The sequence below is a fragment of the Rhea pennata genome, chromosome 15 (assembly GCF_028389875.1).
Source record: "Rhea pennata isolate bPtePen1 chromosome 15, bPtePen1.pri, whole genome shotgun sequence".
NCBI lineage: Eukaryota > Metazoa > Chordata > Aves > Rheiformes > Rheidae > Rhea > Rhea pennata.
The window spans coordinates 18,995,119-19,208,443 of record NC_084677.1 but is presented as its reverse complement, the minus strand read 5'-3'; the positions used below and the strand labels follow the sequence as shown (position 1 = coordinate 19,208,443).

The following is a 213,325-nucleotide window of genomic DNA, read 5'->3' as shown; positions in this document are numbered from 1 at the left end:
AATTCTCATCTTCCTGCTCAATCCCCGGGTGAGGGCTTTCTTCCCACAGCCTCCCAGTTCAGCAGCCCACACTCCTGTTCCGGCACCAGCCCCTAAAGCCGGACTGGGTCCTGGCAGCACCGCGGGGCCAGGGAGGAGGCAGAGCCGCATCCATGCCAGGGCCGCAGCGGTTGCTGGAGCTGCATTGGGCCCCTGCACAGACCCTGGAGGAAGGAGGATACATCTGCTCCACCTGCATGTTGTTAAGCTTGGTGACACTCTGCCCTGGTCTATGCTTTGGTGTCAACACCCATATCCTGCCACCTGCGCACAGAGCTGTGCTAATTCCACCACGCCGGAGCCTCCCCGCGCTGCAGCCAGTCATTGGGTTTGCGTGCCTGTCATTAAAGGTTGCTCCCTGTGCCCATCCTTCGCATGGAGGCAAGCCCTCGTCACTGGAATTTCCTGCCTTGCATCCACGAACAAGAGCACTCAGGGTCCAGTTCTGCAACATCTCAGTCAAGCAGCAGGAACGCCAGCTGGGTACAATGGCAGCAGGTCTGAATGCAAGGCAAAGCTGCAGTTTATCGTCCTAAAACTGTAGTTTACCTTCCACCAGGCTCACTTCCCTGCTCCAGTTTGCTGTGCTGCTGCACAGACAAGTGCAGCAGCACAGCTCACGTGGCAAAGGGAGTATGTGTCCGGGGCAGCAGCAAACGGAGCCGGGACCGCCGCGACGCAAGGCTGCCCGCACGCTTGTGTCACGACAGAGGCGTCCGCACAGTCTCAGAGGTAGAATCCCACCCTAATCCAAACCCTCCTCCGGCTTTTCCCTACCACCGGCTATTTTTAGCTGGTTAGAGCACACTATAGCTGTTGAGGAGGAATGTAGCCTACACTGGGCTGGCTGCTTAGGGCTTTTGTGGGACATGTGTGTGGATGTTTGTGTGTGTACACGTGCATGTGTAACAGTCTCTCACTTTCTCTCTATATATAAACTTATTTTATATAGAACAGGTTCTTTAATGTGCAATAAAACATATTTTAACGGGATTATTTAAATAGATGATAAACTGAAAAAATAAAGATATATTTTTGAATAACTGCTTCTTCCTTTTCCTAAATCAGCAGTGCATGGGTTACTTCCACGCAGGCATCCCAAGACATTATGAAACTGGCCTGTGCCCTCCCCAGGGCTGCTGCACTCTCAGCAGTGCTGAGCGGCCAGGCCCAGCGCCCCAGGGCTCCTCTGCAGAAATTGGGCTTTTTCTGCCAAGCCCAGCTAGTCCCAGCTCGGCAGCAGGCCGTGCTGGCTCTCATCTCCAAGCCTCGTAGCAAGAAACAAACCGGTAACGGTGGCCTGAGCACCGACGGGACAGCAAGCGCCGCGGCCACGCGCGGACCGGCTCGAGCAGCCCGTGGCTGTGCCGCGCGGCTGCCGGTGCTGAGCGCCCGCTTCACGAGGAACGAACCCGCGAGGCCAAGGCACGGGGGAGAGCTCAGTTTAAATAATCTTCCAGGCAATGCCCAAACAAGTACTTGGCATAAAGCCATCATGTTTCCCTAAATCAACGTCCTTCCTGCCGGCACAACCCAAGGAACCGGGAGACGCACCGGGCTGATGTTCCTGACTGCGTGAGCTGCGGAGGCGGGTGCCTGCGCTCGCGCTACGGAGAAGAGCTGCGGGTCTGACCTGTGGGGAAATGCCTTGCGCCTGCCTCCTTCCTTCCCACCATCCCCACCGCTGCAAACCTCCGCAGCTCTGCTGTCAGCTTCAGGCGTCCTCGATGAACGCTTAAATCGCTTTCTTTTACATGACCTAGCCTGGGTCGAGGGCTGAGTTAAAATAAGCCATTCCCAAAAGACATTCCACCTCCGTGTGCACGGCAGTCCTCGGACTAGCAGCTGTTGCCATGCCCATTTAGTGCCGGGTCTCCAAGAGCTAACGCCCCGCACGTCGCTGGCCTGCACCGGCTGGCCGGGAGCTGCCGGAGCAAGCAGGCGCCCGGCAGAAAGGCCTTTGGGAAACCGGCAGCAGGCAGCAGGCGCCCCGGCAGCAGCCAGGTAACTGCAAATGCTGCAACCCCACGTGTCCCAGGGCGCCTTGGGAAAGCAGTGGTGGTGGTGGAAATCAGAGCAAGCTTCTGAGCTGGAGCGCATTGCTCCTTTGTGCGGGACCTGGTCTGGCTCCGTAAGACCTAACAAACAAACTTCTTCCAGATGCAGAGAGTTGTTACAGACCTTTTTTTGGCTAACTTTCATGAACTGCAGCCTCTTACAAGCCCTGAAACAAAGAAAGCTGTAAAAAAAGCAAGTACACATATCGCAAAGTGGGACACAGCAGTTCTGTTCCTCATCTCAGCTTCTCTGTGCAACACAGAGTGCAGTTTGCTGAGAAAAATGCAGCTTGCATACTTTGCGGCGGGAAGTACGAAGGAAGAGGTGCAACGTCTAAGCTTACTGCTAAGGCAGCTGAGCGCAGCGTCGTCCACACCACCGATGCTGCTCACCCGCGGACTCGCCTTTTCTCAGGCTGCCCAGGTTCGGCCTCTCTCCAAGGAACCCTGCTGTCACCTGGCACTGAGAGGGGAATTAAATCAACAGATACTAATCGTGCAATCAGTTACCTCAGAAACAAAATCCGGTGCACGCGCCTCGGGCGTCTCTGTGCACGGCAGGGCCCTGCAGGAGCCTGGCTGCGGCCCTCCGAGGGCGGAGGTGCCGCGGGGGCGGCTGGAGACGGAGGCAGCGCGTGCACGAGGCTGCAGCCCGCGGCCGGCACCGCGGCCGGCGCTGCACAGCCCCGCTCGCAGGGACGCGCCGGCACAACCCGCTCCGAAAGGCTTCCCACAGCAGAGCAAAAGCCTTTTTCGCCCAGTTAAGCAACACTGATTCTGCAAGAAACCAGGCTCGCTACCTGGACAGACTTTATCCTCGCTGGCTGCAATTCTAACCAGCAAATGTACGGCATGATTGAGCGCGAGTTCCTGAAACACGGCTTTCCCCTGCCGGTTCCTCCGAAGTCTCTCCCACCGTGACCTGGTTGAGAGCTTTAGTCACGAGCAATCATTCAAAATCGTTTAAAAACCCGCAGGTTTTCTAGCGGCGATTTCCGCCCTCGCGCCTCCGGAGCGGCGAGGCGCAGCGGGCGGCGCGGACGAGGCAGGAAGCGGCGGGGCGGCGGCGGCGGCGGGGCGGCGGCGCAGCCCGGCTCGTCCGCGCCCCGCTGAGCCCCGGGCCGCCCTGCCCGCGGCGCGGGCGCCGGGCACTCGGGGCGCCGGAGGAAGGCGGCCGCGGGCGCGGGGCGGCGCGGGCAGGGCTGCGGCCGCTGCAGCCGCAGCTCCCCCGACCGGGAGGAGGAGGAGGAGGAGGAAGCGCCCGGCCCCGGGGAGGGTCCCCGCGGCGCCAGCGCAGCCCCGCGGTGTCGAAACGGGCAGGGGCGGCGGCGGCGGCGGCGCGCGGGCGGCCCCGGGCGAGCCCGGGCTCCCTCCCGCCGGCCTGCTCGAAATCCCCAAGCCGGGAACAAACCTAACCCCGGGCGGAGACGAGGTCGTTCCTCTGTCCCTTCCTGCTCGTTTATATTTTCCAAATACATTTCTAGAGGTAGAAGAACGTACGCAGTCGCTCGCTGGGAGCCGAGAACAGGCCGCAGCCTCCGCGGAAGCGCGGCTAAATCCGGCCGCTGGTCGGGTCACCGTGAATCACACTGTTTTCATAGCGCTGTATTGCTACAGTATCTTCTCCGCTGTATTTTAAGACCTTCTCACCCAAGTTTACATCATCAGGCCGGGAGGTACAGCGTGTTCCCGAGCTAATCACAAAGCGCAATCATCCCTCGGCCTCGCGCTTCGTGTAAAATTCATCCGTCACTAAACGTTTCACCCCCCGCAGAGCACGGGACGGGACCGGCCGGGCGCCGGCGCGCGGAGCGGGTCCGGGTCCGGGTCCGGGTCCGTCCCGCCGGCCGAGCGGCGCCAGCGGGGCAGCTCTGCGGGCCCTGCTGCCCCGGCCCGCGGCCGCAGCATCGGCGCCGGCGGCATCGGCACCAGGCTGGTGGCATCAGCGGCAGCAACGTCACACGGCTAATTTTTTTTTCTGGTCAATTTTTACAGTGGAAAAAGCAAATCAGTGAAACTAATTCCCGTCACGTTCGTTAGCTGCAGAGCAGGTCTGCGATGCGGCCGGCCGCCGCCAGCGCTGCGGCTAAAGCCGGGCGCATCCGAGCCAGCGTCGCCCCTCGTCTCTCGGCCCGGAAGAACCGCGCGGCTCGTGGGCCGGCAGGAGCCCGGGGCCGGGGGCTTGGCAGCGCCGAGCAAACCCGGCTTCGCCGCGGTGCCCACCGCCGGGGCCGGGGCCGGGCAGGCAGCGAAACGCGGCGCAGCGCGGCAGCCCCGGCCCGCGGGAACCACTTCCTTCGGCTCTTCTGTTGCTCGTAAAACGAAACCAGCGCGCGGTTTATTGCCCGATCTTTGTAACGCAAACACGGGCCAGTTAAAATGGTTTTATACGCCGTGATTACTAGTGTAATTTGGCTGGTGAGGCGATCAGGATCGTTTGACCGTGATTTTACTGCTCGCATCCAAATTGCTGTATATATTATTTTATTTAGCGACAGCGTGTTTCTAAAAGCGCTCCTTATAACACAAGCAATTAAAGCGCTGAACTGGCCTGGTTTCACCCTCCCGAGAAACGGGCGATGCCTGATTTCCCCGGACAGCGCAGCGCCTGAGAAACGCTCCCGCCGCCCCGGCCGCGCTCGCCGGTGAGCAATGGCGACGCAGAACGGCCCATTCCCGCCCTGCTTCTGCTAGCGGGACGGTCCCTGTAACCTCGAGAGTTGTCCAACTGGAAGCCCAGCTGGAGAAGTGACTAACACCGAGCACGTACGTCTCGCGGCTCCTGTTCGGTGGGAACCTGATCCACCGTGACAGCCGGGAAACGAGGCCGAATCCACGGCGGCACCTTCGCCCTTCCCCGTCGGGATCTCCTGCGCCTCTGCAAGCACCCGACCGCTCACCCCACGGGGCCACCGGGGTCTGCAAACAGCCGCCGAAGGCAGTCTGGGGCTCCAGCAGCGAGGGTCGCGGCGGCCGTGGGATCCACACCGGCCGCGGGATCCTTACTGGCACGGGATCCATGCCAGCCGTGGGATCCAGGCCAGTTGTGGGATCCACACCAGCTGTGGGATCCACTCTGGCCACGGGATCCCTGCTGGCATGGAATCCACGCCACCTGTGGGATCCACACCAGCCACAGGATCCACGCCAGCTGTGGGATCCATGCCAGTCACGGGATCCACGCCAGTTACAGGACCCATGCCGGCCATGGGATCCCTGCTGGCATGGGATCCACACCAGCCATGGGATCCACACCAGCTGTGGGATCCACGCCAGCTGTGGGATCCATGCCGCTCACGGGATCCACGCCAGTTACAGGATCCATGCCGGCCACGGGATCCCTGCTGGCATGGGATCCACACCAGCCGTGGGATCCATGCTGGCCGCAGCTGCGCTGCAGCATGATCCTGGCACATCCTGCAATGGGAACCGGCCCATCAGCTATGCAGAAGCCCATGATTTGGCCAAAAGAAATATAGATTTAAATAAACTACCGTCTCATGGTTTTTCTAGTATGTCAGCTCAGTCCCATGAATACTTCCATTTCACCAGAAAAACTTAGGATGGGTTGATATTTTAAATTCACTGCAAATTGAACTGACAATGAAACCATTTTCTGTGTTAATTTGTCTGGCGTATCTGATTTCTCAGCTGTATTTAACTACCGTCAATAGTGCATCATGCTAGCACAACATCCAGAGTCAGGAACACAATGCATTGGGTGTAGAAAAGATTTTCACAGTGTTTTTCAGCTGTATTTTTGACAGGAGGTTTTTGCTTATGAAATAAACTTTCTCATCAAGTGAGAGATACAACACAAAGTCAAATCACATTCAAGGTCATTCAGCTTCATTGGCTTCTCAGCTGATTTTTCAAACTGCTGAACGAAGGTAGCCTGCTCTATTCCGAGTATTAAAGCTGCCAGAGCTGTTAATAGACATTGTTCTCTGGAGAAATAAGTAGCAATAGAAGAGCAATTATTTTGACAGGACAGAAGTCAGAAACTGGCTAAGTCCTAGTATTCACTATAAAACCTGTTCACTCTAGCTTCACTTGAAAATATTGTTTAAACACAATCCTGCGTTCCATTTTTTACATAATGGTAGGAGGTACGCTTGTGCAATTTAAATATAAAAATCCCTTTTGTTCACAAACAGCAAAACACAGGGTCATTTGGGAAAGTCTGAACAAGTCCTGATTGAACAAGGAACCGTGATTACTTTTCATAGCAAGAGGCAATCGTTACATTTTCCAGTACTTAGCTGTTGTGCAGTGAGTTGTATTTCCGGGGTGATTTATACATGTTTACTGTTTTGCTACAGGTTTTACTTCTAAATCATATTTGTACAGGACTCTTAGGCTCAGGGATCGCATTGCACGGCATGGCATGCACTGGCCCAGAGGTAGGCAAACACAGAAAATATGCATAAGCAGTATGTGCCTCTCTCCAGCACCCGCAACGGATTAAAATAGGCGATCAATACAAATCAGCGTGCAATCCATGTAAGAAGACGATTAAGTCATGAAATGCAAAGCTGCAAGCTAAGCACTGTAGAAAGCCCAGACAAGCAGGCATGTGAGATTACGCAGCCGCTCGCATCGCACCTTCAAAGGCAAACATAAGAGCTTCTTATTCATTCACCAATTTTACTTCTGGTTTTCCAAAATATCCTTAAATTTTATCATCATTTTATGGAAGCAGAATTTGTTTATCCTAGCATGAGATCATCACCTTTCGGAATCGAGCTGCCTCTGCCGCCAAGGCACTTCTAAGCCTTCTGTTTAAGCATCAACATTTCCTGCAGTCTGCACTTAAAAGATAGCTGGTATACAAAACACTCGCGAGGAAACCATGCCCAGCAGCAGTCTTGATAGTAAACACAGCTGCTCAAAGAGGCTTTTTCATGTGTTTTCTTTAAAAAAAAATAAAATCTTTTTTTAGGAAAGGATTTTAAATTTTTCAAAATACTAGTGCTGTTTGCCTGCAGTTAGTTAATCTGCATCGAAGACCTATTTTTAATAGTCTCACGAGTGGTGGTTGGCAAAAGCAAATTCAAAGGAAAGTAGGTTAATTAAGGGCCAAAATTGAAGTCCAAACAGTAACAAAGCGATGCCCTGGTGCCTGGGCCGCTGGGAAGCAGAGCGGGAGGCGCAGGGCGCAGGGCTGCAGCGCGGAGGCTCGGGCAGCGCCGCGGGCCCGGCGCGGCCGCAAGCGTCGAGCTCCGCGCCCTGCCGCGGCCGCGCCGCCCGGGAGCCTCCCGCCCCACCGTGCCTCCCCCTCCGGGGAAGGAGGCGAAGGGGAAGCGCCCGGCGCCTCGTGGGCAGCCCGTGCGAGGGCTGCGGAGAGCAGCGAGAGGGGCCGCCGGCCGCGGGGCCGCCGGCGGCAGCAATAAACCGGGGCACATTCGCCTGGGCGGAGGGAGGTTCTGGACGGGCGGCGGTGAGACTCGGAGGGGACCCGGCTGCGGAGGGCGAGGGCGGCCCGGGCCGGGCTGCGCGGGAGAGGGGAGCGGGCCGGCGCGGCAGCACCGCGGCCGGGCCGGGCCGGGCCGGCGGCTCGGCGGCGGCGGCGGGGCGGGCGGCTCGGCGGGGCGGGCCCGGCGGGGCGGGGCGGCGGCACCCGGCCCGGCCCGGCCCGGCCCGGCGCGGCCGCAGCGCGCAGCGCCGCCGGGGGAGCGGCGCGGCCGGCAGGTAGGGACGGGGCGCACGGGGCCGGGGCCGCCTGCCCGTCCCCACGGGGCTCCGCCGGCGCCGGCTCCCCGGGCTGCGAGCCGGCGCCGCCGCCCGACGGGGCCGCGGGAGCAGGGGCCGGGCGGGCGGGCGGGCGAGCGGCGGCGCCGGGGCCGGGCTGCGGCCGTCGGGGCGGCGCCGCCTGGGCGGCCGCCGGCCGCGGAGGGCACGGGCTCCTCTCCGCGCCTTCCCCCCGGGGCGGGACAGGACCGGACTGCCCTCAGGAGCTGAGAACCGAGCGAGTTACCTCCTCCCCGGAGCGGGGGGTCCCTCCGTGTCGCGCCGGCAGGGCCGAAGCCGCAGGCCGCCCCGCACTGCCCGTGGCCCCCGACGGCATCGCTGCCGCACGGGACGTGTCGCCCTGGATCTCTCCTCCCGGGTCTGACAGCCGTCGCGGGTCCGAGCCTGGGAACCACGGTGATGGTCTCTGGTTGAGGTTAGCCTTGCTGTCTTCCTTCGCGTCATGCACCAGTGGAGAAGGCCCAAAGACCTGTCTGGTTGAGAGGCACAGCGTCTGTTCCAGGAATTAGACATGAGTCCCCACAGAAATCTCGTTTTATCGAGGCCAGTAGAGAAATCTGCAACTTAGAAACTTCCAGTAATAAAAAGCCAGGGGAAGAAGAGGAATGCAGAGCTGCAGCACAGTGTAAATGTCATTGCAAAGTAAATCAAGGCCTTGGTCTGCAAATTTGCTCACCTAAGAAATTTACTAAGAAAGTAAATTTTTGCATATGAGCATGTGTGTCGCTAAATTGAGCTTTCAGCATTCCTCACACAATGTTATTTGGGGATGGAAGGAAACAAGTGAGCTAGGCTCAGAGTTATGTGCTTAGAGCAAGACTGTAGGAAGCTCCAGAAATGAGATAAAACGACAGCTTTTAAATGCTACCAAGTGGATTTCTGACCCTCGCAGTAAGGGATGTGGTTTACCATCCTGAAAGTCATGAAATCACTTACAGAAGGAGAAAAATAATTAAGTGTCTTTCTTTGTTGACATTTTTTGTGGAATGGAAATCTCTCATTCAGTCATAGTGTCTTTCTGTAGCTAACTGAGTGGTGCAGACATGAAGTCATCCAACCTTTTCATGCTTTGGCAACAACCGTGTGAGTTTTCATGCCGGTACAGTATTCTGAACGTGCATGCTGAGCAGTCAGGTGCAGTCATTTAACCTCTGTTTACATAGACTTTCATACTTTAATCTCCCTGATAAAAGGTATGGAAACAGACCGTGACTTTCCGAGTATTTCACCGTCCAGTTCCTTTCTTTTGGGAAAGGCGCCGCTCGCCCCAAACTGCTCCCTGCTGGAGCTGCGTGCGAGGATGCTCCCTCTCCGGGACACACAGGCACACTGCAGAGCCGGGCGTCTGAGCAGGGAGGGAGCTGCTGCACGTTTTGCTCCTCCGGGTTCAAAGATTCATTTGGTTCATTGCATGAGAAGCGTTTTTCGCGCTTAGCAGCACCATCTGTGCTGGCGTGCAAGGGATGCAGGTTCTCCATCGTCCCAGGTGACAGGGACATCACGGGAAACGCGGGCTTTGCCAGCCGGAGCAGAACATTAGTCAGACGCTTTCTAAAGTTCCTGACTTCAAATAAAAACGTTCCGGTTTTACATGCATCCCTCGTCCTTATCACAGAGCTGCGCGGAGCAGCGGGGAGGCGGCAGGCGGTGGGACGGGCAGCCAGGCCAGCGGCTGCTGCACAGAACCGGCCAAGCGAAGCCTCTGCTGGGCTCTCGCTCCCCACGGGCTCAGTAAATGTTCCTCACCACTCTGCCACACAACGTGCATTGCTACTTCACTTTTTTAACTGCCAGCTTGTAAACTTGTGATGAAACAGAAAACTTTCCACTAAATTGCAAAAGTGGTAAGATAAATGTCTTCTCTAGGAAAGCAGGGCAGGTAGTTTTGGTGCAGTCTGTTCTTACGGCTCTGGAGATGGCCCGTGGTCAGCGAGGATCGCTGATGTGCAGCTCTGCAAAGGAGATACTGAACACGGCTGTGCTGAGGGCCTAAGCACGACGTGCTGGAATGGTTTTAGTGGCCTGGATACCACCTGGAGGCTCCGGCCACGCTCCTGGCAGGAGCGTGCGGAGTTTTATTTATGTCCTTATTTCCTTTAAGTGAGAACTGCACTAGCAAACCTCCGCAGGACACCAAACCCAGTCAACCCAGTCGTTTTGTAACGTGGGAGTCTGATCTCACCCGCAAGGTGGACGAGTTTCACCCGGGATGATGCTAGGAGTAAGACTGGACTCGCAGCCCGTGGGAGAAGGTGACAGCGCTTCCTCCACGGCGCAAGACCCGCGTCGGACCAGGCGCAGGGTGCCGTCGGACGGCTTCAGCCGCGGGCAGAGCGAGCGGTCTTCGGGCAGCGCTGGCGGCAGCGGAGGCTCGCCGGGGCGGCCGGACGCGGGCCGAGCGCGCCGCGAGCTGCGGGTGCCGCCGCGACCCTGGGGGCTGTCCAGGAGCAGCGGGGAGCTGCCGCCGGCTGCTGAGAAGGGAAAACGCAGTCAGTTCTTGCCAGCGTGTTAGGGACAAGGCCTGTAAATTGAGCAGTGTGACGAGAAAAAACGCGGAAGAGGAGAAGGAACGAGGGAGCCTAACGGGCGCGTGTTCCTCTGCCCTGACTTGGGCCTCGGGAGTGGAAGAACCGAGAAATAAAAGCAGTGAGCAGCAGCTGGGGTACCAAGTTTCCAGGATCTCTGACTTAACGTGCTCCGAATAAATGGTGGATCTGGGGAAGGCAGCGGCAGGTACAAGCCTCCTAACCAGAAGCAGTGCATATTAAATATTAAATACAAATATTAAAATGAGGGAAATGCTGAAAAACTGTCATCCAACCATGGCAAAGTCCAGCTTTTGCTTAATGTTGTTTATCAGACAAACATTCCTTTAAAAGCACTGATTATGCCTAAAGGAGGGGTGAGTGTCAATATTTCACTCTGTTGCAGTGTTAAGAAGTTGTTTGCAAAAACTATCTCTGTTAGCTTGGCTGTATTGCCAGCATACTGTGCTAACTTTTTTTTTTTTTTTTTTTTTAATTTTGTGATCAATGTGTTACCATGCAAGAGCCAGAAATCCTGCATGCATCCTGTGTGACTCAGAATACAACTGATAAGTCAAACCCCAGTCCCAATACCCCCGTTCCTTTTGTAGAGACTCTGCTAGGTCTATGTGATGGAGCAAAGGTTGGGCATGTACAGCTCATGCAAAGAAGGAGTCCAGCACCCCGGACACTGAGGAGAAAAAAACATTTTGAATCAGTTTAAAACATATCTAAATGTAGTTTAATCTTGTTTTCTACAGTGTGGATTAAACATAAGTTAAAAATTACCATTCAGCACATTGTTTTTATGGTCAGTGAGCTGGAAGGCATTCTAAACTTTGCTTAAAACTGATTTGAAGAGGGTCTTCCTTTCCTCTCGTAGTGTTTTCCATTGCTAACACTAGCAAGTATACTGGTGGCTTTGCAAAGCTCATTCTCCAGTTAGGCAGTTAAATGGAAATAAATTCAAGATACAGAATAAGTGTGTGAATGGCTACTGCAAAATTGTGAAAAAAAGATAAAGGAAAACATTATCAGTTGATATTCTTAATTTTACTCAGATATGAGACTAAAGCTTTTATGCTGCATTTATGTTCCCCATACCCTAAGTATTTGCCTCAACATACCCATCAGGAAAAAAAATGTTAAAATTCAGCTGCATGAAACAATACAAAAAGAAATAACTACTACTTCCAGTGTTCTAAGGTGATGAACAGCTGACAAAGATCTGTACAGACAAATCTGGGATCCTTTCTGTAACAGATTTCAGAAACAAAGCCCAAATTCTCGGTGTTTAGCCCGTGCAGAGCCTGTAAGCAATAAAGCAAACACAGCTTGCAGGGCATGCAGCCAGTCAGGTCCAGCAAGGCTGGATTTTGCCCAGTGAAGTGTAGGTGTGTTTTGAATTTTAATCTAATCTAAATCTTTTATTGGATTTCTTAAAAGGGGGAAAATATTTACTAGTTTGCTTTGCAAGTCTCTCTGGATTTAAATGCATTTTGGCTATATTGTTTTATAAAACCAAGACCAATCCTGAGATTTCTGACTTCAGGTTACTAAGCGCTCACAGAGTTAACAGCAGGAGAGCTAGGGTAAAAAGCCCATATATGTTGCAAGTCTTTCCTTGAGCCATGGTTATCTAAATAGAGGGTAATGTAGTTGCTCCTGTTCTCATGATATTCCTGCACAAAAGCCAGTGAGCATCTAATGCAATATACGGCTCCTTTTGTGAATAAACCCTTGTGCAGGCAGCTGCAGGTGTGAACAGCTGTGACACTGCAGCCACTGCAGACAAGGTGACAACGAGGTAACCTGCTGGCGATCTCAGCGGTGCAGGCCCCAGGGAGGTCCCAGGCATTCCCTTGGGAAGTAAAAAAAAATTTTTTTCCTCCGAAGAGAATAAATTCTGCCCTCACATCTTGTAGGAAATCCATGTAATGTGAAGCAGTTGGCGTTCCTGCTTTCTAAATTACTCTCCCAGGTCTTTACTTATGCAGGAAGCAAACAAAACCTCGTGATGTTAAATTGTATCTGATTTTAAGGAGAAAGAGGCAATCCTGTATTGCAGCCACATACATAATAGGAAACGCAATGAGAATCGCCTTCTCTCTTTGTATAAGGGAGTGAGACATCATAAACCAATTAATTTTATATTTTTAGCAAACTCTTTGTATCTACTAGCTGGGAGATCTTGCTCCCAACAAAGTGCTCCCTCTGCACTTCTCCCCCCCCCCCTCAAAAAAAAGAAGATCCTTCAGGTCTTCATTAAGAATTAATTTTTTTCATTTGCTGCATGTGCTGATATAGTCATATTGCAAACTAACTTAAGCAAAAATGAAAAAAGGAAGCACCTAATCGGATCAAACCAAGCAGTATTACCTTTTTTTTTTCTTGAGAAAAGTCAGAAAGACACTGTTGCTACCTCTTCACCTGTGGCCTGTGAACACAGGCCTTTCATGCATTTGATATTTTATCTGCAAGTAACTTTGTGTTAATCTAATTTATGCATTTCTGATTACGGAAATTATCATATTGTTTCAGCAACAATTGTTTCAGCAGTCTTTTTTCCAGGATGCTGCATTATGCATTGCGCTACTCTTTAATACGATTCTCCTACATTTTAAGTTTGAAAAGGTTTCTTAGTAGCCGACTGTTCTGTTTTGAAATCCTGCCTCAGGATAGATTTAGTAACACAAATTCTCACTCTAAGTAGCAGGACAAAATGTTCTATTTACTCTTAATATGAATGTGAAATATGCAGCATCCCTCACATGAGCAGTAGAAGCATACCGATACTATCTTGAAGACAAAGGAATTTGGGGGGGGGGGAAACCCAAACTATTGTTCTTTCTCTGGTGGGCTGTATGCACTCAGCAGTATTCTTAGTCTTGGGAAAGATATTACTGTTTCTGAATCCTCTTTTCCTGCCCCCTTTGGTGTGCTATTACACCGCAGTACTTCTTCCTTTTCCATTTTATGAAAATTTATCTTAAACCCTGTCTTAGCCTACTAGCCTGAATATAAAACGCTATTAGCCTAAATGCTGCATGAAAACAGTTCATGTTTATACTGCTTGATCCAGGTAGTGCTGATAAAGATTTAAGGTGATGTTAATCTACAGTAGCAACAGCATTTAGGATTGTTTTTACAGTGACATGAAACTTATTCAGAGGCAAAATACTGTCCCTTCCCCCAAGGAATCCCATTATAGACTAATTTTAAACAATAAAAGCTTTGTGATTCTCGCCCATTTTTGCATGTAGGTCTATAAGTCTGATCAGCCCTGTCTAATGGGCAAGATTCTCAGTACGGCTGCGGGAGCCCCAGCTCTGGGGAGATGCATGGTAGGTGCTGCCAAAACTCTCACGAAAGAAAAACTGGAAAACTCCTTCCAGACCCTCCGAGGGTGGCGCATCGCGAGCGTCAGATACAGGCCAAGGTGCTGTCCTGTGGACTTTGACAGCTAAAGAGTCGTGCTCGTGGGAGGACGCACAAAAGCCAGTGCAGCAGAGCAGGCTCAGTCTGCTGCAGAACCCGAGGTATTTTCCGCGGGAGCTCGGTGCTTTTGTTTTCTCCATTAGCTGCGCGATGCAACGTACGGCAGCAGGAGCGCGGTCCAGGAGCGGCGCCCCTCGCCCCGCACGGTCTGCCTGGCCTGGCCACCTCTGCCTGAACGCGCCGTGGGCGCAGGAGCACGTGTTTTCACATAACACGTGCGCTTCCTAAAAAGCTTACTGTGTATTGTTATTTATTGTAACATCTAAACGGCCTGGGAGCAAGCACTTTGTAAGTAACTGGTAGGCACATAAATTTCAAACTGGTCTGAATAACGTAACTGTCAGGGGAGCAGAAGGGGCACCAAAAACAAAGTGACAGAAACTGCAAAGCAGACCTATCCAGCCTGCACCTTCTCAAGGACTTAAGGGCTCCGTGTTGGTTCACTAGTACGGCGTAACCCTGAAGAACATCTGCTCTAAATTTCTCCACGCTTATAAATCTACAGTCCTATTATTATATAATTATTCAAATTTTGTTTTGTTGACAATACAAATATATTTGGCATAATACAAACTCCTGCTTCTTAAAATAGCTGCTTTGATACCTTTTTTCTTGTTCACAGGCACCAACATGAACCTGAAGAAGTATTTCATTCGAGCACTGCACCGTCTCCAGAAAGGCCCTGGCTACACCTACAAAGAGCTGCTGGTCTGGTACTGTGATAACACCAACACGCATGGCCCCAAACGCATCATCAGAGAGGGGCCAAAGAAGAAGTTCATCTGGTTTTTCTTAACTTTGCTCTTTGCATCTCTGGTCTTCTGGCAATGGGGTATCCTCATTAACACCTACCTCTCCTATAACGTCACTTCATCGCTCTCAATTGGATTTAAGACTATGAAGTTCCCAGCAGTCACAGTCTGCAATGCCAACCCTTTCAAGTGAGTTTTTCCTTTGCCTAATTTATCCAGTCATGCATTAATGCACTGAATTATGTTGCTAGCATTGTAGATCGGTTCCTGTCTCATATCGTATTAGGAGCATCAATGAAAATTATCATTTGAGGCACCAACTGGCAGTAAAAAACAAATCAGAACAATATAAAAATGAATGGCTCATTTCCAAAGAAAGGCTTTTGTACCTGCAGGCTTGTCTGTTTGTCCTTATTGTATCAGATAATCCAGTAATGGTTATTGCCTTCCTGTAAACTTTGCTTGGCTCAGAGAAAACTTTAAAGTTTCAGCTAACTTGTCACAGCCAAGATCAGTCTCCTGATCTTTCCCCACAATTCCTTTCTTTTCTTCTTCCTCACCATGAACGTATCTCTTATCACTTATACGCCAGTCATTAAGAGCTAGTTAAACACTGGTATCTGCTCCAAGTTACAGTATTAAAACTCCAGAATAACTTCAAAGGAGTAACAGATTTTGTTAGAGTTAGTTCAGATTTATATCAGTGCAGTAGTGTAGTCCAAAATGAGATGCTTACAGTTGATAAACAGGAAAGTTTGTTTTTTCCTCTCTCTCTGCTAGAGATATTTTGTGTAAATTAGTATTGAATTGTTTGAAAAACAGCAATGTCAGTTCTGCGAGGCACAGCAAGTTCATCGGGACAGCACTCGCTGTTTATCTTCCAGCTAATTTTGTGTCTGGTTGCTGCCCCAGTTCTTGCTGCTGGGATACACGTTTTCAAGCGGGCCGTGCTCCGCACGGAGACTCCCTTTGTTCTCCAGAAAACCTTTCCGAAGCAAGCTGGGGTCCAGCCTGATGAACGACACACTGTGTTTCGTGCTGCTACCACCATTGCACGGCCTGGTAACCACTCTGTCCTGCAGATACTCAGAAGTGAAGCATCTCCTGAAAGAATTGGACAAGCTCATTGAGGCAGCTCTGGAAAGGATCCTGCAGCCCGCGCAAGGGGACACCACCCTGCCGCTGCCGCTGAACAGCAGTGAGAACATCTCCGAGACGCTGGACCTGAGGCTGTGGAACCAGATACCTCTAGTCCTCATTGACGAGCATGACAGAGATCACCCTGTCATTGTGGATGTCTTTGAGACCAACCAGACTGGCCCAGGCAACCAAACCGCTACTTTTCCTGTCCCGTCCAACAGAACGTCAGAAGAAAAAAAGTACAAACTGGCAGTGAAACTGGTAAGTGAGGGTCCCGTGGTAACTAGAGCAGCAGAAACGTCTCGCAAAAAGCAGCAAGAGGGAAGGGAGGAAGGACAGGCAGGGCGCGCTGGAGGTCAGGCCTCGAGGTGTCTCTTCGGACCCGGCTGCCTGCTCGGGCATCAGCGCCGCGGCGCTGGCCGAAGGCAAGGCTCTTCACAGCCCTGCAAGAAGAGCCTTACTGTCGCAGGGCAGTTGCCCGAGGAGCACGGTAGCTCCATACGCGCTTCCTGCTCGAGCTGGCACACACAGATAACCCAGCTGAGGGAGTTACTCCTGCTGGTGCCTCTGGGCACCATGTTCCAAGGGACATGCAACTCATGGGCCGTCTGCGAGTTCTGGTGTCTTATTTCAAGGCTCCAGGGCTGGGGGGAGGAGAGGTTGAGCAAGGCAGGACAGGTGTTTTTTTTAAATGGTTTTTAAAATTTCAGCTGGGGGGGAGTGGGGGGGAGGGTCCTGATCCTGCTGTAGGTTGCACACCAAGACATCTGCTAAATGACATACGCTGCTGGGATTCTGCGTGTGGGGCCTGCAGCAGGATCGTGCCCTAACCATAACAGGGAACTTCAGGGATGCTGTCTGATCCGGGCAGATGCAGATGATCCGGGCCAAGACCTTGGGAGCTGAGACACCGGTACAGCCCGGAAGAGTTGACCAAAACAAGACATTTTCCCTCAGCTTGTGGGACTAACCGCTGGGACTGATAGAGAATCTGTCCAGCTGGGGAATCGCACGCTTCCCTGGAGAAGGGACCAGACTGTTGAGCACAGGATTTGACAGTACCTTTCTGGTCTTACATCTTCTCCGTTCCACAAGAGCGAGCAGGCAGGGCTGGCGTCACGTCACACTGAACCCGCGGCAGGAAAGGAAGCGCTCCTTGTTCCTTCCTTTTTGTTTTCCTGTTGTCTTCTCTTGAAGCCAGGTCACCGTCTAAGACCTAACTCTTGTGTTTCTCCAGTGCAGCCATCAGGGCTCCAACGACTGCATCTACAGGAACTTCACCAGCGCGGCGCAGGCGGTGACGGAGTGGTACATTCTGCAGTCCACGAGCATCCTCTCCAAAGTCCCGCTGCAGGAGAGAATTAGGATGGGCTACCAAGCGGAGGACATGATCCTCGCGTGTCTCTACGGGGCCGAACCCTGCAACTACAAGTACGTGTATACTGAACTGCTTGCCTTTTCCTGTTACGTCAGGAATGCTACAGCTAAAGGCATGGCAGCATTTTTTTTCCTTTTTAAGGTGTTTATCAGTGGATAAAAATATTTCTGCTTGTTCTTAAATCTAGCAACATTTTCCAGAGGGTTTCTGGAGGTGGTTCTTGTTGAAATGGTGCATTTTGGCGTAGAGCTGCCTTAAGTTTTAGACTTCTGGTTAATTTTAGATAGAAAAGCTACCTAAGCTCTATCTGGTTTCTGAGTGGACTTGTATAACCTCTGCTTGCCTCCATGTGCTACTACCAGCTAGTTCTGGTTTACTTCTGGAAGCAGATTCAAGTTGCATCTTAACCAGCTTGAGCCTCTTCACTTTTCCCTGCTTAAAATGCTAATGCCCATTGGCTCTTACATGCCAGTAAGAAAACTTTATTGGTGAAATTCTGATGAGAGTCTTACTGTAGATGTCTGTATTTATTAGAAAACAGTTCACAGTCAGCACATAAATTCACAAGTTTTGCCAGACTTACTCTGAATTAGAGAGAGAGTGTCTAGAATGACAAATGAATTTGCTGGCAAAATTTTATTAACTCCTTTCCTTATTAATTGGTAGACATGCTACAGAAGACATGTAAATCTAATATATTAAAGGACTGCAGGGTCAGCAGTTGTTTAGCTAGTACTGACAGCCCTCGAAGTCTGCAGGAATTATGTGTATTTTGTACCTACATGGGTGGCCTCTGATCTTCTTAATTTTATTTTTCCCATTTGCATTAACTAAAAATGTCTCATGTAATGCAGATTTATGCACTGCTGTTGCTGTCAGAAGATGAGTTGTTGGCTTAAAAATAACAGATTTTTTTCCATGGGGCTCTTACCTGAGAACTTGCCCCGATATATATTGTAGTTTTATCTCTGTAGCTTAAACGGAGAATCTGTGCGTTGTTGATGCCTTTGCCTGTGAAGAAAAGCCCTGAAATAGTTGAAGTCGTGCTTATGTTTATTTTGCTTTTCTGACAGCAATGAACAGCCATTAATGAACAAAGTGTCAGGAAACCTGGTGTCCGTGACTGATCTGTGCCTTCCTTCAGTAAGAGTTTGGGGCAAGTTTCTCCTCTCTTTCCAAGGGGAAGCTGTGCCAAACACGCCAGAGACACACTTCTCCACGAGGGCACGTGCTCCTGCCCTTTCGGCGCAGGACGCCCCACCCGGCACGCCGCTGGCTGCCGCGGTCCCTCACCCCCCGGCTGGCCTTTCGCTGCGCTGTGGGGCGGGGATCTGGCGGGGAGAAGGGGAGCTTGGAGCGAGGCAGCAAGCTCTGGCCGCGAGGCCGGCTCTTCGAGAGCTACGGCCGGGTTACTCACACCGTCAGACGAGAACGGCCCTTGCTCTGCACATCGGAGCAAGACCCAGAAATAAGACAACCGATTTTAATTTTGGATGGGCCACTTTGCTTACGACCTATTGAGACTAACACCACCAATGAGACCTTGGCTGAATATTTAGTGATGACCAGCTGCCAGCTCGGGTTTTGAGTCACTGTGTCACTTGCATGGAAGCGCAGCCCTCAGTTACACCATCATGTTTTACACAAGGCTCTGGGAAATGCATGTAATCCATCACTGTTTCTTGTAATGGCAAATTTATATATCCAGTTTTGAGAAACTTGAGTGCAAAACAGCAACCCAGACTGCAGAAAGTTTTGCAAGCAATAGCACTTTTTTAAAGAATGTAACACAATTATTCTCAAAGAACTAGATACAGAACCAACCAACTCTGTTCTGTAGCTCAGATCAAGCAGTTAACCCTTTTTTTTCCACCTGTGTGACAGACTATTCCTTTGCATTGTGGCAAAGCGTTACCCTCTGTGGCTGCGTCTCAGAACATGGCATTCCCCTGTTTCTCTGTTTTTCAACAGAAGATTGGTTGAAATTTTATTAGCTGAAATCTTTAATGTAGGTGTTTAACAAGTTAAGCAATTTAAAGTGAATCCCAGACTAAGCTGCCAAAACCTCATCCCACTAGAGCCATTATTTTATAACCTTGTAGTTTTCCCTAAGAGTCATAGATTTATATGCATGATTCTTTCAGGAATTTCACCCAAATCTATCATCCAGACCATGGGAACTGCTACATCTTTAACTGGGGCATGGATGAGGAGGCTTTGAATTCTTCCAACCCTGGAGCTGAGTTTGGTAAGAAGAAGCTCTGCTAAAGAAGGAATTAAAAGAACAGAAGTGCTGTGAATTATTCTGTCTCTCAACAGCAATTTTTGTTACATGTAACAGATCTATGATTTCTGGTTCTCTAGAGCACTACAGCAGGGAATAGCTGTTTTCCAGAAGGGGATAAACCCCAAAAGGGAAATGCGTTGCACAGAAATAAATAATATGACTACAGTTAGTAGAAATATAATGACGTTTAAAAAACATCCCCAGAGCCAAAACATCTGAGAGAATGTCTGAGCAATCAGATGTTCCCCGTTTGTGCCTTCACCATCATGCACACTTAGGCACGTGTAACATTGACCACAACAGACAGAACCTTCCCCCAAGGAACAGAGATTTCTGTGCACAATGAGAAGAAAATATTCTCATTGTTTTTCCAAAGACTCATGTTTTGGTACAATTCTGCATTTCATGTTCTGAGTATTGTGTTTGGTATCACAGGGCTGAAGTTAATTCTGGACATCAGCCAGCAAGACTATATCCCCTACCTGTCATCAGCTGCTGGGGCTAGGCTAATGCTGCATCAACAGAAGAGTTTCCCATTTCTTAAGGATCAGGGCATCTATGCAATGGCTGGGACGGAAACCTCTATTGGCGTATTAGTGGTATGTGTGGCATTCCTCTAGAGCAAATCGTCTGAGAATAATGTTATCTGATGGGACTGCAACCAGGTTTTTCAGTCTTGGCTGAACTGGCTCAAACCAAAAGAATCAAGGCATATGCTAGCTACGGGCTGGAACAGTTTATGGAGACTTTTATGCAACTGTCCTGGCAAAGTGCTTTAGTAAAGCCAAAATGCTGAGCTCAAGTAATTGTTCCCTCTTCTAGTATGTCAGATGTTCATTGCTGGAACATGCTGTTGACATTTCACACCAGAGCCAAGTTACGGCTGGCACCTCTGGTTGAGGCACCTTTTCTGTACCCCCAGGTTCTCCCAGAGGTACAGTCAATCTGAAAAGACAAATTTTTCTTTAGCTGGGATATTCTACTACAGTTACTGTTGCCACCATTTTCTTCCTGGAACTGGACACATAGTCAGCATGTATCACATTTCTTTTCCAAATTCCGTGAATAAGATGGTGTATATTTTGGTTAGCCATTGATGTTTTCTGCTGTCTGCTCCTCATGCAGGCTTTGCCAGGACAACTGCTCCCCGCAGATGGCCAGTGACACTTGTCAGTGGCCAGAAAGGCACAGGCGCAGGACAGGAGCAGGCTGGAAAGCCCGAGTCCATCACTCATCTCTAAGAGATGCATCACTGGGAGCGGGCAAGCAGAATGAAAAGGCTTTTCTGCTGGATGTAGGAAATGGCTCCCATAGAAAACGTACACGACAGAGCTGCAACTCTGTTTAAATACTGTGTCTTTGAATACAATCATCTATGTTATAGCTTCTTGATCTGGCCTGGTGGAAGAGCTGTATCTTTTCAGGCATTTTTCAGCTCTGCCTTCTATGATTCTTTGATTTTTTTCCCAAAGACAGCAGAGAATAGAGGAGTTACAGAACCTCTGGCCAACTAGCATCAAGGACACAGGGAGGAGATATAACTTAAACATACCTAAGTTTGCTGTTTTGATTTTCTTTCAGGATGAGCTGGAACGAATGGGCTATCCCTACAGTGACTGCACTATGAATGGGTCTGATGTCCCAGTAAAAAACCTGTATAGTGAATATAATACTTCCTACTCCATACAGGTAAAAACATGTTTTCAAATCAAATAACGCTGTTCAGGAAAAACCTTCAAAGCAGCTAAATTTATTATTAGCACACAATATTACTAGAGGATCAACAAACAAAGTAGCGCACACAACGTAAGCCCAGGAACCTTTTTTTTTCTGGCAATGCCTGAACACCTGAGTCTGAACACTCAGTAGCCTCAGATTTGGATGCATTTCCACTGAATCCAGTGGAAATACCTGTACGTTGCAGGATCAAAACCTAATGAAATGAGTAACAAAACTTACATCAAAATGAGGAATATTGCTTTGGCAGACAGCACTGTTCGGTGTAATATTCAGTCTTCATTCTCCCATCGAAACTGCTCGGTATGCAAAGAATGGGTATCAATAGTTATTTTTCCTTTATGCAGGTATGCAATTTTGTTTCATTTGGAAAGGGATGAAGATGGCCTTTTCTGTAGTTTTCTCAAAATCTATAACACAGCAATCTCCCGAATTTCTGTTATTGCGTGGAATCCCAGTACACATGACATACCAGCAAAGTGCTAATTTGCAGACATTTTTACCTTTCCTGTACATATGATCAGTATTTAATGCTGGTCCTTTTCTTGCACACTGTTTCCTCAGAATTTAGCTCCCCAAAGCTGCAGGTTCTCGTTCATCCTGAAAAACAAAGTAAAGCAACAACAGGGTGAACCCAGTCCCCCTGTTTAAAGCATCCATTTCTGTTCCCCCAATGCGTTCTTCAACTTTGCTTGCCCTTCTTCTGGCTTACTGAGCAACCTGATTTATTATCATGCATTGATCAGTTACTGCTTCAGCTAAGAGGCTAAAAACTTAAACATAACTAGTCAGATCTGTTGCACTCATCAAGCCTGGCTCCCCATATCCTCTCTGCGCTGGTTTCCCTAGGAGATATTGTGGACTATTTTAGAGCTAGGATTAGGTGTCCAGAAAGGCAGACCTGAGAGTGTTGGGGACATACTGAAACTTTTACCAGTTTTGGCTGATAGCCGTTTCTTAGTATCTTAGAAGAAGTAGAACGTTGTTTCTTCCAGTGCGTGAGCTTAGCGTGAAGCGCTCCTGGTCTGTACCTGGGATCTGCAAAGCAACTTCAGATGCAGCGGGAAGGATCCGACACACTCCCAAATGGGAGCACGTGTATTTTTAGTTTTACACTTTTCTGCACTCTTGCCCACCTGCACAGCAATAGGCTGCAGATCAGTTTTTGCCCTTTCAGGGTTCCTTTAAAAGAGTAACTGATGATACTATGTCACTACGGCAATGAATTTCTTCTTCAGCTGTGAGAATATGTTTAACTTCTATAATATCAGGGATTGGCTGAAATCTTAATTATAGGTTGATCAGCTGGTAAGAGGTAGACATTTAATCATTACCTGTGTTCATCAGGGGAATTTCTTTAAATTCAAGGGATTATTGAGCAGTCAACATAGCTTCATGTGCTGCTATAATTGTAATAGCAAAGCTATTCAGTGTGGAATAATCTCAGGAGCCTTCCTACAGTGGCAACAGTTACTGCAATTCTAGGAAACTTTTTCTGAGACTTTATGTGGCAGCTTTTCATTAAATGGGATGTTTCCTGCTGCCCTGGATGCTCTGGGAGGATGAAAGCTCTCTGGATAACTCTCATGCTCCTTGTTTTAACCATGGTATTGCTCTAATGTGCAAAGAAGCTTACATTTTGTGTACACAAGCAATATTGCTACTGCTCTGACAGGAGATAAATATAGAGAAGGTATTTCTCACCTGAATACTTCAGTTCTTTTGTAATCCTTTTCTCTTTAAGAGAAATAAGTCTTTTTTCTTTAACACTGAAAATGCATGCTTATTTTGGATATGGGATGAAGACTTACCTTTGTATTTTCTTCCCTTCAAAACTGGGATGAGAAAATTGAGTGTTTGTAAGCCTTGAATCTGTAATAAAAATACAGCGTAGACATTAAGCACTGGTTAATTTGTAACAGAGGCTTTAACATAATGGAGACAAGTTTCTTAAGGGTGAGATCTGGCAATAAAAAAAAAAATCAAAACCTGTTGGGGTTATTTACAAGCGACTGAAGAATAAATCTCAGACAAGGTGAAGGCTTTTGTCTGCCAAGTATTTTGTATTTCTGCCTTTATATAATCATAACAACTGGACCACTTTACTCTACATTTTGAGATGCTTGTATAATATTTAAGCAAATACTTGAAATGATTGCATTATTACTTAGAAGTTGCTGAATGCTGACTCAGGTTTTATGTCCACATAATTTATGTCACTTCAGAGACCTCTCAACAAAATCAAACCTTTTCATCACTCTTCGATTTTAGTGAATTCTATAAGCATTTCATAGTGCACAGAACTTCTGATTTTTCCACCCAACTGACACTGTTAAATTTAATTATCTTTCATAGACTTTGTTATTGCTTTGTGCATTGTTTCATCAAAGATCCCACTCCAATATCTGATGATTAACTTCATGCCTCACTGAGCTAATGGTAATGTTACAGCGCAGAATCATATGCTGTTGAAGTTGCAGCCTTAATCCTTTCACAGAGAAACAGATGCACAGATAAGATAGTCTAGATTTCTAAAACCTGCTCTTTTTGTTGAAGTATTTTTAAAGTCTTACCTTTTAAAGTGGAAACCAGCCCTTTGTCAATATGTCATATAAAGCCTGGAAACAACAGCAGTGTCTATGGATATAATAGAACTTTATAGAAATTTTTTTTTTTTTTTGGAAACTCCATACAACTTCCCTGAAACCCTAAAACCCTAAAATAATTAAGAAATGAGCATTTCTTGTGTGACTGGGAGGAGGTTGTATAGTTCTCTGTGACTTTGTAAGGTGAATTACCCACAGTTAGCTCACAATTACATTATACTTTGAAATTTGGAGGAGCAGTAGTAAAAATGCAATGTAAAGAAAAAAGTAATTGCAGTGCAACTGTAAACATCTTGGCTTATTTACCTCCATCATCTGTCCATTGAAATCACAGATTGTAAACCCAGTGTCATTTGGACTGATTTCCATAGCCTCTAAAGGCATTTAGAGATGCACATGTGTAAGCTGACGGAAGAAGTTGCTTGCTTTATGCTCACTCTTCCATCTGCAGCAGCGCAGCAGCAAGTCATGCAGTGTAGCACACCTTGCAGAATGGCTCCCTGAGCACTGAGTTTCCTCCCAATGTGTACCTACAAAAAAACCCATCTCTTCAGTGCAGAGAGGAACATGTCTAGGAACAGACTCAAGTCTCAGAGTAGATAGACATCAGCAACACAGTGCAACACAGAGATCACCATGAGAGTATATCCCAGTTCTAAGCAGCTCCCTGTTCCCTTTTTTCAGGCTTGTCTGCGCTCTTGTTTCCAAAATCGCATGGTTGAAAACTGTGGATGTGGTCACTATATGTTTCCTTTACCTGAAGGGGTAAATTATTGCAATAATGAAGATAACCCAGGTTGGGGTAAGAACATGAACAAAACTAATTACACAGCCTTCCCAAGGGTACTGGCACACAGGAAGGGAGGGAGCATGTTTTATCGGTATTGCAAGTGCAACAGGTGATTTGCCTTTGCTTATATAAATTCTTCCCTTGGTTGTTAGGGTCAGTGTCAGCAAGACTAGGAGAATTCTTGGTGCTGACCAAAGGCTCAGGGATCTCAGCTTCCATACTGGCTTGGTTCAGGTTTCTCCCAGAAAGACAGACTGGCTCAAGCTGGCTCGAGCACTGTGGAAGATAGTGAGAACTTCTTGACACCAAAAAAAAAAAAAAAAAAAAAAAAAAAAAAAAAAAAAGCAAGAAAGAAATGTTTAATACTTCAGGTCACCAAACATGAAAAGTTCAAGTCCTGAAATAAACTTGCCCATCCCTATGTAAGTAGGCACAACTGACTCTTGTAAGGAAACACAGAGTCCAACAGCAGTCGGTCGTGTTTGCTCTGGACAGACCATTTGAGAGGTCTTGCCCTCTTGCGACAGCAACTTACAGAAAAAGGAAGGTAAAATGCCAGCTGCATTGCAATACTCTGATATAGCAAAAGACCATCATACTCCTGGAGCTGGCAAAGGTGGTACCTGAAATACTGATTCTTTGTAAAAGCCAACTGCAGAAAAGTATTAAATTGTCCAATCCTTTTGCCCGATTGTTCAAGGAGAAGAAGGCCAGAGGGGAAGAAAGCAAGCTTGCGCAGCAGGCTCATACTTAAAATATTTCTTTTATTAAATACAAATAATATTATCCAGATAAGCTGGGTTCTCATCTAAACAGATGTTTGATCTTTTGTTTTCAAACAGCATATTGCTATTCATCACTAAGATCAAGTATAAGAGACAGACAGTTTTGTATTGACTCTTGTAAGGAAACATGCAAGTAAGTACACAAACTATTTATGGCAGCTCTAAAGGTGGAGGGAATCCGGCATTTGGTCTCCCATCAATCCTGACCTGTATAAAACTGCAGCAAATCTTTTGGGGTTGCTTCTCTGAAACAACTGAAGTTCCAGTGACTTTGGAGAAGGGGAGATTTTGTATTGATTGATGTTCCTCTTTCTGCTTTCCAGTGACACGCAATATAAAATGACCATCTCTATGGCAGATTGGCCGTCTGAAGCTTCAGAGGTAACACCAATTTCCTGTTTTAAAACATTCATTAATAATTAGATGTTCTTAACGCGGTGAATCACTTGGTATTTTTAGAGTTAATGTTCAGGTAGCAAACACCTCTTTGCTAAATTACACATTTTCAGCATACAAGACTAGCTGCAGCGTGTAAAACAGAAACAAGGAGTGGCATCCCCCCAACGCTGACGCTTTTTTTTTCTGGTCCTGCATTAAACACAGTTAACGACCCAAAGATGAGTAATCACGTTCCCATGTAATGCTAACATGGAATAGGCATGGTATAGGCTTGCTTTATACGAGCTTGCTGGCCGAAATATAGAGCACTAGTGCTTAGCTTCCTGGTTGCATTGGCAATGCAGCGTGTGCTTGTTGCCTCATTCACACTCTGCAGAATGCTGTTTAATCCGCTTACCGGGACAGCTGCTTGAGGAGGAGTATGGCGCCTGCCTGATTTCATGCTCTTTCAGGAGCAGAGAGCAACCAGAAACAGCCACCTTTGTGCATACAAGCATAGTCTGGGGCAGATAAGATGCGATAAGATCTCATGGACTCGTTAAAGAGAAAATGAATACTCCATTTGGATCGCTCATTAAATGCTAAAGATTAGGCAGTGTCAAAGCCACACATGCAGTCTCACTTTTTCTTTACCCGTACACGTTACAGGACTGCTTGCATGACTCCCTTCTCTCTTGCTAAGTGCTTGCCACACCATACGCTCACAGCATCATAGATAAAGGTTTGACATCCTCATCTGTGCAGCGTTCCCGTATCATCTCCTGCTAGGTACAGTAGGTCTCATGACTTCGCTGGCTGTAATCAACTCCAAAGGAGATTTTAAACAGGCATTGTGATCTGACTTATCCTAGCACCATGACTTCACACATATCCCTTACATAAAAACTTAGTCTTTAATACCTGAATTGGTAAAACTACAGCCAGCATGTCTCTGCTGTCACAGCGCGCGTGCAGCCATAGCGACAGCGTGCTTGGCCAAAGGCACCTACAAGTTGCCAAACGTAGGAGCTACAAGTGGGTAAATGAGCATGAGTGACTTACAGATTCACTGCACTGGTGGGAAACGCAGCTGCAGCGTTGTTCTGCACTTGCCATCCGCAGCGAATGCCAGCACAGAGCACGTCGAGGCAGCATGCGTGCCAGTTGCAACCCTCAGACAAGCCGCAGAGTGGGAGTGTTAATCCAATAGAGCTGCGTTAAAAAAGAATATTCAGCACAGATCTTTTATTCCTGGGGGGATGATGCTTCTCAGTTCTGAATAAATCTTTTTTTTCCTAGGATTGGATTTTCCATATTTTGTCTTATGAAAGGGATCTGTCAACAAATGTGACCCTGGACAGGTAAGTGAAAGGAACAACCACTTTATCTTCTCTAATGAGCCTGTTAACATTAGATTAACATGAACCTTGGCTATCAGCCAGAGCACACATGTGCTCATGTAGAAGAGGGAGCAAGACTTGCCGCCTGCTTTCCTGGAAGATGCATAAAGTAAATCTGAAATGCACTTCGTGCATATTCTGTATTCTCCATAGTAGCAAACTAGGTAAGACAAAACCCAAATGTGCAGTTAAACTAAAACGAGCATTAACACCACACCTCCTGTCGGTTGCGTATAGGAGTTTGGAGGCTCTAAAGCTATGAAATCCATGAACTTCCAGCGTTCAGCTCCTGCGCTACAACGTTCATGCTTTTATACTTACATCTCTGAACGTGCCAGCAGCAGCAGCAGCAATAGGCTGGATGCAGTGCCAACAAAATTGACAACTGATAACATAAACCCTGAAACATGGGGAAAAGAGGCTTCCTCCCCAAAGGGAAAAATAGAGAAACAGGATACAGTTTCATAAATATTGGTTGCAAGTGCTAAACCCCCTGCAATGTGGAGGGTGCTGTTTTAACCCAGGTGCAGTTAACACGAAGGCCAGGTAGAGTATCAGTGAGAAATGAAGTCAGGATCTGTAATCCTGAGCTCCTCTACGGTAATCAGCTCGTCCAGACCTAGGTCCCCAGAACGAGGTGTGCTGGCCCAGCGCAGGGCCGAACACCGAAACCAGTTCTCTGGTCCTGCGCTAACTGGAGCGTTAGCGAGAGGCTGACTGCAGGTTACGCGGCAGACGCGAGCGGGATCAGCAGAACAGCAGTGCTGCCAGGGGAGCTATACGAAAGTAAAAGCACTTGGAGCAAGAGAGACAGTGTCTGTGAGAAAGACCAGGTTCTGGAACAAACAGAACAAACAGGAACAAAGCTCCTATGGGAGTTTTCTGACCTTAGAGTAATATTGTCAGAAGCGCGTATAAGAGAATAAGGCAGAAACAGACGGCAGGACAGGACTGTAAGAAGAGACAATGGCCAAAATGTTTATATTTCCGTGCTAAATTTAGGCACTGAGAAATCTAGGCAATGAGAAGCAGCCGGATTTAGAGAAGCACAGACAGCTCCCGTGAATCCCGCTGCGAGGCAGTTCACCTGGAGGTTTAGAAGCCTAATGTTAGCACAAAAGGCTAATGTTAGAAGCCTAATATTAAGCCATTTATTACAAAATGATCTCTGGAAAGCTACAAAGCTCTAATTCAGCACTTCCCTTATGCCAGGCTCTTAAAAAAAAAAATATATACTCAAATTCCTCCTGGCGAGCACATCCCCCGAAATCTCTCCAACATACTCTGCTTCCAGGACAGAGTGCAGAGCAAAATGGTTAAACAGGACTCGCGTGTTTGCTCGGAGCAGTCACGGGCGTCGCAGCCGCTCTGTCTGCGCGCGAGGATGCGGGAAGCAGGGTGGGAAGGGAGAGGCGATGCCCGACTGAGGCCAGCAGGAAAACACAGAGCAAAAACCTCCAAAGAAGCTTCCAGATGCACAAGTCTTTCTTAGGGGGAATCAGGCTATGAAGTACTTGAGAACAAGTTCTCGTTCCAGGGTGTGTTTTCCAGCTGGGGGGGGGATGTTGTTATTTTGTTTGTTTGTTTGTTTTTCCACTTCTTCCACATAACCATTTCCACCTAAACTTCTGCCTGTTATGAACTGTCCCTTACAGCTCTTCCCAGCCTACAAGCATTTAAGTACATACATGGGACATTTATAGCTTGAATTTATTCTTAAGTCATTTTTTTTGTTTCCTACAGAAACGGAATCATCAAGCTGAACATTTACTTCCAGGAGTACAACTACCGAACAATCTCGGAGTCTGCTGCCACCACCGTGAGTGCAAGATTAGATGTTCTTCCTGCGTGACTCCACAACACATTGCCACCCCAAAACACCCAGCAGGCACATGCTGAAACAAGTCACACGTGCACGGCTAGGCAGGGTCATCAGCTTCTCAGAGCGACTAGTTAGATCATCTGGAGACACCCTTCGCGGGGACGATGTTGAGTAACTCTGTGCTGCTGCTCCACCTCTCCTCTGCGTAGGAGAGGGTGCAGAAGTAGCCTTCATCAGCTAGTTCTTAGCCCCTTGTTCATTATCCCTCCCACCTCTTTTCCCCGTTGTCAGTCCAAGAAGCGGTCTCAGACATCCTCACCGGAGCATGCAACCTTTACAGATTAGCACCTGCAAAACGAGGGACTCGGCAGAAACGCTAGGTCATGTCGGTACCTGTGCTGCCCCAGCCCCGCATCAACACAGTCGGTGGCTCGGGCTTCTTAGAGAACAGACCAGGTCTGCGTTACCTCACTGTCTGCCTTTCCTATTTGCAGATCGTTTGGCTGCTGTCAAGCCTGGGAGGCCAGTTTGGGTTCTGGATGGGGGGCTCCGTGCTGTGTCTCATCGAGTTTGGAGAGATCATCATCGACTCTCTGTGGATCACCATTATCAACATCATCAGCTGGTGCAAGGGCCTGAAGCAGAAACGAGCCCAGGCCCGGTACCCAGATGCACCTCCCACGGTGTCGGAGCTGGTGGAAGCTCACACGAACTTTGGGTTCCAGCATGAAGACACCAGTCCCATTCCCAGAAGTGAAATGCATCTCAGTGAGGTGCTGCCCCCGGAGCCTGGCACCCCCCCACCTAACTATGACTCACTGCGTGTTCAGCCTCTGGATGTCCTTGACTCGGAGAGCGATGCAGAAGCTGAGTGAGCGCTGCACCCCGTTACCTCCTAATGGCCGCTGATGGCAGACCTGCTACCGCTGTGCTTCATTAACTGAGCAATGTTCTACTCTATCAAAAACAGGAAGGAACTAAGAAGCTCTCACTATCCTCCCCACCCCAACGTAAAGCATTCACTGTGAAGAGGCTCTGTCTAATAAACCTGTAATAAATCTCATGGAGCCAGCATCAGCGTCAGTATATGCCTTCAGTATATAGAGCTTGTGTAAATCAATACCGCTTGCTATGTAATCACAAATCACTAATTCTTTTTAACAAGTAGTTTTGCTTACTTGTAGGTGGAAAGCACTTCCCAGCAAGAAATGCAGGGCAGAGAGCAGCTATGAAAGCATCATGCCTCTAGGTGTATGGCCAGGCGATCAGAACCAGTGCTGTAGCAGCAGTAGCAGGACGCTGTTAAACAGGAGAACAAGAAAAGAAGCATTTCAAGGCAGGTAGCTTTGAGAGTAGACTAGGAGGCCCTCGAGACACAAGAGCACGTATATTGCCATGGCCTGTTAGATGCTAAAAGTCACCAAGGTTTGTGCTGCAATTGTGCTGCTTCACGGGCTGAACAAGAACTGTTGGGTCCCAGACTACTACTGCGTTTTCACCTCTGAATGATCACAACATAAACAGAGAGAAAAAAAATACATATATATATATAAAAAGAAAACAGTTCCTCTGCTTCCCGGAGCCCTTGCGCTCTGTGTGTATTCTGTGCTCAGGATTTGTTAACGCTCTTGCTGCACATGGGCACGTCCGTTAATATGCGTCAGAGATGAATACTCCAGACTCCAATAAAGATTCAGGTGCACGGAGGAAGGGCCAAGGCATTGAACAGTACCATTCTTGGGGGAAAAGAAAAAAAAAAGCTACCTTCAGTGAGTTTCCTGTTGGCAGTGGGTGAAGTTTAGTGCAGGTAGAAGGCTGACAGCAGCAGCATGCAGCAAGGTAAGATGCAGACTTCTCTGAAGGGACAGGTGAGGCAGGTGCTGCTCGCCCCAGCCTTGCTCTTTCACTTGACAGGTCATGGTTTGTGTGTGCTTACTATAACCAGGCTCCCAGCAGGACTTAAACCAAAGCAATTAACCCACTTGGCTTTTGGTTTATTTTGGACCCTGGCACTCCCAGGAGGCTCAGTGCCCCTCATAACCACACTGAAGATCTGTTTTACTGAAGTAGCTTTGCAAAACTTCAAGAGGAAACATGATAGTGTGGTTAAATCATGAGGCTGGAACATGATGTTCTGGGCACTAGTCCCAGCTTGCAGTCGCTGGCTACGTGGCAGTGGGCAGGCAGCTCCCAGCACCCCCTCGGCAGGGGAGCGACGCCCTGGGGGCAGCCAGGCCGGGAGGGCTCCGCGCTGCCCCGCGGCTGCAAAGCTCTCGGCGCGCACAGTGCTCCTGCGCAGCGCTGTCACGGGACGGCTTGCCCTGGGTCCCTTCCTCCCCGAAGCCAGACCATCACATGCGATAATGCAGTAAGCGAATCTGGTTACTAAAAAGCGCCACAAACAAGACAAGGGGTGATAGGCCCCTGCGCTGTGCAAGATCTTTCTTGCACCACTTACTTTTTCTGGGATTTTATTGTAAGCTCCTTTTCTGAAATCATTGCACAGGAATATTCAGAGTACTAAACGTTGCCTCTTGATACACCATCACTGCCCCACAAACACAAACAGCAACAAATTCCTTTCGTATGGGCTTCACAGATTTATCTCTACTTACTGTTTAGAGCATTAAGTCCTTAGGCATTGAAATTGCAACTCATTTCTATGACATGAGTTTTTCTTCTACATAATGGATTAGATAGCCTCAAATCTCCAGTTTCAAGAATTTCAGTGATAAATGAATGTGGGCCATGCTCTGCGATCTTTTTGTCTGATCATTTACACCACAGGAAACTATCTTAAAATTACTCATAGACATTTTTTTGTGTGTGTGGTGGGGGGGAATTTTACTTTTTTTTTTTTTTTTTTTTTTTTTGTAGATCAAATCGCATTAGATTCATTGTGCCAGTCCAAATGTCACAGAAGGAAAAGGAAAATCAAACCTATCAAACCCCTCTTTTGGTTTATTCCATTTACTCCACAGGACACTTATGAGAGAATGAACTTTTACTTCTTATTACTCAGGTTAACTCAGGGGGAAAATGAAAATAACTTCTTGAATTAGTCTTCATTGTTACTACTCACTTCTCCTTTGCAAGAAACTTCAGTGTTCAAAATTCTTTTGAAAAAGTCAGACCCTCAGTTACTGGTATATAGTTGGTCTAATACTGCTGCATTTACAATTATAATTATTAGCTAGAATATTTTATAGAACTTGATTCAGGAGTTTTCAAATTTGGTGATTCACTCCAAGAAGTAATGGCAACTTAAAATAAAAATTTGACTTTTATTCTGGTGTTCCAACATCTGAACTTTTACAGACCACATTTTCCAATTTTACTTGGTCATCACAAGAACAAGAAACTTAAACACTTTCTTTTAATTAGAGATTTTAAATAATTAAATAATCTGAGGAGCCAGAGTTACCAGTTTCCCTAGCTATTCAGAAAGGTGAGAATTGGGTAAGTTTGGTAGATATTCATGGAGTACTCAAAAATGTTCAATCATGAGTAAGTTAACAAATCCTGTAGAGCCATGCTTCAGCGCAAATTTAAAAGCAACGCAGACTTTCACTACTGCTTCCTGACCAGTGCTTCAGAAATCCATGGGCTGAAGCTTTGTGATTTTGCCAGTGATCAGAACCAGAGGCATCAGAAATACCACGCATGCAGGGCCCAGAACAGCCCGTCGGCTTTGGCCTCGTGGCGGTCAGCAGCTCGCGGACCTCCGCAGCCAAAGGCTGCATTCGTTTTAGTCACCATTGCTTTAAAACCAGAAAGTAATTAGGTTATTTAGAAACTAACGTTCTGCCACTTGGCGAAGCAGAGCTTTCATTCGCATACCTGCCCAATCGTTCCAGGACAATCAATGCTTTAAAGTGTCTTTAACATCTGGAACAATTCTTCCAGAAGCAGCTTTGCCTCAGAAACAACGTATGATTATCTTTCATGTATGAAGTGAACGGCAGACTTGCTACATTATACTGGGAAAAGGAGGAAATGACGCCTCAATTCTTCAGCACTAGATTTCTTATTACTTTGAACAGTAAGTACCCAGCAAACTCGGAGGCGTACTGAACTCATCCCTCACCACTGACCTTCCAAGGCTGAGTTGTTAACTTTGGTGATAAAATGTGTTTGTCCCTGATTTGACTGGGATGAGGAGAGGAAAAATAGGGGTAATTTACAGTCATCTGCAGCCAGAAAATATCTAAAGTAAATAAGAGATATGAGTAATAAAGAGCCAAATTTAGGGAGCACCTTCTCAGAAAGTCCTTGTGCTACTCCCAGATTCTCATTTGTCAGTTGGTTCCTGTTGGCAAAAGTGAGCAACCAGCAGCTTGCGACCAGCTATTCTAGACGACCAGTAACGTGCGCAAGTAGGCGCAGTACGGAAATAATCTACTCCTGGTACATCATGAGCTAAGCAAGCAAGTAAAATCAACCGCAGTGGTGACAGTGCAGATGAAAGGTGGTTAGGAAACTTGCTAAAGACAGTGGAATCCAGTTCATACAAGAATTGTCCCAGACTTTTTCTGTTTGACTCCTCACTTCCTTTCTCCCTGACAAAAGGGATCCTTCCCTTACCGAACAAAATAAATCCACGGAGAAGTCTCCCTCACAAACTAGGACAGTTCCTATAAAGTGACAGTGTTTCATCCTGTGTGACAGCTGAATAAGAAACAAGTAACTGATTCTCCCTTCCACCAGTTCTACACTCAAAACATGCAACCAAGCTAAGAGTTATCTTTACAAAGACCTCTGATTTTGCAACAGTGAAAACACAGTGAAAACATTGTGCCACAAGGCACAATAGAGCAATTTGCTTACGCTCAGGCAGTAAAACACCAGGAAAGCTGAGAACAAAAACTTGGCATCTACTCTCACCAACAGACAACACTGCCATCATCACTTCCAACAAACCCAGCTGTGTGGGAACTCAAATAGCCATTCAAGCAGAGAGACATAAGATGCTTTTCTACAGCTCAAGTTTTGCCCTGAGCCTTCTCCTCATGCTGGTGAAGTAACAGTATCTGGGAGGAGTTAGCTGCAATGAGAAAGGGGAAGGCAGATTTCTGGTCCCAGGCCAGCCCTCACCAAAGCACTTCTGGAACTGAGTCTTTAGGATGCGGCACTGAGGGCGGTTATGTCCTGCAGGTGGGCTTTGACATCGGCTGCCACAGAGCGGTGACAAACGGAAGATGTGGCATCAGGTCTCAGACCAAGGAAACAGAAGAGCAGTCAGCAGCTTCCAACTCCTCCAACCTTTAGCCCCAGCTGGGTGCCTGCCCAGGGCTATTTGCCCTGTGAACTGCAATAACAGTAGGCAAAGAACAGCCTCAGAAATGCTCACTTTCTAGTTACAAAGCAGGAAAAGGATGGGAGAGGCACCAACAGTGAGATTTACACCTCTCACACCAAGGGTAGACTGGAACAGCATGTACTCTGGCAGGACACGAACAGTTTACTATTCTAGTTATTGCTGGTTTATAGAGGGCGTCTGGCAACTAATGAAGTGGAAAGTGTCTCAGGTACTAGACTTAGGCTCTTTACTAGCTTGGCTGTCTTTCCCAGATGGACTGATTGGAACACACAGATAAGAGTATGTGTGCACTGGGCTTTTTCATGCAGCAGTGCAGCTTCCAGAAGACTCAGCCATGTGTGCACAGGGCTGTCTAGGTAAAAGACTTCAAATTAGAGCCAAACAAAACACCTGAAAAGCTTCAAACTCACAATATAGGATTTCCCATTTCATTTGGGGATTTTTAAACTTTTAATACTCTGAAGGGAAAAAATGTAATCAGCTAACTGAAAAGATCATTGAGAAAAAGAAAGTGCAGAAAACATGCTTTAATCCCCTTCACCAGTACTTTTGCCAAAATTTGCTAAACCCAGCAACTGCACCCTGCTCCCCTCACCTCCCCAAACTGCATTTTTGGCAGTAAAATATCTACATACAGCTGAGAAAAGCAAAGAAATCCAATTTCATTCAGAAAATATACAGCTGGTAAGAATATAAGCTTGTATCTGTATGTTACATGTGTTTATAAGATGTTGGAATAACAAAAGTAGACATAGGACTGCCCAGAAGAGAGAGATTGGGCAGTCATCAGTTCAGCAATAGCAACAAAGCGTATATGGCCGCCCAGCAGAGAACATATCAGACAAGAGAGTCCCAAAAGGGGAGCCACAAAATGCAACAACACAGGCACAAGAAGTAATAAAGGAGGATGGGCAGCTGGAGAGCAAGGGCTGTCCAAAAGACAGGCTGCTGTGGGAAAGAAAAAAAACAGTCAAAAAGCAAAGACAGCAGAAAAATTTGTGGATCTGGCTAAACACCGATTAGAGCAGCCTGTAACAAGTTAAGGAAAGAGGCAAAGAAATGGAAAGTGCGAAATTAATTACTCACCAAAGGAGTCTGGGGTGAACAAAAGGAGAAAACTGTTGGAATAGCTACAGGTAAGGGGAAGACAAAGATCCCCCCCCATCAAAACAGAAGAGTATGCATGAGGTTAGACACTGCTGACATTCCAGTTTTGGGATCTCCTTGTATTTTGCCCAGTTTTGTCCTAAGAAAAAAAGCTGTGAAAGCATCAGAAGCATTCTTAAGCTAGACAAGGCTTTTTTACAAAGATTTAAACATCAATCTTTAATAAATTTCATAAGAAAACAACATTGCTTCATTAACCATATTAGACTTATCATAGCCTTAAGCAGTAGAATATATCCTACAAAACTGGTTTTATTCTCAGAGCTGGGTTTGATCATGCATTTTCTACTAATTGATGAGACTCTGTCTTCTTGAGATGGTGAATAATGACAGACTTGAGTAATGGCCACTGCCTCCAGGTGGAAGAGCTTCCAATCAGTTGATCTATGTTGCACCTACCCCATAATTTTAGATTCAAAATTGATTAAACTGTTCTGAAAAAGCCAGTCATCTCACCATCATGAAGTATGAACTCTCCCAGCTAGCGGCAGACTAATTCTGGTTAGAAGCCAGCACTGTTCAACCTACTCAAGGTCAATCAGATAGTTTTTAGTAAATTTGGTTGTAAAACACCTTTCCTCATTTCTAAAGACAGAAAAAATGAACAAGCTTTTCCTAAACAGACATTTAATAAAAGTTATTCATAAATAAATTCCCCTTATCCCCAGAAACATCTTCACTGTCCTTAGAAAGTTTATAGGGAATAAGAGAAAAATCAGTTCAAGCCCTTTAAGGATGTCCAGCAGTGGGGACATTACAGCTAACATTCCAGTCCTCTCATTGCAGCAATGCTGCTGGCCATTCTGCGGGGTATGCTTTTTGCAGCTTGCCGGTAGTTCTCTGGTTTTGCCTTCAGCAGAGTTACAATGTTTTGCAGTGTTCTTGATGGCTGAAGGCCGAGGGCATCCATCACATTTATTAGATAATCTAAAAGATAAAGGATATCACAGAATCAGTAAGGTTGGAAGGGACCTCTGGAGATCATCTAGTCCAAACTGCCTGCTCAGCAGGGTCACCTAGAGTGTGTTAGACAGGGCTGCGTCCAGGTGGGCCTTGAATATCTCCGGAGAAGGAGACTCCACCACCTCTCTGGGCAGCCTGTTCCAGTGCTCTGTCACTCTCACAGTAAAGAAATTCCCCCTCATGTTCAGGCGGAACTTCCTGTGGTTCAATTTCTGCCCATTGCCTCTAGTCCTTTTGCATGGGACAACTGAAAAGAGTTTGTCTCTGTCCCCCTGACACCCTCCATTCAGATACTTATACACATTGATAACATCCCCCCTCAGTCTTCTCTTCCCCAGGCTAAAGAGGCCCAGCTCTCACAGCCGTTCCTCACAGGGCAGGTGCTCCAGCCCTCTGATCATCTTTGTAGCCCTACGCTGGACTCTCTCCAGTAGCTCCACGTCTCTCTTGTACTGCGGAGCTCAGAACCGGACACAGTACTCAAGATGAGGCCTCACCAGGGCTGAGTAGAGGGGCAGGATCACCTCCCTCAACCTGCTGGCAACACTCTTCCTAATGCACCCCAGGAGACCATTGGCCTTCCTGGCCACATGGGCCCATTGCTGCCTCATGGTCAATCTGTCATCCACCAGCACTCCCAGGTCCCTCTCTGCAGAACTGCTCTCCAGAAGGTCTGCCCCCAGCAGAACTGCTCTCCAGAAGGTCTGCCCCCAGCTTGTACTGGTGCCTAGGGTTATTTCTCCCTAGGTGCAGGACTCTGCACTTGCCCTTGTTGAACTTCATAAGGTTCCTCTCTGCCCAACTTTCCAGCCTGAAATACATGTATTTAAATGGAGAACAGATACTATGCAAGCAGCACTCAAATAAAAGTTTTTCTTCATCCTTCAGGACAGCTAAAATTTGTCACTGCCAGCGCAGACACACAGAAAACTGCAATGTATTTGGAATTCAACTGTACTGACTGACAAATATTTTTGGTTTTCAGAACAGTAGTTTAAACAACTGTTTTGTTCAGAGGACTGAGGCACATTCTGCCATATTTCAGTATCTGTGGGGAGGACCCACCTCTTCAGGGTAGAAAGTCACCAAGGTCACAGATAAAGGATCACAATCGATTTCAAAGGCAAGTTAAAAGCCTGCAACAAAGATGGGAATTTTGCAGGGGTGATTGGTTGTCAAGATAGGAGGGAGTTCCAGATCACTGATTCAAAGTCAGCTGGGGAATTACGGATGGAATGGGGAATGTCCAGCAACCAGCCTCTAATCCAGTGTTTTGTTATTATGCCACACCAAAAAAATAGATTCAAGGCTGAATTCCCTGATATTCAAACTTACTTTCAGGTGAACTCGGGAGAAGTTATTGTCTGTAACCTTATTTTTGAGGTTGGCCATAGTGAAGTCAGCATCGATGACTGAGAGCAGACAAAGGACCAGCTTGCATTTACAACAGCTGTAGTGGTCCTGTAGAGACTTTATCATCAGCTTAGGATAAGAAAAAACATCTCCTTCACATCCTCCACCTTCTCCAACACCTTCTATCAGTCCTCCCTCAGTTGTTCTGCATTACATGGGAGAAGGTAGAGAGGAACAACGTTTCCCAGTATCTCCCCACTTTGTTCCTGAAAATTCCTCCATGCTAAAGGTAACATTAGCCACCTTGAACCATTAGTGTATAAAGATAAACTAGCTATGGCAGAAGAGTTGACCCTACAGCTTTTGTAAAAAGGATGCTGGTTAAGTGCTCTACAATGACTTTTAGAAGGCCTTTGGCTGATCTTTCTTATATTAGCTACCAGGTCCTATACCTAGCAAGAAATAACAGTGATGAAGTGAACACAAGGAATCAGCCAGCTGCCTCCTTAATGATCCACTGGAGCACTTCCTAACAGACTTAGCACACAGCATATAGTGCACATACAGGCAGTGCAAGCACTCTTTGATGAGAAGAGAAAGAACCCTGAACCCTTTGCATTCTTAAAATGCCACACCTTCTTAAAATACCACACTTAAAAAGATTATATACAAATCTCTTTCTTGCTAAGACTGTCTTGTAAGGAAATCCTCTCCATTGAGAAGGACCTTGACTTTCACAGTCAGAAACACAAAGCTTTGAAGAAGCAGAAGCACTTACCAGAAAACCTCTTTCTCCAAGAAGGAGGTGACAAAGAACTTTGCAAAAGAGAAGCCATGAACCATTTCACTATGCAAGGTATCAGATACACATGCCCCCCGTTAAAGGAGAAACTTACACTGCAATTTTTAAAAATGAAATATAATAAAAGAACAGCCTATGCAGCTGATCTCAGGACAATGTGTGTGCCACGCTTACCAATGTCTGTGGCAAGCTGCTTTGTTGAATGTACAGTAAGCTCCGGTATTTGCAGGATGACTTCGCAATAGGTTTGCATTGTAGCTCTGGCGATGGAGCCCAGCCAGTAATCAGCCATGTTGTCCAGCTCAGGCAATTCATCTCCTGAACAGAAAATTCTCATTAGCTTTCAGCAGTTTCACTCACCTGCATTCAGTAGTTTTGTAACAAGACATAAAAGGTTAACAATTTTTTTCAAAAAAACTCATGAAGGTACTAGAATTCAGATAGTTTGTCAGCTGGTTTTGAAACCATCAAAGCTGTAATTTATCTTGATACCTTGATACCATATAACATTGAAAGACAGCTGAAAAACCAAAACAATCCCTTAATTACTCATCCAGGTAACAAATTTCTGAAGGGATGACAGGTGGTCAGGCTGGGATCACAGGCATTGCCTAGTGTGTTCTCTAGGATGTAGTCTGTTCCAGGATTAGTTTACAGACTACTCAAATGACAATGATTCATAGTTTTTTCAAGTGTTAAATGCATTCTGTGTTCATCAGTATTTTGAAAATTAATGAATTATTAAACATGTAAACGCTTTAAGATGACAAAACAATGCTAAAACCTAAACTTAAGGGTCTATTTTCAGTAAGCTTCAGGAAGACTATAAACACCAAGCTCTACACTGCCCTGATTGTCAGAGGAAACAAAAGAAGAGATTAACCACAGAAAACCATCATATGCTGCCAGCCTGCTGGGAAGCATTATGTAGCCACTGTTGTTAACTGCAAAAGGATTAATAACACAACAAGCAAGGACAGTCATCTAAAGAATGAATATGAGCCAAAACTCAGTTTGCTGCAAGAAATTAAGGAAAAACATCCAGAAAGAATTCCCCAGGTCTAAAGCAAAGTGCTCTAAGGACAAAGCTTTGAAGAGGCTACAGAGCCACAGCTGCCTCTGAAAGAGCAGCCCCCACTGCACTTCCTTCAGTCCAGGGGTTTTAATCATTGTGACAGGTAGCTTCTCACTAGAGTCACAAGTGGCACTAGTAGTAGCAGTGAAGCTCTAACATTTTTTTCAACTGGAGATAAAATGGAATTTAAACGAAATAGTCAGCATTTCGGAACCCTGTCCTTACTGAGAATCTGATGATGGAGGTTAGAACACATGATTGGACCCTTAAGAAAAGAAGCTCTTGAAGATGCAAAACCTGTCCTAAAGCAAGACAGACTACAGATCAGTATCTGACCTTGGGCTCCTAGCCTTTATAACAGACTCCAGTTAGCATGCCACACAGAGAATAGCAATAGTTCTCACTTGATTTTCAGTCAAAAGAGGCAAAGAAATAAGATGTTTACAGGTAAATAGCACTATTACCCTTCTTGAGAGTGAATAATTGATTTCTGAGGAAAGGTGCCAATGGCTTCTCTTTTCTCAGTAAGAAATGAAGGGGCTGTGATTCTGAACAAGACCACGGAAGACTGAAAGCAAGGATTTTTCTTCTCTCTCTCTCTCTCTTTTTTACTACTACATGAGATAAATGTGGGATTAAGATTATAAGAGCTTCTCTCCAGATTTCACTAGAGTCTGGGAGTTGATAAGCTTCATGCTATGTCAGTTGTCTCGAGAATTGTAGTTTAGAGACTGTCTGGAGATAAAAATACACCCTACAACAACTGATGTGGAGTTTTTATCTTAAACATACAGGGACATTAAACAAGAGAATTGGCCAATCTAACAAGTCACCACTTCTAAACATGCCATGAGCTTCCTCTTTGCCCATTCCTGGCTGCATACTCTCGCCAGCTCTGCTGCAAAGTAGACCTCTTGGAAAGGTGATTTGAATCACTTTATTGACATTTTATTGACAGAAAATTAGCTCAGAAAAAGAAAAAATGTTAATGTTTTTCTGTGGGGTTAATGAAAGGAAATGGCCCTGCCAAAGGTTTAGCAAGTGCCAGAACCAGCACAAGGGAGAAGGCAGGAGTGCAAAACTGGAGCAAGTCTCTCACCTTCAGCAACCTGTTAGACAGACCAAGTTGCTCAGTGAACTATACTCCAGTGGACAGGCTGGTAAGAGGCAGAAGTAGTAAAAGCTAACTTTAGAAGTCTTTCAAACAAAGATGATGAGTTGACAGAATTCCCTCCCTGCCACCTCCCAGTACACAAATACAACTAAACACAAACCAAGTACACTTTAATGCTGCCAAATACAAGCCAATGTAATCAGATACCAAGAAGCCAGGGGATTCTTGTCCCAAAAAGCAGCAACTCTGGAAAGGCTTCAGTGTCACTGGGATTTTCACTTAGACACAGGTTCTCAGCACAGGGCTGTAGGAAAAAGGCTGATGTAATCTAGCAAAGTATAAAGTATGGCCATCAAACCAAATTAGAAAAGCAATCTCATCTCTTTACATAGTATTAGTAAAACCACAGATAGAAAATCGTATTGCATACTGATATCCCCATTTCAAGAAACACGTGAAAATACTGGAAACAGAAGACGGGCAACAAATGTGACCAAAGACTGCAAAAAGAAGTCTTAATGAGATGCTCAGCGCTCCATATATTTTCTTTTGTCTTCATATAAAGCCAAGTCTTCTAAATCTTGAACCTGAACATGGACAACTGATAATTTTTCAAATATCTTTAGTGTATTTTCCTGAAGATAGACAAGTCTACGTACAGAAGGATCAGGCTAGATGGCCAAAATGTTTTCTTCAGAACTTGGAAACTGACCCCAGGTACTTCCTGTTCACTTCCTTCGCTTGTATGGGAAAGGGCAATACAGGCAGTCCTGTTCTCCCTCAAAACACTCACCAACGATGACTGTAATTGTATCTCTAACTGCAGGACTTGAGCTCACTGTCTGCAGGAGGCAGAACAGAATTCATCCTCTTACATAACTGGCAGAACTGTATTCTCAAGCATTTTGGGTGTGTTTTCTCTTGCTTCTGAAGCATCATTCTAGTAGCAGCTGGAGATGATTTGAGGCAAGACTGAAACTCTTCTTTTTGAAGTTTAATATAGGTATGTCTTGCTCATATGCTCAAGATCAAAGCAGTAACTAGAGTTGGAGTCAGATAAGGACTCTGGAAAAATATTTTCCAAATGTGTAATGGTAGGGACCAAGTATTCATTACCTCAGATGGAAACACCTAGGTAAACCACCCATACACAATTCCTGCAATGTAAGGGCTTTGGTACCCCAGTGCCTCCTGCTCTCCACACTTGCAGGGCAAAAGTTGTCTCCTGAGGGTTAAATGAAACACAACAAACTACTTAAATGCTAATTTTGAACTTCATAGGAGAAGACTCATCAGCAGAAGACTCTTGAAAGAAACATCATGAATAAATGGTAGGAAATGGATCTCAAACAACTTCCTTACTATAATCCATCACACCCTAATGCCAAAATGTGAAATCTTTCCCCCAGACATTTTCACTTCCCTAGTTTCACCCTACCTTGCTCTGGGGGGAAAGGCAGTTTTCCAGCATGCAATGCCAGTTCCAAAGCAGAATCCTCCTGAGTGACAAATGGCTCAAGATGGAGAGGGAGCGACATAATATATTGCCCAATCTAGAAGAAAAGCACAAAAGAACTGAGTCACTGAACAAATGAAGAAAAAAAGTCAATTGTAGTAATACAAACTTGAAAGCAGAAAGCTGAGCTTGAAAGCAGCTCACTAACCTACAGGAGCTCAGAAACAAACTATGTCTCTTGCAGATCACTATACTTTGTACAAAAAAGTATTTTTGCAGAAGGTGAGAGAAGCAGTCATTGAAACAATCATAGCAACAAAAACCTGTATTGTAACACTAAGTAAATTTTTGACCTCTGGAGTGTTCCCGGCAACTTGTTTTCTAGATGAGAATCTAAGACTGATACCAAAAAAAAAAAAAAAAAAAAAAATAGAAAAGAAACATGGATTCAAGTGACAAGATAATGAATTTCAGAAACACATCACATAACTTGAGGCAGATAACACACACTGCTTTGTTTTTACAGTGATTATCTGCTGCTACAGAACTCCTAGGTGCAAACACAGTCCTGAATACTTTGCCTCCACATTACAGAGCATATTCATTTATAGCTTTTTCCGAGCTCGTATCACTTGTGCTCTCTTCTACACATTCTACTTTAATTTGTTTCTGAACTGTATTTTAATTTTTTGGAAGGGGTCTGCCTAATGCAATAGCTTTATTTCAAGAATATCTAAGACAAAGCCTTGGCTCAGTCTTGGCCCACCTATCACTCAGCAGGAAGTTAAAAGGGTAGATCTTAAAAGATATCAGAAAACAGATGTTTTGTATCTGATTTTTTCAGAAATTCCTCTTTGCCTTGGACATGTTAAAATGCTCTTTAATTCCTCATAGAATCTAGTAACAACCATATATATCTCAGTTTTAGCTTTCAGTTAAAGTGAGCACATCCAGTCTCTCACCAACCACACAAGTGTCTCTTGGTGAACTGTATTAATTAAAAAGCTTACTTAAAACTTCAGTGCCAGTCTTCCACTGAAGTTTTACCTGATATACTACCCATGATCTTTCTAAAGCTCATAAAAGTAGCTCAGATAGCTGAACTCAGAACTAACGGTAATAAATTTATCCCATATTGGCTGACTATCCATTTCTTTAGAAAGGCTTGAAAATCAAGTATAACAGTTTTTAGGCCATACACTAGAGGAAATTAAAATCCTAAAGGCTTTTGGTTGCAGTCTATCCTTGAAAAATCTGTTCCCTTGTCTGATGCACAGAATGACAGCAATATTAAAAACTTTTTTGCCAAATTATACTTTGCATTGAGAGAGCAATAATAGCTAATATTAATATCTGAAGTTACTATTACGGCAAATTAGATAGTGAAACAGCAACCAAGAGAATGGGAGAGCAATTTTAATGCTCTTGGCCTGCACAGTATTGAAGAGTACCTAGTCAGAAGGTGGTACAGCTCATTCTCCTTTTTCACTCAAGACATCCCAGTACCAGAAAGAGATTTTATTGTTAATCCATCAAAAGGAGAAAACAGTGAGTCACACGAGTTTTAGAAGTGAAAGAGCTCAAGTAATTTTTAAATTCACAGTATGATTAAATCACTTCAACATACGTAACAGGAACTTCTCTGCTACATGAGCTGCATTATTAAAATACATTCAGTATTCACCACTACAAACAGAAGTTGGCATTTTCCATCTTGTTACAAAAATTAATACTGCAAATAGTGCAGTTCAAAAGAGAGGACACTTTCCTCATGCTCCCAAAGTTCCTTTGCTATTCCAGAACTTAACAGTGATTTCTTGAAAGCTATAAAGAATGGCACAATCAAACTGATTGGCACTGGGCCACTGACAGTATCTCTCACCACTGAATAACAAATTAAACAAATTCTATGATTTTACAGAAACTTGGCCAGACACAGATGAGATTCCTGCAGTACTGGGCTCCTAGAGACTCCTTGCATGCTCTTACATTGCTGATATATTCCAGAGGAGTCAGGCTAAAGTTTGGCAGGTCATCTGTCAGGGTCTCACCAATGCCACTGGAGTTCCATCCCTGTAAGGCAAAAAATGCAAACCAATCTATGAAGTTCTGGAGCATGAAGTCTGCGAATATTCCAGGAAAGGGTGACCTAGTGACAAGAACTGTGACTACCCACAGACTTTTAAATATAGAGCACAGACAGCAGGAGATTTGCTTCCCCTGTCCACAGTGCTCCTTATGGAAAATATATGCTCACACAGGTTGGAAAAAACAGTATCTCAGAAAAACATCAGAGCTTGCAAACAGTCATCTACTGTGACTATATTAGAAGGAAGGAGGTAAACTTTTCCACTGAGCACAGCTCATGGAAGAAAGGTGATACCAGAGGGAAATATTTTGATATTCTGGAAAGGAGAAAGGTGAGCTGCATTGAGCTGTACTCTGCCCTAAGGTATGCCATGGGTAAACCTTATCACCATTCAGATCAGATCAGTGTAACCATTACTCACCTCCATCTTAGAAATGATTAAGAGCTGTTGTTTGATGCGAAGAAAAACGGAATCAAAAGCCAAGTGGTGTGCTAGCTGGTTGAGGCGGTTTAGGGCAGATCGAGATGAAGACAACAGGTTGTGGTTACTTGTACCTTTTTCCTAAAACACACACAAAAATGTTTACATACAGATACCATTAAACTGGCCACAGAAAAGCTATGTTAATATTCCCAAAGAGGTCCTTATCAGGCCATCCTAACACAAAAGAGCCTTTCTCTGCAATGGCACAACATGCTTCCTTTAGAGAGCCCTATTCACACTACCTATTCAAGATGCCAACTGCGCACTGCTCCCTGAGAGGTGGAAAAAGAATCACCACCACATTCCTCCTATGCCAGGCTCCAGGGAAAGATAAGAGTTCCACGCTGCACCACATCTGTTTTACAACCTCCCTAGCAGTGATCAAAAATTAAATCAAATCCAGTCACCCAGATTTTCATTCCTTCTTTGGGCACAGAAGTGAAGAGTGGACAAAAGTACAAAAAGCTGCTTATACTCTGTCAGGTAAACTATTAAAAAAAAAATCAGATAATGTATTTTCATTTGCCATAGGAGAAAAAAAAACAAATATGACCTTTCACTCAAAGGGCACAACTAAGTGACTCCCTGCATGGAATTAAGAGTTCTACCTAAGAAGACACATAATAGGACTTTACTACTTAGCAAATGTATAAAGTCAATCACGTAATATTAAAAGCAGAGCTGCACAAGTTGCATGTAAATTAAGTGCACAAGAAATTAAAAAACAATTTGAGAAAGTAAGACAGAACTCATAACCTTCACTTTACTATTGTAAGTGACTGATGAAGGCAAATATACATAAATTAGATCTGTAAGAAGATTAGTTAACTAGTCATTTGACCCTGTTCACAGATACATGCATGAATGATCAGGTAGAATTATATTTCAGGATGGATAAGGCAGCAGAATGTAAATGGCAAAATCAGTCTTGAGAAGCCAGTATATGGGGCCTGGAATTTGAGATGGCTTCAATATAATCTTCGACATATCTTTCTGTGATAGAATGTCTCTCACTTGAGCTTATATGGGCATGTTCAAAGAATATAGCCAGGTTCTGGGGAAAGATGAAATGAGCCTAGACTTCCTGGGTTTTGGCAATTCATTCTCTCAACAGTTTGGTGTCTCTGTCAAAGATTCAGAGCATAGCTCATCAAAAGACTTCAGCTCAAGATGAAATGTAATCTGGCTAGAGGTGGAATCCAATCCCCATCTACCAAATGTGGGCCAAACAGCATCATGCTATAGAGGCAGGTTCTCCTGGACAGCAAAACTACCTTGAGAGTGTAAAGTGTTTCCATGAGGCTGGCATACTCAGATTGATTTTCCTTCAAAAGATAGTTATATTCCTGCCAGGGGTTCTTGAAAGAGCTCCTCTTTTCTGCAGAACTGGTATCTTGAAAGCCAGAAAAACTACAAGGGCTGTAGGAGTCAGAGAGATACTTTCCAGCAGCTGACAAAATCCTGAAAACAAACAGACAAAGTCACCAACAGAATTCTCTTAAAACAGCATGGTTGCCCTCATGCTGCTTCCAGGAAGGCTTACAGCAGCATCTCAACTTCAGTGAGAGAAAGAATGAGGTGACTGAAGCTATTGATGTCTCACTGACTCAGTCGCTCCTTGATACGACCTGTGATTATTGCTCTACCCTACCCTGTAAGGAGACAGGTCATTCAGTTGCACATCTTTCCTCCTACTGCCAGAAGGCAGTGTCACAGGTTGCTCTACAGTTTCCTGGAGAGCAACATGGAACCACAAGGCCCAGTGAGTCCTCCACAGACACAGAAAAACCCTTCTGAGTAGCCACTTGCATCAATTTACAGCAAGAACTTGCTAGTACAAACACTGCAAAGAGATCATGCAGTTCTAAATATTGGTAGGAAGGTTTTAAAAACAGATTTGCTTAGCTTCAAGAGCAGAAGGAAAGCATATAACAGTAAGCATTAGGGCACTCCCTTATGCATTGCAAATAAAGCTCCTATAGACTAGTAACCATTGCCTTCGGGGTCTCAGAAACAGTAGATTTGTGGAACAAGTCTTTTATGTGGTCTGATCATCAGGTAGCTCAGAATGTGGTTTGGTGAACAGCTTAAGACCAGAAGCCAAGCTACTGCCCCTGAACTTCCTCTATCCTTTGCATTGCTATTAGTGTCTGTGTAGACTGATTCAGACTGTCAGTATGTCGATCTAATTGAAAAGCATTCCTCCTTGCAAAAGAAGGTTATTTTTTGGTCAGAATCGAAAATTGATCCAGCTTACCTTGTGGCTACAGAAAACTGTTGGAATCAGTGCAAGGAACGATTAAAACCACACAAGGTGAGTAGGGGAAAGGAAAGGACCTCTCCTTTCAATGACAACAAGGACCTGAAGCAATTTAATGCACCTGTAAAACTGTACTTAGAGTAGTCCTGATTGCCTTGCAGGCTGCTTGTGGCAGAAGAATAAATCTTCCTATATGGAAACTTTGCCAGTGAGGTGTTCCTCAGATCTGCATCACAGCTCCCAACAGTGGAGGCTAGTGGAAGCTTTACTAGGGAAAATTCCTGCCTTCCACAAGGTGACCAAAGCTTTCAAATGGGATGCAAGGAGTTAGTAAGGTGGGGGATGGTCAGAGGTGGAAATCAGCACAAGGTTAATTCTTGCAGGGCAGGGAAGTGAGAGGAAACTGAAAAACAGCTGCAAGTTTTAACTACTCAAGAACTGCTAACAGCCTTTAAATATCAATGCTACCTATGAGTTCCTCCAAGGGAGAGGGTATCTGTTGGTGGCTGGCACTAATTATAGCCAAATCTCACTTCTCCTGTCCTGCAGCTGAAAACTGCTCAAATACTGAGTTGAAAAAGGGATAACTGTGCTCGCAGAAGGTTTAGAAAATATGGAACAAACCCATCCTCCTGTGTTCTGCAGGCCACTGTCTTGTACCAACCATAGGCACTCAAGTCAAACTAAAGCATTTTGATGTGCAAGAGGCTGAAAAGTGCACTGCTTACAAGCAACAAAATATCTACATGCTGCCCCTGCTTGAGGCTTCTCAAGTTACAAGGAATTGATCAGTTGAGGCACACCTCGATTCATGTCAGTAAATGATTCATGCTCCATGTCACAAAGGAAGTCAGAATCTTGCCAATTTGATCTGGTGGAAAATTCCCTCCTGACTCCAGTATGGCAGTCCACTTGACGTCCAGCAGGTAAATAAAGTACACCAGCCAGGTGTCCAAGAAAAAGGGTTCTTATCACTAGCTCAGAGCACTGGACTCTGGACTAAGTGAACCAGTCAGTGACCCATCTTTGATGTTTCAAAAGAAAGAGGAGTGGAAAAAATAATAGGGGAAAAAAAAAAAAGCACAGACTATCCCTAAACAATTGTGCCCCCAGGAAAAAAAAAAAAAAAAAAAAAAAAAAAAAAGGACACACATGCTCCACACTTCCCAATTGTAACTTTGCCTAATAATCCTGTGATATTGCATACTACTGCTTTGGCTGTTTTGTCATGTTTTATTGGCTGTTGTTACACTGAAGCCTTGGCACAGCACAGACTAGATCGAAGATGCGCACTCTAAATCATACTACTACTTCCTTGCAATTATTAAAATACAGTGTCTCTGTGCTCCCTCAGTGGTCTACACACTAAAAGCACCTTGGAGTTTGCTTTCTTTTGACCTGATACCAGTGTTGACTCTCATGTAGCAAGTTCAGCAATGCTTACCTGTTGGCTAGCTGCTGCTCAAAGTCTCCACACTGACGAAGCAGCTCACCACAAGTAGCAATTATTCTGGGAAAGAACAAGACAAAAATATATGTTGTAAAATTTGAGGCAGATAATATCAGGCCCCTCAGACTACCCATTTCAGACAAGTTTCAGGAAATTAAAAAACAAAACAAAAAAAAGTCCCCACAGGGGACACATTTTTTAATTCGACTATTAACTCTGAATCCATTCCATTATGTCCTGATGCCGAATTTTTTTGCCTGACAGCCTCATCCACATGCTACTTATTTCTACCATAGCTAAGGCCAGCTCAGTGTCGCTGGAAAGAGCTGCTGATACTTCAAGTGATATGACATACAGTCTTGCTCCAAACGAGGGGTAGACCTCATAGCACTTACTGTACTCACAGCAACCTGAAACACAGTCACACCCAGAAGCACTGGAGCTAAAGGGGGCAAAGCACTGTATTCTGCTCCCAAAATTCGGGTAAACTGACCCCAGGTAATTCCCTTCCAAATTCCATACAAAAATCATTTCTGAACCAGGCAAAAATGCTCATTTACCGGATAGAGTTTTGGAAACCAGTCCAGTCCTCCTGGAAAAGCGAATCTGATGGGATATCATCCAGTTTACATTTCTTTCGTATAGACTGCAAAGCATTTGTAAAGTCAGACGTATACCTACATGGAAAAATGGAGTAACAATAGACACTGGAGTAAAACTATAGGTTGGAGAGCAGCATAACTACATTTTCTGCGACCTCTTCATTCTGTTCTCAACAAGGGACAAATAAGAACCAGAGACATTAGAAGAAGAACAGTTCGGAAGAGAACTAGTTTTTCCAGTACAAGTAAATGCATGTGAGGAACTGACCAGCCACAGCCCACTCAAGCCTACACCAGCAGAAACAGATAGAATGTGGCTACTTACATTTGCTGCATATAGGTAACATATGGGTAACCCTTCTCTCCTATGATGAGTTATGAGTAAGACATTTTTGTTATCACTACGCTAATCACGTCTCCAAGGAGATACCAGACAAAGTTTATAAGGTACTCCTGCTCCAGCATCAGCTGGCCCTTACTCTAGGAACACAGGACCACAGCCTCTTGTGAGTTTATTTTCTCAGCTACTCCCCAGATAAGAACATGCATAAAAAGGAACATTTTGTCCTCCCCAACATTTTTTTTATTTTAAACATAATGTCCATAAGCTGGAGGCACGCACCCTGATATGTAATTACCCATAAAGAAGTTGAGATTAGAGCAGTATGCCTTCCTCTTTCCCTATCCAGGGCAGTAAAGTAACAGCTTAGTTTATACCTTGTAAGCAGCTCTTTTGATATGGGGAAAGAATATGAAAGTAGTCAGTACTGGAATACATCTGAGTGAGTGGTGAATTATATTTTTTAATTAAAAAACTTGCCATGAACCTCACTCACTAGGGCATCTTGCACTTCAGGCAGATTCTGAATATTGGGATCATTTGTCCCAGTAAGTATACATTTCCGCACTAAGTTCTACTTTCAGCAGCCTAGTTCGCTATTTTTGTATTAGGTTCTTGGAAACATTTTTCCCTCCAAAAGTATCTTTAAGAATGGTAAATCAACCCAACTGAAATAGAAAGCAGCTGAGAGAAGTCTTCCCTTTAGGCATAAAAATCTTCCTTTTTTCCACTAAGAAATAGTCCCTAATGGCATTAAGCATAGATGGGGGATATCAGATGATTCATACATAGTAGTTATAGGCACTTCTGTTACTCAGTCGTATTTCATAAACCACAAAGTTCTTGTCTACAACCTGAATGCTTGCTACCCCCTTAGGATAAAAACAACAGTGTAACTAAAAGCACCTTACTTTGTGAACAGAGCTCTCAGGGCCTTAAGAAGCCCACACACTCCCAGTCCATCAGTGAGTTTAATGCAGTTGTCGATGGCTCCAGAAGCCAGAATGAAGAGTTTGTTCACGGAATGGTTTAGTTCCTGGACGCAGTCAATTACTTCCCAATGCTCCTAAATAACAACAACAAAAAGGGTTGAGCCCAACTCTTCTTTCAGTGAGTGTCCAGACTCTTTAAGAGACATTCCGTGTAACAGATCTTCCTCTTGGCATTGTGCAATCTTGTGAAGCATTTAAGGGAGAACAGTTCTGATTCTTTCCATTCTCCTGCACCGAGATTGTATATAAGTCAGGCTGCCTAATCCTATATTTACCAGGCCTTCAAGTAAAAACAGTCTTATTACTCCAACAGCAGAATCTTCCACACAAAGGACTTTCCTCCCACCTTGTTCTTAATAAATTCTCAGGAACTTGAGGTAGTCTCTTGGCTGATGGTAATATTTTGGTAAAGCCTTTTTTCAGCAGATGCACACAGTGCTGGTTTTGGATGAAAGAGCAGAACAAAGGGGTTACCTGTGAGCTGACAACACTGCTGAAATTAACTATTTCTGAAACAAAATTTAGTTAAAACAACAGTATCAAGTGATACTGTAAACAGGAAATAACATCAAACAATTAAAGAAGAAAAGAGAGCAATAACTGTGACAAAGACTGTTGTAGGTAGCAGTAGCTTCAAACTTTCCCCCTGCCATGGCCTCCCACTAAATAGACAGAGACTGTTACATTACCAAGGGCACTGCACTGATTTGAATGAGGAGATTTTCTTCTTCCAGCTCTCCATACTCAAGTTGATAGGGCTTATATGGACCATACACTGCTTCTATCAGTTCCATTACTTTTACCAAGTTCTGCTCCTCTACAAAGAATCACATGGTTAGTTTAAAAATAAATGAATGTGCTACTAAAAATCTTTTAAGCCACATGCAAGACTTCTTCAGTTAGAGTATGCTAACCACATAAACTTGGAATGCTGCCCATCAGCTTTAAGTCCCAACTATACATTTAATTATTTATTTAAAACAAGGCTATTATCTCCACTTGCTTCTTAAAACCAAGATGCTCTATCTCAACAAATGCTTCAGGAAAATTATCACCAACTGCTCCAGAACAGCCTAGTTGACAAAAATCTATCAAACATTCCAACCTACATTAGAGGGAAAATATGGAAACCATCTGAGAAGTGAACATGTAATCGAAACAACCTAAAACAGGGGAAAGCCTCATTTAGCAATGAGCCTGGTCCACATGTAAAATAACTGACACCAACTCATTCCACTTAGGACTACTCATTCACAGCATTCATCAGTCAGAGCTGAATGTAAACTGTGAGCTTAGCATCTCACTGTCATTCTGTTGAGCTAGGAACTGCAGCAAACCCAAATTAGAAATACATCCGAACCGTTATTTGTCAAACCAGACCTGGATATCAGATGTTGCTATTAAGTTTTGCCAAACTTAAACTAGCACCAAACCAGAACTACGTCAGATCCTGGTTATAAGCAAAAACTCTTACGCCATGAGGACAGTCAAGCAATGGTACAGGAACAGGCTGTCCTGAGACTGTGTAATCTCCATGCTCTGAGGTTTTCAAGACCAGACTGGACAAAGACCTGTGTTACCTGGTCTCACCTCACAGCGGACCCTGCTTTGAACAGAAGGTTGGACTAGATGATCTTCTGAGGTCCCTTCCAGTTATGAATCATAGGATAATTCAGGTTGAACCCCGAACACATAAGAACTAGTTTGACCCTGTGCTTCAGAGTCACCTGACTTTTCCATTCTTGAGATACTTCTGTTCCCAAACATCTCATCTCACAGCACAGGAGATATAAACAAAGAATATAACCTTTTTCTTTTTTTACTCAGTTGGCAAGTTAGTGCCTGTTTTCCTATTCTACCATCTTCTAGAATTTGACATTATTTTTCCTGAGTTCTTTTTAATCATTTCTATTATCAACCACAAATTAAGCCAAGCCAAGGACAGAAAAAGACTGCCAAGAGTGCACAGTGAATCACACAGAAAACAAAGACGACAAACAGAATGACAGTCACACTCCCTGAAATTGCCCAGCAATCATAATTTACATAATCAAGTAAGAATCTGGGTTTAAACAGCTCAAGACAATGTTACAGAGAACCAAACACAGGAAACATGGCATTAGAAATGCTCCATTAGCTTTAATTTAGGATCTTCCTATACCTTGTCTTTGAAGGGGCATAATCAAATTAGTAAAACACTATAAATAGCCAAGAGTTTACATTAGGCATAAAACTACATAAACACAGCATCTCACTACTTTGTCCTTTGTGGGAACCATTCATCAATCTGTGACCAAAACGAGACGATAAACATTGTAGAGCAAAGAAAGCATAGATTAGTTTTTGAATCAAGTATCTACTATACTGCGAGGGAATAAACAACACAGATCAGAAATAATGTTTGGCCCTGCATTTTCTTTTGATTAAAACATGATCAAACAAGATCAACTGCAGGTAAAATTTAGAAATCTAGTGGAAGTAGCTTTCAAGCAGGCTTTCTCTTGTTTAGAAAGGCGTGGCTTTAATTCCAGGGAACTCCTGAACTTTTATTCTTTGTGATCTTTCACAATAGGTTTTACAGACAGCTTCCCTAGAGACATTTCCTCATCCATTAGATAGTAGATATACTAATGCTTGTAAAAGGAAAAGCGCTAAATATTATTTACCCAAGGCAGCAAGCAGGCTAGAACAGCTCTGCTTCAGTAAACTCATTCAGTATTGTGTCAATATATTTAGTGAAAGATATATATACATACACACACACAAAGGCACAAATGCTACATAACTGGTATTTACCATAACTGGTAAATACTATAAAAGAAATAAACACATCTTCCATGTAAAAATGAAACAAAATAGCACAATAGAACTTTAAAAGATGCTGACAAAACAGAATATAAGAAAATTCAATGCAAGAATCCTACTCAGGTTTGGCAGCATTGCTATTTCCAGCCCTTTTGCAAAGTGGATGGTGGCATCATAGAGCTCCAGTAGCTTATTCAGTTTGGTTTCTTGACCCAGTCTCTCCAAGGCAGTGCTGAGGCAGACAGGGATGGAAGGCACCAAGGCTGCCAGAGTTTGAATCAACAGCACAGTCACAATTTCGTGGGGGTTCTTGAAAACCTATAGTAAAAGAAAAGCTATTAGCAAAAGCACTTGCTATCTCAAAGGAACACTATAAGAGGCTGATAGCTTCCAAACAGGTCTGCATAACAGAAGTTGCCTGTTTCTGTGTCAGCAAATACACTAACAAACTGTCCTACTCCAAACCGAGCAAATTCTGCCAGTTGAGAGACTGATACCTTCTTCACCCCTCCTGAATATGTGCTGCTGCCCCACTGGCAGAAGCAACCTTCCCACAAGCAGCACCACTTCCCAGGGGCAATCATGTCCACCGGAGTCTCCCTTATGCACCTGCCACAGGAATGTGACCTCCTGAAACAGGCAGAACAGAAGAGGTGGAACAGACAGGTTTGTGAATGCTGTCAGCAGAGAGGCAGGCAGCTGTAAGCCAGGAGTAAAGAGTCAGGGGAGAAAGCAGCAGCAGCCCTATGAGGACTTCTCCATGCACAGCACAGAAAACTGAACCAGTGGCAACAATGGGCATAGAAGCAGCTAATGCTATTTGGCCCTCATTACTAGAAACCATCCAAGAACTTTCAAAACCTTGCAAAAACACAAGAAACATTAAAGCATCCCCCAAAACAGGGTTTAGCTGATTATCCTTTGACAATTCAAAGAATTAACATAAATTCTCTCTCTGCTGAGGAGAGATAGAGATAAATAGATCACACTGGCAGATTCTTCAGGTGACATGTAATCCCAACCAAAAAGGAACAAAACAAATCTGAAAAAAAATCACAAAGGGTAACAAAACAAAAAAGAAAGTCTCCCAAGACTGCCATAACCTCACTGACCTAGCACACAGGAGAGCCTGATTACAATGGCTATTTCACCATTGAAATTATACTTTGAATATAGCAGCAAGAAACTAGAAAATAGGTCATAAACAGAATCCAGCGGAATGTAGGCACTAAAGTCACTGAAACAACCATCTGGCAGAAAAGGGCATTTGAAAATAGAGCTCTCAGTTTAAACAGGCACGTTGGAGAAAAAAAATGCACCTACGGGTAGATTACGGAGAAAACAGTACTGTATCATGAGCCAAATTACTGGTTAGACAGGCAGCAGGCAGCACAGGAAAGCAGGCTAGAAAGATTGTAATCAGCTGGGAACTTTTATTTACATGCATCACCCTCAAGTCTTCTAGCGCAGCATTTTATGGCCCTTTACTGCAAACTCTTTGGTCAGCTCTTCTCTCAGTTCTGCTCTCTTATCACTGTAAAAGCTGAGACCACCACTAATCTCCTGCAGCAAAAGCAGCAAAAAGACCACAGATACTGGATAGCACGGAAAAGAAAATGTCAAACAATTCTTCAGAAAGCAAAAGCAGCACAGGAGACTGAATGACATATGCCACGTGACATTTCTCTCTCACAATCCTCGGTTTAAAGAACATCCACTAAATCGTTAGTTGACATCTGACCTGTAATTCACATCTAATCATTAAGCAGAAAAAAATACATTATTTCAAGTAAGCACTGAGCTCCTTTGTAGGATGGGCCTAGCACTTGCACCAGGCTTCTTAACATGAAGATAAGAATCTCTCCTACCCTTCATGGATGAAGGCTCTTACAGGCTCGACAAAATTAACCAATTTCTTCATTTCACTAAAGAACAATAACTTTTTTGGATTCTACATTATTCTTGCCAAGAAAAAAAGCACACAAATTCCAAGAGTGTCAGCAGAACCACTGAGACACCTCATACAAGATTACATGAACCAGTTTCACACAAAGTGACATGAGCCAGTTTATCATGACCTTGAGTGCTTCCTCCAGAACAACTGAAAAAGCAATTCAGGCATTTCAAATGTTTTGCTACAGAACATATTTGCAACACCAACAAACTAGATTTAATTTAAGATATAGATGAAAGTGATAGAGCAGCTTTAATGGCAGTAACGCAGCACCCTTGTTGTAGGTAGAGCACCAGAAATTAAATCTTGTCTGCAAGAGTTGGACCAGAAGCTGAAGGTAGGTTGCAAGCCCAGTCCTTTATAACTGAACACCAGTGAATTATTCTGAGCTTTACAGAAATTCAATCTTGTTTTCTCCTGAACACTGCACCAAACTTAAGTAGTGACTGCACCTGTGTTGCCCACTGAAGCTGTGAGTGCCAGGTCCCAAGGAGCGTGTCATACAGTTCAGTCAATTGACGATGTAAGCTTAAGTCACTTTGACAAAGATCCTGCCACACTGCCACCAGCTGCACCTGCAAGGGTAATAAGAACCATTCTGAGAGCAGAACGAACAGGCCACAGATCTAGGCTTTATTATTTTGAATCAGGAACTTCTCATGCAAATCACTTTTGCTGAAACACAATGCTCATCCTCACTCCCCTCTGCAGATTTCAACGTAACTCTTTGCTATAATTCAGCACCCCAGAAGGAAGTGACTTTCAGCATCAAGCTAGAGGCTTCTTACTTGATCCAAAGATTTAATTAACATTGGTATTTTACTCATAAAATGAGATCGTAATTGATATCCCCACATAATAGTTGAAATACTTGGCAAGCCCTTGCCTTGAACTTAATCCTCAAAAGTCACAGTCATGCGAGAACTTTTGAGGATCAGGTTATGACTACTGAACTGTCTGGAATTCCAACCTTTAATCTTACCTGAAAAGAGTTTACAGAAGTCAGCAGCTGGCAAGTTGCAGCAATAAAGTTATTACTGCCATAGCTACATCCAAGAAAAGTGGAACAAAAACAACTATAACGCGCAGGGGGAAGCCAAGCAGAATGCACATATCCTATGACTACTTTAAGAAGGAATACAAAGTTCTCAATGGAGAATTACTCTCAAAATACGGGGAGTAATCAAAGTTGTGAAGAGCCAGAAAGGGAAGTCATGGAATGAAATATGGAAAAGAACAGATTCCACCCCCTTTTGGATACAAAAGGTAGAATACTTGATGTAGCAGCACCCCCTACAGTTTCACTCAAGCAAGAATTCAATTTTCCATTTCTCCACATTAAAATATTATCAAGAGAAAAAATAATTACCTTGTGACACTTATAATAATATGCAAGAAGCTGGGGCATCCGATCAATTTCAGTGAAGACTTTAACGAACATTCTTGCCTGATCTAAATAAAATAAACAATAGACAGTTGAAAGGTCAGGTCCAAAGCTGAGGGCAAGATAGAATATACTCCAAATTGAGCAAAAAAAATTCTTCTCTCTATTTAGCGAATATGCACCATGGCTCATACAGAAAGACAGAACTGTCATCTTTTATTTTATTTGCTTGTCTTCTCAAGTAAGAGCAGAGCTGCCCAAGACCAACACTCAAATGAGAACAGGTATCAGACTTATGATGAATTAATTTAACTTTTTAAACCAGAAAATGTTTCTCATGTAAGATAGATAAAAACAGGATATTTCCTGACAGGAAATCATTATTTTCCCGAAACAAGCACTATCTGCAAAACCAAAACACATACCTCATGAAGTCCTCAGTTTTGTTTTCACTATTCGTCACAAACTGATATCTAAAGTAGCTGCCTCAGCAATGACTACAATTCTACCCACAAAACATACAGAGGTTCAGAGAAATTAGTAGTACATCTTATTTATTTTTCAAGCAGCACACAGAGGGAGACTATGAAACTTGAACATTGTAAGTAACTTAGATGCTCTACAACTGTAGAAGTCACAGAATACAAATGCTCTGGGGATATATTTACTGACTCATATTGAGTCTGTGGGAACTAGAACATTAAAAAAGGACTTCCTAAAAAGCACGAGAAAAATGCAACTCAGTAAGGAAAAACAAAACAAAGCAAAACATGTCTCCATGTGCCCAGAACAAATTTTTAAAAATGAATGCGAACAATGCTCAAAGTGAATTAATCTGAAGAGTTTGCCCAGGAAAAGGACCATGTCTCAGCACATCTGTTGCCAGTAGCTTTCTCCACTGATACGGTTTCTTTGCTGGAGAACCCTCGGAACATATGAATATCCTATTACTTTAATGCTAAGCAGAGAAAATATTCCAAAACATCATCTTTTTGTCTTGAATCTGCCTGTAAAAGGCAACAGCAGAAGGAAAGTAAGTGACCAGCTGTGAAAGTTGATGAACACAGCCTAAGAAAAAGGGTCTTGTGCAAAGAAGAAAAGCCAGAAAAGGAGTGGAAGAGAGAAGAGAAAGATCTGTGCAAAGGATTAAGGATTCACGAGAAGCACTCCTCTCCCTCTTGCTGTCTGCAGTCACTCGCTGCTATAACTTGTCTTTACTTAGATGTGAACTCGGAGGAATGTTGCACAGCAACAGCACAATAGCACTGGATCTTTAATGAGATCTCTAGGTGCACACAGATGAGAAGCAACAAATAGAATAAGCATTTTCCAGAAGTACTATGACAGTAGGAGAGGGAAGAAAGAGCGCACAGAGCAGACTAAAAAATGTCAAATGACATTCTAAAGAAAGGAGAGTTTATAAGACAAATTCATAGGACAGTATGGAGTCAGAGCATTTCTAAACAAATTTCCAACCAGAGTACAACACCAAACTGTAATAGATATGTCCAGCAGCACTACAACAATGCAAAGGAGAGGTCTTCTGCCTAATTGAGTAGCATTTCCCTTTTGGAGGGTGTCCACAGCATAACTGAACTATAAGAGCAGGACCGCCCTGATTCAGCACCTGTGTTTCAAATATCTACGTAAAGCTACGCAGTCTACAAAGTCAGTTCATGTTTTCCTTATTTCCCTTAGTAACCATAGGTACAGCAGATAGGAAATCAAAGACAAACTGGACTGCAGGCAGCTGCAGAGCACGTAACATTTCATAGCATCTAGTTCCACCAGAAAGAGCACATAATCCCATCCCAGGAGCCTTCAGGACATACACTCCCCTCCCAAAGAACATTTTACCTTTCAAAGTAGATAAACTTTGCACTGATAGTAAATAGCATCAAGCCTTACTGACCTACAGACTGAGTATTAAAAGCAGCAACAATCTGAGGGCTGGCCATGGCCTCCAGTCGGTTCTTCAGAGCCTCAAGATGCACACACTTCTCAGAGTAATCTGGTGTATCCACAAGCATGGCCAGACTGCTCTGCATGCTTGTGAGTTTGGCAGAAATCATAGATACATCCTGCCACCAGAAGAAAATCAACAAGGTTACTTAACATAATGTTAGAAAGCATTAATATCCATGCTCCACAATGATGTTTTACAAGCAGGAGCAGATTTCAAAGTCACTTGAAGAACTTACTTTAAATACAGTTTCTTTAGAAAGGCAAAGGCCCAAAGATCAAAAAGAACAATGTGGTATTCTACCTGTGTTTTAAGAGTCTCTTCAATGTCCGCACTTAATGTGCTCCATTTGTCTGCTTCCTGGAGCGACTCAGCAGCCAGTTGCATCCTAGATTTCACTCGATCGATCTCTACAAGGACCTGAGAAAAAGAGAAAGAATTGTTGCCTATTGAAACAAAAAATGACTGGATGCTTATATTAAGGGAGTTATTTCTAGGTTGGATTTTACAAAATGTCTGAAAAAGTCAGGCCTGTAAAAAGAAGAAAGAAGCTAGCTGAAAGAATTACAGATGTTAAATCAACTTCCAAAGTCAAATAACAAAAAGTTATTTTAAATTCTAGATTTGTATAATCAGTATTGTTTTTGCCTGAAAAGTGCTATGCATCCCCATACTAACAAGAATACACAAAAATTTGAACAGTGTTACCATTATGTAACAGCAACCATAAATTAAATAAAATTAGCTGTTGGTAAGAAAATGTGAATTAAGCCAATCCATGGCTTGCCCACTTTTACTACTATCAATACTTAAGAAAGCATTTTCATGCATCCTGAGTTCACAAGATTGTTCAATATGAACAACTCTGGAAACCTCAGAATTTCACAAGTTGTGGATAAATGCTCAGTGAGGCAAGAATCTACCTGCATTGACTGAGCTGTGTCTTCTTCAAATTTCTTGATATCTTCTTTAACAAGGATCATTTGCTCCTTCAGGAACGTTGCCTCCTGCTTTAAGGCTTCCACTTCCCGGAGGACTCTAGGCATGTTCTGGAGAGCCTGATGACTTGTTTCTATAGAAACACAAAGCAATACAGTGAAGAGAGACCCATAACCCTTGTGTGAATATTCATTTATATATATATATATATATATATATATATATATATATATATATTTTAAACTGTCATAGTTCTTGATAAATTTGAAGTGCTTATTAGGCATAGCAGAAACAATCGTTTTTCAGCATTTAAAACACACCTATAACAACATATAGATAACATTAAGCATACAAATAATCATTACTACAGGGGAACAAAAGCTTGACAGATATAACGGAAGACAGAGCAGGTCCGCAAGGGCACGTTCAGCACTTACAAAGCAGGCATCTCCGAGATGCCCGGCTGTAACTAGCACTGCAGCTGCCATCAGCCACAGAACCTGCCCCTTGCCTAGCTGGCACTGGTACGTTAAACTCAGCGGGACAGAAGCGTCACCTTCCACAGCGTTGTTGACCTCCTGGATGAAGAGCTGCAGCTTCATCACCAGGGTAGCGGCGTGGGCATCCACTTTTCCCGGGGCCTCCTGCTGCACGGCCCTGAAGGCGCCGTTCACCCAGCTCTTCACCTCGAAGTCGTCGGCCAGGAACTTGGAGAAATCCATGGCGGCACGAGCGCTCCTCCCGCGCCGCGCCGGCAGGGCCCCGAGCAGCCGCCGCGGCCCCCGCGCCCGGTGCGCGGCCCCGCCGGCTCCCCGCTGCCCCAGCGCGGCCCGCGCTCACCCTACGGCCCGGCGGCGGCCACCAGGAAACGCCGCCGCTCCGCCCCTACCGGCCACCGTACCCAGCTACGCAGCAGGAGCGTGGCACCCGCCGGCCACCGTCCGCAGCCTCGTCTTCGGCCCGGGGGCGGGGCGTTGCTAGGCGCCGCGGCCCGGCCGTTGCTAGGCGCCGCGGCCGAGGGGGCCCGGCCCGGCCCGGCGGGGCGGCCCCGGCTTTCGGCCCGGCCCGGGCCGCCCCGCTGCGCTCCCGCGGGGAGGCCGGGGTCTGCGGGGCGGAGAGACGGCGGCCGGGGGCAGCGGGCCGCGCCGCCCGCAGCTGAGCCGGGCTCCGTCCGAAAGACGCAGCGGCTTCTGGAGGAAAGCGAGGCGGCAGCCGTGACCCAGGGCGGCCCGAACACAACAGCACCATCAGCCGTCAGGATGAGCAAATTTCCCCCGAGCCAGCAGGGACCTCAGTCTACCCGGAAAACAGAGCAGTTCGGGAGGCAGCTGTCCTGCCACGCTCCACAGAACGTTTTCCCTTCTTAATCAGTAGGGGTCACTTGGTCAACGTTACCCAGCCGACATAACAAATCAGCTCTTAACTTCCCCCTTCACTCCCTCAACGGGAAATTCAAGGGACTTTTAACAAAAGCAACAAACAACAATAGAAAATAAAATCTCAGAACAGCTTTGGTTTTATGCAGTCATGAAACCCGCTCAGCGCACATACAGCAAGCGGCTTTATCAAGGAGAAATCCCCTGGCTGCCCCAGAAACATCTTGTGAGCTGAGAAGGCCCAGAAGAAGCAGCCATGGCAAGAGCAAGTTTGGAGCTAGGTCCTACTGACACAGAAGCTGGTAATGCTCGGCAGGTTTCTCTCATGGATTGGCCCAAAAGTCCTCCTCTATTTACTCTCTACTTTGTACATGGCCATATAAACCACATTCACCTGAGCCTGCATAGCCCAGTCTCACCATTTCTTATGTTCTTATCTGCACATTAGCATACAGACACCAGTGAAAACACAGTGGGTAGATACCTGGCATGGACTCTTTCCTGGTGCTAAGCAGTCTTGCAAAAGGTCTGATTCTTGATAATTCTTTTCCTTTTTCACTCAGAAAAAAAATGTAAAGTGAAACATGGAAAACTGGCCCAGAAAGCAGCAGGAAACATTTGAATGAAAGAAGCAACCAGGCTCCCAAACTGCAGGGCTCTGCAGAATACTATCTCCTGTAAAGCAGGGTCAGCTATATAAAAAGGCTTGTGCAGAAGCAGCTACTTTACGCTCCTCCTGCCAGACATGTGCAAAGAAACCAAGAGCAAGGAGGAGACAACAGAACCTGAGAAAAGGTGCTGTTAATGAACCCAGGCTGGCATTCCTGTCACGCAATCCCTCCCCTTGCCTTCACTCCCCATCCACTGCTATAAGGCAATATGGCAATGTCCAAGGCTCACGAAGTTCAGCTTCTGCCCCAGAGCTCTGCTTCTGGGAAGCCAGTCACCTCTCCCACTTCACTGAAGGGCTTGACACCTTGCACGAACATTAATTTATATCTTAGTTGGATGGGATCCTATGAGAAAAAGAAATACAGAGGGCATGTTATGCTGCAGATTTGTGGGTCTCTTTCTCTCTCATCTTTCACAGCTTTGCTGCAGTGAATCATGCTCAGAAAGGGGAATGTAGCACTGCAGCCATGCAGAAGCTCTGCATGGGACAAGGCCTGGATCATCATTACATGTGAGGGGAACAACTGGGAGGAAGACTGTTTTGCAAACCACACAGGGGCATGCTTGGAAACCCAGGCCTGGCCAGTCTCCTCAGTAGCAGAGGACTCCTTACACCAATCTTCTATCTTGTAATTATTCATCAGTGCAACAGAACTGCCACCCGTGGGTTGTGCCTTCGGTGGCCTCACATTCCATTAGCTACAAACATCTGCAGTGTCTGCCAGATGCCGTTACTGTGGGCAGACTGAGGCAGCACAGCACGTGCCGTTCATCCTTCAGGTTATAGCTGTGAAAAGCTGTTTCAGTGGGGAAAATGTTTCTTCCCAGCACAGCCCAGACTGCTCTCTCTCACCTGCAGCTTCTCACTAATATTACTTTCTCCATTTTTCATACAAATACCCCACTTATTACAGTCACATTCAAAGTGATCCACCAGCATTAGCACTCACACATACTTTGTGTGGATTGGCTAGCAACAGGACTTGGGATATCACTGCTGGAGGAAGAAAAGGGCTGAAGGCAGGAAGCTCAGAACCAGACGCTGGTTGTAACTTTATTTTCATAGTCTGAAAGAGAAAGCAAAGGGGACACATTTTGATCCACAGTGAAAAAGGGCTGGCTGCACTACCAAACCACAGAGCTAGTTAAAGATACGTCAAGCAGATTTTCTCATTTACAGTGAGACTAACATACCCTGAATGCAGTTAAGTGCTAAAAGGAACAGCCACGGAGCGCTCTGTTCTGCTCTGCTGAAACCATCCTTCACATGTGGATGAAAAAGAATCACTATAATTTTGTCTAAAAAGCAGGGGGATTCCAGAGAAGTCCTGCTTCTGCATTTAGGTTCTTGCTACTAGTATATGGTCGAGACAAACAGTTGCATGTAACTGCATCAATGGCTCCTTTAATCAACTCTGCAAAAGTTTTAATGAAATGCATCCCTTTCCATGGCCTACATCTAAAAGCAGATATTCCTAAATAGACAATTGCATGCTGCCCCCACAGAGGCTTTACACAGTGGGTTAAAGCAGTATGTCTGGAGCCTTGTTTAGTTCTCTCAAGATCTGGGATATAATCTGGAACAGGCAACTGGGACAAAGGCACCAGCACACAACAGGTTCACAGTTCAGAGGAAATGAGCCATGCAATTTCCAATAATCAAGGCAAATGCTAAGCAAGAAATAGTAAACCTTCTCAGGACATTTCTGAGTAGTCCCATTCTCATTTGCTCATCACAGGCTTCTCACCTTTGGGACTGCAGCCTGGAACATTATGTCCTTAATTGGTTGAGATGATGTGCTCAGCATGGAAAGAACCATCACTAACACATCTGGTCGGCCAGGAGCTGGGTCTTTGGAGAAGTGGAGCATAGCCTTGAAACCATTTTGATCATACACAGTAAGTGGACAGATACTGCCTGCCGAAGACAAAAGGAGGGTAAGGCCCAAAGCCTGGAATTGCCCCTCCCTTCTGAGGCAGAACAGTGGGGACAGGATAAAGGAACAGCAAAAAAGAAACACTCATGCAAATATTACTTTCTCCAATAAACTGATAGGCCAAGCAGCATATGCACTTACCTGTGATTTACATTTTGCCTCTGAGGCAGAGAAGTGAATTCTGAATGTCTAAAATAGAGATGGGGAGACTGGTAGTTCAGATATTAATAGTCAGAGATGTCAGGTAAGGATCTAATAGAGATACAATGGGAAAGGCCAAGTATAATTCTGCAGCACATTACAAGACTTAGCCCCTTATTGCCATTACCTGGTAAATCCACACCTGACTTTCATCCAGCCTTTCCAAAATCTGCTAAATTCTTCTCTTCCCTCTCTTCCAAGAGTAACAATGGCCAAAGCTTTGCAGGCCTCCTTTAATAGGACACACCCTGCTACGAGACACTGTGGTGCTATGTACCCTGTAAGTGGACATGGGGCTAGGCATTAAATCAAAAAGCAGAGGAGGAAAAAAGAGCTCTGCTTTAGGGAGTGAGACAACTCTCACCCACAGATATCTTTAAAAATCCTAGAGAAGAGCTGCCTGAAACTTGAATAAAGGTGCTAAGGCCAAACAGTTCAGAAGCCCACTACAGACTTTACCCAGGGCACAAAACTGCCGACTACTGAGAATCGAGGACAAGGATGTTTCCACAACATGATTCCTAACACTTGCAGGAATTCTCAGATGCAGCAAGTACTTCACAGAATAGTCATTATTTTTGTCCAGCTGACCCCCAAAGCACGATGCTACCTTGGCTTGCTCCCCTGCAAAAATCACAGAAGAGCTCCATTAAGCAGAGTTGGGGCACAAGAAATATTGCACTTACTCGGTGTAATTGAAGTTAAAGGGACAAAAAGGTTTGCTAGAGAAGCATCATGGGAGGCTGGATGCAAAGAGGCAGCAGGCTTCAGCTCATAGCCTAGGCTGGAGAACGAAGTTTCTGCCACTGAGCTATCTGCAAGATCTGGAAAGTGCAATTTCATTGGTGATAAATCCCTGGAAAGAAAAGCATGGAGAAAGCTTATATTAACTGGAGATATTATACGATATATACCATCCTCTGATAGGTCCATTTTGCATTCCTGATCCCTCAGTCCCTTTTAGGTATAAAGAAAGCACAAGCTTAAGCTCCGTGTGTTCTTGTGAAATTTGAAAATGGTCCCTATTGTACATAGAAGAAGCTGCTGTTTCAGCATTCATTAAGGTGGACTTTGGTTTCCAGAGCTTTGGAAGTCTGCTCTCCCCATATGCAGGTGGCTCTGGAGCTCTAATCAGTAAGGTTAAAAAATAGCTCAAAGACAGTGCAAGAGGCTAGGAATCTCCAGTAAAAATTGCTGGCCTATATTATGGCAGACTGGATGAGTTTCTCAAAATGGTCACCCGTTCTGAAGCTCTGTGGATGACTAATTTGGGTCATCCCCTATTAACTGAGTGCCTTGGAAACTATTTTGTCAAGGCTGAAGAAAGCTGGTCAAAGTATTTTATGAGTCACAAATTATTATAATAAGACCTGACTGTAAAGTTTTTATTCCTTTAGCTCAAGAACACCTTGTTACTAATTCACAGGAACTGTTCCCCTGGAAGGTCCTTGTGTGCAATTATGCAGTCAGAATTAACAGGTGTATAATTGCTGCTTAAGAGCTGATGTGTCCATGGATAGCTTGCCTTCATTAACTAGTTGTATTTAAAGACTTTCCTAAACCTCACTGCTGTAAAAGAATATTCCTGAACTCTAAAGTCAGGCTCTATTGCACAGAGTTTGCTTACAAGGATAATGTCTTCATCCTGGAAGGTGGAGATAGCTGCTCAGCCAGGCCCTGAAATTCATTCTTCTCTAAACAGCTGTCTTCCCAGCTCTCCTTCAGTCCCACTGTTTGCATGGCACTTACAATTTCACTATATCCATTGTGTACAGCAGCCTGAAAAATAAGTCACTTCTAGCTCATGCTATGTTACATCAACAAAAATCAACTTGTCCCAACTGGAAAGAATCTTATTTTTAAGCAGAACTTAAACTAGGAATAAATATGACTAATTTGGTGGCAAATTGCAGCAGAATTTCACTGCAGAGCAGGAGAATTTTAGTTTCCCTTCAGAATAGGGTGGTACAAAACAAGGCAGCCAGTGAAAACTATGAGATCAAGAACCTGATGCAATTTTTGTCCTTTCTACAGTAGGGACTAAAGTATATAAGGATTACTCACCTCTGCTAAGCCAAAATCATGTGGTGGTTTCTGTACAACGGGAGAGTTGATGAAATCTAAGGAAAATACCAAAAGCACAGACCAATTATAGAAGGCAAGAGTTTTTCATTAACCACGATCTTCCTGTGGTGCTTAATAGCAGTTAGACTGCAGTCTAACACCATTAAACAAACTAGATTATTGAAAACTTACGGCACTTGCCTTAGCTAAAAGGTTCTGCCTTCTCTTAGGACCAACATCAAAATCAAAGTTCTTCTATCTTCATTAAATACTATGAACACTGGTAACAGGAATAACACTGTACTGAGCTGCACATACAAACCTAGTGATGTTAACTCCTCATCAAGCAGAGAGGTAGAGGTTGAGGTCGTGCTGCTGTGCCGGGAGGCAGGGATTATCTTTGCAAATTGGTCTGTGGGAGACTGGGATGTTGCCTCCAGTTCTGAGAAGTCAATCAGTGTATAGCTCTTCATCCGTCTTGGGGGTATCTGACATGCTTTGAAAATAGTAGAAAGTGTTAAAGAGACTAACCCTGCAAGGAAGAGAGTATGTGTGGGTTCAAGCATGCTCTAAAGGACTCACAGGTGAAGAAATTCAGGAACATTTTCAGTCAATATATGTAAAAGAAAACGCAGATGATTATAGACTCCCTGATAAACTCTCAAATTGTGAAACCCATTAGTTTAACTGAAAGAAACTACCTCTTCTTCTAACACCACAGCTTGTCAGCAAAACTAAGTTGTGAAACATTTCACAACTGTGTTTTGAAGGTGGCTGAAATGTGACTGAGATTATCCTCCTTTCACCTAAATCCAGGCTGGCTAGCAGGATAAAGCAAAGCTCTCTCAAGAGCTAGATATGAAACAATTATTTGCTGGTATATCAAGTCAGGCAGCATTTTGTCACTACATCTAAACTGCCTCAGTGCACTGCTGGCACTAACTTGTAACATTCTTGCTACAGAGAGAGCTGAGATAACAGGTTAGCACTGCACCTCCCAGGGCTGAGAAAGTGAACAACATACCCTGCCACTGCTCTACAGAAGGAGCTGTCCTATACTGGTCTTTGAAGAACTGTGTTCTGTCTTATGCTTTTTTCTCCTTCGCTTTTTTTTTTTTTTTTTTTTTTTTTGGATGAACAGAAAAACTTGGAAGTTTCCTCCTTGTTTCATGTCTTTCAGATATCAAAAGGATCGAGTCCCATTTTCCCAAATTTTATTGAAAGACTCAAGAGGGGTAAGTGTTCAAGTTCCACCTTTGGATTTGGTGATGCCTTCATTTCTGTACTGTTTACCATGCCTTTTTTTCAATCTGAAATATCTCATTGAATTTTTATAAGAGAACAATGAAAAAGGTACAAACTAGATTGTACTTGCATAGAAGAAATCTGCAAAAGAAAACCAAGACATCTAGAGTAATTAGATATCTATGTATCTACTTCACTACGAACAAGGTAATGTCGAAAAATCTGTTCCCTTTCCCGAACATCAATGCTATCGGTCTCCCAGGCTAGGAGGAAAGACATCAAAATCCAAACATATTTTCCTGTTTTAGAATCTTCTGCACATTTGGTCTCCGAGAACCATTTCCCTTCCAAGGTCCATTCATAAATAATATACAGAAGCAAGCTGTCACGGAACACGGCAGAATTCTCTTTACCTGGTGCATCAGTGGAGTTGGCTCCTGAACCTCCACCACTGTCTTCATGGCTGGCTACAATCCGCTTGTACTGTCCAAGTGCCTGTGTGAGCTTGTCATTGGCCTGCAGCATTTCAGCTGGAAAACCAGATACGAAACAAAATATTAATGTTCTAGCACAAGAGTTGGTTCCATGACACTTTCCAAACTGTCTGTGAGAAAACCAGACTGCATCTAAGAACTTGCCTAGAGCAAAGTCCCGTAGGACAATCTGGCCCAAGATACTGGCTAGATTCTATTTAATAACAGCTCTCTGAACACTATGATTTTTTTTTCAGACCCAGAGAGAGTAAAATCAAAAATACAAATAAATACAATTCAAGATTCAAGCCATACATTGGCAGCTTCTTCTTATACAATAAGTATTTGCTCAAAACACATCCAAAAAAGAAACATTTCAGCAAATATGACTACCAAAGTAGTCAAAAGTTTCTCTCTGGTCCAGCTGAAATTTGCTTTCCTGCAAATGAAGCCCATTTCTACTTGTCCTCTCCCCAGTAGTTTTAGAGGACAACAAATCAGCATCCAAGTTTATCTTAAGTACACGTTAATGGATGTCTCTTACCAGGCTTGTTTTCTGGTCTGAAAACATTTTTATTCTTTTTGCCCTAAGCCACAGCATAGCCCTATGTTGCCATAAGCAACATAGTCCAAAGCTCCTGGCATTCTTATTATGCTATTGTGGATTTTCTTCATATTAGAATGTGGTGTTGAAACCAGGCACAGTATTCCAATGGAGACCTTACTAGTGCTGAGCACAGCAGGACCATCACCCATGTCTTACAAATTATTTTCCTATTAATATTTCAGTGCTGAGGTTGCAAATCAAGGATGATTAGGAAGGAAGAAGTTAACTCAGGTAATAATCAAGAAACACATAGAAGAGGACTGATCTGCAGGACATAAAAGAGTAGGAGGGAAGCAAACAGCAAAGACTTAAATAAAAACCAAAATAAAACACCCCCCAAAACTAACCACCTTCCACCCAACCCGCCATCCCTGCTGCTCCAAAACCTCCAAAGTACTTGCAGTTCCTGCCATCTCTTAGTCACTTTGTTGTTGTGTGCAAGTTTTATGAGTGTACTTGAGCCTACAATCCAACATTGTAAAACTAAAGAACCCTGGCATTTGTGGGTATGAATGGGAGGTTTGAGGCATGACAAGAGCTTAGTTCTCATGACTGCTGTTCAAGGTGTCTGCATTTTCGGCAAGACATCATTCCAGTGAAGTTTACACTTCAGTTATGTTTTCAAGACAGACACACAAGACTGTAAAATGCAATCTTCTGGGAAGAGCTAGCTTTCACAACTGTGGAATGCACATATTCTGCTCATATGGCTCTCCTTATTATAATATCTACAAAAATCAAAAAACATTCTAAAACATTGTTCTCTCTTCTATGTTTATGTGATAAGAAAACTTCAGTATCTCTAGTGAAAACACTTCAAAGTACTTCTGTTCTCTGAACACTACGACTTCACAAACTGTGAAACAACCTCAGCTGAAAGAAACCGGATTCATTGCTTAACTTTGGACTCCAAGTCAAAACGAACAGCTTCCTAAGGGAGAGGTGGGAGGAGTCTTACACCACTTCCATGGTCATGATTTAAAAGTGAAAGTGGGAAGCTCTGCCCAACCATAGCAAGTGCCTAAGCATTCCCAGGGGAAGGGAATATCCCACTTCTCAAAACAAAGATAGAGGAACTTAAATGCAAAGAAACCCAAGGACAGCCTTGACTCACAGTCAGAAATCCAGTGTTTTAATCTAGCTAAGCAAAATAACTTTGGAGGTGAACTCTCATCTCATAAAATGGCAGCCTTTCAAAGTTTTTCCTCCCAGTAAATGTAGAGTAGAAGCCCAGAACAGCAAGGGTTGGCATTGCAGAGAACTTGAATAGCAGGGAGGAGTGCGCCAGCTATGGAATGAGATGGGCTTCTGAAGATGTGGGCTTTTCTATGTGCATTAGGCAAGAGCCACTGCTGCTCAGGAATGAGGGGTATCAGTCCAGCTCAGTGCTGTCACAAGCTTGCACAGTTCTGTGGGACTTAACATTGCTTAAGCGAACAGCGGGATTTGGACAGCAGAGATCAAAGAAGGGAGTTTTAGTACCATATTTTATTGAACATTACCTAAAGCCTCATCGTCATCAACTGTTTCACTGGCAAGGCGAAAGAGCAGTGGCCTGAGCTTCTCACAGCGTTCAAACAGATTCTGTGGATGAAAATGTTTCATGTCACTTGCTCAAAAAATCCCAGATACTTTGAATACTTTTCTCCGCCCATGTGACCACCTGTAAGTGATGCTACCTCTAGAATAGCAAGATGGTCTTTCTGCTCAGGTCTGGACAGCGACTACCAATGCTGATAGTTACTGCAAGTTATTGCACTGTTAAAATCCACGGTGAACTGGAAGTACGGCCACTGGGACAAAGACGTTTTGCTAGAATCTCCCTAGCAATCATATCCTCTCTGTGCATACAAGTGTAAGACAGACCACTATAAAATTACCCAGTTTAAAAGATGCTGTATCCAGGAGCAAATGGATCAATCACAGTACTCAGAAGCAAGTGTTACGACCACCAATTCCAGCCAACACAGAGAATGCAAAATCCTGTATTGCACCCTTCTCGACATTCTAGAGAGGAGGTGGCATGGAGGCAGCCACTTTTTTCCATCTGAAACTATAGTCTCTTACACCTTTCATGGCCTCAGCCCTCCCAAAGGGAGCCAGCTCCAAACCCTGCTGTATATAGTGAGTCACACACAGCCACAGAAGGAGAAGTTCTTACTTAAACTGGGCTTAAGGAAATTCCCTTGTGTTAATCCACTATTGGAACCATTTCCCCATAAGACACCACAATAAAAGCAGCTCACCTGGAAAGAAAATCAACTGACATAGCAAGAGAAAACCAAACTGACACAGGAGGAGACAGCTCCGTTTCAATTTCCATTAGACTGATGGGAAGTACCATTCACCCAGGTTTTAGAAGCTACTTTTGCTGTTCTAATGCTCTTGCCTATGCCGAAGTTCAGTGCACTTTGCTACCCTTTGAGTCTTGTTGCCCTAGGCTCTCCCAGCTATAGTCAGCCAAAAGACTCTCTTACGCAGGAAAAAGGAACATTCACCTGTAGAATGTCACGGTCAGATTTGGATAATTCTTGTCTCTTGTAGCTGTCCAGTAATTCATCCATGAGTTTAACTTTCTCAGAAACCTCTCTGATTGTATTCACTCTTCTAGAAACTTTAGCTGATTTTTCTTGTTCCTTTGATGCAAAATAAAATAAAAGCAGATGATTTGGTTAGTACCACCAGTGCACATGCTTGGCTGTGTCACTCAATCACACTTGTTGGGGGGGGTTATTTCCTGTTGACATGTCAGGTTCCTGGGTACAAATACTCCCTTTTCTTGACAAGAGTTTATTTTAGGGGAACACAAAATAAGACAGTCCTGCACTGTGACATTGGAATAACAAAATATTGGAAATGGCCCCTCATCTGGGGCACTTAAACTGTTCACCTTACTTCACTGCCAGGTTCCCATGACCTACCCGTTGGTATTCCTTTTAATACCAATAAGGTGACAGGCATTATGCAGTTCATTTATAGAGGGCCCACTGTCAAAAACTGAACTGTGAAGTCAGTTCCACTCCTCCTCTGCTGTGAGCACAGCTTCTGACCTGAGCAGCTGTCAGCTCTTCCTGGTGCCTACCTCTTTAATCATGCTCTTGATAAGGCGGTTGGCAGCTTGCAGGTCTTCAGAATGGTTGCTCTTTAAAAGTCTTGCTAAGAGCTGTTGAACAGAGAGTATTAGAGAACAATGTGGACAACATTCCCTAGGCACCATACTACAGATGCACATCAATTAAGAGAAAATAAGCAGACACACCCACAGTCACAATAATTTCTGTAATCCTAGAATATGTGGGCTCATATCTCAATCTAATCAAAATTATATTGTTGCCTCCTGCAGCTGCCTGCACACACTGGCAGCAAAACAGAAGTCAATGGTGCATGAGTGAAACAGGTAATATCTACAGGTTAAGCTTGGAGGAAAAACAAACCTGCATCTAACAGAGATTCTCTCTTTGTAGAAGAGCTCCTTAACCCTTTGCATTTCCCCATTTCTAACAGTAGTGTAACTAAAGTCCTCTGGTTCCTCAGTACTTGCTCACATTGACTATTTATTTGTAAGATTTCAAAATGTTATCATCCTAACATGGGATGAATCTGAGACTTCCTGAAGTTTCACACAAAAAGTAAAAGCTGAGCTGCAGGAAACTCAGCAAGTTCTTGAACCATGAGGACTCCTAAGAATGCCCTGAATACAGGCTCAGACTGTACCACTGGTGTCTCTCCCCCTCTTCTGGTCTATTGTCCACAAACCATGAATACACAAATACTGGGCCCTCAATAGCCCAGTGGTTAAGGCATTCTCTTAGGATACAAGAGATATAAGCTCAAGCCCCTGTATTGAACATGGATGTACTTATTAAAAAAAAAAGAAAAGAAAAAAAAAGCAGCTTAAAAGGAGAGATTAAAACAAAAAAAACAACCCTTTCTGGCACAGCCCAAAAGCTGATGATTGCTATTAGGAATGTGAGAAACAGGCAGAGAATGACCTGAACCCAGGTATTCCACAGGAGCACTCTAACTAACAGGCTACTTAGGAAATAGGAGTCTGTCTAGTACTTCTGTTGGGACCAGAGAAACCTTCCTTCCAGAAAGTTTAAGAGAAAGTGATCTATCTCTACAAAAAGTTTCATTTCTGACTAAGTAAAATTTTCTGACATAGCATCAAAGAGTTCTCAAGCAATTCTAATAACTAGCTCTTGTACAGCAAGAAGTATTAGCATTATTCTGAATATATTCTGTCTGAAACAACAACAAAAAAAATCCAATATATGACTGATTGTTTTCTCAAACAGTAAAAATCGGGGGAGAGCAAGACATGAAAAGCTTAAGGTTTACCTTGGATTTCTCTTCATCTGTGTCAAAAATAGAATTCTGAGGTCTTGGAGAAGGGGGAGGTAAAATTTTGTCTTCTGGTAATTTGGGATCTTCTTTTACAATCCCTGTTATGGGTAATAACATTTGTTCAGAGATGCCTGAGCTGTTAAAACACCAATGCTCAACAGTGCATTGGATTTTGCATTTAGTTCCTCCAATCCTCCCCAAAATTTTACAGAATGAGATGCAGAAGCAAAGAGTTGCCTTAGCACACATTTCAGACCAAAAGATTTCCCTCTCTTCTGTGAATTAAGCAAAGGCCAAATGAGATTTTCAGGGCAGAAAACAAAACAAGGATGAGTTTCCTCTGGGTGAATTTCTAGAATCTCCTCATAGAGAGAGCACTGGGAGCACATCAGTATTTATCTCCAAGCATGCATGATTGTCACAATTAGCACAGCCATAAAATGTAGGGCAACAGACTAACACAATCAAGCAGTAAAGGAACCCTTAATGACAGCAGCGATGCTGTGACATTCTCCCCCTCTTGCATACCTGCAGGCTCTCTCTGCACTTACGGTGGAGGTGGATCGTGCCAGGGGCTGCAAACAGCAGGCAGTCACATGCGAGACCACAGTATGACCCTGGCTGACTCAGCAGGAGCCTCCTGATTAATCAGACCTGTGCTGCTGTCACTTGACTGATGCACTGTCCTTGCGTCTTGGGCCAGAGTCACTGAGCTACCCTCAGCGAGTGCTCCCCTGTGATCTCCTGGCTGTCAGCACTGGCAGCTGGAAGATACTCTGGCTGCCACTTCCCAGGCAGGTTCCGATTCCTCTGGTCTCAGCAGACATGTCGCTTGCCTCACTCTCACAGCCACAAAGGAGCAGACAACGCTACATCACTGTGCGATCTTGCAGCCCTTCCCTCTCGCTACTAAATAGTCAGCAGCAGCATATTCTGCTCTAGCCATCCCAGTCCCTGGCCTTTCCTGAAGTCTAGCAAGCTCAGGGATCAGCATGCTCTCTGCAGCAGTAGGCATACTGCACCAAGTGTTCAACACCGCAGCACCAGCAATCCCATGCCCCTGCTCAGCACACGTGCCTGGTGTCATGGCAATGGCCCAACCTGCAGACAACAGCTGCACAGAGGAACTGTAATCATGGTGACAAAGCTTTCTAGAGTACAGTTTAAGGGAAGACTTGCAAAGCCACTTAGATCCTTAAGGATGCACAGAGTAAACCTAGTGGGAAGCACCTAAACAAGGTGCCTAACTCCCCTGAACTCCTATGGAAAGTATTATGATATTTTCTTAAATTATGAAATTTATTACACAAGATATCAAGAAGGGATTGGACAAACTTATTGATGAAAATACCATTGAGGACTATTAAATATGATGGTATGGATGAGAAATCTGACTTAGGATCTCTCTAAATCCATATTTGATAAGCCTAGAAGAGTACTCCAGGGCAAAGATCACTCTGAATTTGTCCTGTAATTTTTCCCTAAGCAACAGTGGTGAGTCCTGTGTGAACAGGGGCCACAAGATTAGACTGATCTTTGACTCAATATGGCAATCCTTCAGTAAATCTCTTTAAACAATTAGGTGCATCCTTAAGTGCCCAAATAGCCTTGTAAGCGTGGCCTTTGTCCTTCCTTCTTTACACATAATATTTTATGGAAAAGACTGAGTCACAAAAGTAAAGAGGAGAGATATCTGTGGTCTGAAACCACATGACTTTGAAGGCTAAAAAGGAAACTGAAATAACAGAATTAAACCTTGTTTCTTCAGCATCTGATAAGCATCTTGGATTTTAACTTCCTGAGGAAACCAAACTGTCCAACTGAATATTATTTCTGTGACTCTTGACTTGACTTTTTCTGAAGACCAGGTTCCATGGTGCTGAAAACAAAAAATTTTCAATAAGAAAAAAAAGTTGATAGCCAGTTAATGCCAGATATGACATACAGGTTTAGAGCCAAGTTGTTTACATGCAGAGATCATGTAGCAAATGGATTCCTAACGCATTATTCACAGTGCTGTCAACTGCATTATTTTGCGGTAGATGAAATAGCATGTATGCAATAGTGTGAGTTGTGTCTGTAAATAAGTGGAATGCTACAAGTGTATGACAACTACATAGATATTATACGACAATCAAAAAGAAACTGTTTCAAAACTTCTCCAATCAGTTATTTGAAACCAAGAGTAGTTTTTCTGATTTTAGTGAAAATAGTTCTGTGCTGGACTTTAAACATTCCTTTTAACTGTTTGCAATGCAAATGGCACCAATGGCCTCAGCGAGACCCAGGCAAATGAAAACTGAACAAACCTAGAAGTGAAAGTAGTTGTCTTTTCTCAGCATTTGAAAATTTTCTCTGATCTCATTACTGCCTTTGAGCAGCCACTTTAATATACTATAAAAATACCTGGAAGAGTGATTAAAAAAAAAAAAAAAAGCCACATGTGAATTTCAAAACCACTAAGCATTTTAAACTCATATAACAACATCTGTTCTGTCAAAATAGCAAGCAAAACTCTCCATAGTATTACCCTCTTTAAACTTTGTTATTTCACTGAAACAGCTTTCCCAAACCTGGGATCAAGAGAAAAGTTTTTTTACTGTTTGGCTTCATTTCCCCAAAATCAGTGAAGCTCCTCTGCCATTGAACGGACATAACATAATGGAAAATGAAGCCTAAGGGGTAAACGTGTACCATTCTCATTAAAAAGGAAATCAATCACTGAATTGCTTAAAAGTCCCAGCTCTGCTACTTGTTGCAAAGAAGAGTGTGAAGATTACTCAGTCTCTGATGCAACAGGACTCCACTTCTCATTGATAAAGAAGCTACCAGAGCACCATAGTGCATTGACTCTGAATTTGCAGCTTGTTTCACTTTTCAAACTGAAATTCCCATTTCTGCTAGCTGCTTCTCGTCTAAGAAGTAAAGATTACACTTAGGAGGCAAAGTGCTCCAAAGCAGGAAGCAGGAATGAATGCATCCCAAGCTGAGAAGTGGAGCAGCAAGAAGGGACTTCACAGTTTCCACATCAGGTATAGGTGATCCTTTCCAACCTCGTTCTTCAGGCAGTGCTGTAGCTCCCTGGGCATATACAGTGGTGGCTCAGAGCCTTCTGCCTGACTGCTCAACACTCTCAATAGAAGTGCTGCTGAAGCCCGGTCCTCCTTCCCCTATTTAATCTGAATCTGCCCGAAGAACAGGACCCAAACTCAAGTTGACTTTTGGCACGAGGAAGCAACAAAAATAGCAACCTGTGCACAAGACACTGAGGACAGATCGTAAGAAAACATAGGAGAGGCTTCCCTGTCATCTCTATCCTCGTGGACAGAGATGGAGATGGGAGAGCTGCTCCTGTCATCTCTATCCTCTGTCATTTCCCTGACCAGAAGGGCAAAGGAGCCATAGACCAAGGTGTAACAAGAACAGTGTCAGGCTCCTCTAGAATCTCTCATTGTCACAGAAGAGCTGGGAGAAACAAAAGGAAAAAGCTTTCCACAGGAGGAATTCCTGGAGAAAAAGAAGAATAAATACTGCTGTATTCAGTCAGTTAGCAGTTGTGACCTACAAGGCACAAAACACCTTCCCCATACTCACATTTTCAGAGAGTGCAGTAAGATATTATTCAATGCTTTCTCCATTTCCTCCCTATCCCATACCCCTTCCTTGCTAACCTTAAAAGGAGAAAAATTATTGCATCATTTACGTGGAGATTTACATCCAGCTCTTGTGCTTGGAAGCACAGAAGAACAACTCTGTTCTACTTTTTGAGATGAATTCAAAGTTTTCAAATCCCACCCAAAATAAGCAGTCTGTTATATCAGCTCTATCCAGCATAACCACAACTACCTACCTTTGGGGAAAGCACTTTTATCAATTCATTCAGAAACCTGAATTTTGCTATTTCACTGTGAAACCTTTCACCACAATTATTCACACAGGTCTCCAGCACCTGCAGAAAATAAACCGGTATCAAACAGAAACTGTGCACACAATCATTAGGATTTTTTTTTAAAAAAAACAAAAACTCTGTTATTAAGATATTATATCTACGAATTTTCTGGCAGCTCAACGCAGACACACACACACACACACGCATGATATACTGGGGAAGCTGCACAACAGGAACGTGCACTTTTCCTTTGGCCAAATTTCTTAAGGAGCATATTTCTGTGTTAAACTGTTCTGTTCTGCCTATCACTAATAATTTTTGTAGTCACTGACCATGTGTACAGACCACAGGCAAAACAGCAAGAGCTGCAGACCCCTGAAATACCTCAGCAGAACTACGAGGGAAAGAAGAATAGCAATTATTCCCTTGGTTATACCTTAGTTTATGTACTCATCATGAAAGGAAAAGTTAGAAGAGACAAACACAGACTCTACTCCACAAACTACTTCCAGGTTATCACGGCCCTCTTTGCATGTGGATGAAAGCACTTACCGTTAGAGCATGCAGAGCTTCCATCTCTTGAGGTGACTGTATTTTATGCGCCAGCAGCCTTGGTGCAAGTGATGGGCTAGAGAGTAACAGAAGGAAGTCACATAATGCACAGATTCCCAAGAAAAACAAATGTTGTTAATTTTGCCCTGTGGAGAAGAGCAACTGCCAGATTCACAACATGCCACATCACAGACTCCTCTCCTCTGGCACAGGGCTGACCTGGGGTCTAGACGCACAAAGGGCAAGACACATGAATGCAGGCAGAGGGTGCAGAGCTCTTGCTCCACAGCTCTTGCTCCTTCACAAAGACTTAGAGATTGTCAGCTGGAAGGTGGAGAAAGTCACAGTGGAGATATTGCCTCTCTGAAAGGGATAGCTAAGGCCACAGCTGTACACAGCTGAGGTCACTTAGGACTTCTCTGCAAACATCACAGCTAAAATCATTACCCACTTCTACAAACATGCTGGTGAATGCACAGAAGGTAGAACCCACCACCCCCAAACTGCAAGGAGAGGATCCAGCCTTGCAATCAACAAAGTTATAGCCCATTCCTATACATTTAATCTCTTACTATGCTGTCATAAACACCTTGTTGCATGTAATTTACCCATTCTCGTACAGGCACTTTCAAGAGTAACAGAGACCAGTGAGTGCTCCCAGCTGTCTCTCCAGGCTTCACAAAACTGTGGTTTACAGATCTCATTTCCCCCACTCAGTAATGAGATAAGCTCAAACCAGATGCACAGCACAGCGCTAATACAAAGAACTGTCTGTCTGCCTTACCCTTCAATGTCTGTGTTCACCTGGTCACAGAACTGCTGGATGCATTCCCAGTTTTCCTCAGGGATACTTGGGTCAGTGGCTTTATCTTACACAGGAAAAGAAAAAGGAGAATAGTCTCAGTGTGAGAGGTGTACAAGTGAGTGGCACAAGGCAGAAAACAGCTTAAACTGGCTGCTTTAGACCTTTTTCGTTAATAAAAGAAACAAACAGGAGATGCAGGACAAGCAGGAAACAGCTATTACTAATATCTGCCTAAAAAACTCAGCATTGAGTCAACAAAGAGTCAAAGACAGGCATCAACTGAGGTGTTGAAACTAATAACAGCGTGATGCTGCTTTTAGCACAAAGCACGTGAAACTGTTAAAACGCTTTTAGGGGCAGCTCTCCCAGGGCAGCTCACACACCTCGCCGTGCTGCAACCCAGGCAAGGCGCAGCACTCTGCAACAGGGCTAAGCCGCCCGTGCCCTCCCTGGGGGCGGTCCCCCCCTGTGCCTGCGCAGCGCAATCAGGGGAAATGCTCTTTTTCAGCTGAATTAGTTCCCCAACCCACTGTGCAAACAGCTGTGCCAAGACTAGGGGGCAAGGACAGGGGCAAAGTGGGGAAGCACAAGCAGAAGGGGAGTGAGAGAGACGGAGCAGCTTGAGGCGGTACTGGCATTTGCAAGCACCTCCGGCCACGCACGCAGGCTTGTTCGCCCTGCAGAGGAGAGGGGCTCTTCCCCGAATCACCAGGAAATGAACGCAATTACGCTGCTTGCCCAGGGGCCCACCTGCTCCTTGCCTATCTCCAGGGCCGGCACAGCCCCGCGTTCAGAGCAGGCTCTCGTTCCTCCGCCAGGCTCACGCCCGCTGCGAGGGGGCACAGCTCCACCCGCCAGCCAAACGGCGCAAAGCAGCGGGGGTCACCTCTCGCCCGCGCCGCCCGGGGCCCAAAGCAGCGATCGCCTTCGCGAGCCCCGGCGAGGCAGCCCGCTCCGGAAGGGCCGCGGCCGCAGCCCCGCGCGCGGCGCCCCCGGCCCGGGCCGCTCCCACGGCCCGCCCGCGTCCGCGACGCCCGCGCGGGGCGGCCGGCACGGGGCAGCGCTCGCTTTCTGCTCCGGAGCAGCCTCCCCGGCGGCGGGAGGAGGCGCCGGCCCAGAGCCGCGGCAGGGCGCCCGCGGGGACCGGCGCCGCCGCGAGCCGGCGGCCTGGCAGCGCCCCGCCGCCCCGCGCCCCGCCGCCGCCCCGCACTCACTGAGCCACCGCTCCAGCTCCCGCGGCCCGGCCATGGGCGCCGCCGCCGCCGCGCCGGGGCCGCCCCCGGGCGCCGCCGCCGCCGCCGCCGCCGCCGCCGCGCAGGGCCGGGGCCGCCCCGGGAGGGGCCGAGGGCAGCGCCGCCCCCCGCCCGCGCCGCTCCTCCGGCACCTGAGCGCGAACTCCACACGGTACACATACGTGTGTACGTATGCTACATGTATACTTACAGATGTTTTTATATATTTATACACGTACTTCTAAATACATTTATTTTGTACAGTGACTATTAAATTCATTTGCAAACACGCTGCTCACAAGGGCACAGGCACACATGCACGCCCGTTTCTGGAAAACAGTTTCTGGGGAAAAGCAGGTAAGACTTCAGAGCCCCAGACAGCTTCCTGCGTACCAAACAACAGGCAAAAAGCCCACAGGTTTTATTACAGCACGGAGTTACAGACTAGCGATACTGAACGTCGTTGTAAAACATCCTTGCGTTTTTTCCTCCTCTGTAACTGCAGAGGGACACACATAGGGAAAGAATTAAATAAAAAGCAGAGCTCCATCACCATTCATCCAAAAAAGGAAAAAAGAAACCTATTGTTGGGGATATTTTTAGCTGAACTACACATGATAAATGCAGTTCATGGGGATAAGCAGCCAAGGGCCCTCCTGTTCGCAGACCTTCTCACTGAGCATCTCGCTCAGTGAGGCTGGCAGGGTACTGTGCAGTGGTTAAGAGGGCATTAGCTCTTCACCCCTGAAGCCTCTCCTTCTGCCACTTGTTGGGGACCTGTCAGCTGTGGCTGTAGGTCCCTGGTTGCTAAGACCCCTCCAAAAAGAGACCGACTGCTTGAGATAAACCATGCCAGTATCAAAAATAACTTTGTTTCCTGCCCACACGCTTTGGATCTGAATACAAAATGCAGATAAAAGTTGCTTTATCCCAATCTGAAAACCAGGCTATTTCCACAGGATGAAAGCCTAAGTACGGACCTAAATCTGTATTCAGTCCCCCCCTGTATGAACCGGCTTATGCTTAAGTGTAGACAGATACAGATCTGGAAATGTCATGCTGAGACCTTCCCGGTCGAAAGCCCAAATCATCTGACCAAAGACAATCATACTGTGACAACATACAGCTCTAGGACAATGACATGTGGGGCCTGCATCATCGGAACCCAGGGATGGCTGCTTGTGTCATTTCTGCCTCTTATTAGCTAGATAGTGCTTTGTGCATCCTTTCACACACTTCTGTGGGTCCCAAAGTCACCATCATTTCAGCAACGCTTGGTCCATGCTGAAAACATACAAGAAGTCATTGTACAAATGGAAACTTACACTTTTCAGCACACATTCATGCATCATCATACAGGAAATGACAAAGTGATTAGCTATCAGATTGCTGTTAGATCAAGAGTAGGATTCTTACTAGCGGTTTAAAGACAAGATTCAAATTCTTTTCTTCCCCTCTGAAGCAAAATGCTCAGTATGGGTCAAACTGAACCAAAAGGATTGATACTAGAGCATAAGCCAGAGTTAAGTTTTTAAGAATTTGTTTCATAAAACTTGTTTTTGAAGCTTGTAAAAACACAGAAGCACATTGCACTGCACACAAGAACTCAGTTTTGTCTAAAGCCTACAACCTTGCCAACACTCTCTACAGCTGATCCAGTGGGGTTTCTAACTTCACATTTGTGGCTGCATATACATGCTTTGGTAACTTCTGCCTTTCTAAAACTCTCAGAATTTCTTTGTATCAGTACATTCATCCATAACAGCAACTGATGTCAGCTCTTGCAAGATGTCCAGACCAAATACTAATCTGCAACCACAGAGAGGATGGCTGCTAAAAGACCAGGAAGTCCCAGTCTCAGAACTTTTATTCATTTTTACCTGCTTTCCACTGAGTGCCAGGCGAAGGAGCTTCATCATGCTGCTGTACTTAGCCTCCAGAAGCAAACTAGAGAGACTTTTCAGCTCTTTGTTCAATTCCTCCACAGTCAAAACAGCTGCCTGCTTTGTCATGAGCCTTAAGGAAAGAAGATAACCTGACAATCTGGTGACATATAGTGCAGATGATTCTCACGTAGAAATTCCAGGAGTTATCCCAATGAAAATGCTGAATGCAAGAAAGCAAATGTCTTAGAAGACTACCAGACCAAGACTTCAGACCAATTTTGCAAAATATTCTGGCAATGGAAACAGTTCAGGGTATGCTTTCCTGCCCTTCGTTCCTATTCTATGTCATGGCACTGCTTCTGCTCACAGTTGTGTTGGTGATGCTGGCAAGCAACCTTTCAATTAAAAATTCACAGAATTTCTCACCAATTGTTAACTACACCACATTCCAAAGTAAAGCAAAATAAAAATTACAAACATGTCCAATATCAGTATAGCAGCCAAGCTGTAAAACTCTGGAGTGAACAGGTGGGTGGGCAGGGACAGAGCTGGAAGAAGACACTTACTCTGTGACTAGTTTTCCTATTTCATCCACTTCTGCAGAAATAATTCGTAGCTGCTCTCGGGACACAGAGGGTCTAACCCATAAGTAAGAATAATCACATGACACCAAGTTCTTCAGGAGGCTTATGTGACCCTGTAGAAAGAAAGTAAAGCTGTTAAGACTGAGGTTTAAGCTGCAGGGGAAAAAAGAAGGAAACTAAATCTGTCTGAACTTTACAGACAGTTAAAAGGGAGTTCAAACACAGCACTGCTTTGTACTTTGTATGTGTTCAGAAGAAATGCAAATACTGATATTTAGTCTGCTTAGTTTTTTCACACCCACAACTAACTGGTGTGAACAGGGATAGGAAAAAAGCCCAAAGGGCTGCTGTGCCAGTACTGTAGAGCCACATGCAAGCTGACTCAGAGTTAGTCCCTGGGAAGTGGCTTGCCACATTCATCTGCTAGTTCTCATGCGACGAGTAGGAAGTCACATGTTTACCCCAGACTTAGCTGCCATAGTACAATCTTCATGTTGGAACTGACAGGGTCTTTTCCTGTCCTTATAAAGGATGCTTTATTCTTCAAGAGAAATTCCCCAGACAATATAGCAGCATCCCAGGGGCACATTGGGAAACAGCTGAGCTCACCCTCTTTCCTGGCTGTGGGAAGAGCCACAGTATCTTCTATCCCCTTTACAGCCTGCACTCTGCCACTTGCCTTAGATCAGGATTCTGAATTCACAATCCACACTAGTCTAACACTAAACTACATCCTCTTCTGGAAAGAGGTTGCTTTCGCTTTGCTTTCAAAGCATGAGACAGCAGCAAAGGAGAAGTGCCTTATGCTAACCAGTCCACAAATGCCAAAGAGCAGTCACTTTGTTCAACGTGTCCCCTCAGTGATCAACCCTTCCACCATGGGCAAGCCATATCCTCGACTACAAGATGAGGAGCACAGCCAAAAGATTAAGGGAAGTTACTGTCCCCTGCCCACACAGACACACTTGAGCAGCAGTAGTGGGGGACCACACCTTTTGGGTCCCCCAAACCAAGAGGGATGCTAAGAAGCTGCAGATCATTTCCAATAGAGATACCTGGTACCACGTGACTGGGGAAAAAGGTGGAAGAACCTGGGCTTCTTTAGTCTGACAAATGATGCTAAGGGAGAAATCTCATAGCCTACATTGGCTTGAATGAGAGTTACAAAGACAATGGAAACAAACTCTTCCGGGTAACAGTAGACGGTAAAACGCAAGCAATGGCTACAAGTTGCAGCTTGGGAGGTTTAGACTAGACATGAGGGAAACCTTCCTCACTAGGAGGATAGCACAGCACTAGGTCACTCAGAGAAATCATGGGACACAATCTTAGAAGTTTTCAAGACTCATCTACAAGGGAGCTCTCTCCTAGCGTAGAAAAGTACAGATGAGCTTACAACTCTGCAAAGAACCCAAGATATTCACAATACCCATTCCTGCAGGTGAGCCAACTATACCATCATATTTTGGCAGTAAACATGCACATAATCACCTGAACTGCCAGTGACAGCCATTTGCTGTTTACAACAGCCCTTTGCTATTTGCAGGCTGCAGAGCTTCAGAGCTCAGATCAAAGCAATGTCCATAAACCAGATGAGTCTTCATCAATGAATCCCACAAAATCTTTGTTCCCCATGTTCCAGTCCTCCCTAAGATGGTAACACAATGTTATCACTTTTCATACTTTTCTCAGTAGAAGAATTCGCTCCACATAATCCTTTTCTAGAACCTCTTTATCCACGTGTTGATCCCCATAGACACGCTCCACCAGCAACTGCAGCTCTCTAATTAACTTCTGTCGTAGCTCTTCATTCTCGATATGGCGGGTGAGGTGAACCCTGGAACAAAGAAGAAAATTGCTTTTGGACTTCTTTGGGTTAGACTGACTGAATCTAATCATCTCAGTCTCACAACATTTACCACTTAGTTCTGTATAATTGTTAGAAAAGCAACATTAAACCTGGGAGAGCCATTCGAAAACAAAGTCTTAAGCTCTAATACACCACATCGAAAGACACAGCATTCTTAGCTGCACAACATCCTAGTAATACATACATGTATTTCTAGAAGTATCTGCTGGAAGTGTTGCCTGTTTTCAGATGCTATTTTGCATCTAAACTTAAGATCTTGCATTCTCCTAGTTACATACTATCTGCCTAGGTTGCCACAGCATACCCAACACCAGCAACCTAGCATAATGCAGGAGGAGAGACAATCAAGGAAAGGCACAAGCAGGAACTACATGTAGCAAAGCAAAAAAGCCACAGTTGGAGAATCAAGCAGTGGGATCAGATAAACTGTACCACTAGACAAAGCCAAGCACTAGTAGGAAATTCTCACTGATCTATAGATTACTAAGTTTTAAAGTTACCACTGATATTAATACCTGTTGAATTCTGGGAGTTTTTCAAGATCTAGTAAGGCAGAATGGGTAGTAATTCTGCCTACTTCAAACTGCAAGATCAGCTCCTCCAAAGTCCTCCCCATCTGATTCTCTGCAAAACAATCCAACAAGGACATAACATGCATTCATTCTTCTGCACAGAACTAGTGTCACTGCTTTTTGTTATAAGCCTCAAGCTCAATACTGCTGCTACTGCACACCAAAGGAAGAAGTGACATAGGAGGGTTACTTTTCACAGCACTAATAGGAACCAGGGACATACGCAGGTGAATAGGAAAGAACTCAGAGCAGGCATACACAGGAAGCTACCCCTCTACACAAGAACAGGCTCTGCTAACTACTGGTGAGGAACTGGAAACTGGAACATTCTGGTTGACGCTATCACACTCCTCAGTGAAACACTTCTTGCATCATCCAGCCCAACAGAAGCAACATCACCGCCAGGAAGCCTCACTGCTCAGAAAAGGTTTAACTCCCAAGCATAGTTCCTGAAATACAAGTTAATTTATGATCCCTACCGAGCGAGAGCAACAAAAGGAGTAATTAACTCCTTACAGTCTTTCAGGTTAAACAAGCAGTGTGGAAGATTTAACACGTGATATTTCAATTATTCACCACAGAACAGAAATTTCCCCAACAATTTGCCGGGAGCTGCCTACCTACAGCCTCTTCACCTTCAGATGAATGTTGTCCCAGGTGGAAATCCACTAGGCAGCATACTCAGTTTAAATGGCTGCACAGAAACAAAAAGTTTCTCACCATTCCAGTGCACCACCCAGGAGTTCCACAGAAGCACTGGTGGCTTTTCTGTGACAGAAGCACGCTCAGATTGGCTGCTTGACATCCATTCTCTGATCCCTTCAAGTACTATCCAAGTTACTAAAATAAATCTAACCCTTTCCTCCAGAACAGCATCAAGTAGTATCCTACCAGATACCAAACTTGTTCTCATTACCTGCAAATCCAGAGCCACAGTGAGTTATAATGTCCAGCAGAGCCTCTGGCAAGTAGCCATCCGTAGCAAAACGTTCCAGAAAAATGTCCCCCTGCCTTTTGGACAGTTTACCACCATCTTTGTTCAGAAGCAGCGGGAGGTGACCAAACTGAGGAGGATCCCAGCCAAAGGCTCTGTAGAGAAGGAGGTGCTTGGACGTTGAAGTAAGCCACTCAGTTCCACGCAGAACATGGCTGATTCCCATGTAATGGTCATCCACCACATTTGCCAGGTGGTAAGTGGGGAAGCCGTCTCCCTTCAGAATCACTGGATCGCCTTCCACATCAGCCACTTCATGCTTGCTCCAGCCATAGATCAGGTCCTGGAAGGGCTCCACACCTTTCTCGAGTCGGAAGCGGACTACCCAGTCAAAGCCTTGCGAGAGTTTCTCAGCCACTTCTTTGGATGTCAGGTGCCGACATCGGTTATCATACCTTGAGATGGGAGAAGGAACATCTCAGTTCTATATTGGCCAATCCCCTCCAACCCTTTTTACATGACCAAAACACACATATGAACTCTAAACTGATTCTTAAACTGTAGCTTAAATCCTAAATCTGCCCACTATGTGTCCAGTCAAATCATTTTACCTTTGTAGGTCACTCCCCTAAACATGTAAAGGTTTTGCTGTCTTCTCCTCCTCCTATACAGCAAGACTGTGAATATTCACCAGTTATACTTATTATCCATTGCAAAAACAGGGAGAAGCACCCATCAAGCTGATCACTCATTCCTTGGACTTTAGCTTTGGATATTACCCTGAAGTGAAAGTACAAATATGAGCTAAACTGTTGTGCTGCTTTTCTCTTCCGGCATTCACTGCCTTTAAGGGCAGTGATACTACAATCCAATTGTGCTTCATGTTTACAAAAATTAATGAAGAAACATGTGGCAGAGGCCACCACCCAGCTGAAAAGAAATTCCTACCGTGGGGTTTGTTGGTTCCGCAAAGCCTCCTTCTTCAGCAATTCCAGACGCTGAGGGGTGCAAAAGCAGCGATAAGCTGTGCCATTTTCCAAAAGCACTTCACTGGCTCTCTTATAAAGGTCAAGTCTGTGTGACTGTTGGTAGGGTCCAAAAGAACCACCCCGGCGAGGACTCTCATCAGGTGGAATACCTGAAATATCAGTGTGATGGGATTTAGAAAGCCCTCAGGCAGAGTGAAATGCACAGTCAGAGTACATTAAATAAAGTTTAAACGGCAAGAGTCTAGAGAACATTCCAACACGGTTTCTGTTCCAGAACCACCAGCTAACTGCATCTATACAACACAGGACTCAGATTCTCCTATATTCAGAAGATAAAACTCCGGTCTACAACATTAGAGTTTACAGTACGGAGTATTAAGCCCTGTGTAGAGAAAAACAGTTCTAGCAAACATCCAAACATCCTAGCAAACAGTTGAGTGAGGCATATGCATTACGTAGAGCAAAAAGCACTCAGGTGTACACATACAAAGTAGTGTACATCCTTACTATAGGAAGTGACACTAATACTACAGAAATGCAGCTGAGATGTTAGCCAATTATTTTACATACACCAAAATTACTATTCATCAGCAAAGTTGTCTTAAGTTTCTCAATCCAATAATAGAAACATTTGTGGAATCTGGCTCTAAGTTTACAATAAATCTATATTCTAAAATCACTCTCACTTTTAGGTCTTAAACTCTCAAAAAAGAAGCAAAGAATTCAAAATGAGAACTGATACCTCCAGATTCCTTTTAAGAAATAATCTGTACACAAACAATTTTTATCAGCTTACACTGAAATCTGTGAATTCCAGCTTCTGAACTTTTCATTAAGCCTCTCATGCACAATCTTTGCTAGAGCTGCATCTTGTTCTACTGTCATAAAATTGCACCATTCTGTTTGTCAGGCAAAGCAGCCAAAAGAAACCTAACTAGTAATTTCTTTTATAAAATACTCTTCCAACAGGACCCTCCTAATACTCGGCCATAACAACAACTACATCATCACTACATTACCAACTATGTCATTACCTATTTGAAACACTGCATAGCTTGCTATCAGGCAAAGTAGTCTGCATTTTGGTAGTTGGTCTCTAAAAAGAGTAGAATCTTTCAGTAAGTAAAAAATGAAATACATCGCTTAGTAAATTACCTGCCCAGTCTAGCATATCTTCTATTCCTTCTGCAGCGCCAGGCACCACTCGATTTTGATCTGTATCCTCCACTCTCAATATGAAAGTCCCTTGGTGTTTTTTGGCAAAAATATAATTGTACAAAGCAGTCCGAAGGCCACCCAAATGTAGAAAACCTGTTACCATACAGAAATCAGAGCAGAGCATAACAAATAAAGCGCAATAAAGGGATTTTCAAATATGAGTTGAAAGGGCAATACTACCTGTAATGCAAATTGACAATAAATACTGAGTAGGTTAGGAGGGATGTTGCAATGAAACACTTACTTGCATTGTGGGCCATTAAGGCCCTACCTTTGGTACGGAACTAAAGCACTGGTAACTGCCTTCCAAAAGTGTATTTATTCCCCGAAATAATCTGGAAATCGCTTATGAAGTAGCATATACTTGCAAATGCCATTTTCACAGTCTTTCATAAGACACTGCAGATGCTAAAGAATTATTTCCATACTGACAAGGTGAGTCTAACTTTCAAAATTACTAGCAGAAACACAGCTCCCTTCACAAATTAGTAGTGAGAACATGTACTTTAGAGAGGGGCCAAGGCAAGAGCTTTAGCCAACGCTCAGAGCACTAGAGTCGTAGGATCCATCACAAATTGGATCCAAATCATTGCCAAAATCGCAGTCAGCTCCTATTTTAGCAGCCGAAGCGCTGAGGAAGGGCAGAGCCCGGAGCCGCTGGGGCAGCCAGGCCTCCCCTGCGGGCCCCGCACGGGGCAGGCTGCGGGGCAGGGCGCTGCGGCGGCGCCGGGAGGCGGCTCCGCCCGGGCAGCGCGGGGCGCCGGGCGCGGCCGAAGCGCGCGGGGGCCGCCGGGCCGGGCCGGGCCGGGCCGGGCCGCGCCGCGCCCCTTACCTGTGGGGCTGGGCCCGAACCGCACGCGCGGCCGCAGCCCCGCGGCGCGCAGCGCCCGCGCCATCCTGCTTCCGCCGCCAGCCAATCGCCGCGCGCGAGGGGCGGGGCACTCGGGGGGCGGGGCACTCGGGGGCACTCGGGGGGCGGGGCCACCGGGGGGCGGGGCCACCGGGGGGCGGGGCGCCCCGTAAAGGGGCCGCGGCCGAGCGTGCCGGGGGGCGGGGTGGTCGCCAGGCCCCTCGCCGGGGGCGGGGCCGCGCTGGCTCCGCCTTGCGCAGCAACCCGCACCGGGCAGGGCCTCTGCACCTGACGGGGCGGCTCAGGGGGCTCCGGTAGCGCCTCCATTAGCTTCGGGGCGGAGGGCCGGGCGCGGGGCGGCCCTCGCGCAGCGCGCTCTGGCGGCCTATGGCGGCTGGGAGGGGTCAAATGGGGCGGGCTACGGGGGCCGGGGTGGGCCAACGCTTGGCGGCGGGCGTTTCCCACTCTGCCCCGCGGCAGATTGTACACAATCATCATGGCCGCCGCCGCGTCTCCCTCCGCCGATGGTAGGCGCGGGCGGCGGCGGGGCGAGGCGGGCGGCCGCGGCGGGTCTGGGCCGGGGCGGCGCGGCGGGGCCGGGGCTCGGGGCCGCCCGGCGGCTGGGGTCTCCCTGTGCGCTCGCCCCCAGGTGCCGAGGAGCCGGGCATGGAGGCGGAGGAGCTACCGCTGGGCTGCGGCGGCGGCGGGGAGGGCGGCGCGGCGGCGGGGCGGCCTCCGGAGGCGGAGGAGCGGCCCGACCTCTCGCAGGCGTCTGTCAGCAACGGCAGCGACTCGGAGAGCGGGAAGGAGCTGGTGGAGCTAAAGGTCATCTGGAACAAGAACAAGTACGACGTGAAGTTCCGCCTGGACAGCACCGGGGCCGACCTGAAGCAGAAGATCCACTCGCTCACAGGTCTGTGCTGCGCTGCCTCCAGCCGCAGCCGCTCCTCTCGCCGAAACGCGCTCTGCGGCTGGGAGGCCTGCCCGTAATCTTTATTCTTGCCTCTTAGGCCTTCCACCTGCTATGCAGAAAGTTATGTTCAAGGGACTTCTACCAGAGGAGAAAACGTTACGAGAAATCAAAGTGACGAATGGTGCAAAGATAATGGTTGTTGGATCTACTATCAATGATGTTTTAGCAGTAAACACACCTAAAGAAGCTGCTCAACAGGAGGTCAAGGCTGAAGAAAATAAAAAGGAGCCCCTTTGCAGACAAAAGGTTATTGTTGTCTCAATAATTCCTGGTATGGGGGAATTATAGGATTTATGTGGTTCTGTTGTAATATCCTTCTGTTACCTTTGAGTTCTGGTCCTATGTAACATGGGCTATTTTTTTTACGTAGTAAAGTGTTAGAGGAAGGGCTCTCTGTAGAGAACTTAAAACAGTAGAAAACATTATTTAGCCCAGTAGAAGCTGTGGCTTCGCAAGGTGTCTGTTGTGCTGGTACCGGGTATGTTCTAGCATTTAAGACAAGAAATGGAGAGTAATGAAAATATTTCATAGTTACTAGTTCGTGTACAATATAGGTTAGCTGCATTTAAAAGCTAACTAATCTTTGTTGCCAAAAAAAATAGTTTGACCTCTAAAATTGCCTTCAAAGTGGATACCCAAGGAGGAATTTCTTCAGCTGCCCTAGCACTGGGGGGAAAATGAATGCTGAATACTTCTTTCACATCTTAGAAGTGTTGCCCCCTAATAGGGAGTGCAATGCAGTAGCAGTTTTTCTTGTGGCTGTGCTGCAATGTTGTGGGCTGATAAAGGATTTTCAGCTCAAGGTATTGTCAGCCCCACACCTTCCTCAAAATAAATATGATTAAAAGTTAAAATGTTCATCATTGCTGTATAACCTTTATGAAACATACTTTTGTTTTTCTATAATCTGTCATAGTTCACGTTCACTGTAAGTCCCATCATGAGTAAAGGTACTCAGCAAATTTAAAAACTGTGAGCATGTTTTTCTTAGTTACTACTGCTCTAATCTGTTGTGGCTGTGTTATGGTATGTTGCACTGTCAAAAGTAAGGGATTTCTGCCATTCACTGAACATAACACTTGACTGTTAAAACTCTCTTGCCAAATGACAACTATGTGATTCAGCACGTATGATATTGAAGTGAGACTTTTTAAATACATATATATATTCTTGAAGGGATGTTATCCTTTGCGTCACATTGGGATTTTATTAGCTTATATAATTTCTTAAGGTTGTCATAGAAAGTGCTCGGTGAACTTTGAGCATTAACCATTTTCTGTGTGACAAATGACTGCAAATAGTCCTTAACTGTCTCAGTGTTGCTGGTATATGGTCAAGGTACAGTCAGAAATAAATTGCGGAATTCTGGTGTATTGGTGTAAATTCTAATTTCTATTTTATATTGTAGCAACACAGAAAAGTATTGGATAAAGGCAAGCCTGATGATGTGATGCCTTCTGTTAAAGGTGTTCAGGTAAGTGAATAAGTATATGGTACACTGTCAAAATCAGAAAAGAGCTAATTTACTGTGGTTTGAGGCCTTCTTTGCTGGCTCTGTTTTTCCTTGAAATCTTAGTAGAAAACAGTGGATAGTCCTTATGCTTAAAAAGCTGGGGATACAGTTTTTACTGTTAGTTTTTCACTGTGACTCTCTGCTACCTTTTTGTAGGAGCGCCTGCCAACAGTGCCATTATCTGGCATGTACAACAAGTCGGGGGGGAAAGTAAGATTGACTTTTAAACTTGAGCAAGACCAGCTATGGATTGGTACAAAAGGTGAGCAACTCTAAAACTGAGATGAATAGTTCTTATTTAGGCTGTTAAGTGATTTCTGCAAATTAGAAATATTTTCTGATGTGAATAAATTGTATTTGGAAAATAATATCAGTATTTGAATACTTCAAAACTAAATTTTGCATTCTTTTCTCATATGTCGTTCTGTCAGATCATTTGAACATTATCAGATATTTTATGTTTGTTCTTGAAAAACTTGAGTTCAGTTTTGCTGGTATGACTTTCTAGTCTGCTGTTCATAGCTCCCAATTGTATATTATAATACTTGGCATTTATAGCGTATCTCAAGATCACTTCATAAACATTGATTTGATCCCCACATCATAGAGAGGCTCAATGACTTGGCTAAGATCCCAAAGGGAATCTTAGAACTGGGAATAAAGCTAGGAGTGCTGGCATTTCTGTCATTATCTGTCCTTCCAACCAAAATTAGTTGGGTGTCTTGTTTCAGTGATGTGCAACTGCAGAAACTATGACATGTGTTGCTGTGCAGAGGAATCAGTTTACCGTCTTGAGTGGTGCCAGGAGGAGCTGAAAGTGCTGTGGTGATAACATGCATTGCTGAGGACGTCTCAGATAATCCCCCTGCCTCCAAAGGAAGCTGTGCCCCTTTAATTTGACCAGGATGGGGCAATATTATAATAATGAGCAAGAAGAATAGAAGTGCTTGCTCACTGTCCCAGTAAAATAACCTAATTGGATGGTAATATTAGCTTTGGATGGCACCTCCAGCTGCTGCGTTATTTCCAAAGTAAGCAGAAATCTCTGAAGTTTTTGACCTTTCATATGTAGGACGAACTTGATTGTGAAGACTTTTTGGCTTTAAAATCTATTTCAGTGCCAATTGCAGAGATTTCTCCTGGGCTAAGTGATGGAGGGAGACCTTGTACTTTTTCTTTTCCTCATAGGCTGGGCGGCTGAGTTTTTTCATTATTGATGGTGTGTTCTAAATGCTTGATTAGTATTTCAGTAATTAATTCTCCCATCCCACCTTCTAAAGCAGTTTCAAGTTTAGTATTCCTAAAGTGTTCTGGGTTAGTGTTTCTTAAATACAAAATTTGATTCTTTGTGTAATTATCTGTCTTTAATATAACCTGTCACCCTACTTCCCTAAATTAGCAGCAACTTACTACCTTTAGGCAACTCTAGTAGTTGCTGGCTGTTACGAGGAAAAATTCCTTCCTGCTCAGAGAAATTTATGGCAGATGCCGGCACATATGGACTGGAATAAACACAACTACCTGTTAACGCTATTTCTGACTGGCTGGTCCTTGAAGATTGAAACTGTCTCTCTCCCACCCACCCTTCCTGTGCTTCACAGACCATTTTGTACTTTTTCTTGTAATCTAAGGTTTGCTGTAGCTAGATGTTTCTTAGATACCCTATATTGTTTTCCCAGAGGCATTGATAATACAAGTTTGTCTGTTGCTGAGATCTTGTGAAGAGTAATTGATTTGAATGCAAAATGAGTGCAAAGTAAAATTCATTACTTAGTGAATAAGTTCAGAGTGAGCTTGGTTGAAGCACAAAAATGCAGAATATTTGTTCTTTGCATCACAAGCTAATTTACAAGATACAAACTATGTATTGTTCATTTCCCTATGTGCTTTTTATAAGTAGGTGCTCTCCTTTGGCTCACACAAATTAGAAAGTCATACTTAAATAAGGAATTCAGTGTTCCATTTCTCCTTTGTAGAAGGTTTGTGGTTTTCTGTCTTGTACCTAAGAAGATAATTTTAGGCTGACAATGAAAGCTGGAATTGAAAGGAAGGTTCTTGGGTTTAAGTCCTTAGTAAGAAGAGAGGACATAATGAGAGAGAAGAAATCGGCCATGAACCATGTACTTTGTTGGTTACGTCTGGCTGGCTGACATTAGTCTATCATGTAATTGTATGGGATTTTTTCAGTCTCTTTTTGTTTCTTTCCTTATTTACTCCTCATCAACTTTCTTCCCTGTCTTTTTATAGTGGCAGTTGAACACTACCTCAGAATAAAACTGGGACTACACTTCCAAAGAGTTAGCCGATCTTTATTCAGTTTTTTTCACCTTTATCCTCTTCATAAAGCTTAGTTTACTCCTTTATAGTCAGTCCTGCATATTCTTATACCTGGATTTACTTTCACTACAGTGAGTAATCCTGCCGATCAGAGAAGAGTTACTTACGGAGTTATGTTAAATAAACCCTTTCCCCCGTCCCTGCCACCTCAGGTCTAAAACAGGTAGATTGAGCCTACTTAATATGGTGCAGAGATGTAAAAATCTGAGCAATTCTATGATACATGTTTAGATATCTTTGAATTACTGACATACCAGTTGTTGTGGAAGACTGACTTTCAAGCAGCAAATATCCAAAGTTCACCCTAAAAGGAAAGACTACTGACATGAGGTCCTCTTGGAAGTAATAGAGGTGGTATTTAAAGTTGACATGAAGTAGTGTTACCTCGTATATCAGAAATAATACTTTTATCAATTTTAATATAGAGAGAACGGAAAAGTTACCAATGGGATCTATTAAAAATGTGGTGAGTGAACCTATTGAAGGACATGAGGATTATCACATGATGGTAAGTAACCCTTCTACTTTAATGATATCAATCTAATTATTTCTGTGTATTTGCAAGAAGTGAGGGTTTTAAACTAGAGTAAATCTGAGACTGATAGTAAACAAACTTCATGTATTGTAAAGAGTTAGAATGTCAGTGTTGTCTCCTGTGATGTAAATATTTGGGGTAGTGTATAATGAATGTCTGCTACTTTGTGGAACTCTTGACTGGTTTTCTGCTATTGTTACTGCCACTTAATATCCTCCATCTTATTATGACAATATAATCATAGTAAAATATACATACATACATACATATATATATATATATATATATACACATATACACACACATGTAGAAATATACAATATTTTCCTAAAATGGAGTGTTTTACTTTTAAACAAAGGAACTGTAGGGCAGACTTTCAAATGAAACATCACCTTTCAATGTGAACATGGAACACCAAACTCTTGTAAAAAGATGTATCCCATTTTAGTCCCACTTTCATTTTTAATTTTGTTTTTTCCTTTTGTGATGTGCAATTTTAAGCATATAAACTATTATGCTTCTTTATTATATTCCTCCAAAAGACCTTGGCACAGAAATCTTTAGTTTGTGAGAGCTACCTTCCTTTCACCATAACTATGAATTAATATTCTTTTTGATAGTGCTTGCTGCCAATCATTTCCTTTAAAAATACAAAATAAAAGCCTTATCTCACACAGTATTGAGGTCATTTTGTCAAGAAACTGTTAGCTTGATTTCTTAGCATTAGTGATACTTTCCTATATCTAGTTTAAGCCTAGTTTCTATGTCCTTTATATAAACAACAGAACGTGTTGGAGGTTTGAAAAAATAGACGCTTGATTTTGCAATAATTTTTTTCCACATTTAAGTTTCTGAAATACTAGTATTCTGAAGAGAATAGTGCTAATTCTGCTGGAGTTCTTGAATGTGTCTTTTCATCTGTAGTTTCTTCTGAGGTTTTGTTTACAAAATGTGGGAACTAACCTTCAGTGTTGAAGTAAGCTCCTTCTGTACAAAAGTCTCTTCCTTTCTTTAAGGGAAGAAAAGAGAAATACTATATCTTAAAATTGTTGTCTTCAGGAGGGAGCTGATCTAGTCTTTGTCCAAATATTTGATTTTTTTTTGTTTGTTTTGATCACCTGTGTAGCATAATCTAAAGAGGCTATTGTTCTGTAGTATACCCTTATCCTGAAACAAGGATAGAGATTATTGCCATGCTGTAATACTCCTCTTCTATTTATTCTGATGCAATTAGAGAGTAATACTTTGTCTAAATATCAAATTCTGAGAAGATTCTTCCCCTCCCCGCCCCCCCTCAACAAAAAGTCATTACCTTAGTTTCCTTCTGGCTTCTTGGTTCTGTGCATTCTGGTAATTGCTTTAGAGATTTATCTTTGAGTTATGCTTCAGAATCTGATTTCCAGAGTAAGTTTCTTAAGTTCTTGAAACTAGCCAAGAGTTCTTATTGCTGCTATGATATCTTAAATGAAAGAGCTTGTAATTCTACTTAGTACTTTACAGTTCTTGTTTCTCTGAGGAATATTTTCTTCACTTGCATGCCAAATGTTTTTAGTGTGCACAAAGTATTTGAAGGAGGCAGTAGATGCAATGGACTTGCTTGTTTTTTTTTTTTTTTTTTTTTCCTTAGTGGATAAATTGGATGTCCAATCTGACTGGTATAAACTGTTCAATTTCCTATTTGTAAATGTTGTCATTTTTAACTTTGCAGGCATTTCAGCTGGGCCCAACAGAAGCATCTTACTACTGGGTCTATTGGGTACCAACTCAATATGTTGATGCAATCAAAGACACGGTGCTGGGGAAATGGCAGTATTTTTGAAAGCACGCTCACCTCTGGCACAGGAAAATGACATAAAGCTAAGGACACTGCTGGGAGAGGCCTCCAACATCCCTGGATGTGATAGTCCTGGAACTTATTAATAAAATATGATAAATGAGGCATTGATGGAAGCCAGAGGTGATGTTCTTTCACCATTAGTTTACTTTTAACTTAAACTTCAGCATCCCTTTTCTGCAGTCAGCTTCAACCATATTTAAAGCAAATATAATGAAAATCAATAAATCTTAATTCACAAAATATTGTGTGTAATACACTTAAATCTGCTAAGAGTTGATCTTCCATTTTAGTTTTAAAAAGAAAATATTACAGTCTATTACTGAGGATTTTTTACATGGTTGGAACAAAAATATTTTCATAATCTTTCAGTTACAAACATTAGACTTAATTTAGTTATTTGGTTGTGACTGAATTTCAGAAACAGTTTTTTAATATAAACTTTCAATAGTATGCAAAATTGATGTTCAGTAAGCCATATTCTGCTGGGCCTTTTATTTCAGGTTTGACTTTTTGGTAGGAAAACTTTTTTTAACTCAGTATGGGATTTTATTTTGTTTGTTTTGTTTTAATATTAGAAGCCCTGGGTTGGTACTTAGCATGTTTGGAGCAGATGATTACCACTGTGGATGTTTTGTAATCACAATGACCCAGTACTGGTTCCTGTCCTGTTTCAAACCATTTTAGTTGTTTTCTTCTCACTTGCATACCTCTCTGCTCCTCTTCTGCCTCCTGCCTGGGGTGCTACATTTTAGGAGCTGTTTCCTGATCATGCATGCTGCAGTCCTAAATCATTTTGCAGCTGCTGTCATGACACTTAAAAGAACCTCTAGAGTGCACTATGTAATACAGTCTGGCAGGAGTGTACTGAAGCAGTAACACAGATGTTGCAAAGGAAGTGAACCAAAGAGACCTTCCTGTGTGGATTCTCTCTCTCTCTCTTTTTTTTTTTTTTTTTTTTTTTCCTTTTGTCCTTTTTTCCTTGGGGGAAGAGGGGAAGTGGGGGGGGGGAGTCAGATGTCTAAAATGTCATTTTATTTGGACTCTGAATAATTGTGGTAGTTTTTTAAACCTGAATTTGAAAATTTGTGGTAATCTTACTCGGCAGATCTTACCAAGTTTAGACTATCTATCCAACAACTGATCTCTTAAACTTTAAATCATCTTTCAGGTTTTCTGTGCTCAAGTTTTCAGGATCTTCTTGCATCTTGTCCTAGCTGAAATAATATTCCTTGCCTTTGGTTTGTGATATTTTGTCTGTCATCTCAGCAATTAATGTGCCATTTATCTCAGGTTTTCTGAATGGTCCTTTCAGTCCTGAAAAGGTGCACAACCTTAACAGACTGTATTGCACAGCTGGACCGAATCAGACTTACTGCATATTAAACCTGCATCTAAGAGATCACTTTTTTTTTTTTTATTACACTATAGGTTTAATGTTTGTTCAGCACAAATAGTTCAACATTTTGTGACACTGAAGGAGAGGCATCCTTTCAGGAATAGCTGAGCGTAATATATTTCCTGACTATTTTTCATTTTCCTTGAAATAGCCCAGTTGAAACTCAGCAGGTGCAAATTCCCAAATGAATATTTATTTCTGTTTTATTATAGACAGGGAAAAGTGTTCATTTTATGAAATAAGAGTCTTCAACTTTTTTTCTGATATTATTGAATGTGAATTTTGGTTAAGGTGACATTTACCTGTATACTATTGATAGCAACATAAGCAGCTCATTTCATGTTTTCAGTTAGAACATTCATTCAATATGAATTTTAAGGTTGTTCCACATCCTACATCTATAAACTAGCAATATGCTTGTTACTCTTGTATACAGAAAGAAAACATCTCAAGCTACAAGTCAATAGCAGTGTGTCTTGACATAAATTCATTGTGACACAATTTTTTTCCTGAAGTAGTGATATATCAGTTTCGTAGAACAGCCACCTCCTGAAAGCTCCGAGCAAGGGTATGAATGCAGATAGTGGAATTTCTATGAGTTAAGTTGAGATATAATTACAACTTAAATGCAATTATCATACTCTTTTATTTACTACTTGCCAATTCAAATATTGAGGCTAAAATTTAAATTTCAGTATCTGGTGGAGAATGTATGTGCAACAGTACTGCATCGTATGCTTTATATGACATATAAAGAAAACTAGTGACATTAGCTTTTTCTGTCACTTGGATTCACCTTTGCACTCTGCTAGTCTTGTTGGTTCAGTGACTATCAACTTCCACTTGCTACCTGACTTGCTTGGACCTGTCTGTATGTCCATTCATGCTCCATTTTTCTTTCCTATTCTTTCATTTGCTTGCCCCTTGAGAGGACATGTATCTTAATTCCAACTCTTTCCCCAGTGTTCCTGTGGCTTCCGTGTTGGATGCAATAATACGGGTGAGTACGCTCTGCCACCAGCACAGAGGTAGGGCATGTATACCTGATCTAATCACTGTGAAGGCAACAAGGGCACCTTGGCCATGGAGTTCAATGTAGTATTTGACGTTCCTGTGGGCTCCTTTTCCAAGGCATGATTATTTTGCATCTTGTGCCAGATACAATAAATCATTGATATCAGAAGAAAATGAATATAAAAATTGTAGATTACAGAGCAGTTTTAGACATGGAGAAAAAAATAAAACAATCAAACTTGGTCCTGTTTAGATACTTCTTTTTTAGTTCAATTTGATTTGAAAAGTGAAACCATTTCATTCTTCTTCCATATGTAAAATTTGAATTAAAATACAGGAAAAGGATACCTAAAACGATTTAAGTGATGTTCTTTGGCTAAATGTAGTGAGTTTCTTAGAAGTTCTTTGAAATTAATGTTCCAATTGAATTTACCAGTACCTCTTTAAAGATTCATCTTTTGTAATGATGTGGGGCTTTGTATCTTCTGATATATGCCAGTTTTAAAAGGCACTTGACATAAATCATAAACATGTAAGAAAACGCCGTCTCTTTACTTGTATAGTATTATGGCTTGTGTTTCATTGGTGAGCTGTTTTCAAGCTTCTACTCTGGATTTTACCCTTATAATTAGGGTGATTTCCAGGGTGAATTGAGGATGCCAAGTGGTCCTGTGGAGGAATTTGGCAGTTAGTCCTCAGTAAAAAACAAGTGTAATAATAAAGTGCAAATACAATCAGTATTTTAAGTTAACTGATTAAGGTTGTTTTCAGATCATTCATGTAACCTTCCATAGGAAGTATATGGTAGTATCTGTGGTGATTCTTATGCAAAAGTTGAGGTATTTCAGTTAAATTACAATTTAACGCCTTTCTAGGGAGATCCGTTCCCTATTGTATATATGCGTAATTCCTTACGAACATTAATCTTGGGATGCTATTCCTTCTGAAGTTGTATTAAGTGCTTTGCTAGGTTTACTAATCGGTGATTGAAGTATCTGAAATGCAAATGTGGGTTTTCAACAAAAGACAGTATTTCCTCGTGCAAATTTCCTAGTTGCTTTTAAAGCACGGGCAGTGTGTCCTTTATAGTTCTTCTTGGTGCCATTATTTTATTGAAGTGCAGTAGCAATAAACACTGTCTCTGAGGAGTTCTGTTGCTGTTACCGAGCTCTTCATAGGCCTTTGAGGGTGTTGAGTGTTTCAACTCACCTGTATACCATTCCTCTCACTTTTGTGTCCAGTGCTATGGGTTCCTTGTTTCTCTCCTTGTTCTGAGTTTACTATTCCTTCCGTATCTGTTTGTGCGTCCCAAGCATAAACAGTTTATGGATTAGTATTTCATTAGGAATGCAAATGTATATCATTAAACCTTGTTTGGGTTTGAACATAGACAATATCTTGTATGAAAACCTTGCATTACTTGCAAGTTTTTCATATCAAGTTTAATCTTAAAGTAAATCATTACTTTTTCTTAATGACATAGTCTTATGAGAAATGTGTTATTTTAATAAGGATGTCACTGTGATGAAAGAGAAAAGGTGATTTAAAAAAAGAATTACATAAGAAACTGTTAACACACAATAGCTTATAGCTTGTAAGGCACGAACGCAGCCCGCTCAGTTTTGTCTGTTTGTGTCCATTGCTGCCTACCTTAAGGGCCAAAGAGAAACAATTCATTTGCAATGACACAGTATCAGAGGTGCCATACTTTGGTGGTGGTCTGTTGCGTGTTCTCCCTCCCCTGATCCCAGTGGTCCCTTGCCGTCCTTGGGGATGCAGCTGCAAAGCACGGGCAGGCTCTTCGCAGGCTGCAGGCTCAGTGCTCTGTGCTGCCATTGCTTGTTGTGCCAACTCGGTGGAGCAAGGCTTGTTTTCAAACTTTCCTTCTGTTGTTTACTTTTCTCTTTCTTTATCTATAACTTTAGTTTCCAATGGGATTGTTTTCATTTTGAGTTGAGTACTTTAGCCTTTCAGAGTTAAATTGTATCTCCTTTTCTTAATTAACATCCTAGTCACTAGGGGAAGGAGGAGGGAACCAGGAGAGCTGCAGCAAGTCTTGTATGAAAGATGACCATTTTACCTCCTAGCCAAGGATTTGCTTTCTGTGCTTCATGGAAGTTCACTATGTCTTACCCATATTCTAAACAATTCATTTTTTGGTTTTCTATTCAAAAAAAAAAGTCTTAGGTCATGTTTGTGTCCTCGGCGGATTTATTTTAAATGGAATATGTAAGTACCATGTTTTATGGTACTTTTATCTATTGCCTATTTCGGGGGGGGAAGTGACAAATATTTAGTCTTAGATTTGCACTGCTGAATTTTTTTAAGTGTAACCTGGATGGGTTATCCTATTGTTCTATTCTGTAAGATTAGTCTTATGAATTAAAGTTTGATAATTAAGCATTTCTGTGTTTGTGTTTTAACATTTTGTACATACTATACTTACAGCGTGTACAACTGTGAGCAGTTTGTACATTGAAAAGTGTACACAGAGTCAGAAATCCATAGATACTTGTGTTTATTGTTAATTCCAACTCTATTGGTGGCTTTTGCCAAGCATGGCAAATTCAGTGTATTTCTGCTGTATATCACTTCATACAAAAAGACTATGAATTATAGGATTTCTCTAGTTCCCCATCTAAAAATGGGTTTTCATCTTGTTTTAAATCATAGAATGTCCTTGTCATGTTAAGCATACTCAAGTATAAATTCAAGTGCTCGGCTGTAAATCCTACGTACAGACAGAACTTGTTACGATGTCAAAGTTCCACTTCAGTTTATCAGTCCACACAGAGCAGCTGCTCTGGAGAAGCCTGGCTTACTAGGGCTTACGGCAGGCTTCAGACTTCTTTAACACTTACCTGTGTGTATTGCTCTCTGGTTGTTACCTTTAGTCGCTTGTTTCTCTCCCGCTGCCCACTTTTTTTAAGAAAAGTGCCAAGATGGTTACATACTGTTATCATTGAAATATTTTAAGCTATGTGGTGATGTAGTCTACCCATCATGTAAGAATGGGCAAGTTGCCTTTCATGTTCAGTTTTTGACTTCTAGGTGTGCCTCTAATTGTAGGGGGCAGTGTAATTATTTATAGGGGGAGGGGGCTCCTGAGTCCCACTGGAAAGCCCTTTCAGCTCCAGCTTGTCTCTCTGAAAAGAGCTCTTAAATAATCTTTGGATTCATTTGAAGAAAGAACAGGGTACAGAATTTAAGTGGGTTGAGGTGCAAGCTGTTCGGGAGGAGATCTCAGCTCTGGTGTTTCAGAGGAGCAAGAGGAAGGCCGTGCAGACAGGACCCGGCTGTGGGGGCTGTGAGGCAGTGGGGGGATCACGGGTCCTTACCAGAATCGGGGCCGGTACTGCTGGTTATCTGAGACTACGTGGTTATCTGAGACCGCCGTGGGTCTGCAGTTAGCAAGCAGGGCTCGATGTGGGGCTGGAGTTAGGGGAAGGCTGCGGCGCTGTTGCGTTTGGTTACGCGTTCCCAGTGCAAGGAGTTTTTCTCGAAGGGCGGTAAGCTGTGCTGCAGGGGAGGGATGGCCCCCGCAGGCTTGCCGCTTGCCTCCCGCAGGAGGAGGGATGGGACATCACAAGGTCACTATGAAAACTGATGCGGGAAACGCGGGCGCAGCAGCTACCGCTTGTCTCGTGCGTGCCGGAACGCGGCTCTCGGCTGTGCAAGGCCAGGGGCTGCCTGCGGGGCTGCCGGGGCTGCCGGGGCTGCCTGCCGCGCTGCCGCCGCTGCCTGCCGCGCTGCCGCCGCTGCCTGCCGCGCTGCCGCCCCTTCCGCAGAGCGTTCGGCGGGCAAGGAGGGGCAGAGCGGCGGCAGGAGCGAGCCGAGCCCGGCGCGGCGCGCAGGCAGCGGGGCCGCGCCCGGCGCTTGCTCCAGCCCTCGTCCCCGCCCGCACTCGGGCCGCCCCGCGCGGCGGGGCCGGGGCGGGCGCGGGGCGCCGCCAGCGGGGCAGGAAGCGGCGCCTGGTCCCGCCCCGGGCGGCGCCTGGCGCCCAGCGGCGCCCCGGCCCGGCCCGGCCCGGCCCGGCCGCGGCATGTGCGGCCACGGGCAGCGCCCCGCGCCGCCGCCGCCGCCGCTCCTGCTGCTGCTGCTCCGGCTGCTGCTGCTGCTGCTGCTCCGGCCGCGCCGCGCGCAGGTGGGGCCGCGTGGGCATCGCCGCGGGCATCGCCATGCGCCAGCATTTCGTGCGTGGGGTCCGGCGCGCGGGGTGCACTTGTGCCGGTGTCGCCGGGGTCCAGGCGCGTGGGAGTGAGGGTGCCCGAGCGTCCCGTGGGTGTGAGTGTGCCGAGTTGGGCACTCGGTGTGCAGGAGCACGTGAGCACGTGTGCACGAGTGTATCACAGGTGGGAGCGTGCATGCACTAGCACCTTGCACGCAAGCCTGCTGCAGGTGTGAGGGTGTGGGTCTGTGTGCGTGCACAGTGTCCTGGGGGTGCAAGTGCACCAGCGTGAGCACCCGTGCGGGCGAGAGCGCGTGTGTAAGTGTGCCCTGGGTGCGAGCGCACAGGCAGGAGCATCCTGCGCCCGAGTGCGCGGGAGGCTCGGGCCCCCTCCCTGCCCCTGGGCCAGGCCCAGCCTCAGCCCCTTCCTGCATGCGGCCGCACGGCCCCTCGGGGTAGGCAGCGCCCGCGCGCGGCCCCGGCTGCTTTGAGCCGCTGGGGCAACAAGCCCACAGCGTTTTCAGTGGCTCCGTAGCTGTGCTCCGTAAGAGAAAGGCTCAGACGGCTGATGCCCTGTTTGTGCCTGTGCTCGGAGCCGGGCTCTGCGGTAGCCGTCAGCTTTCCCATCGCTGGAGGAGCGAGCGTTTTTGTCCCGGAAACGGTAGCTGAGCTGCAACAGTCGGTGATGCTTGTGCAAGCTCCGCGTTGGCGGCGGTAGGAGCCCTGGGTCTTTCACGGGGAGGGCGAATGCAGATCAGAGGTATGGGACTGGCAGCTCTGCTCCAGGTATAGAGCCCTCCAGAAGGACCTGTAGTAGCCAAGCTGAGCGCAGAAGTGAGGAGGGATGGAGCAGCTGCTGGGGATGCCCAGGGGTCCGAGAGCCCGGCAGTGTCGTGCAGGGACAGGGGGTGGCAGCCTGGCCCTTGCTTTGGGTGCCTGCCACCAAATGAAGGAGGAATTACAGAGGAGCTGGAGGAAACCGTGGAGTACCAGGGCAGGAAGGGGGGAAAGCAGAGCCCAATGTTGCTCTGAAAGATGCTGGGCTCTTTTCCAACGTAGAAGTGCCCACAGTGCAAGCCGCGTCCCCGAGCCTGGTTTGTCGTCTCGGCGAGGAGGTCAGCTGTTAGCAGTCCCTCTCACCGGTGGTGAGCCTGCGTGGCATGCCCGCCCTGCGCTGAAGAAGCAGCAGCAGAGGTACAGTCATGCTCCTCTGCCTGCCTTACTACATCCTCCCGATAAAGTGAGGGCTGGACTTGTTCTGGACTAATTTACAAATTAAACAAGCAGAAAAAGGGCTAAAATAGAGTTGGGCACAAAGCCGTAAGGGAAGTGGTGTGTGCTCCAAGCAGATCCTGCCTAGAGGAGTGCAAGCGGTGGGTGTCAGTGGTGGGGTGCAGCTGGAGTACTGGCTAAGTGACAACCATTGGGGTTGCTGTTCATGTCGTTGCAGCTGAGGGAATTGCACTTATCAGGAGCTCAGGGGAGAAAGCAGCTCTTCACCCCACTGTGTCTTAGCTGCTCTGTTATCACCATCAGTTCCTTCTGCACAGACAGGCACACGCTCACACGTAACATATCTTCTTGGTGCAGGCTGTTGGCTGGTTCCTACTCTTTAGCCTGGCCAGATCCTCTGGCCAAGCTCCTTGCCGAGTTTATGTTCCAAGCTTTGATAAACAGGAGGTGAGAGGGGAGCTGTCAGGGAGACAGTGCAGGATCCAAGGGCCATGCACTGACCAGCAAGCCCACCATGAGCGACCAATGCTGCAGTCAGGCTGTCTGCATCTCCATCCCGTGCAATCTGGGGATGGCCATGGGCAAGGCGCTGGTCGCTCCCTGCCGCCGCGCTTTTCCTTCTTCCAGGAAGGTGGTGCTGAGCAGCTGCCGTTCCTTCCCTTGGAGCAGGTGGCTTATGATTAACTGGTCTCGGTGTGCGAGGAGCAGGGCGCAGCGGAGCCAGCTCCCGGGCCTCGTCCTGCAGTGTTTGCTCTCCAGTGGGGAGTTCCGGCATTGCTCTGGCTCCTCGGCATCAGGAGTGAACACGTCGCGCTCACCTCTTCCTGAAGCCGTTTCTGTCCCCCAGGGTTGTTTGCCTATCGCTACCTGTTTGCTGATGGGGTGAGGCTGGCTCATGCTTGAGCACACAGTGGGTGAGCTGGCACTGGCAGTATGGGCGCCATGTACGGAAGTAGCCAGCTGGCTTTCCATAGTGTGTTTGCAATTGCTGTCTCACCATCAGGGTGGCTGAAATCTGTAGCTTTAAAGCTAACATCAGTTGCATTTCTGGCATGAAAACTCACCCAACTCGTTTGCTGCTGGAAGGAGCCAGTAGATGAGCTGTTCGTGTCACTTCTTAGAAAGGCAACCAGGAATTATGGCTGTGAAACAGCCACTTGGCAGCTGGTCCCCGCAGGCTGGAGTCCTTGCTCCAGGCAATGGGAGAGGGTAAAAAGCAGGTAGTGCACCTGGCACGCCACTGCTGAGCTAAGCGACCTGCAACACAGAGGGCCACGAAATGAGGGACTGCAGCTAATTCTGAGTGTTGTGGTGGTACTGCTTAGTGTGAGCACAGCAAACTTAATTCTGGGGCTTCTTGCCACCAGTTTATGAGATATAGCACCTTTGGACAACAGTTGGCAGATGTGAGTCTTCTGTTGTCCTGTGTCAGTGAAGCTGAAGAAACATGTAGATGTATTACTCCAGTCTGTTGAGAAACTTAGTACAAAAGGTTTTCTTAACTGCTGTATAAGACTGTCCTTTTAACATTTGTTTCACTTGCAGAACTAGTAAAAGTTTCCAGTGGGGTTTGGAACCCTGTGCACAAAAAATGATGAGACCTGGTTCTGTTGTCTCTGTTACCTTTTTGTACAGCCTCTGTCAGAGGTCCGTAGAGCACAGACTGAAACCTGCAGGTTTAAGAACTGAAAAAAAGAGTATTCTGTTTTGATTCTTGTATGAGTCTGTCTTGAAAGCTTGGTTGTAAATCATGATGGTATAGTGCAAAGAAATAAACTCTTCTTTCTCCAAGTCTTGACTCACTTAGGACCAAAAAGGATCTTTGTATATTTTTTTCCCTGCTGTGTGTTATTATGGAGTGTCTAGTGAGTGACATAAGGGTTGGTGAGCCGTGTTAAATGGGACAGGCAGTGGGGGCTTGTCCCCAAGCCTCTCTCTGTTCTCTGAGTACCACATTTCTGTCCGTAGTGTCTCACTGGCAGTGCTGTGACTGTCCCAGAAACACTGCTGTTTGTATCCACTCTTGATGGAAACCTTCATGCTGTGAGTAAGAGTACAGGTGACATCAAGTGGACTCTGAAGGATGGTGAGTAACAGTCCAGAGGGTGTCTGCTTGTAGTTTAGGTCCCTGGGTTTGTCATTATCTGTGTGTGTTGGGGGGTGGGTTGGAAATGCACCCTCCAGCTTCGATCGTGCTGCAAGTGCTCTGAGCAGCCAGTTTCTCCAGACACTGGGGAAGCTGCCAGGTGCGTGTGCTAGCCCCAGGCCCTGCTGTTTTCAGAAGGGTCTGTTTACCATGGGCCAGACCCACACCACCAGCAGTGGCTATTCTGGGTCTGAAATGCAAATAGGTACTGAATTGAACATGCCACCACATGACTGCAAATGGTAAACGCTGCCACATTGTCCCTTTTTGCAGGGAGAAACTGCTGACGTATATGTTTCACTCTCTTTTTCAGATCCTATTCTGCAGGTGCCAGTTTATGTTGCAGAGTAAGTGTCATTTCCCCCTGGATGGAGTGTCCTTTGCAGTAAAGGTTGATGTTTATCAACCTTACAATGAGTGCAGAAGGCATCTGGAGATGATGGAGATTCCCTGATCAACCCAAAGATTCAAAACAAGAAAGTGGAACCTCAGAGAAATTTATCTCCTAGCCTGTGCTAGGATATCACGCATCGTGATACAGAAATAGCTGCTTCCTCTTGCTGAACATGTAGCCTTTCTACAGACAGACCAGAAGCTCTCAGTGCAGCCACACAAAAGTGTAGGAGAGAAATTGAGGAAAATCCCTATGTCTATTTAAAACTACAGGGGGAAACCAGGAAAACAGAGAGTTTCTTTGATGTGATGGGTAGAGGCATCACATCTGCACAGTCTGAGGTAGATACATAGCAGCTGTGCAGGAGTTACTGTGTCGAGGCAGACCGGGAGTTCGTCTCATACTAAATCCAGTGCAAGGGATTTCCAGGAAAAGTTAAACATTGTAGTGAATCACACTGGAACAAACTGCTGGGGGGAGTTCCTTATTGCATCTCCTATTTAGCCATCGGCTGGTGCCCACAAGTAGGAGACAGCTCCCACTTCATTCTGCTTTCTCTGCCTTTTCAGACCAGCGTTTCTTCCGGACCCCAATGATGGCAGCTTGTACATCCTGGGAGGAAAAAACAAAGAAGGCTTGATGGTCAGTGCGGCTGTGGGGAGGGTGGCCGTGCATCCTGCCCTCCACCCTGCTGGTTTCGCAGGGCTGACACGGACAGGGCAGACCTGCCGCACAGGGCAAGCCCTGGGAATTCAGATTGCTCCTGTTTGTCCTTGGCGCCTTGAAGATGTCTGCCGAGTGGGCGTGGGGCAATTATAGCTGTGTCCTTTCCTTCCCCATCACTCCAGCCTATTTTGGAATCGGTGAAAGTAGGCAGGGAGGAGGGGACTTTCCAAGGCATATCTCTCCTTCCTCCCTGTTTCTGGAGGCTGTAAGGCTGCTGTTTGCGGAGCTGGTTCCCTGGCACTGTTACCACTCACAGGCCATCGTGCCCCTCCCTTACAGAAGCTCCCGTTCACCATCCCAGAGCTGGTCCAGTCCTCACCGTGTCGCAGTTCGGACGGTGTCCTCTACACAGGTAAGAGGGACCTCTCCCTGTGGGAGAGATCAGCCACTTTGCCCGGGGCTTCTGGACCCCATGAGGTTAAATAGGGTGGTGGGTGGGGGTAATTCATGCCTGAGAGACACAAGTGGGCTCTGACCTGAAGTATGAACAGTCTAGGCCTGTGTGGAGTCTGCGGGATGGTTCTGACCTGGGGCTGTGAGGGGAGGAAGTGCTATGAGATGCAGAGAGAGAAGGGCTGAACGGGGACCTCATGGAAAAGGCCTCCTTGGAGGGAGAGATGTGAGGAGGAAGCCTGTGGGGTGACTTTCAGGAGAAGGACAGCAGGGCTGTGGAGACTTAAGGAAAAATATATTTTCGTTCCCAGGGAAGAAGCTGGACACCTGGTTCATCGTGGACCCCAAGTCAGGAGAGAGGCAGACCACTCTTTCAACAGAGGCCTGGGATGGCCTGTGCCCTTCAAGTCCCCTGCTCTACATTGGCCGTACCCGTAAGCTGGGACTCCTCCCTGTTTGTCTGTCTAGTCCCAAGAACAGGGTGCTGGGCTATCCCGCTTGCCTTGCTGTCAAAGGAGGGTCTGCATAAACTCTGCTGCTAGTGAAAGGCTCTGCTGTCCCTTTGGAAACAGCCGGGATGGGGAGTTTGGTGTCTCCTGCAGCATGCTCTTCTCTGTCAGGTGTTGTAATACTGATGGGTTAATGCTTCCTGCAGCTGCTGTGGTTGACTCCGTCCTGGGATAGATAGCAGTGTCCTCAGTGTTTGTTCTTAGTTCCCAGTTCCTGCTTTTCTAAAGACACTCGTTGCTTCTTTGATCCATGCTGTGAACACCAGCGCAGTGATCTCGCTGCTTTTCTCTGATCCCCAGAGTATGTCATCACCATGTATGACACCAAGTCACGGGAGCTGCGCTGGAACGCTACCTACTCGGATTACTCAGCCCCACTCTACGAGGAGCTGTACCACTACAGTGAGTCACTGCAGCCCACAGCATGCGCCAGAACACACTTCCTCCCAGGCCCCAGCACTCAGCAGGGTGGGCACTCCCACAGGGCTCAGTGGCTGGGCAGGGAGATTCAGAATCAGTGCTGTACTGGGGAAAAGAGCTGCTGTGCTGGCCATGCCCACCTGAACTTGCCTGACTGGCAGAGGTGGGGACACAGCACTAGGACAAGCAGTACATATCTCAGACCTGGCCAGCCCTCCGAGGCTTGAGGATAGTCACCTGCATTCCTTGGAAGACATCCCTGGGGATGCAAAGGAGCTGCAGGATGCTGATAGGATCTCCCTCATCTGCGCTGTGGTTTCATTGAAGAGTTCACATGTGGTGCAGGCGTGTTGTCTGCCAGCAGCCCAGCAAAGAGCTCTTGCATGAACAGAGCATCAAACAGCAGCCCTAGCCTGACTGAAGGCCACAGGACCAACATGACATGGAGAGAGGTGATAATGCCCCACAGTCAGTGCAGCTGCTTTACCTCCCTCTTCCTGTCTCTGGCTAGAAATGGCACACTTTGCCTCAAGTGGAGATGGCCTGGTGGTGACGTTGGACAAGGAAAGCGGGGAGGTCCTATGGGCACAGAACTATGGCTCTCCTGTGGTGGGCATGTATGTGTGGCATCAAGACAGCCTCCGCCGTATCCCCCACCTCAACATGGCCATGGAGACACTGCGCTACCTGACCTTCCATTCTCAGGACATCCGCCTCATCAAGTGGAACTACCAGTCAATGAAGGACTTCACCACCACCAAGACCCAGCTGCTGTATGTGACTCGGGAGCCCTCAGACCTGGGTGGAGAGGTGGCAGCAGGCTGTGGAAGCCCTCTGGTCCCTATGGGGTAGCTTGAGGCAGGCAGCGGAGGCTGGCAGTCCTGGAACTGGGAACAGTAACTAGGGTTGGAATTTGTTCTAAAACAGAGCATTTGCTTTTACAGCCATCGTAAACCTGAGAAGGGGCTATCTGGCTCAGGATGTGGGATATCAGTGGGTCCTGGTTGTGGCAACTTGTTGCATTTACGTTGCTTGCTGTTCATCCGCTCCAAACAAAGAGCCTTAAGAATGATGCTGTTTTACTGGCATTGCAGACCAACGCTCTATGTGGGGAAATATGCAGCCAGCTTCTATGCCTTGATCTCCCTGGTCCATGACAGTGTGGCACTGGTGGTGAGTGTCCTCTCTGGCGCCATGAATGCTCCCCATTTCAGGGTGAGCTGATGAATGTGTTATGTTTTGACTTGTTAGTACTTCATTAACTGTCTGATCCCTTTAGCCAAGGGGAATCACGCTGGCCAGGATTGATGGCCCCACCACGGATGACGTGACTCTGAGAGACTCTGGCGAGTGTGAGATCACACCGAGCACAGATGTCAAATACCCCCAGGGCAGCATCACTTCACTCCACAACCAGTGGCTCCTAATAGGTATGGACCCACAACAGGGCATTGCTTTCCCTACATCCTCACATTCAGAGACTGCCTAATGAGAGGGAGCCAGAGCTATGGGTGTTTTTTAGTGTGGCATGGTAACCTGCTTTGGTTAGTGGCTTTAAAAGGATTGAGGCTGCGTTTCACCCTTGAAGACTATGATGACTCTAGTTTGGGTTTCATTCCAGCATGTCCTTGACCTTTCCCTAGAGAAGGCTATCAGCATGAGTGGGTGGGCAGGGGTGCTTTGAAATAAGGCTCACAATTGCCTGTGCTAACAAATGTGATATTGCATAATGTGTTGTGCACACAGATGGTGGATTCATTCGCTTGCTCCTTGATTGCTCTCATATGTGATGGCAGAAGATGCTATGGTGCACTGGCCTGCTTGAAAAAAATCAAACTGGTCTTAGGATAGTTGTTTGGGAAGGTGCAAAGAGCAGGGCCAGGTCCTCCACTATGTGCTAAGAGGAGACGACCTTGTCCTGTGCCATTCTCCATTGGCTACTGCTTTCCCAAGGTCCTTGTCTCCAGGGACAGAGCTCTGGAATTTTTCGTGTTTTCCATCAAAACAGACACCTCTTCTCCAAAGCTGTTAAGTGTTACTTTGGCATTGCAGAGACGATCAAACTGAAGCTGTGGCCACAGATCGGTTGACTATTCTGTCTTTTTCCTCCCACTACAGGGCACCATGAGCTGCCTCCTGTGGTCCATACTACAATGCTAAGAGCCTTTCCAGAGAATCTGAGGAAGACAACAGAAACCATCATTCCCAAAAGTTCTCCTTCCAGGGCTGTGTTTGATGATGTGAGTGCTAGAGCTCCAGGTCAGGGGATCATGAAAAATGTTGATTTGCTGAAGGGGCCGGGTCATCTAGGGTGGGAGGATGTGTCCTAGCATCTTGGCTTATGTGAAGAGGGAGATCCTGTGTGCAGAGCTGAAGCAAAGGAAAGCTGCTGGGAAGGAGCCCCAAGCACTAAGTGCCCTGAGGTCCCTGCTAGTGTAACCCGATGTCTGGGTGTGTGTTGCAGTATTTGACCACAAGCAGCATGGAAGACCCAGCTATCAGGAACAACGATGGGCAGTTTCAGTCAGATTCCAGCCAGGCAGAGCAAGTGGAGGTCTACCCGGAGTCCAGCAGCTGGGACATCGTGATGGCAGGAGTCAGCACAGCCCTGCTGGGTGGGGGAATCCTGTTCCTCATTCTGACGGTGAATGATTATTCCTTCTCTCTCTGGTACCTTGTTCCTGGCTGGTAAAGAAACTGCCTGCTGCAGAAATGCCACTGTTTGAAGGGTTGGAAATTCCCTTTGGTTCTTTTCTCATGTCTTTGTGGCACAAACAACACTGTGAGGAGCAGCAGAGCTCCCACACTGTCTCATATATACTCATAGTCATGAACTGAAATTCTGTGCAGCTTTCTGCCCCCAGCCCTGGGTATGTAGCCGGCTGGGCAGGGGAAAAAAAGTACACGTTAGAACTGCTTGTCTAAGGTGCCAATGCCTTGGGTTCTCATCTCTGGGGATGCAAGGGACGGGACTGAGATTTTTTTGTTGTTTGTGTTCCAGAAACTGCAAAGGCGACATGAGGCACAGCAACAGCAACTGGAGAAGCAAATTCAGCTCTTGCAACAGCAACAGGAGATGCTATTCCCGGGTCGGGTCTCTGGAGAGGTTGTCCTTGCAGACCCCAAAGAGCTGGGTGTGACCCAGGGAAGTGCTTCACAGCTGTCACAGAGCTCCAGCGCATCTGCCTACCCAAAGGACCTGGTTAATGGGATGGTCAGCCAGCATCAAGCTGTCCTGGCAGCTGCTGAAGGTGTGTGCTGGTGAGAATATGAAAGGTGCATGGGATTCTCTGTCCTGTAGGCCAGAAACTCCTTACTTGTGGGAATGTCTATGTCCTTCTCCACAATTTGGAAGGGCATCTTTTAGAAAAATAAATCCAAGATTTTGAGGCATACAGAGCCTGAAAAGAGGTTGGACAAATGTTGTCATCCAAAATAGGAGCAGAAATGCCCTGCAGATAAGAGGGCTGCAACCTCAGCTGAGGGGGAGGAGATGCAAGACCTGGTGCTGGATAAGTGTGGGCTACAAAAGCAATTGCAGGAAGAACAGGGCCCAAAAAATGATCAGGTGGTAAAAGAACTGGATGTCCTTGACATAAGGCTGAAAGGTGGCTGGTGACATCAGTCTTCCTCTGCAGATGCAGGACCAAACATGACTGTGATTGGGAAAATTTCTTTTAACCCCAAGGATGTGCTGGGCCATGGAGCTGGAGGAACCTTTGTCTTCAGGTGGGTAGCATCCAGTGATGCCCTCCCTTTTGCTAAGGCCAGGCCTGGCTCAGAGAAGGAGCCACCTGGAAGGCACAATTCTAACACTAAGGCACATTCCTTCCATGGTAGGATCCGGATGGTTCAGAGGCTTTTGTGAATAGATTTCCAAGTTTCCCTTCTTAGCTTCTGGCATTGGCAAGAGCCTTGCTAGGCTGTAAATCTGCAGGGCTGTGCTCTGCTCTAACTGGTGAGGGCTGTACATGGATACGTATACATGTACCTGTACTGCTGTAAACTCTTCGTGCAGGGGACAGTTTGATGGTCGGAATGTGGCTGTAAAGCGCCTTCTCCCTGAGTGTTTCCATCTCGTGGACCGTGAGGTCCAGCTGCTCCGCGAGTCAGATGAGCACCCTCACGTTGTACGATATTTCTGCACTGAGAAGGACAAGCAATTCCATTATATTGCCATTGAGCTCTGCTCTGCCACATTGCAGGAGGTGAGTGCAGAGCCCCTTTCCCTGCCTGGGTGCTTGCAGAGCAGGGTCATCCGCATGCAGCCATCACAGGCTTGCTGTTAATTAACCCTTCATGTCTCCATCCCGGTATTTGCAGGGAATCCCCAGGGGAATGTGTGCAGTTTCATCTGTCCCATTAGTGAGGTCCTAGCCTGCAATATTCTTGCAGGAGTAGAGTACTCTCTCTGCATGTATGACAGCAAGGTTGTCAGCTGCAGTTCCTGCATTTGGAGCCCTGTTTGATGTTTCTGGAGTGCCCTGCTCTGTACCTGTTTCTCCACAAGTCAGAGGGCATAGCAGTTAGATCTTGCATGGACAGGCTGCAAAATACTAGTCTAAAGATGCAGAGCACATACTGGTAGTACTATTTCCTTATGAATCAAGTCCCTGTGTTTGTTCCATTCCTGATTTTCCCTTTCAGGAGGTGGCAGTGCAGCAACATGCTTTTTCGCACCACTTGGAGCAGTTCCCTGTTCCCTTCTGGGTGACCTTGGAGAGGGGAGCAGCTTCTGGTCCATCATACTGGTGCTGTACCTCAGTGAGGGGCTGGTTGACTCCCTTCCCCAGCACAAGCTGGGAAGAGACAGCGTATTGGGATTAGAAGAGTAAAACAGGAGCATTGCTGAAGCTATGGAGGTCTAAGGGTACAAGTGAGAGCAGGTTTGGAGCAGAAGGAACATATGCCAACTGATAGACCTGAAAGATGACAAGTTAGCTTTGGGGACACAAATGGCCTTTGAATGGGCTTGTAAAGCCGAAAGGTCATTGCCTTCCAGCTCTATCAGCCTAGTGAGAGGTCTCTCTGCTGACAAGCCTTGTCTTGATGGCTTCCATAAATCAGATCTCAGTTCATACCTCTTTCTATGCTTGTCTTGTTCCAGTATGTGGAAAGCTCTGGCTTTGATCGTCGGAACTTGGACCCGGTGTCTCTCCTGCATCAGACCATGTCAGGCCTGGTACATCTGCACTCGCTAAACATCGGTAAGAGGGCAGTGTCCCCTGCTTTCATTCATATGCCTCTAGCTTGAGGCTAACATGTTCAGCTGAGCAAATTCAGCTTTAGGGAGCTCCTGTCTTCAGCCCAAGAGTTTTGTGTTGAAGAAATGGCTGCCAGGTGTGGTGGCAGCTCATGGGTTTCTGGGCTGTGGCATGCTAGGAGATGTGCAGTAGCCCTGTTACGTCATGACAGCACCAATCCTTGGTTCAGTCGTGCAGCTGCAGGGTCATGTTTGCAGGTAACATTGTGAAATGCCTCTTTCAGTTCATCGTGACCTGAAACCCTGCAATATCCTCATCTCCGTCCCGAATAGCCATGGGCAGATCCGAGCCGTTATCTCTGACTTTGGCCTGTGCAAGAAGCTTCATGGGGGACGACACAGCTTCAGCCTCCACTCTGGGATTCCTGGCACTGAGGGATGGATTGCACCTGAGTTGCTACAGGAGGCCCCAAAGGAAAACCCTGTCAGTGAGCCATGACTGGTGATGCCAGTCCTGCTTATTGTGCTTGTTAACCCTTCATTTGCAGAATCTTCCTTACTTGCAGCAGCCTCTTGATGTGCTACTGAAATCTGCAATTAAGACAAAAGCTCTAAGAGTAAAAGCCAGTCCAGATGCAGAACATGGGTAATCATCACCAGGATCTCTGTAGTCAGATGTTGCTTTCCTGTCCCTTGTGAGGACAGCCATTCCCAATAAAAGGCAGAGTGCAATGCCTGGTGGCATGGTCGAGTTGGAGGCAGTGTCACGTCCACTCTGACAGGCCTGCAAAAGCAGATGGATCTCAGTAAATCTGAGTGTTCCTGGGTATGTGGCTCACCAGCAACATGATCACTGGGTGCCTGGGATAGTGGCCAGGTATGTTCAGTGCAGGTCTCCTCAGCTGGCTGTAGTATTTGGAAATTCGGGGTAAGGAGGTGGAAGAGGGCCGTGGGAACTGGCTTGCTGCAAAAGTTACTCATTCTGCTCATCTATTAAGCCCAGGGTATCCTGTTTCTGCTGGAAGCCAGTTGCTGTGCTGGAGGTTGGCAACATGCTTCATATAACTTTGTACTGAGATCAGTTTGTATGGATTTTTAAGACACTAGCAGCCCTCAGGTGTTCATCTGGCAGTGAAGTCCTGACTTCTGTCTGTGCCCTTGAAAGCCTTTTTTCTAATCAGGACCTGATGTGATAGGGCATTTCACAGATTTAGAGGGAAACAGTCCCTTCTGCAGAAAACGTGAGCAAGCAGGAGCCCTTGTGCAAACATTTATCAGCAATTTTGCATTTATCAAAGAAGACTCTAAAGTGTTGTCTCTGAGTTACTTCCTAGCTAGAGCTTCAATCAGCAGCTAAGTGTTCACGTTTCCATTCTTATATGGAAAGTGGGAAGGTAAAAAACACTTCTTCGCCCCTTGCTGTGAGGGTCCTATCTCCCTGTTTGTGTTTTGCAGACATGCGCTGTGGACATCTTCTCAGCCGGATGCATCTTCTACTACGTGGTGTCAGGAGGAAAGCATCCATTTGGGGACAGCTTACGGCGACAGTCCAACATACTGTCAGGCACATACCAGCTGACCTGTCTGCAGGAAGATGCTCATGGTAAGGGCCCTTGCCCGCAAGCGTATGAATGCATGTGAATCCCCCAGCACTGAAAGACATGGGTCTAGTAGTAATGACACAGGATTTAGTAGTAATGACACAATGATCTGGTCCTTCTGTGACACCTGCTTTTTGCAGTTGTCAGGCTATGTTACATATGTTGACTTACTCTTGCCTTGCAATCCTCAGAAAGTAAATCAGCATCATTAATCCTGTTTGGTAGAAAAGAAGCTTAGACCAGAGTGGTGAGATGACTTACCATGGTCATAGAGGAAGCTAGTGACAAGGTGGCTCCTCTGGATCTTTGTGCTTCAACCATAGGACCAGCCTTTCAGGTGCACTACAGAGAGCACTAACACAGAACAAAATCTTTAGGGTCTTGTGGTCATTCATCCAGTCTCTGCATTTTAATCTGCATCCAGGCTTATTGTAAATGTCTCAATCAGTTGACTTCCACCACTCCTTTTTTAGATAATCCCATGGCTTCCTAGGCCTACTGCAACTTGCTCCATTGCACCAGTTCACGCAGAGAGAGAGGAGTTAATGGTGTGTTCTGGTATTCAGAAATAGTACGACAAGTTTGGTTTCATTTCATTGTAGCACTGCAGTCCTTGGAAATGCTGTGTGCCATGACTTGTATTAAAAGCCCTGAACCAAGATGTGTGTAGCTCCTTGTCCTTCTCAGGGAAACTAGTTCTCTATTTCATTTGTTTTGCATGTAAGACAAGGTTGTTGCAAGAGAGCTGATTGCAGCAATGATCGGCAGTGAGCCCCAGAAGCGGCCTTCAGCCCCTGTGGTCCTTATGCACCCCTTTTTCTGGAGTCAAGAGAAGCAGCTACAGTTCTTCCAGGTGAGAACCCTCCAGCCAACAGGTACTGAATTCCAGTGGGATCTAAGCATGACTGACATTGCAGAGTCTTTCTGAATCTGCAGGTGGTCTGAAAAACAAGTGCTGAAAACAGCCATATTTGGCTCAATATGCTCATTCTGAGCTAGTTTTGCAATGTGGGAGACTGACGCTTGCCCTGAGTTTGAGACCAGAGCCCTTTTTCCTGTAGAAAAACTCATTTCAAAACCTGGAAGGAGCCTCTCTCTGCAGGCCGCTGGGTTCAGTGTGGCCCGTTGGCCGCCGGCCGTTTCCGCGTGTGTTAGCCTGCCCTGGGAGCAGGCTGCGTGTCTCGCTTCCACCCTCCGCGCAGCTCTGTTCTCTGGTGGTGAGCGGGGCTGCCCGCCGGCCAGAGCCAGCACGAGTAACGCTCCTGTTCCCTGCTCTTTGGCCTGCAGGATGTCAGCGACCGCATTGAGAAGGAGCCTGCCGAGGGGCCCATAGTCTCGGCTTTGGAGGCGAGAGGGCGGTCGGTCGTGCGGGTGAACTGGAGAATGCACATCTCTCTCCCACTGCAGACTGGTAAAAGCTCAATTCCGGGCTCACCGCTGGTCCCTAGACCTGGGGTCTTGTAGCCAGAGAAACGGAGCTTTCCAGCTCCATGTCCTTTACTGGGTAAAGGCCTGAGGCGCCTTCCAGTGCCCAGGAGTCAAATAGCAGGAAGGAGAAGCTGCTGCCCCAGCCAGGGCAGGGCAGCTGGGTGAACCCCATCGCCTGGGTTTGTCCCCCCCTCTTGAACTCCCATACCTGCTTCCCCATGAGACGCTGACTCCCATCAGTGCGTATTGCCCCTGGGAGCTGTTTGCAGCTCTGACGTCCCGACGCATCGCTTCGAAGCCGCTTCTCGCGGACGCTGATTGCAGCTCTCCTGCCGTTTCCAGACTTGAGGAAGTTCCGGACATACAAGGGCGGTTCAGTGCGCGACCTCCTGAGGGCCATGAGGAACAAGGTACTGCCACCGTCCCGCACCGGGAGTCCGCTGGGCTCCAGGCACACGCAGTGCTGTGTCTGACTTCACTCTCTCTCCTGCAGAAGCATCACTACCGTGAGCTGCCCATCGACGTGCAGGAGGCCTTGGGGTCGATCCCCGACGGCTTCGTTCAGTACTTCACCTCTCGCTTCCCCCATCTGCTGCTCCACACGCACAGAGCCATGAGGGTCTGCGCCCACGAGCGGCTCTTCCGTTCCTACTACTGCCAGGAGCCAGGAGACGATGGGAAATGAGTGGGGACGCCGCACCGGGGAGAGCGCTCACAGCAAGAGGCTGGTGCAGCCGCTCAGTGCCTGGGCATCGCAGGAATCCCTGCAGGATGGGGTCAGCCAGTGCCTGTCTCTAGTTTATCCTGTTAAAGCAGAGGCTTTTGGAGCAAGATAGAGCTTTGGCTGCCTTGCCTGCCACCCCGGCAAGGACAAGAGCCCCTCTCTCCCTGACCTGCCTGTAGCTGTAGACACTGTCTTGCATCAGCTCAACCCCCAGGGAGTTTTTCTTTGGGGCCTCTGCGTGGCCCCTTGTTGTGGCTCTCAGGGAGCCCATCTATCCATTTTTGGGGAAACAGGAACTGTGGATCAGGGCAATGTCTTCTAAAAGAAAACTGCTGCTGTCCATAATACTTACAGTACATTAGTTCTTCCTGTACTGTGCAGACTATCGGTGTCAGTGCAATTGCTGGAGCACAGGGCAGACCCAGCGCTTGTCAGTCATTCAGCAGCTGAGTGCTATAACTAGTCCTGTGGGCTCTCTGGCTTTGTTCTTCCCTGTGTACTGCAGTAGGCAGCTGAGGATGACATGGGGACACAGGACTGGGAGTGATTGCCCAGTGTGCCAACAGTTAGAGGAAGCACAGTCCAAGACAAGTGATCATAGTTTGCAGTTGGGCTGTTTCATCTTGGTTCTCCTGACCCCAGGAGCAGCCATTTAGGGCTCTGCCTTGGCAAGCTCTTATTCAAATCCAATAGCCTTAAGGCCCTTGTGTCAGAGAATAAAAACAACTCTCTGCCATGGACATGCTGTTTTGATACGTCAGGAAAAAAAAATCTGAGAGTTACAGGACTTCTCTTGAGAATAGCTGAAAGACTGTTGCAGTTTGAAGTTGGGTTGATGCCTGGAACCTGCTGGTTGTTCATCAGAAGACGCTGTGAGCTTCAGTCCTGTGGTTCCCTCCTGTACTATGCTCCTGTGGAAGTGGCGATTTGATTGTGTTTAATACACAAATGCTAACTGAAGCACTATTTTGATAGTTTTGACACTGGATGTGGCACTTCATCCCAGGTGGGAGGCTGAAGCAAATTGGGTTTGAGGCTTTTAGCATCCAGCCTTAAGGCTTTGGACTTGCTATTTGCCTCTTTCCCTGTTTGCATCAGGCCTGCTAACGGCAAAGTGCAGCCAGCCCTGGAGGCAGGCGCTGAGCCTTCCAATGCAATCCCAAAAAATGAAGTCTTTTTTTTTTAATCTCAGATGGGCTGAGAAAAAGGATTTCACCCTTTTGGTCACCAGCAGCTTATAGTTATTTCAGGTCAGGTACCTATGTGTTAGCCAAGAACCCACTTGGTTTGCACAGCAGAACAGCAGTTCTGCTATTTGTGAACAGTATCCTCAGGGCAGGAAGGGAGAGAAACAAGAAGGAAATCCCATTCTCCCTCTGAGGATCCTTTTCCTCTGAACTCAGGTCTGCACCTGCTGTTCCCAAAGCATGTGCACAGCTGGAACAACAGCAGCAGCACACTTTTCTCTCTGGCATCACCCTGGATCTGGCTTCCAGACTCCCTAGGCAACTGTTAGCTGAGTGCTGCCATGAGATAGGTTTCCCATTTTCTGTCATTCCTTTGGGTTGCAGTCAGCTTGGATGCTGGGGCTCTGCAGGCCCATGATTCACATGAGCTGGTCCACAAGCAAAGCTCCTGCAGGTAGCCCTATGCAGCAGCTGGAGCAGAAAAGGGAAAATGCTTCTACGCAAAGGTGGGACATAAGGCCAGACATGCGCTCCAGCTGCTGCTTTACCCTGAATGCTGCCAGGCTACCACACACCTGAGAGCAGGGTTGTCTTCTGACAGAGGCAGTTGCCAGAGATGCAAGAACAAGGCAGCCTTAGTCCCCCTGCACCAAGCTACCTCTCAGCTGCTGCCCCTTCGTGATACTTCTCTCTGCAATAGCAATCATTTTGTACAGTCTTGATTCTACTTTGTGCTGGGGTGTGGGGTTCTGTTACACTGGTAACAGTCAGTTTGTACATGTATTGTCTAGAACACTTTATACAAAATAGTGGGAAAAAAAATAAAAAATAGAAGTGATCATGTCCTGGCAGTCAGCAATGATTGGAGAAAACCTAAACTATCTTATCCAGTTGCTGCTGAACTATCCCATTATCACCTATTAAACATGTTTGAGATCAGGGCAGAAGTGATCACTGCAGGGCTGTTGCTATAATAGAGCTTCTCAACAGTGGGAAGACAAAGATAAGTAAATGCTCCTCATCGCACCATTCTAACCAGTAACGGTAGGCTAATGTCTCCCACAGTACCTTGGAAGAGCAGTAGTCCCCTTTCTCCAGCACAGGAGAAAGAATGAAACACATGTGCTACTCACAACAAATATCTAAACTTTAAAACCCCCATTTCCTATTAAAATTTGCTGCTATCTTCCTATTGCTCAGTATTAGAGGTGGAGCCAAACAGCAAATCCAGAGCTCAGCCAGGCGCTCCTAGGGCTGCTAATAGGGGCAATGAAGCAGACAGCTTGTAGAAAATGAGATCTCTTGCTTGTGAAAGAGGGGGAAGGCAGAGCCTCCCCCCTCAGCTACCTAAATAAGTCCTTAGAGCAGGCTAAAGAGAACGAAAACAGACTGGATGCTGCAGCAAACAATCTTTAATCAAGTTATGCAATATACAAAAGTTTAGGTTTTATGTAGATTAATTTCAGTATTAAAAGGCTAATTGCTCAGTCTCAATCTGGGCATGTTAAATATCTTAGCTGAATTACTACAATAAACAAAGCCCAGAGCATAAGGCAAACATGTACAAATAACTTACATGATAGTTCTGCCTTCTCCACACTCTGGAGTCTCTCATGCCCAGGAACCTCAAACAAGGTTTGTTTTGAGTCAGGCTTTTTGTTTTGGGAAGTTAGGGGGGAAAAAAAAGGACTAAATACTTAATAAAAAATAGACTTTCTATTGGGAGTGGGAAGCAAAAAGTCCCCTTGGGCACCTGTCAGTAAACACAGCACCATTCCCACAGCATCAGCGACAGTACCCAGGAGCAGGAGCCCAGCTAGGTGATGAGAGGTTACAGTGCGAGCAGGGATGCTACTAGAGTCCCCCATCCACAGCTGGGGCAGTTTGGCACAGATGTCAAGTCCATCAAGATCAAGGCCTAAACAGAGGGTTTCACACGGGCTGAGCCAGACTTTGAGCTGAGGAGCTTCTCCACCATGGTGCGAGCATAGCGGAGCCGGCTGGCCAGCTCCTTGCAGCATCCATGTTCCTCGATGAGGCTCAGCTTGTACGTGCGGAAGTCCCGTTTCTCATCTATGTATGTGACAGCAGCCATGAGAGGGCACAGGATGACTTTGGTGTGGTCCTACAAGGAGAGGATGCAGAGGTGACCCTTAGCACACTGCAAACACTGAGTTTCCCTCAAGACAAACCATCTCAGCAGCTGAGGCATCTGAGCAGCACCTAGAAACATGCTAACACGGCAGCTCACCACAGCCAAGTTGAGGTAGAAAACTATTTCTTCATAGATAGCAATAAAAGGAAACAAAGCTACCCAGTCAGCCAGCTCAAGAACCACTGCACTTAAGACCATGCAGCAGTCTTACTCCTGCTCTAGGAAATAGCCCATACTAACATGTCTGGATGGCTTATGGACTGATAAGAGTAAGGAGCCTTCCAGTGTAGGTTCACTGGGCAAAGTTTTGACTTGGGTTACACCCTCCTGCTAAGGAGGGTGTTTGCATATAGCACTGTTTGCAGCAGAGCTGCTAGGGCAGCTAGAGCTGCAGCCCCAAGAAAGCCAGGGAATGGCATCCTCACCTGGAAGAAGTTGATCTGCACAGTGCCATTGCTGAGGTGCAGGATAATGGCACTGCGGGTCCGGAACCATGTGCAGAGGTAGGGTAAACGAGCCAGCTCATCTCCTTCCCGAGGCGTGATGTTAGCACCTGCCTTCAGTAGGTGCTCACTCATGTAGTTCCGGAAGTATTTCAATAGTGTTATCTGCAGAGAAGGAAAAACTGTTACCCAGACAGGCTGGAGATAACCCATGCTACCTGGGGAAGACAGAGGCAGCTTCTGCAGTCCCAGAGCCTCCTTTTATCTTTCAGGACTTGAGGGGGTCACTGTAAGAACTTGTACAAGTTCACATATTCAGACAAAGTTAACCCTGTTGGTGATGTCTGAGGTTCACTTTGCAGGCTTTGTGAGCACATACTTCTTTGAAGCTACTCATAAGCAAGCCTCAGCTAGCAACTAGAAACAGTGCGAGCTGCTAGTCTCTCCTTTGGGCTGTGTTTTACCAGCCAAGAGGAAGCCTGCAGAAAGAAAGTGGCCCCAAGAAATTGATCCTCTCCCTGGAACCCACCTATGGAGGCTGGCAGAGGTCTCAGGGAGGAATGCCCACCCACCAGCAATGGCCCCTGTCCCCAAACTGACCTTCTTGTTTAGGGCAGAGGGATAAGATCTCACAGTGAAGTAGGACTCCGTGCTGTTTTGCTCAATGTACTGCAAGCTGTCTCCATCATTATACATAATAAGACGAGTGGAGTCATTGAAGAGAACTCCAACACTGTTGTCGCACAGCTGATAACCTAGTTCAAAAGGGAGCCTGTTAGACCTTCAAATAGAACCGCTGACTGTGCAAAATACAAGGCAGAACTGTGTCATATAGCGGATTGCTGACAGCCAACCCATCAATCCAGAGATCCTCGTCTTTGCAGAGGTCTGGGTGGCACTTCTCTGGATTTGTTGCTCTTCCCTGTCACATCACATGCTATAGAAGGAAGCTTTAACTACAGTACTGGGTATCATTTGCTCACTGTGGAGCAAGGCCACATCCCACAGAGCATGTAGCTGTTTTGTGCCAATAGGGGCACGGGCTTATGCTCAGTGACCGCTGCTCTGGATTCACTGCATATATAACGTTCTTGCTGGTGGGAGTTTTAGACATCTACATGTTGGGCTGCCAGATTAAAGAATCTGGCACATGCAATACCTGAATCACAGCCTTCCTCAGCTTCTTCAGAAACTGGAAAAGGCTGAAGTGCTGCTCCTATATTACTTACCTAGACCATATTTATCTGAGTAGTCCACCCATTTGCTAACCCAGAAGATAGGAATGCAGGCTGGGTCTTCAGCCTCTTCTGCCAAGAAGAGAACAGTTTATTAGAAGGCATCTAAGGCATCTTGTGCACCATAACAAACAAAGTCAAAATGAAGACAAGTAGCTACTACATCGCTTCTCTGCCTTCCATTTTGAAGCCAAGGAGATCAGTTAGCCCCTCACTTCAAACAGTAGCAGAATGACAGAAAAGCAAGTTACCAAGAAAGGCTGGTGCACATGGCTCACCTTGTCTCACAACCACTCTCTCAGATGGCTTGGCTGAATTGACTGCAGTCAGCTGCTGTAACATGTCTGCTAAGTGACAGTCAACAGCATCTCCTAGCTCCCGCAGCCCAGCTACATCATCTTTTTCAGGCAAGCTCTCTAGTGCAGGGCTGTCCGGTCCTGGGCCAGAAAAGAAAAGAGTGGAGGCATTACAAGGAAGCAGGTTTCTGAAGGCACCAAATTTACAATCAGAGCTCTAAGAAACACATTATGCACCACACAGCTAAAGCTAGTGCTGACAACCCAGAGCAGAAGCAGGGAGGAAGAGAAGGAAGAGGTTAGGGAGCACCACATTCCTCACCAACAGTCTGGATGGTGCTGGAGGCCTGGCAGGCTTTCATCCAGCACTACAGTCTACAGCCCTCAGCTCCCAGGCACTCACACTCACCTTTATTGAGGGCAGTCAGCGGCTTTCGCCCATTTAATTCAAGCCCACTGGGAGCAATTGAAAACCTAGGTGCAACGGTGAGACAGCTGGTGGGCAAGCGGTTGGGGATGTATCCTGACGTGAAGAACTCGTCATTCAGCAACTCGTCAATTGTTGGGCGTGTGGCAGGGTCAGACCTCAGCATCTTCTGGATGAGGTTAGCAGCTACAGGGTTGATGTGCTGTGAGAAAACAGGCAGAATTCACAAACAGGAAAGGTCAGGGACAAGCATGCACAAGGAGCAACGTGCACAGGATGCACAGTATGGGGGCAGCTCTGCTCAGAGCAGAGCTCCTGTGCTGCAGCAGACACACAGGATGTTGGTCTGGGGAAACAGAACAGCTTGACAGTGCCTATGCAATCTCCTGGTAGTATTCAGAGCTTTAAGTCAACTGACTCTAGCAAGACTAAACCAACAGTGGGATGAGCAGGGGTCCTTGCCCAGACCTCATCTGTGGCTGGACTTGAGCAAGTTAATTTATCCCATGGCCTTCTTCACATGTCAGCTGCCCAGTTCAGATTTTTGGTATGTCAGGAGGGAGGCTGCTGGCCCCTCAGTAGGATGCTGACCCCACAGGTCCATTCCACCAGACTGAAACATCCCCTTCTTAGCATTTGGCAAGGAGAACTGTTTCACTGTTATGAAAGAGCTCATTAAGTGTCAGAAGCAGAATGGTGCAGAAGGTGACAAACCTGCTGCAGGGTTAATGAGTCCACCCACAGGAAGTGCCTTACCTTGGGGATGGTATATTCATTCTTCTTAATTCGGATGTAAGTTTCCTTTAGACAAGACGTTTCAAAAGGCGGTTTCCCTACCAGCAGAGTGTACCTGCGTGTTTAAGGACATAGAAGAGTGTCACAGTTTTGTATGAGGCAGCCAGTAGAGAGGCTACAACACTCCTAGTCCAGATGCAGCTCCATCCAGAAGTGCCAGCTGTGACTCCCTAATGCCAAGTGTGTTCCTTCTGCCAGAGAGGGCAGTACAGCAGGCAGTTACAGGTACTATTCCCAGTGCCTTCTCCCTGAGGGGGGAAGCTGGGATCTAGTACCCCCTAGAAAAAGTTCTGGTTGGAAAATGAGAGCTTTTGCAAAAATTGCCTCAAGATGGCCCCCATGTGAGCAGATTAGCCTGCAAAGACACATATACCTACACATGTGCAGAGCACTAGGGAAGTTATGAGCACTGAGAAAGTTATGTGCTGGCAAGCAGCTGTGCTCAGCAGACAGCATGCCCAAGGTTTCAGCTTATGCCAAAAGCCCAAGGAGACCCAGAGCATGGGACAGCCCAGCCCCACATGGGGAGTGCTCTGACTCACATGATGCAGCCAATGGACCAGATGTCCACCTCGAAGCTGTGCCCCTTCTTGCCCAGCACCTCTGGAGCAATGTAGTTCGGGGTCCCACACAGGGTCTTCTTACGCTCGCCATCATACTCCACTTTGGTAGCCAGGCCAAAGTCACCTTTGAGAGATGGGGAAGACAAGAATATAAGCCAGAAGCTTCCATACCACTGACCCCAAGCTCAGGGTCCCTACCGCAGGTGGTGGGCAGCACATCACAAGCACCTACCGATCTTCACCTCCATCTCATCGCTGAGGAAGAGGTTGCCCAGCTTGAGGTCACGGTGGATGACGCGGTGGTTGTGGAGGTACTGGCAGCCCAGGATGGTCTGGCGCAGGTAGTAGCGCACCTCGGGCTCGCTCAGCGCCTTCCGCCGCTTGTGCAGCTCCAGCAGCGACTGCGGGAGGTCGTCAGCCCAGGGCATGCACCAGCCCCCAGCTGCTCCGGCCCTCCAGAGCCCCCCGCGCAGACACAGGGCCTGATCTCCCCCCAGACTCCCCCACCCAGCCCCAGGGCTGGATTCCCCCCCCCCCCCAAATCCTCTCTGCCCAGCCCCAGGGCCTCATCCTCCCCCCAGGAACTCCCCTAGATCCCCCCACCCGGCCCAAGGCCTCATCCTCCACCCAGGACCCCCCCCCGATCCCTCCCCCCGGCCCAGGGCCTGATCCCATCCCCCATGGAGCCCCCCAGATCCTCCCCGGCCCTTGGTCCCCCCCGGAGCCCCCTCCCAGCCCTCACCCGGCGGCGGCAGAGCTCCAGCACCACGTAGACGAAGTCGGCGTCCTCGAAGAAGCCCTGGAAGCCGACGACGTGCCGGTGCGCCAGGCTGCGGTGGATGGCGATCTCCATGGACATCTTCTCCTTCTGGTGCGGCTTCACCAGCAGCGACTTGGGCACCACCTTGCCGGCGAACACCTCGCGGCTCTCGGCCTCGGCCAGCTCGTAGCACCGCGCGAAGCCGCCCTTGCCCAGGAAGCGCCCGCGCAGGTAGCTGCGCCGCGTCCGCGGGTCCACCAGCACCTTCGGCACCTCCTTGCCGCCCGCCGCCGCCGCGCCTCCCGCCCGCCCCGGCTCCGCCGCGCCCGGCGGCCGCGCCGCCTTCCCGCCCGCCGCGCTCATCGCACCCGCCGCTCCCTCGGGCCGGCGCCGGCGGCTCCCTCGGGGCGAGGCCTCGCTGCGAGGGCGCGGGGCGGCGAGGAGCCGCGGTGCGGGGCCCCCGGGGCGGAGCGGAGCCGAGCGGAGCCTCCGGCGCGGCCGGGCGCAGAGCGGAGCCCCCGGGGCGGCGCGGGCGGGCGCAGAGCGGCGCGGAGCCTCTGGCGCGGTGCGGGCGGGCGCAGAGCCCCCGGAGCGGCGCGGGCGGGCGCGGAGCGGAGCCCCCGGGGCGGCGCGGGCGGGCGCAGAGCGCTGTGGCCGCCGCGGCAGCGCTGTAACAATTTCAAACGCGGAGCCGGAGCGTTACGCGCGCCAGGCCGCTCCCTATTGGTCGAGAGGATTTAAAATCCAAGCGCCCGCCGCGACGCACCATGGGAGCGCGCCCCGCCTGCCGCGTTTAAAGAGACAGGCGCCGCGCGGCACCGGGGCGCGGGCGCTGCCTGGCGGGCGGGCGGGGCGCAGCGCAGCGCGCGGCCCCACGCGTGACCGCGGCGCAGCTGCGGCCGGACCGGCTGAGAGGGACGGCCTGAGGGGCTTGGCTTGCCTGCCCCATTCCGGAGCAGCTCGCGTTGTTTCTGGCGTCCTTTGAGGACACTCATGTGCTTGGCCTCCCTCGGGCACGCAGTGAGAAGCCACGCGAGCGTGGGGCAGCGCCGCTGCGGGGCTCGAGGACAGGAGCTTCCCGGGGGTTCAGACACCCCTTCCCTCCGGGATGCCAAGCACCAGCAGGCAACCGCGACACTGGATCATCAGCAGCAGCCCCACGGCTCCCCCGCCGAGCGTCCGGCACCGCGTCGCAGGTGGGCCAGCCTGAAGCGCCTGCGTGGGACTGCTATTGCACGGGTAAAACCCAGGGCTGTGGCTGAGGAGGGCAGGCGGTCCGTGAGGCTGGAGGACGGGCTCCGGGCTCCTCCCTCCTAGCTGCACATCTGGGGCTGCTGGGAACGCTTGAGGCTTCACGGCAAGAGCGAGGAGGAGAGGCCAAGAAAGGGGATGCAAATGAGGCCAGGTACCCCCACTCTGAGCCGAAAAACTGGGAAGAGACGACAAGTAGCTGGCAGAGTGCTCTGACAGTCTCGCTGAGGTCAGCCCGACTTAGGGCAGTTTGCCTCCGCCTTCGCAGAGGCTCAAACAGTCTCTGAGTTATAGATAGAAGCTTTCCGTCATCTCAATGTCTACCGTAAGAGAGTGGAAATTTCATTTTATTTTTTGCAGTGCTTAGTACTGCCGCTCAGCTGTTGACTGCTTGCCTGTCTGATAAAAGCTCTTACCAGCCTGAGCGCACACGAAACCCTCTTGGCCGCGCAGCACCAGTATAGCATCGATACGACACTGCAGCCAGCCCTTCCGCAGAGTTCTTTTTTACCCCTTTATTTGTGTGTACAAGAAGGGCTCAAGTAAGCACTCAGGCACAGGTACATGCAGGTTCTGCAGGGATGAGATATAGCTGAGAACCAGCTCACAAAGACCAGGGCAGCATTGGACAATATTGTAATACTCAGAATTCCTCAAGGCAGTGTTGTACATGTCTACAGTTGTTTGAATCAGTACCACGATTTGTGGGTGTGGGAAATCAAAGAGAATTTATAGGTACAAATACAAAAACAGTACTAGTTGTGGAGCTGTCCTCCCACTAAGGAATACAAATGGTTTTTAAGAGCATTTGGAGGGGATTACTTTTATGAAAAACAGCTAAAGGTGATCTTAGCTTGAGTGTTTTTCCTCTCACCCCTGTGGGTTGTAAGCAGCTTTTCAGTCAAGTCCTTCTGGCAGGTTTAGTTTAAGTATTTTGTGAAAGTAAATTCATGTTATACTTTGTACTTGTAAGTTTCTTCTGTGAAAGAGAAATGGCAATTAGACAGTTCAGTTCCCTGCACATTTTTGTGACTCCTCCAAGGTAAGACACTGTTTGTTTATATATGTCTGCATTTCCCCAAGAATCTGGCCATTTTGCTGATTTTTAGTCTGCAGTCCCACATATTCCTGCTGTCATTTTCAGCTTCTCTCATGGCACCTCTCATTTCCCTCTCTGTCACCAAGGGGTGACATTTTGCCAGCTGAGCGTAATTGTGCCTGGCCTTGTTAATGATTTTTTCACCTTCCTCATCCCAGTCACCATGTGGGATGCCATTTAGGAAAGAATATGGCAGGAATGGACCACATGTGCACTAGGGCCTGGAGAGCTTGTTCCTGTAATCTAAGCACACCATCTGTTAAGAAATGTAACTTTAGCATATATACTCATCCTTTAATTTGGTCTTGCTGCCTGCTGGCTCAGAATGAAACACCAGTGAACAACAACCAAGACCAGCACAAATCCGGGCCAGCCATCGCGCCCTGGGCCACGAGCCTGCTCTTTCCCTCCAGGCATACGTGGTTGTACGCCGAAGCTAGGATGAGGACACGAAGGAGCAGCTGGATCTCTCCCCTCAGCACTGGCTCAAAGCATCACATAAGTGTAACTGTGATGGGAAGGTCTGCTCTCAGGGGCTTTTGTGGTCCCACAGGTTGGCAGAAGTTTGGCTTTGGGAGCAGTGCTGTGCAGCAATGAGGAGGGTGACTGGGGTCAGGGCACATTCCGGCTAAATTCCAAACAGACTGTGTTTCTTGCACTGCCTGGTCTCCCTCAGCCACTTACAGTGAGTACACTTACGTCTGACTCCAGTACCAGGCAGGTACTACAACCACTAGCAGATGACAGTGGACCCAGAGTAACAGAGAGAAGCCCCAGTTTTACATTCTTGAGAACTTTAAATGCCCTGCGTAAGAGTGACCAACACAAGTAGTATGCGCCTCCAGTCTTGGTCAGAGCAAAGTGAAGTACATAGGATCAATGAAGCAACATAGCAACTTACTGCTGGAAGTGATCGCTTTTTGCTAAGAATCTTGAAAGAAGGAATTCGCATTTCCCTCCCCAACCCTTTGAGCATCATGCTTCCCCACGCACCTACAGCTCCTCTTTAGCTGTGCAGCAAAGCCCTCTCTTGGAAGTCAAGTTTCACTGCACTTCACTAAACTGAATGTTGACATCAGAAAACTACAGTTCCCAGGGGGTGTAGAAGCATGCTGCAACCTGATACTCCATCATTCCAGAGAGCTGGCAGAGGTGTAGAGATGAGCCCAGGTCAGAGTGATGCTTCAGAGGACAGGAGGATAAAGTGACCAAATTTAAGGAATGTTAACACTGCTGAGTATTTGAGATCTTCAGTGGTGACTTGTTTTTAGACCCTGGCAGAGGCCACCTTAACAGAGACAATAAAACAGGTTTTAATCAGCCTGCTAGAAGGAAGACAAGGCTGAGAAATGTGTAAGTGGCTGTACAGTTACATATTCCTCAGTACACTACAGCTGCGTTGAAGTGATGATGGAAGTACATCATTCCTGAGACTTTTCCAGCTGTAGTAACATTTCTATTCTCAAACTCACATCCCTCAACTTAATAGCCCACCTTCCTCCCCACTCTAGCAGCCTAGCTTCATGTTACCCAACTGCGGTCGTAAATCAAGCGATCCCAGTGAAATGTACTATGTGGTGTTGAAACTTTGAAGTGACACCATGGCAACACAGCACACACAGGCCCTTTCTGACAAAATACAGTGCTACTTTACACACTTCAAGAGACAGCTGATAGCAAGTCACCAATGCACAGTAGTACTAATGAGTGCCAGCATAAACACCTCTGACATGCATGAAATCTTTCAAGAATCCCAAAGCCTGTGAGGTCTAGTGACTGAGGTAGCCTCCTTTTGTCCCTCACAGCAAACTGCTTCTGCAAGGGCTGTCAGAATTTGGAGAGGAGGAGCTAATCATATCAGTAATTGAAGTCAATTAGGAAGCTGCCTGTAGTACAAGTGTCAGGAACACTTACGGCTTTATACTTTTCATACAGGTAGAAAAAGTAGCAAGCTTGGCCCTTTCACATATAAATCACCCCCCCCAAGCCCTCACAAGATCACAAAAAGAATGCAGTTTCCTTTGCATTTGTCTCCACTTTCACTTCAGGAGGGTGTCATAAATACAGCTGCCATTAAACAGATATTTCTTGCCTTTATGGGACTAGGTGATACAACAGGCCTACTGAATCTGGGCTTCTAGCCCGGGTAAAATTGCGTTTTACCTCTGCTGAAACAAATATGACCTAACTATTGAATTCTCCAATGAAATGGACCAGTATCAGCCTAACTGTTGCAGCCTTAACACAAAATTGCATCTTCTTGTGGCAACTGTGTTTGCTACCATGAGAAGCTGGCTCCAGCTTTTTTTTTTTTTTTCCCCCGTACAGATGTGAAAGGAGAGCAGTTATATCATCTGAGACTGCTAGATCAAAAAAAGCAGGCCATTTCCAAGTGCTTGAAGCAACATCGTTGGAGCTGCTACTGTACAGAATAGGCATGCTTAAAGTTTCAGTGCTGAAGAGAGAGGTTTTTAGTCACCCTGGTGACTTTAGGATTCTCACTTCAGTATCAAGAATAGAAATAAAGATACTCTGTATTTCAGAGCATCTACAAAACAGCCATGCTAGAATCACTTCATTTGTTGATGAAAGTCCTCAGCTCAGAGGCAGAAAAGTAGAAGCTGTTTCACAGCGTACTTCACTTTTCACTGCACTAAGAGACTATGGTACACGTGCACAAGCACAACAGAAACCTCATTCTGCTTTCAACAGTTTGATTTGAAAAGTCACAATCTTGAGTCACTTGAATAACTTAAGAGGTTTTTAATTTATGTACAGTAAAAATACAAACAAACCAGACACTGGTTTTACATTTGATTAACAGTAGTTACTACACCCTTTAGTGTTTTTGTAGCTGTTTGCTAATTAATGTATGTCAGTACTCTGCATTATACAGAACAGCTTGAATGCTCCAGGGCTGCAGGTCTCACAGCCCCCACCTACTACCTAACTAGTATGTGTTCTAGCCCACAGCTGGTACACTTCAACATGCAGGAGCCCCAGTTTTAAAAGCTGCAAAGGGCTGATGCTAAGCTTGAATACAACAAAACCAGAGCAGGAAGATTTGTTTTTGGCCAGTTGTCTGGTACTGAGTTGAAAAAATTATCAGCTGCATCCAGATTGCACACAACTGCTCCCAACAAGAGTAATTGCAGCTGTGCTGCATGTGCAAAATGAAACATTCACTTTTTCCAGGAAGTCTGAATCTCCACCTTAAGTTTTATGATGCAAAAAAGCAATGAAGAGCTTTCTGCAAATAAATACAGTGGGCAACAAATGGGGACAACTGCAGCATTCGCCTACCCGCTCCATTTTCTGCTTTTAATTTCCCACCTTCTGTTGCACTCATTTTTGAGAGTGAAATAGTAATCCTCTTTCCAAAATCTTTTGGCTCTTTGAAGTCTGTGATGTTCAGGAAAAGGAACATGCATCAGACATGAGAATCCTAACTCTGCCTGACAGGTGTGAGCACACAACTGGTGTCTACTTGAAGAGTTGAAAGCTAAGTGTCCTATCAGGCAAGTCAGAGTAGGATAGATTTCAATCTGTCAGCCAAAAGTGCTAAAACCAAACACAGGACAATAAAAGGTACCCTGTTCCTATAGGAGGATCTCAGTCTGCAGGGAAAAAAAGAAGAGGCCATCCACCTCAACACAGGCCCACAGATCAACACATATTTCTGAAGGAAAGCATTGACTCTAACGAACCACAGTTAAGCAACTGCCCAAAACAAGCATGTCAGCCACGTAACACTTCTGTTAAAGGATGCAGGTTGCTTCTAGCAGATGTAAACCTACTTGCTTTGAGTTAGGAACAGAAATGATGTGAAAGACAGGCTCTGGCTACAGAGTATGAGCTATCAACTCTGCCTTGTTGCTCAACTGCAACAGATGTTGCCCTAAAGGGGATTTTATCAGCTTTCCTAGCTCCAAAACATTTAATGGCACAATCCAGACGACATGGAATGAAGTACATTTGAATGACCATACAAAGTTTAAACAACATGACACAGCAGCTTTCACAAGGGACTGCTTGGCCAGACCACTGGTGCTGAGAAACACCTGCAGAAGTGTTCAGGAACAGCAGAGGACCACGCCTTGGATTCTCTGACCAATATTCCTCTCCCCCTCCCGAAGTACTCCTATGTGTCTTTATTGCTCTGAAACATGGTAAATAGGCTACTAGACCTGAGTGAGCGGCAAGAACTTCTGGTAATAGCTCTTTGTAACATCAATCATGAGTTCTTGGGTACATTCCGGGAGTTCCCCAGAGAAGAGTCCTGGAAGAGGAACAACAGCATGACCATCAGCATTCTTGAGGGAGGAAGCAAAATGAGCTTATATTCAACATTCAAAGCAGTTACTCTATGATTGAATTGTAAGTAAATACTAATAGAGCAGCTAAGGGCTCTTCTCTGAACACAAGGGGCTCGTTCCTATCTACACTTTGGCATGGAAGTCAGATAGCGTGCCGCAGCTAGGTCCTCTAACAGCTTCTGCCCTTCCCCATAAAATAGTATCTGTAGATGAACAACAGAATGCACAATGTGTGCAATGAGGCCACCAGTGCAGCCAGGTTGACAGGCAGGAACTAAATATTCATGTATCAATTCAGTGTACCTTTCTCTCCATTCATATTCAAAGAATGTGAATTTCCTACAGCTGAACTTATGGAAACACCTACAAAACCAGAAACCACTGAAAAGGAAGCATTCCCTCTACCATGGCCCAACCGCCTGCTAAGTTCTAAATGCCTCAAAAGCTGTATTGCTTACTATAAAGGATGGCCACAGCCAGCAGATGTATTATCATCCTAGTCATATTATTATGAGTAAACATACACCATCTACCTGACATATCCCAAAGCAATGAATTTCACAAGCTAAAAATGTTATTTTTAATTTTACCACATGTCCTATGCCTTTATTTCTAGACCCCATGCAAATAGGAGCCTTTGTCACAGCAACTTGTTTTTAAAATAAGAATATCCAAGTTATACACACTTGTGTGCAAGTAAGATTAGAGGGAGCTTACCTGGGCAGCCTGAGAACACTGTGAAAGGTGGGACAACCGTTTCAGGAGGTAACACCGTATTGTCTAAGATTTTGCAGCAGTCTTTCAGAACACATCTACGACCCTAAAACAGACACCAGGTAAAGCTTATACTCACAGTTCTTTTACTTATTCCTGATAAGTTGAAGCTGAACAAGTTTAACTCCTCAAAACTCATTCTTCGTAATAAGGGAAACATGGGAATATATATCTTTACCATGACTGAATGCTGTTTGCAACAGCATTTAAAAGATTGATTTAAATTTTTTCTAAGGAAAATATCTACTTGCTCTTGAGTAACACACGTACAAGGAACTGCAAATTAACACGTCAATGTGCAAATTGGAACTGATAACCCTAGCCACGCAGTAACATAGCAAGGTCTTCAGCTCAGCAGACAGTAACCTTGACTATTTTGTGTTATTTGTATAGGTCCACGAATTCACTTGTGCTGCAAGGAAAGGCTCTCTTCCCTGGACACCCTGACATTAACGGTTCCTAACATACTGATTACCCAGTTGTCTTTGGGCTTCATCTGACTTTTAAGCTATGCAAGGACAAGTACCAATGAAAAGTAACCACTACATGTCCAGACTGCGTAAATGCAGCTCCCAAGAAGAGAACAAGCATGTCTTTCATACAGCCTGCTGCAGTATTTAACAAAACACAGGACAGTGAGCAGCTTGTCTGACTAGTAACTGCATGCCCCTGTAGTTATCTGTTTCAGTAAAACACCAACCTACACATTAATGCCAGTAATAAATTCTTAACTAATACAGAAAGCCATTTAATGAGAAACATCACTTTGCATTAATTACAGGCAGAGAGGAACTAGATGGGTCTCACAGTGCAATTGCCTATTTCTTATAGGCCAGTGCTAGAAGGTTCCCAGCTGAGTGCCATTTGCCATACTGACAATATTGTAGGAACCGGTTTTCCGAATAGTGGTCAGCTGTACTGGCTATCCTCAGAATGACAAAATTTAAAGCATCACTTTCTGTGGAGAAGGAAAAGGAAGAAGGGAACAGCACGAGATTAAGTACGCTTGCTACAAACAATGGTATGGATACCTTTCCGTTGTTGTTACAGTCTCAACAGTACTCAAGAGTTTAAAGCAAAGACTGAGAAAGAGCACTCACAATGACACAGTTCTTGCCTATGTGGACATAGGAGCCAATCTGGGCTGCATTGACAACACAGTCCTCTTCTATAAACACATGATCACCAATGTGGAGAGGGAAGAAAGCGACCCTGTGACAGGGGAGAGTTACTTGTTAAGATGACACAATATACAGATTAATCCACAATGCTACTAGACCTAAAAACCACACCATGAAGTCTCCCATCTCCAATTATATTACCAGAGGCAAGTTTGATACTAAGAGAGACTTGAACAGCAGCTGTTCTTAAGTATCTCTAAAAAACGACCACAAGAAGCAAAAGGAATACATCATGTCACTAAAACATATTTAGATTTAAAGACTGCAAATAAACGAACAAACGAAATGCATTCTTCACTATTTCAATATGTCCCAGTCCTTCCATATTACAGTTTGAAAGCACAGCAACCTTCAAAGCAAAGCTGATAATTTGAGGAAAAAGCAGATTTAGGAGGACATATTTATGCAAAATTATTGGAAAAGGAACACAGCCCTCTAAATACAGATATCACCCAACCTAATATTTTTAAGTACGCAGATTTTAACTTTGGTTCCCTTCCTGAAGGGAGAGGATTCTTACCCTTTACTGAACTTCTTGAAAGGTGGCCTAATGACACTACGGCTTTTCACCACGCAGTGGCGTCCAACTCTTACATTTGCCAGGTCACCCCGAATGATGCAGTCATTCATAACTATTGTCTGGATAGGAAGAGAAAGATATACATCAGCTCTAATTTCTGTCAGTATTAGTAGCTGTTATGAAGATTCGTGCAGAGGTTGACTACTTCAAAGAAATCATATTACGTTACAGATGGTTGTTTTAGTCAAAAGAGTGAGAACAAAGCAAATAGCACAGAGCCCAGAACCGCTAGCTGCTCTTCCATCACGTTAGCGAGTGAGCTGCACAAAGCGAGGCTTAAGAGCAGACAGAAATACAGCTTTCCTGTCACATGGATGAAAGCACTGAGAGCTAACACCCACAGTAAGTTTTCTTTGGTTTTGCCAGGAGCAGAGCTCTGGTATCCAAGGGGTGAGGAGGGTGGCCCAAGGATAGCACAATGGCGCGGCACAGTCGTCTGGGTGGCCAGACTCACGGCTGGGCTGCCTGCACCGCGCACGGAGCGGGGCACAGCAAGGGCAGCCTGGCAGTGCAACCGGAGCGTTTCCACGCTCGCCTTAGTGCCTCAGGGCTGACTAGAAGGGGCCACCCGCGGCCGCGCCCACCTTGCCGTTGAGGACGATGTTCTGGCTGCCGCACAGCACGGACTGACGGCTCACCTTGTTGCCGGAGGCCTGCGGGGAGAAGGGGTGGATCAGCGCGGCCCCAGGCCGGTCCAGCCCGGCCCGGTCCCCGCCACCACCCCACGGCCCGGCCCCGCCCGGCCCGGTCCCCGTCACCACCCCACGGCCCGGCCCGGCCCGGCCCACCGCCCGGCCCCGGCACCCCGGCCCGGCCCGGCGCCCCCGCACCGTCTCGATGTACTCGGACTTGTTGTAGAGCATCTCGCTCAGCTCCATGGTTCCGCCACTTCCGTGCCGCCACACCCAGCTTCCTGCACGTCACTTCCACTCCACCAGCGCTTCCGCCGCGGGCGCGGCCAATCCCGGCGCGGTTGCTATGGCGACGAGGCGGCCGGCGCGCGCGGGGCGCTTCCGGCGGGCGGCGGCGGCCATGGAGGAGGCGGGGGGCGGCGCGGCGCTGAGCGGGGCCGAGCGGGAGAAGGTGCGGGGCGGCCGGGGCCGGGCGGGGGCGGCCGGGGCCGGGGCCGGGGCCGGGCGGCGCTGCCACCCCGTCACGTTCTGTCTTGCAGCTGCGGGAGAAGCTGGCGCTGCTGAGGCGGGAGTACAGCGAGACCGTGAGCCGGCTGCGGGTAGGCGGGCCGCGCCGGGGCCGGGGCCGGGGCCGGGGCCGCCCCGGGGCCGCGTCGCGGAGCGGCGGGGGGAAGGCGCGGTTCCTCCGCACCCCGAAACGTGCGCCCCAGCCCCAGCGCTGACCCGCTGTTGTGTCACAGCGCGCGCAGAGAGCCGAGAGAGTTCAGGGCTTCGTCCAGAAAACGGTCGCCGAGCAAAACCGCCTGCTCAGGGAACAGGAGAGCCCGCAGAGCCCTGCAGGTAGGAGTTTAAGTAGTGCCTTCACACACAACTGCGTGGTATTTCCTGGTGGTTCACCTTTCTGAATAGATCTGCGTGGATACCCCCAGCTGCAGTCCCTGAAAAGTTTATTTTTCCTCCCAGTTGTTCTTCCCTGAGGCAGTGCACAGGCTTCAGATCCGGACTGAGGAGCCAGCTCAGATTCTTTCTGCCTTGATGCCCAAGTCCTGGCGCACAGCACTGTGTTCTGTTGGAGCTGGGATGCCTGCAACTCTGTTGGCGTGCTTCTGTTCTGACTCAAATTGTACACTGCTTCTGTTGTTGCATCTGCTCTCCTTTATACTCAATACATGGCTTTTCCAGTATTGCTAAATAATCATCTACAATAACATCCCTTTTTACGAGTGCCCTCTCCTTTCCTCCTCAGCAGGTCTGCTAGTGCTCCTTAGTCTTGCCTGTAAGATCCCAGGAACATTCCTAGTCTTTCACTCCTGTCATAGTTGTCTGGTTTCACTGTATGATGTTTTTCTTGGATGGGACTTTTCTGGGAATATTTTTCACACATGCATTTTTTTTTTCCACAGGTTCTAGAGATACCATATCTCCTAGTGCTGGTAAACATGAAACCTGTCAGTTACAGATCAAAAGCTGCTCTGTTCTTGGCACAAAGAAGAAAGCATCTGTCTCATTTAAACAAAAGCCTGAATTCTTCAACAATAAAGTTAGCTTGTCGTACAGTTCACAGGCAGAAAATACACAGGCTAGCCAGGAAAATGTCCGCAGTGGAATTGTTACGCCTTCTGCTGAGGAGAAAAAGCCTGAAACCTCAAAGGTGATGAGGCTGAGGAGGAGGAAAATGAAGACTGTGGTACCAGAGGAAAGGGAATCTCTGCATGATGTGCTGCTAATAAATGCTGATGAAATGGTGAAAAATCAAACTGCCAATGAAAAGGAACTTAGATCACCAGTGTTCAGACGAAGCAGTTTCTCAAATGCAGAGGAGAATGCTCACAGAGCATCCGAATCAGCCTTTGTGAGGAGAGAAGGAAAAAGTTTAGCGCCTTTGGATGTAGAGTTAGGAGTTGTACAGGAAACACTTGACGACAGTAACCCTGTAAGAGTGCCTGAGCTATTTTCACATGCTTTGAGGGACAGCAATGATGTCCAGCAGCCTGGGCCCCCAAGTGCTCTGGCCATGTGTGATAACTGTGAGCCTGTGCAGCTGTGTTTAGAAAACAGTGAATCTATTTTACCTGACAGCAGTGATGATGGAGAAAAAGAACCTTCCAAAACAAAAAAACAAGCAGTCAACGAGAGTATGTATGAAGATCAGGGAGAATTATGTAAATTCTTGGATTTAATGTCACAGAAAGAAGTATTGCCCTCTGACAGAAATAGCACTGTAATTAATGAGAGTGAAAGACCTGAAGGAAATCAGAAGGACACCAATGGTTTAAACTGCTTTCCTACAGATACTCTTACATGCAATGTTGAAAAACTGTTGGAGACTCAAGAGATTGAAACTGAGTCAAGACTTTCTCACTTAGAGAAGATGACAACTCCTGAAACTGAAAGTGCTTTGAACTCTTGCACAGTTGTTGAGGGACTTCTATTTCCAGTTGAATACTATGTCAGGACAACTCGCCGTATGTCTAATTGCCAGAGGAAAGTAGACCTAGATGCAGTAATTCTCAGCCAGCTAGGTAGGAGCAAGAAAGGTCTGCGAAATAAATGCAAGCAGAAAGATGCAAATTCAGATCTGCCCTCCCAAGAAGCAGTTGAAAATGATGAGGAGTCAGGGGTCGTGCCTCTCGCTTTTCTGGGTGCAGAAAACGATCCAGTGAATTCACGTAGTCCTCAACAATCTCTTCCTCCATCTAACAGTAGCAGCACTTCGCTTGGATCCATCTCTCAGAGCAGTATTGCTAGCACAAAGCGTGATCAGAGACAGTCACAGAGGAAACAAAAGGGAAGAAGAAAGTCTACAAGCAAACCCACTGTGAATCGAGCATCACGGGAACATCTAATGGACTTGGATCTCATAACATCCAAAGAAAGCAGTAGTGTCTTATCAAATGACCGTCAGAGCAAAAAGGAAAACTCCAAGGGTAATCTTGAAAAATTGTATTTAAATGAGATAAGGTTGTCTAGCGCTGCAGCTCTTGGGTCTGGAGAGACAGAAGTGCCTGGCAGTTTACAGCAAATGGGTGCTGATCCTTCTGTTGGAAGTCAAGTACTTGGTAAATGCTATAAGACTCTGTTAGAACAGGTTCAAAATCCACTTCAGAGGAGTGATTCTTTGAACCTAGGGAAAGAAAATTTTGACAGCTGCATAGGAGATCTGGATGCCAACTTAAGTGTGTGTCAATCTGATAAACATCCAGTGGAATTTGTGAAGAATCAACATGTGCGAGGAGACTGCAGGGCTGAGCAGCTCTTAGGGATTAATGAATGTCTCTCTCCACACCATCCCCTACGTTCCTCTGCCAGAGAGGGAACCAGTCAGGTCTCAAAAGGTATTTCGTCAAATAAAAGCGCTCCCTAAAAGTAGAGCCCAGTTGTAAGGCAGTGAAATGGCCAAGTGAATCCATGCACTGCTGTTCACACCCTGACATATTTTATTTTTTTATGCAGGAAAATCTGATCTGAGTTAACTTTTTGTCTCTTGAGAGTTGAAGCTCTCAAAAGCTTTTTTTTTAAAAAAAAAAAAGGCATCATTGTGATGCCCACGTTGCAGGGTGTGCGCAGCAGTGCATGGAAGAGGAACAGGGCTGAGAGTCTTAAGCTGACTTTGTTGCTAGAGTAAATTTTTTGCAAACCTGACCTGATTTTTCAGCAAACGGACATAAATCTTTGTTTTGCCAACTGTATCTGGGCATTAATGAGTTTTTTTAGTGTGAAACACAAAGACTAGTGTTACAGTCTGATAATCTGTGAATACTGTGAAAAGAAAAAGAGTTGGGAGAAAGGCAAAATCTAGCTAGGTGTTCCATCAATTCTGGCAGCCTTTGCCAATGATATTTTAGCTGAAGCCTTAATGCAGAGCAATTGTGGAGTGTAATGTCTTTCCAGAAAATGGTACTTGCATATATTAAGAGGGATGTGGCTGTTTTTGGAAAATAGTGTTGTGACACTCTAGATAAAAGATTGGAGGGCTAGTTGCTGGTTGTTTTACGACGTGATGTTCTCTCTCATATTATGTCTTTCTATGTCTAGGTGAGAGCAAAAGAGGACAGAGCCATCAAATGAATTCAGAGGATCCAGCTTCTCTTAGTCTCCCTGCTATGGACCCTGATACTGCAGACTCTCTCTTCAGCTTCCGCAGTCTCCAGTGGCTACCCTTCAGACTGGGTATCAAGGACTTTCACTTACCTGATGAGGAGTTTGGGCTACTAAAACTTGAGAAATTTAAATCTTCCCCTGTGAATGACTTGGAGGTTTTTGTTCCTAGCACGTCTGGAGATGGTGTGGCTTCAGAGCACACACAGGATCCGCAAATGAATGCAGAAAAGAAAAGGCATGAAAGCAATTTAATTTCGCCTTGCAAAAATGCATTGTCCAAGTTACCTCATTTAGAAAGCCCAGCTTCCAAGAAGGGACTTTGCACAAGGGAATTGCTCTTTACTCCTATGGAGACTGTCTTAGCTGGTGTTCCCAGTCAGCCTGAGTCTCAGATTTCCTCATCTGTTTTCCCTGTCTTGGGTGCAACCCCTGCTGTCTTACCATCAGTAGACAATAATGTCTTTTCCAACACACTGTCTGTGCTTCCCTTGCAAGTAAACATTCATTCCTCCAAAGGAGCATCTGGCCAGGTTGTGGGTCATAGGGAATGTAGAGACTCTGCCATTCCACTGGACTCGGACAGCTGTGGTGCAGAATCTACTAGAAAAGAGGAGGGACAGTGTGCAATGTTTCTTTTAGAAGCTGAAAGAGACCCTAATCATAAATCTGATGAGATGATGGCCTTAAAGAAGCATGAGCAATCAGAGAGCAATCTGCAGAGATCCTGCAGAGCATCTGTTCAACAGGTAACAAGCTGGCCTCTCTGCTAAGGGTACCAAGCCAGTGGTTCTGTGAGCGAGTCTCCTCTTTCAAAGTCTCGGCTGGCTTCTGCAGCTAGACCTCTTTGCGTGCCAGCCCTGGATGCTGTCCTTTAGCTGACTCTGCAAATGTTTGGCTTTCATCTGTTGCCTAAGGTCTTTTGATCTCAAGTGCAAATTTTTCAAAGCCTTGTTTGATTAAACTGGAGATGTAGGCTTTGATGCTTATTATAGAGGGCAGGCTTGAAACATGTATATGAACAAAGATTTACCCATCTAGTGTAAGTCTATCTTAGATTTGAAACTGGGATTTGGTAAAGGCAATTGTAGAAGATAGTCATCCCACATGTGGGTCATTCTACTGAGGAAATCAGTAGTCTCTGAGGAGTGGTAGTGGGACTGAGATGCAAAATGATGTTACGAGACATTTTTGAGGGTAAAAACAGGGAATAACCTGTCAGGGGTCTCCTGTTCTTCAAAGATGTGTGAATTAGAAAAAGAGAGGCTCCTCTAATAGCTCTCCAGCAATAGCATGCAGAGTGAATTCACAATTTTGCCTCTCTCTTATGGGTGCTGAATGTAGTTTTGAAGCTGAATTTATCCTCATTCTTTACTTTTTGTTTGTTCAGGAAAAAACTGTCGCAGAACAGTTGGCTGTGGTACTGCTTGATGGCCTGAGAGAAGAGAGCTTGCAGCTTGAATCAAAGTTAAAGGTGGGATAATATCAGATAATTGTTTGTTGAGTCAAAAGCTGCTCTTTAATACAAAGTTTAACAAAAGTACAGTAAAAATTGCAGAACAGCTAGCTGAAAAAAAAACTAAATTCCTCTGCAATTTGATCAGTTCTTTCTTCAGTTGTGGTAAAGCATGCCAAAATGGCTTTGGCTAGATTCCTGTATATCTGCTTCTAACTGAGAAAGGATTTCAGTGTTTGTTTCTGAATGTCAAATGTCTAAACACATGCAAATGTTCCAACAAATTGAACCACTGCATTATTTTTTTCAGCCCCAGATAAAATCATCTCAATCCTTTTATGCCTACTGTGCCTGCCCGGTGGCTTCTATGGCCTCCTGTCCCCATTTCAGACACTTACTAACCCAGCAAGAAGCATATTTTATTTGGGATTACAACACTGCCAAATGCACATGTAATGTTCACACCCCTCAGGAGCAGAGCCTTGTGTCTACGTGCTGTGACCAAGGCAAACCTTGCCAAAGACTGTTTGTACAGCTGAGCAATGGGACCTTCCTCCTGCAGTCGTGTCCTATCACTGTCCTTTTGTATTTCCAGCCTCTTGTAGGGGGTAGAGGACAGTTGGCAGGCAAAGAAGTGACATCTGTGGGAAAGCCCACTGAACTCCAAAGGAGCTTGCAGGGGCTTGGTCACCTGTGGCTTCTCTAAACCAAGCTGCAAAGTTTTGCTCAAGAAGCAATCCTGTGGAGTTGGCACAGCTAGCCAACACTAACATGACTGAAGATGAGAACTTTTTATACAGGAGAGAAGAGAATACCCTTGCTTTGTTCAGTTTTTACCTTTCTTTACACTACTGCAAGTGTTGTCTCCTGTATGTACAGTAAGGGAAGCATGTGCATGACTACAGGTGGGCTGCACTCAGACTTCGCTGTGTCTGTACCATGGTACTTTCTGACCTGGTTCACTTCTGGGCTCTACAGAATCCCTGTTGTTTTCAAGTAAGAAGTGATTTCTTTGAAATGAGCAAGTGTATTCACTGCTCTAAGGTTGAAACCCACCACACTTATTTTCCTAAATGCCTTACTGACACTTCATTCAAAAATAAACATCTTGAGCATTAAGTATGAGCCTCAAATTCTCCTCATATTGGATCTCAAGTAACAGTTTTCTCAACCTGAATCTCCAGGTTAAATAATTGTATCTATCAAAAGAATATCAAGACCATTTTGTTTTGGCAGGATTCCTCACGCTCTTGTGCTGTGGATGTAAGTACCATGTGGTGGGAAGCAGCTGGCTGCAGAGAGCTCTGTGTTGTGACAGCCAGTGAGAACTCTGTTTCCCTGTGGAAACTTCTGGCGCCTGGCCACTGGGGAAAGGTTTATACTTGGCAACATGGAGAGGTATGAACATGGTCTTTATTTCTAGAATTTAGAACAATTTTCTTTTTACAGTGTGTTAATTCATAAGGAACTAACACAAAGATCTTGGAGTCTTGGGTGCAAGGTTAGTTCTTGGGTGGCATAAATTTTTCTTCTATCAGGCAACAGAACAGAATGATTTGCACTCTTGACAGGAATGATCAGTAGTTTGTATGGTCATGTGTTAGATAGATACTGGTACTTCATGTACTAAATGGTAGTTGCACAGCAGCCACTGATTTGTTGTGTTCTTTTCCTTTAGGCCCCCTAGAATGATTCATTGTCTGTTATATCAGTGGGGATTGTTTAATTAGGGAAACAGTCAGCTCTAAGTTCACCATTGATCTAACTGTTTCTTCTGAAGAGTCTGAAAACTAGTTCTTCTCTGTATAATTTTACTTGAAACACTCTAGAGAATGGGAATAAAGTCAAAGTAAGAGGCACATTGTAGATAATGCTGAATTCTTGCTTTGCTGTCCTAGATTCCAGTAATACAGATTATTCCTCTGCCAGACACCTGTAATCTCGTGTGTGTAGCACTGGGAGATTTGGAGATTGGCGAAATAAGGTGTTGTATGTATTTCTTACTAATGCTTCCCACCCTGAATATCTGCAGCTTTACTCTCCTGTCCTGTAATGATTTAAACTGTGCTTTGCTAATCTGTCACTTTCTCAAATGCTTTAACCTTTAAAAAATATGGAAGGGATAAAAAAAAAAGAAAGAAAGAAAGAAAGAAAGAACTACAGAGACTTTCTTATTCACCCCTAGAGGTGGTAGACTGTTTAAAGATACATTCATTTTATATACACTACGGCATGTTTAAGTTCTATTTCCTTTTGTCATTATGCATACTTTTGTCTTAACTTAGGCTCTTGCTTTATTCTTCTGAGAATGACTCATTCAAGCAATCACTAGTAAAAACTGGAAATATAAAAGCTGTTCTTGGGCTAAAGGATCGGAGGTTGGTCATCAGCAGCAAAACTCTTCAAGAGCAGCAAGTGGAGATAATATCATTTTCGGAGACAGGAAGGTGAGTCGTCTGGTTTCAGCATGGTCTCAGTATGGCAGGCGGAAGGAAAGGAGGCATCTCAGATGTAGAAAAGTGTCAGGTGCCTGTTCTTTCTGGAGGGGTGCTGTGTACAGAATATCTGTATTATTTTGGCTGGCTTTTCTCACTTGCTTGCATCTACTGTTTAGGAACAAGGAGGGACAGACTTTGATGCCCCCTGAAGAAACTGTTCTAGCTTTTGCTGAAGTGGAAGGAATGAGAGATGCTTTGGTTGGCACCACTGCAGTGAACAGCATTGTTGTTTGGTCAGTGTTTCCTTTGGAATTAAGTGAGATACAGCTTGCAGATGTAAATAGTGACAATAACAGCTAGCTATAGACATTATATAGTGATTTTGGTTGGCTGCTGATTTGCCCATGAACCAATAATTCAAAGGGCCTAGAGTCTGATACATAACTATATTTAACTTCTGTGCATTTAGACTGTACTATCTTGGTTTAGTTTATCTAGAACCAAAACTATTTCTCTCTTTTTTTCATAATGGTATAACTGTGATTAGAAAAATAACAGATTGAGGATGGAAAAGCAGTCATAATTTTATTTTCACTGACCGCAGGAATTTGAAAACAGGCCAGCTCCTGAAAAAAATGCACGTTGGTTATTCCTACCCATCTTCAATCTGCCATCGAGCATATTCTGACTCTGTACGTATGTGAACTAGCAGCACACAGGTTACGCATAGACTGCACTAACTAACTGTACTGGGGGTTTAAAGGAGTGGGTTTCTAGAATGGATTGAAATATCTGCTGTATTTAGATCCATTGAAGATATTTCAAAGGAAAATACGTTAACTTGGAGAAATAAGCGACATTGGTTACCTCACATTCTTGGCTTTCTGCAGTGCACTGATAAGAGTGATACATCCAAGTGTATGCCAAAGCAGCAGCCCAAGACATCTTGTATGTGGGAAGCAGATGTTCTGTTGCCCAGTGCTGGTGCTTGGTAAATCTCTCCCTTTTCACAGGTCAGTAGTTGCCAGCATGATGAAGCTGCACTGTCAGAAAGCATACTTGAATTGGTCATTATTTACACAAATCATTGAGGATATAAATCTAAACAGTTCATACTAGTGATTCTTTCCCTCTTGCTTCCATTTGTACTATGATTCCAGCTGGATTTTGTGTTTTTTCAAGGGTGTGATTGTTTTCAGTAAACGTAATCTTTTAGGACAAGAATCGCTTGTCCAGTAATGATGTCTTGAGTCAGATTCTTTGGAGACTTTTTCAGAGTATCTATCTCAGGCTATTTCGTTCTGACCTGTAACTTTTGTTGGAGACACTGTTTTCAGCCATGCTAGTCTATGTGGAATTCTTGTTACATGAGTAGTTTGTTAGGGATTAAATGGAGGCCAATAAAGTCTACTTTAAATGTCACTTCATTCTACTCCAAGTTTAGCTCTTTTGAGCAGAAGGATAGGTGCATAATTCTACTGGGTTACTGCAATGTCATTTTGCTGTTGTGCTTTGACCCTTACCAGTCAGCATCTGCCTTGCTTTTTAATATAATTTGATAAGGAAAGTAAACTATTTCTATTTTATGCAGTAAAATTAATGCATCACTGTTCATAAGGTTTTGATTATAGAGAGAATGTAGCAATTATTTTTTGAAAATTCTTCAGATTTTTCCCCCTTCTTGCTATTGTTTTTAGTGATGTATTTTTTTCTATGTGTATCAGGGCCTTTTGTTTGTTGTTTTAAGTCATCCACATGCCAAAGAGAGTGAGCTCTGTGGAAACCCTGCATTCCGCGTGATAGCATTCAATCCCAAAACAGCCAGGAGCACTGGAGTGATTTTCTCCTCCCTCCCACCTGGACATGCTGGAAGGCAAGTATCTCCCAGACTGTGTGTGCACATCTGAACGGTACCTTTGTTGTGGGTTTGGAAGAGAATCACTTAATGAGCTGTTGTTGGCAAGGATCCATTTGCCATCTAGCTGATGATAACAAGGCTGCCATCCATCACATTCATTTGTGCTGTATGTACATGAGAATATAGGGAGGGTGTTGCCTATTTCCTGCCTGTTTCCTGCACAAGTCTGTGAGCTAACCTCTGAGCCATGGCTCAGCAGGGGGGCTCCACTCACAAGAGCTGTGCAGACACACAACAGGATTGCTTTTCTGCTTGCTATGGGCTTTCTCTCTCTTTTTTTTTTTCTTTTTTCTCTCCCCAGAGAGTGCTTGTAATAAAGGAAATGTTGTAACTGGATTCATCAGTCAAACACCTTAGGCAAAAACCTCTTGAGGAAATGTCTGCAAATGAGGATATTCTAAGCCTTTGTGCCTTTGTGATGCTAAAGAGCACTTAGCTAGCTTTATTTAGATTAGACAGCTGTTTGCAGTGAGATGACCTTTTACTTATGTTTTGCATTTGGAAGACTAAGCTTTAAGATTTGCAATACACTTATATCCAGCTATATTTCTTAAATACACAAATATTAGTAGATTGAGATCTTAGTTTACTGAACCATTTCCAAATATATACTAGGGACATGGGAGGATTGGCTTTTGTATCCTTCTTGTTCAGATACACTGAAGATAAACATATTAACATAACCTGACTTTCTAAGTTGGCTTAAATTCATTTATTACTTTTCTTTGTGAAAAATTACCTTATTTTATAAATGATGTAATGGTGTCTTCAAAGAAATGTGTAACATTTTGACTCTTCTGTGTGTGATGCTAGGTACCTGGAAGGTGAAGTGAAGGATGTTTCTGCTGCAGCTGTACTAACCTCAGGAACCATTGCGGTGTGGGATCTGCTTCTAGGGCAGTGCACAGCTCTACTCCCACCCAATTCGAATGGGAGCTGGTCGCTGGTCCGATGGTCTGTTACAAGTGCTTGTCTGCTGGCTGGACAGAAAGACGGAAGTGTTTACCTGTATCATTATTCACAGCCTAAGGCAGAAAAGACTTGAGAGAAGGCTTGGAGAGGTGTCAAGAGAAGGGTTTGCACTGATAAAACTAGAGTAAGGTAGAATTTCTGGCTCATGGGAGAGCTGGTTCCCTTCTCCCAGGTTGGTTGGGGGGTTCACTGTGACCGCGCGGGAGCCCTGCAGCCGGCCCTGCGCGCCGCTGGCTTTGCTTCACGACCGCGGACGCGTCGGTTCTGTGCTGCCGGCAGCGCCAGCGGCCAGCCCAGCCTGCACCTCTTATACGTGGGGCCTGTGCGGGCTGTGCGGCCGGGCACCGCGCCGTCCCTGGAGCGTGTGCGATGCCATTAAACTTCGTTTTTTTGATAAGACTCTGTGCTTAGCAAAGTGACTAGGTGGCTGGGGAGGGAAAGGTCCCTGGGGGGTGGGTTTGTCCCTGGGGGCTGCGGGAGTCCCTGGACCGGGGGTGACCCTAGGGGCTGGGGGGGGGCTCTAGGGGCTAGAGCATCCATAGGGCTGGGGGGGCTTCCCTGGGCTGCGGGAGTCCCTGGACCGGGGGTGACCCTAGGGGGGGCTCTAGGGGCTGAGCATCCATAGGGCTGGGGGGGCTTCCCTGGGCTGCGGGAGTCCCTGGACCGGGGGTGACCCTGGGGGGGGCTCTAGGGGCTGAGCATCCATAGGGCTGGGGGGGCTTCCCTGGGCTGCGGGAGTCCCTGGACCGGGGGTGACCCTAGGGGGGGCTCTAGGGGCTGAGCATCCATAGGGCTGGGGGGGCTTCCCTGGGCTGCGGGAGTCCCTGGACCGGGGGTGACCCTGGGGGGGGCTCTAGGGGCTGAGCATCCATAGGGCTGGGGGGGCTTCCCTGGGCTGCGGGAGTCCCTGGACCGGGGGTGACCCTGGGGGGGGCTCTAGGGGCTGAGCATCCATAGGGCTGGGGGGGCTTCCCTGGGCTGCGGGAGTCCCTGGACCGGGGGGTCCCTAAGGGGCAGGTTGGTTTCTGGGAGCTTGGAGGAGCCCCGGGGGCCTGGGTCGCCCCCGCCGGGGCTGCGCCCGCCCCCCGGCGCCCCCGCGGAGCGCGGTCCGCCGCCCGCCAGGGGGCGCCGCCCCGGCCGCCGCGCGTGGCCTGCCGGGATAGGCGCGGGCGGCGCGGCGCACCCTGGGTAGCAGGTCACCATGGCGGCCCGTGTCCTCTCGGCCTGCGCCCGCCGCCTCCTGCCGCGGCGGCCCCCGGCGGCGGCGCCGCGCCCCGCCGCGCTCGGCTCCCTCCACCCCGGCCCCGGCCGCGCCCCGGCCGCGCCGCTCCTGGCCCCGCTGCCGCAGGTGAGGAGCGGCAGGGCAGGGCAGGGCGGGGGGCGGCGCGGCCCGGCGCGGCGCGGCCCGGCGCTGGCGAGGCCCCGCGCCGCTGCCCGCTGCCCGCCCGTCTCTTGCAGGTGGCCGTGACGGCGGGGCCGCTGTGTCGCCGCTTCTCCGACCTGCCGCCCCTGACCTTGGAGGGCATCAGGGACCGCGTCCTCTACGTCCTCAAGCTCTACGACAAGATCGACCCGGCCAAGGCGAGTCACCGGGGCTGCGCTGCCGCCAGCCCGGCCGCGGCGAGCTCCGGGCTGGGCCGGGCCGGGCCGGGCCAGGGGAGGCGGGGAGCGCCGGGCTGCGGTCGCGGCAGAGCTGCACATCCCCGGGGCGCCTCACACCACCAGCTCGTCCCTTAAGGGGCTTTTAAGGAGCATAAGCGTTTTGCTGTATTTTGCCCAACCTGCTTATTTTTGAGGGTTACAGACAGGTGCTGCCACCCCTCTCTGATGGCAGAAAAGGAGTGTGTGGCAGGAGGACCAGAGAGACTAGAGTTCCACCTGTGTAAAACTGGCAGTTTTACTCTGGCTTGAGTATGCTTTCTGCTATGTTGAAATGACTGTGACCAACTGATCTTGGATTTTCTGCCCCCAGCTCACAGTTGAATCCCATTTCATGAAAGATCTGGGTTTGGACAGTTTGGACCAAGTGGAGATCATCATGGCTATGGAAGATGAGTTTGGTAAATCAGAGTTGTGCATGTTCAGATGTATCTTTTCTTGTTTGTGCTAAAGTGCCACCACAGCAAAGAAGTGTTGGTTCTTTTCTGTGATTGTGAATGTTGACTTTCCTAGGGGACTTTGATGTAGCTCTGTAAGAGCTGTTTGTTATAAGAACACTTGATAGCAAACTTTGAAACTGAGGAGCTTTGGCCTCTTGCTTGTCTGAAGTTACGCAGAACATCTCCCTCCTCCCTCCATAGCTATGGGAGCTCTGGGAAGGCATCAGTAGCTTTAATTACATGTGAGGGGTGCTGGCTGGCTGGCTTGGCAGCCCCTATTATCTGTGGTTTCTGCCTTGTGTATTACCCAAAAGCAGTGTCATATAAGGCATAACGCAGCTTGATACTCAGCACAGTAATGAAGTGCTGAATCTGAACTTACACGGCTGAGCAGCAACCTCGGCATGTTTGTCCTCAGCCAAGCAGCAGGCTTTTGAGCCAGCAGTAATTGCTTCTGTTAGCCTTGCTCCTGTTTCTGCTGTTTGGGGCTAAATATGTGTGCTTTCTTCCAGGATTTGAAATTCCTGATGCAGATGCAGAAAAACTAATGTGTCCACAGGAGATTGTAGATTACATTGCAGATAAGAAGGATGTTTATGAATAAAACCAGTTCTTCAAAGCAAAGTGAGTAGAAATGTAGTTCTGTGAGCGTCTCTGGTAACGGCTGTGCACGCACGGTGCGCGTGCGCAGTGGTGTGGATAACCGTGGAGAGGAGTATCCCACTAAGGTTCATCTGCCTCTGTATGGCACTTCAGGCACTGAGGTTTGCCACTGGCATTTTGGTTGGTGGCAAGCTGACTTTAGGAAAGAAAGCCCATCTCTTCTGCATTCCTGTGTGCGGGGTGGCTGGCTGTGCTCGGAGCTGTTCGATAGCATGGCTCTGACCTGCCCATAGCAACTGCCTCCTCTCTGCCTGAGGCTGCAGAAAGACAGGAGTAGGAAAGGGATTTCTAGAGGCTGCCAGCTGAGGCACTCTGGGACTGCAGGGGAATTGAGCTGGTGGACTCTGGCCAGTTTACAGTAGCATGCTGGCCTGTATTCCTGTTTGTTCCTCTTGTGTACACTTCTCGCTTCCCCCAACGCTTTCCTCCATCAGGATTGAAGCATGACAGGTCAGTGGGGGAGCTATGTCCGTTTGCTGCTATCTCTGTGCCAAGAATAGATGGAATAAAGGTGAGAATCTTACTGATTCTGAAGACGTGTCACTCATTACTTGTCTTCCTTGGATATTCTTCAGTGCTTGTCTTTGCTTGGCTGACTTCTTCTGTGCCTTAAAGTAGTAGTTCTTAGTTGGTGAAATATTAAATGTGTGAATTTTCTTTAACAGGAGATGTCTCTACCACTATGACTGGGCTGATGTCAGCAGATATGAATATAAGCGCACATGCTGTACTGTTGCTGCTTTCACTGGAAAGTTGTACTGGACATTGTATTTAAAGCTGTGTGAATATGTTGGCCTTTAAAAACTGGGGAAAAAAGGAATAAATATTTAAGACCAGTGTTGCATTGGTGGCTTTTTGTTTCACACCCAGTGTCAGTGGCCCACTGTGCTTGGTTGTCAGTGTAGGAAAGACCTCAGCATCAGCTGTAGCGACTCCATTTCAGATGTCTCACAGGCACTGAGGTGCTCAGCTCCCGTTACTGAGTCTTCAGCGTCTGAGTGCAGAACCCTGGGGAGAGGTCTCGGTCCATCTCTTCACCCTCTGTGTGTCTGACCACTGCCAGCTGATCTGCTGTTCAGGTCAGGACAGCAACGAGTCCCTGGCCAGTCTGAGTGTTACCGCTCGTTAGTAAGATGCTTTAAATAGGGAATTTCCTGTTTGCGCTGCGCATGGAAAAAGTTGAAACCAAGAGCTCCACTGAGTACAAGAGGCTGTGTTGAATACATGCAGCTAGAGAAACTTCTGTGGCAGAAAATGCGTATTTTAGAGAGTTGTTAGTGATGTCAATTCCTAAAAAGTACTGCTCTCTGTGCAGTCGTGAACCCTTGTTGCAGGAGGAATTAGTCTTTTGTTTTGCCGAAGACTCAGCAGGTGATAAAATTTTAATCCTCTGGCTTCTGTTCTGCTCTTTAAACAGAGTTCTGTGCTTCATCTTAAACTTAGGCCTCCCATCCTCAAGCCAGTCTTACATAATACTAAAATAACTATCACTTTGGGTTTAGTACTAAAAAACACTTTTGTGGCAGAGAGGGGCTTCTATGAGTAATTGACTTTACTAGAAATGGCCCAGTTCTATAATGTGGGCTTTTATCAACTTAGTATCTGCTCGATCCAGGCCTGTTGTGTGTAGGATAAAAGCATTTACCGAGCAAATTGAAAGTTGGTGGGGGGCTGTTGGGGGCTGCCTGTTGCCCTTCGTCGTCGCTGTATGTGTGTGGAAGCTCTAGCAGGACTGTACGGCTCATACCACTGTTGACAAAGCTTCGCACTCCTCTTTGCTGCTGAGGTGATCACGTTTTCCATGATCTCATTGTCTGCTCTTTCTAATAAACTAACGCTTTTGAACCTTTAGTGCGTTTATTTCATAAATGGTAGTAAAACCAAGTTCCATTTGAAATGCTCCTACTTTCCAGACGGAAAATAAAAAGGGGAATGACTTTCCTGCTGCTGAAAGGCAGAATTGCACCAAAGTTTCTGTAAGCCTAACTAATCTTGGCATGAGAGGCTTGCTTTAAATCTCTCCCAAGACAGAAATTATAGTTATTTCTGGACACTACACACTTTTTCCTCTGAGCAAGAAGCACTTTCGTATGTCAAAGGGGTGCTGCTAGGCTGTGAGCCAAGAAAGTGTCACTCGATAACATGTCTTCCTCTCACAGTGAGGGTGATAGGATGATGGAAAATAAACCTGAGTCGCTCGCAGCCCCCACTCGGGCGCCTTAACTTGGGGTAGGTGTTTTGTTTTCACAGCTTGCCCTACAGCACAGTATTCCGCTTTTAAACTTAGACGACTGTGCTGAATCCTCAGCCAGCTCCCCGACCCTCTGCCTGAAGCTGTTTGGTGCCCAAGTTTCACTTCTGTTGTTTGAGAGGACCAAGCCATTAGAAATTACTTAATAGCTCCTGTGACTAAAGCGTTTTCTGAAGTGTTTTCTGACCAGGCTGCACGGTGGAATGGGTGGGAAAACAGTGGCTGTTTCAGACAAACCAGTTCTGTATGAAAGTACAGGCAGGCGGTGAAATTGTCTTAAGACTTGGTAAACTAGGGAGTCAGCACGAAACCGTGCTGGTGGAGGTTTCCGAGGGCGCCGGAGCTCGCTCAGCGCTGGGCCTCTGTCGGCGAAGCCTGCCTGTCTTACAGACCACTGCGCCCACGGTTTGAGCCGCAAATGCCTTGCTGTGGCCAACGCATTGCTTTAGAACAGGCAGAAAACCCTCCGTGGCAGGTACCACACGTACTTTATTAGGGTCACGTAGCGTCTGCGTGGTGAGCGCTGGGGGGGCTCCCAGTCGAGGCAGCAGTGGGTGCCCGGGTGGGATCGGTGGTGACGGCAGCCAGTGGCTCTGCGAAGGAGCCGGGCAGAGCCCTGGCAGCTCCTGCAGGTGGGAGGGGATGGGAGGGGACGGTGCCTCCGTGGAGGCTCCCTCGGGGTGTTGGTGCCTCCGTGGAGGCTCCCTCGGCACAGGCGGATGGGGCCTGAGCCAGCGCCCCACTGATCCGCCCGGGCACAGGCAGCTGCGGCCCCCGCCACGGCCTGCAGCCGCATGGAGGGGGAGAGCTGGGGGGGGGGGCTCCATGGGGACAGGAGGGGCAGGGCCATGGGGCTGGGGGCACACGGGACCAGGCAGGGGCACGTGGGGCTGGCGGGGGGGGGGGGGGCACATGGCTCTGGCAGGGGACACATAGGGCTGGGGGGGCACGTGGGGCTGGGGGGGGACACGGGCTCCGGGGCAGGGTGCTGGGGGCCCCGGGGAGGGGAGGGCGGGGCCCCCGGGGGGGCCGGGCCGGGCCGGGCCCCTCCGCCGCCGCGGGGCCGGGCGGGGCCTCGCGCGCCGCCGCCGCCGCAGCGCCGGCCCGGGCGGCGGCACCATGGGGCTGCGGCGGCTCCCGGCGCTGCTGGCGGCCGCAGGTGAGCGCGGCGCGGCCGGGACCGCGCCTCGGTTCCGGGCACCGGTACCGGCTGCGGGGGGCGGGCGGGCAGCGGGTGCGGAGCTCCGGGCCCTGGCACCGGCACCGGCACCGGGAGCGGGGTGCCGGGCACTGCTGTCGGGCACCGGCGGGACACCGGGTCCCGCCGCCTGCCCCGGCCACGCCGCACCGGCCTGGCGCCGGCACCGCGCGTGGGGCACCGGCACCGGGCGGGGCTGGCCCGGGAGACCCGGCTGCCGGCGCATCGGGGAGCAAGGTGGACCGAGCGCGCGCGAAACGGCACCGGGGGGGGGGGGGGGCAGTAAGACCCCACGGGAGTGGGTGCATAGGGGTGATCACCGGGGGGGGTGGCGCATGTGGGGCGGTGACGCCGCCGCGCGGGGGTGGGTGTGTGGCGAGTTGGGGGTCCCACAGCAGTGAGTGTACAGCTGGGAGTTGAGGCCCCACTGGTGTGGGTTTATGTGGGGCGGCGGGGCCCTCGGCACTGGACGCGCGTGGGGCTGGCTCCCCACGGCGGTGGGGGCGGTGGGGCCGGTGCGCGCTGCGCTCTCCGCTCTCTCCCCAGTGACCGCCTGGTGCGCGCTGAGCCCGGCCTTGGGCAGCGGGACCCGCCCCACGCCGGGCACGGCCGCCCCCGACGGCACCGCCGAGCCCCCCGGCACCGAGCGCTGGTGGCCGCCGGGCCCTACCGGCACCAGCACCGGCACCGGGCCGGCGACGACGGCAGGGGCGACCTCCGCCGAGGGGACCACCGCCGCCGCCGCCACCGGGCCCCGCAGCGCGGCCCCCACCGCGGGGGTCCCCGCGGGCGCGGGTCCGGCCCCCGAGGCCCGCGGACGGCACCGGCCCGGCGGCTCCCGGCGGGACCCCGGGCGGGCTCTGCTCACCGCCGGCGCCCGGGGGCTCCCGGAGCGCGGAGGGGCCCTGCCCACAGGGCCCCCCACGGCCCCGCCGCGGCCCCCCGCCGAAACCCCGCGGGCGCCGGCGCGGGCCGAGGCCGGACCCCGCGGAGCCACCGGCCGCCCGCCGCCCTCGCCCGGCCCGGGGCAGCCGCCCGCCGCCCCCCGGACGCCCGCGCCCCGCGCCGCCGTCGCGGGGCCGGACGGGACCCCCGGCGGCAGCCGCAGCCCCTCGGCGGCGCCCGGGGCCCTCGGCGACGCCGCGGGGCGGCCGGCGCCCGCCGTCTTCGTGGTGGAGGACGAGCCGCCGGCGCCCAGAGGTGGGTGAGGGGCGCGGGGCCGGGGCGCGGCGCTTGCGGGCGCTGAGCGGCCGCTGCCCCCGCAGCCGCGCTGCTCCGCGTCCCCTGCGAGCTGGTGCTGGACATGGACTTCGTGCCCGCGCTCGGCGACCCGGCGTCGCGCCCGCACCGCCGCCTGCTGCAGCGCTTCAACGAGACGGTGGGTGGCGGGGGGGCCATCTGGGGTGCTGTGGGGCCGCGTGGGGTGCTGTGGGGGCGGTGTGGGATGAGAAGGGGCCGTGCGGGGAGTCGTGGGACCATCTGGGGTGCTGTGGGGCCGCGTGGGGTGCTGTAGAGCGGTGTGGGGCGGCGTGGGGCGTCCGTCCGGGCCTCCCGCCGCCGCCGCCGCCGCCGCCGCCGCTCCTGAAGGGCTTGTGCCGTCTCCCCGGCAGATCTCGCCCCTCTTCGTGGCGCTGCCCGGCTTCCTGCGCCTGGAGGTGACCAGCATCAGGTAGGGGCGGCGCGGCGGGCCGGGGACTGGGGGCCGGGGTAGTGGGGCCTCAGGGTGCTGGGAGTGCTCGGGGGGCCAGGAGGTGCTGGAGGGTCCCAGGGTGCTGGGGGGTTCCGGGGTGTGGGGAGCTGCTGGGTGTGTGCTGGGGTTGCTGGGGTGCTGAGGGGTGCCAGGGTGCTGGAGGGGTCCCAGGGGGCTGGAGATCCCAGGGGGTGCTGGGGGGGGGGGTCCCCATGGTGTTGAGGGGCCTGGTGCACCAGGGTCCTGGGGGGGGGTCCCATGGTGCTGGGGGCCCAGGGTGCTGAGGTCCTGGGAGGGGGGTCCTGGGGGGGGTCCCAGGGTGCTGGGTGCCTGGTGTACTGGGGTCTTGGGGGTCCCACAGTGCTGGAGGTCCCATGGTGCCAGGGTCCTGGGGGGGGTCCTATAGTGCTGGGTGCCTGGCGTACCGGGGTCCTGGGGGGGTCCCATGGTGCTGGGGGCCCAGGGTGCCGGGGTCCTGGGGGGGTCCCATGGTGCTGGGGGCCCAGGGTGCTGGGGCCCATGGTGCTGAGGTCCTGACGGGGTCCCACAGTGCTGGGGGGCCCATGGTGCCGGGGTCCTGGGGGGGGGGGGGGGGTCCCACAGTGCTTGACGCCCATGGTGCTGAGGTCCTGACGGGGTCCCAAGGTGCTGGGGGCCCAGGGTGCCGGGGTCCTGGGATGTCCCACGGTGCTGGGGGCCTGGGGTGCCGGGGTCCTGGGAGGAGGGGGTCCCGCGGTGCTGGGGGCCCGGGATCCCGGGGTCCTGGGAGGAGGGGGTCCCGCGGTGCTGGGGCCCGGGGTGCGGGGCCGTCGCCCCGCTGGCCGGGGCCGTCGGTGCGCGCAGGAGGGGCAGTGTGGTGCTGGAGTACGACGCCCTGTTCGCCGCCGCCCGGGTGCCCCCGCGGGGGCCGGCGCTGGGAGCCCTGCTCAACGCCGCGCTGGCGCCCGCCGGCGCCCGCCCGCGCCTGGCCGTCGGCTCGGCCCCCGTCCTGCGCAACGCCGCCCTGGGTGAGCCGAGCGCGGCCGCCGCGCCCCGCGCCCCGCCGGCCCCGGGGCCGGGCTGAGCCCCGCGCCGCTGCCCGCAGGGCGCCCGCTGGACCCCTGCGCCGCGCTCTTCGCCTGCCGCCCCGGCTTCGACTGCGTGGCCGGGGCGGACGGCAGCGCCCGCTGCACCTCCGTGTGCCACCGCGGCTACTGCAAGAACCAGGGCATCTGCACGCACCGCCGGGACGGCGAGCCCGCCTGCCGGTGAGCGCCGCGGGGCCGCGGCGGCGGAGGGGCGGCGGAGGGGCCGGCGCCCACCCGCCCACCCGCGCCGCAGGTGTCCCGTCGGCAGCGACTTCTGGTTCGTGGGGCTGCGCTGCGACTACCGGGTGACGCGGCAGGGCCTGCTGGGCATGGCCGGCGGGGCGCTGCTCGGCGTCGCCCTCCTGGGCGCCCTCGTCGCCGGCCTCGTCGTCCGCCGCGTCCGGGCGCTGCTGCTGGAGGCCACGGTGGACCGGACCGAGAGCAGGTGGGCGGCGCGCGGGGCTGCTCCCACCCGGGGGGGGGCCCCTGTCGCCGCGGCGGGACGTGGGGCCGAGGCCCCGGCACTGCGGAGCAGGGGCGGCGGCGGCACCGCCGGCTCTGGCGCTGCAGCCCGGCTGGGGTCACGGAGCGCTGCAGCTCCGCAGGGAGGCCGGGCCCAGGCTGATCTGTGCCAAGAAAAACACTCTGCGGAGGCCGATAGCAGCTCGCCGGCGGTGCTGGGGCAGGGAGAGGGAAGCACCAGCACGTGCCGGGTTTGGGGGGGGTCCCTGCCCGCTGCCGACGGATCCCGGCATCATCCCCAAGGAAAACCCTGCAGCAGCCGCTGGGCTGCGGGCGGGCAGGGGGCTCGTGGCACCGGGCGCTGCCGCAGCCGTCCCGCCGCGCTCCTGCAGCTACCGGCGGTTCTGCCGCCCGGACGATGTGGCAGTGCAGCACTGGTCTCAGCCCTGGCTCGCTTCGGCCAATTCTCTGGACAATCCTGCGTTCAGCAACTCCGAAGAGCTGCTCCAGTTGCAGATCCTGGACAACGGTTGCTGCAGCTGCAGGGAAAACTTGGCAGTCGCCACCAGCTACAAGCAGCACTGGCCAGTGCGCACCGTGTGCCAGCCCAGGTGAGCCGGGGGGGGGGGGGGGGGCCTCACGCCGTGCGGCCGGGGGGGGGTGTGTGTGTCCACGCGTGTGTCCGTGTGTCCATAGCCACGGCTGGCCAGTGAGCACATGGCTATGCTGCTCTGAGTTTCCTACCTTAGGTGTTAACTGTAAGCAAGAGGACCTACCTCAGCTATCTATCGTCATCCACAGTTTGAGATTTTGCTGCAGGAAATTCTTTTATTTGCTTCCTTAACAAATTAGGTTGCCCCCCCCCCAACTGGGGCACTGAAGTGACTGACACATGGTCCTGCCCCAGCTCCTCCTGCTCCAGCCGGCCGGCCGCTTTGGGAGGCAGCAGTGCTCGAACGGGAGCCCCACTGCGCCCGTGTCCAACCTGGGCCAAGCACACGCAGAGAACTGCAGCTTGTGCTAATTACAGGAAAAGCTACTGAGCTTTATCAACTTTCCACTGCCGCCTTTTTTTTTTTTTTTTTTTTTTTTTTTTTTTTATAGTGGGGCTGTTCGTAAGCTTGCAATAAGCTTCCAGGGATGTAAATGGAAAAAAGGAAAAAGCTGGGCGTTTCCAGTTTCATTAGCAGCATGAAACACAGCAGATAATGCCCCCACCCTTGATAGCTCAGCAGTGTCTGCCACCAGCCCTGGCACTTGCCTAGTTTTCCCTGCAGCTCAGCGCACACCGGAAAACCTGGGAATTAGTTTATCTGCTACCATGTCAGAGATAGAGCAGCGCCACTCCCAGAGCTCAGGGAACGTTTACAGAGTCATCTGGCATGCAGTGAGCACATCACACACTGGCACGAAGCACCGGAGGGCGAGGGGCCCACGCTGAGGTTCCCAGGCTGCTTTATCAGCTGCAGCTAGCTAGATTTTAACCCCCATCCCCTCCTAGTTTGCAATGACTTTTCTTTCCAGTTTCCATCATGAGTGGGACACAAGTTCTAGCAGCATGAACGACCCCATGGTCGACTCAGGAAAAGCCAGCGGCATTTCGGTGTCGAGTTGGCCAACGGCACCCACCCAGTGGACACCTTTTCCCATCCTGCACCAGCTGTCCAGGCAGCGAGCGGTGAGCTGATTATTTAGCTTTGCAGTTTGGCTTGTATTTGTGCATGCTGAGCAAGCCAGGCCCCTTCCCTCCCCTGGAAGGGGGGCGCGAGCAGGCTGCTCCCACGCACGCAGCTGCACCCTTCCTCACACCGCCCTGGCACGGCTCAGGCTGGCACCTGGAGGAGGCCCCAGGGGAGGTGCTGGGAATGGCCAGCAGCAGCCCTCTGAGCTTTCCGCCCTGAGCGTGGCTGTGCAGCATCAATCTGAGTGAAGACAAGAATTAATCTCTCCCCAGCACAAAGCCAGACAGCCTCGTTCTTACTGCGAGGGGATGGAACTGGCCCATCTCGAGAGGAGCTGGACAGCTTGAAAACTACAGACTAAAATACAGGCAACAAGTTTCAGCTTTTAAAACCAACCACATTTTATTTCCACATAACAAGCTCAGTGAAGGAATTTCAAACACTTTGACAATACAATCAACGCAGGTATGATGTCAGTTCTACTTAATGCAGAGTCCTGAAGATTATCAGCCAACTTTTTCACCACTGTTTCAGACCAGACTTTAGAAGCCAGCTTTGGCTTGGGACAGTGTATTTCATAGTAAGTAACTACAGATAAGTGTCGAGTAACACACAATGCTGGCATCCAACAGAGTTAATGACTTACATCCGGCAATTTGAAAATAAAGTCTAACAGTTTTTGAAGTCACATCATACTATGTACATATATGGTCTGCCTTATAGCCATTTCAGAACAAGCTAAGCCACTGTGAAAAGTGAAATACAAATTAAGCGCTGCTGCATTGTTCATCATGATTAATGTAAATGAGGTATAAATTTAAACACCAGTACATTTTAAGCATTAAAGTTTATTTTCCAAAATGCTCTCCTTATTTGCAAATGTCCTCTTGAGCATCTAGCTGGGCACAAATGGTGGGGTCATTTGAAAAACGGGGCATTTGAAGTATACCGAGGACATGAGGGCAACAGATCCCAAAAGGTGCTCGAATAGAAAAGGAAAAGCAAGCTGCAGTTTCCTACACTTACAGTCTCATCTCAGAGTGGGCACATTGGGGGAGATTTTTGCTAGAATAAAATGCAGATTTGTTCATTAAAAAAAAAAAACATTTTGCTAAAAAGAAAACCAAACTATGGGAACACAGAGCTATCATATTTGATATTTTCATTGTATAGAAAACAGCCTACAAATAAAGTCACAAAAAATAGACAGTTATATGCTGAGCAGCCAAAAACATCATGATTTATTAATATCTGGAGAAACTTCATAATTCAAACACAACCAAACTGTACATTTTACAATCACATTCTATTTGTAAACAGTTAAAAGCCACTGACTTCTTTTGCATCTTCAGACACAAACAGTTAGAATCAAGGCAATGAAATGATGGCGATTTCTGCACTGTTAAAATTTTTACCCTTGCCTAGTCTTTCATTCATTGACTAAACAAGCATTATATAATACCTTTTGTGGCAAAAAGATGTAACTCGTTACTTTTGCAAGAAAGTATTTGCGAGAACTTTTTAAACATTTAAAACTTTTATACAACAAACAATTCTGTAAGCCCAATAACTTGGTTACAGTATGCATAGTTACTCAGTTCGGCTTTAAGGTACGACAGTTAAACGTTAACACAGTCACAAGAGCAGAAACAGAGCCACTCGATGGGATTACAAAAAAATTGTATAACTACAGATTATTAGCAAACCACCACCACTCACTAATAAAAAGACAGCGTCAGAAAGCAGTATGTCAAACTCCAGCTTGAAGCGTGTTTTTTTTTTTTTTTTTTTTTTTTTTTTTTTTTTTTGGCAGAGAAAAGTCTTACAGAGCAATAAGTATTATCAGTGCTAAAAGTTGAGTTTTTTTCCTATAAGAAACTACAAGGAGTTTTTACTGGGGAACTGGTTTTCCTGAGAGCCATGCTCTTTGATTTAGGATACAGGAATAGAAAACAAAAGGACATGGCCAAACACTGTTCATTATTCCCAGAGATAGAAAGCATCTTTTTCATTCTCAATTTTTTTTGTCTTTTTAAAAATTTTTAAAATGATGGAAGAGTAAACATTTTTCTCAAAAAACAAAAAAAATATTCTGTAAACAAGAAGGTCCCAACATGGGCACCCCCAAAACAAAATTGAAAGCCTATTGAAAGTGCAGGACCCCCCTGGCTTGCAGGCTGGGTTGCAAGTCACAGCTGTGGCCACAGTTTTTCAAACTGTAGAGCTAAATTCTTTAGTTTTATACATGAAAAAACTGGTGCAATACTTTCATTCATAATCCTAAGTCAGTATCATAACTTGATCTTTAAACGCCACAATACCACAATAAGGTAGGCATACATCAAGGCATAGTAGAGAGCGCACACTGTTTGTTAAGAACATCCTTGAGTAAACATTTACACATGAACTGCTGCCTCCCCGATATTGCCGATTAGACAGAGAGAACATCATTCAGTGCAAAGTTAAAAAGCTCATACTCCAACATTATCAGCAAAATGCAAAAAAAGGAAAAAAAAAAAAAGAAAAAATGGAATTCAAAGAATAAACATGATGAATATACACAAATGAGCTCATTCCAAGCAGTTTTATATGGATAGCACTATCTGGAAGTGTAAATATATACTTTTTCACATTATAATATTGGCCTGCATGATTCAAGTATTCAAACTGATATGTTTTGGGCTAAAACAAAGTGGAAAATGTGCAGAAAGTAACTGTTTCCACAGGTGACCCCCTTGTTGTAGGTGAAAAGTCCAAATTAGTGCTGCTTTGTTACATCTTGAGGTCACAGTTTATTAGTTGAAAAAAGTAAAAGGTTACATGGACTCTCCACCTCCACCTAGGTGGTCAACAGAAAGGAAAGCGTTGATGGGGGATGGGCTGCTAATTCCCCTGGTGTCATTGCTGCTCGGGGTGCCCCACAGGCTCGTGGAATAGTTGGGGCTCCCCCAAAGTGAAGTGCCATGAAGGTCTCCACTGCTAGTTCCCGACAGCCCAGCACCATTCCAGTGATTTAGATCATTACGGTTTGAGAACGAATGGGAACCGTCAATGGATCCAAGTCGGTTCTGGCTGGATCCAAGAGACTGCCAGCCAGGAGACGGAGTCAGAGACTGGCCTTGTGCAAAGAAGCGACTAATCTCCTCTTCACTGGCAAACTCAGCAAGAATAGTAGTGTTCCCTAATACACACCTGTGGAAGAATGAGAAGGGCATATTTTAAGAGAAAGACAGAGAGATTGTTTTACTTTCATCTCTGCACTAACACTTTGGCACTTTGGCATAAACGCTTTAGATGCTAAGGTGACATTAAGAATCACTGTACCTCTCCTTACAAAAGGATTTCACATCCTACAAAAGATTTACAGTTTAAAATTTAGACAGAAAAAGCACTTACATGTGCAGAGATTTTTGTGCCTTCACTACCTCTTCTTTTGAACTGTAACGGACCAAAGCATTACCATGTGGGAGGTTAAGGTGGAATGTTATTAGTGGACCGTGCTGCATGCACAGAGTACGCAGGGTTGAGCCATCGATCTAAGCATGAAAAAAAAGAAAAGCACAAGGTGTGAGAAGAACTTGCGTAAAGCTCCAACCTAGTAGGGGTGGCTGCTCAGGTTACAGGGCTATCTGCTGCCCCTTGCCTGTTAGCCATGTTCCACACTCCATGCACATGCCCCAGCCTTACCTGAGGTGTAAGGTTTTTTAGAACAAGCCAATTTGTTATTCTCCCTGAGCTGCTCTCACCCCAGCTTGAACCTAAACAAGGAAAAATAAAGTAGTCAGCCTCACCACACCGAATACTAGTGTATTAGGAGAAACCTAAGAAGCTGCATGGCATAAGAACATTCATGAACAGAAAAAACTTACGTAGTACCAATCTTTCTCATGCTTAAAGCTATCATAAGGCTACACCGGGATGGTGTAAGATTCAGTGTCATTATCTGCTCATTTTATGTTTCCTGAAGGGCTTTGATGATGTAAATAGTGCTAAGTAGTTACACTACTGTCAGATAATCATAACCGAAACAAAATCAAATATATTTCTGTTCTGACTCTTGCTGCAGTTTCAGAAGAGGTGTGGAATCTGGCTGAAGACTCACTACATTGCCACGATCCAATTCATTACTGTACGAACCACTGAGGGATGCCTAGTAAGTGACTACATTCAGCTGCACAAATGCAAAAGGAATAAGCCAGAGAGATGGCTCATACTAAGAACAGAATGAACATTAGTATCATCCATGATACTGCTATGTACAGTACCAACCTCCCTGCACCTCCCCATTCCCCCCCCCCCAAAAAAAAAAACCCCAGGCCAAACAAAAAACCCCCCACCTCCTAAAACCAAATTTTTCTAGTGAAAAAAATCTTCAGTAATCAGTTTAGGATATATAGATTAGCTTTTGCTTTTGGCAAGACAAGTTGTACAGATGTGAGCCAACAGCGATAAATTTATTAGCTTAAAAGCTCCTTAGCTTAAAAACAAAACAAAAACCTCAACACAAACATCCTTACCAGGGGTATATCTGGCATCAGAATTTCCCCATCCTCCACCCAAACGAAGGGAGTTATCCCAAGTGGATAAAGGTGGTTTCTGGCCTGTTAGCCCTGGAGGTGGGCGGGACGGAGCAGTGATGCTTTTAGGTGGCAAAGGGACCTTCCACAGCTCATGAGCCAGAGAGGTGTTAGTGACTGATCCAGGAGACCATGTTGATTTGGAATCACTGTTTCTGGCTACTAGAAGAAATATAAAGACAACCATAGTGACCATGGTGATGTCACCTTGCTACAGATAACGTTGCTAAATTAAAGTAAAAATTAAAATAGCTACTGTGAAAATTAGTAAAGTTACCAGTCAGATGAAACCTCAGGACTACTTTTTTATTAACATTTACTATCTCCATGAAGCACATGAAGGACAAGAAATACCAGTAATATAAGCAGACATCACCTGAAGTGCTTTGTGCTGTACTGCTGAGGGAAACATTGTAGTTGGAGGCACGAATGGATGACCAGGCACTAGTTGAAGGCAGCGTGGTGTTCAAAGATGAGGATGACCCTAAAACAACAAACAACAATGTCAGTTGCAGCAGAGTCCATCAGAAATGCAATAAAACTTGCAGTCTAGACTGCACAGTCAGACTAGGGACCTTCTCCACTATCTTCAGTCTTCACCCTTAATCCAAAGGCACATAGTAGCAAGCACGCTCAACATAAAGGAGCGTTCAGCATCCTGCACCTCCTGTAATCAAAGCTTGTTACATTACTGCAATAGGGAGATGACTAAGTTTTTCTTACTATTTCCAAACACAGTGCTTCAGGGCACAGAAGAATTACATCAGAAGGCGTAGTAGCAGTGTTCACTCAATGCTGTAATAGCATTCTTTGAATATCTGTTGCATTGTATCAAATCGTGGTGCTTTATCCAAAGATGAGATTTTTGGCCAGAAAACCCACAATGTAAAAGCTAATTAGGAATGCTGAAAAACAGCAAACATTTCCACATATACCTACTTTCTCTGTGACTGAACAGAAATTTGTATACAATTATTAATAAAGTAGCATCTTAACATACCACTGTTCCTGTCCCTGAGGTGGTCAACTTCCCGCACAGTATTAATTGAAAGATTGTTTATGACACTGCCAGGAGTGACGTAAGGGTCAGTTTCAGGGTCGATGTTTGGATAACCTTTCCATGGCTCACCAGGACGAAACTCTAGGAATAGAGATTCAGAAAAGCAGCTTGTTTTGATCTTTTACAGGGAACAGCTGTCTAAACAATACAGCTTTTAATAATGACCTACAACCCAAAACCTCTTAGGCATTTCATTTACTAAATCTAGTCTTCTCTTCACCTTATTAATTCTTTGCCAAGGTAAAATTTCAAGACAGAGATATACTTCTCTATGTAAAATAAAGCTCATAATTTCAATTTTGGTTAGTTAAAAGTACATCCTTAATGGTCTTCTACAGGTTCCTTTCTCTTTCCTCCAACCTGTAATGGCCAAGGAACCCAGAAGAAAAACTGCTGAATATTAAGAAACATGCAAAGAGTAAGCATTGTTGTTTAGTACCTGGTGGCCAGTTAACACTGCTAGAGCCGTTAGGCGATTTGGCACGGGGCCAGCCATCCCCTATAGATCCAGGGGGACTGGCTGGTGAATTACTGCTGTTCATAAAGTCATATGGAACAAATGGAGACTCTTCCAGCCTAAAACCACTTGAAATAGCACCTAATAAAAAAAATAATAATAATAAAAAAAAAGAAATTCACAGTTTTCTTAACCAGTCTTAGAATTATGATCTCTATTGTGCAGATATAATCAACAAAGATATATACCAGGTAAGGATTTAGATCCTGAGTGCAGTTACGGCAAGACCAAATGACACAGAAAACCTACAAAAAACATCTATAAAAATGCCTCTTATTAAAGAGCAATTTTACACCACTTTCTAGGTTTGACTACATGAATCAGAGAATCTCCAAATCATGGTAAGAATATATAAGAACAACTGTACTGGGAACCATCAAAGGGATGTCTAATTCAACATCTCATCTCTGACAGTAAACAATGAAAACATTTAGGAATAGAGAACATAGGAAGCATACAACAACTTATCCAGCTATCTGCAGAATTGCATGCACCACCGTTAAAAGTCAGTGCGTGTTGTCTGGTCTTGGTAAGACTTGAGAGGTTCAGAGTGAACAGTGTTCTAGAGACCTAGAACTACAGATTAGAGAAACATCAAACACGGCTATCTTCCATTCAACCCATAATGAAAAAAATTGCCCACCATTAAAAAAAAGCATGAAGGAATTATTGTTCCTCTTCATACTCGAGTAATCAGAAAGCAATGTATGTCATCATAAGAAGAAACCTTTGAAGGTTTCAACTGACAGCGAGTTGCTACATCAAATCTGTGCATCACAACTTCTTTATTATGTCCCACTTGATATCAAACTATGCTCTAATAATTTACAAAGGAGAAAAAAATAATCTCTTAGTGGTCTTAGTACTTGTACAAACTTCATAAGTAAAACTAAAGACAGTCCACGTAAAGCATTTGTCAAATGCATAGCAATATACTGTCATCTTATGACATCAAGATCTGTAAGAAGTCATACAGGAGTATATAATCTAAAATGAAAGATCCTCAAGTAACTCAAGAGAAAATCACAATAATCTTACATGAAATCTTATTAAAAAGTATATTTATTAAATTTAACTGAAAAAGTAATTCAAAAGGTTAAGAGCATTCTGAGACACCCAGCTGAATAATGGGTGGTAAATACATTCCAAGATAGCTCTCAAAAATGGGAGTAGTCTTGGAGGAGGCAACTACAAATCTGATAGGCCTTTTGCCACAGTAAAGCTCTGTCAATTCTATTTATACTCCTACCCCTCCCCCCAATAAAATAAAATAAACCAAACCAAAACCAAACCAAAACACAACACATCACCACTGGAGCAAGGGATAAGAGCACTGTACACAACCTATTTGATTCTGTGCAAACCTGCAAGGAGAGGTTTTAAAGTTAACAAATGGCAGAAACAAGAATCTACAGTTCTGAAGGAACAGAAGACTAACTAGAGACTCAGTAAATCCAGAGTTCAAAAGATCACACTCCTAACACTATTCAGGAAACATTATCCATAGTTAAAGCAACAGCAACACATCTAACAGCTGAAATTTAGAATAAAATAAATTTCAGATGAAATTTAGATTAAGCAAGTGTAGTATCAGGATATCCCCACTAGATGTTTCAGACACTAAGCCATTTCATAGTATCAAAACAGCTGTCAAGTCTAAAAATACCCAAACAATCTGAAGACTGAAGGGTAATAGGAAACTGGAGACGTTTTATAACTATCTTTAGACACAGAATCTTTGTGCAATAGACTCAAATTTTAACTGGATGAGATTTCTAGAAACTGAAAGAGTTGAAATGTCTTAAGAATCCTGATTATCATAATGAAAAATGGATCAAAAATCTACCTAGTCAGAGTACAGCAGTGGCAGTATTCTATCCCTTATAAACTCTCCACATCTTTAGAATGCAATCATACTGCTTCATAACCAAGACCTCTAACTAAATGATGTCAGATATGAACAGGATGTGTGAACAGTTAAATCCTCATAGAACACAACTAAGGCCAACTCGGGCGTGTGTGTGTGTGTGCGTGCGCACGCATGCGCACGCGAGAGAGAGAGAGATATGGGGGTGGAGACAAAGCCTAGAAAAGCTCAAGCTTCTGTTTTAAGATATGAAGCATTCTAATCCCGATTAAGTGATGTTGACACTTAAAAAAGAAAGTCTGTTCTAAAAAATAAATTTTCAATAGAATTTCTATTAAATTCTGTCACAAAAACCCACTTCAGTTTAAGTAAAGACATTCAAGAAAACCATGGGCTGCTGCGGAAGACTAGTAAGAACGTTCAGCAGAGGCAATGCAGTAAGAATTCTGACAGCTACAAGCAACACTCAAAAACGTGACAACTATAGGACTAAATATAGCAAACAGGCATTTTATACGCACAGAGGATTTGAAAATCTGACATATGTCACATATTATCCAACGACACTTAACATACCATGTTTGCTGGAGTTTTGATCTAACGACGTGTTCACAGAAATGCTGTCTACTGTAGTCCATTTCCTCAGTCGAGATTGTGGCTCTTTAATACTGTTCATATCCATGTTTACATTCAAGTTTGAGTTCATTCCTAAAAACATGTACAGTTTATGAAAGACCAACTAAATGCTTTTCTTCTGCTAACTACCACCACTGTCCTAATCAACTTTCAAGAGCACATTACTATGGTTATTTCATGCTTCTAACTCTGTTTTTGAAGAAACATTGTAGCACTGAATACAGTAAAATTGCTACAAACAGAAGCTAAGCTAAGCAATGCAAAGCACTCCGAACTTCTCAGCTGATATCTTCATGCAAAAATATGCCAGCAGAAGCCACCATTGAGGAAATCGGAAAAACTAAGATATCACCAAAAAAAGAGCGTCATTTCTAATGTCAGTCTAGCATTAATACAATAATTGATCTCATCTGTATGACACAGGAGTATTGTACCTTGATGAGCTATGTTCAGTTATAAAGGACACTTCTCACAGAAGGGTGTGCCTGTGTACATGCCTATTCAGCAAAGATTATATACCGACACCTGCAGTTAGAACCTCATTTTCGTTCTTTCTTGAACTACTCAACAGGACACCTTGCCAGATTCTGAACCATGCTCAGTGTAGATATGTAAGCATCCCTCATGGGCCTACACAGGTAATACTAGTCCTGCCCCCACCTGTATTTGTCCTGTTCACACTGAATTGGATTTTAATATTTAGCAAACAAACAAAACCTGTCTTTATCTGTTCTAAGTTGCAGTCTGCATTTCTAAAGGTTAATCTGCCAGAGAATCAATATAACACCAATCCCAATCAGTCCAAATATCCCTTTGAGAACCTACTATCTTGGGCTCAAACAATGTGCCCATATTTCTGACTTTGGCATGTCTGCACTGGTTCTAGGTCTGTAACAATTCTCAATTCACAACCATACTTGGTTAATTCTCAACCCTTCCAAAGTATTTACTTAATCTCTGAAAATAAACCACTACCAACTTTTGATTTAGTGTAAGAAACTGTAGGCAAATTTCTCAATTTAAAATTTTTTAAAAATTTTAACTATAAACAACTCTCTCCAGTACTGGAAACTGATCATTAATTTTGCTCCTAAGTCAACATTTACTGCCATAAAGTTATTTTTTTTGAAGAGGCATAATTAGAGTATTTGGCAGAAAAATGTATTTTTAACACTGGAGATACTTAATTCCATAAAAGGGTCAAGATACAACTGCAGCACCAGTCAGCTAAAGAGAGGAAACCTCCTCCCTCTTCCCCAAAACTTCTGCTTTTCACCAGCAAGTCTAATCAATTTTGGCAAACAAATTCCGCTAATAAGAAAGCAGTAGTTAGATCTTGATGCCAATCATCATCAGCAACTATTAAGCAGCAGCCTGGACTTGAGACTTGCCACAAGCAAAATTCCAGTGTGCCACATGCAGCGTAATAGTATGGCCTGCACCAACCCACTGATTCCATAACACTCCATCTATAAGCACAAGGATTTCAGCAGCAGTCTTTAAACGAACAATTTTTTCCAAAAAGAGTAATGAGAATGCAAAAGAAATCAGCCCAACAGAAGTGGCGGGATTAGAACAACATGTAAGAAGAGCAAACTGGAGAGGAGGAAAAAAAACCAGCGATAAAAAGGAGGTATAAATGGGATACAGTTGTAGTAGGTGTAAGATAGCATTAAAAGGGACCTAAAGTAAGGAGAAAATATACAAGCCTGGAATTTCTGAAGTAGAAATTGGACAGAAGCCTGGAAATGTAGGGAGAAAAAAAAAAGAGGACATGTTTGTATTTATAAATATTCCAATGTTTTGCCTGAAATGAGACAATCATACTTTAAAATTAAAAAGCTAAGAACTGTCTTTTATAGACTTAACCATTAGAAGGGAAATTAACTTTTTGTTCTACCTATGCAATTCTAGATTCAGTGAAAACATTTTTGAAATCCAAAGAAGTAAGACCATTTCAATAGATTCTTCATATGGATTCTGCTTCTAAAATTCCTTAAGCCCCAGGAGCCACGACTGCAAAACAACTTCAAGTCAGCAGCTTTGGACCCACAGGATAAGAAATTCAAGCTAACAGAAATTCTACAAGAACTTAAAACAATTTGTACTTAAATACAACTACCCACCTCTGGAAATGAGCGTTTAACACTCTCTAGTGAACAAAGATAACTGGATGAGTACCAAAAAGAATTACTACTGCCCTTAAAATTGTAAAAGCTAGCAGGATTACTATTACTGTTTTCAGAGGAAGAAAAATCCAGGCAAAGTTAAGGCGGCTGTGTGTCCTATTCAATTTAAGTATCAATTGACTGTATTAAATTAACATGGAGAAACGCACCTATAGGGAAGCTGCTGAACGCGTTTATTGGTGATGGCCCTTTTTGTAGCTCAGGAGTAGCATGGGGTATGACATTCTCAAGGAAAGATTTCATGGTGGGTTGATGGAGTGACTGCTGTTGAGAGGGCGGAGTTTGCTGCTTCATTAACAGGTTTGGATCAAGCTGACGGGACTGTTGCATCATCTGTTGCTGCATACTAAGAGATCGACCCTTCAGAAAAAAAAAAAAAAAAAACAGCAGTTACAGAATAGGCAGAAGTTATTCCACATTTAGAGAAAGACAGTGAAATATATCATTGTGCTTTGTGCTTTAGCACAGCAAAACCCATTATTAAGCCAAGTGTACTCCTATAGTTCAAAGCTTGTCAAAATACTTTTTATCTTATACACATTTATACAGTTTTTAAACAAGAAATCCTGTTCAGGATGAACAACAGTTTATTATTAACTTTTCAAACTATCTTAAAGGTATTTATTTACCTGCTGCTCCTGCTGTTGACGACCACCAGAAGGCATGCTTCTTTGATTCTGCGCTTTTTGCTGCTGAGCCAACAACCGCTACGAGACAGTGGGGTTTTGTTTTTTTTTTTTTTTAAAAGAACAGTTTATAATTGAGGTAATGTTCTACTTAAGAGTTCAAACAGAACACAGAGCAACTAGCTTTGTTAGCTTACCTGTAACTGGGAGATCTGAGAAAGCTGGTTTAACTGGGACAGTTGATTCAACATGGCTACCTGTTGTGGGCCAAAAAGTGGGCTCAGGCCACCGTTGTTTGGTGCATACTTCAGTAATGATACTGGAACCTGCAAAACGGACCAGTATGAAGAGTGATTATGTAAACTTTCATAGAAGAATACTGACAATAACATGAGTAGTTAATTATACTAGGGATAGAATGTCAAGAATATCATATCCTGTGGTTAACAGTTGCCAAGTAAGTTTTCAAGTATTTACAGAATAAATCTCATCAATACCAATAAATGAAAAACAATTTACTAAAGAGCATTTTGGTTAGTTTCTCCACAGAATGTGCAATATAACTCAATTACCTGAGGGGACAGTAATGGAGGAGGCACTTGAGCACGTGGATTAGGCTGAGATGAATTAAGAGGTTGTGCTGGAGGCTGCTGCATGCTCCTGGGCTGTGCTGCTATATTACCAACACCAAACATACTGGGATTGCCATTCTGGGGAAGGAAAGGGAAGTTAGTGACAATACCCCTCTTCTGCTACTTCTCCCGCCCCTATACATTTCTATTAGATGTTAAACACATATCAAAACAGTAGCTCAGATATTGTATCAAAAGGTATTAAATGCTGTCAAGTAACATGCCACAGATATGCATACAGCCTTACCTGTCTAACAGAATTCAAGTTTTGCATACCTAGCCCTGCTAGGGAGCCAAGGGCTTGGTTAGGTAGTGCACTATTTGAAGGGGGAAGCTTCATGTTTTGATTGGACAGAAACTGCATGTTTTGGGACTCGTCTGCTACAATGCCATCCTGATTGGACAGACAAACCGATGCGCAACAACCAGCCAGCAAGCAAGCAGAAAGGAGAAACCATTGCCAGGAACAGAAGGGAAGAGTCACATGACAGTCCAGCATCAGCAGGAAATAGGCAGAAAACAAAAGAGATCAGGTTAGTGTTACTTGCACTGCAAATGCGCTATAGAAAGTGCTTAGTATTATTTATCAGTAAGTTAAAAAGAACAAAATATGTTTTACTAATTATCAAGAAAGCCCCAACTTCTCTCTCTACTAAATGCAGAAAGCTAAGGAGATCATAGATATTTACTTAGAATGTAAAACTGAGAATGCTGTCTGAGTCAGAGATTTTTGGAAGTATTCATCAGCTAGGTAGCTACTAACCTTATCAAAATAAGGACCGCGATCCATGGAAGACTCTTTGGAAATCTGAGGACGAGAACCAGGGCCTTTTCCAACCACACGATTGTAGTCTCCAACATTCAGGCCATGTTTATCTATCTCCATTCGTTTATCTTGCAAAATCCCTGAAGAAAAAAAAACCCAAACCAAAAACAAAATCCCCACATCTTATTAAGCACTTTTTAAAATTTATCTTTCATCATTTGATCTTCTAGATGGCCCAGAATAATTAAATATGCATGGTACTAAAGGACTCTATTTAATACTTAATGTAGTGACAGAATTACTTTCCAAGCGGATGTTTTAAATTCCGATTTAAAATAGTTTAAATATGAAGTTTTCGAATAACATTAATATTTAAATCTGAAGTGCAAAGAACAATTTAATTACACAAAGTAGAGCATAAGTGAAAATACCTATCTTAAAAATGTATTTTAAAAGTGTAACTATAAAATTAGATGCTACAATTCATTCTTTATTAAAAATTCTACTGTTATAAAATGTATATTTCAATTAATATAACTATATTGTTTTTTATTTGCTAGAGGAATCATTCATAACTGTGAACAGTTTCAAATAAAAATAACTATTCACATATGATTTTACCCTCAAGTTACATACTTCCCAAATAATTTAGAATTAACATACTTGGGAACTGAAAATGTGTTTCTGAGAATGAACCACAAGAGTGCCATTATGAACATCTCGTTTATATTTAATAATGTTAACAAGATAACTACATACTTATATTTAAAAAAATGTTCTTTCATGCCAATTCTGTATGTATAAGGTTAGCTTGATTTATGGATAAAGTTTCTGCAGCAACCAGATGATTCAGGTATGCAATGTTACCATATGCACTTTTTTTTTTTTTCTTTAAGGGAATAAGTTTTTTTAGTATACATCTTTCTGTTAATTGCTTAACAAACAAACAAAAAAAAAACTTGAAAAGAAATGCAAAAGCTTTAAAATCCATCTAGGTTTTTCCTATGCTCACCTCCAGACATGTCCATCTTATTGCTCTGTATGGTTTCCTCTGGTGATTCTCTCTGAAGTAATAAAATGAATCATGATTATTTAATAATAATCTTTTTACAAAATAAAAGATTCAAATACACTATTTCAACTCAAACCTGTAGGAAAAAAGAAGTACCAAAACAAAGCAGGTGCAAATTTGAAATATTTCCTCCCAGTACTTGCTACTCAATTGAAAACAGGTGTCTTTATCAAAATACCTATGTAACAAAGTACAACAGACTACTGGATGAATACCTGGGTACTATTTAAGAAAGTGGGTTTTTTTTTTATGAGTAAATAGTCTTTTGTATTGAGGAAGTAAAGAAGAAAAGGCATAGGGGACAGTGGGGAGAACAACAGAAGCAAAAGAAAAACATGACAAAAATAAACACTAGACAATTAAGCATTTTCAGCTTTGTGCACTATAACTTATACTAAGAAGATAGTTAAGCTAGGCAAAGGTGTAATACTTACTGAAAAACTGAGATTTGTGAATTGCTTAATGAATGGATTGATCCATGTCTCATCTTGCTTATTTCCACCTTTCATTATTCCCTTAAAAATAAAAAGGGATTCCTATGATACTTGGAAGATTTCTACTACTTACTACTTAAATTACATCATAAAATATTGTGAGCAAAGATTAAAGCCCAACATTATTCTACTCAGTGCAGGTCTCAATTCTGACTTGGTGCAAAAACAACAGTGCAAAAGCCTTGGCTCAGCCTTCAATGTGAATTAGTTTACAGAATAAGGAAATAGTTCTCAAGAACCTTTTTAAGCCTCTCTTCTTTTCCATGGCCTACTTGCATTCTTACATTTGGGCATGACATCTAAAAAGTCAGAATTACCTTTGTAGGCATTTTTTTCATATATGGTGGCCAATTTAAAGACGGGTTAGCTTCTTGTGATGAACTGCTATTCCACATTCCAATCTCTACATCCTCTTCTTCCTCCCAACTGGTCTGACGACTGCCTGTCAATGGCATATCATCTCCACACCAGCTATCTTGCATAGATTTAGGCCCTGGTTGCAAAAAATGAATAAAAACTGACCACACTAACATTTCAAACAATAATCTCAAAGCAAGCCAGCTGTTATGACCTAAATATGCTACAGTAAACCAAAGCAGAACAGTATTATTTAACCATGACACGCTTTAAATTATTAACAGTTTTGTTGGTGAAGGCAAGAGAAGAAACACTCATCTGCAGCTACTCTGTTAGAAAAGGAAATAAAAATGGTATTAGCATCAACTGATTGCCCTTAAGTCAGACAGACAACTTAGCTTTATGTTAATGTCAAGATACAAGCCTTCAAAAAATCCACATATAAAGCTTCCGGATTAGTATTGCACCTTCCACATATATCTTTACTCAAAGACGATGAAAAAACACTCACCAGGTTTATTTGAAGCCTGTTGACCAAGAGAAGCATTTCCCCAACCAGAGGTGCCTGCTGCATCACTGATGGGTTCTCCCCAGCTAGTACCAGTATCCATGGGTTTACCCCACGCTGAAGTTCCATTATCTACTGTAGTGGCTGGAGTAGAAGGCTCTCCCCAACCTTTTTAAAAGGGTATGAATTATTGACATGTTTTTTGAACAAGATTTAGAAAGATATTTAAAAGAATCAAGTAATTTACTTTTTCTAAATCCCTAACATAGAATAAAATGCCTGTTATGCAATTTATATATATATATTTTTTTATCAAGGTAAATATTGCAACTGCAAGCTATTCCTAAAAATACCCCCCAAAAACAATAAAAACACCTAAGTTCTGAATGTAAAGAATTACATTTTGATTACATAGATTTTTAAGATCTTAGGTTCCAGGAACTACTCTTAAGTTACTACTTTTCACAGATGAAAAAGAGGCAGAGCACAAAATACTCCACATAACACACACACTCATCAACAATTATCATTAATCACTGTCCCCAGATCTACAAGATTGGAAAACCTGATCTTGAGTGTAAAGCTATATTAGCACTTTATTTGTACCGACAATGATACTTACTTTCTGAAGGAAAAGATTTTTTTAAGGAATAAATAAAAAGTCATTGCTACCTTATGCTTTCTACTTTTAAACTAAAATATTGTTATGTAAAAACAGAAACACTGTTTTACAATTAATCAAAAGCACAAATTTGTGTAAAATCAAGTCTTACCAGAACCAGAACTGCTCTCTTTGCTAGACATGGCACTTGAAGACAGTAGCTGCTGATGTACCTGTGCTTGCTGGTCTGAACTGCTGCTACTGTTTGGGACATTTTTATTCCACATATTCACATTTTTGTAGTTGTATTTGCTTGGATCACCCCAAGCAGAAGTTCCATCATCAATTTCCATTTTACGGCGTATTGATTCAGGGGATGGCTCCTCCCAGCCCGTGGGTTCTTCCTCCTTTGCTGGTGTTGGCATTGGTCCTCCCAACCAGCCTGATCCTGGTGGTTTACTGGTGGCAGATGGCGTTCCCCAAGATCCAACATCTTGTTTGCTCCATTCTGGAGAGTTGACCGGCTTCGATGAATCCCCCCAACCTTGAGGCTGATTGGATTTAGGAGGGTCTCCCCAGCCCTGGTTCTGATTGGACTTTGCAGGCTCATCCCATCCTGATGTATTATTTGGGTTTGTATTACTGCTTCCCCAAGTAACAGAATTTGATTTACCTGGCTCATTCCAACCAGATACTGATCTGTCACTGTCGCTACCTCCTGAACTGGATTTCTTGGCCTCACCCCAATGGTTATTTCTTGAATTTTCTCCCCAGCTCTCACTGGTAGAAACTGTCCAACCCTGGCTGGCCTTCTGTCCATCTACCCATCCCTGTTTGATTTTCTGTGCATCATTCCAAGATGACTTTTCCTCTTTGCCACTTCCCCATGATTGATTGCTCTTGACCATTACTGTAGCAGCAGAGTCCTCTTCCCACCCCCCTTGGCTGTTCGACCCTTTGGAGTCTCCCCACCTTGAAGCAGACTTTGGATCTCCCCACCCTGATACAGATGAGGTATCATTATTATTAGGGCTAGGTCTATCCACACATCCCCCTGAGCTGGAAGTCTGTGTCACAGAGCCTCCCCAGGCCTCTGTCCCATTGTCAGTTTTTCTTTCACCTCTTGGTGATGTTTCGGTATCCCAGGCAGTGTTCTGTTTGATTGGAGTCTGTCCCCAACCAGAGTTGGAAAGGACACGTGGATCTAAGTCAGTTCTGTTCACTATACTTTGGAGTAACGCATGCTGGTCAACTTTTCTTCTCTCTCGAGACTGTCCTTCTGTAGTTGCTCTATCTTCATGGCATCCAGTGCTCTCCGTACTACCTTCGCTATCCCCCGTACCTGTTTTGGCCCATGCGCTGTTCTGCTCAGTTATCTGAGATGCAGCAGAACTCTGGCTGTTAAGGTCATCCTCTTCAGTAGATTTCCATCCATTTGTAAACTTCCTACTATTTCCATTTAAACTTTCATTGGAATGCTGATTACTAGACAGTTTACTCCATTCCCCATTTGAAATGTTAGTGCCAGTGTTTTGTGCAGGGTTGCCCCATCCTCTTCTACTTCCGCCAGCACTTGCACCATTTCCACTTCCCCATGGCATATTCTGGGAGTTGACTGTCCCTGCCTCCCATACCCCTCCTCCTTTATTCCCATTGATTTGAAAGTTAGTGCTGCCAGGCCCACTAATGCCTGGCTGCATTAGAGTTGCATTCACAGTGTCACCATTAGCTTGGCTGTTTGGGCCTGAACATTTGTCTCCAGAGTAATTAGAACCATAGGCACCCCATGTAGTACCGTAAGATCCACCACTTTTTGCCTCACCATTGCTAAGATGAGAAATGGAAGTGCCATTTGTAACTGGAGAGGCCTGAATCTGAGAATGATTCATTGTGCTCACACGCCAGGCCCCATGCCCTGTATTATTAGGCAGTTCGTTAATCTGCACTGAACCAGCAGAGTTTGGTAAACTAGAGGTCATAAAGTTAGTAGTGTTATTTGGTCCATTCATTTCAGTGTTAAGGTTTTGAGGTTGCCCACTGAATGAAACCTTCCTTGTACCATTTACTTCAGAATCGCAATTTTCCTGAAGGCTTCCCCAGGAACCATGGGCTGAACCACCCACTTTAGAGTTAATACTCTGATTATTAGATATCTGACCTATGGTACTGCACTGAATATTTGTGCCAGAATTACCACTCCCTACAGACCCTTTCAGGGCATGTCCATTGTTCTCCAATACAGGCCAGGCACCATGGTTGCCATTTGAATTCAAAGTGCTTGGATTTAACCCTCCATTTGATGAAGAGTTTATGGTGCCCCAAGCATTCATTCTATTGTTGCTACTTTCAGATTTGCTGTCAGGAGCATCCACAGAAACTTGACATGTGCTTATTAGGGTTCCATGGGACAAACCCCATGGCCCATTAATACTTCCATTGCCCACATTATTGCTGTTGCTACCAACCACAAACTTATTTTGAGAACCATGTCCAATGCCATTTCGAATGCCATCATTTTCACCACCTGTGCTCCCTGAAGCCATTATAACGAGATTTCTCTCTGACCCAGAGCTAGAGGCAGAGTCAGTGTCCATACATTCTGATGTCAACTCTGGGTCACTGCCAGTGATTGATGGCCATGCTTCTTTGTCAGAGCCGTCTACAATAACTTTATCCCAGTTTGTGCTGGAGTCACTATTTGAAGAGACTGGTCCCCAGTGAGAATTTTCATAATGGGATCCTAGACCACTGTGGTTCAGATCTAAAGAGAAGAAGAAAAGTCCAAGAGCATTATTATAAATTCAGTATTACTACTTCATTAAACAGAAGAGACAAAAAAGTATAAAAACACTAATAATTGTTTTGCATATTTTAACACTACAATCAGAAGACTATGAAAAAAGCTTTACAGTATAGCTGTTCAAAACAATTCCTTATGCATTACCTAGAACACTTCTCACTAGCATGCGAAGCTGCACTTTTGCATGAAGCAACACATCTAAAAGGTTTCTTACCAGAGAAATGGCACTAAAAAGAACCCTTCTATATCACCATATGCAAAATATTTTATGAAAAAAACAACTTACACATTAAAAACTACAACAGTATACAAAAACCAAAGAGATTCTGAAAGCTAGAAATCTAAATAGGATATTAAACTGACCTAGGAGTAGCAATTGCTATGTGACAATAGCCAGAAAAACAAAGAAACATCATTCAAAGACATCATGTTAAGTGTGGATTTTTTTTAAGTGCAAGATTATTTAAGACACTTTCTTTTACACAGCCTTCACACACACAAAATCATGAGGCCAATCTTAACAAACCTCTGTTTCAGCAGTACAGATTACAGGCTGTGGTTGAACTGGCAATTCTTATTTTCATTTATACAAGAACTACCATTTCTTTTTCAATAGAAAAGCTGATCATGTGCAGAACTCCAGAAGAAATGCATTGCAATTCACTTATAAACTTTTCACAGTTAAGTATATGCACTATGAAGTATATGCTACAAAATAAATTCTGCCAATTTTCATTTGTTCTTTGAAATGCAAGAGTTCTGTGATTCAAATCTGTATTATTTGTGTTGGTATAGCACTTTAAAATACCCAATTTTTACCATATTATGTTATCTTGTGCTCCTTAAGCCTTACTGCAGAGGCCTCAAATTTCCACCCCCATCAGATTTAAAAATCAAGCATAGTCAGATAGGTGCACTGGAAGACAAATCTATAAAAGCGTGAAGCATGTGACAAACAGTAATAAAGTTGGCAACTACTCACTTCTAACAGAATAACAGAATACAAGAACAAAGTCTTTCAGTGGATTTTTTTTTTTTTTTTTTTTACTTACTATTTGCCTGAACTGAAAGAATAACTGTATAGTACATGCTTAGTTGTTGTGTACTTAGCAAGCCATGCTTCTTCATTCATTAAAATACTCTTTTTCTGTAACAAATACTGTTTGGCCTTTACTTTGAATATTCAAAACGCATGTACCTGAAGATAAAAGGAAAAAAAAGCTTCTCCAGTTCCTACTCATTGTTAATGGATTTTTACAGCATATGAAATCTTGCCTTACATCTGATTAGACAAAGATGGTCATTTTGACCGAATACCTTTACGAAATTTTACCTCTTCATATTAGCAAACAGAGTCAATATTAATGCAAGGTAGAACTACCAATCCTTTACTTGTCTCAAAAGCTTTTTTTTTTTTTTTTTTTTTTTTTTAAGACATTTAGGGGTTGGCTACTTTTAAAATATCACACTAATTTACAAGATTCTCATGTTTCCAAGAAACATGTTTTAATGGTGAAGCTTGAAAGGAAGCTGTTGCCCTTGCCAGTTTCTCCCTTCTACAAGGCAGAAGCTTCTACAAGTCAATTCTGCACATGAAGTGAAGTCCCAAGCCCCTATCCCCACCAATTCCCTAGGTGCCGTTCAGTAACAGGTAACCAAATTGCAACTGTTCTATTAAAAATGTTATTCAAATTGCCACGTAGCTTAGCAGAAGTTAAACTGTACACAGCATAAGACTTTTGGCAATAGCCCAATTCAGAAACAAATAAGTATCTAGGGACACCTAGAGATAATTTGGTAGTGCTCTGCATCAACTAAAAAATAGCTAATATGGTATTTTGTGTAAGCATGACTGACGGACCAATCTGAAGGGAAGTACAGCTGGCGTAGATTCTTTTTTTTTTAAAAAAAGGACCTTGCTTTAGTGCTTTTGTCTTTCAAAAGGGGTTTCAGAACACCATGAGAAGCAGAAAGCCCAGGAAAACGCTTTTAATTAGAACATGAGAAATTCAAATACCACAGTACTTGAATTTGTGATCTTGACAATCCACAAAAAACAGGAAGAAACAGATCAGGAAAGCTTAAACTTTACCATTAAACTTAAGTTTAGTGAATATCACAGTGATACACAGCAAGTTCTAGTGTATTTTTAATATCAACATTATCTGCTCTAAAGTTTAAAAAAGTAAAAATAAATAAATAAATAAAAAGCCTGAAGTAACACAGAACAAGAACTACCCAACCCTAACATCCCATCCAGGATAAAGGAAGGTTAAGAGTCAAAACAATCAGTTAAGTTTCAGATGACAGGTAAAAACATGAGAAAGAAGGATGCTGGCACAGGACTCTGGAATAAGGAACTGTAGCAGTAAAGACCTGTAGTAGGTAGAAATAGGGCTGCAGTGATTAGAAGCACTTGGCAGCTCCACAGTCTGGAAGAACAAAACAGACTCATATGGCATCCTTGTGAAAACAGTCATTCAGGTGAACATAACCCAGAACCAACCTACTAATTTGCCACTGAAAAAAAAAAAAATCTATAATATCTCAGCAACGATCCTACAAGCCCTCCGATACAACATTCAACTTATATTAAAGAACAATAAACTTAGAGTTGTTTGCACCCTCCAACAAAACAGTAAGTCAACAGCATCAAGCTGTTGTAACAAAGTCTTCATTACATAACCATTGTCCCAGTAACACAATCAATTTTAAAAACAGCAAGAGAATACATGTGGGCAACTAGACTACCTGAATTCAAGGTGAGGGAAGAGACAGGTTATGACTACAGGCCAGAGTGAAACTGTAAACCCTAGTTTGCACAGTAACAGAATACATAAAAAGCAAGCTTGTAGTTGGCTGAAATTCTATTATGATAATTTAGATGCAATACAGTTTGTAACAAGCACAGTATATCAACACAGTATAATGATTAACTTTTAGTCATGCAGAACCTTATCCTATCACATGCAAAACTACCTTGACTAATAATCTTTCTACACATGTGCTGGTGACTTCTTGCATTAGAAAGTATTCTGAAGCATTCCTATTTAAATCCCTGAAACCCAGGAACTCCTAAAATTAAATATAAAAATAATGAATAAGCAAGCTATTATCTCTGATTTTTCATACCTGACAGCTATCACAAAAATTTACAGATACACTACATCTGGTGCACAGCAAAACTGGCCAATAACAGTCTGTAGTTCTACTACTACAGTTTTCTCCCCCAAACTACTTGGAAACTGCAACTGAACTTTTACCATTTAAATACTGGGCAAAAGATTTACACAAACCTGAGTTTCCTGAACTTCACTAATCTGCTAAAACTTTTTTTCAGTAATTTGTCATTAAATAACTTAACGCACTGTAGTTATGAATTAACCCCTACAGGTTTGCAGTATATATTGTCTAAGGAGAACTTTTTTTTGTTTTGAAGTACCATCATGTTGTTTAAACTGAACAGTAGGTCTGGGAAACACAAATTAAGAAATACTTCAATTTTGCTCCCTGTGTCTCCTTTTGTAGTTACAGTGTATATTGGTGCACACAGAATGCCAATACTATACCTTCCCAGGTGTAGTACCTTTGATCCTTATGAAAAAATTCACTTTAGTAAACAAGCTAAAGAGCACATTTGTTATGAAATGCCAAAAGCAAAAAATTAAAAACTTTATTTGTTAACATCAGGTATCTACTCCTCTGTGGTAGAGCAGGTCTGAAGGTCCTGAAGTCCGTTTTTGTTGTCTTAAGTACTCCAACCCAAGAACTAGTACATGTAGCTGTTTGCCTCTGAAATAGTTTCCCTGCTTGTTAGTGCAGGACAGGAAAGTCGTTAGTACAAGGATATAGTGTCCCTTTATACTTAACTTGCCCAACTGGCGGCTCTCTAAAAGGCACAGTCCTGCACTCTCTCCTTTCTTATCCCAGTATGGTTTTAGTCCCTTCCTTGTTTTGGATCTAGTGCTCATGTACCAGTGTGGTGAGTCAGGACAACTCACTGATGCTATGGAAAACCCAACAATCCCACTTCCATTAATTTTCCATCACGTGAAGCAGTTGAACCAACTCACTGTGTGGCTAAATCCAACACAAGGGAGGAGATGGCAGGAGAGTGCAGGACAGGAGGATTAACACTATCCCTTTTGAGCACACACTTCAACAGAAGAGACCCAATATGAAATATTCTCCTAAGCATTCTATTCACATCAGTCTATTGAGTATAAGGTGCTGCCAGAAACAGAGACAGTTCAAACCACTGTGCTACTCCAGAGTATTTTGCGTGGCACATTCCCAAGCCTCACAGAGCAGTCATGCCAACTTTGGTTAAAAATAAAGAGCAAGTGTTCCTTACAATTAGTTATCTAGCAAACAGCATGCACAGCTTTAGGTCCCCAAGTACATGCACCCCAGCATAAGCTTGGCATTCACAGCAGGAAGGCCCACAGACTAGAACTGCAGTGACTTAGTTTCTTCCATGCTGCTGTGAAGTGTCTCTAATATAAAAGACAAGTTTGCATAGATTATTCAATTTAAGACCAACAAGAGGCTATTTATCATATAAGCATAAAGAGAGAAAAAATATCTACTCACAGTATTTTAAAATTAAGGTGCCATACTTAAGGCTTCAAATAGCTGTTTTTTCTGCATGAATTCCAATATATTTTAGAAAATTAAAAACCTTTAACAAAATGCATTATGTAAAGGCACAGAGAAAATATGCTATTGAAAAACAGATATGCCAAAGCCAAAAAAAAAAAAAAAAAAAAAAAAAAAAAAGAGAGAATTGTGTGAAACTACTACTAAGAACACAAATGCAGTGCGAGACAAAAGTGAGATTTAAATAGCTATGCATCACCTGACTGGTTAGGGGAGTGGCTCACCAAGTCCCGAATGGGAGGCATGCCTACAAAAAAAAGAAAAAAAAAGAAAAAAAAAGAAAATTACAGAATTGTTACTTAAGTAAACTAGGTCTTTGAGAACAGTCCCCAAACCACTCACTGCTTTTAAACCATTTGTCATCATCTCTTTTTTATGAAAGATTTCTCTTAGAGAGCCATCTCTCAGTCTTACTAATCATGTTGGTGACAAGCAATTTCTACTCACAGCTCTGAAAAATGTCAGAAGGGAAGATATGCTGATATCAAACTTAAAGCACTGCATGTAGAAAATTAATAAATAACAATTTTGCTGCTTTTACTAAATGCTTCCACTACTAGTTTTTATACATTTGACATTTTAATTAACCAATTTAAGATGTCCTTAATTTTAAAAACTTGATTTATAGAAAAGAGAGGAAGGAGTTGCAGTCATTAAAGCCAAAATTAACTAATTTTTGATTGTTGTAACCATAGAATTTCAGACATCAGCCCTGCAACTTTACTGTTCAGCGACATGAACTTGCTACACTTCCTCTACCTGGAAGTCATTATTTTGCTACTTGATATAGCAAACAGAAATAACTGAATACCATCCAACTTTAACCTAAGCGTGTTCATACTGAACATCCATGCATCACTCTTTCATAGCTTCTTCTGCCTAAGTTTCCCACAGGCAGGATATGGGATCAGATGTTGTAGAAGTTTCAAATACTCAAATTTTAGAGTTGGATAATTGTTCACTTCCTCCTTCTTTCCCCCTAAAATACATCCCCCCTCCCCCCCCCCAAAAAAAAAAAACTAACAAGAAGAATCTTTCACTTCTAAAACCTCCTATTTTAACATGATTTTGCAGCACCACTACAAGGAGCAAAAAGTGAGACCCACCCAAGTCAAAGGAGGAAACCAAGTAACTCAAGAGTCTGGTGGCTCTCCTGTGTTTTGTTCCGTCCCACAGTCACAATTACTGCTGGTAAATATTCTAGTTCACTATATGAACCATTTTATGGTAGAATAACCAGCTAACTATTCTGATGTGTTACAAAGAATAAAGGTAAACAAAGTAACATTTAAGACTTTCTTTCCATATAAAGTTCACACAAAGGTGAAAATTTCAGAAAAGCAAACAACTGAATTTAGTAGAAAAATGTCCCGATAAAAAGCTACTTAAGTACAGATTTCTTAAAATAACCCTCCTGGTACAATGAAAAGGTGTCTATTTCCTAAGCACTGTATGGCATGAGCTTCACTCATAAGTCTTTACTGAAAAGATATGCCAAATGTGCTAAAAAAACCCCAAAACACAGAACTACCCTTTTTAAGCTTTACTCCTAAACAAAACAGTAATTCTCAAAACAGAGGATGACCGCCCATGAGAGATAAAAGCAAAAAGGTTTCTGTTGTCAATTAATATAAAAAAAATTCCTAATACTGAAGATATAAAAGCTTGCCATGGCCAGGGGAATTAAAGGAAGCCTGTAAATACAGCAATATTCGTATTTCCTTATTTTTTGCAAAACACCTATCAAAAAGTTACAAGTACAGGAACAACTCACAGATAGATCCTACTTAGGGAACTGTCAAGAGTTACGCTAACAGATAAAACAACTGGAGTCATTACTGATTTCAGCATTTTTCAGTCAAATGTTTCAAGCTACAGTAGTTGTTTTAGCCCTAAAACATTGTGCTGAAAAACCCTAATGATGCATAAGCAGATGAACAATGCCTACCTCAGGGTAACCCACACGGACAGAGGGGCATGTAGACAGCTCTCACTTCTTCAGTCATTCACTTTCATTGTATTGCCAAAATTATGTTTAAGTCCATAGACTCTGAAAATTTGACAACTACTCAAAACCAAAATTCAGATTTTGATATATTAATTCCAAAGTCCATTAAAAATACTTAGAAATAGAGTCAAGAACTTCAGGATCTTGAAAGATACCTTGTTAAAGCATAAAATATGTTAACCCAATAGGCCTGCACATGGTTAGCCTTTCAAAATTAATGGACCTACAGATTATGTCAGACTTCATGACATCTTTAGTTTGAGATAACAATAGTACCCGAAAGTTGCCTTTAGTGGCTAAAACAGGAACTATGGAGATTTACTTTCATATTTAAGGGTTAGCAACGGACATTAAGTTACTCTTGCAAGTTGCTGTACTATGGTCATCTCCACATTAGTTTACAAGCAATTCATTAGACAAGATTGTTGAAACTATTACAAAAATCCAGTACTGAAAAAGTATTTTCATTTGCATTATCACCTTACCTACATATCTCAGAGAATATTACAAATATTAACTCTCGAGATATCTAAACCAGACATTATTCCTGATTATACTAGAGGAAAACTATGTTTAAATCATACAGGTACATGGCACAAAGAAACCCATCTGTGACCCCCCCCAATCCTACTCATCAATTTTGACCTTGCATACTATGGGAGCACCTTGAGTTCAGCACATAAAATTAAGAGGAGATCTGACAGTACACTGACTGGCAGGACATTACAGATAATGCAAACATTTCTAGACAACAGCAGTTTGGCCAATCTTTCTCTCTCCTGAAAGATTCTCAGAAACTTTTAGTTACCAGCTGGACACACAGACATGCTACTGATGAAATTCAAACAGTTAACATATTATTCAAAGAGCCAAACTACTTTTTTACTGCTAAGGCTGGCCCTCAGGAATCCCAGAGCCTGGAGAAAGAGAGGAAGTCTGGAAAACGGAAGACTTTCCTTTGATCGAGGAGGACTGAGTTAGAGATCATTCAGGCAAACTTGACACCTGCAGATCCATGGGCCCTGATGGGATGTAACCACAAGTACTGAGGGAGCTGGTGGATGTTATTGCTATACCACTCTCCATCATCTTTGAAAGGTCATGGAGAGCAGGAGAGGTGTCAGAGGACTGGGAGAAAGCTAATGTCACTCCAGTCTTCAAAAAGGGAATCCATGAAACGAGGAAACCCAGGAAACACCCAGAAAAAAAAAGGGACCACAGGAGGACAACCCAGGAAACTACAGGCCAGTCAGTCTCACCTCCATCCCTGGAAAGGTGACAGAACAGCTCATCCTGGATGTCATTCTCCAGGCATATGGAGGAAAAGGTGATCAGGAAGGCATGGATTCACCAACGGGAAATCGTGCTTAACCAATCTGATAGCCTTCTATGATGGAATGACTGGCTGCGTAGATGAGAGGAGAGCAGTGGATGTTGTCTACCTTGACTTCACCAAGGCTTTTGAAACTGTCTCCCACAGCATCTTCACAGGTAAGCTCAGGAAGTGTGTGTTAGGTGAGTGTGGTGAGGTGGATTGAGAACTGGCTGAAAGGCAGAGTTCAGACAGTTGTCAACAGCAGAGTCTAGTTGGAAGCCTGTAGCTAGCCGTGTCCCCCAGCAGTCAGTATTGGGTCCAGTCTTGTTCAACTTACTCATCAATAACAAAGAAGTTTAAAAGGTTGTTTAAAGGGTGACATTAATTTATGAGTGAATTTTTATTTGATCAGTAAAGGATGCATTTTTGGAGAAAATATTTCATCTTAAAAAAATGTAAGTATATGAAAGATTATTTCAGGACATCACTGAAGCCAGTAACAATTACAAAGGCGAAGCAAAAAAGTAACTACTTCACAAAAATTACTTATTGGAGCAGAAAAAAAGTTTTATCAGTGCATGACAAATACAATACTGGAAAATAATATTGAAAACATTCCTCCAATAGCATGTGGATAAGCTGCTCTCAAACCCTTTGACTGCTTACAGAATATTAAAGAACTAGTATTCAAAATGTAAGTAATCAGAACAGCTCAAAATGTAATCAGAGCTTGATGTATCAAACCTATTTTTCAGAAATCTAAAAAAAAAAAAAAAATCTACCTTTTTTAAACCGAAGTGGCCTAGAAATCATATCCTTAGCAGAGGACAAAATACTAATTTTGAGAAATGTTAAGAATTGAGTAAAATTTCTGGAGAAGCTGCATGTGGTAGAACAAGGTTTGCAACATCATTGCTACGTAAATGCCTAAACCTAAATTCAATTACAAGTATCAAAATAAGTAAGTATTTGTCCATATTACATTTGTATACATTAATACCAAATTCCTTTGCAAAAAAACATCCCTAGAAGCAAAGCTTCTTTTTCCCAGCCAAAAGTAGACTGTCTTTATTGTTCCCCAAATTTCAGTAAGCTACACATGCTAGTGCATTCATTGAAGTGCAAATTATGCACATCTAAAAGATAAGCTTTATTACTCTTTAAAAGGTATTTGACGAGAAGGCATACCAAGCCAAGATGCAAAGGATACCAGTACTTGAATAACAATAATCATAAAGGTAAAGCCTTTAATTTTGTAAGACAGTCAAGCTTCACAAATATGAAAAAAAAAAAACCTGACTTAACAATGAAAAGCATTTTTTGGTATTCTAAACAAGTTGTGTCCTACTTTTATCTCTAGATGGGGGGAAAAATGTTTTGAGATGCTGTTAAGAACACTCTGAAGACTGACTGAAAGACTTCTAAGACTTGTGTATTACAAATAGACATAAAGATATACTTTGCACTATAACCATACTTGGATCAATTCTTATGATGAAAATGAAAATTCAGAATGTGTAATAACAGCCACCCTTTCTTCAAGATCTGTTCAAAAACAGATATACATCCATTGTACACCACTGGCAAGAATGAGCAACTAAGCTGCACTAAGTTTCAGACTGAAGCTAGCACAAAGACGGCTGAAAGTATCCTGCAGTGTTTAACATTAAGCTACAACACTGGAGAATATCTCATCATGCTATAGCTTACATTAAAAAATTAATATTGTGATTAAGTATTTCATTAATAACAGAGTTTGAAATATTCAAATTTAATTAAATGAAAATCAGTTACCTCCCCCTTACCTGGCTGTTTTTTGCTGCTGTTCGGCACTTCTCCGTTGGTCACGGGCTGCTTATTTGTGACAGTACTGCCTCCCGATTGGCCGTTTAATACTTTAGGAGTAGATCCCAGGTTTGCAGCTATAACTGGTAACTGCTGACCTCGTTTCAGAAGCTGTTTCTGTTCCTGGTGTCGAAATCGCGGTGGTACTTCACGAGGAGGGTATCGAGGCAAGGTCTGCTGCTGCTGATTGTTGGCTGTGGCCCGCTTGGCATTATTATTAGTGCTGGTTACTGCGGAAGTGCCGTTAGAGGTGACAGGCTGAGGCTGGCTTACACTTGTCTTTGTTTGTTCTGGCACTATCCCCACCCCCCCAAAAAAGAAAGTTGAACAAAGTTATTCATAAGAACAGTAATTAGAAAAAACTGAAAACTAATAATAGTTGCTTAGACGTGTTTATGTATTATGTAACGGCAGCACTTTTTCCAAGTAAATTTGTAACTTGCTCCCTATTAAAAACTCTGTTACTCTGTAATCATACAGCTTTAATAGCCTAATCCCAGAGGTAAAAACATGTCTGGCTACCCACTGCTAACAAAGTTTGCAATTAGAGTATACTGCTACTAACAAACATTCTATATAGAGTGTCAATTTGTCATTAAAAGCTATCAGTTTGTACTAGCATTTAAACCTTATATAAAGAAACACTAAGTATGAAAAAAACCTTACTTTAATGGGAAATTTAAGTGTTAGGTATACAAAAATATCTGATAGTTTCAACACTAAAAACACACAAGATAAACATGGACAGGCAGAACTCTCTGCTAAGAATGGCCTGTTTTATCAGGCCTAACATCCAAACAGAAATGTATTCGATACTCTCAAGCCAACCTGAGGCAGCAGAAAGAGCTAGTGGGACAGGCAGCCACCATATATGACATGACTGTTTGCCTGCACTGATAAAATGCTGAATGCTCAACTTGAAGACCAAATTATCTTTCATGCTCTTGACAGCTTGGTAACTTCAAGGCAAGGTTAAGGCCAAACAACGTGCAGGAGAAGCCGTATACGATAAATACACCATACACAAAATGCTCAATTAAGGAAGAAATACAACATCTAGTAAACATCCCCTGAGCAGTGTAAAGATAAAGATAGTAAGTATAGAAGTGTTCAGATTTAGGTAACTTATTAGTAAACCAGGCTTCATGCAAAGCAAGGAATAACATGAGCTACTAGATGTGTGTTTCCCAGCGTCACTGCCATAATAAAGAATGTAAAATCATTCATCACAGCCTCTGTAATAGGCAAACTATGCTTATAATCCCACCTTACATTACTTCTACAGTAACAGCCTTTTCAAATTTCTTAGCTAAAGTATCCATACGTACATTCAGGTTGAGCTTTTCAGAGATACCTCAAGACTCAGTCATACCTTTCCTTGACACACTATCTATGTGATCAAGCCACAGTCACTGTTGACAACCTTCCAAAACAAAACTAGTTGTTTTAGAAGTTACTGAAGGAATAAGTAATTCAATTCATGACATACCTGCTGCTAAGAGTAAGGGCACAGTTTTATGATAAAATTTCTCTAGTGACAAATATCTAAAAAGGTTCCCAGCTCACTACTGGTCACTCATTCTTGTCTTCCTCCCCTGCTGTCATAAACAAAGCAGCAATACAACCTTCGGGGCTTGTGCAGCCAACAGAGAAGAAAAATAATCTAGGGTAAAAAGTCATCCCAAGTTCCCCGTCCCCCCCATTGAGATCCCGGGACTGAAAAGCTTAGGAACCAGCTCCAGCAAACTGCTGCAATGCTGTTAACTAAGGTGGCAACAGGCTGTAGAAGATAACAAAGTAAATGCCAGGAGAAAGTGGGAAACTCAGCTGCCACTACTGTTAGCGACTAAAAGGGTTCATACTCTGCACTGTTATAGGACTAGTGGCCTGACTGCAAATCACCTCAGTTAAAGGGCTGTATTTATTTTTAAGAATAATTTTGCACATTGATAGTATCTAAACATACATGAGGCTTGTGACTTAAGAGCAGCATCCTTAAACCATTTTCCTCCTGAGTCCTATTTAATAATGTTCCAGAATGTCAGAAGAAGGAATACTTACTATGTGAAGGAAAATGTAGTTTTCTGGGTCTTTTTTTTTTTTTTTTTTTTTTTGGGGGGGGGGTGGAGGAGGGAAGGGAGGACAAGGCGGACAAAGGAAGGAGAAAAGGGCCATATTATCATTCATTTTCAGAAACACACACAGGATTACAACATGAATGAAAACAAACTCTTTTTTTGTTTAAAGCAGCAAATTGAGTATAGTCGCATTTTCTTTTTACAGTCATATTATAGGCACCACTTCTATTAAAATGCAGCTACATGATTTCAATATAAAAGGCCTTTAGAATAAAACATCACCTAAGAATCAGCAGTTAAGTTGTATTTTAATGAAATGTTAAGCTTAAATTACTTGATAGAAGTAGAAAAAAATTAAACACATGCCATGTTGTTGTTTCACAGGTGGCCTGTGAAAGGCCTTCAATAGAAATTTCAAGGGCAGCGAGGAGCACCCAATTTCAGCTGATTACAAACACGCACACTCCACAGTACTGCTGGCTGCCACTACTCTGACATAGCAGTGACCCACTTCTACTCTATTTCACAGCTGACTGGAGAAGGACAGAATTAAGTAGAGAAATGGCCAAGACATAAGTCAATCTAATGCCCATAGCAAAGAGAATAGAAGGTATTCAAAAGCTATTAGATATCTTTGTAATGATAAAATGACTAGCATCATACCACATTCCACTGATATAACTAGTTACTTATATTAATATAAGTAAATAATTCAGGTTCTTTGGGCAATGTTTCATATGCATCTACTGTATCAGCAAATTATGATCAAAATTGAATTTCAGGAATATAAAAGTCTTTGTATTTGCATTTATAAATATTTATAAATGTATAAAAAACAGTCTTTATATACAAATGTATTTCCATTTATTCCTTTTAGCATCTCCAGGTTAAAAAATAATGAGGATAGCTGAAAATAACTGCAATCTTTCGTGCTACCTTAGAAATATCTAATAAAATGTGAATAGCTTAAGATATAACCAATTATCACATTTTTGTTGTCTAGGTACCATAAGAAGCCTTGAAATAAGAACAACAAACATTTTTCTTCCCAATATATTACAATCTGTATAACTGCTCCCTAAATCTTTTAATCTGTTTTATCAACATGCCTTCTACCAAAACTGATTCATACTAATTACATGTCACAGCTTATAGTTCAGCCTACATGATGTGTGCTGACAACGACAGGTAGAAAACAACCACTTTTTACAGCCAGTAGATCATTCTCAATCCAACAGAGCAGCTGTATAATAATGGCACCACTTAGGGACAAACATATCCTTTAGCCTTTTGCATGTTGTACTTTTTTTTTTTTTTTTTTTTTGTTAAATCATCAGCTTAAGTAGAGAGTGCACTCCTTAAAAAGACTTAATACAACATACACTATTCCATAATGTGGTCAGCTAAAGAGATTGTTTTCCTACCACTAACTCCATTCACGTACAATTGCTGTTCTCAGATAAAGTAAAATCATTTACATATGACATTCCGTGGGACTTCTCCAAACAGAGCTGAAAGTAATGCCTTTAGGGTAGTACTGCAACGCAGCAATTTTAATACTTCACTTTCCTAACTGCATCTGCTTTAGGACAAAGTGTATATTACAACAAAATTTAGTGGACTTGCTGATAACCAAATCATTTTCAATTATAAAATAGTGCAAGTAATAAACAAGCTCATATCTGCTAAGCCAAGTCCCTTAGCTATAGTACAAACAAGACTTCACAAATAGTTTACAAAAACTACTTCTCACGTTATGTATATACATTTCTGTAGCAAATATAGTATTCTTCCTACTATGACCAGCAAATTAAATAAAGCCACTTTATCTGGTCAGATTTTCTGCTAACAAATATATGTACAGTTTACATTTGTGTGTTAATTTCAAATTGAGACTTAGCAGAAGTACTTTTAGGTGTAGCAGAATTCTCCCTTCACCTCCCCAAGTACCAGAATGCCTTTTAAGCTACCCAATTTATTCTGTCGAACATATTTTCTGGGCTACAACTTCTCCAAAAATTAAGTCAGCTCAGTTAACTGTCTTTCTTTAAATATGTTAATATTCCATTGTGGCTATTATATATTCTAACATATCTTAATCCTTATCTTAGTATTTTTAATTTGTTATTAAACAAGCAACTTGTTTAATAAAAGTTTGAATAAAGTACTGTTTTGCACATCAGTATTTTGTTTTTAATTATGCTAAAGTAGAAAGATGATTACGTTAACAGACAGTCTATCACAGTTAATTTACTTGACTAGTAGTAGCAAACTTACAAAAATTAATATTAATAATGACAAATTTTGATAAAGAACAAACCTGCTGAAAACCCACAAAGCAGGGGATGGTGAAGTTACAGTTTACAGAGAGATTCCAAAGAAAGACGCTTCCAACTTGTGTTGCTTTCCCACTCTGCAGATTTCATTAGAAAATGGAGGAGAAGCATGGTGTCATTTTACTGCTACAGGAGTGCTGCCTGCCAACTCCTCCTGGAGTAGGGGCCCAGTGACTTAAACTCCCCCTCCAATAAAAAAAAATGGCAGCTGTTTGAATAACTGTAATGCAGATGGAAAACAGTTTCACTCGCACAAAATCAGCTTACAAAGATCAAATCATTTACAAAACCACACAAAGAACAGCATCAAGCCGTCATTTAAATGCTGCTTCTTATGCTGCTTAAGCTGACCTCTTAAAAATGTATTGTAATACACTCTCCTTGCATGCCATGCCCCAAAGAGTTGTCAGTGCTGGAATGCTGAAGGGCAAACAGAGGAAGTCTGGCTTTCAAGCTGACACACGTAAGATGTAGGGCTAGAATTTTCGTTGTGGAAAAATGGCCGCAGCTGTAAGCTCAGCTAGCTGATCTGGAAAATATCTAACTGTTTGCCAATTCATTAACCCCTGAAGATCCGCACAAAGGTAAGTTATATGGCATTTATATGGATAATTTTAACAGCAAGCATTTATTATTCTGGTCATTCTTGCTATTTACTTTCAAGTTTTAAAGCTAACAAAACATTTTTTTCAATAGAGTAAAGCAGTTATGTAAGAAAAAAAAGCAGAAGACTTAGCGTGTTTGGATGATTTTACTCGACAGAGAAAAAAATGAATAAGAAGTTTCCAAGGTGGGAAATATGAGTCAAAGATTTCAATTCCACACCCAGCTATTTTTAAAAGCACTTTCTGTTTCAGTGGTTGATTCAAAGTTTATTCTGTTCTGTAACAAATGTAGTACTTTATGTCTTTGCCTTCTACAAAACAGGGAATTTCAGAACTCAACAACTGTTAGAAGTTTTCAGTTCTACCTTGTATTGCTTTGCAAAGCACAAAAGCATTCAGAGCTACTAACCACAATACCAACATCAGCATTACTGTTTAGTCTTTTTAAAATTATTTTACTATGGTTTTGTGTGTGTGTGTGTGTGTGTGTGTGTGTGTGTGTGTGCGCGCACACATATATAAATGTGTGCAAAAAGGTATTTCATCTCATAATGAAATTTCATTCTGCAGAAATACATCATGATTATTAATGTGAGCACTATACAACAAAACTCAAACATTCTTCTTGAATAACATTCAATTTAGAGCTTGGTTTATTATTAGGAATTCATGGCCACAGTGGTGGTTGCGATTTCTAGAGATATTCAGGTGGAATGGATTGATCTGTCTTGAACACTACTAACATCAAATACAGCAAAAATACACATTTTGCCAACCTAAAAAGGAATATTACAACAACTGACAACTCTACAGTATTCTCAACCAATGAGAACTTTCAAGTGACATTATTTCTAAAAATATATGGTGCAAGAGCACTTGGAAGGCATGTATCAATGCAGGAATTCATTGTGCATGCACATTCATAGGTGCTGCACAAATGGAGAAAGCTTCCACTTAGCAACCAATACATTAATCGGTAACTACTATGAACTCCCTCTTCCCTCTTTTATTAAAACCAGATATACAAAACTAGACAGGTTAAAACATTTGAAATCCACAGCAATTAACAACACTACAGTATTAAAAAGGTATTTGTAATAGAAACAGAAATATTTTCATTAGCATATTCATTACTTTAGTTGTCAATTCTGAACAGGAAGAAGAATCAGCACTGTTAAATACCTTGGCAGGTAACCTTGTATTTTACACTCACAATGACAGCTACTTCAGCTCGTACAACAATGATTACTACCTTAGCTAAAAACACACGTTGGAGTCATCCAAAATACACTTAAAACCAAGAAATAATCTCCTCATTCAACTATTCCCCATTCCCTAAGCAACCAGCTACTGTTCTGAGACAAGGAACACTACTCTGAATTATTCAGTGATCCTATACTCTTGTATTCTATCTTCAGCTCACACACAAAATAAATTATTTATGACATAAACAAGATGGAAACTTGGAAACTAATGAAACATTAATTTGCATCCTGAATACAAGTAGACAAAACTGTTGAAACAAAGAAAGAGGTATGTGCAACAAGCAACAAATTTTAGTCCTATTAAAACTTGCATCACTGAATCCCATGATGTCTGTACTTAGAACTCTGGCAGAGAAACGCATGCTGACAGTCCTTAATTCCAGCTATGCTTTCTGAAAGACTCTTAATAATAACGTAACATTAATGAACAACACTAAGTCTCTAAAGATAAAATGAAAAAGTAAGGTTTACTTTGTCCTTCAAAACAAAATGTTCCCCTCCCCAGTTCAAAGATAAGCATCAGGTAGCCTACCGAGCAGAATTACTGCCCTCCCTCCTTCATGCTATTTTTAGCTGTCTGCTTTTGCAGCCTCGTCCCTAATGCCACGCACGGATGCCAGTACAGCATAAGTACATAGGTCAAACATTCATTCAAAATGGACAATATTTAAAGCAAAGTATTTTACCATTTTTCTTCTTCACTATCTTTTCAGATATAGTTAATTAATGCAGAATAAAAAGATACTTTCACAATTACTTAAATCTGGTTTACCATCTTAGAAGTTTTACTGCAGGAGTATGCAGAAGAAAGTAAATATTTAGCCTGTACTTCAAACACAATTCCATGAATTGTTTTGAAAGAGATGCTTTTTAAAAAAAATTGAGTGAAATATATTTATTAATTATAATACTCCTGCGGCTTCTTCCACCCCTTTTAAGTACTCAGACCTGTTCCTAAAGCCAAATATAAAATTCTCACTGATTTCAGTACCAAGGGAGTCAGGTTTTAAGTCAGCCCAATGAAATGTACAGATAGTTGCAGATATAGAACTTAAGTTTCCATTAATGTCACCTACTACAAGAACAGTGCACTGGCATTCATGTAACCACCATAATCTGGCAACTTCCTCTGACTCAAGTAGTTAATATTCCATAAACTGAAATATTAACTTTCTCAAAGTTGCACATAAAAAAACTCACTATAATGCAGAACACAGACAGCTCACATTCTGTCCACACAGCATCTTCATACACTGAGAATCTATTGTTTCTAAAAAAAGTATTTATTTTAAACACACATTAAACATTTATACGTTACACTTGAATAAACTAGACGTAAATGCCTCTCAATACCTGGTAGTCACGGCTATAGACTTAATCAGATTCTCTGCATAAAAATACTGATTCTCCTGCCTCCTTCACTTCAACCATGTGCTAATTAGCATACTTACCAACAGTAATGGAAATGTGAATTCGTTCTTTTGCCTCATCTCAAGCACTGTATTCCTATACCATTTTTCCTATCTTCATGCCAGAACGTATTTTTGATGTTTCCAAAAGTAATTATATTTCTGCTAAGCAGGGCTTCTAAGCTCTTATTTCTACCACTGCTCAAGGTAAGTATTTAATTAAACCCAATGTTCCTAAAAAATACAGATTCAGCAGGCACTCAACAGGATCAATTATGTGATCATTATCGATTCCTCAATATGTTAGGAGCTAAAATTAAAAAGGAAGTGAAAAGAATCTTTTCTTTTCCCCCCTTACAAGAAACAGGTTGGAAAGGAGACTTTTATAAAGCCCACAAAAATTCATAGTAACTGCAGTGTTCCAAGCTTGCTACCGAAAGTCTAAATTACAGCTTTTAGACACTGTCATCTTGACAATTTTTGTCAAGATGAGCCCTCTAAACACAGCAGTTAGTTAAAACTGGATCAATCACTGGTCTCTCAAGCCTTCCCAACCCACTTGCAGTTAGAATATTTAGAAGCTGAGTTTCAAACAGATCCGTTATGTGGATCTATAAAAGGTCATATTAGAAGTAGTGTTAGAATGTTTATGCACTTTTCAAACAAAGCAAAAAGGGGAACAGCAAAGCATATAAGGAAAAGAACTCATGATTATACGTATATGCCTAGTGATATGTAAGTAACTAAGAATGAAAAATAGGAAGAATAGAAACAAGCAAATCCCTGGAGTAAACCATTAGCCCATTCCTTTTCTAGCTTTTTGTGGTAACTATTTGAAACAGTTCAATTGACTTTTCACAGTTCCTGTTTTTCAGTTTGAAGGGAAACTTTCAACTGACCCATTTGACTCAACATATTTTAAGACACAGAAATAATACAGAGAATAGATACAACTTTAAAGTAACTTACCTTTGATTTTTTGTTCAATGGCCTAGAAAAAGAAAGAAAGTGTCAATGATTTGTGGAGACAACGAAAATCACATGTGCACGCCACTTTATAAAGCAACATTAGCTTTTGACTTTCCTCTTCTAAACTGTTTTCAAGTTAATTAATTATCTACATCAGAAGCATGTCTCTAACCAACACTTGCCAACTTTTCCTTATGCCTAGAAAGCCATTTAAATATTACAGAAGACGAAATTAATTTGAGATAACTATACGAAACAGACAAAATTAAACTTGCAAATTAACGTTTGAAGCAAATTAAACACTGTGCCCGGAAGCAAGGAATCTCCACTACATTACTGCAGAATATGGCTGGGAAAGAAAGGGAGGGACCTAGAAATCTAAAGGCAGTACAGAAGCAAATGCAAAAGCTTTAAGTTTTTACTTTTCAAGATTCAACCGATTATTCCTGTGATATGGCCAATATAAGAGACCCATTTGAAAAAAAAATGTACCATAAGATAAAAATGGGGAGAAAAGCATTTATTGTCATATGAAAGCACACCTTAACTGTGCAGTTTTAGTTATAGAAGATAGTGAAAGTGACTTCGTAAAGGTCATCTCAAAAGCACAAGTCCTAGTTCTTCCTATCTAAAGCTACAGTGCTCTTAATTATCACTTTTAGAAGGCACTATTTTCAAAGCAAAATGAGATTTAATTTGATAGGATCACTTTGGTAGCAGTATACAGCTCTTTTTAATTATGATACTGCACATATTCCACATCATGCAATAAAGTAATTTGAGATAATACTTAAAGTAACTATTGTTTATAATTAAAACCTTGAAAAGGGGTGGGGGGAAGAGAGAGAAGATGTTAGTACTGTTAGGGTTGACTATTGAAATGTTATTAATAAATCTTTAATGTCATATCCTCACTTGTGTTAAAGAAATCAAGAATATCTTGACAAAACCCTAATTTTTGACTCCCTAAGCTGACAAAAGCAAGGATACATTAAAAAAAAAGTTACTATCCAGTATGTAGATGAAGTCAAAATGCAGCCTCTTGCTCTCAATGTTTTTTTTTCCTTCCCCTCCACTTTTTCTTATCCTTATTGCCCTGATTCTTCCAATACTATTGCTCCTCATTTTGCAAAATGTAGTTGCTGTACTTGGTACCACCACTCAATGTGACAATTTCTGATTTAAGCTGACTTTGTCTAAAAAAAGACTAAAAAGTTTATTTTGAAGGCTTGGGAAGTTTGGTATGTGCTCTGCATGCCAAGATACTCCATGTACAAGAACTGGTTTTGAACCAAGAACTCATGATACATTTTTATAACGTTATAAAATGCAAATGCAAAAGTGTGGTTATAAAATATAAAAGAAATACAATTCTAGATATCCCACAGAAGGTGCTCAGCAGCAGGATGCAAGCAGGATGCAAACACCATGCAAAGGAATGTATCTTCTCTTACTAAGCTGGTGTCATACCTTTGCTGTAGCTGCTTTTTTCCTACTATTCTTGTCTTTTAACTCTAATTATTAAAAGGCTACAGCATATATAAAAAAATGCTTTCCCTGCCACAGTATGTTTACATGATGTCTCTTCCGTTCTTGGCCTGCCTGGTACATGTGTTTAGGACTTACTGCGGAGGCTTGCAACCTTTTTCCTTAATTTGTGCACTCATTGCAGAGGGGTGCAGAGTTCCTTCTCTACTGGGGCTTTTCAGGGATTTTATATATTTTAAACATTTTAAATCCAAATAAGAATGGAATTATCACAAACCATAGACATAAAGAGTATGAAAATACCAGACTCTTCCCCGATTCACCTACGAATTACTTATTTATCAACTTTCTTTGCTAAATGATTTGAGAACATTCAGTATTCCATTGTCAAAGCTCCTAACAAAAAAGTCTATCAAAAATATAATTAAGTTTGGCATTACACAGTATTAAGGCTTTCTGACTTTAGCCTATTGCCACCCAAATGCCATGAGATTTTTTCCAAAATCTCTCTCGAAGATAGAAGGTCTTTATCCTGAAATGAGTTTACAATTAGGCAAAACAGTTTAATTTGGGAAAAAGTATAGAAAGACAATACTCTTCTACAGAAATATGGTTTCCAGTGCCTGATCCATGGGTTGCAGCAGAGACAAGCCAGAAGATGACTTTATTACTCTCATAGCTTCAGACAAATCAGCTTCAATATAAAATCAAAATGATTAATCTGATACTAATTCACAAACAGGAAAATGAGACAACTTAGAATTTTGCAGATTATTTGCTTGATCTCACTGCCCACAGCATCCAAAGAGATCAGCAAAGAAAAGGGGTCATCGGATAAGGCTACTGAATGATTTAATACTTACTCAGTTTAAATTCCAAGGTTATTCAGTTTAAAACAAAACAAAATGCACTATACTCCCCACACACCTCTATTTCAGCTATAGACTTCTAAAATGGATCAGTGCTTGATGAACTGTTAAATGCTTTTCATTTTTTTGCTAGTGAGCCTAAGGTTGACAGCACCAAACAGTATGTTCTTAAGAGATCACACAGAAAAAGCTAACAAAACAAAAAGAACAATTTTGGTCCATACAATTCCATATATAAATATTAATGATCGGTTAAAAAAGAAAGTCACACTAGGAATTTTTTTCTTAATAGCTAAATCAACTGGTAGTTGTTTGTTACTATATCTTTCCAGAGATGAGTCCTCTTTAATCTAGACCAAATTTAAGCCTCTTCAGGAAGGCACATGAGCACCCTAATGGCATCCTACTACTCTTTCCATAGAAGCTGCTTAAAGGTCCCATAAATTGAGTCCAAGCACTTAACATTTTGTTGCTCTGAGAATACACTATGTCAATGTGGGTATAAGGCTTCTTAAGAACAGTCTAATAAGCACTCCATACCAGGGGAGAGAGTAAGCAAAACTTTCAATTTCAGGCAAACCTTTGGCCTCTTTACTTGCAGAAAATATTCATGCTTCTATTTCATCTAGCAATTTCAGTCAAAAATGCCTTTCAATTCATGAAATACTAAGTTTTGTGAGCAAGCGATCTCTAGCATCCTGTATTGATAAGTCTTGTAGCAGTGAAAGCTATGAAGAATCACTTATCTAAAAGATGAAATCAAATTTCACAAGTAAACCAGCTCCTTTCATGTTAATGCTTTTATTAAAGCAAAATTCTGAGAGGAAAATACAGCATAAAGTTATACTTGAGGTCCAAAAAATTTATTATGCAGTTCTGTTGTCAGCTACTGACAATATTATGGAACTTCTCATTCTGAAATACAAACAAATATACCATCTTTTGCAGGAGTATTCCTTATACACTATTTCCTTTAGATTTGTTGTAAGATTAGATATACCTAATTTTGTATATGCACACAATAAATGCCTTTATTTACATAAAGGGAGAGAACTGACTACCAATTTTCCAGCTATATAATAAATACCTAACATTACTCAATGGAATCAAAGGAAAAAACCCTGAGAAGCAAATTCACTCTGCTACCATTGATTATCAAATATAAGCGTGAAATGGACATGTTTTGAAAAACAGATTCACAAGCTCCTCTCAAGCTTAGGATCAATATTTAGAATCAATGGCTATAATGAATATTTTGATGTGAAACAGGAATTCTGAAGCATTCAAAGTATTTCCCTGATGCTTACATCTAACACCTTCACTGCCAGTATTTTCATTTTAATCCACCTTCCTCAATGCAAAGCTTGCTACGACAAGACTGTTTCCATACAAAAAGATAAGAAGATACATTAAAATAAGGCTACACCTGGAAACCACTACCTTTAAAAAATGTATTCTGCAAATCTTACAAGTGCAATAATATTGAGGAAGCTTCTAAGATTGAAACTGACTGAACTGGCAATCAGAAAAAAAATACTGATACCTCAGAAGAATATACATTTCTAAAGAAATTATGTGTTAGTTACCATTAAGCATTTATCAGCATATAAACCGCATAAGGAAAACAAAATGAAGAAAGAACACTTGAATAACAACAGCTAAAACAAGGAATATTTAATAGTAATGAAAAGTAATCTATGAGTGCAGGTTTTTATACTGTAATGCTCAACATACCTTTTTCTGAGCAGCTTCCTTCTTCTTCTTGTCTTCTTTTCTCTTTTTCCTTTCTTCCATCAACTGTTCTTCCTCTTCTTGCACTAAATCCCTGAACCACAAAGTTTGTAATTAACTCTCCCAAAATACAATCTGTACACACTTAAGATTCACTTTAGACAATTATTTCACAGGGATTTGAAAGAAACTGGGGAATTTTACTTATAATTGGATAAAATTTCTAAAGCGAGTATGTACTTTCACTGCAAATCACAAGTGACAAAACTTTAAAAACACATGCAGAGCCAAGCTACAATACAGGATTTTCTTTCTTCCAAAAATAAATAATGAAAGTTTATACACTAATCAACTCAAAAACCAGTGCAAATTCAGGCATTATTGAATCTCTACCTGCTGTTTTGAATTAGTACGAATCCGAGCTCTCACACATCACACTTATCCACTTTCACGTGTACTCACCCACGGAGTTTTACTACCCTTAGCATAAGCCACACAAACCATGGGTTCCTCCCCTCCCATGCAGACTTCTGCATCACCACCAGTGCTGGAACAGCCATGCAAGCATTTGCATCAGTGCACTGATCATAAACACTACCTCTGCCAAAAAGCTACAAAAATACACACACTTCCTTGCCAAAGCAGCTAATTCAACTTATTGCATATCTGTATGGATGCTACTGCTGATGTAAAGGATGCATGAACAAGCAGGAACATAAACTGAGCAACATTGTCACACCAGAGCTTTCAACAGCAAAGCAATTTTAGAGCTTTGTAAGTCAGTGAACAAAACTGTAACTGTCAAACATGAAAACAAAACTAGTTAAAATTATTTAAATGCATAGATAGTATAGCAGCAACACAATTTTCCAGACCACGCTACGCTCTCCTTCTTTTAAGGAAAGATTTGTTGGCAGAGGAAGCACTGTTTTTGTCTTAGCCATACCATTCACCCTCGGACCGGAGAACAGATCTTAGCACATGCTTACTCTGGAATTAATTCTACTTTAGAAAAGTTATCCTCATTTGATGGATGACACATGACTGCATACACTCACATTAAGTGAATGACAAGCTCACTTACACAAAACTTTGGGAAGAAAAGAACTAACAGTGTCAATAACAAGTAATCAAGTATGTGGTTGACTTCTGCCTGTAACATCTGAGTTCCCTTTTTTAGCCTCAAATTATCTACGAGTACAAAACTGCAGTTTCACAGAGGATAGCTTTCTTATATCTAAAACAGAGGTGAAATCAATTGAATACATGTAGCATATGCAGATCTGGACTACAGAAGCAAAACACTGGATGCCTAATGAGTACCAAAATTTTCATTACTTATTCTTCCATATAAATAACCAGCTGATTCTACATGCAACTTTAACACAGTTCAAGCCCCAACCCAATTTCAAAATGGGTGCAGTTGTTTGGCATGTGTGTGTGGTTTTTTTTCCTTTTCCTCTTTTTTTTTTTTTTTTGAGAGAGAGATCCATGCTTGACTTCATCTCAGTTCCACTCTGACAAATTCACATAACTGCCTCACTTTTTAATTAGACAAGCAGCACTCTTACAATAGCTGTCTCTTATTTCAGGTGGTGTGCCAAAAGAAGTAATAGTAAACAGGAGCTCATCAGGTCTTTATGATAGCCAGAAAGTTATTATAGTTAGCATTCTGCCTAATATTCCCTTTCTGTTGGAAGCGGTCTGTACCACATTATTGCTGCTCAATTGTGTTCCAGTTTTCAATGTCTTGCTGGAGAATCTCACTACAAAGCTTTAATAATTAAAACAGGACATAAACTTCTGAGAATGTTAACATCACCCCAAACAAAATTTGTTTCTACTAATACTTTCAGTCAAACAACAGCTATATCTTATCTAGATGGTAAAAATCTATTTGGCTAGAGGGGAAACATTTATATTCACAAAATTAATGAGTATTTCTTCATTTAATTATAAATACCTTTTCTCTCCTCCCCCATTATTTCTCTCTCTCTGTAAACAGAGATTCTTTGGAGCATGACTACGTGTTTCCGTGCAGTAACTAATACAAGCAGAAATCAGTTTGCATCCCTGTTTGCTGAGATCTTCACTCTTGCTGCAAATCTGATTTCATCCTCTACTTGATTCTTTTCCCAGTGCTTCCTTCTGTTGGAATAAGACTGATTTAATGTATATCAAGGATTCTCTTTCTCCTCTAACACCTTTAGGATGACTGTTACAAGTATCAGTTTGTCACATGTGTTAATAAAAGCTGTCTGACCAGTACTTTTTCTCGCCAGTATTTTTCTCACCCCACTTACAACACAGTAATGCATTATGGATAGACCACTGCTCTAAAATGTTTCTATAGACCAGTCAAATTCTGTCTTAATTTCATCTGTTACCTAATGACCAAGCACAGTGTTCTTTACTTTTTAAAAATAATTTCTGATTAATGATATGCAAAAATCTAAAGATATTTTATTTCTGATATCTCTCCGATTTCAGTTGTACTGTAAGACAAATCACAAACCATCAAGTGCAATCTGGCTATTCTGCATTTTACTGTACTCTTATCATTTGGCTGCTAGATTCATTGAGGACTGCCCTGCTGCAGAAAGCAATCTTGCATTTTTAATTAAGTATCAAAAATTATTTCATAGGCAACAGGGTAAGATATGCAGCTATAGAAAACAGTTACAGACGGGCAGTTTAGTTTAAAGCAATCCCACGGATACTTTGCAAATTGAAGGTGACAATCTGCACTGACACCTGTGCACTATGAAGGCGATACATAAGCCAGTTTTGTCAATTGTAGTCTTGCATGCTGAACATTTCTAACGAGGCTGAAGACTGTAACGCTGACTCCCAGTTTGAGCTCATTTGGAAAAGTCCGATTTGTAACAGATAATTTGAATTGATAAACAATACAAGAAGCACAGAAGTCCTAAATCAATCTAGGAAAAACAGCTTCCATATGTCACGTAGGTTATTTCTGACAGAGTAAAAAAATTTATTTACAATTGATTTGCGTATGAAGAAGATTGAGTCACTGATTCTCTATTCAGAAATACACTATTTCTAAACGCATCCCTTGAGACTGAGTCACATAAACAAGCTGGAAATGCCAAGCACCACGTCTTCCTCCAGTGGCAAGGGAAAGTCATGTCCATAGACACTCTCCCATTACAACCACAGCACATATAATGTGTACTTACTTTGCACATATGCAGGAGGCTTGACACTTTCCAGAAGCATTAATTCAGCAGACGTTTTCTCTGAGCAGTTTTCTGCCTACCTTGTCCCAAGATCACCCCAGGAGAAAGCTACCATCACAAGCAGGCTGCATAATTAGAATTCCTGTAGCTGTTCCATGTCATTCTCTTTCCTCAAGGTTACTTCAATCTGGAGAAGGAGCTGGCTGTTGAGCCAGACTAATTGTTCTGGAGCAACAACCTGGTCACTGTTCTTTCTGGGGCTGGCATCCCCAGGTCTGTCAAGCATTGGGCATGCATGTCTAGGCGCAAGACCTAGCAAGAGGTAACATCTGGACACAGGCTACTGCCGGCAGAAGCATTTGACTAGTCTGAAACCTGATCTTAACAGGCTGCAGAGCACTAGGGAATTAGCACAACTTTCTCAGCTGTCACCTGAATTAATTGTTCTAGAAAGCTGAATGAACTCTACGGGCACAGGTTAAACGCTTCTGATGCGGTAGGCATATCACTGTTGTAGGATGGTACATTGCACAGAATTGTCTACTGGAAGAAAAGTAGATTTACAGGACTAATATCCTGACTGTGTTTGATCCCTCTGCTTAGCCTGGAGATGAGAAGCCTGAGGGATGATGTTATCAATGCATATAACTATTTGAAGGAAGCCTGTAAAGGGATGAGGAGAGAATATATTCAGTGATGCCCAGTGACAGGATGAGAGACAACGGGCACAAACTAGAACACAGGAAGTTCTACCTGAATCTAAGGAAAAACTTTTTTACTGTTAGGCTGTCTAAGCAACAGAACAGGTTGCCCAGAGAGGTTGTGGAGTCTGCATCATCAGAGCTATTCAAAAGCTGTCTGGACAGCATCCTGGGTAGCCTGTTCTAGGTGACTCTGCTTGAACAGGGAGGTTGGGCTAGATGATCTCTAAAGTTCTATCCAACTATAACAGTTCTGTGATCCTGTACCAAGCTGAATTCAAAAAGTTAAGGAAGTAGTCAATTCATTGTTTTCTAGAATGAATGTGTGTGTGTCAGGCACAAAGAAAACCATATTAACTGAAAAATCATTCAGAATGTAAAATAGTATTTTCACACACACACAAAAAAAACCATATCAACACAGGCACAACTAAATCAACAAAATAAAATGTAATTTTTACAATACAGATGCTGAGTGAAAATGCTACCAACTAATACACTGGTATCTTTGAAATGTTCTACAAGAAGATCATTTTTCAGTTTCCACACAAGAACAGAATTCTTCAATTATCACACTGTAATCATTTATCTTCATATACTTAAGAACAACAGATTCTGGATGACAAAGTCAGCTCAGGACGTACACAGAAAACTGTGATTAATATCAGGACCCTAGGCAACCCCTGAAGAAAACTACCCACCTATAGCTCATAACATTTTGACAGCAGTATTGGATTACTTTTACAATCTCTAACCGCACTGACTGAAAAGCAAAAATAACTCATGGTACACTTAACAACAATGCCCTTGCTGCCCATTTTCTTCATTAAAAATCTGACTTAACGAAGATAGTCCTACTGTCACTATCCCTCTTACAAATGTAAACCTAAAATAGTAATCTACCTCATTAAATCATCATATCCTAAAGTTGAACTGCTAACTTTTCATCGCTGATAGCTGAAAAAGCAAGTTTCTTTTATTCTAACATACCAATATGTTGCCCTATCAACAGACAGAAAATGATGATATTTATATATCAAATACCAAATTCTATCAGAAGAGGTAACAAATAAGGTATATCTTTAATGCTACTCCTTGAGAAACAAGAGAATTACTAAGTATTTCCCATGTATCATCTTAGGCTTTAATATTTTCCTATTCCTGTTAAGTATTCACCATTTTATTTTATTCTTTGTGCACAAACTATCAGCAGTTTCATGTTACTTTACAGCACATAACAAAAAATACCATAGGAATCAAGTCTAACAGTAACAAGATAATGCTAGAAAATAAACAGGTTTCTTCTGCTGGGTTCTTCCCTATATCTGGGTAACCATTTATCCCACTGGCTTAATATGGCAGGAGTTTTCGTAGTGGCATGCTTGGTCCACCAGCTACTCACAGAAGAAGCAGCGACTCAAAATTCTGATTCATATACGAACACACAAGCAGACTTCTATTATTTCCCCTATCATCTATCCAACTTTCACTAAAACACACGCACAGGGAATTTCCTTTTCCTACTAAATAGTTAGATTAGCTTGTTCATGGTTAAATGGCCTTAGAAGAAATGCAAACCTTATTTTTCAATTTAGATCAACTGAAAATAAAGTATCCATGCCATACCAAATTCACATTTGAGACTAGAACAAAGGCCTTCAGTTTAACTAGAAAAAAACTCTATTTTCAAATGAGATCAAATGAAAATGGATCTTCATCTCAGGAGAGACTATATATTTGACGAGTCTGAGGACATAAAAGTAGAAGCTGCTATTCTCTGTACAATACTGAATACAAGGAGCGTCAGATAAATATTTTCCATCATTTACATATAATTTTTTTTAAACCATTCTTGGTGGTCTTCTGACAGCACTTCTTGTAACACAACTCTTGTTTGTGCAAGACAGAAGATAAACCAAAATGCTTCACTTAGTTAAGCCATTGCCAAAAAAATTGTACTTTTTAATTTAAGAGGGATATCACTTTCGCAAAAGAGAAAGTGCCTTGGGACTTTAGGTTATTTTTGAGAATAAGTCTTTCACTTCAAACCGTCACAATTACATGCCATTAAATAGAAAGCAGTCACATTTACGTCTACAGTCAGCATTCACTACTCTTTCTTTGTGTTAAGTTTCGACAACTCTAATTTTATTTTTGTTTAGACAAGATTTGGCTTGCAGACTGGAAAAAAAGGCTCAGTTCAGAATATAAATATTTCAGGTAATATTTACATCAAACCACATTGTAATTGTTACTTTAATTCATGAAAAAATTTTGATTAACGTGAGATCTTTACAAAGGCAACCTGGAGCTTTTTAAACACGGAAAACATAGAAAAATAATTAGCCATTTTTATCATCTATTCTTATGTTATAGAAAAGAAGATTCAACTATATCTGTATTTTTCTTGGGAGATATATCAAGGATCCAATAACTGGCATTTGTAAAGCATGCTATTTTTGCTGTTACAATACGCAAAAGAGAAATGTTATGCCACTGCAGAATTACAATTCTAGTCACCCCACTGAGAAAATTATCGTTAAAAGAAAAATTTTGACACAAATCATGATCCTAGACATAACACTGTATTATGATTTGAACATAACATTTACTTTAGTGAAAAGCATGCAATATTTCGCATAACAAGCACTGAAAGAAAACGAGTCACCATTTTACCATTAATGTCAATTATCTAGCTTTCATCTAAGCCAAATTACCTATGTAATAAAGACAAAAATGTATTAATTTTGTTTCAAGATTCTTCAAGCTAATACTAACAGTTAAGATATATCTCTACAAATAACACTAAAAATTTTAGCATTATTACAAATGCTCAGGCATGGAGTTTACTTGCCAAGCAGGCATCTTCAGAAAACACGTCCCAAACCAAATTTAAGTCACACTGCCCCACAAGATGGTGCTAGTACATTTTTAAAGACACTGCTAACATCAGGAATAAATACTTCTAGAAGCCTTGAGGCTGTGAAGGGAGTCTCCCAAAAGTATTGCATTAGGCTTACTTTGAAGCACTTCAAACACTGCAGAGATTGTATTTGGGATTTTGGTGTCATTACATGGCCTTCCACACTAAAAGCATTAAATGATGAACTACTGCAGTAGTCCTAGCTAACAGAAATGAGGGAGGTAGGGAGCACTTTTCTGGTGGGTAAAGGAAATCAGATAACTAGTCAATCTCTTAGTAACTTTGTGTTAATAACTGAAGGTAAAAAGATATTTACCAGTTCATTTCCTGAAAGGACATTCAGCATTCTACCCATTCATTGATCACAGGAACTGAAGACACCAACAGCATGCCTGCCACTGATCCCTGAACATCAACTTTTGTGTTACCCCTTTCTCCCAGTGTTACTTTCTACCGATGTTCTACATGGAGCAAATATAAAAAGTAGGAACTTAAGTGATTTAACACAACGGCTTCAGAAAATCCAGTGACATACAAACAAAACAAACTTCAGAGGTCAGAGGGGAATCAATTCCACTGAGCTGCTTTTCTTCTGGTTATAAATTAACTTGTACTGCTACAGACTGAGCACTGTTAGATAAGTACATTTAAGCATCTTGAATTGAAAGAACTTTTAGAATTCTGCAAAGACCATAAACATATGTACATGTACACATGCCATATCTAACCTATGTCTGATATGATTTATAGCCTTGCAAATAGATTGCTGAGACTCTCATTTTTGATAATTTTTCTGTGTTGTGACCTACAAGATTCCCAATCTTAAGATTCGGAATAACATAATTTCAAAAAAACTGCCAATAAAAATTCTCAATTTCTGAAAAGTAGTTGTAAGCTTTTCTATTAAACCACCATTATTAACAAACCTACTATAAACCACTTGTTTCAATTAAAAATAGATCCTTCCATTCCTTTCAACGCTTCCCACAAAAAAGTCCACTACTACAAAAAGAATATTCTTCAAGCTTATGGAATAGAAACCACTACTTTAAAAGTAAAAAAAAAAAAAAAAAAAAAAAAAAAAAAAAAAAAAGAAAGAAAAAGAAAAGAAAAAAGAAAAAAAAAAACAACAAAAAACAGCAGTGCCTTTAATGGAAACATTCTCTGAAAACTAAAACCACTCAGCACATTATACAGGAGCAAAGAAAGCCTCAGGCCCTGATAAGAAAATGAAAACACTTATTTACAGATGTTGTATATGTTTTAATTCTTTTCAGCTATTAGTGTACAGAAGAGGTGATGCCAAGCTGAAAACTGAAGCCATACTTAAATGCATAATTAATTACCAAAAAAATGCCAGCAACTTTTTTTTTTTTTGCTTTTTAATACTCTAGTCTTTAAATTATCAGCTTAGAAAGATAAAAGTTTAACCATCACCCCTACCATCACCAATTATTTGGAATGCAATCATCTTTAACATTTTTTTCCTCCTGGCTCGACAGAACTACGCTGCAAGCTACAAGCAGTATAAGTATGCCATAGTTTTGGAACAACATTTGTGTTACAGTTTCCCTCTGAGTTTTCAACCAGGATTACAGTCCATGCTCACTGCTACACAAAGATACAGAAGACAAATCTCTTTCCCAAGTTTATCATCTAAATACACAAGGCTTTAGTAGCAGCAATAAACAATCCTTATCTCCATTAAAAAGAAAAAATCAGAAACTGAAGAAAATAGATTAAACTACTTCTCCACAATCAAACTGATCATGGAGGATAGCTGTAACAGATGCACAAACTTGAATATTGCCAGTCTAAGTTCAGCACCTTAACTGTAAGGCCACTCATCTCCCAGAGTGCTGCAATTTTATTAACGCAGAGTCAAGTAGTATACCACGATGGGTTTGTTATAAGACTAGAAAAAGGAAAGGTAAATGCAAGTTACCTTCTAGGGACAACCAGACAATTACTCATGATCTGAAAAAGTATGTCAGTTATTAGGTAAAGGAGAAAGACATATACCATTTTGTCTATGAGTCTCTAAAGATCTTGAAATGGGTAAACAGAAAGCTCCCTCCCTACAGTGTACACTTCCCATTTGACAGCATAAGTCATAAGAAGTTTACTGCTCCCCCTGCCCCCCAAAATCTCTAGTGATCAAATTTCAGCAGAAATTGCTATATTTTTCATCCTGTTTCTCCTATGCCTCTTTCACTGAGCTACCTCATTTTTTTTCTAAAGCAAATAGGGAAAGCCTCACAGAAATATGATTCGTTACACTAACATAAAAGAGTAAATAAAATCTCACAGCAGTAACTTAGAATACTTTGATGAAATCTAGAGAAATACATGATTTCAGATAAAGTCTGCTCTCTCAAAACATAAGAGCCTGCAACCAACGCAGATGGACTCTCTGCAGCAGAAACACAGATGAATGAAAGCTGCTTTGACAGTTTCCTCTGTAATTTACATGCTTGTGAAGTAGTAAGTCAAACTCTTTAGTGTGGGGGGGGGAGGGGGAGGGAGAAAGTTTGTAAACATATTTCAGATATTTACCTTCTCTCAGTTCCACATAAATGAGGCAGGAAAGCCCTGTTTACCAAACAGAATTAAAATGTTATTTCTTAAATGAAATCAGAAGGGTTTTTTTTTTTTTTTTTTTTTTTTTTTTTTTTTTTACTGTTTTCGACATATTAAAAAGTTCAACTTTCTTTTACATTCCTCCAGCTAATAATGCAATTGCACATTCTGTTGTGGGCGACTTGTTCAGCAATGCAGACTGAAAAGGTGATATTTAGTTTGTAACATTAAGCAACAGTAAAATGTGTAATGCATTTCTTTCAATTACTGCTGCAAATCATGCAATATCTTATTTTTGAAATTGGTAATATATGTCTATATCACTAATAAGAAAAACAAAACAAAAAAGAGAACATTTGCTGCCTGTTTTTTCAAAAGCATAAACTCCAAAAGTCATCTCACACCATTTGTAAAGCAATGCCAATGTCCATGGAGTTTGCAGTCGATATATAAGCTATGTAAACATTTTAGAGAAAAACTGTAGCATTAGTGTATTAATCTTTCCCAGGAATATATTTGCTCTTTTAGGCAGATTTGCCTAAGCCACTACAAATGTATTTACATACAAATGCAAAATTGCAAAAATGGTTGTAAATAGTGATATTAGAGAAAGAATGAGTTATCTGTTTAGTTCTACAGAATATACTAAAACAGTAATAATGCTTACCCAGAGTAAGTATGCTACAATTTTATCAGACCATATGCTCACAGGCTAAAACTCCCACACTAAACACAAACTAGTTAAAATAGGGATTTTTCTGAAAAAACACAACTGCTGTATTAATATTAACAACAGCAACAAAATTTAGACTCTTAAATGAATGAAATATATACCTCTGTATCAGAAAGTACAGTATGGCAGAGATTCATTATGTATCAGAATTTACTCAGTGAACCTTGTTCTGTTCTCAACCCCCACAAATTACTTAATTTAAGTAGTTCTATAAATTCACTGTCATCTCTTTTCAATTTCTACACTGCAAAGAGATTTCCTGGTAAGCTAGCAGACCTCACATTTTTATGACTGTAAAACTTCCATCAGAATATATTTTTTTAAACTTAATGCTCAGTCCATCTAAATGATATGATTCCAAAATCCCTTCTGTCATCAAATATGTATTAAGGCTTTCCATAAAACACTAATGTTTTAGATTTTTTTTATATTGTGTTTTGATACCTTTTGCAGAGACATTACTTAAAGGAGCTGCAATTTGACATTGCTCTCTTCAAGTAAACTCCATTTAACAACAGCCTTGTCATTGTATTTAAAATGACATGCTAAGTGTATCTTAAAGATTCTAAATAAATTGTATAGAATCCCACAATAAAAAAAGAAAAATTATTCACTCTTAAATATATGATCAGGAAAAAAAAAAGACACATACTGATAGCAGGGGAAAGCCAGTCAGTTTTCACAGTGTAACTGTAAATCAATCTGAAACCTGGAGACTGATCAGGCACAGTAAATCAATAATAAAAAAGCAAAGTACAAGAAATAACATTCTAGCAGCTAAATTCAGGGTCTAAATGTGTGTCAAATAGCCAGCATCCCCTGGTAGAAGCCCTATTTAGGTCTAAATGAAAAAGAACACCAAAAAAAGTAAGACAAAGATAGGAAACATAGAACATGAACAACTGAAATCGTTAAGTATTTGCAAGAACGCCACTGTACTGAAAAACAAACAGTGCAAAAGAAAACCTCTTAAATACAGAAGTGATGTAGATTAACTCTTTATTATTCAACTGTTGAATTAAGAATTCTGTGCAGGTAAAGAGTTCTAAGTATTTAAAACTGAATCTTTCATTTGTGAACTCTGTAGAATAAAAGCTGCAAACTTTTTCACAGAAGGGAGGCAAGAAACTAATCATTATGCAGTAATACTTATTTTATATTTGGTTCAAAGCCAATTTCTCACCAAAACCCAAACATCCCAACAATATTTTGCTGAGCAACATAGGAGGAAAAAAAACAGCCTGTCATTTCTTTTTTTTTTTTTTTTTTTAATTAGGCACAACAATTTACAACAGAAAAGCAAGTTTTCTCTTCAAAAGCGTTCTAGCCCATAGAAAGAAAGTTCTACAGAACCTGATATAATGTAATAAATTACATTATGGAACCATATTAAAAAGGTGCTTGGCCTGTAGAATTAACCAAAATTGCACAGATTTCTCTACACAACAGACGAATTGCATTTTCCAATTTTTTAAAATCCTTACAATTAATATGAAACTAAAACTCCAAATATAACTCATGAAGATTTCTAGCCCTAAGCTAACTCTTGTTCTGCACTGCAGGAGTGAATTCAAATGAGTACCTTACCTGCTTAGTTTTCTTTCAACTTCTTTGGTAGCTGTAGCTTCCAATTCTCTGGAATAGAAAGTGATGTTGGTTTCCATGTCAACAGAAACGCAGCACAAAGCAAAAAAATAGAACCGGAGTGGGGTTAAGATATACACCGAGCTCCACATGTTGATTTGCCAGGAGGAAACGGGGAGACCCCAGATCGCCAGGTAACCAAGCGATACGTTTATCCAGGCGCAAGTGAAGATCAGGGAAGCATAACTAGATAAAGCGATTCTTCACTGCAACACAACCTCTACATAAATATTTCAAAATATTAAGGCAAACAGTTCCCCTGCATCACAGAAACTTACGAATTTGTTTAAAACGCAGCGGCGAAAAACAACAAATCCCTCCCGACCGCAGGGGCGCGCGGAGGTGGGAGCCGCCAGGCGCTGACAGCGCGGCGGGAGCAAACAATACCGCGGGGCGCGCACGGCGGGCCAGCGCTCAGCTCCGCGGGCCGCGCCGCGCCGCGGCGAACCCCGCCGCCCGCCGCCTCCGGCCCGCCCGCCGCCGCGGCCCCCTCCCGCGCCGCGGCCCCGCGGGCGCCTCAGCCCGGCGGCGCCCGCCCTCCCCGCGGGCGCCGGGCGCGGCCCCGCCGTACCTCATGTATGTAAAGTGCTCGGAGTCCGGCCCGGCGAGGCTGCGGCCCGGGCCCGGCGCTGGCGCTGGCGCGGCGGCTCTAGGCGGCCTGGGCCCGGCACTGCGGAGCGGGAGGGCCCGGCAGCTGCTGCTGCAGCACCGCCGCCATTTCCTGCCTCCTCACCCGGCCGGGTCCGGCCCGCCGCACAGGAAGAGAAACCCCGCCCCAGGCACCACTTCCGGGTTGCCGCGCACCCCGACATGGCGCCGTAGCAACCGCCCTGGCAACCGGCGGGGTGGCGGCGGCGGCGGGAGGGCCCCGCTGGCGCGGGGGCAGCTCTCCGCGGCGCATCGCCCCCCGGGCCGTGGCGTCTAGCTGCGGACTCAGTGCCCCGCTGGATTCCTTGCTGGCCCGGGCGCTGCGCGCCGAGGCGCAGGCTGGGCGGCACGCTGCGGCGGCAGCCCGGGGAGCGGGCGAGGCCCCTTTCCCCGCAGCGCGGCCCCGGCGCGGCGCCGGCCCGCGCGTGGGCGCTGCCGGTTGCGCGGCTCCGCTCGCGCGGGGGCAGCCGCCGCCCCGCTCGCGCGGGAAGGAGGCGTTAGCGCCTACACGAGCGCTGTGACTGCGGTCCTGCTGTCCCGTTCCCTCTCCTGGAGTCCGCGAGGTTGAGACCAGGAGTCGCGTAGATGCTCGCAAACTCCGCTAGAAATTAGCTTTTGGGAATCGATACCTCAGTCTAGAAAGTTCACAGAGACATTTTAAGTCTGAATGCACAAAATGAAAAGTAGAAGAATATCGAGGCCAAAGTCTTTGTTTTAGTGCGCTTGACTTCATTAAAAGTATACCAGAAATTAGAGAATAAAAGTGGACAAAGGGAATAATGGAAGAGGATTAGAAACGATAACGTCAAGAGAGAATGAGGCTAAGAACAGCGAGGTTCACAGCAAACATCCACGTTCTCGTGGGCACTGAGAGAAGGTGGTGACAGCGTTACCGTTAGGTCTTTATAGCCCAAACACTGCAAAAGCAAGAATTGGAAAATTCCTCTGGAGGAAGGTGGAATGATTCTTGGTTGTCCAAGTCCAGAGAATAAGTGATGCCAAGAAAGCTTTTTAAAAACATTTCAAGTTTAGTTAGAGCAATTTTAAATATTATTACTGGAATAAATAAGAAACAAGCTTGTTTATGATGCTACTTTTAAACTCAGCATCCATTTAACATGCGTGCATTTGCAAACACTAGGACTAATTTCTACTCCCATGTTTCCAATACCTAAAGGATAAAATTCTTAGAAGGATATAGATGTACAACTATTAGTAGACTGTATAGTAAAAGAGTGAATATAGATAACAGGTTTCTACTTAGAATATTTAAACCAAAAAGGAATTAGTGACATACCAGGTACACTGATACTGGGGATATATCATAATTGTAGCTACATCTCTACAAACCAATTTTTTAAAAAATGTATGCAGATACATTAGCCTTCCATGTGTTCTGTTTGGTCCCAATGCTTTGTTATTTTAGTGCACAGTAAAACCTCTATTGAGATGGCTGCTTACTGGCATTCCTACATTTAGCTCTAAAGCACTAGTTCAAAATATCCCAGCAGTCTGAACAGCTACTGTTCAAGGGAATAATTGTTATTGTACTTGCCTTCAGTGCTATTCAGAATTTAATTTGCTTCTAAACTCTCTTCTACTGTTCATATGGAAATAAGCATCATCCTGTCTGTTCTATTATAAAAGCTAGTGAGAGAAGTGGTTTTGTTGGAATAAGGAACCTTTTGCTCTCTTTTTGCATCCATCTAACAGCATTGTGACAAAAATTTAGCAGGCCACTTTCAGTTGGCTTTTACCCCTCTTATTAATGCTAGTGAAAAAAAACTGAGAGCTATTTTATTCACCTGTAAAATAAATGGATGCCCAGGACAAATGAGCAATTGCCTTAGGAAATATGCTGCAATATCACCTTCTGCCAGCATGAATGGAGTAAAGTATTTTTCAGCTGAAGAAGATCTTAAATTATTAAAGATGAGCACTGATGACAGTGCAGCATAGCCAGTAAGAGTATTTTTATCCTCTACCCAGTTGCTTAATAATATAGCTTACATTGCTGTGAGCTGAACATACACATGCATAAAGTGATAGTGTTATTTTTCACTTAATGGAAAGGGTATTGACAAATTTTATATCAGTTTCTCTGCTTCTATTAATAACTTGTAAGTTAAATTTGGTGTTAAGGTTTACTTTTCTCCTTGTGTAAAATATTTGGATTTTTCCATGTAATGTTGTGTAATTGAAAGCTATTATTTCCTGATATCTGATTCAGCTTCTTGTTACTTTGTTTCATTGACCACAGTCCTATTCTATCTGTCTTTAAATGGAATATTGTTGATGTAGGAGGACTGCTGTTATGTCTGCCCTCAGTTATGAAAGCTAAATGCATTATGTACTCCAGTTATGTCATTTTGTTAACTGTATTATGCCACTGTCAATAAAATTCATAGTCAAAGTCTGTAGCTTTCTTTATTATTTTAGATTGTTCTCTAATTTTATTTATGCATATGCTCCTAGAGGCTAGACTCTTGCAGCAATTGCTTCCATTCTGTCTTGTAAATACTATGATTTGTTAGATGTTGTCAGCAAATCTGCTGCATTAACTAACTCGCTATTACTTACTCCATCATCTCTTTCTCACGTCAATGTGATCTTCCACCCCACCACATACCACTTCCTTTCAGCTAAGAGATTCAATACTGCAGTTCTTAAACACCTGAAGCTGGCTGGGGAACTACTGGATACACTTAGGAAATTCAGGCAAGATGACAACCCTCAAATAGGAAGAATGTTTTCTTCGAGAACAGTAAGAAGGCTGGACTTATCCATCCAAAGATTGCCAGACAAAGTAACAATGCTTTGGTCACAAGCAATGGGGTGGAAGCAGCACCAAATAGCTTCTCATTTGTTTTACACTATGCTGGAGATGCTGAGCTGCACCTTCACAGGCGTTCTGTTCTGAATTCAGAATTTCATCGGTCGACTTAGCCAGGCAGAAGCTGATGTGGAGCACGGAGAATAGGGTGGCATGGTGGACATTCATGCTGCACTGGCTCTTCCCACTTACTCACAAAAGCAATGGAGCATGGTGCGGAGCAGCTCCAGGAGGAATTGTCCACCAGAGAACTGTTCTGGGACTATATTCTACCTATGTGTTCTGAATTGCTGTTGTACTTTCCAATTTCCATGCTGCTCATAAGAGCAGGGCAATCCCATTATGTCATTTCCGAAAGAGTGGCCAATGTTAATAACCACTCTTGGTTCTAGCTTTTAGCAAGTCTTGCTGAGCAATAGGTTCTTGGGAGAGATCTGGGTCACCTTCTCTCCTGCCTATTACCATTTTAAAAAAAATCATTGTTATTTTACTCCTGTGCTTATTGAAGCTTGGACCTCTAGACTTTTTTTCTTAAGATCCTAGTTTCCGATTCTGCCAGCAAAGGGACAGCAAAATAATAGCTCTGCACTTACGAGGACGTAGCTAAATATTTGGGTTGGAGCAGCTTTCAGATGAAGGGCAGATAAATCCTTTAACACACATTTATGAAATGTCAGCTCTTTTTTTCCTCATGGGCTCTCTTTCTCTAGGAAGCCACCTATGTGCATGAGGTGCTGCACCTAGGGGGGAATCTGGGTAGTGGTACCAGTGAGAGTTTTCCGTTCA

At 44.4% G+C, this 213,325-nt stretch overlaps 12 protein-coding genes across 19 annotated transcripts; 6 read left to right on the top strand and 6 right to left on the bottom strand.

The window, feature by feature from the left end:
• Positions 1–14,500: 14,500 nt before the first annotated feature.
• SCNN1B (sodium channel epithelial 1 subunit beta) lies at positions 14,501–30,017 on the top strand. The gene is made up of 12 exons (XM_062588158.1): positions 14,501–14,811; positions 15,705–16,023; positions 17,000–17,193; positions 19,285–19,388; positions 19,863–20,026; positions 21,009–21,116; positions 24,455–24,572; positions 25,403–25,478; positions 25,669–25,726; positions 27,023–27,084; positions 28,867–28,942; positions 29,440–30,017. Exons 1-12 carry the CDS (start codon positions 14,501–14,503, stop codon positions 29,818–29,820), a joined length of 1,971 nt encoding a protein of 656 aa, XP_062444142.1. The 3' UTR covers positions 29,821–30,017.
• A 4,760-nt stretch (positions 30,018–34,777) lies between these two features.
• On the bottom strand, positions 34,778–60,226 carry COG7 (component of oligomeric golgi complex 7). The gene is made up of 17 exons (XM_062588550.1): positions 60,014–60,226; positions 59,442–59,590; positions 58,822–58,938; positions 58,468–58,636; positions 56,541–56,623; positions 55,624–55,746; positions 53,337–53,535; positions 51,102–51,229; positions 50,332–50,486; positions 49,039–49,155; positions 48,473–48,538; positions 46,043–46,229; positions 44,706–44,846; positions 44,185–44,268; positions 42,178–42,292; positions 38,725–38,868; positions 34,778–36,359 (listed from the first exon to the last, which is right to left on the bottom strand). Exons 1-17 carry the CDS (start codon positions 60,177–60,179, stop codon positions 36,193–36,195), a joined length of 2,310 nt encoding a protein of 769 aa, XP_062444534.1. The 5' UTR covers positions 60,180–60,226; the 3' UTR covers positions 34,778–36,192.
• Positions 60,227–60,950: 724 nt separating this feature from the next.
• On the bottom strand, positions 60,951–78,904 carry GGA2 (golgi associated, gamma adaptin ear containing, ARF binding protein 2). The gene is made up of 17 exons (XM_062587931.1): positions 78,840–78,904; positions 77,605–77,689; positions 76,821–76,896; positions 76,230–76,328; positions 74,135–74,258; positions 72,374–72,477; positions 71,115–71,195; positions 70,531–70,668; positions 69,535–69,616; positions 67,366–67,482; positions 66,030–66,203; positions 65,708–65,763; positions 65,271–65,422; positions 64,330–64,499; positions 63,254–63,423; positions 62,462–62,572; positions 60,951–61,849 (listed from the first exon to the last, which is right to left on the bottom strand). Exons 1-17 carry the CDS (start codon positions 78,871–78,873, stop codon positions 61,739–61,741), a joined length of 1,884 nt encoding a protein of 627 aa, XP_062443915.1. The 5' UTR covers positions 78,874–78,904; the 3' UTR covers positions 60,951–61,738.
• A 219-nt stretch (positions 78,905–79,123) lies between these two features.
• EARS2 (glutamyl-tRNA synthetase 2, mitochondrial) lies at positions 79,124–87,806 on the bottom strand. The gene is made up of 9 exons (XM_062588263.1): positions 87,743–87,806; positions 86,848–87,003; positions 85,652–85,841; positions 84,686–85,158; positions 83,713–83,821; positions 83,011–83,164; positions 81,310–81,440; positions 80,738–80,873; positions 79,124–80,141 (listed from the first exon to the last, which is right to left on the bottom strand). The coding sequence occupies exons 1-9, from the start codon at positions 87,804–87,806 to the stop codon at positions 80,058–80,060; spliced, it is 1,497 nt and encodes a 498-aa protein (XP_062444247.1). The 3' UTR covers positions 79,124–80,057.
• Positions 87,807–87,993: 187 nt separating this feature from the next.
• UBFD1 (ubiquitin family domain containing 1) lies at positions 87,994–95,068 on the top strand. Of its 3 annotated transcripts, none has more exons than XM_062588129.1 (7): positions 87,994–88,074; positions 88,410–88,673; positions 88,771–88,979; positions 90,142–90,207; positions 90,403–90,508; positions 93,009–93,091; positions 94,827–95,068. In XM_062588129.1, exons 2-7 carry the CDS (start codon positions 88,427–88,429, stop codon positions 94,935–94,937), a joined length of 822 nt encoding a protein of 273 aa, XP_062444113.1. In that variant the 5' UTR covers positions 87,994–88,074; positions 88,410–88,426; the 3' UTR covers positions 94,938–95,068. The 3 variants fall into 3 exon arrangements, with proteins under 3 accessions (XP_062444113.1, XP_062444114.1, XP_062444112.1); XM_062588128.1 differs by lacking the exon at positions 87,994–88,074 and adding an exon at positions 88,203–88,287; XM_062588130.1 differs by lacking the exons at positions 87,994–88,074; positions 93,009–93,091; positions 94,827–95,068 and adding exons at positions 88,202–88,287; positions 90,978–91,476.
• A 924-nt stretch (positions 95,069–95,992) lies between these two features.
• Positions 95,993–118,342, top strand: ERN2 (endoplasmic reticulum to nucleus signaling 2). The gene is made up of 22 exons (XM_062588232.1): positions 95,993–97,351; positions 104,735–104,852; positions 105,226–105,259; positions 105,876–105,948; positions 106,312–106,384; positions 106,737–106,859; positions 107,235–107,336; positions 107,866–108,127; positions 108,449–108,527; positions 108,634–108,784; positions 109,473–109,594; positions 109,819–109,998; positions 110,356–110,605; positions 110,993–111,083; positions 111,373–111,562; positions 112,462–112,561; positions 112,842–113,041; positions 114,013–114,160; positions 114,884–115,011; positions 115,446–115,569; positions 115,929–115,996; positions 116,080–118,342. Exons 1-22 carry the CDS (start codon positions 97,286–97,288, stop codon positions 116,269–116,271), a joined length of 2,874 nt encoding a protein of 957 aa, XP_062444216.1. The 5' UTR covers positions 95,993–97,285; the 3' UTR covers positions 116,272–118,342.
• Positions 118,343–119,366: 1,024 nt separating this feature from the next.
• PLK1 (polo like kinase 1) lies at positions 119,367–124,534 on the bottom strand. Its single transcript, XM_062588362.1, has 10 exons — positions 124,154–124,534; positions 123,644–123,812; positions 123,391–123,535; positions 122,810–122,903; positions 122,036–122,255; positions 121,609–121,767; positions 121,325–121,402; positions 120,696–120,850; positions 120,078–120,260; positions 119,367–119,622 (listed from the first exon to the last, which is right to left on the bottom strand). Exons 1-10 carry the CDS (start codon positions 124,532–124,534, stop codon positions 119,416–119,418), a joined length of 1,791 nt encoding a protein of 596 aa, XP_062444346.1. The 3' UTR covers positions 119,367–119,415.
• A 2,764-nt stretch (positions 124,535–127,298) lies between these two features.
• Positions 127,299–134,280, bottom strand: DCTN5 (dynactin subunit 5). The gene is made up of 7 exons (XM_062587918.1): positions 134,203–134,280; positions 133,957–134,025; positions 133,313–133,431; positions 132,712–132,823; positions 131,555–131,657; positions 130,709–130,800; positions 127,299–127,809 (listed from the first exon to the last, which is right to left on the bottom strand). The coding sequence occupies exons 1-7, from the start codon at positions 134,248–134,250 to the stop codon at positions 127,789–127,791; spliced, it is 564 nt and encodes a 187-aa protein (XP_062443902.1). The 5' UTR covers positions 134,251–134,280; the 3' UTR covers positions 127,299–127,788.
• Positions 134,281–135,561: 1,281 nt separating this feature from the next.
• Positions 135,562–145,283, top strand: PALB2 (partner and localizer of BRCA2). 2 transcript variants are annotated; one of them, XM_062587916.1, is made up of 10 exons: positions 135,562–136,931; positions 138,040–138,851; positions 139,493–139,576; positions 140,795–140,956; positions 141,457–141,542; positions 141,844–142,005; positions 142,173–142,289; positions 142,601–142,688; positions 143,721–143,869; positions 144,728–145,283. In XM_062587916.1, exons 1-10 carry the CDS (start codon positions 135,659–135,661, stop codon positions 144,957–144,959), a joined length of 3,165 nt encoding a protein of 1,054 aa, XP_062443900.1. In that variant the 5' UTR covers positions 135,562–135,658; the 3' UTR covers positions 144,960–145,283. The 2 variants fall into 2 exon arrangements, with proteins under 2 accessions (XP_062443900.1, XP_062443901.1); XM_062587917.1 differs by lacking the exon at positions 135,562–136,931 and adding an exon at positions 136,987–137,063.
• Positions 145,284–146,060: 777 nt separating this feature from the next.
• On the top strand, positions 146,061–148,484 carry NDUFAB1 (NADH:ubiquinone oxidoreductase subunit AB1). The gene is made up of 5 exons (XM_062588108.1): positions 146,061–146,234; positions 146,345–146,467; positions 146,859–146,946; positions 147,498–147,609; positions 148,314–148,484. The coding sequence occupies exons 1-4, from the start codon at positions 146,088–146,090 to the stop codon at positions 147,587–147,589; spliced, it is 450 nt and encodes a 149-aa protein (XP_062444092.1). The 5' UTR covers positions 146,061–146,087; the 3' UTR covers positions 147,590–147,609; positions 148,314–148,484.
• A 3,742-nt stretch (positions 148,485–152,226) lies between these two features.
• Positions 152,227–155,949, top strand: LOC134147547 (uncharacterized). Its single transcript, XM_062588779.1, has 7 exons — positions 152,227–152,297; positions 152,363–152,475; positions 152,708–152,766; positions 153,872–154,034; positions 154,108–154,299; positions 154,709–154,927; positions 155,841–155,949. Exons 2-7 carry the CDS (start codon positions 152,401–152,403, stop codon positions 155,850–155,852), a joined length of 720 nt encoding a protein of 239 aa, XP_062444763.1. The 5' UTR covers positions 152,227–152,297; positions 152,363–152,400; the 3' UTR covers positions 155,853–155,949.
• A 425-nt stretch (positions 155,950–156,374) lies between these two features.
• TNRC6A (trinucleotide repeat containing adaptor 6A) lies at positions 156,375–209,776 on the bottom strand. Of its 5 annotated transcripts, none has more exons than XM_062588774.1 (25): positions 209,630–209,776; positions 209,002–209,049; positions 206,658–206,693; positions 197,281–197,371; positions 193,190–193,211; positions 184,488–184,823; positions 179,559–179,606; positions 172,073–174,661; positions 171,303–171,467; positions 170,752–170,927; positions 170,375–170,455; positions 169,881–169,932; positions 168,866–169,008; positions 168,043–168,180; positions 167,668–167,796; positions 167,474–167,551; positions 166,994–167,204; positions 164,596–164,727; positions 162,075–162,233; positions 161,576–161,716; positions 160,952–161,059; positions 160,516–160,737; positions 159,686–159,756; positions 159,395–159,534; positions 156,375–159,190 (listed from the first exon to the last, which is right to left on the bottom strand). In XM_062588774.1, exons 1-25 carry the CDS (start codon positions 209,632–209,634, stop codon positions 158,815–158,817), a joined length of 5,697 nt encoding a protein of 1,898 aa, XP_062444758.1. In that variant the 5' UTR covers positions 209,635–209,776; the 3' UTR covers positions 156,375–158,814. The 5 variants fall into 5 exon arrangements, with proteins under 5 accessions (XP_062444758.1, XP_062444759.1, XP_062444761.1 ...); XM_062588775.1 differs by having other exon boundaries at positions 160,516–160,734; XM_062588777.1 differs by lacking the exon at positions 167,474–167,551.
• Between the last annotated feature and the right edge of the window lie 3,549 nt (positions 209,777–213,325).

Excerpts from the sequence above, each read along its gene's own strand:
- SCNN1B (XM_062588158.1), top strand. The coding sequence starts at position 14,501 with ATGAACCTGAAGAAGTATTTCATTCGAGCACTGCACCGTCTCCAGAAA. Across the intron at positions 14,812-15,704 it reads TGCAATGCCAACCCTTTCAA|ATACTCAGAAGTGAAGCATC; the intron begins GTGAGTTTTTCC and ends TCTGTCCTGCAG. Across the intron at positions 16,024-16,999 it reads ACAAACTGGCAGTGAAACTG|TGCAGCCATCAGGGCTCCAA; the intron begins GTAAGTGAGGGT and ends GTGTTTCTCCAG.
- COG7 (XM_062588550.1), bottom strand. The coding sequence starts at position 60,179 with ATGGATTTCTCCAAGTTCCTGGCCGACGACTTCGAGGTGAAGAGCTGG. Across the intron at positions 50,487-51,101 it reads AAATCAGTGCAGTGCCCTTG|GAGCATTGGGAAGTAATTGA; the intron begins GTAATGTAACAG and ends GTTGTTATTTAG. Across the intron at positions 48,539-49,038 it reads GGTTTCCAAAACTCTATCCG|AATAATTGCTACTTGTGGTG; the intron begins GTAAATGAGCAT and ends GTTCTTTCCCAG.
- GGA2 (XM_062587931.1), bottom strand. The coding sequence starts at position 78,873 with ATGGCCGGGCCGCGGGAGCTGGAGCGGTGGCTCA. Across the intron at positions 70,669-71,114 it reads TCAAGAGCATGATTAAAGAG|GAACAAGAAAAATCAGCTAA; the intron begins GTAGGCACCAGG and ends TTTGCATCAAAG. Across the intron at positions 66,204-67,365 it reads CAACTCCACTGATGCACCAG|CATGTCAGATACCCCCAAGA; the intron begins GTAAAGAGAATT and ends CTATTTTCAAAG.
- EARS2 (XM_062588263.1), bottom strand. The coding sequence starts at position 87,806 with ATGGCGCGGGCGCTGCGCGCCGCGGGGCTGCGGCCGCGCGTGCGGTTC. Across the intron at positions 85,159-85,651 it reads CGGAACCAACAAACCCCACG|GTATGATAACCGATGTCGGC; the intron begins GTAGGAATTTCT and ends TCCCATCTCAAG. Across the intron at positions 80,874-81,309 it reads ATAGGAAAACTAGTCACAGA|GCTCATGACAAAGCAGGCAG; the intron begins GTAAGTGTCTTC and ends TCTTTCCTTAAG.
- UBFD1 (XM_062588128.1), top strand. The coding sequence starts at position 88,257 with ATGGCCGCCGCCGCGTCTCCCTCCGCCGATG. Across the intron at positions 88,674-88,770 it reads GAAGATCCACTCGCTCACAG|GCCTTCCACCTGCTATGCAG; the intron begins GTCTGTGCTGCG and ends CTTGCCTCTTAG. Across the intron at positions 90,509-93,008 it reads GCTATGGATTGGTACAAAAG|AGAGAACGGAAAAGTTACCA; the intron begins GTGAGCAACTCT and ends ATTTTAATATAG.
- ERN2 (XM_062588232.1), top strand. The coding sequence starts at position 97,286 with ATGTATCTTAATTCCAACTCTTTCCCCAGTGTTCCTGTGGCTTCCGTG. Across the intron at positions 109,595-109,818 it reads CCAGGGCTGTGTTTGATGAT|TATTTGACCACAAGCAGCAT; the intron begins GTGAGTGCTAGA and ends TGTGTGTTGCAG. Across the intron at positions 114,161-114,883 it reads TCTGCAGGAAGATGCTCATG|ACAAGGTTGTTGCAAGAGAG; the intron begins GTAAGGGCCCTT and ends TTTGCATGTAAG.
- PLK1 (XM_062588362.1), bottom strand. The coding sequence starts at position 124,534 with ATGAGCGCGGCGGGCGGGAAGGCGGCGCGGCCGCCGGGCGCGGCGGAG. Across the intron at positions 122,256-122,809 it reads ATGAATATACCATCCCCAAG|CACATCAACCCTGTAGCTGC; the intron begins GTAAGGCACTTC and ends GTTTTCTCACAG. Across the intron at positions 120,261-120,695 it reads CCTCTGCCCTAAACAAGAAG|ATAACACTATTGAAATACTT; the intron begins GTCAGTTTGGGG and ends CCTTCTCTGCAG.
- DCTN5 (XM_062587918.1), bottom strand. The coding sequence starts at position 134,250 with ATGGAGCTGAGCGAGATGCTCTACAACAAGTCCGAGTACATCGAGACG. Across the intron at positions 132,824-133,312 it reads TTCAAGAAGTTCAGTAAAGG|GGTCGCTTTCTTCCCTCTCC; the intron begins GTAAGAATCCTC and ends CCCCTGTCACAG. Across the intron at positions 131,658-132,711 it reads TAGGCAAGAACTGTGTCATT|GGTCGTAGATGTGTTCTGAA; the intron begins GTGAGTGCTCTT and ends TGTCTGTTTTAG.
- PALB2 (XM_062587916.1), top strand. The coding sequence starts at position 135,659 with ATGAGGCTGAGGAGGAGGAAAATGAAGACTGTGGTACCAGAGGAAAGG. Across the intron at positions 138,852-139,492 it reads GCAGAGCATCTGTTCAACAG|GAAAAAACTGTCGCAGAACA; the intron begins GTAACAAGCTGG and ends TTGTTTGTTCAG. Across the intron at positions 142,689-143,720 it reads ATCGAGCATATTCTGACTCT|GGCCTTTTGTTTGTTGTTTT; the intron begins GTACGTATGTGA and ends TATGTGTATCAG.
- NDUFAB1 (XM_062588108.1), top strand. The coding sequence starts at position 146,088 with ATGGCGGCCCGTGTCCTCTCGGCCTGCGCCCGCCGCCTCCTGCCGCGG. Across the intron at positions 146,468-146,858 it reads ACAAGATCGACCCGGCCAAG|CTCACAGTTGAATCCCATTT; the intron begins GCGAGTCACCGG and ends TTCTGCCCCCAG. Across the intron at positions 146,947-147,497 it reads GGCTATGGAAGATGAGTTTG|GATTTGAAATTCCTGATGCA; the intron begins GTAAATCAGAGT and ends GCTTTCTTCCAG.
- LOC134147547 (XM_062588779.1), top strand. The coding sequence starts at position 152,401 with ATGGACTTCGTGCCCGCGCTCGGCGACCCGGCGTCGCGCCCGCACCGC. Across the intron at positions 154,035-154,107 it reads GACGGCGAGCCCGCCTGCCG|GTGTCCCGTCGGCAGCGACT; the intron begins GTGAGCGCCGCG and ends CCCGCGCCGCAG. Across the intron at positions 154,300-154,708 it reads GTGGACCGGACCGAGAGCAG|CTACCGGCGGTTCTGCCGCC; the intron begins GTGGGCGGCGCG and ends GCGCTCCTGCAG.
- TNRC6A (XM_062588774.1), bottom strand. Across the intron at positions 170,456-170,751 it reads TGAAAAAAATGCCTACAAAG|GGAATAATGAAAGGTGGAAA; the intron begins GTAATTCTGACT and ends TTTATTTTTAAG. Across the intron at positions 159,535-159,685 it reads TAAAAAACCTTACACCTCAG|ATCGATGGCTCAACCCTGCG; the intron begins GTAAGGCTGGGG and ends TTTCATGCTTAG.